The 252253-nt window shown below is 47.5% G+C and overlaps 4 protein-coding genes across 5 annotated transcripts; 1 reads left to right on the forward strand and 3 right to left on the reverse strand.

The window, feature by feature from the left end:
• Positions 1-25747: 25747 nt before the first annotated feature.
• Positions 25748-187908, forward strand: MYO1D (myosin ID). Of its 2 annotated transcripts, none has more exons than XM_050911627.1 (22): positions 25748-25842; positions 63003-63211; positions 64073-64166; positions 64914-65079; positions 66664-66717; positions 67646-67741; positions 68841-68957; positions 70220-70423; positions 71595-71740; positions 71823-71937; positions 72651-72821; positions 77682-77752; positions 79502-79576; positions 81157-81289; positions 90770-90936; positions 95451-95658; positions 111237-111460; positions 112612-112756; positions 113351-113455; positions 122757-122870; positions 128021-128179; positions 186662-187908. In XM_050911627.1, the coding sequence occupies exons 1-22, from the start codon at positions 25748-25750 to the stop codon at positions 186812-186814; spliced, it is 3021 nt and encodes a 1006-aa protein (XP_050767584.1). In that variant the 3' UTR covers positions 186815-187908. The 2 variants fall into 2 exon arrangements, with proteins under 2 accessions (XP_050767584.1, XP_050767583.1); XM_050911626.1 differs by having other exon boundaries at positions 128021-128175; positions 186658-187908.
• A 3357-nt stretch (positions 187909-191265) lies between these two features.
• CDK5R1 (cyclin dependent kinase 5 regulatory subunit 1) lies at positions 191266-192309 on the reverse strand. Its single transcript, XM_050911632.1, has one exon. It carries the CDS (start codon positions 192307-192309, stop codon positions 191410-191412), a length of 900 nt encoding a protein of 299 aa, XP_050767589.1. The 3' UTR covers positions 191266-191409.
• A 4629-nt stretch (positions 192310-196938) lies between these two features.
• PSMD11 (proteasome 26S subunit, non-ATPase 11) lies at positions 196939-217176 on the reverse strand. The gene is made up of 14 exons (XM_050911631.1): positions 217086-217176; positions 214809-214910; positions 209422-209546; positions 206380-206451; positions 205967-206024; positions 203887-204081; positions 203229-203373; positions 202906-202966; positions 201183-201245; positions 200447-200572; positions 199849-199884; positions 198524-198575; positions 197329-197471; positions 196939-197198 (listed from the first exon to the last, which is right to left on the reverse strand). The coding sequence occupies exons 1-13, from the start codon at positions 217174-217176 to the stop codon at positions 197329-197331; spliced, it is 1269 nt and encodes a 422-aa protein (XP_050767588.1). The 3' UTR covers positions 196939-197198.
• A 14721-nt stretch (positions 217177-231897) lies between these two features.
• Positions 231898-234132, reverse strand: FZD2 (frizzled class receptor 2). The gene has a single exon (XM_050911629.1). It carries the CDS (start codon positions 233721-233723, stop codon positions 232050-232052), a length of 1674 nt encoding a protein of 557 aa, XP_050767586.1. The 5' UTR covers positions 233724-234132; the 3' UTR covers positions 231898-232049.
• Positions 234133-252253: the final 18121 nt, after the last annotated feature.

Consider the following 252253-nt stretch of genomic DNA (forward strand, 5'->3'; position numbering starts at 1 on the left):
CCTCCGCTCTGCCCCTTTGTAGTTACAGGGGCACATACAGCCAAGCTCCGGTTTCTATTGCAGCAATAAAACCCACAGGGAGTTCTCAACGTGAGCACAAATGGAGCGAATGCAAATGCAACTGTGTTCCTATTTATGTAAATTGCATAGGGTGTATCAGTTACTCGATTTGGAGAGTTAACACAAATAGCTGCATTAATAATTGGTGCAAAATATGCATAGCCCTTCCTTTGGGTGACCCAATAATGTCAAGACCTACTTCTCGGAATGTGTGCTGTGATTATAGTTACAGCTCAGAGAGCACAGTTAGTTTCACAAAAGGCCTTTTGTTCCTGCCTGGCTTGATTACAGTGATCTACTCTGGGACCACTGATCAAAAAAAGCTTTTAACTTGGAGTTTTCGATCTGTTACTCCAAGTTTGGTGCTCGCTGCGTGTGTGAGCCAAGAGCAGCATGTTACAAATAGGGAGTTGTAAAGAACTTGAACCAGGCGGGACTTTGGCAGTGTGAGCTTCAGTCCAGATCTAGAGATGGGAACAGTTCGTACCACCTTGGCTGATCTTCAGCTTCATCCCACCAACCCAGCTTCAGCCCCTGTGGCACGTCACTGTTTTAACAAAGGAGGATTCTGACCACCGTACCTCCCCCTGCCACCCCTGACTTTATGCGGCTACAGTGTGTGCTCTCTCATCCTTATCCCTCTTCTAGAAACCTGGGTCCAGCCCTTGTGTGTGCTGCTGAGCTCACAGCACAGGAGCTGTGGGAGTCGCTGGTGCCTTATGTTACTGCTGGTCTTGGTTCAAGGTCTCCCCTTGAAAAGAGGGTCACCTACTTCAGTTTGTGTTGGGAGTTTGGTGTCTGGCCGTGGGCAGCTACACTGGATCACGTGTGTGGAGTAACTTGGGGGTTTGGGGGTGCTCAGCCAGCCGGATTGCCAGGAGAACGGCTTCCCCCGGGAGCTGCATGCCTGTCCGAGGGTGACCCTTATGGGGACTGCGGTGTACCTCGTGCATGGGAAGAGCTCCTCCACCAGGGAGTGTGGGTAACGGTGGCAAGCAGTGCTCTGTCCTCCAGCGGGGACCCAGGATTGATGTGTCAGCTGCAGAAACGCCCCTTTAGCGTGGAGACCCGAGCTTTTAAACCCGAGGTAACTGGACTCAGACCCCTGTTTGTTTCGTTGTGACATTCGGAGCCAACTAGAGCCAGAAGGTGTAAAACAGGGTTCTCAGCTGTTTCATTCTTCAAACTTAAACCTGAAGCAACTGGTTGAAAACTTCACCATTAAAAAGTTTCACTTCCCAAATAGTGCTGTTCTATAAATACCCTGTGCAGTGGGATATGACATTTACTCCCACACATGAGACACAGCATGCTTTGTAACTTGCATACTCCAGGCCTTAACCCTTGAGCTGTCTTTGAGTGAACACGAGGCAAGGAACACACCTCTTCTGTGGAACAGGCTCCCATTGCAGCCTGCGAGCTGGTGCAGGTTGCTGTAAACGGGAGTAGAATTGCACCCAGAATTATTGCATTTAGTATGAAAAAAACTCACTTCTTCAAGCTTGTTGGATATCATGTAGCTAAAGATGTTGCCTTAGGAATAGCAGTGCTTTATATGCACTCTTATCGACAGATCTCGGAGCACTTTCCTGCCCAAACCAAAAGAAGTACTTAAGGTAGTTTCCTTTAATTTCCGATTCTGCTACTGATTTATGATCCTCGATAAATTCCTTAGCTCCTTGGTTTCAGTCCCATGTAAAACAGATGATACTGCTTTTCTCTCATTCTTTACCTGTTGTTTATATATAGTAGAAGCTCAAACAGTAGGCTCTGTCTTTGTAGGGTGCACTGACTGCAGTGCTCAGGTGCTGATGTTTTATAAATATCCTCTCTCTCTATATCTCTCAATGGGAGTAGGTTTGTAATATCCCTTTCTTATTGAGAAAGAGATGAAGACCCTTAGATTGGTAGATTTAAAAATTAATGGGTCATCTTATCTCATCCTCTTGTGTAACGTAACTTCAAGCAAGTCATGTATCACAGCCAGACTTGAACTTGAACAAGGCTAGCAAAGCAGTCTAGCGCTGCAGCCGTACCTCTGTGGGAAATGGAGCCCAAGATCTTAAAAGCCCTTACTTGTATGATGTTGGCACGTGACTGTTTCTCTGGTGTTGAAAGACTATGTGAAAGAGGTCCACGGAAATTAATCCTAACATTGGAAATAGGCTGGTTTTGTTATCTCACTGGGGCGGGAGACATGAAAACAAACAAATTTAGGCCTTTGTAGAACGGGTCTGATTCTGATCTCAGTTACACAATGTTGATGTAATTCCTTTCAACTGAATGGCATATTCATGGCTTGTGCCAGTGAAAAATAAGAAACAGCCTCAATGGCTTTCAAAAGTTTTTCATCAGCTCTTTTGAATACCAAGCAGTTCCAATTAATCGGAGTTTGGCCCCTGCAGGGAATACGCTTCTGTACAGCTTCCTCTTGTCTTTGCCAAAATATGATCAAATTGCTTGTCTTTCTGAACAAGTTCTGCTTTTGGCTCTGGTCTATCGTCAGGAAACACATGTCAGCATTTTAACAGCTGTGTGTCCTGTTCCGAATGAGCTCTCGATCTGAGTTGGGTGCGTACGGAGCGGGGTAAGGGCTAGCTATCGTTTGCTCATTTATGGTTAGGAGTATTGAGGAAACATTGATTTTTTTTTTTTTTTTTTTTTTTTTTTTTTCTCCCTCTCTGCTGTGGAGGCCATCTGAGGATTTCAGCACTTCACCAACCAACTTTTGTGAAGCTGAATCTTTATCAGCTGCTTCTGCAGAGGCACCAGTGCTGGCATATAAAAAGAGGAAATGAGCACTGAAAAGATAAAGCCAAGATTATTAAAAGCAGCCTCTGATTTTGGGTCTTGGCTGCTCAGTTCAAGGAAATTTGAGCGTTCTTTTTCTTGTAGATTACAGGACTTCTCTTGTAGAGATGACTCCCTTTTGGGAGGGGACTTAAAGGGTTTCCAGACTCAGCTCACTAAATGTCACTTTTCTGAGAGTCACAGGTTGCATCAGGAACAGAGATGCCACTCACCGAAGCCTTACAGCATCTCAGGTATTTAAGGTTATATTAGAAAATAAGCACAAAATCTTTGTCAGAATATTACAATATCCATGTGAGATATCTTTTTAAGCCCCAGCTCTGAGAATTAAGCAGTAAATGAAAAATTCAAATATTGCTTTTATAAAAGAATTTCGTTTATATATAGTTTGGAGAGATCAAGCTCATGAATTCTAAGAAGTTAAGAGGTTGACAGGAGTACTTTGATTGAATACTCTTTGCTTTAACCGGTAACTCCTTAACCGAAAATGAGCAACAACTTCCTCCAAGGGAGCTGGCAGTAATTCAACTCATTGTAGCCATTTGTCAAAGATACATCCCAGCTACAACTTTTGTTCATTAGCGCTTAGATCTACATATCCAGTACTCTTTTGGGGAAAAAATTGTGCTGGATTTTCAGACTAGCTTCTAGAGGGACTTTGTCTTCACTGATAAGAAGTAACCGAGAAGTTAATGGAGATGCCTGTCCCTAGCAGCTAACACGGAGATCGGGACTGAAGTATTTTGGCAGAAGGAGGAGCCAAAGTTGATATTCACTCTGCAGGTTTTGCTTTGTGTGTAAAGAGGACTTTGTTCTTAGATAGCCGGTCTTGTCACATCTCCCTGTAATTTCACTATGTGACACAATGCAGATAAAACGTTAGTAATTATTATTAGATCCCTGGCAGTTAATTTTATACGCTCCCAAGCTAAGAAGTGGCAGGCAGAGTCCAAAAGCCACATTGACTTGCTGGGTTTCCGAGCTGTTGTGTGCAGGTCATTCCAAAATAATGCATGGCTTGTTGCAAGCATGACGCCTGGCAAAAACAATTTGGCTTTACATTTCAGCCAAGCGACCTGGTGGCTTACCTTTCACTGCAGCGTTGCAGCAGCACTTCACAGTGCTCCTCGCATTTGAAAGCGTTGGTTTTATTCCAGTACATCTGCTGGCTTGCTCTTTCCACAGCAGAATGCACGTAGACACAGGGCAATCTGGGTACTAGCGCATTTATTTACAAGAATTAATCTAGTTAGCAATTTTTAAAGTCCATAGGATGTGGACAAAAACTGATTGACTTACTCGGGCTTCCAAGTTTCCTCCTCCCCAAACTGCAAGTCTATAAACAACCATTTTTGTGTGCATTGCCCTCCCTCCTCAGTACATAGGGAGGGAAGGAAGGTGCACAGCATCGCATCTGTACTCCTACATCTCACACAAGATTTTGTCAGCATTCTGGGACTGATCTCTGCTGGGCAGTGAAGCCAAATGAGGCTGAACAAATTATGCCCTTTACCAAGGGTCAGGGTGTGTAGGGTTGGCGTGTTACCTGGAGTAGAGCCTCAGCTGAGGGGCAGAGGTGGGCAGCACGGTCGGATGAATCGGGTATCAGACCCAGGCTGTCTCTAGCAGGCAGGGCGGGTGTGTGCTGCGATGTGTGGTGTCTTCACGTGCTGTGACTAAGAGGACACTGTCCCTCTTATTGTACACAGCAGTTTCTTTCCCTGGCAGGCTGAACACAGCCATCACCCCCAGGTCTTGCCTTGGTGAAGAAGAAGGGCTCGCTCTGGGTCCAGGGGCTTGGAAGCACTTCTGCTCCCAACGCTACAGATGTAGGCTTTGGAACAAACTCTCAAGTGGACAAATAGTGTGAGCCTGAACCCAAACTTCTGCTTCAGGCATTTCAACTCTGCAATCGCTGTTGAATGCCATGATTTGGAATCTTGTTAGGAAACATCCTGAGGTCTGTGTCTGCAACGTGTTCAGGATTCCCCCTGCCTCTCCACAGTCTCTTACCAAGTCGGGAAGACCTGCTCCAGCTTCCTGCGAGACTGAAATGTTCAGAGCCATCACACTGACTAATGGTGGGTAGCGTGGACATGCTGCCTGCGACAGGAATGGATCCAGCGATGTGGTACAGGAGCAGAGAGGAAATCCTGAGCGCATCGGGACAGGGAGCCCTTGAGGAGGCTCAGCTGTCGGCAGCTGCTGTTGTGCAGCCTCCCTTCTGGAATGTCCCCTTTCATCCCAGCCTCTGTCCTCCACTTGAACCTTCAGAAATCCCGAGCAGTCGATAAGCTCTCTCCTCTTACAGGCATTCAGATGGTCTGAATTAAAAACCGGCAGCTGCTGCCTGCTGTGATGCACTTCCACCCCGTTTCTGCAAAGCGGCTGTCCCTCTGCCTTGCGAGACGGTCGGCGTAGCTCCATGTTCACACCTCCTCCTAGCCCCGCCAGGAGCTGCAGCAGTGACGGGGAGCTGCCACGCTGTGTATCCTCTTAGGAGATTTCTTTACTTGGCTGCTACATCCCGGTCCCCCACCCAGGTTCTTGTACCGCTCCCGGCTGTCATCCTGCCCAAACACCTCTGCTGCCCACCCTGGGAACTCCACTAGCTCCTCTCAGTGCTGCTCTAGCTCAAATTAACAAAATGACTACGTGCAAATCTAATGCGAGTTACTGATTTTCTCAGATTGGAAATATGATAAAATGTTGGAAATAGTCACATATTTTCTTCTGTTTCTCATACATGGAGGGAAGGGCTACTGAGAGACAGAAAAGCAAAGGCAGTCAACCACAGTACGGCTAGAGACATCTCATCTCCAGTGCTTTATTCAGTTTTTACTGTGGGTATCCTCTCCCTCTCCTGATGTCCCCAGCCTCCCACCCAGCTCCTCAGTCCAGTGCCACCTCCATTGGCATCCATGCTCTCCCCCACAACTCTGCTGATCTCCTACTTTCAAAGTCTTCCCTTCCTCCCTCCGTCCCTCCCTTCCTCCCTTTATTTCCCAGTGAAAACTCTGCCCATAGATAAGATAACCCTCACAAACCTCAGAGCTTTAACTCCCTCTTTGGGATTCCTTTCACTTTTAACTTCCCAGGAGAAGGATGGTCTTGATGGAGGGAGCCCAGCTTGGCATGGTCCTTGTCCCTACTGTCGTATGTGAAGAAAGATGGAGAGAAATACGTCCAGGATTCCTTCCGCATGGCTTATCCCCAGGGGTGAGCAGGCACAACTGCAGGGTGAACAACCGGGGCCCAGAGCTGGGCATGAAACAAGGTACAGGCACGTCCAAAGTCATCTCATCTACAAGACCGTACAAGAAGATGACATTCCTCCTCCTGAAACAAAATACCTAAAAAGGAGAAAGATTTCTTTCACCAGGCTTGACAGCTAGATGGGGAGGGTCACTAGCTAAATATTTACAGACAGATCAATCAGGGTTTATTGTAGGCAGGCAAACCGCAGCTAATATTAGGACCTGGCAAAACATGCAAAAAACAACACCCAGAGTATCTTTGCTTTCCTAACGCAGAAAGTGCCCTTTACAAAATAAACTGAGAGCGTACAGGCACCATTTATCTGTGCTGATAAGTTCAGGGCCTGTGGTTTTGCTGTCTGTGAGGGTCCTTTAGCTTCTGTGCTAGTAAATGGGACTTCAGTGTACCTGGCAGGAGGAAACAGGCAGTGCCTCTTGCCTCTGCTCTTTGCTCCAGCCTTGGAAATTCTGGTAGCAACAATTAGGCAGAATCCTCATTAGACAGACCACAGGATGGAGCAGGGCCACAACACAAAGTAGGTCTTTACACAGATCCCACACTTCCTTCCTTAAAGCAATAGTGTTCCAGCAAAAGCAGCTGGCTCAGTCTTCGCTTATGAAATTTATTACGATAAATCAAAAGTGTCAGGGACTGGAATTCCTAATGAAATTAAACCAGACTGTAAATGGAAATGGGCTAAAAATTCAATCAGACATTTATTAATCTTACAGAAAAATGCACGCAATGCTTTGAAGTTAATTATGTATTAATCTGTTGCAAAATAACAAAAGCCCTTAAAGCATGCTGTAGGACAGAGATTTTGTCTTCAGGTGTGATCCATCCACTAGATGAAAAGAGAACTCATACCAGCTAAATGGCAAAGGCAACATCAAGCCATCTCCCCCGTCCTTCCTCCTCCAGGGCTGCCAGCCCCACACCTGAGATCCCGCAGCCTTTCAGCTGTGCCTGGGGCAGCAGCAGAGCCCAGGGAGAGCTGTGACACCCCAACCCCTCGTGCTCCGGCGCTGAGGCCAGTCACTCAAAACTCCTGCAGCACAGCCTCGCTGCCTCTGCCCGGGGAGGGAGGTAGCACAGGGGATGGTCCAGCTCGCTCATCCCCTGCGGATCAGGCCATCCAGCACCGTTTCGCCTGGCACCGTGAGTCCCAGAGCAGCAGAGGTAGCTCTGCTCCGCTGGAGCCAGGCAGTTCGCCACCTCGCGTGCTCCCAGCTTCGGCAGGAGCCAGAGCTTCTCCCTCCACAAGTGACTATCTCCCATATATCCCATATATCTCCCATATATCCCATATATCTCCCTGGAAACGTTCAAGGTCAGGTTGGATGGGGCTCTGAGCAACCTGATCTAGTTGAAGATGTCCCTGCTCATTGCAGGGAGGTTGGACTAGATGACTGTGGAGGGTTGACCCTGGCCGGATGCCAGGTGCCCACCAAAGCCGCTCCATCGCTCCCCTCCTCAGCTGGGTAGGGGAGAGAAAATAAAACGACAGGCTCGTGGGTTGAGATAAGGACAGGGAGATCACTCAGCAATTACTGTCACGGGCAAAACAGACTCGACTTGGGAAATTAGTTTAATTTAGTCCCAATCAAATCAGAGTAGGATAATGAGAAAATAAAAAATCTTAAAACACCTTCCCCCCACCCCTCCCTTCTTCCCGGGCTCAACTTCACTCCTGATTTTCTCTACCTCCTCCCCCAGCGGCACAGGGGGACGGGGAATGGGGGTTGCGGTCAGTTCGTCACACGCTGTCTCTGCCGCTCCTTCCTCCTCAGGGGGAGGACTCCTCACACTCTTCCCCTGCTCCAGCGTGGGGTCCCTCCCACGGGAGACAGTCCTCCATGAACTTCTCCAACGTGAGTCCTTCCCACGGGCTACAGTTCTTCATGAACTGCTCCAGCATGGGTCCCTTCCATAGGGTGCAGTCCCTCAGGAACAGACTGCTCCAGCGTGGGTCCCCCGCGGGGTCACAAGCCCTGCCAGCAAACCTGCTCCAGCCTGGGCTCCTCTCTCCACGGGGCCACAGGTCCTGCCAGGAGCCTGCTCCAGCACGGGCTTCCCACGGGGTCACAGCCTCCCTCGGGCATCCCCCTGCTCCGGCGTGGGGTCCTCTCTCCACGGGCTGCAGGTGGATATCTGCTCCACCATGGACCTCCATGGGCTGCGGTGGGACAGCCTGCCTCACCATGGTCTTCACCACGGGCTGCAGGGGAATCTCTGCTCCGGCGCCTGGAGCACCTCCTCCCCCTCCTTCTTCACTGACCTTGGGGTCTGCAGAGCTGTTCCTCTCACATCTTCTCATCCTCTCTCCAGCTGCAATTGCTGCTGCGCAGTAACTTTTTCCCTTTCTTAAATCTGTTATCCCAGAGGCACTACCACTGTTGCTGATGGGCTTGGCCTTAGCCAGCGGCGGGTCCGTCTTGGAGGCGGCTGGCATTGGCTCTGTCGGACACGGGGGAAGCTTCTAGCAGCTTCTCACAGAAGCCACCCCTGTAGCCCCCCGCTACCAAAACCTTGCCATGCAAACCCAATGCAATGACCTTTAAAGGTCCCTTCCAACCCAAACTATTCTGTGATTCTATGATTCTATGATCTAGGCCGGGCACATTTCAGCACAATCAGTACCTGCGAGGTGGGTGCAATGTCTCAGCCTTTGCAAACCTTTTAAGTTCTTCCACTTGCTCTTTGGAACACTGCTCAACACGTGCCTAACCGTTCTTTCGTTGATGTTAATAGTGCAGCTTAGAATTGGTGGTGAGATCAAAATGTGCTTGCTGCAAGATTGCACCAGAGCGGTGGTTCCATGACCTGTCATTTTTTCCAGAGGAAGCTCGGGGCTGGTCATGCCTGCAGAGAACAGCCTAAAGGGTTAAAGCTACAGCATTCCAGCCCACACCAAACACCCGGCCTCTAGACTTTAACCAAAGTAGCAGTTGTTGGTTTCCCGCAGCGCACGCAGATGAAGTCGCACATTACTGTCTGTTGCTGGGTTTTGCAAAGCCGAGGTGCTCGTGTTCATGGGGCGTGCTATTCACTCGAGGAATCCAGTAGCAAGAGCAGCAAAACGGTAATGGGTTTGAAAAACACAAGAGGAAACCCCGTGGTGAATCTGCTGGATCTCCAGACAAACAAATTCACACTCATCAGAGGACACAGTACTAGCTCTAGGGCTAAATCAACCGATTCCCACACTGTTTCTGTTGTCCTAAACCCATGTCCTTCTGATGAGAGTAACCTCTCCTCCCCAGGGGGTTCTTTTGTCATAAAAATGGTTCCCCATAGGGCCGTCTGTCATCTTGAGGCTGTCTGAATTTGTTGGTCACTTAATAAATTGAGAAATGAGTCAGCTCAGACCATTACAAATCAGAAGCCTTCGAGTAGTCCTAGACATTTGTTATTGCCACACAGTTTTCTCTGGGAGTCCTTTTTCCAAGACCAGTATTTGAAAAGAGGGTGAAGCCCTCACAGCAAACATTGCTGGTCTGTGGCGCAGAGAAGTGAAGCAGTACTGCTAGATTAAATTCCCTCAAGTCTCAGTGAAAGCGCCCAGGATTTATCCATGCAATTCTCCAAGCAAAGTTTGGGAGCAGCATTTGTATTTGATTCATTCCTCTTATAAGCTGGACTTACAAAGATTCAAGCTGAGCTTTAGAGAACCTCTCTTTTCGGGGTTCACCATAACTTCAAATTTTCCATCCAGTCCTTTGCAGTGTTTGAGGTGACGTATCTACTGGGTGCAAAATCCTACTGTGCAGGGAAGGAGGGGAACAGAAACTCCTGCTGGGTCTGGCTGATAGAGCCCTTTCTGCCAGATGTATACTTTTCTGTTGATCAAATCAGAAGGAAGTTTTGGAGGAAAAGGAAATGGAGTCAACAAGAGCTTTCCGGCCAGCGGCATGCACGTGGCCCGAGCTCCCTCCTCGTCTCTAGCTGAGTTCCTGTCCCTACACTGGATATAGAAAGGCAGGTTGTTCTTGGAGGTGGTCTCAGGACCATGCAAGAGGCCAGGGTATGTTCAGTGATGAACTTCTGTTACTGTCAAATGCTTAAAACAGCTTGAGCCTGACCCTTGAAGATAATCAGAAGGGATCTATCCAGACCTGGTCACAGGGTTATTGGAACGAGGGTGCAGGTCTCCTGCTGCCACTGCGAAAAACAAATTGGGAAGGGTTCAAAAAGACTTACAGGAATGATTGGAGGTGGGACAAACCCACCTGACAGAGTAAAGCAGCGCTATATTGAGTTTGTTTAACTAAGAAAAGGCTAAGGAGTGACTTGATCACAGTATCCAATGAAGATTCTTATGTTAGAGGATATTTATTTTAACAAATAAAAGAATAACAAGTGCTAACAGCCAAGGGGAGAAAGGAGGCAAATTCAGGCTAGCATGAAGAGCGGGAAAGGCTCGTTGGATCCACTTTAACAGTTCTTCATCAGTGAAGTCCTGAAATCAAATCAAGTGTCCGTCTAAGCTGCAGGCTTGACCATCTCCCGCACTAGTTCCTGCATTAAAATAAATGGGTCTTGCCACAACATGGAATTGCAGCAAAAGAAAAACTAATCGTTATATCCTATCCCTGCCTTGTGTCATGTTACACTGTAAATGATTTGACTCAGAGACAAACTCTTTGTTTTGGCTCGTGTAACACCAGATGCAAAAAGAGCCCTATTCATCAACAGGATCCCGAGATGCTCTTGCAACAGACATCACGGGGAAAAGTTGTTGCACTGCCAAGTTTAGATGGGAGCCTAATTCTGTTCTCCATATACGCAGGCTTAGACATGTCTTAACCGATTAAAGAATTATTATAGATAAGAGCAACAACTCTAGTATTAGATAGAAAGCAGCTTCTACCTTGTGAAGATAAGAAATAGGTTCTTCTTTTTTAACGTAAATGCACAAATTTAAGAAGTCGCCTCTAAAAAAAAAGAAACCTATGTCTTTCTGAAGAAAAACAGGTCTAAGGAGAATATAACACATCTTTCATCCCCTCCTAACCACAGGACACTCATTCTTCTTCCTGCCACATGCATTCTCAGACTTCTGCATAAAGGAGCCTATGCTGCCAGCCGGGACAGGGCTGCATCACCTGGAGCCACACAAATTCTCCCCCATTTCTCGAGCAGAAAGCAGCGTTCCTCTGCCTGTTTCACCAAAGGGCTGCACAGGGAATTTTAAAAAATCCAAAGATCACTTTTGCCAGTGATGCCATTTTTAGGGCTGGTCTCTCTGCTCCCAGGCTTAGGGAACAGCGTCTCTGTTATCTGCTCTGTATTTGTCCAGTTAAGAGTGCAGAGTCCACCATGCACGTGCAAATGAGCAACAGCCAGCGGGATGTATTCTCTTGCCTGCTGCAAATGCAGCATCGCTCATCTGGATTCGTTCAGTCCATGGGCTGGGCTGGGAGCCTGACACTTGAATTGCATGGCCTGTGTCTGTCCCAGCTTGCATGCACATGGCACAAGGACTTGTTCCAAGGTTGCCTCGGGTTTTTCCCAGAGAACTGTAGAGGATTTACCTTTCAGGGAAAGGATAGGGAAGCTTTGGGCAGGATGGTGCCGGAAAGTCAGACGAGCTTCTGAGCTGTGCTCTCTCCAGCTCTCAACCATAGGTCTGCTGGAGCAGGCAGGGTTAATTCAGCTATCGCAGGGTTCATTTTGTGGCCTGGATATTGAGTTTCTGGACACTGCAGTGGCTCCAGGCTGGGGCAGAGAGGGGGTGAACGATGACAGATGGCTGGCCAGGCCATCCTTCCCCATGCTGCCACTTTACATCTCAAGCAGGTGAGGACAAACCCGTGCAACATCCCTGGGGAACTGCGGGCAGAGATGGATGGAAGGTTGCGCCCCAGTTCATGTTCTTGGCCGTTAAAAATAAAATGTTCCATCAATGAGGCAGATCGAAGATCCATCTGGCAAAGCACCTTGTCACCAACTGGCGTCAGAGCTGGGACTCTCCAGCAGTGCCTTCTGGAGTGGAGGGATGGGTTTGCTACAGCCGCTTGACGTGTAACCTCTGGTACCGCTGTGCCAGGGGGAAAACCCTAAGCAGCTAACAGAGTACGGGGGACGGAGCCCAAGGACAGGCCCTTTCCCAGCAAACCCTCCTGGTTTTCAGCGATCTGCAGCTTCGGGACTTTCTGAACTGGATGTTGTCTCTGGACTGGTGCTTCTGAGCTCCTGTGGGAGCTCCCACTTCTGGAGACCAGCACAGAGGAGGAGGCTGAAAGGTCTCTGTGACCCTCGCTGGGGCATTCTCCAGCGTCACTGCATGCACCAGCCACTCTCGGTGGCTTCCCCTCTGCAGGAATTCTTAATGCTGCAGAGAGGAATTATTAAATTATTACTAAATATATAAATAGATATTAATAATATATGGATTACTATTATTAAATATTAATAATGCTATATATATAATTATTAAATATAATTAATAAACAGCACTTGCATGTTTTTACAGGTGCAGCACGGTCACCCGGCTCTGCCGGGAGTGCCACGAGGGGAGGCCAGGCTCGTCCCGGTCACGCCGCCTGCCCCTTCCCAGCGTCGGTGTGTGCCTGAAAAACAAGCAAACCCAACCAGAGCTCAGGTCTCTTCCAAAAACAATTACATCATGTTGAAGCCATCAAGCATGTGATTTCCCAGCCCTGAAACTGAAAGGAGCCTCTCTCCAGGAGAGGGAGAGAAACTGCGCAAGAGCCAGCTGGGATTCAGGAGGAAAGGCTTTACCCGCTCTCCAAGGAAGTTGTGTTCAAGCAGGACCCCTGCCACAGGAGATGGGACTGCAGCTCTGGACCTCTGAGGCACCATGCAGGAGGACAGGCTGCAGCCTTCGGAGGAGGAAAACACTTACAGCTTTCGATCTGTCGTTAGATTTTGAGCACGTTTCCTGGGAAATTGGCTTATTTCTCTTGGAGCCATGAAAGTAGCGATGCCTGTTTCCAAAGAGGGAGTTTGAATCGGAGCAGGGTGGGTGCACCTGCCTGCTTTAGTGCGTTAAGGCAAGGGGGTGCAAGGACATCTCAGCTTGCTTAACCTCATACACCATATAGCATATAGCACCTGGCTCCTATGGCCATACGGGGCAAATAGTGCCACTGAGTCCCACAGCAGCAGGATGAGGCTTTCTTCTGCACCCAGGTTCTCGCCAGCACCTCCGTTCCTTGTCCCGTTTTCCTGCAGCCTCGTGATTAAGGGGAGGGAAGTGCAGGGGGTGGGAGAGCAGCTCTGCTCAGGCGTTGAGTGCCTGGCCTGACTCAGGTCCCACGTGGACATCTCACAAGGATCCCCTTTGATCCATGCGCAGCGAGGAGGCTGCAGAAACAAGGACAGAGGCCACAAACACTGCAGAATAACTAATCCGAGTGAGGAAACCTACTGGGAGCTGTTGTCTGAGACAAATCCCAGTCTCGGGAGACTCAGGTGTGCTTCCCCAGTTGGGACAGGCAAGTTTGCAACTCGCAGAGCCCGGCTGGGAGCAAGGTTTCCTGAAACCTTCAAGCTTCTCTTTCCTGAAAGCTCATTTCTGTGGATTAGCAGATGTCTTTGTTGAAACCCTGGGTACCTGCCAAGGATTACTGTAAACACTTGGCAAGGTGCAGCCTCTTGGCACCGGCGCTGGGTGTTGGAGGGGGGAGCTGCAGTTCACCTCGCCAAGTGGCAGTTTTGATGTTCACACTCACAAATAAGCTGTTAACTGGAAACACCCCGGGCAGCAAAACCTCGCATCCTTGAAACATCAGGTATATTTTCTTTCTCCCGTCTTTCTTACCAAGGAGGTGTAAAGGGGTTACTTGCCCATTTACTGGGAACGGAGACGGCTGTTCCCAGACCTGTGAAGTCCCACGCGGTCGGACACAGTCCCACACGATGGCCAGCGTAAAGACAGCATCTGCGTGGTGCTAGGTGTCAAAACCAAGAAAAGACCATGATAGAAATTGATATATGATCTAGGGGCTAATCCAGGCCCGAGTGGCCGTGGCCAAGTGTTACTGTCATGGTATTGGGAACAGCTCACGCTACGTAGCATCAGGAGAGTGCTACAAGAGAAAACTGAACAAATGCCTCTGCTGTCACTTGGTAAGGATCTTGCGTGCTTGCAACCACACTGGGACTAAGTGAGAGCGCAAGAGGACTCCTTCGCTTAGGGATGGAGTAAAGACCTGTGCGATGTTTTTGTCCACATGTCATCACTGGAGGACGCTGCGCTTTCAGGCGTAACGCCTGCAGGAGCAGCACGTTCAGCTGTGACTCCCGAACGCCAAAGGCCACGCTTAAGCCCAGTGTTTCAGCCCAGAAGAACTGACTCTGAAGAAGACGTCTGAGTGATGCAGGGCCCTGAATTAACTCATGTTTGAAGAAAAACATTTTATAGAACAGGTATGCAACCCTATTTCAGACTGTCAGTGACTGAGCCTGCCAATACCTTAATGAGTGGCTCCAACAATTAATTACCTCCCCTGTTAAAAATGTGTGCTGTGTTTCCAGTCTCAGTATGCCTCGGTTGGCCAACAGCGCTGGCGTGCATTTTTCTTTTCTCTGCCAGAAAGAAGAACCCTCCAGTGTCAAACTTCTGTTCCCCCATGGGAACTGCCAGAGATCAAGTCTTTCCTGAGCCATGGGTAGCACCACGGGTGTGGGATCCCAGTCCCGCTCCAGATTCCCCAACCTGCCAACGCGAGCTCCCAGGCTGCCTGTGGTTCCTCATCCCACCTTCTAGATCCCAATTTCCCCATCCTACATCACATTTACACATCCTATAAATAGTAACTGTGTGCAGCTCTGGGCCCCACCATTTAAGAAGGATGTGAAGGTCCTTGAACGTGTCCAGAGGAGGGCAACAAAGCTGGTGACAGGGCTGGAAGGCAGGTCCTGTGAGGAGCGGCTGAGGACTTCGGGCTCATCTCGTTTGGAGAAAAGGAGGCTGAGGGGCGACCTCCTTGCTCTCTGCAGCTTCCTGAGGAGGGGAGGTGGAGAGGGAGCTGCTGAGCTCTTCTCCCTGGGATCCAGTGATAGGACGCGTGGGAATGGTTCGAAGCTGCGCCCGGGGAGGTTTAGACTGGACATTAGGAAGCATTTCTTTACCGAGAGGGTGGTCAAACCCTGGAACAGGCTTCTTAGAGAGGTGGTCGATGCCCCAAGCCTGTCGGTGTTTAAGAGGCATTTGGACAATGCCCTCAATAGCATGCTTTAACTTGGTCAGGCAGTTGGACTAGATGATCGTTGTAGATCCCTTCCAACTGAAATAGTCTATTCTATTCTATATCGCCTTCATTTGTTCTTCTGAGCTACACAAACTTATATATGACCATCTTAACCACTTTTTCTTTGTTCGCATCCAGCTCCCTAAGTGACGGAGGTGGCGCCGGCCTCATTTACAGCCTCCAGCCTCCGGCCACCATGTAGCACAGATCCAAACACAGTCCCTGGCATCCCCATCCCCAGATGCCCTTATTCCCGGTCCTGTCCCAGGCTGCAGCCCCCTCGCTCGGGGCCGGGCTGGGCGTGCAGGGGCTAGAGGGGGATGCTGCTGGCAGGACACAGCCCGGGTTCCCGACTGAGTGGCTCCGCTAGCGCTTGTCCTCAGCCCGGTGGGACAGCGCGACCCCGGCCCCAGCTCGGTGCTGGTGTCAGGGTGGGGTGGCCAAGCCGAGGACCCAGGTGAGGCCAGGACATGTTCAGCAGCTCAGCTCCTGGGTGTCATCCCCTCGAAAGGTCTGAGTTCAGCTATCCATGATTTATATCCCTGCAGGCATCGTGGCATGGCAGAGAGAGCTGGTGCCGAGGAATAGGCTGCGTAAGCTTCTCCTGACTCTTTTAGTGAGGGTGAAGGCTACCAACCATGCAACGCACTCTCCTGGCCTCCCTCAATATGGGAGAGTGTAAGGAAGAGAGACCAGAGTGCCGGGGAACGGTGCAGGGGCCTGGGCCTTTTCTGGTTGTTGCTGCGTGGTGGTACCAGGAGAAAGGAGACGGGAGGAAGAAAGAAGTGTGGGGAGAAACTTACTGTGTGTTTTATCTTGGGAGCTAATGACTTCCTAAGCACTTTGGGTGGCCTTGCTCTGATCAGAGCATGGTTGTAGGACAAGAGCAGGTCCCTGAGTAGAAAGCAGTCAACAGGGATGGGGACGCTGGGAAGCAGACGCCTGTAGCAGGACCGAGGGCAGTGCAGCGTCAGCTGCCCATCTTGCCTGTCCGGCCAGCACAGCTCGACAGTTCCCAACCCTGTAACCCCAAACAGAAGTGGAAGCTGTGGTGGGGAGACTGTAGGAGTTGCTGGTTGAGGGATGGCAGGACTCATTCACTGAACGCTCAGGGTTCTGGCTTTTTTTGAAGTACAGCAACCCTGTACCCTCTTCTTGACTCCTACTACCTTAAACATTTTCCTCCTGCTCTTCCCTAGAGCTTCCTGCAGAGAAAATATCTTCATTAATGATCTGGATGATGGGGCACAGTGTTTAGCGACGACACAAAACTGGGCGAGTGGCTGATACAGCAGAGGGTCGTGCTGCCATCCAGAGGGAGCTGGAGAAATGGGCTGGCAGGAACTTCATGCTCTTTTGCTTTCTCTCTTTTGCTTTCCCTCTGGCCCTTGGGTTCTTCTAGATCAAACTCACCATCCTTGCATTCTTTCTGTACCACACTTTATGTCCTTGCTTTATCTTATGACAGCAAGCTCTGGCTGCCTCACTCGCACACGCAGAGACGTCAAGGAGGTGGGCAGGTGGGCCTGGGGAGGCTGAGCCCAGCTCCCTTTCAAAGGGGCTCGCTGTGACTTGGGCTAACAACATGCCCTCAATCATTTCACGTCTTTAAATCCCCAAAAGTCTTCTCTGTCCGAGCCCATCACAGATTTGCTGGTCACAAATTCTGGTAGCCAGAAGTAAAGTCAAATAAGTCCGGAGCTCCAGGGTCCAGGGAAAACTCTTTCATGCTGACTTAGTTGGAAACCACTGAGGTGCACATCCAGGACCTGTCTTTGGCTGTTGTATTTCTTTTGAATCTCTGGTAAGCTACACCCAGCTCTAGTCCTTGATTTCGGGGCGGTTTTTTTTTGGTTCTTCCACATAGCCGCTCATAGCTTTCCCGGGAACTGGAGCACAGAGGAACTGAAGGTCATTGCTAGCAGACTCTGCGGCACTTGGCCATGTTCGACTCACGTCTGGGACTGTTCTCCCACAGCCAGGAGAGCTCCAGGCTGGTGGCTGCTGTGCTTGCAGTGGTTGGGAGGAAGCTTGTTAATGGTTGCAACACATTTTTTAATGCCTGATTGGGAAAGTTCACGCCCTCAGGAGTCCTTTTGCTAGAATGGCACAATATTTGATGACGAATGGATGATTGTCATATTGAGTTATGTTGGTAGCATGCAGCTGAAATCACTCTGCCAGTTTTTTTTAAGATACAGAGATTTTAAAGATTTTGAGATAAAGGGAAATACCTATGCAGATTTTTGACATTCTTTTGGCATTGGGAGCCCAGGTATCTGTGAGGGATCTTCCCAAACATTTCGCTGCATCTTAGATATCTGGAAACCTGCCCCTTAAACCAGAATTCCCACCTGGAAACTGTGTCCCATTGCAGCTGGGTTAACTTCCAGGGAGAAAGCGATATAGGGAGATTGGAATTAGCCTTCAAAGCCTTTTTTGATAGGTAAGTTGGGAGCTGCTTTTTCTTACGCTCAGGATGAGCAGCCCCAAATCAGGGAGCCACTGTGTGGGAAGGTGTGGGCACCTTCTCCCTTTGCCAGGAGGAGGGCAGGGAAAGCTGCTGCTGCGGGTGGAGGTGCTCTGTGTTGTCGCTTGAGACGTCTGCGGGAAGCGGGAGAGCTGATGGGTAGAGAAGACCCAATATATCACCTATTTTCATGAAAGCAACCAAGTTCAGGATCTTTTAGGTCACATAAGTAGGGATGAGAAATTCTGATGGAGCTGGATATTTGTTTGGTGCCACCCTTTTGGTTTCTGAAGACTGGACAAAGGGGTTGGTCCTTCCAAAACTCCTGCTTCGCTGCCTTTGCTTGCCGTACTGCTGGCTTCTCTCCTAGCCCCGCGCTCTTGCAATGCTCACACGATGACAGGCGAGTTTGCGATCCCTCAGCAGATCCCACAGCAGGATTTCCTCACCTCCAAGGACTGGGGGCTTGCTGCTTCTTTACTACAACCGGTCCTGAAAAACCTTCCTTTTTTTGCTAGCAGCAAGGATTACCGGAAAACTAGAAAATATGATCTGTGAGGGAAGAATGAAAGAGTTGGGTTGTTTGGTCCAGAGAAGTGAAACCTGGGGGAAGATGAGACAGCTGTGGACTAGCTGACCTCCAGACTCTCTTTCTGCAGCTGCCTTTCCTGCACTGCTGTGATAACCATCCTCCAATTAAAAAAAAGCTGCCATGAAGAAGAAGGGAATAAACTCTTGTGTCTGCCTGGAGAGGATGAGAAATCATGGGATGAAGCTGCAGTAAGAGAGCTTTAGTTAGACATTTGGGGACTGACTAAATGTAAATACAGCAATGCGCCAGAACAGATTGCCTGATGTCAAGTCTCCATTAGTGGAAGTTTCAGGGGGGAAAAAAAGAAAAAACACAGATTAGACAAACATCCATCAGGAAAGGTTTAAGTTGCGCTTATCCTGCATTGGAACAGAGTGATTAGACAATCTGTCGAGGCACCCCTCCAGCTCTGTTTTCTCTGCTTCTCTACTTCTGTTTTCAACAGCCTCCCAGCTCCAGGCAGGCGTTTAACTGCAGTCAGCCTTGAACCAGATCATCCTCTCCAAAAGCGGATTTTTGGACGAGGTGTTCGCTCCCATCAACGTGACGATCCAGCTGCCTTGCTGCAGGGGAAGCAGTGCTATGCCATGCTGCCTCGGCCCGTGGTGGGGTGGGGGAAGGATGGAGAACCACCCTGGGAACATCTCGGAGGGCCCACGGAGCTGGCTGAGCTTCGTCAAAGATCTCCAGACTCCAAAAAGCTTCCTTTTTTTTTTTTTTTTTAAATTTTTTAAAGAGTTTTAATGAAAACCATTTGGATGTCATACAACGGGGCAACAGGGTAACTAACCCCCCCAACACTGTGCCATGAAGTCAGAGTACAGGAGCTTGGGATTTCAATGGTCAGCCTGGGTTTCCATCACTTTTGTGCTTGTAAGGGCTGGTTCAGGCTCAGCACCGCATCTCCAGGCGAGGAGCGATGACATTTTTATCCAGGCTGCTGCAAAATCGGCTGCAGTCATAACTGGTGAACGTCTCAAGAGGTTTCCCTTCTGTTCGGACGAGGCTGGTGGTTTTGGCTGGATTCCCACCTCTCGTTAGCTTGGGGAATCACAAGCATGTATGTAGATACGAAGTGGCTCATAGCGAAGCTTTTGCCATAGGGCAAGTTCCTTCCTCTCCAGGAAGGAGAAAACAAAAATGTTGGATGCTGCTGAGGGGCAAGGCAGTGCCGTGACCCATCATGCTGCCTCTGGGTCCTCCAGCTCCTCCACCCTCTCCTTCCAGAAAGAAAAACATCCTCAAGAGGATTCTCAGGAACAGGTTTGGTAAAGATTTCCCCTTATTAGAAGCAAAGGCGTTGTGGACTCTATCTGCTTTCTTTTACAGGATGTCTTGCTCTGTCACACTCTGTCCTGAAAGGGGATGTTAATAAAGTTCTCCTGGTATAAATCGCTACGTATTTGTGCAACAGTCACGTTAGAGACTTGGGAAGTCTCATTTCTGTCTTCATAATGTTTCCTGGAAAACTCCATAAAAGAAAACACAATATCCACTTTATGTAATTACAAAAAGCCTGGGAACTCAATATTTAGTTTTGTTTACAGTTTAACATCCTCCTCGTTGGCTAGAGACCATAACATTATTGTGTATGTGATAGACTGGAAATTTTGATGTGATGTGTAATTTTCTTTTCTACTTCCCTTTTTGAAAAAATAGAGAAGAGGGAACGGCCTACGTTACCCACTCACAAATGGTTAATGCTGGGGAGGCCCATGGTAGCCATTTACCAGCAGAGAAATTGTAGAAAGGAGGAAGGTGACCTGACTAATAAAATAGAAGAAGAAATATCAGAGGAAGCTAAGAAAGAAGAAATGGAGTATCAATATAATTTATCAAAAGCAAAACTCATGCTTTTAAAGGGAGACGAGGCAGACGATTAGTTAAGGCATCAGAGAACATCCTGCAGAGAAATCTCTGTATTTAAGTTATCTGTTTTGTCCTCAATCCCATCCTTCCATCTCAGGGAGAATCCAGGTCTCAGGGAATTCCGTGCCTAGTCTCCGGTGTGCTCCAGAGATGTGATTTTGATGTGTCCAGACCCACCCGGGTGGACTTTAAGGCTGATGTCCTGGCTGAACTCAAACATGCACTGGCACACAGCTGCCATCATGTGCCCTACAAGCGGACGTCCCTGCGCTGGGCAGAGCTGCACGGCCCAAGCTCACCCCCGCTGGTACTAGTACCCGAGCCAGCCGGGTTCGGGGTGGATTCAAGCAAGCAGGGGCGGGCAGGGATGCTGGAGCCCCCACGACCCCTCAGCTGGGCACCGCAGCGATGGGGTCATGGCTGCCCCGGCTCCCGTCTCTTTTGCACGGCAGAGTGGCATCAAGCCACATCCCTTTTGCTGTCCCCAGCAACCTGCCGGCCACGGCACCGCTCTTTGCCAGTACCTGGAGCAGGCACACGACCAACACACACCTCCCACACCGACTCGCTCCAGCTCCCGGAGCACAGAGTAACCACAGCCCCAATCCTGCCCCGCTTAGTTTCTGTGATTAGCTTAAACGCAATCAAATATCTAAAAGCAAACCATCAGATGGCTTTGACTCCCTGGCAGGTTTCCCGCCCAGGCACAGGGATGTTCTCCGAAGTCGATTTTCAGTTCATCGCCTTGCAGCACCCCGGCGAGCGGAAGCGTGTTCGTCCCTCCTTACACGTCGGACAAGAAGAAGCGACTTTTAATGGCTTTTCCTCGTCCTTTCACACTGTGCGACGCTGGAGTGCGAAGCAGCCCCACTGCTTGTTTTTCAAAAGCTGTTTGCTGCCTAATTTAGGATCATCTACTTCAAAGTCTCCAGCCGGAGCTGTAAAACCCACAGCTGTGTTTTGCAGATGAGAGACTTGGGTTGGTTTCAGATCTTGTTTTTGGAAAGGCTGCTGCGATCCTGAGCAAAGGCAACACAAATGGCACGAGTCCATCCTTTAGAGTAGCGAACCGTGAGAGCCGTGGCCCTCCTTCAGAACTCTTGAAGGACAGAAGTGTTTCTCTGTTAATTTTGGTTCTGCAGACTGAAAAAAGCACCTCTTTTATGTTTAACCCTTCCATTTCTTCAGTCTAGGCTTCTATCACCAACATAGTTTAAAAAAAAAAAGTAATAGAAGACACCATCAAAAAGAACATCCTGAAAAGGCCTTTCAGGCCCAGTTACTGGGGGGTTCATCCTCCTGCTTCTACCAAAGCTGCTTTTTGGGATGACAGAGGAGAGGATTTTTAAAGGGCGTCCACGTGGTGCGTGCAGCCTCAACAGGGCCCTTCCCCTCTAGGAATAAATCATTGCTTTCAGTTTTTGAATCAAGGCTTCACATCTGGATGTTTCTCCATTAATAGGTTGGAGGAGGAGGTTGAAATTGAGAACAGAGAGGGCAATCGCAGAAGAAATAACAAATATGGATTTTTATGTGTAGCTGCTGGGGTCTGGTACAGGGGGACCACACGCATGCTTGGGGGTGAACATGTGCCAGGGGCTGCCCACGCATGAGAAACTGCTGCTGCCGCGGGGTCAGTGGAGCACGTTTCCCTTTTGCCCCAAACCAGACTCTCTAGAAGATTTTTGGGAGGTCACTTGATTCACCCTGTGCTTCAGGTCCCTATTTCTAACACAAGAACTCTCAATTCCAAAAGCAGGGGCACTATAAGGACAAAATAAAGGGGAAAAAAAGGACAAAATAAAGGGGGAAAAAAAAAAAGGACTAAATAAAGAAGCATGGATCCTAGAGCGCTGAGGATCCACTCAGTCAATGCAAGGCTGAATAAGATCAAGTGCTAGATGCAGAGCCGCGCTGCAGGCACCATCCTGGTGCAGAGCTCCTCGTGCTGCTTCTGCTCTTCCCAGGATGAAGCTGCTTTGATACCAGCATCTTGTAGCTGTATCTGCATCATGGAACAACATAGCTGCATCGCTGTGAATGACTTTGCTGGAGATAGGTCCAAGTTTCTATAAATTGAGGCCAAACAGAAATGAGATGAGCAGGGCACCCAAGCACTAAACAGCAAAGGTGATGGAAACTAGAGGCCTGGGCGATGAATCAGTAGCTCTAGCTGCTCAAGACTCTAGTAATTTTATTATATCTGCTCCCAGTTCACACTGGAGCACAGCTCCACGCGGGAGAGTCTTTGCTTGAGAGGAGATTTGGAAGGACATTTGCTCCAAGGACAAAGCAATTTGAGCAGGGATTTGCACAGGGATTTGAGCACCGCTGTGGCAAACACTGGGCTTGATGCCAGAGATGCATCTGAAAAATTAAAAAAAAAAAATGCAAAGGGCGATTGAAGTGTTGCGATAATTTCCAGTCGGTGCATATCTTCACCTCTTGCATGAAGTCCCCACAGAGGTACAGCAGCTGAGCTGCTTTGGCCTCGGGTGTATTCACACCGAGTCACATTTTGGCTCTTTAGAGCCCCGGTGAGCTATAGGTTTTCAGGTAGGAGAAGCCAACATTGATAACATCTGCTCTCCTGACCTGCCTTGGCCAGGAATCTCCCCTGGTGATTTCTGCTAGCAGCTCCTCTGCTCCAGCTGCTTTCCTTTAGAGAGCTGGCGACGGCTCTAGGCTCAGTTTTACTTCTAGGCAGGAGCGATCATCCGCACAGTTACTGGAGGGGTTAAAAAAGTTAGACAGCAGTGCTGCAGAAGAGTGGCTCCATGTGTCACCATCACACTGACTATGGTCTGTGAGACACCAGAAACTCTTCAGCAGCAGCCAGGGCTCCAGATACATGAATAAAGCAGAAGAGAAGAAAGACAGCAAGCGGTTTGGGCTGTCTGCAGGGACAAGAAGCGGTAAGTGAATGTTCAGCTCGGTTTTTCCTTGCTGTAACACAAGAGAAGCACCCTGGCAGGGGATGATGAAGCTCTGAACCAGATGGTATCACAAGGGTGTGGAACCCTCCTCTTCCTCTTCCACCAGAAGAGGTGGCTTCTTCTGCCGCAGCGGGACAGCCGAGTGGCCTCCAGCACCACGTCCCCGAGCAGCCGGGGGCTGCCCAGCCAGGCGAGGGCAGCAGCCGCCGGGCAGGAGGCTCCAGTGGACCACGTCTGCATGGAGAGCAGCCATCAGAGCATCAGCACAGCCATCTGCGGGGTGGCACGGCTCAAGGAGCTGCCTGCAGGCACGGGTCAGGCAGAGCTCCCCCAGCCCCATCCACCACACCTTCAATTTAAGTCAAAAACTTCCAGATTCAGCTAACACACGAGCATTCAGGCTTGGATACGTGGATGACCAAGCTGAGCTTGGAAAGCAGGTGGTTGCACCCAAGCCCAGTCAGGACGTACCTGGATTAGGAGCTTGTGGATGGAGGTGGAATAAGCCACCTTCTTCTTCTGCCTGCGGGGCCGGAGGCAGAGGAGGCTCTGCCAGGCACGCCCGGCCACTGCCTTCATCCTCGGGAGGGCAGCGAGGCCAGGCTCCATCGCTGCTGCCCGCACACGTTGCTGGTTTAGCACACGCTTGCTGCGGCCCTGACACCTCTGCTAAGGCAGAGCAGAGCACGAGCCCCAGCAACAGGGCGCTGCCTTCACACCGGGCACCTCCACCTTACCCTAGATTTCCCAGGGCATCTGCAGGCATTTAATTAGCATCATGCAAATTAGGCACTTGCAATAACACAAAAAACATTCGGCATGTTGCATAAAACATAGAGCAGAAAACATCCCGCCCCCCGTGGAGCCAAACACACCAGAAGAGCAAAGCACAAACGGGGTATTTGGGGGTATTCCCCCCCCCCAGCTCACCTCCAGGAGCTCCCCCAGCCCCATCCTCCCCCAGGAGCAGGCAGGGAGCCAGGAACCGCTGCCTGTAACTGGGGGGGTTCATTGCTTTCAGCTGGGGGCTGCGGGGACAGGGATGGGGACAAGGACAGGGATAGGGACAAGGACAGGGATAGGGACAAGGACAGGGATAGCCACACCGCTTCGCACCCGCACCCCCCAGCTCCTACACCCAGACCAGCAATTTCTTGCCCAAAATGCTCTTTCGGGTGAGGCTGTGCCTGCTCCCAGGTTCCCCCTGCTCTTGTTGCCCTAATTAGTATCATTAATCTAATTAGCCCGAGGCGGCTGGTTCTGTGGTGGTACCGGACCTCGGGGCGCCCGGGTGTTCCTGTGGGATTTGTTGCGTGGTTTTATTCTGCATTTATTTGGGGGGTTTCTGGGGGTTTTGTAAGCGCCAGAGTGAGCAGGGTCTGGGAGGGCACCCAGGGGTGCTGGGGGGCAGTATCTGGTCCTGCATGGTGGGGCCCCGGGATGGGTGTCCCCTGGGTGCAGGATCTGGCCCTGCCCAGTGGCACCTTATGGCGGGGGGTCTCCGGGTGTAGGACCGTGTTCTGCGGCGCAAGGCGTCGGGGGGCCAATGGGTGCAGGATGTGGCCCCATCCTGAGGGGGATGAGTGTGTGGGGGTGGGTGGGGGTTCCCTGGGGTGCAGCACCCCACCCTGCAGAGTGTTTGTGTGTGGGTGCTTGGGTGCAGCATCTGGCCCTGCAGGATACAGGGTGGGGGTGGGTGTCCTTCCGTGCAGCCCTGCAGGACACTGTGGAGAGGGGTGGGGGTTCCTCGGGTGCAGGATCTGGGGTGGGGTGGGTGGGGAAGGCGTCCCCCTTGGTGCAGGATCCAGCCCTGCCCTGCAGCACCCTGGGATGGAGATTCCACGGGGTGCAGGACGTGGCCCTGCAGCACCCCGAGGTTGTGGCTCCCCTCCAGCGCAGGATCCACCCCTGAAGCACCCTGAGGTAGGGAGGTCTTCCCAGGTGCAGGACGTGACCCCGCAGCACCCTGTGCTGGGGGGGGGGGGACGGGACTCTTCTGGGTGCAGGATACAGCCCTGCAGCAGACAGGGCTGGGAAAAGGGGGCTCCCCCGGCTGCAGGACGTGTCCCGCGTGTCCCCCCGCAGCACCCCAGGTGCAGGATGCGGCCCTGCAGCCCCTTGTCCTTTGTGTGTGTGTGTGTGTTCCTCTGGGTGCAGGATGCAGCCCCCCGCCGTGCTGTGCTTCCCCTGGGTGCAGCCCCCCCCCATGTTGGGGTGGGGGGTCCCCCCAGGTGCGGTACGCGTCTCTCCCCAGCAGAGGGCGCTCTTGCTCCCCTTTCCCGCGCTGAGCGAGGGGCGGGGCCGGCGGAGGTGGCGGGAGGGGCAGGGGGGGGTGTGGTGTGGTGGGTAGGGGTGTGTGTGTGTCCTCTGCGCGGGCCGGCAGGGGGCGCCGCCCGGTGCCCGCCTCGCGCCCGCCGGCCCCGCCTCACCGCAGGTGAGGCGGGGCCCGGCGGGCGCGAGGCGGGCACCCCCCCCACCCCGCTGCCCCGGGGAGCGGCGGGGCAGCGCGAGTCCAACCGTCACCGTCGCCGTCATGGCGGAGCAGGAGAGCTTGGAGTTCGGCAAAGCGGACTTCGTGCTGATGGACGCCGTCACCATGCCCGAGTTCATGGCCAACCTCCGTCTGCGGTGAGCGCTGAGGGGGGGGGGGCGCGGCGGCGGCGGGAACGAGCCGGTGTGAGGAGCGGGAAAGGGCGGTGGAACTCCCGCTCCCCCCCCCGCCGCCTCAGGGGGTGTGAGGGGTTGTGAGGCCTCGTCCTCCCGCTTCTCCCCTCCGCCTCAGTTTGGGTACCGGGTGTGGGGAGAGGGGGGGTGCGCTGTGCCGGTTTAGTGAGCTGAACCGGCCCCGCGCTGAGGGAGGGGTCGCGGGCAGCGGCCCCCTCAGCCTGCCTTGCCTTGGCCCCTGCCTGCCTGCCCTGCCGTGAGGTGACCGAGCTCCATAGTGGAGCAAACCCAGCACAAAATAGGGGAATTTTCTATGAAATGGGGATACTTGGGAGAGCCAAGTGAGTATGAGGGTGCCGAGGGTGCCCAGGGTGCAGGGTGCGTCCGTGGGGGCTCTCTGTCACCCCTTTGGAAAACCTCCCTCTTTTCCTGCTCATCAGACCTCATCTGCTTCAGTCTCCACCTTTTACGCCTCCCCTCTAACAGGTATCTCGCCTACGCTGGCATGCGTGCAAAGTTGAGACAGAAAAAAACCAGCAATAAAACTCACCAAGTCCAAGGTTGCTCCAGCCCTGTAGGAGCATTACAGCTGTTCACCGGTGCAGCCTCACTACGTTAACGTTTTGTGATCTTTATGGTTTTATTTCCCTTCCAGACCCAATGGGCTTCGGGAAGATCTGCATTTTCATCCCTGTTTCCTCTGTGAAGTACAACTAAATCCTGAGCAGCACTGATAGAGAGGACAGCCAGTGGGGACCCTAAGTCTGTGGCTGTCTTTCACTTTCCGTTATAAAAGATTCATGTGAGCTCTTCCTGATAAACTCTTATGCCCCTGCTTGTGCAAGGATTTGATAATTACCAAAGGGAAGCCTTTGGGATAAAAATGTGACTTACTGGCTGTTGTCCCCCCCCCCCCCCGGTTTTGCTTGGGCTTTACTGACTGTTCCTCTCCTGCCACTTGCATTCTGGAGATGGTTGAAATCAATAACTTGTCAGGCACATGCGGTTGTTGGACGCACCTGAGAGCAGCCGTGGCAATAGCCAGGGGAAGAGAGGTGGGCTAAGCTTCCTCAGCTGGCATAAAACTACTGAGGAAGGAGAAAATTAAACTCTTTCAGGCAATTGTGATGTCTCCTCTGGATGAAATCTGTAGATTTTGAGGTCTGGCTGCATCAGCCACTGAGTGCTCTGGAATCTGTGCTACACAACTGGCTACCGGGGTGTACCCGTCTTCTGTGGTGCTGCAAGGTCAGGGCTCAGATCCTGGCAGTGTGAGATATAATAACAACCGGCGTATTTGATACTATTTTTTCTTTTAGATTTTGGATTTCTGTTTGGGTAGAGAGGGCATTTGTGTTTAAATACTAACAAAAACATAATGTGAACAGTTGAGCTTTGAAAATGAGGAAATGTCAGATTTAAATAAATTTTGCAGCGCCTCTAAAAGCTTAAATTTGTTTCTTATTTGTGCACGCCATGACACTCTAATTGTATTACAAAGGGCTTACAAACAAAGTCATTGTAATTAGCAGGAAACTTGCATGTAACAGTTTGTTCTTGGGGTTTTTATTCTTTGGTTAATGTGTACTAGAGATCTAAATGAGGTATTGGAAATGGATTGTTAGATAACTTAAAAATCAACGTAGCATGTTGGTTGCGTTTAGGAATCAGATTAATTAATTGAGAGGTGCCTTGCACTGGTAGACTTTGCTAATTTTGTATGAAATAGGATGAGTAGAACAAGCTAGCAATTCTGGATCCTTACAATTGATACGTAGTTTGATTGGGTTTTTTCTGTCCTGTTGCACGCTGATTGTCCCTAAGGATGTTGTCTGGAAATCCCTGCTGTGTCTCGTACACCATCAAGTGTCCCTTTAACTCCAACACCGTGGTCACTGGTACTCAAAACCAGGCTTTTCCTTGTGACACCAATTCAAACTCTGGTTTCTTTTGCACGAGAACACAGGCGTTACTTTGGCCATAATCTGCAGTTTGCAGGCAGAGTTCTGCCTGCACTTCAAGGTTGTCTGGTGTCTGCTGTGGGCAGAATAATCTTTTGTTAAAAAAAAAAATTAATACTGTTAATTTTTCTAACCTTGGTGCTATCGTCCCCTGACTTTAGGCTTGTCTGCACTGGGACATTTGGGAAAGCTAATCTGAATTTACCAGAAGTGTGGCTTTTCAGTAAAATTGCTAAACTCTGCTAAGCCCTGTTTGACACTGCCGGGAGAGCTGTGGCCCTGGCCTGCTGACCCAGCTGCGCTGCTGGTGTTATTACAGTTCTCAAGCAACATTTGCTTCCCTTGTTTTTACTGCTTTGGAGACGGTAATTAACTCTTGCTGCTGATACATTTTAAATGGTGTCAGACCTAAATTACGCCCGAGATTCTGACCTGTTCAAGGGTTGATTATGTCACGTTGTGCTTTGTCACGTTGCATAGATGGCACGAGTTGCCTTTGTGCTCGTCATGTGCTGAACAGAATGGCGAAATTGTTGCTTCTCCGTCATTAACTTCAAGTGCCGGGTTTGTTCGGTTTACACTTGGATGGGCTCCACCCTATTCCATAAATCCAGCTTTCTGCCAGAGCTATTTTTGCTAGGGGTCACTGGCTGACCCAAGACGGGTTGTGCTGGATTTAGTTCCCAAGTGAGCCCAGATGTGGGTGGAACTGAAATCATACCAGTTTCGGTGCATGCAAGGATATTTCCCCAAGGATGTCTCTAGTGGGAAAAAGAGAAATGGTGAAGTTGCACTTTTCATTACTTTAATATTTAGTGGTGTTGACATGGGCTGGATTAGTGTGGCTGATTTGTTTGTCGATGTGAGTACCTACCAGGTTAGGTGGATGGATGCAATGTGAATTTGCTACCTCATGTCCCAGTCCCTGTGCTTCATGCCCTGTTGTTTGTAGGTTTGTGTAGTGATTCAGCGAGGATATCATAGCGTTAGTATTTTTTCATGGCCATGTCTTACAACTCCTTTATAAACCGGCCATTTCATGTGGACACTCAAGCAGTCACTGCATATTACACATTAATTGTAAATAAAAGTCATCCGGTCCTTGAATTCCTTAGTTCTGAGTGGGCTTTGTACCAGTGTTTGGTTATGAATCTTAGTCATCAGAATAACTAAAAAAAAAAAAAAAAAAAAAAGCAGGCCTATTAGAACAATTAGTGTGGACTCAGTAGCTAGCTTTGTTTCTTTACAGAAAACCTCCAAAGCTTTAACAGATAATTGTTCCTTAAGTGGTTGTAAGTATGAATTATTATGAACAGCCATATTTGAGCAGTTTGCACTTCAGCAGATAGTCTGGCATTCCCTTTAATCAGTTCTCTGTTGACCTTTGTGGGCAGGTTGATGACTGCAGTAGTAGTTGGCATTTCAATTCCTATCAGAGGACGTAAGATTATTGAAAGACTCCTTAAAACAGGGAATCTTTTTAATGTCAAACAGCTCTCAGGTCCTTTCACTGGCATTCAAGGACTAGTATTTAGCTGTACTCTGAGTGTCACCTGCCTGTAACCTAAGGCAGAACGTCCTGCTCTGGACTTGTTAAAACGCTTTCATTTCAGTGGGTGGTTTTGACTTATCGTGGCTGTGACTATTCCACGGCAGGTGGAGCGAGACGGTGCTTGTGGAAAGGGAGCAGCGGTCTCGCAGGAGTTGCTAACGTTTTGCAGAAATTGTGGCGTAGATGAAACTTGCGGTGTGAACTTTTGAATAAGAGAAACACAAAACTGTACATCACCTCATTTTTCATCACGCCATAATGAAAATTTCAAGTGACAAAAGTTATCATTTTTAAGTTACTTCCTTGTAAGGAAGAGGGCAAGAAGGTTTTTTCACAAGTATGAAATATTCTGTTTTATATATGATTTCTTGTATTATCCTGCAAAGACCACTCATTGTACTATCCTGTACAACTAGCATTTATCTTGATAAATGAATCGAAACTCAGAGCTTTAAAAATGGTATCTATGTCATGCAGAGAGGTAGCTTGATTTCTTGAATTATCTGTTCTGCAGTCTTAGTGACGATAACTTCAGGAATAACTTCAGACTAGCTTCTCCTCACAAGGTCTCGAATGCTTTGCAGGAGAGTAAGATGTGATCCCCTCTGTGCCGGGGGATGAGATGATGCGGGGGCTCGACTGTGGATAAACCCAACGCCTCTGAATCGCAGCTGAGGGCTGTAAGTGGAAAGCCACGTTGAAATGCAGGAAGAGAGTAGACTATTATATATCGCAGCGGCAGGGTAGCGTTTGGGGTAGTCCCGTATGAGCTGTGTGCTCAAGGTCTTTCTGCTCTCACATCTGATTCGTGAGCAGGTGCTACTTGACTCATCTTTTCCTGATTTCTAGCGAGTTGCTCATTTTTTGTAAGCATTGTGCAAATCCTCTCCTGGGAACATAATGGATCTTTGTCGCAGTTATTAAAGAATTCAAGGATGCATGAAAGGAAGACGGTGAAGGCACCTGGTAAGGTGTAATGATCATAAAATGAATTTTGGATTGTTTTCCTCCTTTTTTTTTTTTTTTTTTTTTTTTTAACTAGTTCCAGCATGAAACCCGATGTGGAAGGCTGTACTTGCTGCTCAGATAGTTCCTGGTCATCCCAGCCTGCCTGAGCCTGAGGATGCGGTGCGAAGAACTACAGTTTAATAATAATCCTTGCAGTTGTCTCCCTGCACACATTGTGATTTCTGACCTCTTAAAGCAACAGTTAATAAAAACACAGTTCTGCATTTAGTTAAAGATACGCAAAAGTGTTTTTTCTACTGTTTCTCAACTATTTCTTACGGTGCAAACCCCAGCGTTTTCAAAGCTATCCTAAATTAAGGCAGCAGTTCTAAATTCATATTTATTGCGGACACTTTTGAAAGATAGATAATATTTGGTTTTGATTAATAATGTTGTTGGTATCAAGAATCTATAAAGCAAATCTGGTTCCCTTCTGAGAATTTTCTGTAAGTGTTTGCTGCTGAGGCAAGTGTTTGCTGTGCAGGCAAGGGTGAGGCGTAGGCTGTAGTCCTATAAAAAGGTTGTAGCAAACTGAAACAGGGAATTGGGCTTCAAATGCTGAAGAGAGATATCTTGAAGGGACTTTCTTGAGACAGTTGTGTGTAGGCTATACCTTTTGGACCTCTCTCAAAAAAAAAGACATCTTTTTCTTCTGGATGATGTAGTGGGTAGAGTCCGTAGTATCTGTCAGTCTTAAAAATGATCTGGTTTGTGTTTTGGATGACTGGTGTGAATAGCTGTTAGTCTCTTGGGTTTACAGCACGCTACTGTGAAGGCAGTTTTGGATACAAGAAGCTGAAGATGGTGCCGAAAATGTATAGACTTCATAACTGCCCGAGTAAGCTGAAAAGAAGCTGTAATGCAGTTGTTAGCAGCCCCTTTCAGTAGGTGATATAAAAGGGCATTTTTTTGTGTAAGTGCACAGATATTCGCTCATCCTGCAGTTCTGAAACGCAAAACTCTTGTTCTGCAATTTCATATCCTCCAGATCTGGAGACTGGGTTATTTTCCTTTTATCTGTCCTCAACAGGTCTGGCAAAACATGTACAAGTTCTGGGGTTGACCGAACACTTCAATTTGTTCCCGTCTTCAGAGGATCAGAGTCCCCATAAATACATTAGGAACAATTCTTTCTCAGCAGGGATGTGGATCATTGATAGCATTTGATTCTTCATCTGTATAGCACCCTTTTTGCTCTTCTGTTGACTTAATCTTACTTAAAGTGTTGGAGCAAAGGGGTGCTGTCTATATTGTATTGAAGTTTTTACACCGGCTTTCTTATCTTTCGAGCACCATCTTAAACATTCATATTTTTGGTTGAAGTTGTGGCAGGAGAGGTTTGGCTTCACACTAGGTAGTAAAGTGTCTTTAATCCTGGCAGAGGAAATATTATGTGAATGCTGGTTTCATTCGTGCTTTTGGTAATGAAATATTCATGCTTAATGAACATGCTTTTCGTGCCTTTAAGCCATTTTAAATAGATTTGAATATGTGAATTGTTCATGTGGTGTTGAATTAAAAAGCTGCTGGGAAGAGTCTGCTTTCTTCCTGGAGAGGGTTGCCTGGCACTGCGGATGCTGCAGGACACTCCTCACTGCTGCTCGGACGGTCAGCAGTTAAGTCTTGTCAGCTCTTCTTGGCTTCTTCAGAATTGCTCAGCTTGCAGAGAGCTGTCTTGTGTCAGAATTCGGAATGAATGGAATGAAAATTCCCCTTAGTCCATCAAAATTTGACTTACGAGCTTGGACAGGGTCCAGCTTGATCTTCGTAGGTGGAAAAGGCCATCGATCTCACTTAAAAAGCAAATCCTAACTAGACAAGCAGCAAAAGGGAGGATCAAGGCCAGCTTTCCGATTTCTGCAGGGACTTAACGTTCAGCTTACGGAAACTGATAGCTGCTACAGGTGGGCTCAGTGTTTCCTGACAACGTTCGTATGAACGAAGCATTGAATGAGATGATGTCCCGCATGGAATTTGTTTTGCCTCCATAGGTGCTGAATTTATATAGTTTCACTGAATCTTCTTTTGCACATCTGTCCTCCCCTGACTTATGAATACCTTCTTTTCTCAGAGTGAAATTTTACAGTAGTCTTTTTATAGCAGTGTGGGTGAGGTAGTGTTTAATAATTCTAACACATGGGTGTTGAATCATATACGAGGTCAGATTTATGAATGAGATTAGTCTTCCAGGGTACCTTACAGTTTTAAATTCTTACGCTGGTAATGCTGTGCACCAGACCTGCTGGTCCTGGCTTGCCTGTTGATGCCAAGCTGCATTTATGGTACTTGTCAGAGCACAGATAACAAAATTTAATTGCAGGTAGCTAGCTAGCAGCAAGCTGGGGAGGGACATTCATGTCACATAGCATCAGGTGTGAAGAAAAAGCCCTACAGAATAAGTTTTGTAACCAGAACTATTGTGAATTAGCTCAATAGGAGACGTTCCTTATTGCATCTTTTTTTAATAAATTGGGTTTTTTCTGCTGTTTACAAAGTATATCTAGAAAAAGCTGGTAATTTAGGAATTCCTCAGCAGCCTTTTTGCTTTCATCCTTGCCTCTTCTCTGCAATTATTTTGTGGATTCTGATGAAGTAATATGGGTCGCGAAGATCCTCAGAGTGGGCAGTGCATGTTTGTGATACTGTAAAGTAGAATCCTGTTCTTGTTTTTGACTACCACACGTTTGAGATGGCTTGTATAACCTGTGTCGTCTTAACTGAAGTAATTTATCATCACCTTCTGAATTTCACTAGCTGAAGGTTGACTTTAAGATCTGCCAAATTCTTACAGTAAATATTAGCTAATATTTCCAATGAGTCTCGTGGTCTCCTTTAGTCAAGAGTCCTTTGTATTGAATTCTGTTCAAAAATCTACCTCTTTAGGTGGTTTTTCTGATCTACTGCTCCACCGACCCCTTGCATTCCTTTTGGGCTGAGCAAGCTTTTACACTACCTGAACATTTCCTCTTTAGTCATACTTACTCGAATTCCTTTTAGAGATGCAGATCTCGCTAGATATTTGACTCTTACATCATCGCTCTCCCTTCTCAGTCCCTGGGTCATGATTGCATCTTTTTATGGAGTGAAGAAATTCTCAGAGGGGGGAGAAGAAAGCAGATGTCTGAACATAGGTTTGCCTGTAGGTGTTAAATAAGGAAGTTGTGTGTCCCTTTGTAGCAAAAGCTAATTTCCAGTTCTCAGAAGCAGAAATGCAATTTCTAGAAGATTTCTGTTCCTTTCAGGGCTTTTCGGTTAGATCCGATGAGACCTCAGCTCCCACTACTGCTGTCACGTACTGATGTTTTGGCCTCTGTTAAACAGACCCGGAGGGGGGAGGTAAGCTTGCATTGCGGCGCTTTCAAATGCTAAAACCCCAGTTTGGATATGAGGCTGTTCTGTCTTGGGGAGTGAAAAAGGGGCATTAGAGAGGTTTAACCTGTTGAAAAGACTTTTTTCTTTTCTTCAAATCGAAACCATTAAACTGTTCCTCAGATAACCTCTATCTTTTGCTAGGAATGAGGTTTTTCTCGTTCCTGGGATTTGTAACAGCTAGTGGTGTTCTCAGCTGGGCTGCGTGGGGCCCGCCTGCTGCAAGCTGACACGGGGCAGCGGACCGGTTCTGTTTGTGAGCAGTGGTTTAGATAGACAGCAGATAACATACTGTCAGAGCCCAGCAATGAGAAGCTGAGGTAGGAGGAGCGGGGGTATCACCTTTTAAATAAAACAGTCGTTAATGATAAGCCAGAGGACCCACCCCCGTCATCATAGATGGTCTTGGAGTGCTCTACTTCTTCTCAGGCTCATCAGTAGAAGTGTGGCTAGTGCTGGGGCATAACAAGTCTGTTCTTGCTTTAACTCTTGATGGTGATGGTACTTTCCATTCTGCCCCCCCTAATTTCAGAGCATTTTTCTGTGCAGACTTTAAATTTTCTCCTTGAACAGTGTTGGAATATTTGTGTCTCACCACTATTGCATTCTGTCCTGTTTACCTGTCTGCTGAAGCATTTTGCAGCACACGTTTTCTGGTTGCTGTGATGTTGCTAGCCATCCCTTGATTTAGAAGTTGGCAGTGGTCTGCCCTGTTGCTGCCATTTGCCTGCTTTGACCTGCCAGCCTTGAGATACGTGAAACTTCAGAGAGCAGTTAGTGTGTGTCTGTTGGGCTGGCCTGATCCAGAGCATTCTTTCCAGAAAAATGTACCGTTGGGTGAAAATACGGCGTTAAACCAGTTACGTGGTCCCTAGACAGCCGCTTACCTGCCATGATGTCATTTCTCATCCTTGGATGTTTCTTGCTGTACTCCATGGTGTCAGCTGTTGACTCTCGTTGTCTCTCCAAAAAGTGTTGTCCCACCTGACCCTTCCTTTCTCCTCTTGCTGACTTGCTATATTTTTGTAATTGCAGTATCCTCTTGGTCATCCTTGGTGACTCCTCTCTCTCCTCTTGCTTTCGGTACCTTTTTTATACAGACGGGCACCTCTGCCCAACTTACCCCCTTGCTGAAGTGTCTGTTCACGTGCCTTCAGCTCTCCCCATGGTGGAGACGTCTTCTCTGATCTTGGTGTTGATCTTTTCAGCCTTGCCCAGTGAGTCAGCTGGAGTTCCCTTGGGCTGAAGCGAGTGAGCTCTTCTGGACAGCAATTCACTTGTTCTGCCTGCACCATCTGACTCGGTCCTTTCTAGGCCTTTGCATTCAAAGTCAAATCTTGTTATTTCCCCTACAGTATATCAGACCCAAGTCTGAGCTATGCGCAGAGCTGAATCTCTTGCCTAGAGTCACCTTCGCACTGATTTTTGTGCTCACTCCTTGTCTTACGCCTTGGCAAACCCCCATTTCCCACATACGCTTGTTCAAAGTTATCTACAGAGATTGTTTTTGCTTTCTGTTTTATCTGCTTCACCTATCTCTTTGCCTCTTTCCTGTTCGACCTCAGAAACACAGCTTATCTCCTTCCAATGTTTATCAGTTTCTCCCACAGCGCTGATCTGTTAACATGTCTGTCTGAGAACTTTCTGATGAGCATTTGTGTACTTTTCCCTCAGTTGCTCCTTTTAGCATGGAAGAAATGCCATATAAATTTCAACAAAGACACTGCCTCCTCCTTAAATGTCTAATTTATGAAGCCTACACAAACTTTGTCATGGTAGGAGGTTTGGTATGCTGTAACCGCTGATTATCGTGTTGATCTGTTCAAATAGTTTCCTGGTTCCATACTGGATCCGTGCCCGTTGGAGTTCATGTTCTCTTCGGCCTGGACAGAGCCTGGCCCAATGCTATCCTGTCTGAGGTTGTTCAGGTAGAGAATAATTTGCTTACAGTATCATGACCTGTTTCCATTTAAGGCTGATGTAACTTAATTTGGGAAGCCTGAAGGCTCGCTACATCTTCCTGGGAAATAAAAATTGGAGAAGATTTGTGGCAGGACTCTGTGCAATATGTGGTATACGATGTGCTGCAAGAGGTAAATGTTTAGTTTAGGGTAGCGTGTCTAACTCCATCTCCAAACGTAATGTTTTAAGTTTGTATTTTTGTGCTTGCCCCTGTACACATGCAATCTTGCATGCTTTATTTAGATCAAGCCAACTTAAGCAGTGTTTCACTGGAACTTCTGACGACCTTTGAATAAGTCTTCTTCTTAGGGGGCTCCTGATGAAAAGGTTTTCGGTCTTGTTCTGATGTAGAGCAGGTGTACATTGCTACCCCTCAAATGAATTATACTGTGGGGCACCAGCTGAAACTTTCTGAAAAGGTTCCCTTTTAATATCTGGCTTCCATTATGAGCATCAGACTGGTCAGTGCCTTCATCATTGTACTGGGTTTTATTTATGGTGCCCAGGACAAACTTGCAGTAGGGAAACTAAAGGGGGCTCGAGCAATTTTCTACGTCGTTCTGTCCAGGAAGCAAAACAGCCAAGGAGTAATGAGAACCCATATTTTAACAGCTTACTGGATGGCAGCAAAGGCTGTCTCACGATGAATAGTGAAGAAAAACAAACAAAAAATTCTCGTTTCCCACTGTATGAACAGCACGGCTTTCTTTTGGGAGAGCTCTTCTATGCTATATCGAGGTGTTAAAATCTGGCGTGTTGGCCTGCAAAAACTCCAATGGTTGTAAAAGCCTTTACATCACGGTTATCAAGAGCACAATGAATCTTTCATGTGGCTAGACATCTTTCAGATGTTTACAGTAAAACTTTTGCTTTTATTCATATTGCTAAGCTTCAACTAAATAGGTTATTTTGTTTACAAGAGTGAATGATAAAGTAAGTTTCACCTTCAAAGGAAAAATCCAGCTACCGTTGTTTGAAGGCTCTCTTCCCAGGCACTGTTTATAAAGCAATTGGATATTGAGTTTATAAACTTCCGAGGCTAGAAATAGTGCCTTCCACTTCTTCTTAATACCTGCTTATTTGGTGTTTTGTTCCTTCTTGGTCCTGGGTGTAAAGGCCAGGGGAGCGAATGAAAGAAGACTCGAAGAGCTGTAAGTACCATTTAGGCCTCCAGAAAAATCCCAGAATACTAGACCCTGAGCGCTGGGAGTCTTTAAGTCAACTTGCTTAGAAAAATTGTTGCCCGTGCATGCTGCGGAGAATATGCTCTCTTTTGTTTGCTTCTCAAAATATCAGAAAGACGCCGTGCTGCTTTTCCTTTTGCTTGCAGGGACATAAGTACCCCAGTATTCTTTTAAAGCTGGATGTAAACAGCTCCTTGGAACAGTAGCTATTAAACTTTGTTGAAAAGTGCTTAGCAATGACAAAAAAATGTTATTTCCGAAAGGATTTCTGTAGCACTGAGGGGTTTTTTTTCAAATGAAAGTCCAAATTTACCACAAAAATGTCCCTGTAACCTCTTATAATTCAAAACATATTACTTGCTTTTCAAAAAGCACAGGCAAATTACCAGGGAGACTTTCTAAAATAAGACCGAGGGTTAGATGTATAACTTTGTGGACAATGCTTCTTGATAATAAAGTGTTTCCTTTTTTGAGTTTCGACTGCGTCGCAGTAAGAAAGTAACTTTGCTTTATGTGGTTTATGTACTGACCTCTTTTAGGAGAAGAGAACGCTAACAACGTTTGTGTATTCCTGCAGGCATTGATATATAAAAAGGACTATATTCGTTTCCCTTTTTTGCCTATTAAATGTAGCATTTATGTCTCTAGCAAAACAAACAATAGAAATCTTGTCTTTGTTTGTTCTTAACTTGTTTTTTGGGCCGTACTGCATCCTGGCTTTCAAGGATGCAGACATTCCTAAGCTAGACATCTCCAGTCTCTGGCAGCTAATTCTCTGAATCTTTATTAGTTATACTGAGCTTAAACCCCTTTGAGGAAACGCCAAGAAAAAGTACGTATGTGTAAACCTTTTTAAACCTGGTATAAAACTATGCAAGCCGGACTTGATAGGAAACTGAAGGCAAGTTGAACAATTTTGAAATAATTGGGAATATTTTGCTTAATTTTTCCAATCAGTTGATAGAAAACATGTTTTCCATTAAGGGCTTACATTTTTGGAGACTTAAAGGGGGGCTGCTTATTGTCAAAATGAGTCTTGTTTTTAACCAAAACATTTTGGCTGCCTTCTTTCTTTTTAGGTACTGTCACTCCATTCCTGTGGGTAGTGGAGGGGTGGCGGGTGCCAGTCAGTCACCCCGAATCCCTGAAGCGATGGGTGTTGTGGGGTTTGGATGCTGAGTGCTCCTGCCCTGAGGAGCAGAGGAGTGCTAGACTTCCAGCCGGTAGGTAGAAGTATGAAAGCCAGGAAAGCGTGATGGTGGACACTCATCTTTTAAAAGATGCTATGTGTATAATCCCCCATCACGCAGGAAACAAGTAGCAATGTAAATCTCAACGTTTTCATCTACTTAAAGAATGCCTGATTATTTTTTTCCTGCTCTTCTGTTGGGTTTCTGGATCTTTGATGCTCTCATCGAGGAGCCAAGGTGGCACCTGCTGCTTGCTGTATGAAGGAACAATTGAAGCAGCTGGCTTAGGGCAGATAGATCTTCACTGTTTCCCTGACTTCTCTGAGGTGATGACGTTGTTTTGGGGCTTACGGGGTGACACACCACAGGCCATGATTAACTTTGGAGGCCAGTCCAGATTTGTTGCTACTGAATTTGGGGAGAAAACTCTTTAGTTGATCTTGGTATCCTCCTGGGAGTTTTTTTTCCATAGTTGATTTGTAACTGGCAATTCAGCTGCTTTGCTAAGAGGCTGTTTACTAAAATTAATGAGTAGACCCTGTACAGATAGACCCATCAAAGTGATTTCACTTGTTTTATTGTACAAACTAGTTTGGGAGCAGTAAAAATGTATTGTGTAGCAAACATTGTAGTTGAATCATGGAAGCTGTTGAATTGGCTCATAATCTTTTAGAATGTTAAACTCCATCTGATACAACATTTTAACCTTCTGCCTTTCCTGTATTGTCCTTGTATCTAGAAAAAATTAACATTAAGTTAAATACAGTAAACTTAGTGAATTTTGAAGACATCTTGTAGCGCCTTGACTAAATTAAGGGAAAAAATTTGCTAAGGTTACATTTCCTAATGTACACTATTAGACCAAAATAAATTGCAGGATGGAACAAATTAACAGGTTCTTACAGAAAGACTGGCTTGGTCAGTAGGTCTGGTTTATGTTGTACGAGGGATGTGGGAAGACTTTGGAGAGCTCAAACATTTAAGTAGTCAGGATCAGCACTGTGTTCTTTTTTTTTTTTTTTTTTTTTTTTTTAAATCAGGGCACTTCTGCTGCCTTTTTGAAGGCTCCTCCATACCTGTACATCGGTTATGTGTCAGAAATCTTGTTCTAATAGTAATTCCCACACCACTTTCACAGCCAAATTCTTGGCTGTCTTAGTGAGCATGGTAAGCCCCATAACCAATCTGGGAAAGCTTTGGGGGGGGGGGGGGGGAAGGCCAACCTTCTAACCTTTCATATGTAGATGTATTGGCTTGTCTTAGCCCAAAACAGTTTAAGATAAATGAGCAGCCTCTGTTTATCTTAATGAGGCATTTGATGTAGAAGCTGATAGTACTAATGGCCAGATCCCAAGTAATTTGCTGTGTAACAGTGTGTAGGAAAATTGCGCAATTGTGCCCACCCATCTGGTCATCACTGAGTGTCCACATGGATAGCGGGAGCCTTTGACACTCTCATTTTATCATTCTCCGAGTAATAGAGTGCAATGGATACTTTGCAAAGTAAAAATTCCTATCACGGAAGACAGCAATTTCTTTGTAGTTTTGACCTGGGTTTTGGTACTCTTTGTGCACTCCAGTGCTGTGTGTGCCACATAGTCCCCTTTTTTTCATGTCGGGAGGAAATAACATGAAAAACATCCTATCCCATATCACGTACAACCATCCATCTATCGGTAAGGGTGCTCACTGTGTGTAAGTGGCGAGTGAGCAGCACTGACAAGTTCAACCATTCACTGATTTTGTTTTCTGCTTTCTGACACTTAAGCCTTTGGGGTATGCTGTGGTTGCTTTCAAACTTTTCTTTACAGTGATGAAAGCTAAAAACCTCTCTTAATAAGGGTGAAGATGGTTGTATTCATTTTACTCTAGGAGGATGTATTTTAAGAAAAACAATAGTTATCATGAGACCCATGGGATAAATCACAAGTGCCAGTGGTGAATATTATTTCTCAGTCTGTAGTCTTGCCTTGTGTTTACCTCCCTGCTCAGTGCTGCTGTCACTGCCACCGACCCCTTGGGTTGTCTGGCATTAACTTGTATTAACTTGTCCTGCCCTAGAGTTTTCGCACCAAGGATTTTGCCTTTGAAATTACATCTTTCATTCAGAGTGGAAGAGTGGAGCAGTTTTCAGTCTCACAGAGATGTTGTGTGAACGCAGAGAAGGTATTGGCAACAGAAGGATTTTGTGGAATGTCAAAATTCACTTTCACAGGAACTTCAATGTGATGCAAGAGCTGAGGGCTTTCAGTGGGGATGTCCCCGCCCTTAGGCGCTTTTAGGTGCTGGTGCTAATGCCTGGGAACTGATTTGGCTGGAAAAAGGATCTGTTGCTTCTCTGCTCAGGATCCCCAGGAGCCTTCCAGGGTGGGAACTGGTGGCACAAGGTGATGCTGGGTGTCCTGGGACTCCTGCTCACTCGGGGTGACAGACCTCCTTCCTCCCTTACCCCTTCCTCAGCACTGGATTCCCACCATCTGCTCACTGACCTCCCCTGCTCCTGCCTGCCCCATCAGAGAGCTCGTAGAAGGTGTCAATGGAAACCCTCTTTTCTGAGCGTATTTGTGTTAATTTTTTCTTTCTAGCATAGTTACCTTATATGTCAGTCTTCAGAAACGTTCTTAAAGGCCTTGCTGTTTAGCCAGCACTTGACCGTCTGGAAGCCACAGAAGCATCGCTCCTGTTACCCTGGTGCAAAGTCTTTGCTGTTACATTCTGTAATTATGCACGCTATTAATCATTTTCTGGTGCTTCTGGATCCCACTGCAGTGTTTGTCACTCTTTTGCTTTTGGATTTCACATTTGCAGAGTGTAACTAGCCATTCTTCATGTGGCTTCAATTTTTCTTGCTAGATTTGCCTTGAATTACATCATAGAGAAGTTGAAATAGTAATAATAAATCACCTTCCTATTAAGTAGATAGCATCTACTTGTCTTGGTTTGACTTGCTTTCTTACCAAGTGTATTTTGGGATCTCATGAAAACTTATTTATTAGATCATACTCGTGAAGATAGTATAGGAGATTGTTCCTCTTATTCCAAATATAACCGTCCTGTGATCTTAATCAACATTTGCTTTAAAGTTGTCCCTGACAATTTTGGCCAACACCAGTGTTAATGTGGAGGTGGCTTTTTTTTTGTTATGGACTTAGTTCCTTCTTTTCTATCTGCAGATATGACTGTGCTAGGAGAGCAGTTTGGGATTTCCTCCAAAGATGACTCATATTTGCCAGATCCACCTATAGCAGAAGTAGGACATGCTGTTACCATGTGTATTATTTAGGCTACTTAATATTTAGTCCGGTAGTCACTGAACTTTAACTGGTAGCCTTTATCTGTGAGCTTGCTTTTTCTTCCTCCGTTTGTCCACCTAAAGACAAACAAAAACCCCAGGTGAAGTTGGAGTGTGTCTCCATTAATGTTCTTGCTGCTAACCTGCCCTCCTGTCTGCCTTGATTTTATAACTGGGAGTGGAAATTGCCCAAGGTCATCTTTCAGAAAGCAATAATGTGTTATTCCTGCCATTGACTCTACCTCTTGGCTGGTTTCTGTAGACCTCAGACTCCTGCTTGCAGCAGCCTGTGGGAATATTGGTGGTTAATTAGCGTGAGCCACAGCAGTCCCGGTTTTTAATTTCCTCGATAGTCCCTGGGGAATCTCCATTTCAATGATAGTTTCGCTGCTGCAAAACTACAGCTGCAGCAAGGACCTGCTTTTGTATTGGTGAACTGCTGTGCAGTTGCATTTCTCAGGGGCTGTGCAGATCTCGGAGCTGATGGGATGGGGCATGAGAGAACTGGGGGAAAACACTTTTAATCTGGAAACTGTGCTGTGCAGATTGCCCAGAAAGCAAGCAACTGGTCTGATCAGGTACAGAAAACAGTGCCCCAGCTACTAGCATTGTGATCTCTTCCGAGAGCATCATCTACTGAAACATCCAGAAGGAAGGTAAAAGTTCCTAATGCTTTATCCAAAGCAAGATCTTCCTGCCAGAAAATTTATCACCAATAGCAGCGTCTGCAGTTGAGTATTGTGTGGCAGTTCTCAGATACTGGTGTGATGAACTTGAACACACAACTGGAATAGAAGAAGTTAAAAAGATTTGTAGTTTCAGATTTTTTGTCTGCTTAAGACGCTCTTTCCCATTCTTTTCCATTCCCCAGCATTTTGTTGCTAACATCTTTGTCCTCTGGCCTGTCTTGTCCTTTATAAACAGTTTGTTTGGAGGCAGGAGCAGTCGTCTTTGCTGTATGCGTATCAGACAGGTGTTTAAAGAAGAATTGCCTTTGAAATTAATGAGAAGGTTAAATGGGAGGCAATTGTCTCCACTTACGGATTAAATGAGTGAAGCTAAACACGAGTGCCTAAATAAAAGTGTGAGCTATATATTTCCAGGACGAAATTAGCCTTGTTAGGATGCTTCTTTTGGGGTTCCATAATTTATAGAATTACTTCCTAATATTTACAGAGATTACTTCCTAAAAGGAGATTGTTATTAATGCTTTAGTGCTCCCTCGGGGCTTCAACAACAGGGTGACCTGTAGGAAGCCTAAATGGGTTCATTCTTCTCAATTTAAATTCCTTCTGTCAAAATGGGAATAACCCTTTGGATAGGGAAATGTTTTTAGCAGGTTCCTGTCTGCTCAGTGGTGGTCCAGCTTCACTGGATTCAGGTTGGTTGTGTCATGGGGAGGGCTGGTGCTTTTCAGCCCTGTGATTATTAGATATACTCCACCCTTGAAAGCTCCCACTCCTTTTGCTGCTCTTCCCTTCGTGGCTGGCACAGACTAAGGTTACGCCAGAGCGTCGGCACGGCCCGCGGTTGCATAACGTACTGCAGTGGGCTAACCAGCTTTAGCAAAACAGTCATCTTGGACAGATGTTGCAGTGAAGTAATGATTAATCGGGGAAAAATTTTAACAACCTTAAATGGCAGTAAATTTATTTTGGCAGGTGGAGACTAAGAAAGTCATTGCTGCCATGTAGCGGAGTGTTTGTTACTCTGAAGAGTCAGAATTACATTTTATCTGCCGTAACACTTTCTCATGCTGTCTCCTGTCTCAAACTTTTACCAGAGCAAGAGCTTCAGTACTGAAATCTCCTTTTACAGATACCTTTCTAACATGTTTGCCATCCATGTGAGAATGTGGAATGACATTTTTTTTCAGACCCTCACTAAACATCGGAAGTACCATTGCTTCTTGCTTCAGAGAATGCAATGCACATACGTATGGATAAGGAATGAAATATCCTTCTGAATTGACATGATGACAGCTATAGCTTTATTCTAAAGTTTGTCTTTTCAAGACATATGAACTGGCATTGCAAATAACACTGAATGTCTTCTGTGAGACTGTACGGGATAAAGTGATGTATCAGCCTGCCAGACTGAATTTTTCAAATATTCTTGTAATAATCTTTCTGAAGGTGAAAAAGTAACTGGGTTCATCTGAGGCATTTCTTTAATAGTGTCCTGGATTAAGATTGGGGCTTCTTAGATTTAGTGAGACAGTAACCCACATCCTTGAGAATCGAGTGATAAGGGAGAATTGATTACTGTGATAATTTTAGCAACATTTGAGATGTGAATTATTTTTAATTCAAAAGCTCCAAATTCTCAGCAGCTCTACTGTTATATTTTATTTTGAACAGCAATTTAGTTTTGACTTCAGGAGTAGGTTGCTGGCATTTCTCTTTTTTAATCTCTCCTTGTTGGCCAACAAGAGTTATTGTTGGTGCATCCATAAATTTCATGGAAGTTTGTTTATTTTATTGAGGCTCTGTTCAGGGCAGAAAACACTTACCTGAACCTAAATTTTATATGCCCTAGAAAACTTTCAGCCTCTCTCTCTCAGATTGTAGCGGTTAGGTAGGAGGACTCAAAATGATTGTTGAATGTTTATATAATGTTGTTATTGCCCGAGATGCAAGATGTATGCAACCTGCAGTCACAGTGACAGCACTATTTTTGGTTATGGCGTTGTCCCGTGTTCTTGATTCTTTCTTTAACCAGCAGAAGTGGTGACACGTATGCTGTTTTCTTACCAACACTGTACTGAAAGTAAATGTAGTCAGCAGACCAGGGACTACATAGAAGTGTACACTAATACACTTCAGTAGTCTACACTACTGAAGACCGTGTGTTAGAGTAAGTGTTTTCCTTGTAAAAAAAAAAAAAAAAAAAAAGCATATATTTTATATGGTCAGTCTTTCTGCAAACAGGTGAGTTGTTAGCCTGGTAGGATGTAATTCCATTTGCCTTAGTAGTTTGATTTCCTTTTGGCTTGTGTGTGCTTCAGCTCATCAGTAGTCTTGTGCTGAATTGATGTTGACTGTAAGGTACTTTTCAGTAATTCAAGGGAAGGATATCTGTGAAAAGATTGTGATTTGCTTTTTATCTATAGTAAATGCAGGCTATCAAGAGAACTTAAAAATATGAAAAGTATAGGCCCATCTGTACGTAATTTTCGAGGTCACATTTTATGGCCGCATATGATGGTTGTAGTTCCTAGTGCAAAGAACCAGCTGGCAGATGCTTTTACTTGTTTTTTTTAATAAGGTATGAAGGCATAACACACATCTGAAACAGCTGAGAGATTGGTATGGCTTAAAGAGTTTATTAAGTTTACTTAAAATCTTAAAGCAACTCTAATTTAAGGCATGTTGATTTCTTCAGAAAGCTTTTGTTAGTTTGGATAGAGGCCATATTATGTAAGATATAATTATTTGGCATCAAAGTAGTAACTTTAACAAGGAAACAGTTTAAAGCTTGATGTGGTCTCTGTTGTGGCAGTAACATTCAAAGTCTCAGTGCATGCAAGAATAAGACACAGGTGAGGTATGTTTATAAAGGCACAGTTTCCTTATTTACTATATCACAATAGCTGTGTCTCGTTTCCCTCTAGTTACCTTGCTGATCAGTGACTATCCTGAGTGCCAACAGTCAGGAAAATGAGAAAACAATCAGGAAAAACTTCTGTTTTCATGTTATCTGAAGTGCTTTGAGGCGGCAGCTTGCAACTCCTGTGTGTCGTTGTCTTGTGGAAAAACTCTAAGAGGTGCCACAGAGTCAGTGTGGACTCTGCTGAGCAGTGGTGCAGCCCAAGAGGAATATTTTGTGTGGCTTCACCCAGGACGAGATGGGGTCAAGCCTGCCATCAGAGATGTATTCAGAGGATCAAGAGGTCTAGTACTGCTGGCTCAGTAGCCACAGCTGAGATGTTTTTAAATCCTTTTTCCTGATATTGGAAAGAATTGTTAAGAACCTCCTTAAATTCCCTTTAACCAGCTAATTCATTTTCCTTGTTTTTTCTTTTTCTTTGCCCTAAATGGAGTCAAGGCAGTCTGGAATAATGTGTGTGGAATTGACAGGCCGTTTTTCGTTGCATACAGTTTTCCTTTGAGATGACCTTTAAGCCCTGCGTTAGTTGCGTTTCCATTTAGGGAATCCTTAAACTATTTGATATTATTGCAGGGGGGAGGCTTAGATAGAATCAGAATTTTGAATGTTTGTTTTCTGATAGTAAATTGCCTTCTTGTGTGTCCTCCAAAACTTCACACAGAAAATACTATAAACTGGACTGCTTTCAGAGGGGTGACAGCAGAGATGGCAGCAGAAGCGGCTCTTGGGGTGAGAAGGTCCATGGGGCAGAGCAGGGACGTACCGAGCACAACGGCAGGTGACTGCTAAGAGCTAGAGCCCTGCTCATGTCCTGCTTAGCTGCAGCAGGAGAGAAGAGAAAAGGTCTGGTGCTGAAAATGTTCCATGTTCCCTGAAGTACGCTGGAGACACAGGATTTCTCAAGATCCTGGACACATTTTAAGTTTTGGAGAAACTGTGCCTTAGTGCAGCACCAGGGAAGGTTCTGGAGAGCAGCTCCTCGTTGGATCATTCTTGACCTCTTCCTCACACATTCAAATTCTGGGAAAGCAGAGCTTGACGAGAACTAGATTGTATCAGGAGCAGCAAAGGCTTCTGCCTGTGCTCGTCAGTGCATCTTGGAGTTTCACATCAGTGTCTAATCCGGTTTTGGAAACTTACTTCCTTTTCCTCTTTTATGATTTGTACGAACCATTCAGATGATGTTTCACTACTGCATTGAACATAAACTTTGGTTTCCTCTGAGTTCTCCAGTGTTAGGTCCATATCGGTGAACAGGGATTGAAGGCGATCCTGGGGCTCAGTTGCTGCTCTCTTTGCAGCCGTGGGCATCTGCATAAGAGGCAGCTCATCTCACCCAACCCCTCCTGCTCCGTCTGTGCGCCTTCCCTCCCTGGCCCAGGAGAGCACTGCAGGAGCAGTCACGGAGAATGCCCTGGCATGAAGATCCCTCTGTCCTAAGAAGTAAGAACAGTCCTGCATTCTAGTTCAATACCTGTGTGAAAGTTTCACCGAGCTTCTCAGCCTGAAGACAAAGTAAGGAATGTTATCAGCGGTGGAGGAATTAACTTGCTAAAAGTGTTTTTCCTGTTTAAAGCTTTTATGGTACTCTGTCTGTGAGGTGGCATCAACTGTCGTCTTGGGAAAGGTCAGATTAGTATTATATGGTCAAAATACTTGTCATATATTTACTACAGGTTTATCAGGCATTAAAGGGATGAACCATGTCAATGAGTCCCTGACAGACCAGCCGCACAAGCCTTGGACAAACTGGCTGAGGGGCTGATTTTCAAAGTTATGCCCCTTTTACTGAAGGTACCAGCCTGGCACAGACTTAGTTTGCTGTGGAGGAAGGTACAGGTCTTCCTGTTGGAGTATTTTGTGGTCCACAGATCACTGGAACTAGTTTAGAGCTATTTTTATTGTATTCGTTTCCTTTGGATCTATACAGGATGCTTGTTCTTCTAACGTCCTACTTTTTATTATGATTTTAGATTGTGAGTGCCAGCTGTGAAGGAGGCAATGCCTGTAGTTGCAATTCTGTGTGGGAGTGCCTGGCAGCATGTGTCCTTCTATAATGTCAGACTTTTTTATTTGAAACAGACTTTTGTTTGGATGCCTCGCTGAATAATCTGTCAATAGCTGAAATAATACCTTGATCCCAGAGTAAGTGGTGCTGCCAGAAATCCCACTTGCTTGTCTGGCTAGTTCCATGGTCACAGCTAATAAACTGTCTTTGCTCATGCTGCGGCTCATTTTGCTCCTGAATTGCCCTTTCTGCTATAGATCTGCACATGCTGGCTGAATTAGGTTAGTTACCGATTAATGTAATGTATACAAACAACTGCTTGCTCTGCTGTTCTGAGCCCGAGTCTGTCTACATGTGGGGTTATCTCATTTCTCCAGTGCTCCTTGTGAACCTGTGAACTTTGGGGAGGATTTAATGATGGGAACACCAACGCAGACCACCTGCCTGACTTTTGGCTGACCATGGCTAAAAATCATAGCCTAGCTGGACTTCTCTTTTCGTTGCTTGCAGTTGTGAAGAGAGTTGTGTCTAACAATTTTCCCTCTTTTTTTTTTTTTTTTCCCCTTTTAATTAAGGTTGGGTACAATGTGAGGGAGAGAGAGGAAAATTAGGGGGCCATGAACCAATTCCAGGGTTCGTGAAGCAGCAATAAAAGTGCTATTATAAATGAGCAATGGCTTGTAAAGGGTTGCAATCTGCTAATGTAGGTTACTGGGTTGATACCATTGATTTAATAACCGTTCTTTAATCTGCTTAGATATTTTGACAGTCCTTTCAGTTTGAATATGAGGGATTGGTCCCTTGTGAATTTTTGATTATTTCTCTGGGTCATTTTAATAGTTGCAAAACCTGTCAAATAACACTCAGCTGCACAGCACACTGCAATTTCTGATCAAACTATGAAGATAACAGCCTCAATAATTGCAGTGGTGTTGAAGTAAGTGTCATCCAACAAGCTGTAATTTGAAAATGGGTACCACTGCTTGGCCAATGTGGTGGTATAGTTTAGAAGCTTCTAAAATACTACCTTCTGATACCTTTGTTTTGTTATATACTGCTTATATCTGGTTGGCATATGATGAAAAGAGCACACGTGCCCATCTTCTTAGCCTTTGCATTATAATTACACATTTACAAAGCAATCAATGCTGGGAAGAAACGGAGAAGTGCAGCAAGAGCCTGTGTTTAAATAACCAGTCGCACACTTCTGTGCCGTTTTTGAACATGCCATATGGTGCGTGATGTATTGTAGTTTGTGTATGAACAGTTGGTCAGTGTATTATGAAGCCTATGGTATCATATGATTGTGTTTAGTTTGCCCTACAGAGGCTGCTGTTAACAAGAAGAAAGGACTGTCTGTTTATGAACCTTTGAAGAAAGAAGTGTGTTAGCAGTCAGTGCAGTTTCACCTTGCTCCTCATGCTGAGGGAGCTTAGTTATGTATTCTCCTTTCAGATCTTTTTGGAAACAGAGTTAAAGCAGATGCTCAAGGAGGGACTTCAGGAGCAAAGCAAGCTGAACCAACCCAGCTAAAACAGGAATATGAATACTGCCCTCGTTTGGAAGGGGGTGATCCGTAAGTAAGGAGGCCAGCAATAAATGATCAAAAAGAATCCCAAATTTCTGAAAGTCTCCCTAGTTTGTGGAGGTAATGTTTTATGTTGTGAGTATACTGTTACAGTGTTTGAGACTGAAATGGTGCTTCACGTTGTGAGTAACACCTGGGTGTTAGCACCATCTTCTTTCCCTACTTAATGAGGGAGATGGGGGGCTTACAAACAAGATAGTCAAGCAGCAGTAAGTTAATGTTTAGTTTTAGTAATATCTGTTTTATTTCCTGTACATTTAATCCTCAGTTGCCCTGGAGTGGATGATCTGGTTGCAAATTAACGACACCATTGATAAAGGCGTATGTGCGCTGCATTCAGAAGCAGCTCGGTCCTGGCAGAGCAGCCTAGGCGTGGTGCTACTAGAATGCACCCGTGCTGCTTTCAGGCTGGGGAGTGATATCGCTGTTTTCTCACCCTGTGGAGCTCCAGCTAATGAAGCTGCAGAGCTGAGGTGGCTCTATGCAGAGCTGGCTTTTGCCTTTTGCCACCATATTCTCAGAGCGGGGACTCCACAGAAAAAGCTGCAGAGATCTCCTAGCAGGAGGTGAACTCCTCTCGTGCAATGTGGACACCGTATAGGAGCTAGGGATGTTAACATCTCTTTATATACTCAGTGGAAACCTGGCCAAGGCAGTTGATGAATCAGCCCCAAAATTTCACCTGCCTGAATGTAGGTATCTAGTGGAAGGCTTGTGGCAGTGTGCTGGTTAACCCAGATGCAGGGCTGGCAGGCTGGCAATGCAAGCGCTGGTCTCTACAGGGGTTTGGCAAGCTGGCTTTGTCCTGCAGGGCTACTCAAATTAAAAAAATGTAACCTGGCCTACATTAAGGTGCCCTGTGGGAGCAGCTATGGTGTGTGATGCAGAATGTGGTCTGTTGGAAAGCTCTGGGAGTGTATGTGCAAAGACCTGTTGAGAAAGATCCCTCTCCCAGGACTGCTGCAGATGCTAGGCAGCATGGCTGGCGAAACGTCTGCTTGACAAGGAGCTAGCAAGGACGCTGTGCTTGTCAGCTGCTTTGCATCCACTGGCCTGTGGAACAAGAATCTCCCTGCAGCGGATCACAAAGGTGATACAGATGTTGCTGAGGTAGCCTTTGTGTAAAAGCCAGATTCATAACATTAGCGATGGCACGAATCGGGGAGGTGGTGCTCCTCCTGAAGATGCCTGGATCACCTCGTGGATGAAATCCAATTATACAAAACGCTGAGCCGTTCATTTACAGATGAATAATGTGCTGTAAATTGCAAGGTCGTGGATCGGCGGCAGAGGATGATTAGAGGACAGTAGATGTGCTGCGTGATACCAGCCACCAGTTCAGTGTGCTTCTAGAAAACATTCATGAGGCTCAAGGATGCAGTGGGAGGAGATGCGGTCAGTAAAGACAAGGAAATGTTGGTACGACTTCATAAAATATTAGCAGGCTTTTGTTTTAATAACTAAGGTTTGACTTGTTTAAACTAAAAGTGGTAACAAACCCCCAAACCTGAGCTGATGGAATTACACTTTTCTGTTATCCCCTCTCCCTCCAGCCTTCCTTCTCTCCCTGCTTCTCCTCACTCCCCCTCCATCCCCACTGAAAAAAGGGGAAAGAGAAAGAATTTAAGGAATAACACTGGTAAAGCAGCACTGGGTGGTAGAGGGGAAATCGTGAGTTATTGTTGCTAGCTGGTTGCATAGGTTGGTTGGTTTGTTTGTTTGAACGTATTGATACTGTGTTTTAGGGCTTCCACTTAGTGTTTGCAGAGGCCACGCAGGAATCCTTGGTCCTGGCACACTGCTTTGGCTAGTGGGTATCTATTGTTCTCTTCTCCAGAATTGGATGTGCTGCAGCCCAGATGGGATATTTTCAGGGTGAACTGCGTCTTCAAGTAGTGTTAAACAGATTTGGATCCCTGGTCTGTCTTGCTTGAGGTTACATCAACAGATTTGGATTAAGGAAAGGATTTTTCTTGTATCAGGTTACTGGACAGTTTAGAAGGGTTTCTGCGTGGCCCTTTTCCTAGAACTGTTGGCATTTTCACTGCTGAACTGTAATTCTTTTAGGGCTGAGACAGAAATTTAAGTACACAAGCAAGTAGCTTGAAAAGACGAAGCCTGCTTGCATGAGAGAGAAGTAGAAGAAATAATTAGCTGGTTTTTATCTACTCTGACCTGGGACTTTGAGAGAAGTGAAGATATGGTGTTAATAACTGTCCGTGTTTCCTGGTGTTTGCTTATCAGCATTAATGACCTGTGCACCATAGCAGCAACTTATAGAAAAATCAGAAGCTTTGATATGTAGGACCATTTCCTTAACTGTTAATGCGGGTCTGTACTCCAGTTAAAAGGCCAAAGAATGGGTGCTCAAGATGAGTGTAGATAGGAAGTGTCAAATTCCTTTGTTCTCTTTCTCAAAGGACAAAGATGCGAACAGGAAATAACTAAGCTTTATTTCTTTTCCTGTAAGTCTCTCTTAAATATATTCAGGAGGAAGAGAGTAATTTCATAAATACATTCCACTCTCCTTTTGACAAAACCAGGATTTGTAGTAATTTTGTTGGCACCGCATGAAAGCGCTGTGAATGAAACACTTGAACCCTGTCCTTTTCTGCAAGTCCATCAAACCATTTCATTGTATCCCAAAGCTATAGATGGATTTTCTTACTGGATTGTATAAGTGATCATTTTATTCATCAGATTCAGTTCAAAGAGCAGGCCAGAAGAGCGTGTGCAATATTTGCTAGGAGGAGCCTTGTGTAAATATGAACCTTAAAAGTTAGTTTTACGTATATATATAAAAATAAATATATATTAAAAAAATAAAAAGGCCATGAAAATACTATACGCAGTGTGGATTTGAATGTGTACACACAGAGTAATGTAGTAGCGACTATTGCATTACAATATATTAAATATTTAAAATGCAAGTAATAAGGTTTATATATGTTGTGTGTTTAAATTCTTTCATTAATAGGTGTGGAAAACAATGTTGTGCTTGAGCCAGATCTGAAGAGAATTTCTTTAGATAACAAAAGGCCACTTTGGGGTGAGGATGTCAGCTTTGCTGCTGCTTCTCATCGGATAAGCCTGCATTTTACATGGGTTTTACAGAACTGAAGTCATGATACGTGTGTGCTGATATATAGTGGTTGACAGTTGTATTCCCCTATGGATTGCTAGTAGACACCTAAATGTATGGATTGCTGATGCCTTCCAAATAATAAAGCAACATATTTTGAGAAACTTGAAGCACTCCGTTGTTTTCAGAAGTCCTTGGAAAACTGGCAATAGGTCCATTTCCCTCATTTGTTATAGCATGCTGGAGGATGATCGCTAAGTGTGTTGGGGAGCTGATATGTGAACATTTCTAAGTTTATAATTATTAGTAATTCAGTAAGATTTATATTATTCCAACTGCGCAAGTATTGATGAGATATCCGATCATCTCTTCTGCAGGAGGGATGAATGTGAGAAGGATAACACAAATCTCTTAACTTAAAAAACATAGAAAAATAACATAGAAAATATTTTTTCCATCTAATAGCTGATTTCATATATATTTTTAAAAGGTTTAAAGAGATTGACAGTTTGTGACTGACAGACTTGTTGATTCAAAGTGTATTTCTTTGTGTTTCGTTGCAGTATGTTGCTGTTCTGCAAGGGCTTAGCAGCTGGTTGCTCACAGGAGGAAAAGAGAAACATAGCTGCATTTGGAGGAGGATGTGTCAGCTCTGAACTGTTAATTAAACTGATTTCTAAAAAAAAATTAAATAAGGCTGATAGCAAAATTAATTTGAAAACCTGTGTTGCTATTACTGGAAATAACAATTACTTTCAGCCATTCCTTGAAGCTGCAACATGTATGTCATAGCCATGGAGTAATGTTGTTTGGAAGGGACCTGTGGAGGCCATTGCATCTAACGCCCTGCTTTAAACTGGGCCAACTGCTTTGTTACTCGTGTTGAAAATGAATGTGATAATCCTGGAAATCGGCAGCGGTGCAGTTTCACTCTGTGCTGCTGGTTTTGAGTGTGTAATAGACCTGCCAAAGCTGAGAGTATGCACTTGACCACCACTCCAGGCTAAAACTGTGCTTGCAGTAAAAAATTAGTGCCTGAAAACTTTGTTATCAAACTTTTTGATAAACAGTGTAACATTGTTCTGACTTTTGGTGATTGTCACTAATGCTCATTACCTAACAAACGATACTTTACAGAAGTAGGAGCGTGCCTGCATTCTTAGGCTGATATGTCGTCTGAAAAGATACTGTTTTAAATAATTTCACAGAACTCTGAACTCCACTGGCCTAGAATTAAAAATGCGACAGCATGGTCAAAGTCATCTGGGCTTGTGGAAGATGAGTTGTAGATATTTTACAGGTTATCTGCATATTAATTGAGTGGTATTTGTGCTGTCTCACAATATTATTTGAATAGTCTTTCAGCTTCTGAGTGGGAGCTATCTTGACAGAAAAAATATGTAAAATCTAAAGGAAGTAAATGAACACAATCTTTCCGGTGATAATTTAAAATGATAAAACAAGCAGCATGTAAATCAAGTAATCTGTTTTAATAATCAAACCATTTAAGTCCTTTTCCATATTGCTAATGTTCCCCTCGCATTATCATTGTTTAACAACTCAGTACAGTTGGCATTTAGAAATTCACTCCTTTTGCAATGAATGATGAATGCATAAATAACAGCACTCCTACTGCTCAGATGTTTTTCCGTTCAAAGCATGTGAAGTGAAGTACTTAAGACTGTTATGCAAATTCGTTTGCTTATCTTGCCTGTCCTACCCTGCACTTCCACAAGGATGTTTGAAGAGTCCCCTGTATCGTTCCTTCTCCTCTTCCCTTTTTGCAGTTGTCCTTTCAGTGAGAGGGGAAAAAGATCCTGATCTGCCAGGTCAGTCACACTCATGACTTTGACTGAAAGCACTACACTTGGTTGTAGTAAAAAAACCCCCTTTATTTCTAAATCAAACTTCCTGAAAAATATTAGTTGCTCTTTAATTGGAAGAACAAACCTTGAGTATTTACTAGGCCTTTTCAGCACTGATACGCATACTTAATCTCGTTTCTATAGGACTTGAGGGTTTGGCTTCCAGGGCACCAGCTGCTCGATTCTTGCTAACAGGGCAGAGACTGAGAGACGGTGAAGAGGGGATTTCACTGCAGTTCTGGTTCAGATTGCCATTGGGTAACATGAAGCTTTTCCAATACAAAACAGAAAATACAAGAAAAAAAGTCCCACAACAAACCTGAGCCAAATCTATGACCAAAAAGTGGGAAGGTTTTCCTGACTAGACATGCTTTCAAGGAAGCAGGAGGAAAAGTCCTTTCTTTCAACCTGAATAGTTAGTGGACATATTGTGTTGAAACATACTTGCTTTGTGATTTGCAAACTTAGTTTTCCACTCCATTGCTTTTGGCTCTTTCTTCACCTTAGCTGGCTGAAGTTGTCGGTATCTGTCCCGCAGGGAATGGTGTCAGTGATAATCTGGACTTGGGGTGGCCGAGATCACGGCTGTCCATCGTTGTCCCTTCAGCAGACGTGGCAGAAGGGAATCTTTGGCAAAGGAGCTGGATGGGCAGCTGTAGGTGGAATATCTTCATCTGCTGCTTTGAGACTCAGCAGTTTGTCTGCCGAAGCCCTTAGTTGGTAATCTAATGTACTGCTAGGACAGTTTACGAGCCAAAACCACAAGAGCTGTGTTAAGTCACAATATGCTGTAAAACACATAAATGCCTAAAGAAGTCTGCCTGCTTTCATGGCCAGAAAACAAACAGTCCTGTTTAAGAACTACGTACTCAATATTTGTGTTTAGGTGAGATGGTGCAGATCACTGTAACAACTCTAAAAGAAACGCTAATTGTGCAGAAACATAAGTTATATTTGTGCATTATTTGCATATTTTGCATTATTTTTGCATGATTTGCGTGGCCTGTGTTAGTATAAGTAAGGCATCTAATTTTATTTTAGATCTAACGTTCCAAAGGACTAAGTAAGCCTTTTGGAGTGCTTGCAGATGGTGTACTGTATCTTAATACTGCAAGATGATTCTTGGGTTTTTTGAGTCCTGTATCAAAACAATGCTGTATTCAGGAGACTCCAGCAGCGTTCACAGATCAGCACTGGGCACGAGCTTAACAAACGCAGAATATTCCTTTACAGCAGAACAATGAAGCATCTGAACATCAGCATCTCATGGCCAGCTGACTGCAGAAGGAGTCTCCAAGCATCTACAAAGAAAACCTGTGAAATACTGTGATTGTACCTTGGCACCTAGGCTTGTGGAATAGAGGTGTAGTTAGACATCAGTACAAAGTTCTGTTAATGGTGCAGTGTATACAGCAAATTGGGAAGGTGGTATAGTATACCATATACGTGTAAGAAAGAGGTGGCTTAGAAAATAAGGTTGAAAGTCATCATCCGTACAGTTGCTGATGTGGCTTCAGGTTATGTTTGTTTATACAAGGATGCTGCTCTATCTTGGTCATGAGCAGCGACGTGAATGGTTTTTCATTCCTGAAGTTACTGGAGAAGTTAGGAGGAAGTAACAGGGTATCAGTCATGGTCTTTGTTTTCCTGCAAGTTTCTTGATCTTTCTGTTGGGCTGCAGGATTTTATAGTTCCTTCAGCATCCCTTGAAAGAAAGGTTGTTATTCAGAAGTATAAGTTAGTCCTTGCCGGGACACTATTCAGACAAACATTGCAGAATTCATGCACCACTGAACCAGGGGGATGGAATCAGACGGTATCTTCTGCATGATGCACATCTGTCCATCCACCAGTCATTAGTCTGGCTTTTGCCTTTTGTGCTGCAGTTTTGTCCACTGATATATTTGAAAGTAGCGTACCCTTTAACACAGTGATGTATAATCGGATGAGCAAAGCTGAATTCCCAAAATTGAAGGCTGAGACAATCATGGTGTGGCAGGTTACAGTTAATATGGACATGGGGTTTGGAAAGAGGGGGTGGTGAATGAAGGTAAAGCATCTTTTTTTTTTAAGTACCTGAATGCTGTCACATCAGAGTGGAAGGAACATAATGGATCATGAAGTCAGTTGCTGGTCAGTGCAGGAAGCCAGATCTTCTAAACACATCCATAAAATGAGTTCAGCAATATCCAGCAGGGCTCACTAGTCCTCGCAGCTTCTGTTGAAATGCTCTTCCAGGACTGCTCCCTTGACAGCGAGCTTTCGGTTTCAAGCCTGTGTTGGCCAGGGTAAGTCCATTCCCATTTTTCTTTTGTATGGGCCTGTGTAGTTTTTTGTTTTTTAGTTCTTCTGGCTACCTGGCAAGATGCTGTTCATCTACCGATGTATTTATAGAGTGATTACTTCCACCTTTTCCTCCTACTCAGTAGTTTTATGAGTCTTATGCATTTAAGTTAGTTCTCTTGCATGACAAGCTCTAGGCTCTTCTGCACACATGCTCTCGTTGACTTCACATGTGATATGAGCAGATAGAAGAACCTACCTGGCTTTTGAGCTTTCTTTTTCTTTTTACTATCCTTTTATAGATTATGTGCTTTTATTTGACAGATTAAAAAGTTAGAGATTATGGGTAGATGGCTGTCTCTGGTTTGTTGCTATCTCAAGCCTGTTCTACTCTTTCCTGGTTAGATATAGGATCATAGGATAATTCAGCCTCAGGAGGTCATTCAGGGCAACCTCCTGCTCAAAGCAGAGTAATATGATTACTGCATGAGGATTTTACAGTGTTCCAGCCAGACTTTTCACATGGAAAGTGAGAGTGTGTTTTACTGTTCTACACAGAGAAATCAAGAGCAAGCTTCTTTCCTCTACCTGTGCTCAATAGCAACTTCCTCATGTGTGGATTGGGATAAAACCACAAAGCATTATGTTGTCCCTGGAAGCTTTTCCAAGAACTTCCTTTTGTCTCATTATCTATTTCAAGTCTCCTTGTGCCTTCTGCTATGCTTCTAGAAATGTAAAAAGAGTATGCAGTGCTTCCCTGCTGCAGGAGAGACAGCTCAGTCTGTCTGACGCAAATAGAAATGAAAGTTCAGTGACTCCCTATGTTTAGTGGTTTGGCATTTTTTCAGTGCAAGGTTAGTACTTTAACTTCATGTTTGAGAGGGATTTTAATATTATTCCCATTTTTAGCTAGCTACATTTCACAGTTTTAGCCTTTATTCAGCGTTCATTAGCACTAGCTTAGCAACCATCTTCCCTTTTCCTTTCCCCCGACCTTACCTTGTGGGTTTGCAAAGCTGCGTAGATGACTCAAGGGTCAGCTGTGTTGAAGCTGAATCAGCCTTGTCAAATTACAGTCAGTTTGCTTAAATATTGGTTTGTTGAGGAAGATGTGGCACCAGTCACTCAGAGTTTACTGTTTTCTTTTGAAAAAAATTACATCATTACAAAGGACTCTTTTAACCTTATTTCCAAAGCTGACTGTGAAAATTGCAGATGAATGAAGTATTCCTCACCCTGCCCTTTCTGCTCCCTCTGTACAGGAAAGGAGTGGTGCAGAATGCGCACTGAACGGCATTTCCTATTTTGTTAAACTGGCAACATCTGAAAACTGAATCCATGCAGGACAACTGCAAGCAAAATTTTCACCTGCACATTAAATGAACTTAAATTCAAGTTTTTCTGGCCCTCAGGATGGATCAAAACGTTGTAGACGTGCATATTCAGAATCGTGACAGACTTGGATTGTTTTCCTAGCGCAGGGAGGTAATACTGGACAGTTTTTTGGTCTGTTTTTCCAAGTGCGGCAGGAATATTTTAGCTATAGTTCTGCCAATGCAAATCCTGTTTATCTGAGTTCTCTTGTCATGAGGATGATTTGCTATAATACAGTTTATGAGCAATTTACTGAAAGACTTGAAAGTCATTCTTTCCTGCTTGACAGCTGAGTTTATTTTGAGATTTACCTAAAATAAAGTCTTTAAGTAGCTCTGAATTCTCAGTAGAGAGATCTGGTATCACATACAAAAGGCACAATTGTCTGACACACACGGGTGAAGTGTGCTTAAGCAAAGTCATCTTACTTCCCAAAGCATGAGAAGAATAGTTGTTCCTTTGTGTCAGTGCAGCTGGCTATACATTCTTGCATTTAAAAACAGGTAAGTATGATTTCACTGCCAGAAGTCTACTTAAATTCCCTTCCTTAGCGAACACATCCTAAAGGCCCATCCTTGACTATCCATGTACATCTCGTCATGAACACAAGTTTCAATTAAATGCCTTCATGTGTGTTTGCAATGAGAATGGAGTCAAAGCCTGCAGTAATGGATTTTTAATGTATATATTTGGTGGTAAAAAATAACTAAGACCTATGACCCCCTTTGGGGGAATAACCCAAATCACGGGGTGTTTGCAGCAGGAAAAGGAGTTGTCCCTCTTCTGCATGCCAGAGGTGTGCAGCTGCTAGATCATTCTTCTTCCCATGCACAAAGGAGGAAGGAAGAAAAAGCAGTATGCTCATACTAAATATGTCAGTTTGTTTGTGCTTTGGAGTTAATGACTAAGTTGGAAATAGGTAATAGTTTGAAACCATCAGCTTTTATTCTTTTAACCTTCAGTGGTACTAGGTTAGCTGTTGACTATCTAGCGCAGGCTGATGCATCTGTAGCACTCCTGTATCTGTCCTGAATTATTTGCTTTTGCCTTTTTTTGTTAACGTTTCCTTTACTTTAAGCCACTGGCTGTACAGTTAAACTGGAAGTCTGTCTTCAGTTGATGGCTGTGTTGTGACGACTTGTCATGAAGTCGTTCTGTTTCTGGAGCATCTCTGTAGCATCAGGGAGCGGGAAGGGGTGAGACCAAGGAGCTTTACTGAGCACCTGCTAACGTGGGAAAGCTTTAGTGTGTCTGCGTGTATGTAAAGCAGAATATGATGTCAATCTGTGATCAATGGTGAGAAAGGAGTAGTTCCAGATGAAAGAAGGTCTTTTCCCAGGAGAAAATGATCCATAATACCAATGGCTACACTTCTTAAAGGAACAGAAAATGAGACGAGCGGTGACTTGACATGATTTTTCCAGCAGTTGCTCTGTTCCTCAGATATTAGGCAGATGGAGGAAAAGACTGGCAAAATGTCTTTCTGAGGAGCCGTTTCACACCTCAGCGAAGCCCAGCCTGTGATCTCACTGCAAACGGATCCCCTGGTAGCTGGCATAGGTTATCTCAGAAAGTATGCTGAATTCTAGAAATAGCAATAAGCCTGCAGAGTGCTGCCTGCTGTCTGTGATCCCGACAAGTTTCTGTTTATCTTTCGGTACAGAGGAGTTACCATGTAAATGATTAATTAGAAATTCCCTTTATAATTTGAATTGCAGCATTTGGAGTGGCGACTGCATGGTAGGGTGCCTTTGTGTAACGGTCTGCGTTCTGCAGATGTTGTTTTGGAGTATGGGTTCCAAGTCTTGCCAACTAACTCTTTTCTTTATTTGTACTGAGTGCATTTGAAGTTGCATCATTTCCTCGGTAAGAACAGTTTTATTTTTGACTGGAGTGTTTGTCAGGTGGGAGAAATCCTAAATGTGAGTGCTCTCTGGTGGCGAAGATTGCTGCTTCAGTTTTCTGATTTCTGCAGTGTGTTTTCCAATGGCAATTGGATGTGAACATAGGATGTCTGGACTTAGGGATATTTTTTTTTTTTCAACTCCCTTCCCTAAAAATAAAAACTATAAAACAAAGTAAGAGCCTTTTTCTTGCCTTGGCAGTCTTCTTTCCTAGACAATAATTTCTATCCCTTTAAATGATTTATAGTCTGTGACTTACTGGTTTATGCTTTCTCATTATCAATTGATGTTTTAACAAGGTAATAAAAACTAGTATAAAAACTTCTCATGAAAGAGCTGATGTTCCTCATCAAAATAGTCGCAGTATTTAATCATTGTGTGTTTTCTTTTTGGCTGCTGAGCTAGGGGAAGATTCAGAACATATTGTTACAGAAATTATTCAAATGGAATCATTACAGGGAAATCTTTTCTCCTCAAAGTTGCAGCACAAGATGATGTGATTTTCATGATACATACAAAACAAGGTTTGACCGTGGGGGTGTCGACCCCCAGGAGTAGGGACAGGGGTTCCTTTTATCAAGTGTGCTGTAGATTGCTTTTAACAACAAAAATACAGTTCTACGTGTTATACACTTGGTACTAAAATGATTACGCCGTCCTTTATGTTGATGAGCTTTCCCTTGATGGAGTGCAATGCCTCAATTGATGAGCCTTTCTGAAAAGCGCTGGATAGCTTTGTCGTCTGGTTTTGTGACCTTGCCTTGCAGAAGAATAGCAAATTTAACACAGCTTGTACCTCCCAGTTTGGACTGCCGTCGTTGGTTGTTTTCTTAAGTTTTCATGAGTTCTTCTTGGGCAAGGAAAACCACGAATCTCACACCGAAGCAATGCAGCTAGGAAAACAGCCACTGCTGTTCTTGGCCTGCTGCTGTGCTGAGCTGCGCTGTCTGATGAAAAGAGGCTTTATCAGCAAGGAGGGGCAAGGAGCAACAGCTCCTTTTAGGAACATCTAAGCACAGCTCTGGAATTTTAACTCCGGTGCTAAGAAGTAAAAAAAAAAAAAAAATGAACAGAGAGGTAAACGGGGATGTCAGTTGTTCATAAACTCCATCTCCTTAAAGCCAGGCTTGAGAGATGCCCATTTGTCAAGCCCGGAGATGGATCCTTCTCCCTCATCTCCATCTGCCTTTTGCCACAGAGATTGAAGACACAATTTGTCAGAGTCTAGTAAAACCTTTTAAAACTTGACTTCGAGGCCAAATGTGAGATCTGTCGTCTAAGCCCGGAGCTGTCGGGGAAGCAAGCAGGTGGTATGTCAAACTGCTGTATGTGTCAGCGTCACAGCGGTACCACCTCCAAAGCCGAGCTGTGCCCTGGTCGAGGGGGCTCCCCCGGCAGAGGCCAGTCTGTACGTTCTGCTTACGAGGCAGCTGGGGACACTGAACTGTCAAGGGAGGAAACTTAAACTGTGCTCTGCTACTGAAAGTTTACATAATTCATTACTTAAGGAAGAGGTCAAAGTATTGGGTACTGTGATGGTGACGGCATGACACTTCAGTAGGGATGTCCTTTTTCCCCCCCCCCCCCTTCTCGGCAGCTAAAACAAACCAGCTTAACCTCTCTGTGCTGACCATGAACCCTCCGGCCGTGCATCTGGCAGTACAGTGGGGCTTAAAACCTCATCCAGAAACTGCTGTATCTTTATTTTTATCATTAATAGTGCCTTCAGCGGTGGTTATGTTCCTGCTGTGCAGTGACTTTTGGAGAGCAGTCTATATGTTCTCCATTGGGCAACTTGTCTTTTTTGGATGGCCCAGCTCCAAAAAGATGGCAAGGATTCTGCTGATTTTGATGTCCTTGTAATAGCTTCCATTACATATGTATGTCCAAGTGTGATTTGATCTCCTTAACAGAAGCAGTGTTATGTGTGTTTGGTTTTTTTTAACCTCTCCTATGTATATGTAGAGTCCCTTGTGCTCCTGAGAGGGCAGAAGACGAGCAGCCTGGTGCTATACGATCTCTTTGCACTCACGTGTGTCTTGCATGTTTAGTATCTTACAACTACCACAATCGCCAGCTGCTTTGTGCTTCAGAGAATTAAAATTAGGAATAGCAAATGACAAGGACTGAGTGCAGGAGGCTTCCTGTGTACCTTTGTCTTCTGGTTTCCCAGTGAATAAACTGCTTTTTTTTAAGAATTAGGCTATGATTCTGTATTTCATACCAAGCTTGTGTGACCGTTGTTTAGTGGTGTTGCCTGTGTGTTATCCCACATTTTTGTTGAGATAGTTAGCTGCTGAGCTGTAGTTGGTATTGCTAGTTATAGTGGCCTTACATTTTCTAAAACATTTTTGGTAGCTTTCAAACAGCATATATCTCTAAAATATAAAATATCTTTGCATTTTAAGCTCACTATTGTTTTGGGAAATGCATATCAGGACTACTTTCAGTTAAAACTGAATGCGGGAACAAAAAGACGTTTTGCAATTCTTGCGTCTTTTTAGTGAAGTATTTCTGGAAGAAGCTGCAATTAGAGGCAAAATCACTTTTAGAAAGTGGAACGCTGGTTGCTAGATTATATTTCTTGAGTTTTATTACACCTGCTAAAAACTAACACTGCCAAGATGCTGCAGAAAATTCTAAAATGAACAATAGAAAATGTCAAGCCTGTCACCACATGGGGGTGGTAATAAATTCAATAGAGTAATGCTAGAATTTGTGCCGGAGTCCGTCAAGGATTAGGAAGGCCCTGGCACTCTATAGAGGTGGTGTGGTGCCATCTAACGTTGTAAGGTTTAAATACAGGGTGCAGACAGGTATTGAACGGTAGAAATGCCATAGTTTGCATGTTGATCTCTAAATCTGCTGTCGTCCTTTCTCCTCCTGAGAAGCAAATGCTGTATGAATTCTTCAGCTGTTAATCTGAAATTCCTTCTGTGCTTTTCTGCTAGATAACTTGCGATAAAATGTGGATTTCTTTGGAAACATCTTTTAACTTAAACACTTTTTTTTTTTTTTAAACAAAGGTCAAGTTATTTTCTGTCTTGTTTGCAGAAAGAATACTAAGGACTAGGTAGGGTTTACGAAAGGTGTAGTTTAGGGTTGTTTTCACATGTTCTTAAAAAGCTTTCACTTCTGGTTTAGCAGCAGTGATGATATCAAAGTGCCTTCTAGCAAAAAGGATGGAGTGGAAGATAATTGCTGAAGCTGAAAGGCTGTAATTTGCTTCTTGGCTTGTATCTTTGTTTCCTTTCTTGCAAATGTGAGTGGCTTCAAAACTTCTGCTTCTCTGGCCTGAGCTGGGTTATGGACAACTGTAGAATGTGAAAAAAGAATTTGCCTTTAAATCCCCTTTGTGAAGCAGATTATATAAGCTCATCACAAACTCATGTTTACTTATTGTCAATTGTAGAAACAGAAACAGTAAATTATATTAACTTAAATCTTCTAAAAAATTTCTTAGAAACATTTGTTTCTGGCAGCATGTTAATGGCAACAGAAATACCTGAATATGCAGAAAGCAGGCTTGATTGCTTCAGCAAAGCAGAAGTTTGCTATACTCAGAAATATAGTCAGTGTTTGTACCTCAGTAATCTGATCAGTCATGCATCTGTAAGTGAAATAGCAGTAGAAATTTCCTGTGTAGGTGGTAAGATTCAAAGCTAGCCCTAGTTCTTAGTCCTTGTAACATCAGGTCTCTACGTAATATGCTACCATGCCATCTGGGCCACACTGGTCAGATAATGTCCGTAGTCAATGTTTTATTATAATGTTTCAGTACGATGATGGATTGAAGAGTTCACCTGATGAGATGGGCAACTTGCTTGGAAGACATATTCTGAATCTCTGTGTTTGACTAATTCCCTTTCTCCCTGTTGTCTCATCCTGGGTAGGTTTGAAAAAGGACGGATTTATACATTTATTGGGGAGGTGGTCGTTTCCATGAATCCTTACAAAAACTTGAACATCTATGGGCGTGACATGATTGAGCAGTACAAAGGAAGGGAATTGTACGAGAGGCCTCCTCACCTCTTTGCAATTGCTGATGCCGCTTACAAAGCGATGAAGAGGCGATCAAAAGACACCTGTATTGTAATATCAGGTAAGCTGAAAGAGCCTTTCATTATGATGAACGCTTGATCTTTGTGAAACTCTAGGCAGAAGAAGAATAATGATTTGGCTAATGACAGCATTTTATAAAAGAAAACTTCATTAATCTTAAAACTGTTTATTTGCATTTGAATCCGTGTGTGGAGACCTTGACAATTATTTCATATCTAATTCAAGAGCTGGTGTCAGTCATTAGCTTAATCTGTGTATGCAAAGTGATAACTTGAACATGAGTCCTCTGCTTGCTCTGCCTGTGTGAATGGAGATCAGTGAGAACAGGGTTCCTGTCTCTCTCTAGAGAACTGCTGATTTTTGTCCCTTAGATGACTGGCCGATGTTTTGTTCTCTGTTTTGATGGCAGGACTGATTGCTTGTCGTGGCTCTAACAGTGGGAGCAGGGCTTGTACCATGAATGGTCGCTATCTGGATCCTGGCACTTCGTTTGCTTGATGTTCCCGTGCTTTAGCAGCTCTGAAAAGCGAGAGACCCGAGATGGTGTGCTGAACAGTAGCCTCTTGTATTGCAGTTCCCGGCACTGCTGCTAGCCAAGCCTCTGCATGCCAGTCTTTCTCCTCTAACAATATTCCTTTTGATCCTCTGTGTGCCAGGCCTTTTACCGACCTGTGAAATCTTACATCATAACTGCTTCTAAGTCAGCATAGCAGCAACAACCAGGCAGGGTTATGGCTATATTTAGAAAATGTTCAAAGTGCATGCAAATAAGGTTGCTTTAAAAAAAAAAAACACTAACAAAACCCGCAGACACTGTTGGGGTAGAATTAAGATATACTGTTCAGTGATTTGCTGTGCTGTTTTTGATCTGTTGTGTCACCTTTTGTATTTATGCCCTCAGGTGAAAGCGGGGCTGGGAAAACTGAGGCCAGTAAATATATTATGCAGTACATAGCAGCCATTACCAACCCTGGTCAGAGGGCTGAGGTGGAAAGGTAAGGGCTTTGCAGAAAAATAGTGAAATTGTTTTGTTTACGGATCTGTTTCTATGGACTGTGTAGCACCATGTTATTAGATGGTCACTTGTACTAATTATATGCTGATTTTTACAGCATTTACCTAACTTCTTTGGATACTACTCTGGGAATTTTGCAATACTGATAGCTAAAGTCATGTAGAAAAGTTTATTTTGAAAGTTTGAATATAAAAACAGTATCTAGAAATCATGTTTCCTGTGGCAAATTGCCTGAAATATGTGTGTGTTAGAATAGCATGTTGAGTGCAAGGAGCTATTCCATGACCTTTCAGGCTGGCACGCTCCTGAATTGCAAAATGTGCTTGTCAGTCCTAGAGTAAAAGTTTTTGAGCAAAAAATGTGGCTTTCTGCTGAAACAGACTTAATACCTACCCCGACAAAAATTTTGAAAATGACTTGCAAAAGAGTTCATGAAATTGGTTTCAAAACTTACATATGTAAAGAAACTGAATTTTTGATGCTATTTTCAGTGGGAGAATCTGGTATTTGGTTTACATTTGCTCGGCTCTAAGGAACATTGCCAAAAGCTCCCAGCTGATTTCCCATGGGATTGCTAATGTCATAGACATCTGCTCAAATATGTCATCAAAGAGCATATCTGCTGTTATTAAATTCTTCTCGAGAAATGCCTGTGAAAAAAGTTCCATGGTTTGAGTATACAGGTCTGGACTTGCTCTGTTCTCTTTTCCATTTATCTGTACTACAGAGTGAAGAACATACTGCTGAAATCCAACTGTGTGTTAGAGGCCTTTGGCAATGCCAAAACAAACCGTAATGACAATTCCAGCAGGTTTGGAAAATATATGGATATCAACTTTGATTTTAAAGGAGACCCAATAGGTGGGCATATCAATAATTACTTACTAGAAAAGGTAAGCCACCCTCAATTTTAGAGTTAGAGGCTTTTGTGTAGTTACTTTTGTAATATGTGCTTTGCCATTAGAAAGCGTTCCTTTCAAACGTGGTATGTTAACAGGTGACATACGAGGGCATAGAATCTCATCAAATCTAGGGCTTAATTTTTCTTCAAGAGTTAGTATGAGTAACTGAAATGCTGCTGAAGCACTGGCAGTGCCCTGTTACTTTAACACCACTGTCAGAGCTCACCACATAAGGGGCTAGCGTTACGCAAAAGCTTATGTGCATATAGGTGTACGTACTTTGTATCCAGAATAAAAACTGAGATTAACGTCTGCAAAACTCCTTCTTTATAAGTTCCACATTGAGATCTCACTGGTGAATAAAAGAAGATATCTAGGTCCGTAAGTAGCAACGGTGTGCTTGAGAAGTGTTATTCTGGAATAATGCCACAACCTTGTGTGATCTTTTAGTAACTTGGTTTATATATATTCCAAGTGATCCTGAGCATAACTTTTTTTTTCCGTGTCATTAAGTGGTGGCTGAAAACACTGGAATATGTAAAACTCTGTAGAGAAACTGGGCATGATCTATTAACAGTTCTCATTATGTGAGACACACGTCTGGTTTTAATTTATATGTTTGACCACATCTGCTAACATGCTTTTTTGTTTGTGTTTTTTACTTTTCTCTTATTTCCCTGGAGTCTATTTTCAGAATAAACACTTTATTTTAAAAAACAAAACAACAAAACCAAACATTTAACATGTGATACTTTCATGCAAAAAAGAGAGGGGGGGCTGCAGCTGCAGTGACTTAAATCCTGATCATTTATTTCATATTCTTGACTTCTACCAAGTTAAATTTGTTTCCATTTTGAAGGCAGTTGAGGTTCTGGTACGAACACAAACAGTTAACAGGCAGTGACTTTCCAGTGCAGCAGGAACACGTGCCTTGTCACTCTCCAAAGTTCAAACTGGTAGCATAAAATAAGGATATGTTGCTTGTTGACTGAATTTCTGCTGCATTTAACCTTTTTTTTTTTTTTTTTTTTTTTTTTTTGGTGCTGTCTTACACTGATTTGGAATGAGTGCTCTGAAGATGGAGCATCGCTTGCTCCCTAAAACAAAGCCCTTGTGTTAGAGCAGAGCGCTCACTTGTGCAGTGGCTGGGTGCTGTTGGTCAGCCTGTCCTGGGGTTGTAGAAGTGGTTACTATAAGGCCCTAACTATGTCCCATGGAGCATTTGTTTGTAGTCACAGAGTCCTGGTTTTCGTTTCCAGTGATTAAATAACTCTTAAACTAAAATGACGTTTTATTTGACTGTTCCATGAAAGCAATTCTGCAGTTGCCACATGGGATTCCTGGTTGGAAGTCGGACATTGCAGCTGTTATGCAAGCTGGTCTTTTTGATTATAGATTTCGAACTCCATGGTCATGCCTAGCTAATAGCGTTCATAACAGACTTATTGTAAGATAAGATTAGTCTGGAGGTGTCCTAGCAGTGGTGAACCGATGCATCGGTGTCTAAGGGGAGGTGCTGGGGAAGCAGGCCATCCACATCCAGAAATACCTATCTTTGTATTTTGTTCCCCACAGTCTCGTGTGATTGTGCAACAGCCGGGAGAACGAAGCTTTCATTCTTTTTACCAGGTTCGTATTCGTTTGCTGAAACAAATGACTTTTCTCAAGTTTCCCAGACATGATAGGCAAAGCTTACACCCTCTTGTGTGTTTTGCAAAGGGTTCCCTTGTTGATGCATCTTGGGTGATCTTAGGTTCTTTAGCTCTTTGAAGAGGCCTGGTCTGGGGAAGGAGCATGGGAAGATTTATTTTTTTCTACCCTCCAGTCCCATATTAACACATTTGTAAACTTAAAAGGAGGCTAACTAAACAAATATGGTAGAATATTGGACTTTGACTCACTGTTTTATTTGTAATAAGTCTAATCTCTCTATTTTCTCTTGAGGCCTTTAGTCCATGTGGAAGTAATTTTATGACACCAAGTTGACTTTCTTTTTTTGGAGGGGGTTCTTTTTAATGTCTTCCATATTGTATGGCGGTTCCCTTGTGTGTCCTTTGGGGGAAATGGTTGGCCTATTAGTATAACCTTTATTCTCAGTTTTGCAGTGAGGGAAACGTAGGTTTGTTTATTTTTTCCCCACTTACTCAGTACTCCATGATGGCATGTTAGCACCTTTCTCATGAATGTGTCATTTCCGTCGTGGAAAGTCTCGGTATATAGCAGAGAAGGTAAATGTGCCTGCCAAGACACATCTGTGGCATGTCACAGATGTAAACATGTCTAGTCTGTGAAGAGGTTCAGGCTTGTTTTCTAAACAATTGTGTCACTCAAAAGGACAGTCATTTGGGCGACCTCTTTCTGGTGGTCAGAGCCCGACAACGATGCAGACTGTGTATTTTGCACATGTGCTTGTGACTCCAGATACTGTAGCTGATTCTTCTGTAGCAGTAAGTTAATGTTTTTATGATTTTGCTTGTCAAGCAGATGAATAAGAAACAGAAAAAGGAAGGATTTTATTTTTTTTCATTCACCGTTTCTTAAAATACTCTTTGTACAGCTTCTCCAGGGGGGTTCTGACCAGATGTTACGTTCTCTACATCTTCAGAAGGATGCATCTGCGTACAACTATATCTGTCCTGGAGCACAGATAAAGGTGAGGGTGTTGTCAGTGAGTTAGAGGTAACTTGTCTTAAAATTGTAAATGCTTCTTGAAATACTTAAAGTACTGCTGAGCTAGCAGAAGCTGAGACCAACATTTATGGGATGAATATGGGAAGGTGACACCGATGTGCTATTTTTAATGGAGTTTCTGGCCCTAGAAGACAAAGCATACATGTACTTGTGCATACTACATTTGTGTCTGCTTATAAAAAGCAATAAAATGTAGTAGGAGAGACATCACCTTTGTTAATAAATGCAGGCATAGATATTTGACCCGTTACCAGTGACAGACTTTTCATGCTTCATAATGGGTGACTTAAGCTGCTTTCTGGACCAAAAAGCCATAAGGACTCATTTTTTTACAGTAGGACCTTTTAAGTTACTGAAGCATTCATTCTTCATATCTGACTTACCCTCAAGGGAGCCTTGAGCAGGAAAGAAGGGAACAAACCCATAAAGCTTTTTAGGACAACAAGATCCAGAACACTTTAAATACGTCTGGAGTTGTCCCTAGTGTTGTCCCTCTGAAGCAGGGTCCAGACAAAAGGCTCCCTGATTTCCTAATTGTTTTCTTGAGATGCTCTTTGGCAAACCAACCCACAGACCTTCTTAGATGCCTTATCAGTTTCTCTGGAAATCTGCAGTGAAAACAAACCCAGATGATTGGGAGGGGAGGGAGGCAGAGGCTCATCTTGAGAAAGATGGTGACCAGAAATTTACTGCTGGTGCTCTGCAGCTTCTCCTCAGAGGGTCTGTGACTGCACTACTTGTAACTGTTGTTCTGATTTTTTTATGAATCACTTGTACTCTTTTTCACAATAAATTCCACTGGGAAAGTACTGAACTGTTTAATCGTGCTGTGATGGACTTCTCTGTCTCATTGCTGCTAGTATACATGTGTGTCCAATGCGGGGTTCAGCATACAAGCATACGGTATGGCATTAGAATAAGTTGAGAAATCTCATGACAGTGTCTTGCATCTGAAAAATAACAAAGTACATATCTATTTCCCATGGGCTTGCAAAATCTTTGGTTTCTCACAGTGGACTTCCATTAAGCCCCTCATGTCCCAAACATCTCTTTCCCCTCAGTGTTCCATCAGTGATGGTGCAGAGTTCAAAGCAGTAGCTGATGCCATGAAAGTGATAGGCTTCAAGCAAGAGGAGATTCAGACTGTCTACAAAATTGTGGCAGCTATTCTTCACTTGGTAAGCTCTCTGCCCGCAGGTATGAGTAGGCTGTTCTTCAGGAGGGGTCCGGCAGTATACGTGTGCTTCCAGCAGGTCTAATTTTCTTGCTGCAGAAGCAGTTGGAAGATCTGTTGGCTGGAAAAGTGTATACAGTTTACAGCTTCCAGTGGTGAGTGAAATTCCTTGATGGAATAGGACATTGCGGTAATGATGGGAGATCACATTTATTCCTGCATATTCCAGATCCCCAAACAGACATACCACTAAGTACTGGGAGCTGTTAAATGTTCTGAAAAGGAATTGTTTGGGTTTGGCAGTGAGGGGGTAGGGAGCTCTCGCCTTGCTATCCTTCTGTTCCCTTTTGCCCTCGCACTCGCCATCACCACTGTGGTTTTGCTGGAGGGATGGTACGTCACTTCATGGTGGAGGCCTGAGCGCAGCCGGATGCAGGAGACCTTAATTCTCCATATTCTGATGCTAAAGAAATCCTTCCTTCACCCGTATTCTCCTGGGACCCACAGAGCCTCCTCCCCTGTGCAGTGTCCCTGTAGCTCAACTCTTATGTTGGCTTGAGGAGAGAGGCACTGCAGGTGGGCAGGAGGAGGGTGGCAAAGAAAACTGCAGCTTTTTCCCAATTCTTTCTCCTCCTTGGGATAGTTGTGCCCCAGAGCTGGGGAAGGAATGGAGGCAGAGCAGAGTCAGGCCAGGCAGGCAGGATGGGAGACCACCCACTCCTGCAGACAATGCAGCGGTATTGCTACTTAATCCTGGCTCTGCAGGTATTCAGTAACAAATCTGTTGTGGTAGTGTGCTGTCCGTCCAGTCCTATTAGCCGTGCTGACTTGTCAGCTTCCCCAGAATATTCACATTACCTTTGTGGGCAATAGCATTACAATAAGAGCTGCAGCCTCGTGTTTCTGTGGCGAGCTGCAGTGAAGATGAAATTCTATATCCAGTGTTTGTATACTTAATGTACTTTCCCATCACTAGACTGAATCCTGAGACAGTGTTTGATTAAACCCCTGGAAGTGTTTGATGTAATTTTTTTTCCAAAAGCTGAGCTGAACACTGAGCAGGAATGCTTTTCTTTGAGTCAGGCTTTGCTGCTTCCACTGATGTTGGAGCTTTGTGGGTACGTGGATATGCAAGGCCCACCCTTCTAATGTGTTAGGAGATTTACCGACTTGAATAGCAGATGGAATGTGGATGAACTTGGGGTGTACTGATTCATATCAATAAAAGACGGATTGAGAAATCTAGTTTCTTGCTACTTATTGCAGGGGAACTTGAAGTTTTCTGTGGATGGTGATACGCCTGTAATAGAAAATGGCAAGGTTGTGTCGATCATCGCAGACTTGCTGTCAACGAAATCTGACATGGTGGAGAAGGCTCTTTTGTTTCGAACTGTAGCTACAGGTCGGGATGTCATTGACAAACAACATACTGAACAAGAAGCCACTTACGGCAGAGATGCCTTTGCAAAAGTGAGTTTAAATTTCCTTTCTCTGCATCCAATTTTGTATGTGACAGTAACTCAGACGCATTTCTTTTGCTTTTGCCTTTTGTTTGAGTTGTACTTGGTGCAGCAAAGAATGGTGATGCCTGAGGAAGGCATTCAATATTGAATTGCCTTCATAATTGCCCATTTTTCAATGCTCAGGTCCCAGTAGGATACCTGGGTGGATCAATAAGTACAGTGCTTGCTGAGACGCGGGAAGTCTGTACTTCATGCGGATTTATTTCTGAATGTATGTGCTCCTGTGTTCTATAGGGGGATTGCAGAGCAGCACCATCCCTACCCTTCCCTGGCTGTGACACAGCGTGCACCACAACCAGCAGTGCCTGCGGCACGTGAAAGAGGGGAGGGAGCTGCAAGCCTCGCTTGCTGGCATCTGCAAAAGGAATACATTGTACAGGGCTGAATATTTTGTGAAATATGATTCTTGACTTCATTTAGCAGTTAAATTCAAAAAGTAGAGAGCGGAACTGGAACATCTAGAACTCAGGTTGGAAACCCAAAGTGCTATCTTTTTTTTTTTTTTTTTTGAAAAGGTGGATACTGATGACAGAAAGAGTGACAATTGTCTTTCCTTTGCTAAGAAATCAAATGATAAGGGAAGAACAGGTGAAGTTATGAAGAGCCTTGATTATTAACTTGACTTTTTTTCCTAAGATTATATGTTTGCACAGCTTCGCAGTACGTTTTGAACATGTAGATTTCAAAGATACCTATGCCTACAGAACATTTTCTTTTTGAAAGGTGAACAGGAATATTTTGCTGCCATTGTGTTCGGTTGTTAGGTTTCTATAACTGACCTCTCACTTGCTCTTCAGTATTGTTAAATAATTCTCAGGAATGGAAGTTATTAGGCAGCTGAAAAGCAGACTGGAATCAGATTAGGGGAACTGCTGTACCTAGTGACCTCACTAGGATTTAGACTTCGTGTAAATGAGTTCTGGAAGAAAGAAAAAAAATATTTTCATAGAATATTTTCTTCATGTCAGTAGCTGTTCACTTTTAGGAGAATGTTATCTGTAGCTTTTGTGTAGTTAGGGCAGCATCTTGAGTTAAGCTTTGGAGCACCACGTGTTGCATTTACCAGAAAGAACTGAGAGAGATGCAGGCAAAATTCCTCCGTATTTGTTTCCTGGCAGGCTATATATGAGCGCCTCTTTTGTTGGATTGTGACACACATCAATGATGTGATTGAAGTGAAGAACTATGACACTACAATACATGGGAAAAACACAGTCATTGGCGTCCTGGATATCTATGGCTTCGAAATATTTGACAATAACAGGTGAGCCACGTTGTTAAAGCATAGTGTTGTGCCTTCTCCTTTCCCAGAAAACTCATCACCTTTTTTTCTTATGTTTTTGCAGTTTTGAGCAATTTTGCATTAATTATTGCAATGAAAAGCTACAGCAGCTCTTTATTCAGCTGGTTCTAAAGCAGGAGCAGGAAGAGTACCAGCGAGAGGGAATTCCCTGGAAACATGTGAGTGATTTGGCAGGGGAGGGAGAGGTCGGTTTGAGGTCAGTGTACCAGCATAAGTCCCAGATCTAAAGTTGCTCCACATGTACGCGCCTGTCGAAGTCGATAGGACATCTGTGTCCATGCCAGCTGTACTGACAGACTTGCTGTCTGGAAATCAGGCTGTGGAAGAAGCTAACCAATTGTCTCACAACATTTCTTTATTTGCCATGGTGCGGGAAAATAAGTGACTCCAGGTCTGAGTTAAAGCATATTGTGGCATCTCTGTGATGCCACACACATCACCGTGTGTTTCTGTTCTGACTGCTTATGTATTTTGTCTAGTTGTAGATATTAAAGTGTAAAAATCTTGAGTTCCTCTGTTCAAATTCGTTTCATAATGCCCAGGACAAGATGCGCAGTTTTCACTGTGGTGACTGTGCACAGTTGAATTTTAAAAGACGTTTTAAAGTGCATTCTGTAGCAGTTGATTTTTAGCAGAGGTCTTGAGATTTGTGAGGTGTTTGAAAAATCACCTCTGCTGTTTAGTGGTAGAAGAGTAGCCTGCTTAATTTTGAATTAGTGATCTGCATATTGAAAACTGATTGCTTCTCCTGTGACTGGTGGGCCTCATTCTCTCTGGCAAACACAGGGTACTGGTCATCAGCGGCCAACACTGGCATGCTCCTTTTTCACTAGCCAAAGTCACAAATAGACTCATTCTTTGTTTTTTACAGATTGATTACTTCAACAATCAGGTCATCGTCGACCTGGTAGAGCAGCAGCACAAAGGGATCATTGCCATTCTGGACGATGCCTGCATGAATGTTGGAAAAGTTACAGATGAGATGTTCCTCGAGGCTCTTAATAACAAGCTAGGGAAGCATGCTCATTTCTCCAGCAGAAAGGTAACGTGCTCCTCTGTACCCTCAAAACTTGCTTCCTTTCCTGTGTGATACCTTTTCTATTTTTTTAGGCCTAATGGAATAAGGAGAAAGACTTGAAGGGTGGCTGGGGTTGGAATCGTTACCATCGAGTATGAAATGAAATGCCTGAGAGCAGCAGCAGCAGCTCCTAACTGGAGAACCAGGCCGTCTGGTCTGGGTTTAGGTCGCGCCTCGGGCGGCCCCGTACCCGGCAGAGGGAGCTAAAGTATGTCCAATGTGAGATCCGTTTTATTCCCGGCATAAAGAAGCGTGAGCTCGTGCCTTGACATATCATGATGTCATCTGTAACCAATCGATGCGCAGTTTCGACCCACGTGACGTTCTTCCCAGGCTGCTCTAATACATAGTGACAGTGAAATTATTCACACTTCTGCTTTATCACAGCACTGTGATTTTTTTTTTCTTTTTTTTTTTCCCCATTGTCATTGGCTACAAAACATGTCCATCTCAGATTGTACCTATGATCATCTAGGCCCCTCGACTTGCTTTGGTTTTGGTACAATGTACGAATTAAAAGGCTTTATTTATTCCTCACTTGGCAGCATATTGAAAACATGGTCACCAGCCTGATTAATTTGAGAATCTTTCACACTGAGTAATCAAATAAGGGCCTTTAATTTATTGGTGTCTCTACTGAGAAATGTTGTTTGAAATACATTGTTCAGCATGCTGGTTTCCCCCCTTCTCCCTCCCACCCCAGTACAATATTTTATGTAGGTCAGAAATACAAAATTAGCATGGTTGTATAAGATATGTGCTAAAGGCTGCCTCCAGGGAGGCTGAATATAAACAATAGATCTGGATGTGGCTTGTCTGGGTAAAGGCTAGAATGAAAATAAAAAAACCACTTTTTCCTCCCAGATGTGGCTTTCCTTAAGTGCCCTTAAGCTGCAGCACACCTGACATCTCCTCTGCTACATGGATCCTAGCTGAGGGAGGGGGAACAGGGAATCTTGCTTTCCACGTTAACCTAGATTTTACCTGCTTAAGCAGCAGATGCATAGCATGTTCTGAGTAAATTTGCCTGAAAACAAGTATTTTCATGAAACTAGTCTGGGTTTCTACATTTTAATGCAAATTGCTTCCTTTAGTAGTACTAATGATTGTGAATAGTGAAGCCTGCGGGGATGGAGTCTTAAATCCTCTGCAGTGGGGCAGTGTGGGAAGCGGTCCACTTTCTGGAGCTGTCTAGTCAATAGACGTAAGCTGGTAGAGAAAGGAGTTCAGGTTCTGTTCTGTCCTTGGTCCTGTGTCTGCTAAGGTGGCATGGTTCCATCACGGAGAGAGCAGGTAGTACTTTGATTCAGTGAGGAAGAGGACTGAATTTCATAAAGTATATGGGAGGCTATAAAATGAAAATTAAAAAAAAAAAAATCTGTTTGAGTCCTTACCTTCAGGAGTCCCTTCACAGCATAAGAAACATTAAAAGAAAATATTGCCAGTTGCAGCATTCCTCAGTAGGGGGTGACATTGTCAGAAAACTGTTTGCACAGACTAAGAGGGAAACAAGGAATACTGATATAAATAATGTTTATGGAGGGTATGATGTATCTTCCTGGCTTGCTGATTTCTAGTTTAAATCAATATAGTCTTAAAAAAATTGACCCATAAAACTCTCGACATCATAATTATTTTTTCCCCGTCTCGCGTCTTTGCAGATGTCCTTTACCACTATCTAAGATATCTTCCTCAGTCCCATCTAGAACTGCTGTAGGAAACCTTGAGCTTTCTAAGCCAGCCTCTTCTAGCTTGAATTAAAACAAAGGACTTGATTTCATTTCATAACTTGCTTTTGTAGTCTGCAGTAGTTCTGTCCAAATACTATAAAGTTCAGCATAGATTAAAGCTGTTCCTAAAGAGTTAAAGTATGTGTGCTGATGTGTTATGGGAACAGCTCCCATCTTTCAGCCTGAGTTAATGCTTCACTGCTCCCCTGTAGAGCATGTTGGACACCGGCTCCATGTGAATAAGCTCTAAGGGGTTGCTGTGCCCTAAATAGTAGTGTCCTAGTTTGTGTACTGCATGTCTGATCTGCTGCTGTCTGCTTGGTTGTCCTGGTGAAGGCCAAACAAACCAGGAAAAATACTGGCAAACGCTTCCGCTACAAGTATTTGTGGCAAAACTTTATGTTCCTAGAGCATGGGTCGTCCTTCTCTGAATTGTCTAATGCTAGTCTAGATCTGTGCAAATGCTGACTATTCTGATAGTACTTCTGAACATCACAGGTTCATTTTCTCAGCCTCTTTAAGTTCTGATTTTTTTCAGGTGGTGTTATACTTTTAAAGGATCAAGTGCAGTGACAGTCTGTGAATTCCTAAATCTTCCAATAGTGGAAAGTTCTCGTTAGTGTCAGTCTCAACAAACTGATTGTGAAGAGAAGAGTATGAGAAGGTCCATTCTAGTCCACCTGACGTAGTACCTTCCAAGACACTAGGCAATAGTGAAGGTGTAAGTGACAGAAGAATATGGGACAAATGCGTAATGATAATTTGATATGCTCCTAGTCTCCAGTGATCTGCAGTCCACGAACCTCCTGAATCAGGGCTGGTGTCCTTAATAGTTTTTTTTCATGGTTTGTTTGGGGGTTTTTTTTGTTAATTGACAAAGAATTCCACAGCTTAGATACTCACGTGAAGAGCTCCTTCCTTCCCATTTTCCTCCCTTCTCCCTTTTCCCTTTTAGCTTACATCTGTTGCCTCCTAGTTCTTGAACAGCAAAACACAGTTCACTGTGTCTTCCAATACATCATCTCTATGTCGTTTGCCATCGTCTCCTGGCATTTCTTTCTTAACCTGAAGAGGCTTAGTTCATTTGGCCCTTCCTCCTGTAGCAGTCAGTCAGTACTGTTGGTCATTTTTGCCCTTCATCCAGCCTCTTCCAGTTCTCCTGTGTCATTTTTGAGAGGGAGGGTAGTTAAGATACTTGTTGGCTTGGGAATGGACAGTTTGGGGCCCATCATTTGCTATGAACTTTGATTTTTCTCTGTGTGTATTACTGTGTTTACATTGAATTTAATTTGCTGCTCTTTGCCATTCCTTTAGGCTCTCGTGTCTTCCTGCAGTTCTTCACAGCCAGCAATTGCCTTTACTTCCCTGAATAATTAAGTGCCATCAACAAGCCTGATCACCTTCCTATTACCCTCAGATTATAGCTCGTTTAAGATGATGTTAACAGTGTAGACCTCAGCGCAAGGCCCCGCAGAACTCCTGTTTCCCATCTTTCCAACAGTTATCTGTGTGAGGACCCTTCCTCTTATCTTTCATAGCAGCTTAGATTCTTTGAGTTGTTAGCGAGGAACCTTGTGAAAAGGCTCATAGAAATCCAAGCAGACTATCAACTGTATCAATACACTTGCGGTTCTTTTTTAATAATTTCAACTGATTTGCCCAGTAGACAAAAAGTTCACAGAGGGAAACATTCCTTAAAAAACCTAGCATCACGTTAAACCACCTTCCAGTCTCTCCAGGACTGGATGAGTTTTAAGCGAGAAGCTTGTGCAGCCAACCGTGTCCCATCTGGTAGCAACAGTTGCTTCATTTCATTATGGTTTTGCTTGTTGTATACCTCTTCTATTGACATGGTGGTTTGAGATGTACGTTTTGGGTGGCTGAAAAAAGACATTACATCCTCCATAGCTCCTCACTGGTGAACACAGCTGTAAAAAGAAAAATTACTTTGTTTTCCTGGTATGGCCTCGTTTCTTCATTTTCTCTGTGTTCCTTCTACTCCTTGGTCATCTATCAGCTCTGCAGACCCTGGCGTGCTTCCTGCTCCTGCTGTGCTGGACTTCTTGTACCTTTGTAACCTTCTGTGTACCTTGTTACTCAAACTTTTTGGTTTCCTCCTTGTGATATTTTTTTTTAATATTTTATTTTATTTTTTTTACATCTGTTCTGTCAGTTTGAGCCAATCTATTTTCTACTCTTGGACACAGGTGAAGTTTTTTGGAGGATATCTTCCTGCTTCTAATAATCTCTCCTGCCCTGCAGTTTAACCATGCTAATTTCCTCTTTAATTTTCCCAAGACTTTTGGTGGATAGTAGATATTTGCTCATAGCCCTCGGTGTTTTTTAAATGGTGCCCATGCTTCCTGCAAAGTCTTAGTTCACGTACCTGCCCCTTTTGGCTTAAACAAAAAACTTCATTTTTATCTTGTTCGCCTTTTTTAATTAAGCTGAGCCTGATGGATTTTTTTGGCGTCTGCTGCTCCTGAAGGGATGAGTGTGTTATGGCCACTGCTACTGAATGGCTGCCACGTGGGCGGTTGACATCTTCATTGTAGTGAAGGAATGTAATGGGAAGTCTGAGCTGAGAGCGGAGGGTTGGAGCTGTGACCACCCTGGGTGGATCTGCAGGGGTGGTCACTGTTTGAGGGGTCTTAGGTGATCTAGAGTGATTTGGGACAGAACAAGCATTGCTATTGTAACTGTCATATTTTGATTGCTTCATTTCTTTGCTGAGGAGTGATACTGCAATGGAAAAAAAATACAAAGGAAGACTTAAAGTCATAAATTAACTCCTAGGTGCAGTGTTTCTCTACATGCACAAATGTTCTTTTTGCATAATGGTGACTCTGAGATAGTATCGATTTTTTTAATAAAACTATAGGCTCTTGCAACTTGATTTTGTACAAATATATGTTCTTATAATGCCTCTGTGAAAAAATATTATAAAGCAGTGTTATAACTGGATATCACATCTACACATGCATATATAAAGTGGAATAACTATAGTTTCCATTTCTATTTCCAATGCATGTTGCTCTTCCATGAAACTTGAAAATCCACGGGTGGTGTTTTAATGTATGTGAATTTATTTTAGCTTTGTGCAACGGACAAAACGCTGGAGTTTGACAGAGACTTTCGAATCAAGCACTACGCTGGAGATGTGATGTAAGTTCCTTTCAGAAATAAAGTTGCACCGTCTATTTTTGTCTTTTAGCCAGCTTTGAAGTGGTACAATATTCTAATTTAATGCTGCTGCTAGTATGAACCAGAATAGCTGTCATACAGAATTACAGAGTGCAGCAGTTGCTTATCAATTAATTCTTGTGCTGGTTACTTGCTATACAGAATATGATTTTGTACTTGGAATTGAAACAAAAGGAGACTATGGGGGGGGTGAGGGGAGAGCAGTGCTTCAGGAAAAAAAAAGAGGGGAAAAAAAAAGCAAGCACTGTTTATGCAAGAAAGCTATACTGAGCTAATAAAATCTGGTTTAGACATCTGTTTAGTATGATTATATAACTCTCTGGCTTTAAATTCTCAAATCAGTTTGAGCAGACTCAAAATACAGGATAGTGTTAAACTGCAGTAAGTATCAGTGCAAGGAGCCTTCCCCGTTCAGGTTGGAAAGTTGTCTGTACCTGAAGCCTACAAAAATGTCTACAGTATGTGATAGTAATACGAAGGAAGATTAAGTAGGAGTGAAAGATGCCCGTATGTTAGAAACTGTTCGCTGGAATATCACTGGAATGATTTAATGGTTTAGGATTTGTGTAACTCGCCATGCCAGCAGAATCTAAAGGGAGTTAATGAGGAAATAATTTAGGATTTCTTTTAACTTGGGATTAAATTTACCTTTAATTTATAAGGGTAACCAGTGGGATCATACTGGAGCCCATTCAGCGCAGCTGGATTTTCTTCTGGAGTCTTTGCTGAGCGATTGCTGATAGACATCCCTGATTTCAAAGCATTTTGCCAAGGAGGAGAAAATACAAGGTGCCATATTAGTGGTTGAACCTTCTGCACTGCCAGTGGCTGAAAAATTTTATAAAAGAAAACTGAAATGTGGAAACATTTGCAGATAATATTTGAGCCTGAGCTGTGTTATGTGGAGCAGTAAGATTTGGGGGTGTCTCTCTGCAGGGATTTGAATGTTGTTGGGCTCTGGATCCCAGTGCCTGCCGTTCAGGTGCAGGCTGCCCTGGGGGGGATCTGAAGCTCAGGAAGCAACTGAGTGGGAGTCACTGAATGGGGAGATTTTGGACCTTTTCTTTGAGGACAGAGTGCTGTCTGTCTTGAGTCTTGGAGAAGAGATGAAACTCTGAAACAATAATCTTTCAGGGTGGTATTTCTGTGGGAATAGAAGAAAGAAAGAGTCCAAAATGTGTGTGTGTGTGTGTGTTGATTTCTAAGAGAGTTCCCTAGTCACTGGTTATAGACTGCCCTTGATTTCAGGCACTCTCCCACTAGAGAATATTCCTTGACACCAAGAGAGGGACAGACTAGACATATTGGAAAAGAAAACTTCATTTCTGTAGAATTTGATGCAAACACATGCTCTGAATGTGGAGGCAGAAGTCATGAGTGTAACTCTTGATTTTGGGCCATCTGCAACTTGCTCAAGGCCTGCTAGGTGTCTCAGCCATCATGCTCTTCACCTGCGTGGTTCAAATAGCTTTCTAAAACTAGATGTATGTTGTTCCTGCGCTGGAGGTGGAAAGCTGGGCAGAAGGATCTAAGTCTCACACAGTGCTCAAGCAGCAAATTAGCGATAGATTGGGAAACAGAGCTGGATTCCTGATTAGCATCTGCTGTGTCTGTAGGAGTGCAAAGATGCTGATTCCACACTGATACCAGCAGCTCAGAGAAGGACTTTGCTTCTTTGCAATTAACTCTATTTTCCTTTTTTTTTTTTAGTTACTCAGTCACTGGATTTATTGACAAAAACAAGGACACTTTATTTCAAGACTTCAAGCGCCTCATGTACAACAGGTAGGAATAAAAATTTTAATGAGGTGAATTTAAATCTGATTTGTCCGAATCCTTTTTTATAGAGTGGATGCTAGAAGAGACTAACGTTTTCACTGATGCTATCTTTCCTGTGTGTATAGTGCACATGAATAAACACATTGCTTTGGGATTTGATCTTTGATCTACTGCGACCCAAAGGCTGTTAGTTTGATTTTTCAGGATAAAGTCCTTATTCTGTATACATTATTTTTGTTCTGATATAACCTTTAATTTAACTAAATTTAAAGTGTTTGTTTGAAACCAACTCATTGTGCAATCAAGATAGCTGTGCAGAGATATTATCTGTGCTGTTTGATTTGTCATTAACCAGGTTTTTGATTAATTTGCATCAGTTGCAAATGTACCATTACTTATCTGTCTTTAATCAATGCTAAAGATACTGAGTAGCATTTGGTCAACAATAGGTATCATTGGCCCCAGCTAGAAGTCCCTGTTTTGAAAGAAAGTGTAAGGGTGAGGGGAAAAATGGGCAAATATTTGAATCCTTTTTGTATGTGCAGTGACATGAAAAATTTAAACCATCTAGTCACGTGTTGTAAATACTAATTAGGCAAGTAAAAGTTGCCTTTGACAAGAAAATGTGAAATCCTATCAAGATGTGTGTGTATATATAAGTGCCCCAGAAAGCTGTTTTCCTTGGCGGCTGGCATTAAACATGTTCTAATTCTTTTGTAACTGTGGCCTATCTGAACCTTTCAGAGACTTTGCTCAGAGGCAGAAGTCAGCATAAAATAGCCTGCAGCTGCATGGACAACTCTGTTTACCTGGTTTAAAAGCTAGTACAACTATTAACTTAGTTTACAGTCCTGTTATGTGTACTTGGTGTACTCCTTTGAATGGTCTTGCTGTTCGTGTTTTCAAGACTTCACATTAACCAAAAACCTGCAAAATATTTGCTGTATGGAGGTTTTATTAAATTTAGCCTCTGTTTTCCATTAAGTCTCTGGTAAAGACTGTTCACAAAAAACCACTTAATGGCATATTAAAGCATGTGATAGATTGGCTATTAGCTTGCTGTAACTGCTTTCAGCTTTTGTCTGTTCCCGAGCTCTTGCCATCCATCATGGCCATTTTACCTCACCTTCAACCCGTCAAGAAAATATAGGCTAAAATGGATAAATTATTTTATATATCAAGAATGGTGCAGAAATACAGCTTGAAGTCAGCTAGCAAGTTTCAAGGGAGGATGTTATGGGCTATGATCTTACTCTTTTTCTCTTTTGATTAAATTCTTTATGTTTGTGTCAGTAAGGCAGACTCTGCTTTTGATAGATCACTTCTGCAGGATTTTTACTATCCCATTACTGCACATCTTTATCTGAAGAGGAGAATGCGTTTGTCATTTTTCCAGAATACTCGGTTGTAAGCTTGAACCATATATTGTTCAAAAGCAAGAGATATTTTGCCCAGGAATGTCATATTGGTTTGGCTGATACATTTTGAGCTGAAAACACCAGTAGATCTGGATAAAAGCAAGCTGTTGAATTTTGAATTTAGTGGAAGTGCTGTTAGACTGTGCAATTAAAGAGACTGTCTTTTAGCTCTAACCCTGTGTTGAAGATGATGTGGCCTGAAGGTAAACTGAGCATCACTGAGGTAACCAAGAGACCTCTGACAGCTGCTACTCTTTTTAAGAACTCCATGATTGCACTAGTGGACAACCTGGCATCAAAGGTAAATATTTCTGTTTCAAAATCGACTCCAGCTTCTGATTAGTAGGGTGTAGCTTCTCCATGGGGAGACTGCCACCTTCCTATCACTGCAATCAGTCGGAAAGCCGAGCTGATCAATGGCAGATGAGCTTTGGTTGGGACAATGGGCAGCTGTGAAGATCTCATAGGAGAGTTAGCTGCCATCCCCGCATAAGAACGTGGATTTTTGTTTCCTCTGTGACCAGTGTATCTTTCACTTGTAGGAAAGCCAGTCTATCTTAGGTAATAATTATTATATCAAATAAATAATCATCTTTAACAAAGCCCTTTTGGCAGAGGGCCCAGAGGATGTAGTTTCACGGTGGAGAGGTTCTCTCTTTCTGGCTTTCAATGCCAAGTGACTTCCGTGAAAATACAGGCAGACCTGTGGGATTTCCTTCTTTCCTCCTCTTTGCTGTGTTAGAGGGTGAGAAGTGAAACCTTTTATTTTACTAAATAATTAAGTTTTATAGTAGAAGGTATTGCTTTGGCAAGCACCACTTTGTGTGAAGAAAGGTAGGTGAGGGAATGAACTGGGAAAGGGGCTGTTTGAACACGGTGCAGCCGAGTGGCAGGATGAGGCGAGCAGTGTGATCCCTCATGTGAGCAGAGATCACTGAGAAATATTTGGATGTTACTGATGCTGGGTGACCTTGCTGGACTCCTGGCATTTTGGTAGTGATGTGGAAGGGGTATGCGGCCCACAAGGGATGAACAGTGAGCCCAGAGTAATGGTATATGTTAACATTTAGAATAATTAAGCAATAAAGGGCAATGTGTTCTGACTGTCTTTCACTTTGTGGTAGCAAAGGAAATGTTAGTGGCCAAAGATCTGAAGGGAGAACCTGCACGCAGATGTGGTAAGGCTAGGAAAAGCTTTGTAGAGAGATGATCCTTTTTCTAATAAGCAGACCCTGTGAAGAGCAGAGCACTATTTGAATTTTTGCTTGGAGTGGCAGCCACATGAGTAACAAAGTCTTCATAGGTGCTGTATTGGTCAGAGCACGGTCATACAGTACTGGCTGTGCACAGGAAGAGAAAGCTATCCTTACTGGGACTATTACAAGAAATAATATATTGCTTCATGTTTTCCAGAATTAGGAGATGAAAACACGCTTGCTTTATATTTTTGAATTCTAGTTCTGGAGGGGATTTAATCTTCAGCAGTAAATCTGCAGGAGGGTGTGCAAGCCCGACCAAAGCCGTCTCTAGGTGCTAGCTGAGCTTCCTGACTGACAAATGCAGCCCCATAGCTCTCCCCAGTACTGTTTGACTAAGGGCTGCTAAGAGGATGCCCTTGTTAGCCCAGCCGAAGGCCAGGTCTTGCTTTAGGCAGGCACCATTAGTAGAAATTAGGCTCCTGTGCAGCCAGACAGGAGCTTTCCTGGATGGCAAATCATGAGGTGTTGGGGCTGGAGAAGGTGGCTGTAACCCTGATGGAAGGGAAATGGGGACAGACTTTAGTCTGACTTTCCAAGGAGTCAAGATTTACGTGGTCTGTCAGTCCTCCAAATAACTTGCTGGCTAGTCCTAACCTAAATTTGGTATAGAGATGTCAAGAAGCCAGAGAGGTTTCTCTTTGTTGTGAAAATGAGTAGTTGGGGAAGGAAAAAGATTCTGATTGATGCCGCTTGTTGTTAATGCAGTTCTCTGTCGTACAGAGCAGTCATGTTACCTCTTGCTTAGCCAAACGGGTAGGGAACCTGCCATGCCGCAGTGAGCTGTTTCAAGCAATACAGACAGAAACTGCTGGGGGTGTTGTAGTGGAGGGCTGTGACCAAGGAGGGATAGCAGGGAGCTGTTGGTGGGGAGGTTCAGCAAGTGTTCGTGGAAAAACTTCATTTGCTTGTTTATTGGAAAAATTATTCTAGGCCACCTGGTATTTGTAAAAATAGAATAGTCAAGAGAATGCCATGCACTGTGGTGGTTTGAACAGTTCCTGCAACTCACAGCTGGAGATGAAGAGTTTAAATCGCACATTATCCATCTTGAGCCAGTAGGTACCAGTATTCATCATTGAAGGCTGGCTGGCTTATGTGAAATGAATTAGTTTCAGTCCATTTATCATCGGTATCTCTGTCACAAATGCCAGCCCTTTCCAAGGATAGGCCATAACCAGGAACTCTTTCCAAGTCAAATTTAAGCTCATGAATTCACTAGGAGATTCCTGTGCGTGTCTCGGTATAGTCCTTTCCCATTCTTTACCTCCCCTAAACTTTCGTTGAGAAACTTGTATTGAAGATGTTGGGTTTTTCCTGATTTTCTGTTGAATAGCAATGGAGAAAATTGTCTTAGAGCATTGTATTTCCCAGAGAGTTATGGATCCCATTAAAGGGAAGGCTCTCATTAAACGGACGTGTTTGTCAGGACTTAACAAAGGCTCTTGCCAAGCAGGAAGGAGCCAAGGGATGTCTTGGTTGTGCAGTGGTTTATGGCCAGCTTTTAGCGTGATGGAGGGCTGGAACGAAGAGGGTGATATTTGCACTTTGGAGTCTGCTGTTCAAAAGTTTACATGGCTAATGCTCCTTGCAGAACAGTGTTTGTAGGTACTTAAGTTTGCAAACTAAGTTACGTAGTTGAGCTTTTGCTATTTTTAGTGGAGATCCTGGCTGTTCTACATCTTTAAAACCCCCAAAAATTTGGTGAGACACATCCTGAAGTCAAGCTTATGTTACTTTAAAGGGTCTAAATTTTGGTGTGCCCTAGAAAAGAGAGGTTGCTTAGATAAGGGTCCTGAACACAATCATTGTGTACTTCAAATGGTAAAACAGAGTGCAGAGAGATGGTGCTTCTGTTTGGCCATTCTGCCCTGAGGATCTCTTTGAGGTGACTTTTTGGACAGTTAATAACATGTGCATGGTATTAGCAAGCTAATAAGTGGGCATTCAAGCCATGCTTTGCTAGATACTGGTTATGCACAAATAAATGGGATACTCTGCCTCTGAGTCATTGCCGGTTTGGATACTTGTCTCAGCTCTCTTACTTCTGCTGGGGGCTGGAGAGCGGGTGAACAGTTGCTGTTCCTGGGCTGGTAAAACCACTGTCTCTTTTGGGGACACCACTCATTGCAGTTACGGGTACTCTAATTCTTCCCTTGGGTCGTGTTACTCATTTTTCCCGTGCTTAACTTGGGACTGGAGTTGCACTTCTGGGGATCAACAATGACAACGTCTACGTGTCTGACTGCGGTTTGGACCCTGCAGGACTTTTTTTGGGAAGCCTGTGGTAACAGCTGATGAAAACAGCTCTCTGAAAACAGCGTTGCACAAGCGCTGTTAGCTGCTGTGGTCTACGGATGTCAGAGGAATAAGGTTCCATAGGGAGAGGTAATATCAGTTCATGTTTTTCTCAGCTGTTTCTCAAAAAACCAAGATGAAGATAGGCTTGAATTTTGTTGCAGTTTGAGCTGATGATTTTTTATCATTACCGGAGTGTGCCCAGTATGTAAGTGCAGTCAGCGCCGCTTTTCTCATCCTGGCCTCCCATTCCACCTGGGCTGTTGTCGCTTGCTTAATGTTTCTCTGGAAACTGTTTTAGACCATATTTATGTGCTCTGTTTCTACAGTCCTCAAACAGAATGGCAGTCCAAGAGCTCTTCTTCATTGATACTCATTTGGCCTTCCTAGAAAGCTGCAGGTTTTTTGTCAGTATCAACTGTATCTTTAAACCTGTTGTTTGGGGGAATAGTCTCCAAAAATGCTAATTTGGTGGGCAGGAATAATAATAATAACAGAAACAAAGCTCAAAGTCTGGGAATAAAGTACCTGCAGCATTAGTTGGTTATTTAACTTTTCCAGTATTTAAAATAAACACCTTTAAAATTCTGTTTTGTTGGTATTCTGGTTTACATCCGGAATTCGGTGATGAAGCAGAGTTCTGTGGTCCCTGAGAGGAAGGGGCAGGTGGTGTGGTTATTAGCGTGTCAGATGCTTCCATTAGGGTGAGTAGCATAAAAGTGTTGTTAACACTGCAGGAGCTGTTCACAGGTACGGTTTTAACTTCAGCTTGTGTTTACACATGTCCATACAAGTATGAAGACTCAGGAAATATGTTTTTGGAGGATGCTAAGTTGAAGTGGCGCTTATCAGTACTGGTATCTCAATACTACTGTAATCCTCCAGACTTACACTGAGAGTCTTTTGGGCAGAAACCTCTGGTAGGTAGAAAAAAGTGTTTCTTTTCACAAACCAAACCAACCAAAACGAAAACTAGCTTTACAGAGTTGCCATGTAACATTTGTCAAGCACATGTTTTACTGCCCATGCTGTCCTTTTGAGGATTTGGTCTTTCTGTGATGGATTACTTTCGGTGGCTTTTCTTTTAAATGCTGACACGGGAAGTCCTTTGGCTGACATGGCTGTAAATGATGAGCTTCTCTAGGAACTCGCTCTGGACATGCATATCTCTCTCTTTCCCCCCCTTTCCCCCCCCTTTTCTTTTCTTTCCCCCCCTCCTTCTCTGTAACTCCTTTTGTCCAACTCTTCTTTCTTCCATATCTCTCCTCTCCTATCCAGGTTGACAGGCTTCATCCCTGGTAAGTTATAATGGCATCACTGTGACTGATTGGACATATCCAGCACAAATTTGTCAGTCCTGTGGCCTATCCCTTCTCTCATCTAACGAGCTATAAACCATGGAAAAGAAATCTCTCAAGGAGGAGTTTTAGGGTGCAATGACTTTAAACTGGTTTGTTTTCTTTTTAACACTTAAAAATCTAAAAATCGCTCAGCTTGATTTAAAAAAAAAAAATCAGTTGCAAGTAGGCATCTAAACAGCTTTCAGAACTGGGGCCTTTGTGTCTCTGTATTTCAATTCTTCCATTTATAAAATGCGGCTCCCAGGCTTGACAGCCTCATGGTGCAATAATGGGAGCTGCATAATTATCCCCCTGAAGAGCTGAGGCTGGTGGGATTGTAAGCATGGAATAATCTACTTTAGAATTTACCCTAGTAGCTGTCGTTGCTGAGAGGCTTTAATTACACTGTAATTGCACTGATAGATGATCTCCTGTCTGTGCAGGAACTTCCTATTTCTGTTTTCCAAAAGGAAAGCAGTGTCTTGACTTCTGCCTTTTATATCAAATGCAGATAGAGTCACTCCTCTTTGTGCTGGGCTTGAAGTCACAGATTTTTTGCATTGAGGTTTGTTACATTTTTGAATGGCAAAGACATGAATGACAACCCAAGCAGCCAGCTTTGCGGTGGTGAAGGGAGTGTATGTATTAGCAATAATGAATCGCTGTGGACTGGACACTATAATCTCAGTAATGAACAAGTGACACCATTTCCCTTGAGGCAGAGGGGCAGGATGCACTTTCTTGACTTCATGCTCCTAATAACTTTTTTAACTTGATTCCTGTGTTCTCAAGATGTTGCAGTTCTGTGGATCAAACATAGAATATTTGTGATACCAATTTCATCAAAGGATTTATATTCATCTTGACATCAGATGCAGCACAACGGTACTGAGGGCAGAGCTGGCATGGTCGGGCATCATTCTGATGTTAGGGACCCTGTTGCTAACACTGAGATAGGTCTGTCCTTAAGGGTGACTAACATGTGGATGGAGAAGTGGCCCAAGCTGAATATTAGCAAGGGGGGACAGGGAGAATTGCAGACCATTCACCTTCACAACTGCAGACTCTTTCATAGCTTCTAAGTTCAGGTGTAGCTCAGGGAGTTTCCTGTAACGCCTGCATTTTCCCTAAATGGCTTACTTCCAGTCATATAGGAGACTTGTTCTAGGAGATGAATGACCTGGCCTTCGTTTCTTGCCGTACAACTGCGAGATTACAATACAGAGCTTATAAATTGCGGGCATCAGGTCCAGCAAACTCCTACTCCTCATCAGTTATAGCTGCCATGACCACGTCAAACCTACTTCAACACTGATTTGAAGTTCAGAAGGGGCTGCTTCTACCTTCATAGTTTGACACACAATGTCTGAGAGAGCGTGAAGAGCGCCGATGACAGCTGCGTTCCCATGGCACAGCCAAGCTCTACAACTGAAGGAAAAATCATCACCCCTGCAGATTGCAAGTTCTGAGAGCTGGTAGGAGACTGTCGAGTGAATAAAGACCCTTGTAAACCTTCCTACCTTCAGTGCAGAGAGAATTTTCAGGAGAAAGCCAAAGAAGTTAATATGTAAATCTCTTAAAACTCTTTAAGTTGTACCAGCACATTATATTTCACCGTCCTCTCCTTAAGGAAAGGAGAACAAATAGAATAGGTATGGGTTATGTTGAATTACTGTGGTAGAAGAAAGTGCTCAGTGTGGTGGTGACCTCAGTAGAAGACCTCATGCAGAACAGAGCTGTTGCTTGGCTTCCTGGTGCCCTGGGAAGTTGTGTCCTTAGTGTTCCTTCCTTTTTTGAGCCCACTGCGCTCTGACGATACGAAAAGAAGAGCAGGGTGAAGAAAGCACTGCCCTACCGGGGCTCAGCCGGTTCTTTGGAAGCAGGGCAGTTTTCTCCACTGCATGCAGCTTTGCCTCAGTCTCCCTGGTAAGGAAAGGAGCCAAACAAGACTGAAAGAGCTATCCCTGCCACACTTCGTGGGGAGAGATGAAGTCACTAGGGGAGAAGGGAGATGATGTAAGAATGTATACTGCCCACACATCCTTCTGTGTACCCACGCGCTCCCCATACCTACTTACGCACTCCTGGGTTGCTGCATGGAGGGTAGGCAGCACAGGGATGCTGCCAGCTCTTGTATGGGTGGTTGCCTTAGATGTTGCTCGCCCTCTTCAGTGCCGTATATTCCTACCCCAAGGACGGCCCTCCAGGAGAAAAGCACAGCTTGATGCTACTGATTGCATGCTTAAGAAAGCAGGGAAACATTCCAGTCCAACAGCTTCCCCAGAAGATCCAGTGGCTTGTATCAGTTTCTAGGATACGAGGCTCTGCTTTTTCAAGGCCTCCATATCTTAGCCTATTCATTACTCATATTCAGCCTATTCATATTCATTAGTGAGTGGAAGCTCTGTGTGCCTGTCGTTAGTGCTGCGTACCTCCAGGTTATGTCAGGACTAGCCAGGATAGTCAAGGATGATCCTGTTTCTTCGATATTACTGAAGGGAAAATAGCAATTTTGGGCCTTTCATATTATCCTGAAATTAGGTGAGTGACATAAAATCATAGAAAATAGGGCTAAATCATAGACAAATCATAGACAAAAGGGCTAAAGAGGACCTTGGGAATTCATCTCCTGTTTGAGGGCACCTCTGCCTCTACCTTTCCTGGGCAGGTGCTTGTTCAGGTTGTTCCGCTCCAGCAATGGAGGTTCCCCTCCTTTCCGCAGGCATTCTGCGCCCATTCTTTGTTCTCCTGATGCCTAATTTGAATTTTTATACTGTAGTTAAAGCCGGTGCTTCTTTGTCCTAAAACTGAATATGTATTTTTCTTCATATCTACCCTTTAAGTGTATAAAATCTAACATCGGGATGGTTATGTGGCTCCTCGTCCTTCAAGACTAAAACCATATTTCCTCTGAGTCACATTTTCTGGGTTTTTGATCTTTCTTGTTCTTCCCTGAACTGACTCGCCGCCGTTTGCATCCCACTTGAACTGCAGTGCCCCAAACTGCATGTAATGTTCAGATAAGTAGAAATCTGTTGGGTTTTTTTGTCTTACAGTTTTCCTGTTCCTGTGCCCCTTCCTTAGAAAAACATGAACTTGACTCATGTTCAGCTAGAACTCCTAGATCTTTTTTTAGCACTAGTGTCAAATCAGCTTTTCATTCTTTTATTATACACCTGTTTCTGCCTAAATGTGGAACTTTGTATTTGTCCTCACTAAATTACCTTTTTTTTTCCAGACCACTCCTTGCATTTGTTAACGTTGTGGGTTCTTGCACTCTGAAACTGTATATTGCCTACAGATTTAGTACCCACGTTGTAGTCCTTCATTCAAATCACTGTTGAAACCATCCGGTATTACTGGAACAGAACAGACTCCTTTGGAGAACCCTTGGGGTTTCCCTTTTGAGAAGGAGCCTCTCGGGGTTACTCAGGGCAGTTTTACAGGTGGTTTCACAGCCACCTGTTTCATCTAGTCCAGGAGAAAATTGCTGAAATTTCATTCTTAATTATCAGTTGTGATTATGAAAGGTGACATCTTCTAATGTTAAGATTTCAGACAGGCTGCTGATCTCCCTTTATGATAATGTTAGCATTGCTGTAAACTGATTTTTTTAAATGCTCCAGTTTAAGTGCATCTTTGACATGTCCTCTGAAGCAAGTCTCTGGACATGCTGTGACTTTCTGAGCTGACTGAGATCCTCATTTGAATTCTCTCCTTGGCTAGTGATGAGACTTGGTGGGCAGTAGGCTCTGCCAGGCTGCAGAATATGCCGCTCCTTTTGCAAGGGCTACTTAAAAAATAATATATATTAATGTTACAAGAATACAATTTTACCTTGAAAAACTAAGGTGGGTTTTTATGATGCTTATTAATTGCTTTTCCCCCCACTAACACAGTTAGAAGTGGGATAGCAAGGGCTAGCAATGAAGAGAAAGAAATGAATGGACTTCAAAACCCATTGTGATGAAAGCATATACATTTAAAAGACTTATAGCCACCCTTTACAGGCTGGGGCTAGTTACAGACCATGTTGGCCTAAATGAAAGTTGCCTTTAATCTCATAAAAATAAAAGTAAACATCAAAAACAGTCTAGCAGGACTGTATATGGGGTTTATCTCATGGGTGCAGGCTGGCTGGCGGTGAAAGGTGTGTGACCCTGTGGGACTCTCACCTGAATGTCCAGGGTCAGCCCAGCCAGCTCGGGGCAGGACCACCCGGGCTGTGCTGGGTGGAGTAAAGCCACCGGTCCCCGTTCAATGTTCTCTGCCGCCTACAAGTCCAAGGTGGTGCAGAAAGAGGAACTCGCGTGCTGGTGGCTTGTGTTTGTCCTGTGGAAGGTGTGGTGCTTGTGGTGTTGAACTGGGATGGAAGGTAGCTGGGTTTTGCCCTGCACAGGGTAGTGTTCAGTGATTTCCATCATTCGAGCGTGTTGCTACAGGCTTTAGAGGACTTGATTCAGCATAGTTTAAATATTATGGAGTAATCCATGCTGCTTTTAGATGTTGATACTGGAAAAGCCGTATCCGACAATCAGGGCAATGAATTACATTGTTCTATCTTTTATGAAGACTGTTTTTGTTATTGTCAAAGTCTGTAGGGAAGGGGGATCTGGAACTGGTTCTGATATACAGCAAAGGACAGTCGAACTCAAATGAGTAACACATTGATCCTGTAACAGATGTCGTTGCAGTGCGCTAAGGGGAGGAACATGTTATGTGCAACTCCTGTTGTTTCTGTTCTAACCTTATAATTCCCGTTAAGCAACCAGACCTCATTCAGATGACTGGGGTGGGCTGACATCTCAGTCTTTTCATGAGGAAACAGTTGTGTCTGCATAGACTTTTTTCTTTCTGAGTGAAACTCAGTTTGATTTGTCCCCTTAGGAACCCTACTATGTCCGTTGCATTAAGCCCAACGATAAGAAGTCACCACAGCTTTTTGACGAGGAGCGTTGCAGGCATCAGGTTGAATACCTTGGCCTTTTGGAGAACGTGAGAGTCCGCCGAGCAGGCTTTGCCTACCGCCAAACATACGAGAAGTTTCTTCACAGGTAAGAAGGGTGCTGGCAAGTGACCCAGTTCAGCTCTTTGCAGGACAACTCGGACGCTGTAATGAGGTGTGGGATTTGGCTGTCTCTTCTTGAGTGAAGAGTAATTCTGAAGTCCTCTGGGCTTGTGATCCTCACTCTTGAGCATATGGGTGGTGGTGTGTTTGGTTTAATATCTGCTGTTGGGTATGATAAAACATGAGTCTAACAGGGACTCTGGTTGCTCTCATTTTGTGGCAGCAGATGTGTTTAGAGGTGCATATGTGGCACTCAGGCTCAACTTCTTTTCTGCTAAAATTCATTTGCTGTATTACTCTCTGCAGCAGGAACACGTAATGAGGTTCTTCCCCAGAGCATAACCCTAAAACCAGAGCTAATTAACTTCTGTTTTCTCTCTGAACATTGTCTAATTGTTGCAGCGAGAGAGACAGACAGACATTGTGTGTCTTGGGAAGTGCTTGATGGCACACAGTGATATTATGCGTGTGCAGGAGGAAACCTCTGGACTTTAAAACTGGGAGTCTGAAAAAGGCATAGTAACGTGACCCCATTAAAATGTGGTTTTGATACTTCTTGCCCTCTTAATTCCTACCAGATTTGTGACAAATGAAACATTTTAGATTGAAATTTGTCTTACTGCTTCAGTAAATTAGCATGGGTACTAAGAATTCAACCTCTTGCTGATGAAATAGTGAATTGATTTTGACTTCTGTTATTGAATCAGGTGAGAAAAAGGCCATGAGGGTAGAAAAAAATTAAACTATTCAAGCAGGTGGGATGTCATGCGTTAGAAACAAAGTGCTGTTGAAAGATCTTTTGCTGTTCACAGTGGAGATTTGCCTGGATATTTCATGATACCTGAAGTGGAACGAAAGGGTCTGGCGTACTAAATGCAGCCTACAGTGCTGTGTATCAGTTTTCTTAAACATTATGCAGTGGTTAGAGCGTGCTTTCGCCCTCGCATGTGGAATTCATTACAATTTACTCTTAAGATTTGTGTAATTACTGTTAATATAAACAGCTGCTTTCTTTTTAATGAATGTTTGATGAGCTCCTGTAAGCTTAAGACCAGAAGTGGTGTTTACAGCCAGTAAACCAAATTAGCACATGGCAACTGGTACAGCTTTCGGGCTATTGTAACATTTGTTCTGCCGGACCCTGGAGTAGGATTAAACATCTACAGTGTAAGGTATCAGACACTGTATTTGCGTATTGCGGTATTGCTCCGAGTCCAGTCTACACTGACTTTTCTAAAAAAAAAAAAAAAAACAAAACAAAACAAAAAAAAACAAAACAAAACTAAACTTCTGGCCTGGATACTGTTTTTATTTTTTCCAAAATTCTTTGTTCCTTGTCTTTGGGTGAGACATACCCTCTTACAGGGGCTGAGAGATAGGATTTGTGGTACAAGCCGCACATTTTTTGAGTGGTTTTTGAACAGGGATCACAAAGGATTTCTGTTCCTTTATATTTAACAGGCTTATTGGGAGAGTGGGAACGTGGAGGAGACTCTAGGTCCTTCAGCTCTGGACTCTTGCACTGCATGTGGGCCACGTTTTAAGATAGATCTAGAGTAACTCAGCGAGAGGCGATTTTGGGACGTAACTTTGTCATCTGTTTGCCTACATTTGCGAAAGATACTATAAAAGTTCAGTCCCACAAACAGATGTTTAACTCCCTTACAGGCCCCTGAAGCTTTCAGGTTTTCTGAGCACAAAACAGATACCTGTGTTTTATTTTGCTGATTCCTCTTAGGGAAGTCAGGATGTATATATCAGGATATAGATAGATAAGAGATACATATATATATATATATATATATTAAAAAAAAATGTGAGTGCATGTATGCCTTTTTTAATATATATGTATGTACGTGTGTATATAAAAACATATAAAAAATAACTATCCTTTCTGTAGAAAGAGTTAGTTGCTATTTAGCCCTAAAGTACTGTAAGGTAGTTGATATCTCATATCTCCCAGTAGGAAATGAAGCGAAGCACAGTTAAGACCATTAATAAATGTCCTTTTCAAGCTTTCCTTGAAATGAAGAAAACTTTTATTTGAGCTCTGTGCAAACCAGTCTGCCCTTACCAATTTGTAGAAAGTAACAGCTAAATATTTTTTTGTTGGACTAAGAGATGTTGTGCGTTCACTTGGTAACTACATCTTCCAGTTGTGTGAAATGTCAGGACCATGCATCTTAAATAGATGTGATGCATTCTTTTGTTTTAATATATAACTTACTATCCAAAAAAAGCTGATTGGATTTCAGAAAGGGGTATGTGTGCGGGGCAGGGGGAAGAACGGCGCCTGCGAGGCATCTGCAGGCATGGCCACGTGTGAGCGTAATCCAACACTTTCACCATGAAGGCATCCACATGCCTATTTCCAGGCAATGTTAAACATAGCATGTAAACGACACTGAGATAGCTGTGAACCGCACAGTGGTAAGAGAAGAGTATGACCCAGCTTCATGTGCAGACCCGATATTCTTCATTAAAGCTTCATAATTTAGTGGCTCGCAAAAATCTTGGTTCTTAGGAGAGCTATGCTGGGAATTGTAAACTCTAGTAGCAACCTTGTGCATGCTGGGTGTTTCTATAGCTAAGTATGGAGAAGAAGGAGGAGAAACAAAGGTGGTGCTGAAATGGATGTTTAATGTATAAGTGACCTTGAAAACTGTCAAGGTCTCTAGGCAGGAGAGGGGAAGGGTTGTGGTGTCAGTGGGCAGATTTATTTTGGGTTCTGCCTCACTATAATTAGCAGCGAGGTTGGGATTTTGACTCGCTGTGGCATCCAGGTCATGCTCTCTGCTGCAGAGAAGGAGTTAATGGCATTGCACCGCACGTGCCATGGGAGGAACAAAAGGACTGCCACAATATTCCACCGCCGGTCCCACCAGCTGTGGGCTAGGAGGGAGGTGGTCTGTTTGCCTCGGGATGTCTTTAAATACCATAGCCTTGGTTTTGTTGTAAAGCACGAAGAGAATTTAACATTTCTTTTGGGCAGGTTTTCAGTTCTCTGACATCTTATCCCTTTTTTTTCTGGCCCCATCGGCGGAGCAGGCCTGTTTAATAACGTATGGGTTCGCACTGCCACTCTGCTTGTCCTTTTTTTTTTTTTTTTTTCCTCCTGATGTAAACGTCTCAAGGTGGAAGATTTTCCCAGTGAAGTAATTATTGCAGGAACATTTTCCTGATGAGACTAGGAAAGGGAAACCAGTGTAAAATATTTATGTCCTGTGTGTATGTGTATTTGAGAGAAGGAATGCTTTTGCCAGCCAAGTATAAATGCAAAATCTTCTGTTGTGAGTCTGAGGAGGGTTTTTTAATATGCCTGTTTTATTTATTGGTAAGATCCCTAGTCTGCGTGCTGTAACCCTCACGCTGATGGTGTTCCCTGCTTAGGCACCATGCGCACCTCCATTTTTTTCTCCTCTTCAACAGCTTATTCAGAAAGGCTAATTTGATGAATGAAAGTGACAGTGTGATGTATTTCCATTCAGGCTTATTTTAATCTGTTTAGTAACTCCTGCAGTGCACCCACTCCCTGGTAAAAAGGTTTATTGCTGTGTCCATTTAGTAGTAGCTGAAGATTCTGAATGTCTAAAACATTGAGATTGATGTTTGACTTGGATTGTGGGCTTTTAAATAGAGAAGTGGTTAAGATTGCTGCATGCTTGTTTTATTTAGAACATGAATGCGGGTACTATTACAGTGAAAATGTCTATTACATTTTTGATTATGTCCATAAATCTTATGCAGAAAATTCATTGGTGCTTTTTGCAAACATCTATTCACCTAATCAGCACTTTGCAAGGCTGGTAAATCTTACAGAGAGCTGAGTCTGATCCAGTTACTTTCATGTTTGATTTGTAGTTGTCTTAGTTCCAGTCTGCATTCTCTCTCTTAGTGTGAAAAGGAGTTTCGAGAGTAAGGATGGGAGGGAATGCTTGAACAGCAATTACAGGCAGTAGTGGTGTTTGCACAAACTGTGGCAGCCAACTGTCCGCTACTTTGGTAAATAATAGAATTTGTTAGAAATGGCTACCAAAATGAACAAGAAAAATTATTTGCAGAATTTTTAAATCTAGGTTTTCTGATAAAAAAATTGATTACAGTTGGCTTCTTACACAGAATGTGAGCAAACCAAAGCTTTGCTTCCTCGCAAAAAAAAAAAAAAAAGAAAATTGAATGCTGAGAGTGAATAATGGAACTGCCAAATCTGCAGGAACACAATGGTGAGGTTCATCGTGTTGCATCAGTTTGGTGTTGATGAAGTGAGCTCCTCACAATTTTTTTTTTCCCCCAGCGTCTCACAAAATCATGCCTCTCATATTCATTTTCCTTGGATTTTGAGGATCACGATTCCTACAGAGGATGTCTTGAGGCTCTTCTATCTATAATCAGTTTTATTAGAATTTAGATCATAATTATTTCTAAAACGTGTTGAAGGTTAGCCTTCTTGAGAACCTAGATGACAAGTTTACGTTTGTAAATTGTACCTTGTAATTCCAGGTACAAGATGATCTCGGAATTCACTTGGCCAAACCATGACCTCCCTTCAGACAAAGATGCTGTGAAGAAGCTCATAGAGTGTCATGGATTTCAGCACGATGTTGCTTATGGCAAGACCAAGATTTTCGTCCGCACGCCTCGAACTCTGTTCACCTTGGAGGAACTGCACGCCAAGATGCTTGTGAGGATTGTCCTCTTCCTACAGAAGGTAAAGCTTAGTTTACTGCATTAAAAACTCAGTTCAAGTTCCTTAAAACACCTTTGCTCCCTTTCAGGCTCACTTGCAAAAGTGGCAAGTCTGCACAAATTCTAGAATACTGCAGTTTGGTTACTGCTTAATTTTTTTAAAGCTCTTTCAGTAGTGCTCTCTGTAGCTGCACTGAAGCCTTGTGGTGTGATGCACTGTGAGCTGTAGGACCTATAAAGATTGTTGGTTACTGTTTAAAAAACTTGCTCTTTACTCAGTGAAAGTAGGCTACCTAGAAACTTAGAACTTTTATGGATGAATGTATAAGAGTGATGCACAACGGATGTTGAGACAGGCTTACATGCGTAAAAGTTTGTTAGTAGATCCGTAGCTGATGGCATACATCAACTCTAATGGTAAAACTCTTGGGGGTGCAGGGAAAGGAGTGAGAGGGGAAGACAGAGTGAGAAGAGTGACAGGGAAAACTTTCCCCAGAGGCCAGCTAGGAAGAGAAGGGACAGGATTCCCAAATGAGCATCCTCCCGGAGCGTTCTTTCTGGTGCCGCATGTGGTCTCCCTCATCATACTATTCCATTAATAATTATTGAGTTTTTATCAGGACGTGTGCGAAATCCCTGTTGTTTTTTCTTGCGATACTGTTAGTGCTGACTGGAGCATGCAGTGACTGGGGGCAGATGCTCGTGCATATTGGTTTATTAAGCTTTGAGCATCCATATTATTGAGTCCCCTAATGTAAACCAAAAAATACAGCCGAGGGATACAGAAAGGAGGAGTGATTTGCACACTGGTGGCAATCACTTACCATAAGAACCTGCCATACCATGCAATATTGGGGTTTGCAGGTGCAAGCGTAGGTTTACAGCACAGGAACAAAGGAGAACACTGCTGCAGAGGCTCTGGAGAACACTGCCCCAGCAGCTTGGGTGAAAGGGTAACAGAGGGAAGGGCAGTCTACAGAACAGAAAATAGAAGGCCCTTAGCATTACAAAGGGTAAGACACCTAAGGCACTGTGCAACAGGACCTGTGCACTTGTCTTTCCTCTCTGAACATGGGATTTGAGCTCGCGATCTTTCTGGTTTTACCCTTAGGATAAATAATTTTACATTCTGTGACTTCAGGGCAAACACATTCTCAGACTTTGCTTACGAAGGTACTCTTCTAAGCCATGGGAGTTTGTTGTGACTTGGCTAGCTCCTAAATCATTTAGGTGCTTTTTGGGGCCACAACAACACAACAGAAGCTGGTTTTGTAACCTCAAAAGCGACATACACCGGAGGGGATAAAATACAAGAGCTGGTTTTAGTACTTGCTGAAACCTCTGTTCTGTGTGAGTGTGATCTGTCTAGCAAAGAGCAACAACTTCTGACTTTCACAGCTGCAGAAATGGTAGAACTGACTTTGTTCTAACTAACAAGGATTGTTGAGTAGGTCAAGATTTTTAGAAATGTATTTCTTAAAATGCATTTTTTCTTTGTCATTCTTGGAACTCAGGAAAGAACAGAACTTCTGAAACCCTTTTTGCCCGTCAGAAGTAGAAACTGCTGATAGATGGGTATAAATACTTCACAGAGAAAAAGTTTGCTCTAAAGCTATGCAGTTAACATAAGTTTGCACAAACTTTCTAAACCCGATGGACTGAATCACTTTTGGTGAAGAGTAAGACCCTGAAGGAAAAGTTATCCACTGCAAGCTTTAATAGTTTTGCAAAACACTCACTTTTCTTGTGTTTACAGTGCATTTGATCTGATTCCCTTTCTGGAAAGCAAAACAATTTGACCGGTAGGGAGGGAGAAAGTGTCAAGTCCAGGGCTGCATCTCTGTTGGTATTTGTTGTGCCAGATTGCGTGGTTTACCTTTAGTAAGGAGTTTTGTAAGTTTTGTATATATGTACATGATTAGTTTTTCTGGAAATGCAAAGCTCAGGCTGCTTAAAGGATGCAGGACCTGCCTGTTTCTGAGCTTTGGGGTTCAGTGTTTTCTTTCCTTTTTTTAGCACTGTTCTGCTTTCCCTGCTGATGAGCTTCACAGCAGCTTTCTTGGACTACTTGTCATCTTCTTCCAGGTCTCTTCCCTGGAAATGGCAGCATACTTTTCCAAAAGCTTATTCTGTCTTACTCTTTTGGAGTGAAATGGGGCTGATCTGTGGGGCCCCTCTCATACACCTCTGTTAGGTTTTTCTGGATTATTAGTTGCCCTTCCACTGTGCTCCCTCTGGTTTCTCGGGAGGAGTGCCCCTGTCTGCAGCCACTTTTCTGAGCATGTTGGTCTTATTTGGTGCATTCAGCGAGTTCACTGGGTCATGCCATTAATCTGGAGTCTCTCTTTCTTCCCATAGTGGTATGAGGCAAGCTAATGAGTTCCTTGTTGAATAAAGCTGCAAGGGGGGCACCTTGCTCCCAGGTGACCCCAGTTTTCCTATTAAATGTCTGAGGAATGGAGAGGTGACCTTTTTTGAAATTGAAAGGTGCAGTTACTGAAGAATAATTTAAAAGACCCAGGCTGTCTGTGCTGTGGAAACAGATGATGTCTCACTGCAAGGTGAACACTGAAGCTCCTCCTTCAGATAAAATCCACCGAACAGTGTGAGGCACAACTTTGACAGCAACATGTCAGTTTTTGTGAGTTTGCTGGCCTTTTCTTTAGATGGAAAGTTCAGAATTATATAGTCTGGGCTGTGATGTGGACTGGGCTCAACAACCTTGGAGAAAAGCAGGGCTAAGGATTTTTTGCCTCTAGAAGGTAAGTATCTGGTTAGAAATAATGGGTCAACTCTCTGGCTCTGTGAGGGGTTTTGCTATAGTGCTTTTGTGTGGCATCGGGCATGCTGGATTATATATAGAATAACTACAGTGCTTTTGGGGTTTCTCTTGTTGTGACAATCAGCAAAAGTGACAAAAGTTAAATTGCTGGTGCACGTTGTCCTATGGCTTCACAAACCTCCCTCTCCTATTTTCTCCTCTCCCTGGAGTGGAGAGGGACTAATATAAGTCTACATGGAGGCGTCTCTCTTCTGCACAAAGTATTGAAATAGGACAGATGGAGTCATCTTTTTGTTATTTCTCTCTGAGAAATCTCTAGTGAGATTCTAATTTAGCTAATAAAAGATTTGTGGGGAAAAGACAAGCTCCTTCTCAAGTGCTCAAGGTACTGTAGACTTTGAAGAAAACGGGATGGCCAGAGCTCCTTTTCTGCAGCTCAGCCCCGCTGTGGTTCACCTGTATCTCTGTTTATACTCACTGAGTGTCCTTCAACCAGATTCTAAAATGCTTGCAAAGCGAGGGAGAGGAGCTCTTTATAGAGTCCTGGAACTTGCAACTAAAGACAAGAAACACTAATGAGTCAGTAAATGCTTACTAAACAGCTCGTCAACAAAAGAGCAGGTATTGGGTTGTCCTCTGCAGGTATGTAATTAGTTACCTTGTACAGTGTTAAATCTATCTGGAAAATGCTTGAATTTTTCTTCCATTTTCTGTATTTCTCTTGTTTTACTGTTAGATCTCATTCTCAGCTCTGTATCAGATCACTCCTGTGTTCATGCACCAGCCGTGTTCTGCTGCCAGTAGATGGGGCAGTTGGAGACTGGCAGTGCTGAAAACGGAACAATCAACACAATAAAAAATAGAATCAGAATAAGGATCTGAAGAGGCCCTTCTCTGTGCTCTGAAAACATAAAGGCAGTTTTGCCTGTATCTTAATTTCTGTTCTCAACTTGCTTTCAATTGTTCATTAAAAACTCGCACGAAAATTTAATTCTTCCTCCTTTTTCCTTACTTTAGTTTTGCCTATAAGCATCAAAAGCTGACTAAGGCAAACTGATTACATCTAAAAGGAAAGAGAGAGATTAACTTGATTTTTTTAAAATAATTGAGCCTTCTGTTGCATTGGAGTTCCTCAAATTTGAATTTAGGAAAAGGAAAAGACAACTGGAGATAAAATGTTGTTGTGACAATAGGCACTTGCGTGATAAAAACTGAGGGAAAATGTAAGGCGTAGCCTTAAAAGCAGCCGATCACAGGCTGGGGTCCAATAACATTTTTCTTTGCACAGGAATGATTTTAAAGGAAAGAAGAATCTGCATTTAGCAGTTCTGTTTCTTGGTAGTTTTAAATGTATGTCTTCATTTCTAATGATATATATTGTGTGGTTTATTGCTCTCATACAAATCACAAGACCTTCAAAAAGAGATTCGGTAATTATCTTAAGAGCTTCATCATGTGAATAACCCTTAACCCTTAAAATAATGCTGGTTCCTTTGTTTAATGACAATAAGAATTTGCTGCTTATGAGTTTGGTTAAATTGAATTAAAACTGACTGCCCATTTAACTAGATAATTTTACTTTCTTTTGTTCCACGTCTCCGGGATGTCTTCTCCTTTAGATTTATCTCCAACACTTCTTTGTCTTCTGCGATAAAATGTTAGTGAGATTCCAGGCTGTAATTTTACTTCAGACCAAACCAAGTCAGTAAGCAGATGTGATGTGATTTTACTGTGGCAACTTGCTGGCTCCAGGAGAATTTAGCAAGTGAGAGCTGTGTCCGGTATTAGAAAACCCATATGGCAGTGGAGAGACATCACTGTCGGAGTCAACTCGAATGGTCATTTTAGAAGCACCAGCAGAGAACATCGCTTCTTTTTATGTGGTGCATTTGAATTTATTTACTATACCTGTGGCCTTGCCATCTATATGATTGTCTTCATGAATGCAAGTGGAGCGGCTCTAATGTTAATAACAAAAATAAAAAATAAAATTAAAAAAAGCTGCCATAAAACTCCGTTGCTTTTTCTGCCCTTGGAAACGTTCCCACATACTCATTAGCTTTGCAGAGTAGTGCTTTGTTCAAGAAAAAAAGCCCAGCCAGCCGGCACGTGCGGTATGCAAAGATGATGTATCTTGTCAATATAATTCAGTGCACTATTTCAGTGTAATTTTATCAGCCCAGTACAGCTGCATATGGTAATCACTTCACTAAATCTTTACTGCCTAATGCAGAGGAAGCAAGAATTGTCCTTGCATTGCAGCCCAGCACCTCCTCGGACAAAAATCCTTGTGCAGAGAAGCCCCCTAAGCCCAGGAGGTGGGTGCAGCTGGGAGGAGGCAGCGCTGGCCCCGGTGCCTGCCCTGGGTGTCCTAACGCGTCCTCGTGGCTCGGCCGAGCGGCCCCTCCGTGCCCGTCCTCCGGCAGCGTGCCGTTTGCCGCGGGCGCTGGGCTTTGCAGAGGCTGCTCTCGGGAGAGCTGTCGCTCGCAGCCCCGCAGCTGCAATCACCATGGCAACGTTCCCTGAACCCCGGCGGGGAAGAGCAGAAAAAGAGAACCATGGCTGACTTGTCATAATTTAATGTTTCACCTTCCCTTTATTCTCCATCCCCATGAGTCCTTGAAGCACGGTGCGCTGGGAAGCATTAACCACAAAGGGAAGCTTTCACTCTGACAAAGAAGGCGTTTTCATGTCAGATTATGGCCGGGCAGCAGTAATCTGATGAGGGCTTCGGTTCAGTGACCCAAATAAAAGATGATGCAACGCGTTTGCCATCCGGACTCAAGGCATTTACCATCTTGAGGGAATGTGTTCGTGAAGTTTTGAATATAAGTGGAAATAGGTATATAATTACATGTGGATTTGTACCATGAGCTGAGGCTTTGATCTTGAGAGGCTTTGGCAGGGAGAAGCTGTGAAAGGAGATGCTGTAGCTCCTTCCAAAGGAGCAGCATGTGGGTGCTGTGAAGGACCAAGGGAAATGCAGAATTGGATGTATCTGCTGTGTTGACAATGCCACTTGCCGGTATGGCCAAGCCGATTTCTTAGCGGACTGATCCGACTGCTTCTCCCACGCTGCTTGCCTCCCTTGGGCTAGTAACATCACTTGTCTGCTTCCAGTGAATGCATTGAGGCATCTCAAACTCAAAAAACCAAACCCTAAACCCACCCCCCAAAAACCCCCCAAACCCAAACAAACCAACCCACCTGTTACCAAAACAAAAAAGAAGAAAAGAAGCTATTTTCTGCAAGTTTAGCTCCACAGCCAGCTCACCTTCCTTCAGATGAACAGCTGTGCTGGTAAACGGAGAGTCCGGGACAATGCCCATGGGGGAAAGCAAAAAGGGGAGAAGTGGATGCCACCCTTTCAGCAGCAGGCGCAATGGGGCACCTGGATACTTGCTTATTATCTTTTTCCTCTCCTAGGAAATGCTGTCAAAACATGCCTTAATCTAAATAAATACAAATATCCATCTATTCTTGAGCAAGGGAGGAGGAAAGAGGATACCGTGTATATGCATCACTAAAAATATGGCCCAGGAACATATGGATGATGGAGCAACTGCCTATTCCAGGGCTCTTGTGTCGCAGCTTTGAGACCTTGAGCTTCATGGCTGTTAAGAGTCACCTTAAAACTTGGTTTGTTAACTCCCATGCATGTGGGGAAAAACAATAACCAAAAAAACCCAACCCAAACTCTTCCCCAAGCTGTTACCAGCATCACAGAGAATATGTTTGTGCTTTGGTGAGTGCATGAAGGACTTCAATAAGCCCAGTCAGAAGCAAAGCGCCCAGCAGCCGCAGCAGAGCACGTAACGGCCCGATTCTGTGAACGCGTCATCTTGGTCTTCTGCTTTTTGCAGCCCTGCTTGTAAGTTCTCATAAATGACCGCTGCAAAGCCAGCTGCAGAGCCTGCAGTTCGGTGGTAGTGCTGCCCACCGCTCGCTCCGTCCTGCTTGTTCGGGTTTTGCTTTACTTGATTGCAGTTTGCAGAACGTGTCGGAAGGACTTTAAAAGGAATCTGAATTGATTTCCTTAATGGATCAGAGGAATTGAGGAATGCTGTGTCCCGGTGTCCCTCTGGAAATACCAATCTTAAACATGGCTTTTTTTTTCCCTCTTGAATGGGCTTCTTTCAGCAAACATCTCTGCAGTCCTGTGTTTGTTAAGCAAACTTTTTGTAGTTCTGATCTTGTAAATTGAATATTTCAGGTTCTAACGCTGTCCTTTCATGGTTTTGGGGTCGGCTTTTTTTCATGCTCAAGACCAGATTTTGCAACCTGCATTGCTACTGATGCTTCCTTGTGGTTTTCATGGAAGGGAATTATTTTTTGTTGTGCCTGAGCTTTTCAGTTTTGAAAAGATACTGATCTGCTGCACCTCAAGATGTCTTTAATCCTTGTTCGAACTGTAAAAATACTGCCAGTGTGGTGTAAATTAAAGTACAAGCAAGCACAAATAGCATTCAGCAACCTTAACGTGGAAACGATCTTAATTTAACATGATAGTAAAAATACCAGGATCATGTGAACTGTGCCTATAATACGGTAGAGATGCGCAGACGATTTCTGTGTGTATCTTCTTTCCCAACAGTGTAAATCACAGCCCCTTTGAGAGGGGGTTTGCCACTCTTTCATGGGGATGGGTAGCGAGCTACTCACACTGGTTATGGGGCTTTTGGGCAAAAATAAGCGTACAGTGATTGATCTGTGTTTGCTGAAATATTTCTGGACTTTTTTTTCCCCACCGTGATTAAAACTGTCCTCCCTAGCAGAAAGGCATGTTTTAGTGGTGTTTGTAGCATTTAGACGAAGGTAATTAACGCTTTCTAGGTCTTTGCATGGCTCTATTTTCCCTGTATCTGCTTTGTTCTAGAAAGGCTTGTTAACAGAACAGTGCTGTCACAACTTCAGAAGCATAGATGGAGTTTAATCCTCAGCCGCTTCACTAAATAGATGGAGGTTTTAAACCGTAGCAGCTGCTCTGCCCTGTCAGACTGAAGGTCCGTTGGGGCCACGGTCGTGTCTCCAAGAGCGACTGCAAGCCAATGCCTCGGGAGGACAGCAGCGGGGCAAGTGTGCATCATACCTCTACTGAATACTTTCCCACTCCCTTCAGACATTTGGACTGGGGATGATGTAAGCTGGGCATGGGGTTTTTTATTCAATAACACCTGCTGGATTTCTCTTCCCTGAACTCGTCCTCAAACATGTGCCACCAGCTTTTAGGTTTTGCAGCCTTCTTTGGCAAGCTCAGCTAAGCACTGCATGGAGAGATCTTGCTTTGTTTGGGTCCTGGCATCTGCCAGCTTCACTCAATAGCCGCTCATTCCTGTACCCACAAGGCAGGACTTCACTCAGGACTCCATAGATGTCTGTCATATCCCCTCTCAGTCCTCTCTTCCCACAGAGAAGTGTCCTAGCGTATTTCACTTCTCCATGTTTGGAGGTTGCTCTGGTTGTCCTTGCAGTCATTACCAGCAATAAACATCGAAGATCATGAAATGACTTGTATTTTGGTATCTTCAGCATGAAAAACTCTACCTTGCATTTTCATGGGATGAGAGAAGGTTCCTGCCGCCTTCTAACGGCAGCAACCTTGTTCTGGTGATTGCAAACTTCTCTGCTTCCCTAATACAGGAGCTTTGGCAGTTCTCTTCATCTGCTCATATAAAGTTGTCTCCTTTCTCCCAACATCTTCCTTCCCTGGTCGTTGCCAGAGGCAGGAAATTCGGTAGAGTGCAACCAGGGTGGAGTAATGGGGTGTCAGGACAGTGGGGCACTGCCAACAGGGCACTGCTAAGGGCACCAAATGGACCTCGCAACTCCTTAGGAGTAGGATGGCAAAGAGCTTTCTTGAGGCTTTCAGACTGAACTGCAGCAGCAGCAGCAGCTCAGGCTCGGCCTCGAAGGAAGATGGGTGCAGCAGCATGACATTGGCTGCAGCCGTTGCTGAGCAGCAGAACGAGCTGCAGGAGAAACCCAGACCAGCTCTGTTAGGGCTCTGCGTCCGGTATGTCATGCGTACATGCGTGAGTCTCACGTGTGCGACTTGCTTATAACCACTTTCCTTTGATAAATTTTATGTTTATTCTTGGACACGGTCTTGCTTGTACAATCTAATTAATCTCCGAGTGGGACCCTCCTCTCTTTCCTAGCTCGTGCAATATTGTTTCTATTAAGCAGAGTGATAGAATGAACATTGTTCAGCTGACTCATGTGAAAAGAGAAAATAGTGTTTAGTAAATTAAGCAGCTCTTCCCACTCACTGTTTATATGCTCTGTAATGTGATCTATTAGAATGGGGAGGCTTTGATTTAAAACCATTTGCCTCGAACAGTCTATGGGATGTGAATTTACTTGAATTGGGAAAATGCAGATCACAAATTGTGGTGTGTGCAAGTACCCGGTGGGTGTTGCGTGTGAATATTAGCCACTCCATCGTGTCTGTGCTCTGCAAGGAGATGACCCCTTTCAAAAGCAATCAGGAATAGTATAATTAAAGCTTGCTTCAGATTTGAGCATTTATTCAAACTGCAATGCCTCGGAGGACCCTGTGGCAGAACTGCATGCAGCTTCTGTGCTGCACTATTGACTTCAATATTTAATAACCTTTCCTGTTTGAGATCCTTCAAAGCTGTGCAGAAAGGTTCAAGCCTGTGTGAATTTCTAGCTAGGTTTTGTTTTATTCTTTTCCGTTTGGATGCCTGGAGGGTAGCTTGTGCTAGGGCAGCATGAAATATTGATCACGAAACAGTTCAGGCTAGTGCGAAGGAGGCCTAGTGGGAGGAGGTCTGCTGTGTTACAGCAAGCATGAAATAGTTTTCCAAGGTTTGGTTAGTTGCAGAACTGCTCAAAAATAAAACACCGGTGTTTAATTTAGATGAGCTTGGTTTCTTTGCTGAATTCTGGGCATTTGTTTACTTGCTCACGTGCTTAGATTGCGTGCTGTGTGGGTTTTCTTCTACATTCACAGAGATTGCAGCATCTAGGTCAAATCTAGATTATCCCTTTTTCCATGGAAGAGCTACAGGCGAGGCGATCTCGCCATTCTGGGCCCACCCTGTCTGGTCTGCTGGTTTTCCCTGTGCTCAGCAGGGCCCATTTGATTGTTTTCCTTTCTTTCTTCCTTTTTTTTTTCTTTTTAATGGGAAATTCTGAGCTTGGAAGCAGAGTGCTGTCTGCAGACAAGTCTATAATACATAGATTGATATACAGGATTTTCTGCTAAGGTGATGGACTTGATCTGTGTTAGGTTTCTTTAATCTTAGAAACTTTGCTAGAAGCTCACTGAGGTTTTTAAGCTGATTCTAAAGGCATGTCCAGATCACCTTTTCCATTCATTTGAATTTTAAGTTATTAAATTTTAATGAAAAAGCATGTGAATTAAACATACTTCAGAAAGTATTTCAGTGCTTCCCATAAGATAAGATATGACTCTTAGTTTGGATGAATGCTCTATTTCTTTTAGCACAAGTCCCAGTTTCAGAAGCTGCCAAAGCAGCTGCCACACTGGGAAGAGAGGGACCACTGATGGGATCACCAAACACCCAGAGCTGTGCAGGAGGATCTCTCTTGGTCTGGAGCTTTTCATGGTCCCAGTGGTCACTTCCACCTCGCTGGCCATAACTGAAGGAGTAAAAGAGACTGTTGTAAAGGAAACAGCAAGGAACTCTTTTCACTGGAAGCAGCCATAGAAATATATACTCTTTCTAACGTTCAGGAGTTTTGACTGAATTTCTTGTGTTGTTCAGACTTTGTTTTCCAACGTTTTCCTTTCTCTCTATCCATCTTCCTAGGCCTTTAGTCACAATTTCACTTGCCCTCTTAATTTTTCTTCACCTGACCTTTAGGAAGACAAAGCATAGAGGAGAAGGCAGCGGTATTGAAAGAGATGAGGAAAGACCATGGGTGGGGACTGGATGGGGGGAATGTTGTTTATTTGTTTTGTTGTTTGTTTGTTTTAAAGCCTAAAAACTCCTTTGCTTTCCGCTTTCAACATCACCATAGTTATACATCTCTGCTCTTGAGTCCTTAATTTGCTCACGGTCCCCTTCCCTGGGTACACACATTGTGGAGCCAACGCATGCTGCTGGCTATTTCCCTTCCTATACCCTGCCCTGCCTTGTCTCCTTGGGCAGCTCTTCTTGTAGAGGACAATCTATTCCAGAGCGTGTCCTGCACGATGTGTCTTGCTCTTGCTTGGTCGCTAGGCACTGCATTAATTGATGACAAAATCGATTGCTTTAGAGTCTGCTCTTCAGTGTGTCACTTTGAAAATTGTCATGAAACAAGCTTTTCTGGGAGCCTGGCTTCCTATGGGTTTGTCCTACGCTGCTGACACCCCGCAACGACAACAATCAGTTTCTTCTTGTGACCGCTTCACTGCCAGTACTCTCCAGTCTTCTTCACCATATCCTCCACTCCTTCCCTTGCATCCTGCACACACCTCCACCTTCTCATCCCCCTGGAATACCACAAGATCCTTCTGGTATCCTCTACCTGTTTGGCTTGGCACGCAGTCTCGTGTGGCTGTGCCTGTCTAGGAGCTTCGTGTGTGCTGGTTGGGATTTGGAGATCAAAGAAGGCAGATGGCTCTTGAGCTCATTCTGAAGCGTTTCCAGCAATGTCACTCTAATTTGAGGCTTGCTCTACCCTGCTGTTGATTTTTGCTGAAAGCTATATGGACTTGCCTCTCTGAGTCTTCTGTTCCTCTGTCAGATTTGGTTGAAGCTGGCTAGAGATTCAGAAGATACCAGGGCAGTCTCAGGAGGTCAGACGGGGACAGGGTTATCTTTAGTCTCATTTATACGGGAAGCCAGGTTAACCAGAAGTGAAAGGCACGGAAAGGTGGCAAAGGAAGTATCGTTTTATTCTTGCCTGTGGGAGGAATGATACAGGGCACTGCGATTCTCAGGCTTGTTTACCCTGTCCGTGCAAGATTTGCTAAATGCAAGTGCTGAAACTACCAGGTTGCTGGTGTGTAGCTTTGATTTAAGTTGAAGCTGAAAGCTGCTCACTGGTTGTCAGGTTTCAGAAAGGTGATGCATGTGAGCTGTTGAATCGTTTCTGAACTATATATGAAAATGACTTGGACATTATCTTGGGTACAGAGGGCCAAAAGAAAGAAGTAGAATCCTGGATGCACAGATCTTCTTTCTGTTGGGTTTTTGGCATGCAGGTCTCCCGTATTTGGCCACGGCTCTACCATTGTCCTCCAGCATGTAACAGAAAAGTAGCTTTTGCAACGTGAGAATCTGTTAAATGCCATGATAAACTTAGCTCTGGAAATTTGATTTTTTTGTTTCATTTTACACTGCTTAATGTTCTTGAGTTGTGAACTGGAGGTGGGGGGAAGAATTGAAAAGGTACGCTGAGAGAGGTAGTGCTCTCCCAACATTCAAGCCTGAGAAAGGTGCATGTTGATAGGAAACACTCCAGCATCCTCGTTCATCTTGTGTATGGTTCTGACCCCTTCCTCACAACTACACAAGGCAGAGTACGCAAAGTGGCTGCTGAACAAGGAGTTTGTTGCTTTGACAGCCTCCTCTTGTTTGTAGATTTGAACGGTCTCTGTTTCTGGAAGAGTCTGCTAGACCATCAGGCAGTCAGCTTGCCTTGGCAGTTCAACATGACTGATGGACTGCTTTAAGCAGAAATAAGCCCTGTGGTTGAAAAGAAAAACACCAAGCCAGAAAAACAATTAATTTTAAAAATATTTGTACCCCATTCCCTGGGAGAAGTTTGTTCTTACGTTTGGCTTTCTCCTTACTTTTGGGAGGCGCTGCCATTGTGGCTATTGGAAAGGTCCTTGCTAGGAGTGAGGTTATCCAGTTATGACAACTTGATTTGAGGACATGCTTTTCATTAATAGTTTACTGCTTGTGTGTAGCCAAGGGGCATGCCTCGGCTGGATAATTGGATTTGGAAGGCTAGTGTTTGTAGCAATTGTGACACTTCTTGCTGTGAAGCCAATTTCTGCAGCGATGCAGCTGATACAATGTCGGGGCAATCTGTTACAGCGCCTTTGTTCCACGGGTGCCTGACTGGTGTAAAAAATAACCACAGCAAGAGACTTTCTTCAAGAGCATGCCTACTTCAAGCACAAGGAAGCAAAATCAAGACCTTGTTCTGTATCTAAAAACAATTCAAAATGTTTTTGGGAAAAGCTGACAGAAGTGAAGCTCTACAAAATCTTTAGCAGCTTACACAAATTTACCGTGCATGTTCTTTTCTTGAGATTCTTTATAACATTCAGAAGGCTGTTTAGCTGTGACCTGGAACCCTTTGTTCCTCATTTCTGTTCGTATTAAATTAAAAAATGAGAAATTGGCAGTAGTTTTTTACCCAGTTTATCTTATTTACTGTCCATACGTTCCTTGCAGGTACATTTTGTGACACTTCAGTCTATGTTTAAATGTCTGAAGCAATCCAAGTCGTCTTCACTTTTCTTTGAAAAAGGGCACAAATTACTTCAGTGCTCTTTATTTACTTCAGTGCTCAATTATTTTGTCCTAATTGATGATTCTGTCAAATTCATACACTTTCTGAATCTGATACGCCCTCAGACATGGAAATGCTAGGTTTAAATCAGCCTTACACACTTCGGGTGAAATCCAGGCCCTGTGCAAGTTGGTTTTAGCTTGTGGCTTCAGGAAGCCCTGAGCTTCTCAGGAGCTCTGATGCCCTTTATATAGCAATGTTCTTGGATGTCTTTGTGATATGCAGGTTATAAAGAACGAAAGCTACAATTATAACTGAGTGCGCTAAAAGGGAATACTAAGAACAGCATATGTGATGCAGAGGATGCTGCTTTCCCTCAATCTGTCTAATGATTTCAAAGAATAAATAGGGAAAGTGTTATATATTATTTTATATGCATGCAGTGTTGAGATTTTCAGTACCAGTCCACTGTTCACTGTTTAACTCGCGCTTTCTCTTCCTGCCGGTTTTGTTTGTCAGGTCAGTACAGCAGTGTGCTGATTTTCTGCCGTGGTTGCAGGGACTGCTTTTTGTGCTTCCTGCTCTTACCTTTCCCTTCGCTGTCCTGTGTCGTACCTCGCTTCCCCAGCTCTTCCTTGCGTTCTCTGAAATAGTGTCTATTCCCACACCCTCCTGATGAGAATGGCTCCTGGCAGGGGCTGGGGTCTGTTAAAGAAGCACGTTGCCTTTGGTCACCTTGCATGTTGAGTTGTTTCCCTGGTTGCTTGCTGTGCTTCATTTTCCTACGCTTTGCTGTCCAGGATCATTTCCCTCCTCCTCTTCCTACCAACAATATACAACGTACAGTAAAGGAGTGAGCTGGGCTCCATCTGCTTCTCAACCGTATGGGACTTAGCAGCTGCAGTTTGGTCTTCACCATACTAAATGTTCCACAGAATGGGGTAGCGTGTAGGGTGATTTCATACGATTTCAAGGACTGATTTCTATCTTGGAATAAAGTGTTGGAGACTGTAGGCTTACAGTCAGTTTGACAAGCTAAAATACAAGTTGAGGGATGGATTGGCTCAGCCTTACTGTCAGATGTTTGGGCAGCATGGTGTAGGGTCTTGACTCTGTTCTGGCGTGCTAGAACACAAATGCGCTTTATGGAGCATCAAACGCACCAGTGAAGTGGTGGGTGCTCAAGCAACTCCCCAGGCTCTGCCAGAGCTATGTGGATCATGTCTGTTGTGAACGGGAGATATCCCATGCAAGGACAGTGAGGCCAAAGGAGAATGAGGAGGGGTTACTCTGACAGGGGTTGAAAGAAGAGAGTCTTCTGCTTTTGAGGGGTTTGGGACCCAAAATCTCTATTTCCTCTTCGAATTTTGAGTATATAGATAAGAGCAGCCCCTCACATCTGCTATACTGCTTGCTACATATAGTTTTTTCAGCCACGTATCAGGATTATCAGTAAAGCTGTCAAGAGAACCTTTGACATCAGCTTCATAAAGCGAATAACATGTTGGAAATTGCCTCAGGTAATTAATTAATTCTTCTGTAAATAGAAGGCTTGATATGCATCGATGGTGCTATGGGATGTTTCTCAAGAGGGAAATAAACTCTCCAGCAGGGCCCGTAGCGAGCAGTGAAGCACTCTTCGTATGCAGGAGGCTCATTATCCTTCCAGTTTAATTCTACAAGGAAACAAAAATACAGTCTTCATCTTGGCGGATTATATTAGAGGGAAAGTACAGCGGTTGACGAATCCCTCAGGGACGTGCATGTCAGTTTGAGAGCGCTCAGGTGAATACGCATTTCTCTGGTTACGGGATAGAAACAGCACAACCTGCCCAGCCTGGCTGAGCACTGCCGTGCTTCGTTGTGCATGGTGTCTTCAAGTTAGGAGTTGGTAGCAATGTACAGTCGCGTCAGCACTGCAAGAACTCTTCCTGCACCAAGTCCCAGAGTGCCTCTTTGCTTGGGGTGTCAGAAGGAGAAGTCCAGAACATGGTGTGTTTTCTGCCTGTGGTGCTCTCCAGGCAGAAATCAGACTCGCAGTGAAGCTGACAGAGCTGGCCTCCCGTCGGGCAAGTTGGGAGAATATCATTTGTTTTGCATATTTGCTTGCTTTTCAACGCACGGCCAGAATAGCTATTCCCTAAACTATTTTCAAAACAATCTTTTTTTAATCAGAGTTAAAATTGTTTCTCGATACACTGGTAAACACGGTGTTTTTTCAGTGATGTTTTAATTGGATTTGATTGGTACAGAGAAGTCACTTCCTTTAAAATAAAACTAATATATTTATGGATTTCAGCAGTATGGAAGGAGTACAGAAAGAAAAAAAATATCCCGCTTTTTATTGCTAAAACTATTTCTCCACTGACTCTTAGGTTTGGAGGGGCACTTTGGCTCGCCTTCGCTATAAGAGGACAAAGGCCGCCCTCACGATACTCAAGTATTACCGCCGCTACAAAGTGAAGGCCTACATCCATGAGGTTGCCCGACGCTTTCACAATGTGAGGCTAATGAAGGATTATGGCAAGCACGTGCAATGGCCCACTCCACCGAAAGTGCTGCGCCGATTTGAAGAGGCACTCCAGAGCATTTACCATAGGTACAAAGAAAACCTCTTGCCTTTTCAGTCTAACCTAGAGGAGTGAACAGCTACTGCTTGTTCCATAAAAGTTGAAAAAATGACTGAAGAACATTAACTGGACATCGTAGATGAAGATGTCAGTGGCTGTTGGTACCCTTGACCAGGCAAATAATTATTCTCTTTCAAAGATTTAGTCAGGATGGACGTTGTATTTCCTTCCTTGGCCCCTTTCTGGCCTTTCTGGTTGGTTTCAAAAGAAAAGAGCAGCTGCTGTTCGATGAGGGGGAAGAGGAAAGGAATCTTTTCGACTTCCTCAAGACTTCTTATAGTAAGCCACTATTTTTCTGCACTAGAATAAGCAGTGTTCCACTCTTCACCCGTATTCTATGTGCAGAAGAGGTATTTTATACCTTTATTACCACCTCCTAATATCTAAAAGCTGGTGACTTTTTTCTCTGGTAAGTTGTAGGCAAAGTAGTTACAATTCCAATTTGAAAAATGATGACTTCTGAAAGTTGCTGAACAAGAGAAATGTTGGCTGGATGGGGCCTCTAGAGATCTCCAGTCCAGCCATCTGCTTGAAGGGGGATTATCACCAGCACTAGATCAAGTCAGCCTTGTGTTTTTCCCCAGCTGTCTCTTGAAAGCCATCCACAGCCTGTCTGGGTAGAGAGTCCTGCTTTCAGAATAAGCTCAATTATCGTAACTACAAAATTTTAGTTGCTAAAGGACTTTTCGTAGCATTAATCCTGGAGACCTGGTGTTGCTGCTGAAGGCTGGAGTGTGGTATGGAGTAATGGATGGGCTACCCTGCCCTGTTTCATGTTACAGTTGGTTAGGTTTCAATTGTAGGGCCAAATTCAGCTATTAAAGGAGAATGATGTTGTAAATGAGCCAAAAAATGGGCTTGCAAAAACTTTATTGCAAACAGATGTGCCAGGAGTTGACTTCTGGATGGGAAGTATACCAGCCAAATCTGTTAGGAGTCAGAGATGATATGTGACTTTAAAACGATAACTGACGTTTCCAGTTTTATGAATGCAAGGGAAGGACTTCTTTTTCCCCTGACGTTTATAGTCTAGGGGTGTCCTTGTTGTGCTGATCTGGCAGAAGTAGTCCTCATAGTGCGTGGTACGGACTTTGGAACTGATTCAGGCGTTTTGTGGCAGGTGGAGAGCAGGTGAACTCATCCGGAGCGTCCCACCAGAAGTCCTACCTCAACTGAGGGCCAAGGTTGCTGCCATGGAAGTGCTGAAGGGTCACAGAGCTGATATTGGCCTACAAAGAGCATGGGAGGGGAACTACATCGCACTGGTGAGTACAAGTGAAGCGATGAATGCAATGGCTGGGGCTTACGCTGCTAAAAGGGTGGACATTTGAAAAAGTGACTTGGTTTCTTGGGAGGGAGAAGTACTTTGTAATTTCCTCTGTAAATGGGTTGATATAGTTTCAGAGTCTTTGACTTCTACTGCACTAGGAGTGATTTTTCTGAATACTAAGCCTAGCTTGAGCATCACAAGCAGCATTAAAAGATAATGAGTAATGCCATCAGCTGGCTCTTCAAATGGCCAAAGCTAGGAAAGAAGTCGATGTAAAACTAAAATTCTAGATACAATAGGCTGTTAAGAAATAGCATAAAATGAAAAGGAACAAAGAAATTCTCTCTAGGCAACTTGCATTGCTTCCTTTTACTCCGTCCTTCCTTTAAGCATTTTGTTTTGTTAAGGGGTTTTTTTTCAGAAAGCACATAAAACTCCAGATGCTCTGCCGCTCTTTGACGAGGCAGAGGCTGGAGGAAGCCTTTGGACGAGGTGGTGCAGCTGCAGTCCTCTCTGGCCCGCCGTGACGTAATGCAATTAGTTTCCTCAGTAAGCGAGAAGAGTTATGTGCCTGTCTGTGCTCTTTCAGAAACCAGATAACCCTCAGACCACGGGCTCTTTCATCCCTGTTGCCAATGAGCTGAAACGGAAAGACAAGTACATGAACGTTCTCTTCTCCTGTCACGTCCGCAAGGTAACCGGCATGTGCGTGGTCTGCAGGCGCATGGGCTGGGTGGGGAAACTTCTTGCGGTCAAGGTGAAATCTTGGGAAGCCAAGGGCGAGGAGGTAATCCTGGAGATGCTTTGACAGGCGGCAGTTCAAAGCAGTCCCGTTTCAAGGAACAGTAGCAGTGATTTTTTTGATGGACACGTACCTCTGAGCCTGTTGTACCAAAGGGTGCTTGGTTTGAGTGGCTTCTGTGGCCTCTTCATGTCGGAGGCATGAATAAATTCACTTGATTCTGTGTAACTGGTTTGGTTCTGACTTTTCTCATAGCAGAAATGGTTTTTTTGTTAAATTGGTTGGAAGGTTTAAAAAACTAATTAGAAAAATGTGCTTGCATAATTTTTTATGAGTAGTTCATAATGATCTAAATGATGCTCGTTTTAAATGTCTGTCAGGAAAGGATATTTTGAATTTTACAAAGCCAACAGACAAAAACAATTTCAATGGCAGGCCGGGGCTGCTGAAGTTCAAGTGTTTTTAAGAAGCTGTATATTCTTTTTATTTCTAAAAATGTACAATTGCAGTTGGTCCCCACTTGCCAGAAGTGGAACATGTGCGTGATTATTGTTTATGATTCTGCAAATATTATATTTAACAGTAACAACAAAATTCATTTGGCAGCATAAAATTTCGCTTTATAACAAAACAACTTTGCTAGTGGTAGTGAGTTATATTATTTATTCAACAGTGATTTGTGTATATAAAAATAGAAATCTCTTATTGCTTTCTAAACAAAAATACTTCAGTGGAGTATTCTGTTGCTTTTGACGTGTTCTCTTTAAGAGCATGGTTTGCTAGTTGAATGAGCGGTTTGAGTGAATATTGGTTTATATTGTTAGGATTAAAGGAGGATCGGGTGAGTCTGAATCCAAACCTCCTCTTTACAATCTTGCAGCAGTTTGGCTGGAACCTCCGTTAGGGACAAGGAGATACAGGAGAATTTCCCCCTGGCTTTTTTCACTTTAGGCTGAAAACAAAATAATTCCTCTTCTAATTCATTTAATGAACTAGTTCCAAATTGTTGCTATTTCTAGCTAAACTGGAATAATGGTAAAAATACAATATTCAGTTCTTAAAGATATGATTATAGGAATTGTTGTTTTGAATGGGAATGGAATGACGGTGAGGGGAATTACTCAGAGTGTGTGTGTATAATATATGTATACCCGGTGTGGGAGTTTAATTTTGCTCGCTATTATGCAACTTTTAAGCTTTTAAGTCCTTATGTTTCTCTTGCTTGCTCCTGAGTCAGCTCTGAAGGACAATCTCCTGTGCAAGCATAGGGGAGAGCAGATCTCTGAAGCACAGATCCATACTTTATCCTGTTCAGTAATTGCAAGCACAGAGCTCTTGCCTTTAGGCAACTGTCTGAGCAGTTCTTTTTTGTTTATGGTGTAAGAAGAAATCCTGGAGCATACGAACAGGCCTTGTTTCTATACATCCTGTTACTGTGTTTACTTGCTGGAAAAATCCATTTTCTGCTGGGGTTTGTTGCATTGGTGTCGCAGCAGTTCAATAATAAAAGCAGTTTGGAGATGGAATAGGTGTTACCTATCATAGAGTGGATTTCCTCCTGAGCCTGAAAGGTTACTTTCAGTGCTTTCAGAGGTGAAGAAAGCTTTAGCTTACCATGGGTGCTTAAAAAAAGTAGCTCAGCTGAAATCAGAAAATACTGCAGAGACTGCGAGGTTATGTAGACTTGCAATCTTACGGTTTTTAAATTATCTTGTAGCTTTTTTGATCTTTTTAAAGGTTAAATTGTTGGTCGCTTTCTTCTGTCAGAGAGGTCAGGCTTAATCCTCTGCTTGCCTGCTTAGTTAGGGGTACCTTTGCACGGCTTTTGAAATCATCAGTAAAGGAAGCACACGCACGAGCATGGCAGCAGAATACATACACGCGGACAGCGGGGCTAAGGTAAGACAAGCTGACCTGCAGCCCCCAGCAGAGACATGCGCACAAAGCCGTGGGCGATGGGTCAGCTGGCACGGGGGAACTGCTGCTCATCCACAACCCGGCTGTGCCCGAGTCTTGGAGGTCGTTAATACTTTTTCTGGTCTTCATTCTTAAGGATCTGTGTTAGAAAAAAATATAGCTGAATTTAGTGAAAATGCGGCATCTCCTTTAGGAAAATGATGGTGTTAAAGAAGGAAATAAGAGCATCTATCCTCCAACAAATGGCTAAAATCATTTCAGCATTGTTGTTGAGGACAAGACTGCAACTTTGTAGGATCTTTAATGATGTGTGTAAGCCTGGGGATTTCAGTACATCTCCGTGTTTAAACTCAAAAGCAAATGACCCCTTTCAAATCCATACTTGGATGTAATCTTTTTGAGTGAAGCATTTGTCTTCCCTCTTGTATGGACAAGAAATGTCCAGGCAAGCCTGAAGTGAACAAAGGAGAGAAGACAAACAATCCTGAACTTTGAAAGCTAACAAGACAAAGATTTGAGATTTCAAGGTTTAGCATTTCACTTTCCAGCCAATGCACTTCTTTAGGTAATCTATTAAGCCTTAAATTTGAACATCGGATTTGCAGACTGTGCAACAGTGAAAACTGTTGTAGAGCCTGTAAGCGACTCTGTGCTTTGACTACAAGAACACGGTCTTTACCCTGAAAACAGCATTAGCCTTCTTTTACTCTTCACATAAAACAATTTATATCCTAAGCCGTCTTTTTAAAACGAAGATGTTTCTCTTGTCAAAAATACAAGCTGTAGCATTCTGCCTCTTACCCAAAAAGTAACAGCAGTCAGAGGATCAGCTTTCAGTGCTATGAAGCAGGAGGAATGTCTTCTGATTGCTACATTCTTCCCTTTGCTTTTAAAAAAAAAAAAAAAAATATTTTTTTTTCCTTTTAGCCTTATCCTTCTTTAACTTCCCAGTGTCGTACCAAATGTTATTTGCACAAGTGTGGCACTTGGTGATAGCATGTGCAGGCTGTCTTGGTGGTCAGAGCATTTGAAAGGGAGTGACTTTCCCTGCAGGGAACTTGCTCAGATTTCTTATGCTAAACCTGGTTTGTTGTGGATTTGCAAATTGGCTGTTTGTTTCTCAGCTGGAATTTGATTCACGCGAAGCTTTAGCAGGGGACTGAAGAGTGAGTTATAGAAATGAAAATGTAATTAATTATCAGGTGATTTCATTGCTTCCCTTAAATAATACTCTTTAACAAAGCATCAGTCCACAGAAGAAGGTTGCTCAAGTTCATTCGTGGTGTATTTTCATGATTCAGCTTATTTGAGGATTCTTGTGCAAAAAACGTGCTGTTACTGCTGGTGCCTTAGGCAGGCAGGAAGGCATTACTGGTAAGGAGGGAGCACTTTGGTGAGCTGAGGTGAATGTTTTCTTTCTGGAGCAGCATCAGACTTCCTTTGCAGCTTTCAGTAAGGTACCGAACCATCACGCCACGTGTGAAGTAGTTCTTGACTGTCAACAGCAATGTTAGGTGTCTGCTCTTTAAAATTTTCAGATAATTGCAGTCTAATACACTTCTTTCCTTGGAAAGAAAAGAAATGAAAAGGATAAGTACAGGGCAACTTGAATAGACACAAGTTAAGCCTGGAGTTCATGTATTTAAAAACGTTTATGTATAGAACATGTCTTATGACCTGTAAGATATTTGCTAACCATTAAATTCTTTGAGACAGATTTTTTTTTTAGCTGATGATTGACATTTTTCTAGTGAAGTAATACCAACTCTCACCAGCCGGGGAACTGCTCTTGAAGTATTGATAACTCCTGGTAAAGTTTTCTTTAGCTTGAGTGCGTGGGGTCTTAATTTCAACAGCTTGAGATGAATAATAACGGGTGAATCTGTTTGGACCGAAGCTTTTATAGCTTTTTTTATAGGAGGTCTGTGAAGAGACTTTGAAGTCTCGCTGATGGGAGGTGCATGTACTTGCTTTCTCGCAGTAGGTATAGGTAGAAGCAGGTCGTTTCAGCCTATGGAAAAATACATCTTTTCTGAGCATTGTGGTGCTCTTCATTTTTCAAAGGAAATTTTCAAGTTTTTTGCCTTGGGAAACCAAATGCATATTTCATGCATACCACCAGATTTTATTGTATCACCTAGGAAACAACAGCTTCTCTCTCTCTCTCTCTCTCTCTCTCTCTCTCTCTCTCTCTCTCTTTTTTTTTTTTTTAGAATAAGGCTTTTCTTCCCACATTCTCCCTTGTCATTTGTGGCACCAAGCTCCCTTGAGAGAACCATCTCTTCCAAAGCCCGGTGCCCTGCGGTGTCTGGAGGACACCTGCCCCTGGCAGAGACCTAAAAAGCTCATTTGGAGGTTTTTCTGCTATAGGCTAGAACTTCATTTTCCCCCATAAGCTAGTCAAGAAGCTAAATTAAGACTGATTCACATTTGGATCAACAAAGATATAAATAAAAAATGCCCAGAAGGTGCAGAGAACACAATGCTAGGAAGGGCTGTTCTCCAGGAGGGTATAAGCTGTATCTGAGAACATAAGGCCTGTCTCTACTCCTACAAAATCAAAAGAATAGTGGCGTTTGCAATGGTGCTGGCATTTGTCTGAATCTCTTCTGTGCATGCTTCCCAATGTGACAGTTTACTTCTAAAAACACAGCATGTATTATTTACATAAATATGCCATAAGTGCATGAGACACCTGAAGCAAAGCGATTGCTTGGAAAAAGCTGAAAAGGACATGAGCAGTGAGAATTTGCTTCTCAGATGAGATAAGCTGCTGGACTTTCCCTTCCGTACATCTCTTCAGCTGTTCAGCTCAATTTATTGTTCGGTGTGAACACTAAAAACAGTGGGGAACCACAAGAAAGAAGTGAAATTTAAAACATGCTTGTAGAACTACTACAATGTTATATTGCCTCGTGAAAGCTGGGCATGCTTCCCGTCCCTGCGTTCTGGGCAGCAGCCGCAGGACCTTCTGCGGTGGGGTGGCTCTGGCTGCACAGCTCGGTGAGGTCTGCTCCCTTTGTCACCGTGGGCTCCGTGCTGGAGGCGGGCACGGACAACAGGGAGGATGTTATGATGGGAGATGGGAGCAACAAGCAGGATCATGGCAGTGAACAGGTGTCGTTGTCAGACTCTTAAAAAAAAAAAAAATTAAAATCAATCAAAAAGACATGTTTGGGAACCATGGCCACACAGCATCAGATCTGAGGTCTGTGTGGGGCAGATCGCAGCCTAACAGACTGGAGAAGCCTTTGCTTAAACTCTCAAGACATGGAGCATGGTGTGCCGTAAGCTGCACGGCCAAATTACGATTTGAGGAGCCTGTGCTGCTCTGCTCAAACAACTCAACGAGTAGCACCAGACACTCCTAACCTACTTTCTCTGGGCCATTCAGTGTTTCATAGCCTTTGGGGTTTTTTTTCTCCCATTCATCTGCTTCCTAAAATAGTCCCAGTTATTCAGCGTCTCTTCCTGTGAGATTTTCCAGGCCCTCAATCATGTTCTTTACCTTCTCTGAACCATTAGAGTCTCCTTCACGTTCACCGTCCCGGTGCTTCACACACTATTCCAAGTGAGACCATGGCACCCAGGACATTATTCCCCACGCTAGTCTTTACCGCATGCTAATGCCTTGCTTGTTTTCAGCTGCCTTGCATGTTTGTGCCAAGATCTATCCAGAGCTGTCTAAAATCATCTTCAGTTACTTTTTCTGAGTTGGTGCTGTTAATTTAAAGCTGTCATATAGCACTCCAATTTGCATTTTTTGCCTTTATCTGCTCTGAACTTTGTCACTCTGCTGCCTATTGACTGAGAATATTTAAGTTCTGCAGTTGTCTCCCAAGTTCACCTAGGACAATCCTATTTATGTTCATCCGCCTCATCACGTCTCACCCTTGCCTACCCTTCTCAGTTGATTAATAAATATCTCTGTGACTGTGATACACCGATGACTCCAGTTTTGCCTTAGTGAAAAAGAATTTCTACTTTGTGTCCTACTTTCTCACTTACTTTTGACAAAACTTTGCATCTTGCCTTGTGACTATTTAGTACCGGGCCTCTTGGGGCATCTGAAAGTCTAGGTGGCATCAGACATTTTCCTTTGGTGTAGTATTTCCTGGACAAATTAATTGTAATGTTAGTGAGATGCGTGTTTCCTCTGTGAAAACCCCACTTGCTGGAGCCTAACGTTACCAGCAGCCTAGAAGAATATTTGTGATGAGTTGCGGTGGGATGGGGGGAATTGAAATGATCTGTGTTTAGAAAGGAGATATGAACAAAGGCATGATCCCAGGGTATAAAACACTTCTCTGGAGAGATTATAATTTTGTTTCCTGCCGTAACATGATCCTCCCACTTCTGTTTTTGTAAACAATCACACTAATTGCATAAGGTGTGAAATAGTGGTTTATTAGCTTCAGTCTTCCTGGATCTTCCCCAGATCAGATGTGGTTGTGAGGGTACAACATTTAGTATCTTGTATCCTTTGAATGAGTACATTTTTAATAAACAGTTGCATATTTTCACAGGAATTTTCCAGAGGTGCTTATGTGGCATTTGACAGCAGTTTTGGTGATTTGTCAGGCACTGGCGGGATGCTGTTGCTGGAGACATAATTGGTGGCCAAAAGTAGACATGAATTCAGAACATCAGAATACCTAGAGTTAAGAGAAATTATATCATTATATGACCACTATACATGGCTTGCTGTTGGGCCATGTCATTAATTGCATCATTAGCTGGTGCTTAAATAATCTGTTCTTCCATTGCTCTTACTACATAGAAACTGGATGTACGAACTGCAACAAAATACTGGGATGTGGGGCTGTGCCCTTGGCGGTTTTCAATGGTACTTGCTGGGGGGTTCACATATTGCTGTCTTCCAACAGTTAATTTTTACCTTATCAGAACTGTTACACATAATTGGTATTTAAAAAAAAAAAAAAAAAAAGTTTTAGGGTTGATCCACACAAAAACCATAAGTACACTACAAGACGGAGCTTATTTTCCCCATACACTGAGTGCCTGGTTATGCAAGCAGTATCCCAGGTGGGCAGTATTTTGAGTTCAAATTAAAGTGAACCAACTTCTTGAGTACGCCTAAGATTATTCCGTGAGGGTTGGGACATATATATACAGATAATCTCTGCTGCTGTTGACTGCCAGTGAGATTACAGGTGATAATATAGTGGTTTGCCTCAGCAGGCAACTAATGGTTCTTCACTGAATTATTGTGTGTGCCTATAATTGGTCTTAAATTTACAACTGTAGAGCCCAGTGGCAACATTAAGATATTAAGATATTAATGTTTCCCAACGGTGACACTAAGCTGTGTTTGCTGAACTGCTAGAAACTGTCAGAATATTTCAGATACCGTGAAGTCTGTTTTCCTGGTACCATATGGGCTGATGAAATCACAGAATGATTTAGGTGGGAAGGGACCTCTGGAGGTCTGTGGTCCAACCTCCTGCTCTGAGCAGGGCTAACTTCAGAGTTAGCTCTCAGTCAGCTGAGTTTTGAAAGTCCCTGAAGATGAAGGTTACACAGCCTCTCTGAGCCCTGTCCCAGGGCTGCCACCCTCCTGGGGAGATTTTTTCCCCTTACGTCTGGTTGGACTTTCTGCTGCTGCATCTTCTGCCCGTTGCCTCTTGTCCTTTTGCTGTACTTCTCTGAGAAGCTTAGCTCTATCTCCTCTGTACCCTACCCTGTACCAGTCAGTGGTATGGTCATTTGAAGATTAAAACACCTTTGCCTCTTTTTGGAAGCCAGTATTAAAGTTGTTTGAAGTGCACTATGATTTTCTTAGTAGTAAGTACCTCATAGGAGACCAGAGTCGAGATTCAAAATAACCTGAGAATGGTACAAGCATTTAACAAAAAACAAATCAACTAAAAATCTTGCTCAGTGGTCAGTTAACCTTAGAGGTGCACAGATGCCTCTGGGTGCTTTCTTGTTTGGTCTAGAAGTTTGCCGGATGCTGTAGCTCTGTTCCCAGAATAGCCCTAGACAGCATAGCTGGGCAGCGAGCTCCTGTTTAAAGAATTTCTTTTGAGGAGCTTAAGCCCACTGGTGATCCTTAGACATCCTTGCCTTGAATACCATGTCCTTAACAGAACACAAAGTCAGGTTAAAATATGGGCTGAGCGATGCCCACCTCTATAGAAAAATCTGCTGTACTCGCAGTGCGGGTCTGGGACAGCTGAACTGATCTCATAGCTTGCTGCTGCTGAACAGAGCCGCCCTGTTTTCTTCCCCTGTTTATCACTACCCAGAGCCTCACCCTCTTTCCCTTGCAGTGGCTCTAGTGCTCGTTGGGCCCTTCCCTCGCTAAGTTCACAAAAAGGGCGGATTTTTGTCAGGTTAGTGAATTGATAGGGCTGATGAGCACCAGAGCTAGCCCAGGGTATGGGGTTAGGACCTCTTGGAAGAGGCAACAGGACGTTGTTCTCAACGGCAGTGGGCCTTTAGACGAGACTGGTTGTGCTCTCGCTCTGCCTCTCTTGCTTAGGAAGGGAGAGGGTTGTGTTCAATATCCCGTGCAGCCTGAGGGCACTCCAGCTTGGGTCTTCTGCTTGCCAAGAAATAACTTCGCCTTCCTCCCGCCAGCTGGCTGCCTAGGTCCCTGTGTGCAGGCTTGGCTCTCCCGGGCTCCTCCCGGTCCATTCAGTCTCTTTCTTCTTCCTTCTTGCAGAATGGCACAACTTCAGCAAAAGCGGTGGAGCATGCCCATACTCAGCGAACGCATCGGCTAACGGGCAGGGGAAGGGTGGTTGTCCACGTTTTCCACTTCTTGGGCAAGTTGCTTACCTACGTCCAAGGCACAGATGTTTTGAAAGAGGGAAAGGGGACCTGCTCAAAGTTAGGGTTGTCCAAAGCATCTGCTTTCAAATGCCTCAGGTCTGGACTGTCACAGACTCTGGTGGCACCCTGTTTAGCTCTGCGGGGCAGGTATTCTGCATCGTGCTTTTGGGGTGACAAAGGCACATATATAATGTAGGAACAACAGCCATCTGCCTGGGCTTGGTGTCTGCCAGTGGACAGGGATGCAGGTTGAATGTTGCCACAGGAAAGCATCTGTCCTTTATTTGATTGAGGCCGTGGACTTTGCCAGGATGCCACAACCCTGCTGGGTAACTCTGGGAGTGTTGCTTCTCCGAGACTCTGTGTTTCTCTATTTGTAAAATGGGATTACGGGGTCCATCTTCTCTTTCCACTGTTTCAAGATCTGCGGAGAAAACCTGTTTAAGAGCTGTGTGAGTTTTGCATATTTACTGCTGCAAAGTTTTATTCTGCGTGTTCTTGCAGTGATTAGTGGGACTGAAAATTTGCTTCTTTGCAGGTCAATCGCTTTAATAAGGTGGAGGACAGAGCAATCTTCATTACTGATCGACACCTTTATAAGATGGACCCTATGAAGCAGTACAAAGTGATGAAGACCATCCCCCTCTATAATGTAAGTACAAGGACTGGGGAATCTCATCTCAGGCTCTCTTAGTCATGGGCAGTGCGTCTACGGTTTAGCTCCATTTTCATATCCATAAAACGGAAAAAGACCTTGGTTTACAATTTTTGATATATTTAATGTCTTTAAAACAGTTATAGTGCAATTATCTACAACACTGATGCATCATGTTAGCTTTTCATTTCAGTGCATAAAATAAAAGCTAAAACCCAAACTGCTTATCACACTCTCTTCTGCTCGTTCTTCTATTTTGTTTTTTATTTGCTGTGCGCTGCAAGATCCTGGCCCCATAAGGGGGTTAGCATTTCACAGCAGCTTATGACACAATTTGTGTGTCTCTGGGGGTTTGTTTGATCCTTCGTGTCATGTTTGAAATTTTTTTTTAATACTTGTTCATTTTTAATGTAAATCTTATCAAAGCTAAATTCGGAATTATAGTGAGGTATCTGGCCTTCGGGGTAGCAGAGTTTAGCTGCCAGTGACAAAGCAGCAGATTATCACTGGTAGGAAGGGGGATGGGGGAAAATCTCATCTTAGCTCTTCAGCATCCTGGAGTGTGGATTCAACTGCTTGCTTGTTTTCCTCAGCCTGAGGTAACCCTACTACAGTTATCGTAAACCTACAGAACCTGGCTGGGTTGCCTGGAAATGTCGTACACAAATTTGTTGGGATGTTTGCATTTGGAGAAATAATAAATCTGGCGTCCCTGTATTGCTAAAAGAGCAGAGGTGGGATTAGGGTAACGGTAAAATCTAATCTGCAAATGTGGAGTGAATGATTAGCTCAGACTGCATCCGTAATGTCGGTTTTATAGGTCCTCTTCTAACCTCCTTGCTGGTCATCCACCTAAGCTGTGCACCGACCGCCCAGCGCAGCGTGTGCGTGGAGTAACGTTCTCGTACCCTGACAAGAGTATTTGCTGTAGCAAAGCAGTGTCTCCGTGGCAGTGTCTCTTGTTTTGAAAAGGCACTGCTGCCAGGGAGTTAGCAGCTGCAGGTCTTTTTCTTCAGCTGATGTTCTCTTCTACTGACATTCTCTCTTAATTGTGCAAAATGTAATTGTCAGCAGATTACGCTGCTAAATGGCTGACTCTTGCTTGTGCAGACCAACTTGTTCAAATGCCTCGAGACTCTAAGCAGAGGGTTTTTCCTAGACGGGTGGTTTTTTGTGAAGTGTCCAGGTGAACTCAGGTGGACAAGGTGGAATTTTGTCCATCACAATTTCTCACTATTAGTTTTCTGTACTCTTACCTTATACAAAATGGCTAGGCCACTGCAATTCACTTACTACATCAGTAATTATAGGTAAATCTGTATTTATCACAGCTTTAGAAAAATGTGTGCTTTACCTGTGCATCTGATGCGTTTAAAGGTGGAGCTTGTACGTTTACATAACAGCATGAGACCGTGTCGCTGTTGGTAGCCTGAACGTTTTCCTCTGAAATCTTTAATGCCTTAAAAATTAAAGGAGGTGAGCAAGTCGGATACAATTTATAGGTTGCCTATAGAATATCTGTTACTTAGAAATGTAAGTAGTTATTGTTTTTTCACAAAACATGGATGTCTAAAAGAGTATCCATTCATACAGAGTGCTGTAGCACAGGCTGTATGTTGGCTGTCTGCTTTGCATTTCCTCTGGCAGCAAAACAGTTAACAGTCTGTGCGTATAGGTCTGTTGCTCTTAGAATACTTAAATTTCCATAGATATAAATCAGCTTTATTTGTAGATCTGCAATTATTCCCTTTAGCAACCTACCACAAGGCTTCTTGACTGAACAGTTTCCTTCACCTGAGCAACTGTGAAGGGGTCCTGGAGTGCTTTGCACAGGAGGGATGGGTCCAAAAGACACTTCACCGACTCATACAGGTGTCAGAATAATATTCCAGAGTGGAAATTTGATGAAAGCTATCTTTGGTAAATGCTGTAGTGATAAACTTCTGCTCTGTTGGCCACAGCCTCTCCTTTTACCTGCTTCTGCACTGTGGTCCTGGGGAACAGTAGAAAATCTGCACGTACACGCTGGGATTGCATCGTGGTGCTAGGGCGTGCTCACTGATCCTGTTGATTTACTGCTGACCCCTCTCTGCGCTGCAGGAAGAGGGGAGAGGAGGAGAGAGTTTGGAAATTTATTTGGTCCATATATAGCACACGAAATATTTGTGTTTCTTTTGCCAGGATTTCGTAAATTGAACTCCTGCTAATGGTTAATGCTCTAATGCAGTTGGTTTTTCCTTTTGTAGTTATGTTTTATATTTCTTACTAATGATCTGAATATGCGTTGTCTTTCACCTCTTGAGCTGCCTTGCATCCTTCTTGTTCTTCTGCATGCCTGATCCCTTCTTGTGTGGAAACCCTTTCATAGCGTACAGGGAGGTGGTGTAAGTAGCCAATTAGTGATAGAGAGATTCCTTCCCTTTCTGGGAAGGAACAATTGTTTGAACTGATACGAAGATTTTTGAGAAGCAAATGGATAATAATTACACCAGTCTTGATGTATATCGGTGTATCAAATATGTCCTACTAGAAGGGTGCGTGTTCACTGGGGAAGATGGATAGCCCTGCCGATATGTAAAGGTGAACCCAGCTGAAATTTGTCTGCCTGTTAGCTGTGCTGCTCGCTGTCAGCATTTCGAAAGCGCCCTATCAACACGGCAACATCCTTAGGGATGGTGTTTCCATGGAAATCTCATTGAAGACAGTCAGCTGATGTCTGTTACGACTGTAAACTTGTTTTCGGCTGAAGAAATCACACTACAGTTCCCCATCTGCTTTAACTATGTTTACATGTAAATGCTTTAAGTATAGCCCGTAATGCGCGCCTGCTCGGGTCCCAGGCTCTGCATTCTGTTATTTTGTGTCCTGTGTGAGGAATCTGTAATTTTGTGCAAATGATGACAAAGCAATAACTTTCCTTTCAACCCTGACCATTTTGCTGGATTGAGATGCTACTGTGGGGGATTTTCTGTGTGCAATTGTTCTGGCAGTTGCATCAGAAGTACCAATATACAATTATCTTTTTGTTCTTACCTGGAGAGAACATAAACAGATAATGACAGAAAGGAATTAAAAGGCGACTGAGTAGCAGAAAGGATCTTGCAACTACCTTTCCCAGTACAGTGGTGAATACAATAAAGGAGGTACTCTGGATGCTGAGAATTTTTTCCTGATCTTCAAGCAGAGCTAATATTAGCATTTGTAAATACGGAGATAAGCACCTTCTCTGAAATTACTTCTTTTGTGTTATATTTATTTGTTCAGATAGTCTTATGGGGACAGGTGAAATAGGAAAATTTTGAAGGGCTCTTGGACTTCTGACACGGTTCTGTTGAATAATTAATGTTTAAATAGGCTTTTCAAATCCAGAGATTTCAACTTGTTCATCTTTCACACTCAGTGCACATTTAAAACCTTGATGGCAGTAGTCCCTGTGGTGCTATTGTGCTCACAGGACGTTATTTAAGCATGCAAATTAATTTTAAGGGACACTATAAACGCAGGCAGCTGTTAATGTCTGTGCATGAAGTGTAGCTTGTTTTTAAAGTATTTCATAACCTCAAAATAGCATGAACGGTAGAGAATAAACTCTACCTGTGTTGGGTATATTACGCAACTGGTAGCAGGAGGTCTCTGCTCAGTGTTTAAAACATCAGCAGTTACTGTAGTTCAGACAGACTGTTGTACTGTGATAAGAAGCCAACAAAATATGGGTGATTCTAAACTTGTGTAGCGTTTTATCCAGAAAATAGGGCATACACCGCACTGCTGCATGTCGGTTGTGGCGTGCTTTTCTGGGACAATGCTGCTGTCTGCTATGTGTTAGACATCCAGAGCTGGAACAGGTTTCTTGGAAATAATACGTTGTGACTGCTAAACCAAACATACAGATCCAGACTGTTTCTGAATATGATTCATGCTTCTGAAAGGAGTGAGTAGTCTCCAGCTCAATTTGTGCTAATATCCTTTCCAAGACAGGCAGTGGGGTTGCATAGAAGGCTTTTTTCTTTAAGAAGGGAATAATGAGACTCTCATTTCCACAAAATGGTGTATCAGTGCCTCTCACTTTTCGGAGAATGTGGCTTCTCTCTGCAAATCTCTGGATGGCTCAAAGGAGTCGTGTAGTCCTTTAGTGGACAGGGAAGGTCTGCTGTATTCTCTCTCTGTACTCATCATTCTTTTGCCTCTCTCTCTTATTTTTTTTTATTTTATTTTTTTAGCACCAGTTTGTTAAATGTACTTGCCTGTTGATGTTTCTTTTGCCATCCTTATATTTTGTTTTCCCAGCACAGATTCATTTTTTGCTTTTTCTAATATTCATCTGAATAGCCTGTGCACCCCGCTTGCCACTCCTAAAAATTTCCTGCTTTTGCTTTGTGAGGTGATGAGGACAAAGCTTTTAATGTGCCAAGTAGCAGTTACTTAACAGACAAAAAAAAAACCAAACCCCAAGACCCAAACCAAAATCCCACACCTTTTTATTTTGTCAGAACAGCAAGACCTTAATCCCTGCCTAAATACTGGAATCATCACGGCTTTGCAGGGTTTGCAACTTATATTCTTCATCAAGATGTTTAGGCTTTCAGTAAACTTCATTCTTACGTTATCTGCGTATCGTTGCATTCCCAGCGCCGCGTATGTGAATTTGAAGATGGTTGTTGGCCAGACTCATGATTATTCTTGGCTTCCTTTGAAAAGAAAAAAAAAGCAGGCTTGTGGCTCTGCCACTGAGCGAAGCGGTGTCATCCAGTGTCAGATTTTTGGGAAAGAAAGCTTCGGCTGTTAGAAATCCACCTGGTGCGCTCTTTGGTGGGTGGCCCGTGGTATTGGATGGGCAGAAGGGCACTACAGTAACACGGGACAGTGCTGCTTCTGGCGAGAGTGCTCAGAGTGAACCCAGTCTAGATGGTAAAAGTTCCTCACACCTTTGAGACTGTTGACTTCCAAAAAACCGCTGTTGTTTTACCTTGACTTTTTCAGCTTGTGGAAGGAGTACTGAGGACCTGCACACCGCCACTGCCCTGAGCTCTCTGGTAGAGGTAGAAGTTGAGAGTGAGTGTGGCATCCTGGAGAGGAAAGAACTAGCCTGGAGAGTAGCAAAGATACATATCAACGTATATAACTTTGTTCTTGCTTTCTCTTCACAGTTGATAGGATTGAGTGTCTCCAATGGAAAGGACCAGCTCGTGGTCTTCCACACAAAAGACAACAAGGATCTCATTGTCTGTCTCTTCAGTAAAGAGCCCTCTAACGACAGCAGGATTGGAGAGCTGGTGGGAGTCCTGGCAAGCCACTTCAAGAGGTCAGTGTTGGGGATGGATTTTGTTGAAAACTCAGTCTAGTGTGCCAAATCAGAAACTTCCTCTGAAGTCATTTTGATGCTGGTCTTGAGCTTTATCTGTGTTACTTCACTGGATGACTAGGATATGTTGTGGTTTAACCCCAGCCGTGCAACTAAGTCCCCCACAGCCGCTCGCTCACTCCCCCTCCTGGTGGGATGGGGGAGAGAATCAGAAGTGTAAAAGTGAGAAAACTCGCGATTTGAAGTAAAGACAGTTTAATAGGTAAAGCAAAAGCCGCGCGCACAAGCAGAGCAAAACAAGGAATTCATTCACCGCTTCCCATGGGCAGGCAGGTGTTCAGCCATCCCCAGGACAGCCGGGCTCCATCACGCGTAACGGTGACTTGGGAAGACAAACGCCGTCACTCCCAACGTCCCCCCCTTCCTTCTTCTTCCCCCAGCTTTCTATGCCGAGCATGCTGTCCCATGGTCTGGAATATCCCTTTGGGCAGCTGGGGTCAGCGGTCCCGGCTGTGTCCCCTCCCAGCTCCTTGTGCCCCCCCAGCCTGCTCGCTGGTGGGGTGGGGTGAGAAGAGAAAAGGCCTTGACTCTGTGTAAGCACTATAACGAAAACATCCCTGTATTATCAACACTGTTTCCAGCACAAATCCAAAACATAGCCCCGTACCAGCTACTATGAAGAAAATTAACTCTATCCCAGCCAAAACCAGCACAGGATACCAGAGCAACATTTTTTCCTTGCATTTTGGGGACATACTTTTTAGCTACCACACTTTGCTTGCCCCTTCTACCTTCCCTGTATGTGTTTGTTAGAGCGTAGGTGTTGGGGGACAAATATCACTGAAGGTGCATTTTGAGAGTGTCACGGTGTCTCCTTAATGCTTCTTGCAGTCAAACTCTTAACATGTAAAATTAAGATACAGCTATTCTTTTCTCAAATTGCTCCCCCTGCCCGCAGTATCAGTAGATGATTTATTGCTTGAGCTGTAAAATGTCATCTCTGTTTCCTGAAAATTGTCTCTCTTGTAAATCAATGTGCAAAAGCTGTTTTATTGGTGAACTGAACACTTAAGTGGTTATCTTGCATTGAGCTTCTTGTAACTACAGCTGAACTAGGAATAATCACCTTTATACCACAGAGCAAGTTTGGGACTGTCCAGACAAGCATCACAGCAGTGCCTGCATTGCAGGCAATCACATAAAAGTAACTCTGTAGAGAAACTGTGTGGAGTGAACAGACCTTCAGAGTTGTTACCTTACTCCTCCAGAACGGATTCTCATGAGGACTGATGTTGATCAGCATCACATGCAACGTTGGCTTTTGCCATTCGCAATATCATGCTTCATTTATGACCCATGAAAAGGAGTCTTTATAGGTAAATATTCATACAGAGCTACAAGTAGCAGGACAATGGGAGTGAATTTAGGTTATGCTAGGTCATTTTTTTTTTTAATTAATTCAAGAAGAGCATGCCGGTTTAGCCACTTCTCACCACTACAGTGTAAAGTTCACTGCTGTCTGTACTGCTGGAGGTGGGTGCTAAGTTCGTTTGAAATGAATTCTGAGCATTGGCATAACTTGTTTTGAGAAATTCAGTGCTGAAAAGCAACTGAAAACATTCACTGGTTTTGCATTTACCTAAATATAGTTTAATTTCAAAGGTAGCCACTCTTGAAGGCTGCGGAGATTATGGGTATTGTACAGCAACACGCTTCATTTCGGGAATCCTGTGAAGTAGCTGGAGTTCTTTCATGTCTGGCGTGTTTTGAACACAGGTGACATCTTCTTCAGATAGCTGCTGCTCCTCAGGGCCTTAACAAGGCTCTGATGTTGGGAAGAGCTGTGAAACCGTTGATTACACTCCAGATCCTGTATGTTCAGTGCTCAGACTGCTCTGGTTTGCTGTTCCTTTTGCTCAGACGTTACTACAAAGTACCCAGCCTTTTTGTCACGTATCCAGTATAGCTCAGTGTGAGGCACTTGTTCTTCATTTTAAGAAAGTATGTTGTGTGGCCATCCATCTAAAATATTGTGCTTTTCGTATAAGGGCATAAACTATTGATTTTCAATTTCTTATACTGATTTTAACAATGACATTTTTATCTTAAAAAAGATTAGTTTTTATCTAATCACTGTCTGTAGAAGAATGGCAGTTAAATACACTTATATGCTGTTTAATCGTCACTTAAAATTAGCATTTTTTTAGTGCTTCAAATGACAAATCTCAGCACAGCTGGTTAAATGGGAGAGCTGGTCTAAAAGCCTGTTTTTCTCCAACATCTAATAAAAGTTACTGGTTTAATGGTAATGTACAGGAACAGCTCACATTTAATTTTCCAAATATCCAAGTGTCATGGTTTCCCTCTTCAAAGCAATATCTGTAAATCAAAATAAAAGGAAGTATTCTTGTTTTCAGCCACTTTCCATTTTCTAAGAGTAAAAAAATCCTGTCAGTGAATGGGATTAGCTGACCCCTTGCTTGAGAGGCACTTTGGGAATTCCTATTTAAATGGGATTAGCTGAAAGTCACCGTGTGCCTCATGGCAAGTGTCAGGTTTCTCTGTCCTGCCTGTCAGAAGGTGGTTGCTGTGAAAAGAAAGTGGATCCAGCAGTAAAATCGTGAGCCTGAAAGTTCAATCGCCGGGTGACCCTGTAATGGGACTTCAGAGCTGTGCTCCACCTGGGACGTGGGGAGCAGCTTCCTTGGGTTACGGAGGGGTCTCGCTTAAGGTGCTCTCTGAACATACAAAGCAATTCCCAGCCAGCTCAATACCAGTCCTGAAACCTCTGTGACGGGGTTTTAGCAAGGGTAAGGTTGCACAGCTACCCTTGGTTATGTGTAGCGTAGTAGGTAATGATACTTCAATACTTGTGTGATAAAATCATGTAAAATTCTATGCCGTTCTGTATTAGTGTGTAGGAAAGCTGAGGAGGAGGCTGGTGGTGACATCTATGCTGAGGATGCCTAAGCCTTCTAAATCAGATGCTTTGTTTCAGTTTTTATTGTTTTTTCCAAACTCTTTGAACTGGGAACTTCGATGCTGACACATCTTGCATTGGGAATTTTGGAAATTTTCAGCAAGAAATAGTTTAGACATTTTAGAAAAAGTTTAGAGGTAATGTCTTTAGATGTTGTATTCTGGCAGCTGCTTTTGGAGAAGTTACACTGTTCCTGTTCTTAGGTATAAAGGCTTCAAATTTGGGAACATACTGCCTGAGTTCACATCTTTTCCCTTTGCTCATGAAAATCTACCTGAAACTAGATCTTTTTAAAATTATTCCTAGTAGGAGTTTTCTTACTTTCAGGTTGTGGTCACAAATTAGCATTTATATAGCATAAAACTAACATGATGCTTCTACGAGTGATAAAATTTTGGAGTAGTGACTCTGCTGGTTAAGATAGTGAAGTCGAGTTAACAGGTGTTTGAGTCATACTGCTAATATATCAGCTAGATTATTTTTTTTTTTTAACAATGCAATTATTTAGGTAACTGAATTCCCAACAAAAATTATGGGAAAGCCGGCTGAGATGCTGATGTAATGGCCACGGTAAGTTCACGTCTGCCTGCAGAGCAAGTGTGTAGACGTGTCCGTGAACTTGAGTTCACCTGGGTGTTTCCCTTGCTGTTCTCTGGCTGTGGCTGTCTCCGAGCCCTTGTGCCTGCCAGGGGAGAAGAGCTGTGAGTAAGCAGAGCGCACGAAATAGCTGGAAAAATCCTCTAGCAGCTCGGTGCGTTGGGTAGTCCCTTGTAGGAGCAATTTGGATCATGGGGCTCTCTTACGCTGCTTGGCAGGAGGAAAAGATGCTCTGAAGTGACGAGGGTAGCACGTTGCTCTCGTCATTGGTTTGCCAAAGCGCTTGCTTACAGTGCAAGGGACGCAGCTCTGGGAAGCTGTGGATGTGGCCACAGCGTCCCTTCAAGTGTTGGAGCCCATACTCAGGAGAAAGGGACCTGAGGAGCTCTTGGAGGAGGGAGGGTGGACATGAAAGGGGAGGATCATCAGCCAGGAAAGGACTTACCCTTTCTGTCTTTTACACCCCCATTGCTTCATGGTCCTTAAGCCTCTAGAAGATGTCTCAACTGATCAGTCCAACGTACAGAGGACTCTTTCTGGATGTGCTTCAGAGCTGTACTTCAGAGCAGACCTGATCGTAGCCAGTTTCCAAAGTGCTAATTGCTTTTACTCTCATCCTCTTGTGGCTCTCGCACTGCGTGTGTCACCTCCTGTGTCCGGTCCTCCCTGCAGCGTGGAAGTGTCGTGATCTAAACACCATGGATTGTAAAGGCAGCTCAGATGTCATCACCGAAGGTGACCGAGACCCGTCCTTTGTTCCTAAGCACCGTGCTCCATTCTGCAGCACACTCTAACTTAAAGAATTTCTTTTTTTTGTCTGTGTTAAAACACACATGGTATTTTCTGTCTGACTTACCCAGGCAGTTCAGATCAATGTGTATCAGTGGCCTGCTCTCTTCGGTGCTTTCTATTCTCCTAATCCCTGTATTGTCTGCAACTGCAGTCGCTGGTTTTCTTCCAGAATTGCTGAAGGGAAGGGGGAGTTAAAAGAACAGTAAAAAGCAATCCCTGCAGAACTCCAGCAGAAAATCACTTGCCTAAGGATAATTTTGTATTTTCCATTGCACTTTGAGACCTGTCAGCCAATTTTAATCATTAGTGTGCACTGAATTAATTTTCTTTAGTTCTGGGTTCTTAAACTGGCATGCCTTAGAGCCGGTTGCATTGGCACTGCTACGCTATTGACCAAGCAGTAATTCATAAAAATGGATCTCAAACTAATACGATGGGCTGTGGGCTCCATTAAAGCCTGTTACCCTGTTCTTATTCCACGCAGGGCTCTCTCTGGCTTGGCATGAAGGTGTCTTTAGGATGACTACGTTCCTCGGCTTTCCCTTTTACGTGCCTTAAGCATTGTAATTTTGCTCCATCTGTGCATTTCATTACATTAGCCGAGATGGTAGCAATTTATTTGATAGCGGAAGTGGAGAGGTTTGGTTATTAGACTTAGTGTCATGTGCACGTGTATTGTCTGTGTGTAATACAGGAATGTGAGTGTGTATGTATAGTTTATACATACATATGTAAAAAATTGGGGAAAATATATGTATATACATGTATTTATATATGCATATATGTAAAAATTGGAGAAAATATATGTATATATTTATATGCGCATATATGTAAAATGTGGGAAGTATATGTATATACGTGTATATATACGTATACATAAAAAAATTGGGGGGACAATCTGTGCCATCAGCCTTTCAAAACAAACTGAAATAGAAACACGTTTGGTGTAAGGTGCAGTTTGCCCAGGCTTCCATATGAAGCCAGGTTTGCGTGGGGGAGCGCATCCTTACAAAATGCACCGTTCTTTGCCTGCCGTCAGCAGTGCGGTGGCACAGAGGGGATATATCTGGGATTAAAGCTTTATTATGCTAAATACTATAAACAAACAGATCCGGGTCCAAAGAGTTCATGGTCTAAGCAGACCGGGGAGCCTGGAAGGGGGAGAAGCAGCGCTGCATTGCACTGGGGGAGCAGCGGCTGCTCACCCCTTGCTATGGACGTAGGAGAGACCAAAGCTGAGCTTGGGGCTGAGGCGTGCCCAGCCTAGGGGAGACCGCTTTAGGGCATTCAGAAAAGCCTTTCTTTGGAAAAAAAAAGTGCACTTCTGACTGCTTTCCTAGTATTCAAAGCTTTAGCCATAAATACTAGTTTCACTAGAATTGCTTAAAGCTTTGGATGAGTGCAGTATGCCCCTAATCCCCCTGAATGACATAAATCGAGTGTCAGAATAAAACCTAACCAGAATTGTAGGCAATTTGGGGAGATTAAATATATTTGATACAAATAGAAGAACTCACAAATGTGTTTTCTGGTTTTTTGCTCTTTGCAACAGTTCATGTTGTGGCAAACAAACCTTCCTGCAAACACGTTTAGGTGAAAGATTTTAAAATTTGCCATTATCTAAAGAGTGGTGGTTAAGGTTAAGCTCCAAGAGTGCTGCCTCCTGGCTGATTTTTGTTAATAGTATGAATGCTGAGATGTTTGTCAGATAGATGGAAAGAAACACTCTGTAAATACTCATTTTCAATCCATTGTGCAAGGGTGAGGACAAGCATTTTACGCATTTTTGATGCTGTCCGTAAAAAAAGACAGAGGCGATTCAACATGATTTTATTTTTCTTGTTTAGGGGGAAATCCTCAGCTCAATTATGAGCACGGTCTGGAACACAAATCATTAAGTAGGAGAGCCCAGTTTGGTTAAAATCGATTCAATATTTTTTATTTGAATTTTTTCCACTGATATGAAGAAACGGATCTTCCAGCTCAGGCCCAGCTATCATGCAAGAGGTTAAAAACACTTCAATTGGTCATAGAGACGCTCTTTCATATCAAAACTGTGCTGATTTTAATCAGTTTAAAATTCTTTCTTTCTTTTAAAGCTGTTTACCTTTCTCTTGCAGCAACCTTGATTAACTGCTGAGACTAATAGATTTACATGCGAGTTAAAACAGAAACGTCTTCTCTGTAGTCAGTGACAATCTGGAGGAGACAATGGGGATTCATATCCTTGGTTTTTTGGGACAAAGAAAGAAAGAGGAGCCCAAACTGGTATTTGAAAACGCAAGCGTGGTGGTGTGCTGCTCACAAAGCGACCTTCCTCCAAGGAAATAACCATCTCGTAAGGCAGAAAGCCTCCACACAAAGGAAGGGTGTTACAACCACTGGTATCAAATTAATCTGTCACTTAAGCTTTGTGAACGCTATGAAAATTATCCATTAAGTGACAACGGGTGTCAGCAGCGCCGGCAGCCGGGCCGGTGATGAGTACTCTTTAACTGGAAGTTTCCATCGATGCTGGTGATTTCTTGTAGGCTAGAAGAGATCAAAAGGAGTTGAGCGCCGCTTCGGAAAAGCGGGCTGGAAACAAACTGCTTCTAAATTGCTATTTAATACGATTTGTCCTTTGTCACCACTGCCAACTAACCCGTGTTTAGTTCTGATTCAGCCGTGCCAGTGGCTGACACCATTGTTAGCGGCGGCTGGAGCCTGACAAAGGACCAGACTTTATTCATATCAGACTCTTCCCTAACATTTCTTTCAGTGCTTGAGCTTTGTTTTTATACAGGATTTCTATTCATAATGAATTTTTAGTAAAATTCTGCTGTGTTTTGGGGGGAGCCTTAACCCACAGTTAGCCGTCAGCTTTTAAGTACCGGGTACTCAACCCTGCAGAAGGGTAGTGGCAAAAGGAAAAATAGTTTCCTTATAAAAAAATAAATCAAAAATATATATGTATATATATAAACTGGAAAAATTGGCTTAATTCTCTTACCTTGCTTTGTGACTTAAAAAAATTTTCTAAGACTTAGCTAAGATTTACCTTTGGCGAATTTATGATCTTGATAATCATCTCTGGTAATTCCTGTGTAGGTTTGTCAACCCCACAGTTGTAACTTGCGTTAAGAAATGACAGTTTTCCTTTGAAAAATATGTTGCATACATTAAAGATTTGTTGCTTTCCGTGACTGCAGGGCATGAAGAGGCGGAATTATAGCACCCCAATGAAGCGCACTCTCTTTTTTAATTCTTTTGTATTTTGGAAAAGGTTTCTTCAGCTGTTGATGCTACCGAGCTTTTCTAAACATTTGTCCTGCTGGAAGGGAACTCGTTAAGGAACTCAGAAGAGGATCGTTTCCTTTCCTAAAACTCATCTTCCCGATGCTGCTGCTGCAGCAGAGTTCGTTCACTGTCTCTGAAATGGGTCCTGAACTCCCTGGCCAGGGAAGCCTTCCCCATCTCACATTCCAGTGAAAAAGTAGCTTTTTGTTACGCTTCTCAATATGTTTCTGGCATGGAGAAAACCCCTTTGTCTCCCGCAGTCCTGGATTTGTTATATTGAGAGTAAAATGAGCTCGAGAGAGGGGCTTGGGCTTTCAAGAGGCTGAGTTTAATTTTTGCAGCAAAATTCTGAATCCTTTATTTGAATACTTGCCCGCTGCATCTAAAAGTCAATTCTTTTGTCTGATAATCTGCATAGTAGCAATTTATTATATTTTATGGCCTTCCTTTGAGTACGAAGAGGTTTATTGGTCAATTTTTCCTTCCCTAGCCTGCCCGTGTCCTACTCCCATTGCCAGCACGAATTCTGTCTAAAATCCACTGGAAAGAGGACTCTGCTGTGGCTGAGACACGTTCAAGTTACTTGCAAATGTTCAGGGTCCTCCTGGGATGGAGATCTTGGTAGAAATGAGAAGTTATTGGAGCTTGATGTGCTTTGAAGGAGATTGACTTTTCTAATGGTTTAGTTATTTGGCATTTTCTGAAATTGTTTTGTATTCGGGAAGTCTTATTCAGGGCTCTTAAAAAATCATTGATTACTTTGACAATTTAGAACCAGGTTTCCGTAATAACTATAATTCCTGCGAAAACAGCTCTCCAGCCCACAACACCAGTGTGATGTATTACGAACAAATGATGTTTTGTCTTATTAGCCTTTTGCAGAGTGTTGTTTGAGTTGCCCAGTCCGTTCCCTATCTCCAGCTAGTGGATCTACTGGGCTAAAACAGGTGAATCCTTTCTGTTCTTCAACGGTCTATAGCAGCAGTTTGAAACTGGAAGGATTATTTGTGGTCTGGGGGAAAAAATAGCATTTAGACTGTCAGAAGCAGTGATATGTGTTTTGCAGTGTCCTAGAATAGAAAATTGAAATCCATCCTCCCCCTCCTCCTCCTCCTCCTCCTCCTCTCTGGGTGTTATAGAAGCCATCATACTTCTAAGTATGAACATTTTAATATTTTAGAGCACTTAACATTTTCTGTGCCCTTTTATGAGGCTCTGTCCGGCTCCCTCCTGTCCTCGAGAAATTTATGATCAGAATCTAAAAACAATTAAAGAAATCACACCTGAGTAGTCATTGTGGTGCAGCGATACGAAGTTTCTGCATTCTGCAGCTACCGCGCCAGCCTTCCCGATCGAGCTTCCCTTTTGATACTGCGTACTGTGGATTTGCTCCAGAGAAGGTATTATTGTGGGAATAGGTGAATGGGAGTGTTTCACCTTACAGAAATGTCTCTTATGGGCTCTCTGCTACATTCAGTGTATTCATCATCACACCTTTCTAACCATATTATTATTTTCAGTCTTGAACTACAGCTCTTGGCATTCATTCAAGACTGTGAAAGTTTGACACGAACCATCACCTTGCCCGCTGTTAAAAACTGACGTAAGCAGAAAGCGCCTTCTAAAGAGCCTTCGGTGGTACAAACCCTAGTACAAAAATCCCAAGCCGCATCTTGAAACGGAGCGCGGCGCTGCAGGAGCAGTCTGACGTGGCAGAGTTACGCTGCCAGCTGTACGTATGTGGTTGCACAAGTAAAGGTTGTAAATACTGATGATCTTGCTGTTGGTTTAATTCTCAACCAAAGCATTGGCTGCCTGCTGTTCCAAGAGCCTTTCCTCTCCAGTAAACAGATGGCCCCACGTTGGCTGGCCTTACCAGGGCTTAGTTTCACCAGCAAGTCAGTATTATCAAGCTGTCAAAGGACCCATCTGCCCCGAGCAGCTGTCCTGGCATCCGCCGGTCTGTGTGCTGGGAACCTCCCTGCTTCGCAAATCTCAGGCATATAAAACTTCTATATTTTTGTTTTATTTGGGGAGGGGGTTGTAATTCATGCCATCTGCCTCATGTGCTTCAGCGAGGGGATGTTACGTTGGAAAACAAGCTACTAGAGAGGAGTAATCTTACACGCTCCCCTTGTAGCCTGTGGTCTGCCATAACTATACCAGCATGTTTTACTTAACTTTTTTTTAAAAAATGCAGGTTTGGACTCAAAAGGAATGCAGCTGTATTTTTGGTGTCAAAACACAACTTCAGACTTGTGCAAATTCTGGTGTGCTTGGTGCCTGCTCTCCCACTGACTGTCAGATCTTGGCCAAAACGTGTGACCCGTTTCCTTCCCTGTGATGTGGGATGCTGCTGCCGACGGTGCTGGTCGAGGTTGTCAGCACCCAGGAGCTATTGGTTACAAACCTTCAGAGATTAAAAATGGCTCATAGGCGATGCTTAAATATTAGCGTAAGTCGATGCATTCCCCATTGGTTTATAGTGAGTCACTCACGGGGTGGTTTTCCTACCTTGAGTCTCATTATTTCTGATTAAAGGTGCTTAGTGGCTGCCTGTTCATCAGCTCTGTGGAGCAGATCCAGATCCAAGCTTCTGCACAGCTTTGCCTTTTAACTACACTCGTTTAATTTTGCAGAGAGCTGCTAAATATCAAACAAGATGTGTTTGTAAAGATAAGGGCAACAGTTATTTTTAAGGCTTTAATATTTTTAAAGAAATAAAATTCTAATAAAATAAATAGGCTCACTAGATTTCTCTTATGTTTGAAACAATGGGGGGAAAATAAGCATTCTCTTGAAGTCTTTGGGTATTTGATAAGCCTCATCAGAAATATTTCTGCTGCTTTTGACATTCTTACGTAAAACAAAGTATCGTAAAAGTACACATTAACAAAACTTTCCTTCTGGTGTTCTACTTTATAGCATCTTCAGCAGAGCCAAAAATTTGTCTTTTAAGCTTGCTTTCCTTCCATTTATCTCTTGCCCAGTTCATTTCATCTTCTGAACTCAATATTTGAATTGTTCTCAAAAAGGCACTTGATGTTTCTGTGACTGCTCTCTCAAGAGTAATTAGCGACTTCGGCGCATAACTAAAATTGTGTGCTTAGAGGGTAGGTTTTGTTTTGTTTTTTCTGGAAAGCGTGGAGCATCTCTCTGATAAAATCTGGATGTGATAAAGACCCCTAGCTTGGTGCTTGACATTTTTGGAAATGTCTAAGGAACTTACTTTTTAAATAGAGACTAAGTATTTGGTTAAAATATTGGGTCCCAACAATTCCTCCTGAAGCCAAGGTCAAATAAATTAGTATCTAAATGTGGCTGTACTAACCTGACTTCGCAAAAAAACCCAAAACCAAAACAAAAACAAAAAACCAAACTCTTTTATTTCTTGACAGACTTTATAGCTTTTATTTTGTCTTTTTACGGTGGATCCAGAACTTAATGTCTGAGCTGAAGTTTTAAAGCTCGTGCTAAAAAGCAGGCTGGAAAAAGAAAAGCCAGTCTGCAGAATCAAGTTAATGGTATAAAGCTGAAGTGTATCTACTTACTATATTGAGCCTGGTGTATTGCTCTCCTTATAACTTCTCCTTTGCCAGCTTGTAATTCTGCTGCTGTGTTTCTTACCTGAATATCTGAGTGAAATAAGTGCTCGCATGTTTTGTCCATGGCTCTCCTCTTTCCCCTTTAGCGTGCCAAATTCCTAAATAAAGCTGTGTTGGTTTTTTTATGTAATACGAAAAAGATTTGCATAAGTGTAGTTACGATAATTTTTGTGGTTAGTTTTAATGTGTTGGCTTCATTTCAGTCCTTCAGATCCCTAAATCAGTTTTGATTTGCTATTGCTTAAACATTGCTTTTTTTCCCCTTTTTCAAAACAGACGCATTGAGAATGATCCGAGGCAAATTTCCCTGTAAATCTGCTTTGTTCATAAAGTCGGGCTGAAACCCTTTGCTCCTGCCTGTAGCTCGGTAGTTACATGTAATAATTTATTATCCAAATAGGATGTTTTAATGCTAAATTAAGTGAGGGGGAAAAAAAAGAGGAGAGTGCTGGTGTGGATTCCCCAATTCCCATTTCTTACCCAGCACTTGTGCTGGAGCCTCCAACATACGTAACCCTGCTGAGGTGTCCAGCCTCGTGCATGGAAAGATGGATGGCCGGTCCTGTGCCGCTCCTCTATGACCTGTCCCCTCTCACGCTTATCCGCAGCGTGGCTCCAAGGGCTCTTGTGTCCTGCGACCCGCTCTGCCAGAGGTAACTCATGTCGGGGATGGTTTGTGACCTGCTGTCGGTGTGGGTTGAAACTGCCGTGCTAGGACAGGCGATTTCCAGGTATCTCCAGCATCAACTGTGTCCGGGGACAAGTGGCATCCATCAGGAGATCAGATCATGCCCCAGATGGCTTCTCCCTCAGTCATACAGAGTTTCGGTAATACAGCGCTGCTAAGGGCAGGCTCTGAGCACAGCCCCTTCCAATTTTATCTCTTAGAAAATAGAATTTCTTCCTTTTTGAGATGCTGGTTTTGGCACCCTGCAGAGTGGTGTGAGATTTAGGACTGCTTCAAGGGTTTCTCCTTCAGCAGCAGACGTTACCACGGCTTTCTACTGCCCTCCATCAACTTCCAGTAGAGTCATGCGTGTGCTGTGTATAAATGCGTACGGTTCGATTTGCCTCTTCAGAGTATGCGGCATCCCAAGGAGTTTGTGTGTCCAGGATAAATCTCCGTTCAGTGGAGCCAGCTGGAGTTCAGACTTCTCTCCCCACCAGATGTGATGGCTGGATCATGCCTTTGTGTATCACAGGCTCCGAAGGATAACACTGACGGGAACTGTGTTGTTCCCGATTTCTGTGCCGTGCTGCGCTATCAGCTGTGCTATTGCTTCGAGATGCTTTAAAAAAAAAATTCCATGTTAGAAAATGTCACCTTAAAGAATCTGGCCTCAAAAAGTGCTGCTGGTACCAGGCTAATGGGGCAGGTCATATTTAGAGCTCTAAAGCCTGGAAATGATCGAAGTGACATGCTGGTTTGCCTTAAAACCCATGTTTTTTGAGGCAGAACATCAAGTGCTCGGTGATGTGTGTGTGGGGAGAGACGGCAGACGACTCACAGCACAACTGCTGCTTTTCTTTGGAGGGACTAAATGAGCTCAAACCTGAATGGTGGTATTTGAACTGTTGCAAGGAGGATCTGCCATAACAATCCTTTTATTTAATGCTTCAGTCAGTGGCTCCAGCACTTATCTTGCCACCCAGCTTGAGCCTAATCATGCTGTAGCCGGGTCTCCAGCAGCTCTGACGCAGCTCCGCGGTGTCCTTAGGGCACGCTAGAGCAACCTGTCTTTTCTTGGGAGTTCACGTGGGAGTGCCTGCAATTATAGATGCCTTCAGCATCTCTGCGGTGTTCAGGCAACAGCTATTACTGAGAGAAAAACAATGAACCATTTTCTTCAAGCGACGCTCGCTGGTTTGATAAATAGTTGGCAAAAGGCGCTTCATGTGATGGGTTGCCATGTAGGCAAGGGGAGAAGTTGAACAGATGATGAGGGGGTAGCTTATGGTCTTTCATTACAGCTTGTTTCCTTCAAGGATTTCATTTAGCTGCAGCGCTGAGAGGTAAATGCAATCCAGATAATACAAAACTGGATTAGGAAAAACCCAAATAGCACCTGCTGCTTGCACCTTCAGATCACATCCGACATTGCGCTCTGCCTCGAAGGTATATGAACTTGTCTGTTTTCATTGGCCTTTTTTTTTTTTTTCCCCACTAATGGGGAAAGTTGCAGTAGAAGGAGCTCCAAGTACACGCCGGCCATGGTGAACAGCCAGGTGTTGCTCCAGGAACAGAAAACTCCTGAAATGCTGAAACTTTCTAGGAGCATCATTTTCTGAAATGTCCATCTCTGCTTATATCCCTGAGGACCTCGAGAAAACCAGCACTCGGCCTGCTCTCAGACTACTCAGCAACCAAGGTTTAGAAACAACGTGCTAGTTTGTTTTTTAAAAGCCAGAATTTAATAGGATATAAACTTGGGTTTGAAATAGCATTGCAATAGCATTACAGTAGCATTATTCCTGTGCATCTGACAACAAACCCAAGCTAGTCCCTTCTTCCTGCTCATGCAACCACAATCCAGTTTTTGTTGAATATTTGGGAATATCTTTTTCCCCTTTATTTTCCCCTTTCTCCCCTCTTGAAGCTTTCTCTCCAGACGAACCATGTCGGTGCCATTCAACCTGCACAGGCTGGCAGAGCGCGGTATTCGTATGCCGGAGGGGAAGGAGCCACGCAAACGTGGGACCTGAGCAGCTTGCGTTGGTGGTCTTGCTTTGAAGCCAGTGGGATCCTGTGCCAAACACGGCAGCATCTTGGATCCAGTGTGTGCTGCACTTGGACCTCAGTGCGAGAGCACCGCAGACCGCTCTGCGGTGAAGAGTCAGAAACTGGCAGGTGATGTGGCTTTGCTGGTTGGGTGGTTGTCCTTCTTCTGGGGTTCGAGTGGCCGCTGCAGTTTGGGCCTCTATCCACACGGTGAAGCTCTTCTTCTGGCCTCGGCGTGTCCCTCCGTTCGCCCTTGGCTTCTCAGCACGGTGGCAGAGTGGCATCCGAGAGGAGGCAGCTACTGCCATGGGCATCCTCCCTCTCCTTTTCCCATCTCTCCTCTGTCCTGTCTTTATGCAAACACACAGTGCTCCCCAGAGCTCGTGGAACACAGGGGCAGTTCAGTTTTCTTCCCAATTCTCTCATTTTTTTCTTTTCTTTCCCCCCCCCTACCCACCCACACTACAGAAGCAGCTCCCTGGGCAGGGAGGGGACTGGGGCAGGGAGGGGTACTTTGAGGTTGATTTCCTCAGCACAAGAAACCTGCGAGGTGGGAAAAGAAATCAGAAAGGAAAGAGGATAACGCTCTGATTCCATTAAACCCCCCTGGCATGAAATCACAACCTGCATTTCCCCATATTCCTTAGCAGCAGCTACCTCTAAATACCCAGCTCCATACTCGGAGAGCAGGTCGCAGCTCTGCCTGGCGAGTGGTGGCGGTGATGTGCGTGCAGCTCTGTGAGCGAGCTCGTCTCAGAAGGCTTGCCCATGGCAGAGGTACAAGGTGCACGAAAGGTAACACACATTTACCTCTGGATGTGCTGCCCACCTTGCTGCTGTTGCATGAATTCTTCTCTTCTCCGGCATTTTCTCGCAAATAAGGACTCCGGTGGCTGACAGCAAACAAAACCAACAACAAAAAAAAAAAGATCCATCATGATCATATTTACTGGTGACCTACTTAAAATCCTCTTTCCTCATCCTCATTTAGTGTGTGTGCTAAAATGCTGGCTGGCTTGCAGTCTCCAAGGAATTGCTAGCAGAATGATAATGAATGCAAAATACGGCCCCTCATTTGTTTAACGGTAGTTTCTGAAAAGACATGTTTTATTTTTTTATTGCATCATTTAGACTTCCCCCCCACTTGTGATGCATTATTCCCATTTTTGGTCTCCCTGCTCAGAAGCCTTTGTGTTCTGATTGCAGGCAGTGCTGTTGTTTGAAGAGATGCCATTAAATCACAGGATGCCTTAATCTTTTGATTTTTTTTTTTTTTTTTTTTTTTTTTTTTTGAGGAAAATTAGGCTTCTAGCTCTATCCTGGAGAGTCTGAGCAGTGTTGTCAAAGGCCTGTGTTGAGCATCATTTTTTTTCGGGTGAAAATGATCCAACAGAGGTGATTATTTAACAAATGCTTTATACCTACTCTGGTATATTTTTGTAGGGTTATTGTAAATGGGTTTGCAGTCCAGGGTAGAAAGTCATCGGCATTGTACATATTGTATGTGTCAAGTTTTCTTCTTCCTAGTTTTTCTCTTTACAAATTCAGTTAGAGGAAGGCTTGGATGTTCCTACTTGCTCACCCATGCACCGGACCAGTGTTGTTAGAAAGAACGTAGTTATACTGGCACACGCACGTGTCTATGTGGATACTGTGATTAACCTGCCTATTTTGGATGCTCGTGATTGAGTGTGTACGTGGTATGGATAAATTGACCCTACCTTTACAAAGAATATCAGCAGGATGGTGTAGACATCCACTGAAACCCGTGTATAAGGCATCACACCTGAAGTGTTCATTTCTAGCGACTCAAGAATCCTTCTGGTTTTATAACTTCAGTCGCATAAAGCACGCCATGTTTTCATACCAGTCTAAATTCCCTTATCTGTAATTGAAACAGAATTTCGAAGCAGATGTGTAAAAGCACAACATGAAAGAAATTACCACTGGGTGGCTCCTGCCTTTCTTGGCGCCTAACAGCTTCGCCTTATTGGAGCTAAACCCTATTGCCTTTCGGCGTATATAACAAATTCAACTTCTTGCAGTCCAGCTAATTCTTGTTTTCTCACCAGACACTTTTGCGTTAGGGGTTATTTTCATGTGCTGTCTGGCGTATTTGAGATGCTAAAGGAGCATTTACTGTCTTCTCCCAGACAGTTCTGGGTTTCTGCTGTGTGCTGCGTTTGTAGGGTAGGACGTTGCTTCTGTGTTGTCCCTACAGGAGGTGACAGTAATAATGGAGATGGGGGGGAGAAGAGGTAATTAGCTCCACTATACTGGTAAAACCACTCAGTATCTATGGAAATTAATTCAGTTTCTGGCTCCAGGGCACTAGCTTAAAATTAGACTGTAAGTAATGTTTTGTTCTCTTTTAAGTAGTGAGGAGGAGCTGGTCAGGACGGAGCATAAACATGAAAACAGTTTCATGCTGTTGGAGTTGCAGACTGCTGATTCAGGAGGAGGAACTTCATCTCCTGGTGCGACTCCTTAATCAGCCGCTGCCCATGGCTGTTGTGCCCTGTCCTTTGGGTGGAATAACTTATGTGTGATGGCTGCTCTTTATAAAGTGAGTTAGAAGCCTTTGGAGTGGGTGTCACTGCCTCGTTAGGGAAAATCGGGGTGCATGTGCCTGTTGTCAGGCACGAAGAGCATGGCATGATAGTCCTCATCCCTATTCCCTGTGGCGCTCACAAACCGCCAGGAAATAAATAGGGATTGACTGGAAGAGCTGCCAGAAACGTTCTTGCCACAAAACGTGGCTCGCTGGAAGGAGGAAAAAATCAAGATTGCAAGGAGGAATATTGCCTGCCTGGGTCTGCGTCCACAGGAGTTAATCTGGGCAGATTAAACAGAGTATTTAAAAGCATATAGAGCAAGCAGCTGGCAAAGCAGGCGGAAGGAAACTGCTTCAATGTTGTTGACCAGAGAGTCTTTGTTACAACCAGTGGGGTTTTAATGTATACCATCTTCATACATACCAACTGACCTTATGGCTGCATAGACTCTAATGGCTGATTTCACCTTAAAATGCACATAAAGCATGTTCCTCGTTAAGAACCATTGATCAGCAGTAGTGTCTTATCTCCTTATCTTCTTTAATTTCATTTAATCTTCCAGAGCCCATGGTATAAATTAATATCCCTAGTCCACAGGGTGCCTTGCATAAAGCATTTTTACATATAAATGGCACAATATATCCTGTAACAGAGATGTGATTCATAGGCTATTACATGTTAAATCTTAGGTGGAAGCCAGCTAACTAATTTATACAAAGTAATTAGATTCTGAATTAAACGCGCAAAAGATTTTTTTTTTTTTTCCCCCCCTTCTTGCTTTTCTTTATGCGAACTCAGAAGATGAGCTGATACTGGAGAAGGGGAAAGTGTTCTTCCTTCTCCATCACCCCGTCCTGGTATCTGCTAGGCAGTCCCGTGGGGCAGGCTAAGGGAAGATTTATAGAGACGGCTCCATCCTTACGCTGTGCCCTGCTGGGACTGCTCACCGAACGAGCTCCCTTCCAGAAATTACTGGTTTGCAGTTGGGCCTTGGGAGCACTGTTCCTTCGTGCAGAAACATGTTATATTTGTGTTTGCATAGATCGCTTTGACAGTATAAGATGTGTTATTGGTGTACAGGTAGAGAGCAGCCAACAGCAATAAAATAAAGCCCCCGTCCATACTCTTCTACCCCCTCAGTCCATCCCAGCCCCGATCCTCTGGAGCACAAGTTCATTCCTTTGCTCATCTGGGTGAGGAGGTGCCGATCGGAGGAGAGTTACAACAGCAGAGCTGTGGATCCCACGGGACCTGAGCTGAACACCACCTCAGCACCTTGGGGACGGATACCCCCACCGAGCTGTCGGTGACTGTGCTCCCTTGCCACTGAGCTGCAGCAGCTCGTGCCTAGATGGGTTTCAGCTGTCACCTCCGCCCTGCACACGTGCTGGAAGCTGAGCCCAGGCTGAAGATGGTTTCAAACCAGGCTACGTCCCCCAGTTTGCAGATCAGAGTCCGCCTGCCCCTTAGGGGTTGCAGAGAGGCTGCTGGCTGGAAAGGCTGAGCTGCTCCCCGCGCTGGTCCTTTCACCACCAGTAAGCATGGGCTAGCGAGGGGACAGCAATGTTTTACACTGGGATCTTTAGCATTCAGGGTCGGTAATGCAGATACCTAACCCCCAGTGCTATCTCGTCCTAACTGCAATTTCAAAAACTCCGGACCAGTCTCCCCAGCCAGCCTGGCTATTTTTAGCTTGGTTTCCCAGGGAAACGTGGTTTTATGTGGCTGCCGTATCCTCAGATTTGACAGTGAGGGAGAGAGGTAGCAAAGATCATTCTCTCGAAGTTTTATGAAAATCGCTCATTTTGATTAAAGAGACGAGCTCTAAAATCTCTGTGCAGCCAAAGGCAGCCGTCCTCCGTCCCGGTGGGGAGTTGCTGCCTTGCTGCTTCGTCAACCCACCAAGAAAAAGAAGTATGACAGCATGGAAATGCAAAGCCTGGTGTGAGGGAAGGGTGCTGAGGGACAAGGCAGTGGAGTAGGGAGTGCGAGGCATGTTTTGTTTGGGTTTTTTATTTATTTTTTAGGAAAGCAGGCTGTAGTCATTTCTCTACTCATAGAGCATCTTGCTTGATGGTTTTAATGGAAGCATAAAAGATGCTTTTGGGGTCCCCTCCAGCCATGTGCAGGACATGGCAGCATCTGCTGAATGGATCCTTTTTTTTTTTAGTGTAGAAAAGAGGAAAGGAAAGATATTTTGGGGCCTGAACCCAGGGATCCTGGGCTGCTGCATACTTTTCAGCTACATGTGAGATGACACGCAGGGACTGGGGGGGCTTGGTGGTCGCATCCAAATCCAAGCAGCAACAATTCCTCCCAGGACCCTTGGAAGAGGGTAAAATGGGTAAAACACTTAATCATAAATTTGTCACCTCAGCAGCCAGCACATGTCCCGTTGTGCCTTGCTGAGCGTGTCAGTTGGAGGGTGATGCGAGAGGGGATCTTCTGTTTTCCAGAGTTAGCCAGCATAAGGTGCATCCCCACGTGCTGTCGTGTCTCGACTCAAGCGTGAAGTGGGGGTTTGCAGTAGACTGAACTAGTAGATGGGAGTGGAATTAGTTTGCCTAAGCAGAGGTGTTCAGTGCCATTTTTAAATCCCTTGTGGTATGTCAGGAATCTGCATAGGGCTGGTAGGTGGGTCACAGGACCTACAGGAGACTCGTGCCTTTCTGCAGTGGCAGCTGGAGGCAAGGGGATGTACCCCAGGCTCTCTAAAAAGGCACTAGAAGCCTGTGTTTAGGACTTTTGTTCCACCGTCCATCTTCAAATCTAAGCAGAAGATGTCTCCACCAGTTTTAACTGATACTGCTTTGGGGCAAGTGGGATAGGGATGCCATTTCCCAAAGCGTTCATCAGCTGCTTATGTTTGCTTAAGTTGTACACTTGCAGTTTGGAGGCATATGTGTTTGCCCAGCTGCTGGTCTGGGTTGAGTTTGGCTCAGACTGGAATTAATTTGCTTTATAATAAGGAATTACATGAAGACTTTTGAATGTTAATAGTCCTCTTGTGCCTCTCCTACAGTTCCGCTGGTACTGTATCTTGCAAATTGGCCAGGAGAAACCATGAATGACAAGACAAAGGAACAGGACGCATGAGGATGAGCTCAGAACAGGGCAGAAAAAAACAACTTGCAGGGAGTATGCTTTAAAGAAAGCTTAAGCTAGTTCAGTCCTGATACGTCAGTGTGACTAAAGTGGGACTTAAGTGCCCAGTTTAACTCCACACTGTACTCATGTACGCATTTGCAAACGGTAGATGTTGGGGATATGTCACGTCATGCTTGACAGTGAATAACAAGGATCTCCCACTGGTGTGAAGATACCTACTGCAGCTGGAGGTTGAGTAGCTGAGTAATTGCACGATGAATGATTAGCGCTGGCGACTCCACTCTGTGCTGGGGGCTTCAACTTGATTTTTCTTGTGTGCACATTAAGCTGTAAAGGAGTGCTGCTGGTGGCGGCAGCTTGGCAGGAAAATCTGCCTCTCCGGACTGCCAGCAGCGCCTGTGTGCTGGGGCCTGCAGGACTCGCAGGGGAAGCGAGGCAGGGCGAGGTGGAGATTGAAGGGCACGAGGCGTCGGGAGCCTCAGTGTGTGCGTACGGGGAGTTGCAGGACTCGTTTAAATGCTAGTTTAGGGAGCCATGGGACACGCAAGAGGAAAAGGGAGAGGTGTGTGTTTCCTGTGGCTGTGCCCAGTCTGAGATGGAGCCAGGAGCTGCTGCCATCGCTGCCTATGAGCGGTGTTGGTGGGGTGCAAGATGTGAGAAGCCTTGATGCAGATAATGAGGTGAACAAGGCAGGGTCATCACTGTTATTCCTGTCTAGGCTGTTGCCACGTATTTACCTTAAATAAAATGGAAGCGCTTTTGTATTTATGAAATCTGAGATACCTGGTATGATTAATGACTTTGAGGTTACACCCAAAGCTCTCTTACCACCTCTTCTAGCTGTGACTGCCAGGCCTGAGCTGCTTTTCATCCTTCCACCTGGGCCATGAGCATGTTGCAACCACCAAGCAAATCTCCTTCTCTTAATGACCTTGCTGCTCTTCGCTCAACCCTCTGCAGATGTGCAATACTGTACCATGCTGATGTGTGCTAGACGGAGGACAGGGGATGGAGCCAATAAGTGGTTGGAGACGCGTGGCTTTAAAGATGTTAAAATGCCGGGTATTCTTGTAAGCCTCCAATATTTCATCTTCAGAGCCAGGTAGCTGTAAACGTGGGTGCGTGTGCTCCCAGCAGTTAATGGGTGCACCTGTAAGTTAGGGAGTTTTGCTGGTGAGCTCACGTTTGAACCATTTATTAGAGGCTTGATTAGAGGCGTGGTTTTTTGATTAGAGGTGTGTTTTGTTCATATTTATGTTGAGAAAATTAGCAAAATTAATGAATGTTATCTGAACACAGAGGAGGTTAGTGCTGATAGCTCGGTGTTTATAAACTCCCCGGGGACTCTGGATTCGTCATGTAGGCTAGGCTGTTCATGCAAGTCGCGTGTCAGTTATGATCGCACATCTTCTATAGCTAATAGCAATGTATTCGCTTTGTTGAATGCTGGTAGTTATAGCTAAATATAGAGAGTGAAATGGCAGGATGGCCAACACTGACCTAGTTTTTGGGTTTGGTGTGGTTGGTTTTTTTTAAAGACTTAGTAAAAGAGATAAAAGCTGTCTGCCTGTCAACTTAGCTTCTAAGGGATGCTCTATTTGCAGGAGATTGTTCCCTGATAAGCCAGCTTCCTTTGGGTTTGGTTAAAGAATTCAACCAAATTTAGCTCAATGCAAACTTGACTGCAGATTGGAAGGAAATTTGTAAGAAGCTCAGTGATCCTCTGTCCATGCGGAGTTCACCCAGTGTTTTAGTTCCTATATCTGTAAATCATCTTAAAGCCTTTGTCCTAAGGTTGAACCTAAAGTATTGTGTATGTTGCACAGTTGGTGCCAGGGTCTCACCGCTTGCATTTAGCCTAGCCCAGGTGCAAGACTTTCTGCTGTAAAACCCAAGATCATTTACTGCGCTTGCACAGTTTGTGCACTTTAATCTGTCATAGCCCGTGTTTTGCTTTGTTGTTGCTGCTGGGGAGGTTTACTGGGCTGCTCTGGGACAGCCCCCCAAATGGGGATGCAGAGAACCCCAGTAGACACCCGAGTGAGCCAAGTCGTGGAGCACCTGAGCTGGGGTACTCGGCCATCAGGGTCTGCTCGTGCAGGGAGCATTGGATGCTTGGAAATCAATTAACTTCTAACTTTAAAGCTTATTAACCCAGAAGAAAAACATCTTCAGTCTTGGGTCAGAGATGGTTTATGAATAATAAGGAGAGAAGGGATTAAGATGTAAGCCTGAAAAAGGCACGTTACAGGTTAACGTTGCGTTCGTTTTTTACTTACGGAGGCTGCGCTTTTTAACAGAGGCGTCCGTCGCTCCCAGTAGGCACTCCAGCAGCACTGGAACAGATAAAACCAGGTTGCCTAAGGATTGCGTCCTTTTCTTCTAAATACCACCACTGTTGGCATAACAGCTGATTCTTCCTCTCTCTGCTCATCCTCCCACGGCAACCTCCCAGGCAAGAGACGGCGCATTACGTGGCCGGTGCAGAGAAATACATGTGCTTGCTTGACAGCAGCCAGCAAAAAGGACATGGAAGGGCTGAGTTTGACTTACCTTTCCGTCACTGAGGTATTTATTTGGATATCTCTGGCTGTTAATTTTTCGCTTAGTTTATTTATTAGTCTTCTCTCTCTCTGTCAGATTTGGGGGCGGAGTGGGGACGGACAGATGGACAGGCAGCGCAATTGTACCAGCAAAGGTAACCAGGCTGAAATGTGCCTTCTTTTTCAAAAGACAAAATTGTATTTCCTCTTTCACTCCCAAATATCAACCATCAGCCGAGGGAAATTTGGGAAGGAAAAGGTTAAGTATACAACAGCTTTGTGGTTTTTTTACCAAGACCTTATTTTTAACCATAAACTTTCAGGGGGAAAGTTCTTAACTTTCCTCTGCACGTATAAGAGGTCAGCTCCCCTCCCAAGCAGTCCTCGGTGCGAATCTCTGCTGCAAAGTCCTGCTTCCAGTTTGAGCTTTCGCCAGCCTCGTTGTGCCTGCCCGCGTGTGCTCTGCGATCCGGTGTACCCCTCGCCCTTTTGGGGCAACCTCGTGGTGAATTGCCGCGGGTCAAACTGAATTCCTGCCTATTTGTTAGGCCTTGGGTTGCTGCAGAATTTTCTCTGTCCTTTGAATATATCGTCACTCACAGCGTGCTTATCTCCATTTCTCAGAGCAGTGGACTTGGGGATGTGGGCATCCAGGCTGGGATTTCAAATGACTTAGCAGGTATAAATGTCAGGGGAGATGGAGGGTTGAAGCTTGGAGGAGTGGAGAGGACGTGCTGTGAAGGGGACAGCATCCACCTCTCCGAATGCTTTGTGCCCTTTATCTATGAGGACAACTGTCTTGAACATCACATTTCACTCCCCCATGCCAAAAAGCTGTGCCAGTACAGCTGTGTCTATATAAAAAGTATTTTTTTCAGCACCGCGTCAGTCCCTTTGTGTGTCTTCCCACCTCTTGCTGGCAGCTATTCCTGGGAAGGTTTGTATTTAGTCTAAGCCTTACTGAACTGAATGCCTCCACAGGGTTTGCACTGGGTTAGCTAAATAGGTTTAATTAAAGTGGAGTTCCTGTGTGTCTAGACAGGTTGTGAATGCAGGTGGGTTTCATTGTGTAGCCAGTTAGTGAAGGATCTTCAGCTGTAGCTTTGCTCGGAATGACACACTTGCCCCGTCTCATTTGAGGTGTGCCGTGCTTTACCCAGACGCTGTTGAAAGAGGGCTAATGGGCTTTGTTTCGTCGTTTCATCTGAAGCTCTGTCATCCTCCTTGTTTCGTTTCCAACAGACTCCGAACTGCTTTTTCAAGGTACTTGCCCAGCTGGAATATCCCTAAATATGCATAAAGTCCCAAGTCACGTCTTCACAGATTCCCACAAGCGAAGCACACCAGAATGTTTAAGCAGGGGCTGTATAAATTTTTAAACAAAGGTAACAAGCCAAGGAAGAAGCGGTAGGTGATGAAATGAAGGTGAGGAAAGAAGCAAATTAGATCCCTGATGTGTAGCTGCCCTTTCTCCAGCTTCTGAGGCATCCTCGCTGCTAATGAGTTTGATGGCTTTGGCTGTGTCAGCTGAAACACCTTTTGCTGGCCGGTGGCGGCGGGTGTTGTCACTGTTGATGGTAGCGATGACTAGGAAGAGATTGAGTTGTTGTCAGACCACAGGTATGTACATGTGATTATGCATAGCAGTGTCTGCTGATTTGTCCGAGTCATGAATTTCAAAAAGGGAAATAAATGAAGAGTTTTTTTCTGCAGAGGAGTTGAAAGGCAAAAGGCTTTATCCAGCCACATTCTCCCTTCGTGCCCCCATCTCGCCGGCACCCCGAGACAGTGGCCATTTATCATCGAGTGAGCCGCAACCAGCTTTCATCCTGTGACCCAGTAGAATGTCATACCAAGTGATGTTTGCCTGTCTTGGACCTGAAGACCAATGTCGGATTCCATCTCTTTTCCTAAGGTGCAGGACAGTTTTATCATCAGCTTGGGTTCCTGTTCATCTGTGTTACCCAATTTGTACCAGATCTACATGAGGACAACATTATAGGGAGGAATTTTATTCACAATTATGGTGCGTCGTGCCTGGCTGTGGCTTGCCGTGCTTGCTCGTGAGATATGGAGCAGTAGGGCCGTTTCTTAAATTATTCAGAAAATACTTTTAAACGGTATGTTGTTGGTCTTACCCTACATTGTAGGTAATGATACGGAATATCAATAAATCTGTTAATTAAATTCACGAGCTCTTTTCTAAGGAAAGAGGAGGAGGTGCAAAGGGAAGTGCCTGGAACACAGGGTTCACGCAAGGTTCCCGGTGTCGACAGCCTCTCTGGCAGACCGACGTGGGGTCAGCGCTCCTGAAGTTTTGCTTCGCTCGCCTGCATGTAGGCGGGGAAATTCTGACATCATTGGCTCGTCTCTCTCCAACTCACCCACGACTCTTATCCCTTTTGGCATCCCTGGGAGGTTGGTTGCCAATGATGCGTTATTGCATCTCCTGCTTGAGTTCAAAAGAATTGGGTTAATGAGCATAAAGCAGCGAGCAGAAAGTCAGCCGTCAAATTATATTGGCGCTTGTTTGCTACCTACTAAATTTCCCACTTCATCCGTCTTTGATCCTTGTGATGCAGGCAATTAAATACAGCAGCAATAAACATAGAAAAAACTACGGCGACCTTACAAGCTAAATTTAGTCCTTCTCTTTCATATAAAGTGGTCTTCAGATGAGGCTAGAAACTGTATGAGAATGAGGAGGCTGGGGAGGGAGGAGACCAAAAATTAGTAGAAAACCTTTTGTCTGGGAAACAAAATGGATATGGAGAGAGGCTGTAATATCCTAAAATCCTCAGGTACTTCAGCAGGCTTGGAAAAGAGTCAGCAGCACAGGCTGTCAGAGGAGCAGCGGCTCGGGAAAGCTGCTCGGAAGGACAGCTAAATCAGAAGTAATTGTAATTGACGGCTTCGGCTTTCACGCTACTGAGCGAGAGATCCTGAACTGGGGCTCACACAAGATGCTGCTTTTGTCTGGAAGAGCAGGATCAGGGAAGCGGCATCGGAGCCCCGCTGGTGGACAAATAAGGCTAGAAAAAGGAGCTTCTCTCGACTGCTGCTATTGCATCGTGCGGATGATGGCATAGGCCTTTGGAACAGAAAAGGGATGTTCTCTCCATCTGTTGCTGGAATAACATGTGCGATAGTACAGACCTGACCCAAGAATCAATCATTTGCTTTCAAGGTGTTTAAATATTCATTTGAAGAGCATCCTCTACCAGGAACTGGGAGAGAGGCACAAATATATCGGGGAGTTTCAGGACAGCAGCAGCATCCTCCAGCAAACTGCCCTGCGGCATTTCTGCACAGGCTGTAAGCAATACATTGCTGCAAGGTTGGCCCCGGGAGTGTTTAGCGAAGGAGTGCCAAAAATGCTGTATGCAGAAAAAGCCGGGGAGCTGAGGCTGCTTGTCAGTGTGAGACACTCTGCCCTTGCTGACAGGCTGCCTTTCAGCTCCCGCGTTTGGCTTGGAAAGGGCTTTCACCAGCCTGCGGAAAGTAGCACGTTAAAGCTGTGCCACGTCAAATTTCAAAATTCGCTTCTAAAGAGAAACGTCTGATGAACTTCTGGTGGGGTGTTTTCATTTCAAGCTGCTGACAGCGTCCACATCCTGTATTTGGTTTTGCTGCGTGTTGTCAGTTGAGCTCAAGAGATCAGGAATTAGAGGTCAAGGTCTGACTGAAAGTAAGAATTATGATTGAGGGCATCTTAATTGTAACTCCTGACTTAATTATTCTGTTTTAGCACCATTAAAAATATTCAGGGAGCTTGTGGAGTCGAGCACATCTTGTAACTGCATGTGTTGGGAAAATATATTTTTGCAAAGAAAGGCTGTTCTGTTCTCCCATGACTCAGGCATGGTGATTTAGAGCACAAATAGAAATGATACAGCAGAGAGAGGATGTTTTCTTGGTAAGGAAGGTGACGGTGGGGGCGTGCTGCAGTTTTCGTATCCTTGCATGTTAAAGTATAAAATTTTTAGCTTATGCAAATGTTTCACTTCCTCCTCATATGGCAGCGGTAACTTAACTGATCCCAACACCGGAGATGATACTACCATAAACTCTTCTGATCTAGTCAACAAGATGCTAACATTTACTTCAACACTATTAATAATTTTAACTGGCAAGGATCTTTATCTGTAAAATGGCATAGTATTAGCCGTATCTTGTATTTGTAATGGACTGGTTATCAGAACTTACATACAGATTTGCTCTTAATATTTTGGATTGAATTATCTTTCGCATCCTTGACTCAGCTCAGCATGGAGACAGAAGCTGAGCTGTGCAGACACTGGGTAAGGAGCCACTGCCATCCTGCCTGCAGTCTGCCTGTCCTGCCTGCAGTCTGCCTGTCCTGCCTGCAGTCTGCCTGACCTGCCTGCAGTCTGCCTGACTCGTCTCCTCTTTAGCATAAGCATTACAGCAGTTGTCCTTTCTACCTGTCTGCAGGGATGTGTTGGTATGTCCAGTGCATTCCACTGCAGTCCTTGGTGTGCTCAGTTCAGTTTAGATGCGTGTGAATTAAGATACCCTTAAGTGTAAATACAAATTCAAGCTGCGGTGGTTTTTCTTTAAAAAAAAAACACCTCAATATTGTAGAATATTGTAATCAGCTTTATTAACTCTGCAAACACAGGACTTCACTCCCTGCCAGTTAAACCTTGGCAAGGAATGTTTTTCTCCAAATAGCCTGCTGGGTCGGACGGCTGCTGCCTGCCTTGGGAGCGATCCCCGTCGCCTTGGCCCACCCCAGGAGGGGAGCAGCCCCCCGGCATCACCCACATGGCGCCGTGGGGAGAGGAGACGAGGCCGAGGAAAAGCGATCCTTCGCAAGGATCTCCTTGCGACGCATCTTTTGTTTCAGCCTTTCTAGGAAACAGCTGGAGCAGAGCCAGCGAGGAAGGGACGGGAAGGGGGACAGGGGGAGGGAAAGCCTGGGCCGGGAATACAGATGTGCCCGGGGGCTCCCCTGGCAAAGAGGAGGGGAAAATGGCGATCCTTTGTATGCCGACCGCCGGACGGCACGCGGCGGCACGGGCTGCCCGTGCTTGATTGGGGGCGACAGTAATTTCGGGGCCAGCGAGGTCCCCTGAGCGGGGGACGGTTACCATGGCTACAGCAGCAGCATCTCAGCCACGCGCTGTCACGCTGCGTTGGTGATTTAAGGAGTTCATTACCAAATCCTCAAAAATAATAACAATAACAGTAACAGTATGAAAATGGCTTGGCGGCGGTTGGGCTCACGAAGCCCCTGGTCGGCAGCGGAGGGGCTGTGGGGTCGGTGCTGCCCCTTTCTCCGCGTGGAAGCCGCACTCGGGTTTCCCGGAGCGGGGATGGGGAGGAGGAGGAGGAGGGCGGTGGAGGTAACCCGCCTGTGTCCTCGTGGGCTGGAAGGGAGGGCATTTTCTCTTATTTTTAGCACTGTGTGCTTCAGTACGGCGTGCTGGATAGAAACCCTTAACATGAAAATTACTCAGTGCTCTGAAAACTCCCCCTCATCGTACGCAGCTGCAGTGAGTTGATGGAGGCTCTTCAGACCGTACAGAAATGAGGAAATAGCACCAAAAAGCACCACAAACTTGGTTGTTTCTTTTGCAGTGTGTGATGTAACAACAAAAGTCGTCTTGCTTCTGAAACTACAGCCAAGCTTTAGCCATGGGTGTAAGGCTGTGCAGCACCATATGATATGATAATGTGTAGAGTAATTTTCCATACTGAGCCTTACCATGGGGTTAAAGTGTCCTTTCCAATTATTGTAATATTTCTCTCCCTTCCCCTCCTGTAATACTTTCTCTCCCTTACTAGCCAGAGCTAGAGCAGGGGAGATAAATCTATTTCTGCATATATAAAGGTTAAATTTTTATAGACAACTAAATGTTTTAACACATGGAGACAATAACACTATCTTGTTAAAAATAAGCAAACTCCTCCGCCTTAGTTATGTGGCAATTACAGAAAAAATACATCTACTGGAGCACTCAGCTGCAATTTAAAAGTAAAATTAAAATTTAATTCTGTTTGTCTGGTTTGACAAGATTTATTGAAATCTTTCATTATGCGGCAGGTTCAAGAAAGCCTCTCTCCAAAGTACACATACAATTTAGAAAATGAAAGCCTGAAACAGTTTATTATTAGAAGGTGGGTTGGATTTTGTAAGGCTCCTACAAGGACATATATCATCTTGTACATTTTAGATATTTTTGCTGAAGCTATTAAACTCCTGGCATACAAACCTATTATTAAAACAGTGATTTAGGCTAAGACAGCATAAATACTTTGAAGTCTATTTAATGGACTTATTTCACTTCAGAATTTAATCTCGGGCCTAAGACTGAAAAGAATGTAATTCACAAATTTTTCGTTCTGCATGTTTGCGTGTGCCAGCTTCTTGAATGTCAGGGAGCTTTAGGAACGGGTCCCGGCGGGGTGGTCTCGGGCCAGCCCTGCCCGCAGTCCGGCAGAGTTGCAGCATCTCGTAGCAGTGGGACCAGCAGGTTGCAGTGTAAGAGTATTTCTCTGTTTTCGCTTGTATTACACAAGCTTCAAGGTGGAAATGTTTTACTTCCTGCGTTGCTTCCGTTGCGTCTCATTCTGTGTAATATTCTTGTTGCGGAAATGCGGAGTATTCTCTGGCTTCCCTCATATTACATCTTCATTGAAGGTCTCACTCAAGAAATAAATGCGAGCTCTATGTCCACATTTGTGTTCAGCTAATATGTCTACCGAGGGGAAATTGCTGCTCAGATAGAAATTGAAATCTATTTTTATACAGTCCATATTATGTTTTTATTGTCCTGTCATCTTTTTTCCCTCCAGTTCATGTTACCATGTCTGTCTGCATTATTTTCACGGCTGATGACAGATACGCCTATGCTTTTCAGGCCTGGCGAAATATTGTGTTTTTCCTAGGTGATTTTCTCTGTCCCTGCAATTAACTTGGCGTGTTTGATTTGACCTGCGAATAAAACTACGTGCTGAGATGAAAGCAGGTGGCGTGTTTGTTGGAAGAGAAGTGATGCACTTCAAATGCATCATAATTTCTCTCTGAAACACTTGCAGATGCAAGTCTGAGCACGTCACGTGCTGGTATGGTAAGACACAGTACAGGTAGTGCTGGTCGGACTGGGCTGCCTAAATAAATAGTTACGGTAGCCTTTCGGATAGGCCAGTGCCAGGGAACATCTCTTGGTGGAAGGTACTTCCCCAGCAAAGTTGCCTGTGCTGCCTGAGGTTTTGCCAAATTCTATATTTTTTTTCTCCTCTTTCAGACAGTGCTCAAGTTATCCCCCATCACTGCGATCTCTTTGCATTATTATTGTGCCCGGCCTTGGATTTTGTTTTCAGAAAGGATTTTGGTAGGACTGTACCTGTGTGCTCCAGCTGGTTTGGAGCATCCTTCCTGGCGTGGCTCTGGGGTTTGTCTGCCTCCCATCAGCACACGTTACAGCAGTACTGCCCAGGACTTTCCTGAGACCACGTTCGGCGTGGGAGAGGCGTAGAGGCTTACCCTGTGCATGAAGAACACCAGGAGTCATCCCGTCGTGTTTCAGAGCAAAATGACCCCTTTGAGTAAACCCCCAAAATGGAGGTTTTGAGAGATCAGCGGCCAAAATGTGTTTGGTTGCCTGCCCGGGTCTGTTTTAAGTAGAGTAGAGCTTAAGAACACGCAGTAGATTATTTTACCTTGGGTATTTAGGCATTTGCATAGCAATATCTTGCATGAATATGTAAAAACGATTGAATGTCCATTTGTTGATGCAAACTGAAGGTCAGCTGGTCAAAACAGGATCCTGAACTTCCCAAAGGAAGTCTGTTCACACTCCCTACTTCCCCAAAATACTGCGTGTAGGAGTTGGGGAAGTACAGTGCTCAGAGCTAGTATCAGTCAGACAGGTAAGAAAAGACTGAAATTTATTTCCTATCGTTGTTTTTAAATTTCTGCTGGAAAGAAAAATAGACTGTTTCATGTGTACACAAAAGTACGTGCAGGATACCCCCGTTGAGTTTGATTTGGCAGTGTTAGCTTTGCCACGTGGCATGGATCAAGGTCTGATGTTTTCTTTTCCTCTTCCCTTGTGAAACGTAAACCCACGTGAATGATCACTGATATCCGCAGGGTAATCCCACAGGGAGCAGCAGCCGACGTGGTCAACACTGATAGAACAACCTTGGCTCTTGGAATCTGAGCTGGTTGTTTGAACTGAAGCGTAATATGGTATATAGGTTCTCTGCACTTAATATGATAAATATTAATTGTCAGCATCAAACAAAAAGATGGGATAACGTAGAGTCCCCCTTTATAATTCCCCAGCATTAGGAAAGACATGTTGAGGAAATGGTTTCTTCTCTCCAGTGTCTTCATAAATTCCAATTTCTTAGGTAACTAAGTGGTATCTTTGGGGTAATGTAAATTAAAATACAGCAAGGCTTCCAGGTAGAGCCGTGAGCTTGGCGAGCTGTTCCTGACAGTGCACTCAGTGCAGCTTTTGTGGTACAAAAACTTCCCAGCAAGTTAGGAGTGAAAAGAAAAAAAACCAGCTGGCTGTGAATGGCATGAGGTTTGGGGGCTTTTTGTTCCTGTCGCTGCTACTCTTTTCAAACAAATGTTAATACTCTGATATTAGACTTGTGGTGTTTCCACTGTGAGTTATTCCTTCAGCATCCCGACCCCGAAAATAGGTATGTGTTGGGGCCACTTGAGAAACGTCTGGGGTTGGAGAAGTGTTTGCTGTAAGCTTGGCTGTGAAGCTGCGTGTTGGAAAAACCTCTCCAGACTCCTTTGTCTCCAGAGTTACAACCGTGGATGCCTGGGCTACTTCAGGGCTGAGCTTTCACAATTTTAATTTTCAGCTAAATCCTTTTCTTTGGAGTTATCGACTTCCTTTTTATCAGATTTCTTCTACATAAAAATCAGAAGAAAATATGGAGGCAGCCCCATCGCCAGCAAAGGTGTGAATCAGCAGCAGGAGAAAGCAGCTGAATCCCTCTCTCCATCGCAGGGTCCCAGGCGCAGAGAAGTTGTGGCTGCCCTGTCCCTGGGAGTGTTTCACAGCTGACTTTGAAGTGATATCTGCAGGGGAAATCTGCTCCCCGACAGCGTTGAAAAGACATGTGCCGAGATGGTGAAGACTGCTGGAGGTCCTTCCCCTGGGTTATGGTATCTTGGCGCGTGTTGCTTGCTGCAGCCATCGGGTTCAAGCGTGCTACTCGTGTCTCGCAGCTCGGGGTGGCATTCAGATTTGGTATATTGAGGAACAGCGAGGTGATTCAGAGAGTGCAGGCACCGAGGTCATGGATTGGGAAACAAAAACTTCCCGTCGTTCAAGCATAGCACTTTCAGCTTAGTTGGCCTCAGTGAATGTCCTCTGCTGAAGCTTTTGCTCCTTCAAAAGCTAAAGCACAGATAATGCCTTTAGAAACCAGGGTAACGGTTCCTGACTCATACTAAGGCTGATTTCTTTGGAAACTCTAAACCTGCTTGAGTCGGGGCTTGTGAAGTCGAGAGGGAATCTCTCGGGGCTCTCTGGAGGCAATGCTGAAGTGCTCTCCAGGATCGCAGAAGGATATTAAGTAGAACTTGCACCCCATCTCCTTGAAACATTGTGCTATGCACAAGGATAAAACCAGAGTGATGCTGCCAACAAAACTGGAGGAAGTTAAACGCAGTATCCAGTCTGGTACTGTTAGAGAGAGAGAATTCTGTGAAGATGCATGGTTTGGGAAGTCCCTGATAATCTTCTTCAAAGAGAAATGGTGGCAGGTCATTTAGATCTGTGATCTCTCAAACCAGCAATCCACCTTCATAACATTGTTGCTCCTGCAACTTAAGGATGAAAAAAAAGGTCTCCTGAGAATATGACCAAGGAAACTCTGTATATTTATAAGAGGGAGGATTTCTAAAGCAGAGTATTTACTCACAGTAATGAGACCTTACTTAGACTGGTGGTACTCGCTTCTGCTGTCCAATGCAGAAAATGACATACTGGAAATGTTTTCACAAAATAGCTGCAAGAATGATTTAAAATGCAGAAAAACAAACTACAGTTAGCACTTGATAAGGTCAATCTATCAGTTTGTAGAAGATTAGTTTCAGAGTTGGGTTGATTGTTATCTATGAATACTTGACAAAAACATTGCTCCCTGTGTATGTAATATTTGGCGCAATTTCTTTAGGGTCCGTGGTAGAAACTTTGACACGAAGTCTTGAAATCAGAGGAGCAGCCTTGGTCGTGTCTGAAATGAGACATTCTTGTTTCATTTCTCAGTCTTCCAGCCTCAAACCCATCCGGTATGACAGTCTGACCCCAGTGCTGTGCTGCTGATGTTCAGGCGGAGAAGGGACAGGGAATGCCAGACAGTCCTGAAGTGGTGATAATCTCCCTGCTGAACCTTGGGGCAAAACTTCAGAAGGATCTTTTCAGGTCGTTCAGATAAGATCTACCTACTAGTGTGTTGCGAGATGGTGACAAAGGAAAGGTCTTTGAGGTTTTCGGGAGGTGGCCTGACTCTGGAACAGAAGACCAAGGGGCAGGAGAGGCTGGGCACTAGGAAGCCTCCTAGGTCCCAGGAGACCACCGCTGTCAGGCCTCCAGCAGTATGCATCTTTGTCATGTTTGTGGCTCCCTTGCTCTCTGTCCTGATAATCCGCTGGGATAACTTTGGCAATTGGTGCTCTCATTTCAGCTGAAAAGCCGCCTTCGTTCAACAGCAATTAACTGCTGCAGTTTCCAAAGCTACTGAGCGTTTCCAAGGGGCTCAGGAGAAGCCATCTTCTTCCACTTGCTCCACCAGCAGTTCTCTGCAAAGACCTTGGCATGGAGGTATAAAACCAGAAAAAAAACCTCCCGTTGTGGTGGGTCGGGGTGTGCTCGCCGCCTGCCTAGCTGGCAAGTGCCGCACAGAAGCAGAAATGTTTTTCAAGAGATCAGTCAGAAACATGGAATTTCCTCCGGAAATATCACATGTCCAACACCCTTGATGGAGATCTAGGAAAGGTTTGTTCATCTGCATTTGGACTGGAGTCCAAATTTGGCCCTATCAATTCTCTGATGATCTGCAACCTTGATGGGAAGGAATATTGTGGGGACAAAAATGGCAGGCCTAGGCAGGGTGAGCAAAGCAATACTGGTATTACGTACGTGAGTGTTGTAGTCACCAACCATGAGGTTTTTATGCCAGCCGCTGCTGCGCACAAAGAGGAGTCCTGGCCCAGACAATGACAATAAAGTGGCTGGTGCACATTGCAAGGGAACAGCAAATCTCTTACGAAAAGAGAATTTACCAGTATCCGGGTACCAAAAATCTCCCGTTCTCCTTAAACTGTAATATCCTTATTTTCAAATATATGTCTTATTAATCTGCTCTTTAGCAAATCTGTAGCTTTCAAAAGGCCTGCGCAGTGTTGGCGCTCCATCTCAAATGCCATTTGTCACATGGTCAGGGCCGGCAGGAAAACCGGGCACACAACCAGCGTGCAAAGGCGGCAACGACTTGGCTGCGATGCTGGGGTGCAAGTTCATGCACTTGGCAGTGCCGGGTGGGACGGGGTCAGGAGGTGGCCTTGGCCTGCAAGAAAGAGAAGAGCACTATTTGTCGGGGATAAAACCCAGCGATGCTGCGTTACAAAAAAGCCCTCTGGTTTGCCTTTAAAAATGGAGCCGGTGGAGAAGAGCTGTCGCTGCAGGAGGAGAGGCAGGAGCGTAGGGCGGAAGCAGGAGATTGATGGAGCTTCAGGTCGTCTTTGGAGGACAGGGCGAAAATTGTCCTTTGTTTTTTCTATGGCGCCGTGTGAGTGGTTTCAAATGAGCTGAGGGTGAGCAGAGGGCGAGTTACTCCATGCTGGTGTCCATCGGTTGACCAACACTCGTCAGAATGGCAGGGGTGGAGAACATGGGCTGGTAGCCCCATGGTGTGCCTGGCCCCTGCCCCATCGCTCCTCTCCCCGCACCCTGTCCGCCCTCGCCCTCCTCCCCACCTTCCCACCGTGCTCCTAGCTTTTTGCTATCCACTGCTCCTTCCTCATGCTTTCCAAGAACCATGTTTGCTCTTCTTTTTAAAAAAAAAACATCTTTACATGAGTGTGGTGCTGCACTCACCTTGAACGGGCATAAAACCAGATTCTCCTGAGCAGCATCAGAGCCGTGCAGAGGCACTTGCTTGGCTTTGTGCCTGGTTTCATTTTTACTTGATAAAGAAGCTACTTGAGCTAAATCAAGCTGCTGTTAAACTCCATAGCCGACTCTGCTTTATCCCTTTTCAGAATAGACTTTGGTTACGAGCATGGCTTGGCGCTTGGGTTAAACAACTCCGGCAGCCGTCGAAGGCAACGGCGCCGACCACGAGCTTGCCTGCTCTCACCTTCCCGCGGTGGCTGTCTGGCCAGGGCTTTTGTCACCCGAGGAAGGTTAATTTGGCTTCTGGGTGTTGCCCCTTCGCCAGCTCCCATCGGTTTGCACACCTTTGATCAGAGGGCGCAGCTGAACGGAGCAGCAGTGCAAGCCGACAGCCTCCTTGCTTCGCTCACTCAGCAGAGCCGCCGCCGTGCCGACAGCCCTCCCGCAGCTCCCCCGGGTGCCTGGCAGCACGGATGAGTTTTCCAGCCATTCAGGAGGAAAGAAGTGGAGCAGTTAAATTTTACTGACGCCCAGGAAGCCACAGGATGCATCCTTGGGAGCGCCGGGAGGCAGAGGGTTGCGGCATCCCTCCTGGTATCTCAGGCAGGGCTTTGTGGTGAGTGCCCGTGGCTGGGTAAAGCTATCCTAAATCCAAGTGCAAAGCAGCCCCTTAATTCTGTGGGGTTTCTTGCAAAGCAGATGGATAGGAATTGCGCAAAGAAAAAAGCTGACACGGAGCAAGCGCTGCGCCCTCTCTTTCTGTAGCCAGAGGCGGCGCTGACCATCAATCACCATTGCTACAGCAACTTACTACTTGACATTTTATTAACAAGAAGCCCATTGAGGACTTGAAAATGCTTATTCACGAAATCTGATTACACTTAAGATTATATAAGGAGGCACACGCTGTATTGCCTTACATTATCAAAACCCAATGACTCATTAAATTTAACCAGAGCAAATGCTGAACCGGCACGTGCTTTGTTAAAGCCGTCTTAATTTCCACCGTGCTGTTTCCCTGCTGTGGCTTATGCCCCCAGTTTTCAAATCTAGGCCTCCAAGTGTTAATTTAATTTCTCCTGTCTAGTGGCACAAGGGCAGATGGGCTGGAATAGTCTATTTTGGGGTTTTAAAAACCATCTTTGACCTAAAAAAAATTGAAGTTTGTTGGAAGATGGTTTTTCTGGACTCCTGATTTACCAAAGGTATTTTGGCCCAGGTAATTAGCACTAACCTTTAGAGCATATGCTGCTTACTTTGAGCATTTTCTATTTTTCCAAAGTAAAAACAGAAAGGTTAAAAGAATTAGAGAAGGTAGGATTTCAGCTGTATTTATTCCAGTCTGAGTTCAGTTTGTAAATATAACTCGAAAACTGCCAACACTTGTTAATTGTTCTTGTTAATACTTTGTGAGCTGCCAGTGATTTTACTAAATCAAGTTGTTGATTTAGTAATCAAACTAATCACAGTACTTAAAAATTCTTTTAATTTGAAGTCACTTTAGATGCTGCGGAGTTAAGGAATCGTGCTGTAAGCTTATTGTCAAAGGGGCTTTCTACATACTTATAATTTTAAAAACCAGCACTTTGATTTTGTTTTAGTAAAACAGTAGAAAAACGGCAGTAAATCTCTGTAGCAAATTGGATACATTATTCTGGATTTTGAGAACAATTGAAATGGAAAGTATTGACTAGGCATAGGTTTAATTTAGGTTATAATGATCGTTTTTGTGTAAGTAGTCTTTAAATCCTTCCTACAAAGCAATCAACACTCCAGAGGTAAAATTCCACCCCTAGGAATTGAGGAGGAGGCAGCTTTAAATAGCGCAGCACCCTCTTCTCCCTTTTGTCTGTGTCCTTGTGCAACCAGGCACCAGACAGCTCATCCTCTTTGTTTTTCATCTCCTTTGGATCCTGCAGATGAGAAGAGATAAAGGCATGAAGTAAAGGAAGGAGTCTCCGCTGTAGCAATCAGCCCCGAGGCTAGAGTTTCACAGGCAGGAGATGCCAGCAATCCCGTCTTCCTCCAGTCCTCCTGGAGCTGAAGGCTCTGCCCTCAGGTTTGAAACCAGTTGGGGTGTCCCTCTTTGCCAAGAGCCATGGCCGTACCCTACCCCTGCCTCCTTCGGTGCTCTTCTTGGTTCAGGAGATGCTCAGGGCGTCAGGAATGAGCACTGGCACATCCCTGTCTCTGGAGAGCACCGTGGTGGCTGCCTCATCGCAGCAGTAAATCTTCACAGCAGTAAATCTATCGACCATTTCCATTCCCCAGTCTACTGCTTTTTATTTTGTCGCAGGGCTGGGGATACAGGAGGTGCTCCCCTTCGCAGCTGCCTGTGCCTCCATCCCAGGTGGTGTGGGGTATTCCTTCTACAGCTTTTCTGTCCCATCCTGGCTCCAACATTTGTGGAGCTTGTAGGCTGTCGATGTCTAGCAGTCCGGTGTCTGGAAGCCTCTAGGAAAATCTTGAATTCATCTGGATTGGGATCAACATCTCCTTGTCCTTAGAGGTTGTGAAGTGGCAGTAGTAGACAACAACAAGTGTCGTGGTTTAACCCCAGCCAGCAACTCAGCACCACGCAGCCGCTTCCCCCTTCCCCCTCCCAGTGGGGTGAGGAGGAGGAAAGCAAAGGGAAAAAAAAGTAAAACTCGTGGGTTGAGATAAGAACAGTTTAATAACTAAAGTAAAATATAATACTAACAATAGTAATAATGAAATATAATAATAATCGTAATGAAAAGGAATGCAACAAAAAAAAGGGGGGAGGGGGCGGAAAAAACTAGTGATGCACAATGCAATTGCTCACCACCCGCTGACCGATGCCCAGTTAGTTCCCGAACTGCGATCCGCGCCTCCTGGCCAACTCCCCCCAGTTTATATCCTGGTCATGACGTTCCATGGTATGGAATATCCCTTTGGCTAGTTCAGGTCAGCTGCCCTGGCTGTGCTCCCTCCCAGCTCCTTGCACGCCTGCTTGCTGGCAGAGCATGGGAAACTGAAAAATCCTTAACTTAGAATAAGCGCCACTTAGCAACAACTAAGACATCAGAGTGTTATCAACAGTATTCTCACACTAAATCCAAAACACAGCACTGTCCCAGCTACTAAAAAGAAAGTTAACTCTGTCCCAGCTGAAACCAGGACAAACAAGTTGTCCTTTTCTGATGCCTTCAGCCAGGGCTGACCGTGGCGGTGCAGGGGTGGCTGGCCCTGAGCAGCCTCCCCGAGCCATCAGCTATAACAGGATTTGCTTGGTGCCTAGTCCCGAAATTGGATCTAATTTTCAAGTTGGTCCCACTTGGGACAGGGGCTTGGAGCAGGTAACCTCAGCGATCCCCTCCAGCCTGAATTATTCTGTAAGTTTGTTTTTCGGGGACCGGTGCTGGAAGAGCAGACAGCGCGAGACTGAGCTGGGGTCTGCTGGGAGCAGACCTAGCTGGAGCGCCTCTCGCTTGCTGGGTCAGCCAGAAGCTGGGAGCACGGGGAGGGGGGTAATGTGCACATTCAACCTCGGGTGACTGGCTCAGTCCTGTCGATAATAGCTCTCCTGGACGGCTGAACAGTATTGATGGGCTGCAGGAACTGCTCATCCTCCAGAGCTGGAAGAATAACCTGTAGCCAGTGAATGAAAAATGCATGAAAAAAGCTGAGGAGACATCTCGAGCTTTCTTGCTGCCCTGAGAGAGCAGGGTAGCACAGACTAGCAGGATTGTGCTGTCGAGGGTTTCAGGTTTGTCACAAGTCCTGGATTGCCGTAGGGTTTTTCCTTCCTGCTCTGACCTTTGCATATAGAAGCTGAAGTGGAATTTTTGGAAAATCCCTTTCGAAGCTGTCATTCTACTCATGGCCAAACTGCAGCCCATCACTTGCCTTTTGGCTTTTCCTTGTCAAATAAACCTGGAAGGAAAAAAACAGATTGCGATATAGTCAGAAGCGGTAGCAGGTGTTAATATCGCACATCTATAGTGCTCCTCCTGTAAAGAAACATACCCAAATAATGTAAGTCTTTGAAGATGAGATCCAACTGGCTTCAGAGCCTGTGGCCGCGTGAGTCTATAGTGAGCCTGGGTTTGGGTTGCGGTTTCCTCTGCGAAAGAGGATGCAGAGCAGCAGGGTGCTGGCGGAGAGGTGACACGAGCTGCTCTGCAGTTTGTCCAGCTTCCCCCCAGGTAAACGTCGGCAGCACAGGAGGCTCCAGTTCTCCTCTCAAACTCAACTGGGAATGCTGGAAAGGTTGGGGATTTTGCGACAGACCAAGAGAGAGCGTATGAAGATGGTTCTCTCTGTAACAGGAGGAGCACATGGATGCTTTCAGCAGTGGAAATAGCGACTAATAGGCCAACACAAACTAATTGCATCCTTACTATACTTCTGAGATTCTGTTAAATGACACTGGGAACTAAAGTGAAACTCGTGGTCCATATAAAACCGAGTGCTGTGCGACAGCTTCGGGTGCTCTCCTGTCCCGGGCTGCAAATTAGAGGCAGCAGTTAGCGCCGTTCCACAGTAATATCCTATCTGCTTCAGGATTTTTTCCATTCCATAAAGCAACTGGCTTTTCTTTTAAATTTATAGTCTGTGCAAAGAGGGTTTTCTTGTTTGTTTGTGGCTTTGAACAAATTACATTTTCTAGTCCTGCCTTCTGTTGGTGAATATTTTTATGGAGGGCTGGGAGGAAGCCATGTGCCTGGCTGTCAAACTTGTCTTTGGGGAGTAGAAAGGGTGTAAGTTAACCGATAAGTTAACTTCTCTTTCCTCTGATCATTTCTTTGAATGTCTTACATCTTTTATCACGCAGGCAAGCGGCTAGCGTGCTTATATCTAAGGAGATTGCAGAAGGGGGCTTTGGCAGAGACGGGAACAGGAGTCCTGCCTCTCGTACTGCCCAGCCCAATTTCATCCAGAATGCCTTTGAAATTTAATACACCTCTTAAATGTGCTTCGTTACGCTGTTGTTAACAGCTGTTCTAACTAGCATTGGACTTCTGGGCTCCTACTCCAGCGTACTCTGGAGGATAGTTTGTAAGTCATTGGGCGTGCTGTTGCTGGTTAACTTTCCATGTGAGGCTGTTAATCATCTCCTGTTACCACTTGCTCCTTTATCTCAAGTGGACGTTGTCTCTGGAGCAGTTCTAGAGTGTTTAGGGCTCGGTTACACAGTTTGTCTGTGTAAGGGAAAATGTAATAATTAGCCAGTGGTTACCCAAGGAGCAGAGCAAAATCCGCAGGGTAAGCCTTTTCTTCCTCTCGCTTCGCACCTCTGTTTTCAAACGCTTAATCCTAATAATTGTAAGTGTTTGGATGTATGACTTGTCCGCTTGGCATGAGAATACTGAAGTACTTGTTACAGCTGGATTGATTTGGTGTCACGGGGCATTGTGCTTATCGGGAGAGTTAATATAGCCCCTGCTTGGGTTTAATAGAAGTACCTTCAAAAAAGTGAGGGCGCTGGATTGCACTGTATTTACATCAGTCTGGGAAGCTTTTGCCTCTGTGTGAGGTGAAGACCACCTTTATAAAGTTAAAAGCAGAACTTGGTTTTAATTTAAATAACATATTAAAAAAATGTAGCTTTGAAAGTTATGGCGATACTTGCAGGCTGGTAAGTGCTAGCTGCAGCCTTACTCGACGGGAACCAAATCACTCCCGGGTAATGCTCTCTGGGGTCCTGAGGCTTTGGTCCTGCTCCTGTATCACCACGTCTTCTCCAAGGACTGAACCTCACCTCTCATCCTTGCAACAGCGCACGTGGGTCACAGTTTCAGAGAGCTCAGAGATGATGGAGGATATGAAAAATCATTGCAAAGGTTTTCTTTTTGAGTATAGAACTGCAGATTAATAAGCCTTAATTATGCTGACTTATTGCTGGCAGCAGCTCAGTTCCTTGTGGGAGGGACAGAAAGAGCAAAAGAGTAAGAAGCAGCTCCAATTAGTGACCTAAGTGTTTACACTAGCTAAGGAGCACTTAATTACCTGTCAGCAGCTTGCTTTCTCCTGGTCACAAGTGTTTACACATGGAGCCAGTAATTCCAGCTGTTTCCCTCTTGTGCTGCAGGGATTCAGAGATAATTATGTGCAGCAATTTAAAGGTAGCTAGCTCTTCCCTGCATCTAAGTGTCATGTGAAGATGCATACACCCAGAAGAGAGTCAAGTGAGTATCATCACCTTTGGGAAATGCTGGTCTAAAAAGAGTCTTTCTCTCCTCTCAGCATCAGGGCCGGGGCACGCTAATAGTACGCCACAAGCTTGACCTCACTGCATATAAGCAGGGCTGCCGAGGCAGCGCCTCACGAAAGCGCAGAAGTAGATTTATAAGCTGCCAGGTCATTTTCAGGTAGGTTTTTTGCAGACGGGCTTGCTAAGTAGCTGGCGCTGGCTGTCATGCAATGCTGCACTGAACTTGGCAGCAGTAGGTTTGCTGTGACCTCTGTTTCTCAGTGATCTGAATAAGCCCGTTGGCTCTCTGTGTCCGTGGCAGGATTTTAGCCCCAGAGAAACTTGCATGACTTAAGGAGGGCTTTCATTGATCTCAAGGTCAGGCAGACTCTAATCACCTAACCGAATCGCTTGCACTGCACAAGCCGTGGAAGTTCACACAGCGATACAGAAGATTGCTTAATACCGAACTCTTGGCGTAATACGGACGTCGTTCAGTGCATCACCTTGCTAAGAGCAGGATCTGTGCCAAGACAGATGAGATCAGGGAGAGTATTAGCACTTTTCTCCCGAGGGGTCGCACCTCCGCTCACTCCTTTTGGTCCTCTGGCTTTTCATGTTGGGTTTTTAGTTTTGTGTACAACACGTTTCCAAGCTCTGTGGTCCAGTGAGCACGTGCTTGTGTATTAAGAGATCATGTCATTCTGCCGTATCATTCTGCTGTCCTCTCCTTATTTCTAGCTGTTGTATTAACGGATGCCCTGGATGTTGTCAACTGTTTTCCTATTAGTATATTCTGTGTATAGAGCTGTTGGAGGTAGAAAAGAGAAGCTCTGGGACTGCGAAGGGGAAGAAGACCACTTCACTCCACTGCAGTCAGGAAGAGAGAATCATGAGACTGAGAACAGATCTGTTTGCAAAAAGATTGGGTTTATCTTATTTACCGAAAACCCTCATCGGCTACCTCCGACACTCGCAAACAAAAATTTGTGTTGCAAAAAACCAAGGTTCTCAGATGCAGTTTTTAAATTAGATTGAAGAATATTCCTTGTTTGTGATGTTAGCAGAAAGTATTTGAAAGTGTTAAGATGAGTGTAAGATAGTCCTCTTGCAAGTTACGTCTTGAGATGAAGGATTGATTTGCCATTTTGGTAGTGCCACCGTTGAGCTCTACAGCTAGCTTACGTGCGGGCATACCCTTCAAGACTAGAGGAATGATTCTTTTCCCAGAGATTATTTCACAGTGGTGGCATCTTATCTCGTCACTGCAGTGACTCTTCAGAAAACATATAGGAAGCCTCTTGAAATTATGTGATAGCCTTGGAACAAAGAGTTAATCTATTACTAGTGAAAGCATTTGCTTTGCAACTCATTTTTCCCCATTCGCAGCTCAATTTTTCAATTTATCACAGAAGGCAATGTGAAAGATTTAACTCTGGTAAGCCCAGAGGAGGGTGGAAGCTGATTAGAAACTGGGGTGGGGGAAGATATTTTGCTCAGCTGGAATGACTGCAGCAAAATAAATTAATACTGAATGCTTGAGCCGTAGATATTTGATTTGTTAATGGCTTTAGCTTTGCAGGCATTTGGTTGATGTAGCAAATTTCTCAGTGCCATGTGTAAATCTGCTGATTGCTCCTAGCACAGACTCTGAAATATGGAAGCATAAAATAATGATAATTCTGCCTACTAAAAGATGGATATGATAACGGTAAGCCTACCGCCATTTGGTACCTCCAAATAGCATTCGACATGGCTCGGGGATTGTAGTTATTCATCCTTGCCACAGCCCTCTGAAGTCCTTAGTATCCCTGTTAGACTGGAAACCTAAGGATATATCATGCCATGTGTTATTCTTAGAATAGCTCTGTTTTGTCAAACCTGCCTGTATTTGGAGAAACTTTTACAGGAGCATAGAACCCTGTAGGTCACCGGGTCCATTTTCCTGCAACCATGGCGGTGCATCGCAGAATCCCTGTGGGGTGTTTGCGAAGGCGAGGGATGAATCCGAAGGCACGGAGGGTCCCGAGTTGTTTGGTATAATGGCGACGTTGTTGGAGTCGCTGCAGCGGTGCTGCCTGTGACTGCCAGCAATTACAGCCTTTGGCACTGGTTCCAATCTACATGGAGCAGCAGGTCGGGGGTGGGAAGGAAAGAGGCTCATCAACAGAAATAGCATTTAAGTAAAAACTGTACCCTCCGCTGCAAGGAAAGATAGGAAGAAGGATCGATTCTTTCACAGCTGAGAATGCAAACTGTGCCAGACAGTAATTAAAAGCATTTTACTGTGCCTAGTAACGTGTCTGCGCTCTAAAGCTTGCATCCTAAGCCTGCTCGGGAACAGACCCGTTTTTATTCCAGGGAGACGGAGGGCACTGACAGCCTCGCTGGCGGGTCACGAGCAGTCACTCAGCCCTCCGCCCTCCCTCCCCAGCGTTTCTCTCTGTTCAGTCTGAATCACCTCTTGCACCTTCCCGGGGCCTCGCCTTGCCCCAAGCTGGGCGATGTGCTCCTGAGATCATTTCAAAGCCCATCTGATAGGGCAGGGATATTGGTATAGACTACGATTTCCAACATGAGGTCACCCTGCCTACTGAGCAAGAAGTTGAATTTCAGACAGTAGGGGTTTGCCGTGTTTCCAGGTTGGGTAGCTGATGATAGACGTTTGAATGTATACGGCCACGTTGTGTTTACATAGGTGTTGTCCTCCAGTGGAGTCACGTAATACCCTGAAATGAAAATTATATGTTGTTGCAATGAAAGTGCAAATGCTGAATATAGTGGGAATCAGCCTGGCAACGTGCATTTCCCCTCCAAACTTTTCATTTCTATAAGCAAAAATCTTTTTGTTTATGCACCTGTTTTTCATGCTGGCTTTGCCACAAGGAAGAGTATTTTTCGCATGATCCAACACAGTTATTTCAGCTATTGCTGCAAATCCAAACTTCTTGTTGAATAAGTTAGGCAAAGGAAAAGCAGAAATAGGTCAGGTAGTTAAATAAGACGTAGTTGTCTGTCTTCACAGCAAGTTGCCTTTTTTCCTGCCTATGTGAATTGTGCTAATGTATCAGTGAATAAAGACGAGAGAACAAAGGGAAGCAGAAGTGCCAGCATTTTTATTCTGGGATTGCAGCTTCAGAGCCCTTCACTTTGCAGAAGTGATACCGAGACCACTCTGGAACATCTCAGCAAATGCTCCTGAAATAATAAAAACCAAATTGGCTGCCCAACCTCTCTGAATACACAAGATCCACTTAAAATCCTGCCCATCGTTTTGCTATCACATAAAAAATTGATTTCCCGGTATAGCCTAAGTCCCGGTTCTAAGAAGCGTCCTTGATGCCTTGCGGGGCATCGTGAATCCATAATATTAAGGAAACATAGTGGAAGTTTGGTGCTCTTAGGAATCATCTGGCTTGAAATATAGAGAAATAGGCTGCCTTTAATCATTAGTCATAGGGTGATATTTTTCAGCTCGGTTCTTTGTTCCGGGGAGTGCCTGTGGCTGATACCAAGCTCCTGGCAGGTCGGCTGTCAGATTGTTTTAGGCTAATCTGACTGCTCTTGGTCCTTGGAGAGGACATTAGGAGTCCAGAATTAAATTCCTCTTTTTAAATACCTGCGTGGTACCGTGCGCTACTGGAAGGACTTTGTTTCGTGACTTTGAAGCGTCGTAATGGAGGGAAAATCTTTCTTACAAAATCTGCCTCATCATTTGTTCTCCCCAGGCTTCATGTCTTCAAACCTGATTCACTCCGATGCTTTCGACTGGAACAGTAATGACTTTCATCATGCCTGAAATTTGATTAGACCCGAAATGTTTCATTGGGATGCTGTAATGCTGATACAGAGATGATGTCAGTACTGGTTCTAGCTGGGCTTTCCTGCCTGGACAATTTTACGTGACAGAATTTTTGAGGCAGTAGAAGCAACTTTGCCCTACGTTATAGGAATGGAGGCTGCTCACAACCCTGCGCAGTCCAACCGTCCTCTTTCTTCCTTCCTGACGTTTCTGAAATCCCCCACTTCCTCCTTAATTTGTCCACCTCATGATTGCCTCCTGCTCTTGTCTTCTCTTTTCTGTAATCCAAATTCTCCTTAATGACCAACCGTCCCCGTCTTTTGGCCGTCCTGTGTGGGGAAACACAGATGAAATTTTCTCAAGACTTTAAAAAAAAAAAAACCAGCGTTGCTGGGGAAGTTTGGTGTAGACGAGGTGCGTCAGCCCCTGACATCCTGACAACGGTTGTAAACCTGTTCAGACATCATCGCTAAAATACCCTCTGCCTCTGGGACTCCGCTGATAGCCCATGGGGATGTTGGCAGCCAAAAAGACAAAGGTACCGAGTCCATCCATGATCTGGGTTCTTGTTCCTGAGACTCTAGCCTCTTCCCAGTGTTTTTTTCAGCAGCACCAACCTTGGTACGATCTGCTCCTAAGCTTCCCTCTGACCTTCTGAGCATCCCTCCTATTTAAAGTCCCTTTTTAAGCCCTGCATACTTGTTTTATCTCTTCGGGCTCCTCTGAAAGGCTCTTGCCCCAGGAAATAAGAGGGAAGTAGCAGTTGCTTAAAAAACTAAAACCTGAATGCGATGATGGAGCAATCGAGAGGTCTGTGCCCTGAGTCACTCTGACTTGTTGCTTACCCTTCCCCTTCCCGTCCGTCATCCTCTGCCTGATGATTCTTCCCTGCCTTGTTCCGCAGGGTCCGGTACGTGTTTTAAACTGCCTTTGGTTTGGGAGGCACCTGGCAGGGCGATGTGTTCGAAGGAAACACCGTGCTGCCCGCAGTGTCCCTGCTGCCACGTCCTTCCCCATCAAATGGCTCCCAAGGGGGGGGACAGCGTAAACCCAAGGGGTGGAAAAATCGCTATGTTCGAGGGATTCTTCTTTTGGCTGTGGAGAGAGGCGTTTTTAACAGGAGGGAGACCTCAGCGAGGCTCCTCAACATCAGGTTAAAAGCCTGTCATTAATTGAAGGATGATTCAGCTTCCTCAGCTAAAATGTCACCGTGTGGATGCTGGGAGAGGAGGAGCCGTCTTCCTCGCCGGCATAACGCCGTGATAACCTGAGCACACCCCACCCCTCTGCGCTCGCCTTTGATAAAAATTCATGGTTTGGCTTTCAGGAACAGGCTGGTGGTTGTGGGCTGGATAGCCCCGATACTGCCTGCCTAAGTCATGGGGGAAAATGCTCATGTGTGTCACCCGTTGTCCATGAAAGTGTGACCTTTTATCAGGCACTATGTGATAAAAATCTTGCTTCACACGGGGAGGGTGAACAGGAACATTGCTTCTCTCTGGGAGAAAAGCTGCAGGAGAATACAGCACAATAACACCTCTTTTTTTTTTTTTTTTTTATGGCATTTTTTCTATCCCCTGAAGCTTTAGCTAATTTCTCTCTTTTCTATTAGAAAAGGAGAAAAATCTAGGTTTTCGGATCAGATCTGGAAATAGAGAGGCAGGATTAAGCACAGCTGTTCCAGGTCAGAGGAGCCGAGGAGGGGAGACATCTCGTGTGCTGACAGAGCAAGGTTATACCGACGGCCAGAGGTACGTGCCTCCTTGTCGGCAATCTGCCTTCGCGGCCAGATTAGTTCAGCATTGCTACCGGACCGAGTGGTCCAGAGGACCGGGAAGCCGCTGGCAATTTAACATGATGTCACCTCGTCCTGCACTAAGTAGGTCACGGTGACGCCCTGCCTGAAAGCCCTCTGCGCCAGTGCTTCTGCTATTGCAGCGGCGGTGAGCAGGACCATCCCCAGTAAACTTTAAAAAAAAAAAAAAACCTCAGAAAGGGGAATTGATGCAGAATTAGCTTATAAAGGGGTTATCCGGGGTGCGCCGAGCAGCAATCATAGCAGACAGTAAATGAACCCATCTCTTGTTGCTCTGCATCAGCCCCTGGTTGGCTGGCAGAAATGAAGCATCAGATGGGATGATGAATATCCAGGTTGCTATAGTGACTGAGAGCCGTGGTGCTAAAAGCAGTTGTTCTCCATCACCCCCTCCCTGCACGCACACACGAGCTGTCACACGCCGTTCAAAGGGAGCTGGGTGAATTATGCTCGTGCTGAAGCCGCGGTGCGGTGCCGAGCGAGTGCACCTGGCAGTGGATGTTCCCCGGGATGTCAGAGCCCTCCCATTAAATTCCCGGCTCCGGCTTTAATGAGCTCAGCGGCGATGTGTGCAGAATATAATGGAGCTGAGCTGTATTGCCTGCGCAGCAGCTCGGCGTTTCACGGGCTGCAGGGCGGGAGCGCAGCCAGGGCGGCTGGGGACAATGACAGCCAGGTCCTCGGCGCGGCTGCCCCGCGGAGGCGTTATTGAACCGAAGCTTTCGGAGCCGTGGGTGGGATGCGACGATGCAGCCCGGCTTCCTGGCCCCTCTGCGTGGGGAGAGCCCTCACGCCGTTGTCCTCGTGGCCGCCAGCCCCCAGATGTGCTTGTTTCCCGCGGCTCCGGTGGCATTGCAGGCGTCGGTGCCGGCAGAAGCCGAGCTTGTAGGTTCACCTTAGCACATTGCTCTCCCGCTTATCTGTGCTGGCTTCCTGGCAGTTTCACTTGCACAGGTCGATCCCAAAGAATGATTAAAAAAAAAAAAACAAAAGGGGGAGAGAACTTAAAAGCGTGCACACTTTTGATTTTTTTAATAATGATTTTAGGGGTTCGCTATGAAGCTCAGTGGCAGCTTCCCACGTTTTGTGACTTCGAAGCTCTGCCAGACTCTAAAAATATCTGTTTAATTCACAGCCCTGCATGTACCAGTGGGAAAAGCAGAGTTGCTCGTCCATCAGGATGACTATAGGTTATGTCTGTATCAAAGGGAAACGATAGGGCAACAGCAGCACTTCGCTGTGGCATCGTTTTCCAATGTAATGCACCCGGCAGCTGTTTCGGCCACTGTTTGATACGAGAAAATTGTTGCCCCCTTGTAAATTTGAGTGGTAAACAGTTGAATAATACCATACTTGTTGTCCTCACCATCAGCTCCCTGTACCTCGCATTCTTGCAGGAGTTGAATAAATAGATCCCAGATGACTGAAACGTGCTGGATTCCCTTTGAAGTATTTTTTTTCCAAATTTCTTCCTTCCTTAAACTTCAGAAATTCAGCCAGCAGAATTTTATCCGCATCTGCTAACCAGGCCACGAGCATCCTTTCAGGAGGGACATTGCAAATGTGGGCTGCGTATGCCCCCGCAAATACGGGTCCGGTGAATTCAGCCCACTGGCTGGGTGATGGCGAGGAGCAGCGACGAAAAGAAAATGTAAGGGAAGACTTTTGCTGCTTCTCAGCCTGCTCGGGAATCGAGGTCTGTGATGTCCTGAACCGGAGGCAAGTCTGCGCTCATCTTCCTAAGTGGTCTTATTTTATTTATGTGCTGGTGCATTTATAATGCAGGATTCTTGGCATAACCCCGTGAACAAGCCAATGTTCTGCTTTTACTCTGTCTCCAGCCAACGACTTTGAATCATATTTCTGGCATAACGGTTTTTATAAAATATGTAACGCTCCAGCGTCTTGCGGCCACGTTTGCTCCTACTAAACCAGAAAGCCGGATGAGAGCTGACTCTCAAAAGCTTTGCCAGGACTCAGAATAGCTGAGAAAATATGACTAATTGGAGGCTTCAGAAGGAGCTGTAGTTTATATGTTGGTGCTGCACCCCGGGAAAGCTGTTGATGTTGAGAACTGGGTCGGTTTGAGTAGATGAAGGCAAGCGGCACGCGTCGCCGGACAATAACTTGTGTAACCATCATCCTCAGAAACTAAATTCTTCTGTTTATCCAAAAATAAGTAGGATGTAAACTGAGCCACAAAGCACACTGGAACCACGCGCGTAGGCAGGGCGGACCACGGCGGCGAGGATGTTACGCAGCTGTAGAAATCGTTTCTTACCTAACAAGATCACTCCTTTAATAATTCTGCGCCAGAACTGGTTCCCGCTCCTTGCAGAGGCGGGTGCTGCTGGGTTAGCCCCGGATGACGCTTCTTCTGGTGGTGTTGCTGAAACCTCACGGGTGTTTGAGAGGATGGAAACGATGCAGGTGCCTTCCCTCCTGCCACCGCACTGCCACGTCAGCGGGTACCACAAACCCCTCGTGTCTCATGCCCAGCTCTCCCCATCCTTTTACTTTCCTCCGCAACACGGTTGCAAATCACCCGTCTGTAAATCTTCAGCGTGCTGAAGACTTGATGCAAAACTTACCATTTTAGCTGTAGAGAGTGTGCAAAATACGTTGAATTCTGGAGTGAATTTAATTCCTATGGTATCAAACTGCACACAGGGACCAGGGGAGAAAAAATGAGCAGTATGTGGATTTTAGAGTAGGCAGCTCCCTGCAGTCCCAAGCACTCAAGCTGGGCGTGCGGCATGTTGGGGTGCCTCCTGTTAGGGTGTTAGATCAATAACCCATCTATTTAGGCGCAGCCCTGGTAGGCGGGTGCTGTCGTGGCACTCCCATGGTGGCTGGGAGCTGCCTTCTCCTCCCCCACTCAGCGGTTTGGAAATTTTTCATTTTGCCGGCTGGAGGAAATAAAATATTTAATGCACTGTGTGTGTGCTGCTTTTTTTTTTTTTTTTTTTGAAAGCTGCTTTGTTGATGAGATTTCCCAGGAAATACCCTATTTAAGTGAACTTGTATTTTTCATCCAGAAAACCATTGACCAGCTTTAGCGAGTGCTTCGTAAGGGATAAATTACATCAGGCATTGAATGCTGATGACACGAGGGGAGAAGAAAAGACCGAGACTTCTCCGTTTGAAGTGCGTAGATGAAGTCTCGGCTTCAATAGGAGCAGAACTCGGGGAGCATCAGCAACGGCTGCAGGAGCCCGATGCCTCCTGCCTGCTGCGGGCAGGGGGACGGTGCTGCCCAAGCCTTGCTGTTCGCAGCCAGCGTGCCTGTGCTGGGGTGGGCAGGGAGGGGATTAATTAATAGCCCAAGTGTGGTAACAAGATCGGGGTATGGTTTATAGCTGAGCTTAGGTGCCTGAAGTGCATCTCTCCCACCCCAAAGTCCAACACCTTCAGCTTGGAGACAGTGGTCGTGTTAGGGCCGGGGTCTGGGAGTCGAGCGGGCGAGCGTTCGCCCCGGTTCAGCTGGAGGGTGAAGCTTCGATTGGTTTTTGATCCCTTTTTGTTGAATTTCACGTGATATGGGATAATTATGTTCAGTTTTTAATTCGATCAGATTTCCCAGGGAGGGAGGAAAGGGGATGTTAGGGTACACCAAGCACTGTGCTTACAAAGTGATGTCTCAAAACCATTTTGGGGGGCTTTCCCACCATAAAATAAGAGCTTTGGGGTGCAGTCCCCATGGGTAGCGAGGCTGTTTGGCTGGGACCTGACTCCTATTAACCTGCTTTTTAGCTGCTTCGGTATTTTATTGAAATCTGGCTGTTACCCCGAGTTCCTGATGAAGGCGAACAGCCCTGGAGAGGGGAGGGGAGGAGCAGCCCCTGCCCCATCACCCTGGGGATCCTCCTGTGCCCAGAAGCATGTGAACCAAAGGGGTTTGCTGGAAGAGACAGAAATCTTTTACAGCTCGCTGACTTTCTGGAAAGCGCTCTCTGGCTAGCGAGGACGGATGCACAAATGCCCCAGTTACTAAATAAATGAAGAACGAACCGCAGCTCACCGGTGCTGCTCTGGGACCGCCTGACCTTGGGTTCAAGTAGGAATAAAATGCATTTTAAGAATGAGCGAGCCAAACATTTAATGGACTAGGTGTACACCTCAGCTCGAGGGGAAGGAATATACCTGGATCTACCGCAGACACATCATGAAAAAAGCACATCAGTGTTGTGGCAGCTGCTGTCTTCTTAGGAGAGTGGCTTTTATGGTTCAGACATGAATAAAAGAAACCGTCTCGGTGCACCGGCCGGATGCCAGCAGACCACAGTATTAATAGCTGACTTTGCTTTTGCCTTGCTATGTGCCATTGGACATATGTAACGCTTTTCACTGGGAATATACAGATATTAACAAGTCTTGTTTCTCATTAAAAGGGCAAAAATAGAGTTGCTGACGCAACTCGCTAGCGTGATGTTGTAATATGTGGTGCTGTACGGTTCCCAAAACCGAAGGCGAGCGGCTCTGTGGTTTGCGCTGGTAAATAGATGTCAGCGTGAGCTGCAGAGAAAAATGACACGTGGGCAAGTCTGAGCCAGAAAAGATTGAAAGCCTCATTTTAAGTGGAGTGGTTGAGTTTTCAGTGGAATGACGTGGGATTGCAGTTTGTAGCCTGGTCCTTCTCTTGCAGATTAAAAAATTGCTTTTGAAAAGCCACTTCTTCCAGCTTCTGAAGCTATTTGCCTGAACGTGGGCCACAAGGTACAAAACTGTATTAGAAATAAGCCGTAAACATTTGCTAGTTTTGAAGGCCGAAAAAGAATTCACGGTATCAAGTGTCACTTGACTGCAGATAATTTTGAAAAATCATACGGTGAGAAAGGACCTGCCAGAGCCATGTTTAACTCAGCTGACCTTTCGTGGCATTAAATGCCTGGAGGACTTGTTCTGACCTTCGACTATGGAAATTTGCCTTTTGATCCTGACTTGAGATCTCTTTTATTCGTGTCTGACTTCTTTGTAGTCTCTCTTTTCCTTAGCTTTGATCCATCTTAATGTCTAATCTCCACCAAGACCACCTGATACCGAAGAGCTGTACAACACCAACAACCCTACGTCTCTAAAAAGCCAGTAACGGTTTGAGAAAACATCCTGTTTGTCTCATGCTTTCACTGTGCGAGACCTCAGAGAGGGTTTCACAAGGCAGATTTTGAAAACCCGTTGTGGTTTAGGATGTTGTCGTGTCCCTTCGGTGCACATGTGAGTAATGCAGCACATGCTGAATGAGCGGCACACTACCTACCGCGCCTGTTCATCCCCTGCTGATCCAGCTGCTCTTGAGTTACGAGCAGAGAGGAATGATCCGCACCCAAAAATGGGTCCCGGTTAATCTCCTCACCCTGGGCTTCTTGGTGTTGGTAACCAAACCCATGGGATGAAGCGTGCTGCCAGCTGCAGCTTCAGGGCTGCACTAAAAAGGGACCGCTGGATGGAGGAGGATTTCCTTTGGTGGTGCTAATACGGTCCAGCAGCTGGTGCGAGGAGGCAAAGAGGACGTTAAATTATTTGCTCGGGTACACAGGATAGTAAATCATTGCTTTTAACCTCCTGTAGCTACGTGAGCCAGGGTGTTTTAATAAGAGCTGGATGGGAAAAGGTGTTTTCTCCCTCTGATGGCAGAGCAAAGACGGATGAAGTGTGTCAAGGAGTCACAGGGGTGATGATGCTGTCAAAATCATTTGAGTCTTACTTAGGGAAATTTATGCTCCAAGTGTGTAAATCTCTTCTGGAAGTGGGACCCGGTGCTTTGAAGCTGCGCACACTTCAAATGTTACTGCCCCCCCCGAGAGGCAGCGGGAGAACAGAGAAGATGAAGCGTGCCGGAGCGCCAGCAGCCCGCAGGCTCTGAACACTTGCAGCAGGGCATCTCTCTCCCTGGAATGACATATCCACCCAGGATTATTTACGTGTGATGCCCTTCATGCCGTGGCTCCCCGGGGACGGTGCTTGCCCCAGCTCCCCAAAGCAGGGGATGCTTCTGTTCGCAGCCGGCCGCCGACGGCGTGGACCGTGCCGGTCCTGCAGACAGAGCAGCTCTCCCCACGTGGTGCTTCGCTCCTCGTGCAAAGCGGAGAGGTTACAGCCGGGGTGATACAAAACACACATGAGGTTACGGTGCAGATTTTGTCCTTGTACATGTTGAGAAACTCGATGGTCCTATCTTTGTCTCCATTTAAGCTGTCATGGGGTTAATTTTCACAGTAAGAACTATAGGTTTTCCTTTGAGCCCAAATATCCCCAGTATCATTGTCCTGCAAGTTGCAGAAAACCACGAGTGGTCAGATGAGATACATCTCCCCCCATCCCTCCCCTGCCAAATATGCAGCCTGCACAGCCAGTGTGCTTTAAACCCTCATGCAGAAGACACTTATCTTTTCCAAAAATGACACTTGTTGTAACTCAGATATGTAAATGTTTATTACTTATGTTATAGCCAATGTCATTTTAGACCCTGCTCATTTTTTCTCACCTCTATGCCACCCAGTAGCAGTGAGCGCCACAGCCTGGAGTGATCCACAGCAGTGAGATATTGCACATTGCCTGGAAAGCTGTTTTAACCCACCTTGAAATTCTCAATGTTACTGTTTATCTCTTTGGCTGTTGTTAGGAAGCAGAGCCTTGAAAGCTGCCCTTTTTTTAGACCTCTCTAGTTTCCCCCTCCGCTTCTTATGTATTTTCTTCATGCAGAAGTTTTTATATTTTTTTTCAATGCTGAACCCCCTCAAAGGCTGCAGCCGGTATCCAGATGAGACTGCAGCGCTGACTTACATAAGGTGTTACAATTTTTCAGTATTCTCCATCCTGCTCCTAATGCTTCCCAACATCTTGTTTGCAGCTGCACGCTCTCTTGAAGCCTTAACCAAGTAGTCCACAGTGATGCCTGCCTTTCCAGAAAGAGGCTTTGATCTAAACTCTAGAAAGATTTGATCGTTTAAAAAAATCCTCTCTGGAATACATCCCACTCGGTTTATTACTGCTGAGCCCTCATTTCACACTGCATTGCATGCTTAGCCTCATTTAAATCCCTCTGGTTTGTTGTCATGAAGATCAGGCACTTACTGTACTCGGCTTTGCCATCTTCTACCCAAATTTTGCTTCCTAAAAAGAACTTATTTCCCACTCCGTGACTGCGTTAGCTGCGTCCATAGGCAGGCAGCACCTCATTTAAAGACCCTGGAAAATCTGCGTAAACTCCCGTTCCTTCTCAGCCCCGTGAGCGATGGGGCTGCATCTCCGGAGCACCCCAGACCGTGGTCGGGTACGGCTGTCCCTGGGCACGGCGTGTTCCTGGCTCTCTGCAGCCCTCTGCGCTTCCTGATGGAGCTCAAATGAAGAATATCTCATCGACGAGTGCTTTGCTGTATTTTCATGCCTATTACAGCTCCTTGCAAGGCATTCCGGGTCACCTGTGTTTGCTCTTAAGCATCTCGTATGTTTAACATTTATTTAACAATACATTTATTTAACTTTTTAGTCTTACACCACTGTCTTCGCAGAAACTCCTTCTGATCTTTCTCCACTCTTTCCCTTCACCGTTTTGCTTCCCACCACTTATTGGCGACATAGATGCTTTTGTATTATCAACAGCGCTGACAGATGTCTGTGGCCATTTATGCGCTACTTGGCTTGTGTTTTCCCTGAGGTCCTAGATTAAATGCTCAGTCAAAACTCTAATATTTCATGGGCCAGTAGTCTGCTTCCACTTGGAGTCATCTCTCCTCTGCTGGTTTCCCTTTTGCCAGTGTTTACCCGGGTGTCGGATCAGCTCGCGCTGTATTTCTAACGATGCTCTCACTCCAGGATGCGGTTCTCTCATACGCACAGACACTGTGCACGCGATGCTCGCGGTGCTTCGCACACGCACGCTCAGCACCCGGAGCCGTCGCCTCGACTGTTTGCCATTAACTCCTCTAATGAGCACGAGTCAATAGATGAGGGAAGTGAGCTGATAAAGGCAGTTTGCATGCTAGGATGGTTTGGAGCAGATGAAGGAAGAGAAGTCACCCAGTCCTGCAGAGGTCACTGAGCCATGACATCCAAAGAGCAAAGAGAAGTCCCTGCCCGCACAACCAGCTGAGATCAGTGCCTGTGCCTTGTACCACCAGGATGTCGAGAGAGGCTGTTTCCACCCAAAAATACTGTTTGCAGTTATATAAAAAGACCTGTGTTTTCAGAAAACACCAACACCTTGGTGCTTATTATGTACAGAAACTATCATGTGGTTCCCTGGCAGGACTGGAGCCGCACTGGGGTCGATCCTGACTTTCCCACGAAAGCTCTCTTTTTTTTCCTTTACGTTTTGCAGGCAGTTTCACGCCTGGATGCTGGGGGCTGGCGTTTCTTCCCTGGCAGAGTCTCAGCCAGTGCTTGCGTCTCACTGTCTCCTCTAATGGAATCATTGTTAAAAATAAGAAATTTTATTTCCCGGAAGATGCCCGGCAGCAGTGTCCGTCATTTTGTCCTAATTGACTTGACTTCCATCGGTGTGCAGGTTGCATCGGGGCTTGGTGAAGAGCCGAAGCTGCCATCAGACAGGGTTGGTCTCCGGCAGAGCTGTGCTTGGTACCTACATGAGCTCTGATGTCTTGTAGATGGTCTCCTAAACGTGTGTCTGTACAAGAGAGACGGCAGAAGTCCCTCACAAGCCTGTTGAGGGTTTACTAAAATAGAGGCTGATGTCTGAAACAAATTCTCCTGCACAGCCTGTAGTAAGGGTCAATCTAGTGACAGCTCCGAAGGCTCCCGGCCATCCCGCTGTCGGATCTGCAGGGGAGGGCTCTCCCGCCGGCAGACACGGCACCTCCGCAGGGTGCTGGGATGCAGTTAGTACAAGGGGGATGAAAGCAAAAGGACGAGGGCAGGGGTCTTCTCCAGGCAGCAAAAACTTTCCAACAACTGTCTTTTGAGGACATAACGTGCAGGCAGTCATTGCCTGTTGAACGGAGGGGCGAGCTTGGACGTTGCTCTTGATAAGAAACCGGGTCTGAACCAACGCGGGATCCTTGAATCAAGTAGATCTACAGGATGAAAGAAGAGACTGGCATTTGGACTGCCACAGCGGGTTGCTCATCTGCGGTTAAAAGACAGATCTTGAAAGTTGGAGAATTTGGGTTTAGCTCTTGGGCTGAAGTGACCTTGGGCATGTCACTTAGCTCTCTGCGCTGTGGCTGTGTCTTCAGCCACAGAACAGTCATAAATACATGCGGTTCTGCCCTTAAGTCTTTCAATGACAAGATCTTCCACCTCTAATATGAAACCCAGTTGGACCTTCAAATTGTCGGAAGGCCAGAAGATTATTCGTAAATAATTAGTAAATTTATAAATGATCCTTAAACAGTAGCAACCATTGAAATACTTAAGGAATTAAAGCATGGATGGTGAACAGATGTGTGTTTCCAAGCTTGAAATTTAGTGGTGCAAACTTTCTTCCACCTTAATTTCACCTTAACAACCTTTTCCTGGCTGAATCGTTTTACTGAGATGGAGAGGTGGAAGAGCAAAGTACCGTGGTGGGACAGGATTATGCAGTGAAAACTCAGGTTTTAGCCCAAGTTTGAGTGGAAGTGGGACTTGTCTCTGCCTTTGCTGCCATCGGTGTCTTGTTTGGGGTCTTGCAGAGCACCAGTGATCCCCAAAGGGTATTTTCAGTGTGTGTTGCCCTTGTCTATGAAAGACTTTGTTGGACTTCCAGGATTACGCTGGACCATCTCCATCTCAGACTCTTCCTTTGGGATGTAAATTCTGCAGGAACTTGGGGAAGCATCTCCCCAGCGGTGCTACTCGGTAAAACCTCGTTGTAGCAGTGAGATTCGGAAGGTCTTTTAGTCCGGTTTCTTGGCTGATGCAGGCAGCTGTTTTCTCCCTTTCGGTCAATAAATAAACCATCGTACTTCCAGGGCAGCCAGCAGCTCTCATCTCCCCTTTTTGCCACTGCACCAACAGATGTGATGCTGGTGTGACTGGTGGACTGGAAACCAAACTGACTTTTCCTCCAACCTCTTCCTTGTTGGCCAGTGACCAAGTAGAGGAACAGCATCCAAGAGACTCAAGGTCCCAGCACATCGAGCTGCTTGTGGAGCTGGCAGCAGGGTTCAGCGTTGCGTTGCCTAGCGGGGAAGACCAAGGATGAGGTTTGCAATCCCTCTGTGGACTTGCAAAGGGGATTGTTCTTTGGATGCCATTCAGGAGCTGTCCTGCTCCCCCAGCAAAAGGTTTTGAGGCTGAAACCTCTTCTCACATGAAGAAAAGCAAGCGTGAATGAGTACTGTCATGGTGGGATCTGGAAAACACGGTGGGGGAAGTGAAGCCCTTATTTAATGGAAATGTTACACGGAGCGAAGATCAGAGCATCTTCTCCAGAGCCCACTATCCCAGGACAACGTCAGCTTCATGTAAACGTGTTTAGTTGCTTCTCCTCATTCCAGCAGGAGCTGGCACCTAGAGAGATTTAGCTTCTTGCTTAAGGTCCCACAGCCACAGGGCTCAAAATCCATCAAGAACCTTCTGATTTCCAGGCACGGGTCCTGCTTGTGGTCAAAATTCAGGTTAATGACATTCTTCTCCCCTAGTTGGGCTCCTTATCGCTGTGCAAAAGGGTCAACAGAGTTTGACTATTAACAGCGACAGACCCTCTATTTTCTTACCTATAATTTGATGAGGGCTGTGGAAGAGGAGAAGGAAAGTCGTTAGCACTTACCCTTGTTACAGACACTTGATGCTAAACCTGCTCTCCAAGCACGTGATGGCAGGAATCTCCGAGAGGCTTCTTTGCTTATGCGGCTCGTTCTGCTAAGACACGGTAAAAATAGCAAACTAAGCAGGGATTTTAGCCTCAACTCACTGAGGCAAGAGTAAATAAGTATTAAATACCTGGGACAACGTGAGGGCTTTGTGTGCTGCTGCGCTGCCGGTACCCCTCCAACCAACCAACCATTCACTCTTATGGAATCGGTGAACATCTTAATTACTTGGAAGCTGCGTAAAAATGCGGCTTATGGGAAGTGACACGTCTTGAACAGTCTGTATTAATGAAGTAAAAACTAAGCCTGTGCTGCCTGAAGGACTTACGCTGCGTCACTGAAAATACTGTAACAGCTCAAGCAAGGCAAGGCCTCGGGTCTGGAAGCTAAAGGCAGCAGAACAGAAACCCAGCACATCCTCCTCGGATCGATTAGAGCATCGAGAGAGGCAGTGGAGTTGATGCCACTGAGTCTTTAAACCACTCAATATTATACTAAGAAATGCTGGAAAGTCAGGAATTTGAAGTGCGGGTGAGGTCGCAGGAGAGCTTTCCCAAAGGCCGAGTCCCTGGATATCTCTTCCCGCTTCCCCAGGCTGGCGGTGACTCGGGAGGACGGATCTGCTGCAGGCGTTTCTCCTGCTCATTCGCTCTCCTGCCTCCTGACGCCTGCTCTTTGCTGGTGCGAAGGGCTCATGGCTGGAGCTCGTGCATCACCTTGGCCGCACCTCATCTCCATCCCCAGCCCAAGGGAGCAGCCGGGCATTTCTCTGCTTACGGTACAAGGAAAGCTGTTTGTGATATAGAATAGTGACTTTAATGGCCTTTAGCAAAGGGGGACGTCCTTGTCGGCCGTCCCCGAGCCTGTCTCGGCCGGAGCAGAGATGGACAGCCATCTGGCCATGCTGTCCTGATGTCCCCCGCTGGCAGTGACCCGAACAGCCAAGGAAAAACCAGTTTGGGTGGCAGAAACTCCTGATTTCACTCGTGAGAATCATTTTTAGCGCCAAAGTTGGGTTAAAGGGTTAAAAAGCTGGGGAACGGTTTGCAGTGACACAGTTTTGTCCCAGCGCCTGTGCCCAGCCAGCCGCTGCCTCCGTTCAGGGCGCTCCGACCCCGGGAGGCTGCATGGTTGGTTGGTCAGTCGGTCGGTCTGTCTGTCTGCCTGCCTGGAGAGGGAATTAAAAAAAACCAACCCTACCTGTGATTCTTTTAGCTATTTCGTGCTGTACTTTTAATCTCTGAGCTCAGAACAAGGGATGTCATCATCATTATTGTAATTATAGAGGTAGGAGTGATTGCTCACGAGGTCATTCGGCGAGCGGGTGGCCGAGCTGGCAGCAGACCCCAGGCCTTTTGCAACCTGGCCTTTGCTTTGCCCGTGAAGCGATATTCCCCCATCGGCACTCATCCCGACGCTGAAGTCCCTGGGTGCACATCTCCCTGCGTGGCAGACTTCCACGTGCGGGCGCGGGGCTCGACTGAGCCCGAAAGCTGGGCTTAGAGCTGAGGCTTGGCTTAACACGGTGTGCTCGGCTTGCTGCAGGATGCATCCTGACCCGAAAACACCTCTCCCTGCCTTGCACCAAGGTCTGAGCAACGGTAACCACATCCCATCCCTCCTGCCTGACTCTTCTTTTCCCTTTTGCCTTTGCAGCGAGAAACGCGCTCTGCAAGTCAGCGTCACCAACCCGGTCCAGTGCAGCCTGCACGGGCGGAAATGCACCGTCTCCGTGGAAACCAAGATTAACCAATCCCGACCGGATTTCACCAAGCATCGTTCCGGTTTCGTCCTCTGCGTGCCAGGGAATTAGCATCCCCCTCCGCTTGGCGCAGCGAGCCCAGAGAGAGTGAGCGAGCGGAGGAGAGACGGACTGGGGCTTTGATTGCCCTCCCCGTGCCTTGGACTTTTCAAGGGGATTAGTTTAGAGATGCTCAGCTGTGACTTGGTCATGCGCCTAAAAAGATCTCTAAAGCTAAAGGTTTAGCAAACCCAAATTCAGGAGAGGGTTTTACTACCACATGCAATGAAGGCTTAAAATAGCCAGTGACCTGTATCCATCTTACCAAACAGGCCAGAATATCAGGAGAGTGCTTCTGAATTAGTCCAAAAAAAGCATTTATAGGTACTTACACCCTTTCCTCCCTTTCCCACATATTGATTTCTTAAACCCTCTCCACTGTTCCCTTCTGTGTTTCTTTTTTGTGTGTCGTTTTTTGCAATATTATGCAGCCTCCACCGGAGGAACCAAAGATACCCTGCTCAGGCAGTCTGGTTCTGTAAGACCAAATCCCGATGGAACCGGAGCCAGGTTTGGAAAGGAGGGCTGGCTTCCCGCACCAGGGAGACACTCCGCGCTCTTCCAGCCCTGCCAGCACGCACAGAGTTGGGATGGTACACGGAGATGCACCTCTAGACTTGCTGCTTTCCTGCCTGGAGTTCATTAACCCATCAAGGCACCTTGGTTGGAGACAGGTCCACCACCAGAAAGGAGAGTGGGCTTCACAGTGCAGAGGTTTTATTTTTTTAATCCTGTATCACTTTTGCCTTAATTACCCTCTCCAGTGACCTAAAAGCCAGTGGGTTCCCATTTGGACCAAGTGGCCTTGCTGAATTTTTAAATGATCCACGTGGCTTCGTGTTAGTCCCAGCGTTGAGGTTCAGGGAGGGCTAAAGGACCCGCTGCGGGGGGGTTCCTCTAGAAACACACGGAGCTTGGGGGCTGAGGCCGCGGCTCCCTCGCTTTGCACTATTTAACACTTAACTCCGGGCACGTCCGTCCGCGCCAGCCGAGGGGCGGCAGCACAAACCCGACTGCAAGCATCCGGGCTGATCCCTTCAAAGAGTTTTCCTGGGTCTTCCCGGCTGCAGGCGTTGGATGCTGGAGCGTTGTGCATCGCCTTGGCTTGTCGGGGGGGGGGGGGGGGGGGAACATCACGTTTCCCCGCTGCGCGGTGCCCGCCTCTGCCCGGCTCGGCTAACCTTGAGCTTGGTGTTCGCGGGAGGGCCGTATATACTAACGAGCTTTTTGTTTCCACTGCATAGCGGGCTGCTGCGGTGGTTTTTGAGCGGAGGAGGCCGTGTGACGTTGCGGGGCTGTTGGGATTGTATGTACTGAGTCCTGGCACTGCCGGTCAGGTCAGGATTTCCAGCCCGTTGGACACGGGGGGGGGTCTGCGTGGTGACCCCACTTTGGGGACCGCCTGTCTCCAGCCCAGCCAGCAAACGGAGCGCATGTTTAACTGAGCATTTTAGGAATCGGAAAGCCTGGAAGAGGCTCTTCACCTAACGACCTGTTAATGAAAGGCTTCCCAAAGCCGTGCCATGGACACGGGGCGTAGGGACAGGTCGCTGCAGCGTTTGTACCCGACCGCAGCCACCGAGACCCCAGGTTAAGGGGTACCTCGAGTGCAGAGAAGCTCTAGCTCTGTATTTAAGTGGGACAAGCTTAATCCCTCCTGTGCTCTTTGCCGGGGAGGCCCCACGCCGGAGCCCTCCCGTTCACATGGTCCCTGGCCTCGGACCAGCTCCCGCCAGCATCCCAGCCCCGCATCCCAGCCACCGGTGCTTGCTCCCGGTAAGCGGCTCTGGGATGCCCAGCGGGCTCCTGCGCCGGAGGGCTCTGCGCATCAGGTCTGCCCCGAGTTCTCGGGAAGAAGCTCTTCCAGATGCTGGCAAACACAAGTCACCCACCACCGCTGGGGCCGTCCGGAGCCTGGAGGCGACGTCCCACCCACGCAACAGCTCCTAACCTTGCCAAGCACACGCACACGAGCAGCTCAGGACCACCGAGGACCCTCCACCTCCTCATTTAATCCCAGCGTCAGCTCCTGAGCGGGAGCGATGCCAACGCTGAAGCCGTGGGACACCCCAGCTCCTGGTTGCATCCTCCCGGGGAAGCACCGGAAGGAAAACCCTCGTCATTGCTGTGCCTTTCTATTTGCACTTCTCGCTTTTTATATCTACTAGTCCAAACGTCCCCCCTAGTAACACTAACCCGTAGGCAAGGTAGTGGCAGGAGTTTTAATCAGCACTTTTATACACTATCCCTCCAACGAAATGGTTGTATCGAATCATGATGGACGGCAATAAATCACAGGTTGAGGAAATTTCTAATACTATGAGATGGCAATATTGTATGTGATGAAATGTGTCTTTATAAAATATATTATCTGTTCCTGCTCTGGTTTTATATATATATATATAAAAATATATAAAATATATATATTCCTGTTTTTTCCCATAAATTAACTATTTCTAAATTGAATTTTGATTTTCAGCCTGGGGCGATAATGCAATGAACCTTTTTTTTAAATCGCTGATATTTTAATGTGTAAAAGAGCAGAAAAAGACCCCTACTATAATGGACCTGGGGTTTTGTTTACATAATTCACTGTAATAAATAAAAAAACCCAATTACTTGCATCCCGCTATGGCGGTGCCAGTTTCTGACCGGCGCGGTGGCTCGGGGAAGATGATCCACGGATGGAAAGTGGAGTTTTGGCGTCCCGATAGCTCGATTTTTCACCTCTCGCGTGCCGGATGCTCCTCCTCGCCCCGCCGCTCTCCCAGCGCCTCCGCCAGCCCCCAGCGAAGGGGTGACCCCGGCGCCGGTAACGCGATTAAACCCGCGGCTGCGTTAAACCCCTCTTTCGTCAAAGCAAATCCAATTTCCCAGCGCCGCGAAGGGGGCGTCGGAGGCGTGGGATTGCAGAAAAGACTCCGCCACGAACCGCTGCCGTGTAATGGATGGTCAGTGCATTTTTATTTAATCAGCACAGTACAAAAATAAATAAAAATAAGGGGAGGGGATTAAATTACAGGCACACTGAGCCCCATGACACAGTCGGTCAGGTTATAAACCACACATACTTACAAACACACTATACACATACATACAAAATGAGACAAATATAAATTAATAGGTAACAATACCCACCAATTTGGTCAACAAAGATCTACAGAAGAGATTGCACTAAAAAAACATACGTACACATGTATCATTAGCAGGGTCCAATGTACAGCGATGAAGAGCTTCAAGTGAAAAATAAAAAATAAATGGCACGTTATTTCTCCCTCTCGTCTGCAAGTTTAACGCCCGATGGACCAGAACTAAACCAGAACTGTGCACATGGAGAAAACAAAAAAAATAAAACCCAAAAAAACTTATCAGTCCCCAGGCCTGATAAGGGAATACCAGCTCAAGACTGCAGTATCGGGGTGGTGTCGGGTCTTTGTGCATGGGTGTAATTTTTACAGCCATCTCTCGTTAAGGTTTTTCTTTTGATTATTATTTTTTTATGTGTTTTTTTCCTTTTTTTTTTTTTTTGAAGACACAAAATGCTCCTGTTTGCATGCGCAATACCACTGTAAAAGCAACAATGAAAGAATAAAGAAGGGTTTTTCTTTTTTTCCCCCCCGTAGGTTAGTAGTTTGTTTGTTTGTTTGTTTTGTTCTAAAAGTATTCATATAGCAGCATGTAGATTCTTTCCTTGCTTGCACACTCAAGTAGATCCTTTACACAATACTCATGATCAGTGCACGATGGGAACAAGACATTTCACATTGATGTCATGATACAGTAGCGGTTATTTCCCTTAACCCAGACCCGCTCGGGAAATTCGAGTCTCTTCAAAGAAAATAAATAAAGGGGAGGGAGGAGGCGGGGGGCGAGGGGCCGGGGGGCGAGGGGCCGGGGGGCCCCGGGCCGTGCCCGCGTCTCTGTCCCGTTACCGGCTGCTCCGGCGCCGGTAAGTCACGATCGGCCCCGCTCAGCCGCCTCCGGTGAAGCCTTTAGAGCAATTTTTTTTTTTCCTCTTTTTTTTTTTTGTTGTTTTTCCTCCTTTTTTTTCCCCCTACCTGGTCTTTGTCTCGGTGCTGCGGTGACCGGCTCCGCACCCGGGGCTGCAGCCGCAGGAGCCGGGGCCGCCCCCGCCGCCAGCCCGCGGAGCCCCGCTCCGCTCCCCCAGCCGCGGGGATCGGGGGGTGGGGGGCTCGGTTGGGGGGGGGGGGGGGGGGTGTCCGTCCGTCCGTCGTCCCCCCCCCCCTTCCACGATTTGCTGAAACCAATCCGGTGGCGGAGCCGCAGCATCCCCGGGCCCGCAGGATGGGGAGGGGGCGACGGCTGGAAAGCAGCGGCCCGGGGAGGGGGGAACCGGGGGTCTGCGCTCCGCTCCGGCGGCGGACGACCCCCCCCCCGTTGTGCCCCACCCCCCCCACCCCCCCTCCCCACCCCACGCCAGGGCCGGGCCCGGGGGAGCGGCAGCAGCTCCCGCTTTTCCCCGCCTGGAAAAGCCCCCCCCGGGAAGCGGCTGCGAGCCGGGCCGGGGCGAGCGAAGCGTGTCCGGGCGGGGCCGGGGCCGGGAGCATCCCCGGTGCCCGGCGGGGGCCAGGCGGGCGGGCGGGCGCTCACCGGTCGAGGCCGATGAGCAGCCGACCCTTCTCCTCGGCGCCGCTTTCCTTCTTGAGGTCGGCGAAGACCTGGGTGAAGTAGTGCGGGTCGGCGTTGACCTGCAGCATCTTGGGGCTCATGAGGTCGATGATGGAGAGGCAGCGGTCCCAGAAGGCCTCCTTACAGCTCTCCACCAGGAAGGGCTTGAGCGGGTAGGAGATCTCGTTGCCCATGTAGGAGTAGGAGAGGTACAGGCAGGTGAGCAGCACTGCCTGCAGTTCGTGGTCGCTGGCCACCTCGGCCGAGATGACGTCCCGGCAGAGCATGTAGAGGAAGACCACGTTGGCCGGCGTGATGAAGCCCTGGTCCTGCCAGCCCTGCAGCAGCAGCGAGCGGTCCACGGAGCGCAGCCAGAGCACGGGGTCGGTGGGCGAGAGGTGCTTCAGCCGGTAGCACCGGCGGCAGAGGAACTCGCCCAGGCAGCGCAGCAGCTCGCTGGTGGACGCCTGCACCACGACCCGGCGCGGGGTGGCGGCGGCGGCGGCGGGCGCGGCCGGCGGCGCCTTCTGCGCCGAGGCGAGGGCGGCGGCGGCGGCGGCGGCGGCGGGGGGCGGCGGGGGGGCGAAGGTGGCGAGGTTGGCGCAGGAGAGCGACTTCTTCAGGTTCTCGTTGTTGAGGTGGGTCACGTTGCTCTGGTAGCCGCCGTTGGGCTGCACCTTCTTGGAGCTCTTCTTCTTGGCGGAGACGGCGGCGATGCGCTTCCAGGGCAGCACCGAGATCAGCGAGTGCCGCTTCAGGCCCTTCTCCTTCGCGTTCTTGCTGTTCTGCACCGCCGTGTAGTGCCCCACCGTGGCCGCCCCCTCCTCGAACAGCGGGGCCTTCCGGTAGCTCGGCGACAGCGACAGCACCGTGCCCATGGCGCCGGCCGACCGGCGGGCCGCGCCGCCCGCCCCGGCCCCGGCCCCGGCCCCGGCCCCGGCCCCCGGCGCGGCCCCGCGCTCGCTGCCCGCTCCGCCGCCGCCGCCGCTCAGCGCCGCGCCTCGCCCCGCCCCGCCGCCGCGCGCGCTCCCGGCGGCGCAGTGCGCGTGCCCGCCGCCCCGCCCCGCGCCGCCACGTGCGCCCGCCGCGCCGGCGGGAAAGGGGCGGGGCGGGACCGCCCCCTCCCCTCCACCGCCCAGGCCACGCCCCCCGCGCGGCCCTGAACGGCTGCAGCCCCGCGCCCCCCCCGCCGCCCAGGCCCCGCCTCTCCGCGCTCCCCGAGCGGCGGCGGCCCCGCCCCTACCCGCCCCGGGCCCGCCCCCTCACCCGGCCGCCCCGCCCCCGCCGCGCCGGCCCCGCCCCGCGTGCGGCCCCGGCGGCAGGCGCTGCCCCGCGGTCCGGGTCCCGGGGCCGGGGGCGCCGGCCGGGAGGAGCCGCCCGGGGTGAGCGCAGCGAGGCCTCGGCCAGGGGCCGGGCGGCCCGACGGGGAGAAGAATTAAAAAGCCAAAGAAAAATAGATTAAGCAAAATAATTGAAACTTAAAAGCCCGCTCCGCCCGGCACCGGCGGACCCGACACCCCGGCCAGCCCCCGGCTTCCCTTCGCCGCCCCGCGCTGCCGCTCGGCGGGTGTCTCATCCGGTCCCGGGCCGAGGGTCCAGCGCTCGCACCGAAGGCACCGGGGTACAGAAGTGCCCGGCACGGAGCTGTAAAGGCGAGGACGGGTTTTAAGGAAAACGCCGCCAGGCCCTGCGCGCCCACGGGAGGCCGAGGGGCAGCACCCGCAGCACCCGTGCCCGGCGGGTGCCGCGGCCCCAGCGGGACCACGCTCCCACGGCACCTCCCGGCTCGGCCCCCCATGCCTGAATTAGGGGCACCCCTTTCCCGCAGGGCCGGGGAACGGGAGCGGCTCCGGCTCCGGCACCGGCTGGAGAAGCACCGGCTCACCCGCGGCCGCCCGAGCCCCACCGGGCTTTGCACAACCTGTAGCGACACTCAAAGGCTGCTCCGCCGCCGCACAGGCCGTACCGCAGCCGGGCAGGCGCGGCGGTGGCAGGGGCTGCTGGGCTCCGGCTCCGGCCGCGGTGGCCAGAGCGGTCCCCGGGTGTCACCTCCTCCCCGAGGCGACGCTGCTGGCAGTAAACCAGGGAAGGGTCTCATCCTGACACCGCACGAATCGGGGTTCGGCCAACGACTCAAACTGAGCTCATTTCTGCTCCCAAAAGCCACCGCTGCCACGGACGTACGGCTGCCCGTCCCCTTCCCACGACATGGAACTCTTCAAAACCCCCCAAAATCTCCCCTTTCGTCCAGACACAACTGCACCCTCCCAGCATCTGGGCACCCAGAACTGCCCAGGCAGCGGGGACACACGGGGAAGGGCTGTCCCCAAAGCCAGCGTCCCAAGGCAGTGCCACGCAGGAGCTTTGGCAGGAGCTTTTAAACCCGCCGCCGCACGCTTGGGGTTTAGAGCACGTGGAAGGTAAAGAAGATCTCGCTCTGGGTCAAAGCCCTGCCGAAGCTGCTGCTTCTGGGCCGTGGCCAGCTGCTCACGGCCGTGCAGGCTCGGGCTGCAGACACGCAGCAAAAGCCAGGGGAAGATTTTTCTGACACGTCTTTTTTCCCCCCTCCCAAGCTAGGGCAGCGGTTTTCTCAGCACCTTGAGCTCAACGACCACAGCTCGTGCCGCGAAGCCGATGCTCAGCAGCGGGCTGCAGCAGTTTGAAACGTGGAGCAGGGCTCGAAAACCTGCCGGTCCCCACGTGCCCCGATCCCGGTTCAAGAGCAGCTCTCAGAGGCAGCTCAGGTACTGATGGTGCCCACGGTACCGACGCTGTGAGGGCAGACCTGTCCCAAAGCACCCAAAAACCCGCACGTCCTTCCAAGTGCATCCAACCCAGGGTGGGAGCTGGTTTTTTAAGGGCTGGTCAAAAGGTCTCCTCTTCGTATCTCCTCTTTACAGACAGCTTTAGAGGCTTTTCTGCGTAATGATCCGAAAGGGACCGTACGAGTCCAGCCCAAGCGGCACTGCTGTTACTGAGAAATCCCTCTGTCCATTAAAAATATTACACGGACCCAAGCGAAAGCTTTCGTCTTGTGTGAAAGCCTACTTTTTAAGTCAAGCTTTTTGAAGTTTAAGCCAAAAGGGTTTAACAACGAGCCCTGCCATTTGAGCTTTTTTGGCCCTAATTTTAAAACACTTGGAGGTGGAAGGCAGGCGCTCAGACGCCTCGGAAAATCCCGGCTTTCCGCAGGCGGTTTGAATGACTAACGTGTAATTAAACCTCCCTGACCCCGCGCAAAGCAGCCGAGCCACCTCTGAGCCGGCGTCAGTGCGGGCCTGCTGCATCGCCCGCGCTCCCGGTCAGGTCTCCTCAGCCTCCAGCACAGGGGTTTGTCTGCTCCCCGCGTCGTCACCTGCTGGGTCAGGACCAATTCTGTCCCCTTTGAGGGACGACAGCCGGAGCTGGACGCCGTTCTCACCGAGGACACGCAGGACTTCACGGCCATCTCCGCTTTTCCCCACCTCAGCACCTCGCGTGCGACCGTCACCGCTGCACGCAGGGGCTTCAGCTCCGCTTCCGCGAATGGATTTCCCTCTCATTCACCTTCGATTCGCAACCTAAATCAGCAAAGCACGTCCACAGCTAAGCATCCCCGGGGAAAATGCCATTTAAGTGGCATTACGGCGAACTGGCCGGAGCTGCTTTTGGGAAATATCTTAGGAGCTATTTATAGTGCAAAAAACCTATTAAGAAAACTAGAAATGCACTTCCCCTGCAATCCAAGCCATGCGTAAGAGCTGGAGTTAAGTCCTTCACATTTTTCTGCCTAGGAGGCCAGGTTTCTTTCCAGAAGACCTGCACCACCTCGACCAGGCGGTGTCCAAGACGCATGAGTTTCAGACATGAAAATTCAAGATGTTGCATCAGTTCAATCACATCCTAAAAACCCCTCTCTAGCCTTAAGAGGAATCCATGCACGGTGTTGTATACGTGAGACTCTCCAATGCAGCATCGGAGTATTTTCAAGAAAGGCTAGAGGTGCAAGGGGTCAGATGCAATTCATTCTTCACCATAATAATAATAATAATAATGGTAATATCGTAACTTCATTTGGTAGAACTCAGACCTGCTGTGCCCGGAACAGGTCACAAGCCATAAATCTTTAGTGATGCTGCTTAAAACATGATCCCTCACACTCTGTGCCCCAGAAATATCGTCACCAACGACACCTTTGTGAGCCCCGGCCAGGCACGCAGCTTACGTTGCAACCCACCCTTCCCCGAGCGACGGGAGAAACCGCCGCCAGCGTGCCCGTTACCTGCCTCGGCAGCTGAAGACAGGAGACAGATTTTTGAAAAAAAAATTATTTTATTGGAACTCATCTGAACATCAGATATACCTGGTGTTGGTTAGCAAGAACCGTTTGTACATTTGATATTGATGGTGCCAAAAACCCAAACAGTGACTGACTGGATGAGATGGAAATTTAAAAAAAAAAAAAAAAAACAACAACAAAAAAAAAAGTTGGAGAGGTTAAAATGTGAACAGAAAGCAGAAAAATCAGCCAGTCTAAGATTCAGTGTGAAGGCAACATATTTCCTGATAAAACAGAATCCTTTTACAAAATATAAATTTTGTAAGAAAAACGTGGAGAGGGAGAGAGAGAAAGAGAGACAGAGGGGAAAGGAAAAATAAAGATTAGCAGGACAGAGATGCAGAAGCTTACACTGCCCAAATGGCATTAAAACCTAGCTAGTAACCTCACCATAAAATGAAACATGCTGGAATACACCGTGCTCCACCCCCCACATATATGACTTTGGAACAGTAACGAGGAAGCTCCCCAGCGAGCGCCGCACCAGGTTATTCCAGAAGGGCCAAGCTGTCTCACATCGGATGTTGAAGAAAAAAAAAACCAAACAAAACGAAACACTAACACAGCAGAGGTAAATAACGACAGTCTGCTCGGCGCCCGGGCAGCGGCTCGCCTCCCCGCCGGAGGAGGTTTGGCTCCCGCAGGGCGGCGAGGACTCGGGGAACACCTGCTCACCTGCTCTTCCTACCAATGCAGGTGGGAGGGGAGGGAGAAAACATTTAAAATCTAGTCTATTTTAAAACAATAGCATGCAATGCAGGCCTCCGGGGGAAACCTGCGCTGTTCCCTTTATTAGAAACTGGCCTAATGGTCTAGACAGTGGCTGCAGCCGTCTTGAGGTTTTTGGCTGCGCGGGGTGGGTCTGGGCTAGCGCAGCACAATGACAATTCTGAAGCAGGTTCCTCGGGTGCGAAAGCCTTCAGGAAAATCATTGTGGAGCTGCTTTCGAGGGGATCTGAGGCCTTTAAGATTTAAAAATAAACCAGCAGTCTGTACATTTTGGGGTTTTTTTTTTTTTGGTTCAGTACAAATGGAATAAACTTGGCTGCTTATACACCGTCAGTAAGTCTCAGATTTCAGAGCAGAGGGAGAGATGAAACAAACGTGTTTTGGGCACCTACTGGTAACAAAACTTTGTCCCTGCTTAACTCTCTGCCATCCCTCAGGAAGTGGAAAGCACATGTTTAGGTAGTGTAAGCCTTTTTCCTTTTATTTAGAATACCCTCTTTGTTTAAACAATATTCCCCCCCAGATACAAAGTTCGGCCAGTAAAGATTACATGGAAACTGGAACACGCATCGTATGGAATACAAGATGCACTGGATGAGGAAGTTTAAAAACTTTCCGAGCGAAAAGTAGAACAAAGAAAAAAAAGTCTCCTAACATTTTCCCAAAGGTTTCACTCTCCTGTCACACACACTCTCCAAATGACAGCTAGCAAATTCAACTCTGCAAAAAGAAAACAGAGCCACGTCAATCGAGGCGAGAAAACAAGCCTCGAGGACACAAACCGCACCTTGGCCCGGGAGGAGCGATAGGTCCGGAGCAGCTGCGACCTCCGGCTCCGGCCTCCACTCACCTATGTTAGCTTCTTGGCTTTGTTGTAGAGCGAATCCACTACTTTACTCATATTCTGAATAGTCTCGAGGGCAGCTTCATAAGTTTTGTCTACGGGGGGTTCGTCGAAGATGATCAGGACTCCCTCGCCTTGGTCAAGGATGCCTGCGGACACAAAGCTGCGGTTACCAGTGTAACGCTCGACAGATCACATCTTCCAGACAGCAGGAATTTAGGGATCTACCCAGCAAACGGCCGGTCAGCTGTGTTGGGTTTGGAAGGGGCTCGCGTTGTGCTGGAGTGGCTGACTGGTTTTTGTCTGGACTGCATTAGCAGTAGCTTACCCAGAAAAAAAAAAAAACCAAACAACCCCGTCCTGGAGAGAGGCCTGAGAAGACATCCAGGAGACGCTGATGCCTGCGCATTCCCTAACAGCTACCTTCCTCCTCGAGGCCCCTGCGCCCAGCAGGATGGCTCAGCACAACACTGGAGCAAGTGGGGGGAAAAAAAAAAAAAGCCATTTTATAATTAAACCATTTCCAGGTGCCAGATGGGCACTGCAGCCAGGTTCTGTAATTTTTGAGCTATTCTCTAAGCAATACGCTGCTTTTAGCCATTCATCTTGCTCAGCTAGATCAAGAGGGCTTTCTAAATCGACACCAGGGACAATGTAAACAAGACCAGCGCTGTTTCCTGGAGGGCTTATTAGAGAAGCAGCCTCCTGCGGTCCCAGCCAAACCCAAACCAATCAGCCGTGCTGCGTGGGTGCCCCCCACCAACGCACAAAACGCTCTTGACATAAATTATCCGGGAAAGGTGACCACATACTCCGGTAAGCTCCAAGGCGGAAGAGCACGTCTTTGCTAGATAGCCCGCCAGCGGGGCTGACAACTGGCCTTGGATGCAGTCGCAGCAGGTAAGGACTTCACGGCGGTTTCTGATTTGTGAGAAATTAAGCCTCGAGCTTAGTGAAGGCAGATGGAGCAATAGGAAGAGCCTTCATGACAACAGAGTAACAAATAAACCCACCGCTCACTACTCTTCCCCCAGTGCCTGTTAACCTGTGCGTCTGCCGCCTGGAGCGGAGCGGAGCAGTCTAAGGAGCACCCCTGGGGTTCAGAGGTGCAGGGATAAAGAGGAGTCTGTCCACAGCTTGCTTACACACGACCTGGCCTTGGGCTGCAAGGCAGTCAAGACTGAAGGATGCAGAGACTCACCATGAAATTTCTTGTCCAAGATCATCTGTGACAGTTTCCTTTCTACCTCAGCCTGAAATTGAAGCAGAAAAATTAAAAGTCTCACGGAACTATATAAAGAAATGTGAATTTTTCTACTCCACGCTCAACAGCCCTGGCGGGATATAAGCACTGCTTAAAAGCAGCGATTTTATCACTGAACATGATGTCAGGACAGATCTCTCCTTGCACGCTGCTTTGATACTACCATATGCTTTAGATGACATAGGAAATTAAGCAGTAGCTTTTAACGACGAGAGCACCAGGATGTCTTGCCCTCTTGTTCCACAAAAGACGGTGGATCCGTCCTTTCACACAGGCGTTACTCACAGGGGACCTGGAGCACTCCAGCTTGGTTCAGGAAGCATTTAGTCAAGGGTTGGCCAAGCTTCATTTAAGCCACCCAGTACGGAGCTGACCTCCTGCCCGGCGCCAGGCCGGGCCCCCCAGGAGTCAGCTCCTCCTCTGCTCTTTGGACAGAGGGGACACAGCTGCAGTGAGGGGACACAGCTGCAGTGAGGGGACACAGCTGCAGTGAGGGGACACAGCTGCAGTGAGGGGACACAGCTGCAGTGAGGGGACACAGCTGCAGTGAGGGGACACCTGCAGCCCAGCTTCTACTCAAACTATTCAGTATGTGTTAAACACCAAGGGCTAGTCTAGGAAAAGGCTGCACAGATAGAAAGGGAGGACAGATGATGTAACGACCATAAAAGCCGAGCTCAGTACACTTCCAAACCTTTGGCCTTAATGCCAATACAGGACAAAAGCATTTCGGGATGCAACCGGCTGGGACTACAGTGGATTTTCCTAAAACTTAATCTGGTTGGGATTATCTGTAAAGCAGTTATTGCGATAGTCAGTGTGACATACGCATCCCTAATGAAACTTCAAAGTGATTAGCTGGATCCTGTATCTTAAGGGTCTAAGAAAGATTCCTCTGGGCATGCTCACGAGGATTAAACGCAGGTCAACAGGGAAGCCTGAGCTGGTCACAACATGAGCTGTTACTACAGCAGAGGAAAATCCATCTCCAATAAAAAAGCAAGTGCTAACGCAGGGAGTAAAACCCATGTGAAAGGCGGCGAGGTTACAGCCACGTCTGGTGCAGAGGAAGGCAGTCCGATGCCTCCTGGAAACTGTCCGTGTTACGGGGAAGCTCCCAAGAGTGACATTTGCCTGTAAATGCTGTGGAGCTGATCTGTCAGACTTAATAGCCTACATTTATTTCCCAGCGGCAAATGCCATTTGACCTCAATTCCTTTGCCCTCTTAAGACGTGCCACCGATTTCTAGTGATGTTCTTACCTTTGAGAGCTTGATGAGGCTGGATATGTGTTCAATCTATAAGAGAGACCAATAGAGTTAAGGAAATCTTTAGCTGCACTTTTGACACACAACACTGAGGTACGGGGCTCTTCCACGGAACAGCTCAAGGGCCTGTAAACGTTCTGGCCTAAAAATCTCCAACGGCTTTCTCTGCTTTGCAGCTTCATGTCCTTCAGATTTCATATCCAATTTTAACTGAAGATGGACAAGACACCTAAAGCCATTTCACTCTGAAACATGAAATAACATTTCTTCTCCAAGATTACTGCACCTTTACCCACACCCTGCCAGAGCCCTTAAAAGCCAAACACTGTTACCTTCAGCATTAAAAGTACGTCCACCTTTCAGTGTGCGTAAGTGAAATAGGTGGAAAGGGCAATGACTCTGGAACATGGTTTTCCAAAGTTCCCCTCAGCCCCCTCCTTATCATTTTTCAGCTGAACATGATGAACCCTGAGCTCTGGAAGTGCTGAGCAGCTCTGAGTAAGAAGTATTCTGTACAGGAGCAAGTCCCTCACCCACCAACAGCAGGGGACAGAGGCACCAGCATGTCTGTGGGCTTGCTGGAAACACTTACCTGTACTCTGGAGAAGGGTTCGATGACTCTGATCAGATTCTGTTCCAATAAGTTATCATAGAGCTTAGCCAAGTGAGTGTTTATGATGGGGTCGTCCCTGAGCTCCACCTTATAGTCTGTCAGAGCCTGCGGAAGACATGGTGGGAAGAAATAATTCAGGTAGCAACAGGTCTCCTGTCCTCAAGGCCCTCTGAGTATGAAATAGTCTTCCCTCCCTGCCCAGCAAAGTATCACTGCTTAATCCAATCCCGTAACTTAGCTAAAAGGCCAGGAGGTCACGACAACCTCGCAGCCTTTCAAGCACCGTGCAGCAAGGATCTTTCATCTTCACGCTGCTGGAGCTTAGCAAGCCAGAATCTCTGGTTTACACTCGGGAGACGGCATGACAGGATCATTCCCTGACATGGGAATCCTCTCCGTTATCTCTGCGGTGTTATCGCTGAAGGCAGGAAAAATTTTAGGAAGGCACACATCCCAGTGAACAGCACCAAAAGTACAGGAAACTGCTTCTGAGTTCACTTGCCAAAAAGAAGGAAAAAAACTTGTTTCAAGCAAGCCATTATGCGCCATGCTGCAAAAAACCAAACCGGCCGATTATTTGGGGTATTTGCTTGCTGCACTGTTGCTTTCTGTGAATGTTTTTATGGTTCCCTGCTGTGGGATGTAGCAGCTCCTACAACTTTCCAAAACAAAACGTTTCGTCCAGCCAGGCCCCATTTTCTGTCTCCTGACTCACCTTTTCAAAATCTGCCAGCGATCGGTTCTTACTGGCCTGTGCCACACACTTTAGTGCTTCTGTCTGCAGAGAAAGAAAATGAGAGTAGGTTATTTTTCTGGATTCTCCTCTCAGTGCTATTATGCCAACTGTGCAGTCTACTGAAAACGTGTTTAAGCAGCAAAATGGGAATGTTCCTTTCGCTACAAAGCCATGTCAGTGTTACTTCCAGAGAGGCAGAATAAGAACAGCTGCTAATAAGGAGAACACGCAGAACAGCTGCAGGACACAGCATGGAATCAGCTTCACAGAAACAAAGAACTCAAGTTTTGCAAGGTTTGACAATACCAGCTGCAGTTCCTATCAGGTTGCAGGTTGGGAGCAAGTTTCATACAATTTTTAAGGAAAGTGCACGTTTTGGCACTTGCTTAACGAACGTGGCCATTTTCAGCCCTTAAGCTGTGCTTCTACCCTTCAGCACGCCACATTTCCTCTGCTGAGCAACAGAAGCGTGGCAGAAGTCCTACCGATACCCTATCATGGACAGCATCAGAAAATGTTTCTTGTCTACCCCACAGCTGCTGAAACAAAGCAAAAGACTCAGCCACAACCAAACTACCGTATTTATACCGAGCAGAACAGTAACACCACTAGAAGAAGTTTCCAAGTGATGAGAGGCACAAGCGCACAAGACAAGCAGGACAGCCCGGTGGCTATGGTGCCCAAGGCCCAGGCTTCTGCTGCCATCTCTCCCACCGAGCTGTCCCCAAGGCTGCCCTCCCTCCTCTCTGCTCCCTAAGCTCAGTTTCCACAGCTGCTGCAGAGCTTGTGACCACTGCTGTCTCAGGAGGACAGTGCAGGGAACAGCGGAGATTTCCTCCACAGTGCCCTGCACCTCATGCTCTGAAAAGGAGCCTCCAACCCAGCCGCCACGCGAGGGAAGGGGATGGAGCAGGACCCGGGCTGCCCTTCGCGATCCAGCAGGGATAACGCACGGATATCCCCACTTCAGACTCTTTTCTACACACGTATGTTCACTGACCTCCTCTACTAAATAGCTTCCGCAATCCTCTGCGAGGTAGGTGAGTATTAGCTCCTGCGTCAAAGTAAATAACTGGCTGACCAAAGCCACCGAGGACATCAGTGTGTAAGCCCGGCTCAGACCCTGGCACGCTTGGCTTTTGGCCCTGTACTTTATATAAGCATCCCTGGATTTAATACGAGGGTGGCATTCACAGACTGGCAAGTTAACGTGTTCGAATAAACAGTTGATTTAACAACTCCCCAACTGCTTGGCTTCCACCTTACAGTCATCTAGGTCTCAAGCTGCTCAGCTACACTGCTTTGAAGGGATTTTCAGGACTTGCTACAACACAAGTAAAAACAATGAATAACTTGGATTTAAATACGTCAGATCCACAGCTGCAGAGCAGTTGGCGAGGGTTGAGACGCGAGTACCTTACGGCGTTAGGCATTTAGCAGTTCATGAAGAAAGCAGGCAGGAGAAAAACAGAGAAAATGAAGCGAGCAGGCCAGATTCTCAAGGTGGTGAAAATCACTGGGTTCCCTTTGAAGGCAATTGACTTATGGTAATGACTTATGGTAATTTCATCAGTTCTGGATCGTGTTCAGGACACTCAGAAGTGAAGGGTATTTTGGTATGAAAAGACCAAAGTATGTGACAAAAAGAATAACACAATATTCTCAGAGATAATAGGAAGATAAAAGGATTAAGTTTCTATACCTGTCTTCCTGCATACCGCAGAGCAAGCTTTCCACTCACTAATGCCTGCACATCTTCTGGGCTAGAGAGGGGAAGGAAGGGAAGAGAGCATTTATTCAACAACATGGTCAGCTTAAATCTAAGTGTGTCTCAAAAATTTCCAATTGATAGCAAATTTCTACAATTCAAGTAACATTGTATCAGAAGCATTGATTAGGTCATAAATAAAGACAAACAACAAGCTTGTCTGCTTGAGTTCTTTCGTTAGTTTAGAGTCTTATAAACAGAAAGCCTTTCTCATTTAAATGTAGGAAGTGTTCTTTGCAGAACCATTTGCCACGTACATGTTCAGCATGATTTTGCACAGCAACATGTATTTCAGTGCAGTGATGGCTTTTGGGTTGTCAATTGAATCATATCCCTCAAACGCCTCATAAAAATACGAATAGGCTGTTTTCCAGTCCTTCTCTTCTGCTGCATGGATAATACCTGTTGAGAGGAACAAACAGGCAGACATCAGTTAATTCTGAATGTGACTGGAAGAGGACAGAACAATTTGGTTGCCCAGTGCTTTATCTGGTACTTCAATAAAGGGAATCCTTTCCTTTTGTGCCTCCCTTCACCTTATCTCTATCAGAAGAACATCCATGCCCTCTCAAGAGGGCATGTTAAGAAAGACAAGCTCAGGGCACTTCAGCTAAGGGACTGCAAATTAGGTCAGGAACAACGTTACAGTTATACTAACGTGGTGTAATGCTGCAGTGCCTAGGGAGGTTACAGACCCTCCACCACTGGAGGTTTTCAAAAACAGGCTGAAAAAACATGTGTCAGGAACAATGTAATTACAGCTGATCCTGCCTTGAGGCGGCTGGGCAGACTTGTGGGTATCTTGAGGTCCCACCTAGCATCATTTTCTATGATTCACGCAGGAAAGAACAAATATCAGTCAACCGATGCCTCACGACGCGTCCTAGACTTTCCCCTTCTCCTGAAGGGCTTTACCTGACTGCATGTCTAACGCTGCTTGCAGCTTAGGTGGACAGTAGATTGCGTTGGCTGTAGTCCGCGCAGAGGTTAAGGCTGCTCTTGCTTTTGGCAGATTGCTCAGGGCATGGTAAGTCTTACTTTCTAACAGCTGCACTTCCACCAGCAATGCCTTGTCATCCATCTTTTTCAATTCCCGAAGAAGCTGGGAGCCTAGCAGCGGGGAAGAACAAGAACCTTTGTAACCTCCTCTGCATCTATCAACAAGTCTTTCCAGATGACACCCTTCTTCCCCCACAGCAGTATGGGCTTTGAGGAAGAGAGGCTAGGCTTACGCAACCTGTTCTTCCAAGAAGAAACAAAGGAGAGGAAACAATAGTTGGTCAGTGTCAGTCCATAGTTGGAGAAGAATGAACCAGTTTTGTGTTAGAGGTGGAAGAGGGCAGTAAGAACACTTGGCTAAGTGGACAGCATGTCTCTGCCACCTCATCATGGGCAGCCAACACTCAACAGAAAGTCAAGGATGGGTTGTGCAGTTCAGATTGTCACGCTGGTACCCCTTCCCCAGATGACAGCATGATTTACCACTCACATTCAGAGCTCCGAGCAAACCTGAAGTACTGCCTCTTCCTGCATCATTCCCCTAGGGTGAGACCTGAGGATTTTCAAGCAACTCCTAAGAATATGGGATGAGGAAGGAACGTTTTAAGCATGAGACACCTACAGATCAAATTTAGGAGGCAGGAATGGACAGCCTAAGAAACGCCCAGATAAACTGTCACATTAAAGCCTTGTGAGGACAGAAAGAGCCAGCCTTAGAGGAAACTTCCCCTTCTTTCCCCCCGCTACGAACAGAAGAGATAACTTAGGGCAAGCAGAGATGAGAACCTCATCCTCACTTGCTGCGCTCAGAAGCTGAAAACCACAGCTGAAACTGCATACCTAGGTGGAAGAGAATGGAGTCTCCCTAGAAACATCCCATAGGGACTCTCTGCTTGCACCTACTCCCCGCGGCCACGCACATAGCCACGTCTTGGCCAGCCGCATAGAAAAGCTAGCGCACAACGTTGACATCTCGACAGAGCTTTCAGAGAGGCTGTCCTATAGGTACAGGCCTTCACAACTCCCTAAGCCGTACCACCATCATTAATTAACTTAATTAAGCACAGCTTTGGAGTGTGGACTCTGATCAGTTTAAACCTGACTTCATTACATATCCGTACGCAAACGAATTCTAACTTGATATTGAATTCCATGTATCAGAGCACTTAACATAACTTGATATTCTGATCTGATACAAGTCACCCAGGTGACTCTGGACATGACACGTGCTCTTGCCACCACACTGTTTAAGAAGTGACGGGTCCCTGGTGAGGCGTCACCACTGCCCAGGTGAGCACTTCTGTCCGTGTCGGTGCAGTCATCCCTCAGCCCTGCTCATACCCATGCGCTGAGCTGGCGGAGGAGTCTGTACAAATACCCTTTAGCCAGCTTAAACCTCATCTTACATTACTGCAGTCATTTGCAAAATGAGCATTTGAAAAGCACCAAAGGGAGCTGGGCGTATAAGATGACCTGTTTTACTCTGCTTTGCAGCAGAGTAGGAGAGTTCACATGGTTAATTACCATATCTCAGGTGGTGCAGAAGCAAATTCTTGAAGCCTTTACACTACTTCACAAGAGCTTGTCTAATTACATCCTCAGAGGTTTGCCATTTCCTGGCATTACTACCGCTTTTATTGAGGCAGTATTTGAGCAAACTGAAAAAAGCTGGTTTCTCCCTTCAGCCTCTCTGACCACAGCAGTATACTACATATGTTCTAGCAGGAACCAGACCTGATGGCCTTCAACTGGATACAGCTCCTCTTTGCGTCCAAAATTATTTGAAATGAGCAAATGGTGAGAACAAAGAGACCTCTAAAACCTTTTATCACCGAGCTATAGCAAAAGATGGCAGAACTGATACAGCACTGAGAAATTAATGCCCAAGTCCTACAAAACTTATCAAGGAACCTGACGTAGTTGATCATTTCCCTTGTCAGCCTCAAGGCTAATTTCAAAGCCAAGAACTACTACCTCCACCTAGTGGGAGACTTACCCAGTTGCAGCGCTTCTTGGTACCTCTTGGTATCGAAGTACAAAGAGACCAGCCTCGCCTGGAGAACAGAAAAGGAACTGCTGTGAGGAAAGCCAGAGAAAGGTAGTACAGATTTATTTTGTAACATGAAACTTTATATTCTTATCTGCACAGACCTCACTAAATTGTGTTCATTACATGATATGGTCCAGTTCTGCAAGATCTACCATTTGGAAGACTGGCTAGTCTAAACACAACAGGAAAAGTCCTGCCTCTTCAAGAAGAGTCACTAACTTTAGTGTAATTGTTATCGCCCATCCGTTACATGTACAAAGATCTGGACAACACACTACAAGTTCTCTACTTTTATAGGTATTCAATCTGACAAAAGGAAGACGCTATTACACAGGTTTGGGATCCGCAATGTAACATACCTCCAGAGCCTGGCGTAGGAAAGTCCTCTTCTCTGATTTGGCCCATTCAATACACTCTAAACACAGGTCAACCTTAAAGGGAGCAGAAAGAAATTTGTAAAGCCTTCTGCTGCCCCTCTTTAAAACAGCAGTATGGTTCAATCATTTCCTACAAAGCAACAAAAATACAACAAAGCCTGAATCTCCACAATGCAGTTTAAGGAAATAAGTCATTCCTGTCTGAACAGCAGCATTGCTAAACATCAAATTGGCTTTACTTTAAAATGAGCCTGGAGGTTAGCCTTCATCATTAGTGCCTACCCCAAACGCCTCTGAACGACAACTTTAATATTACCAGGGTAAAGCATAGTTCACCACTGATGAGAACTGCAGCTCAACAGTGGAAGGTTAACCGACTTCTCTTCAACAAGGACTCACTGGTAACCACACATGATACACTTTAGCCTCAGGCTGCATCATGCTGACACCAGAGTTTAAACTCACAGAAATGTTGCACAAAATGATATAGAACAGTTTGTGCTACATATTTTCTATTTGCTAGATTAACTTCCTGCGCTTTGTAACAATGTTCACAGTATTATACTACTTGTAATACCTATTGCAAGAGATGTAATACCTATTGCAAGAGAAAGTAAAGTTCAGAAGGCCAACTAAGGTTTAGTTTAAGCTTTAGCCATCACAGAAAAAAAACCAACAGACCACCTTCTTCAATTGCTTTTCTAATGCATTTGGCTTCCAATAACTTTTTCTGACCACCAGGGACAATCCTCCCACACTGGAATATGAAAATAAAGATTTGGCTTCCAAAGTTTCACCAGTAAAAATTACCGCTGAAAACCTACTAGCATTTCTTAAACAGCTGTGTTTTTGTTTGAAATAAAAACATCTGGATACATGAGAACTGATTCTGCCTTAGGGCAACGGATGGACTAAAAGACTTTGAGGTCCCTTCCAGCGTGTTTTGCACCATTTCATTTAGCCATCGAGAGAACTGTATTTTCAATTGCTCTAGGAAGAAAGGAAAATAAAGTGCACCTGTTTTAGGGCCTAAATATGTCAGACCACGTGTGTCCTTTAGCGGTATAAAGCACCATAGGTGCTGGGTTCCGCTGTTCACAACCGAGTCAGGTGCCAGGAGCCAGTCAGCAAGTGACACTGGATGTTTTATCTATTGCTTCAAAGCAGAGTGAAGGAACCCAGTGGCTTCTCATATTTCTAAGACTGCTGAGATTCCCTTGATGAATAAAGCAGTCGTGTTCCACCTCAATTAGAAGAGAGTGTCGATTTAGTACTGGCCAATAATATACAATAAGTCATCCTGAGGTGCTAGGCTCAGGAATGCCTTTTCCCAAAGTCTCTGGATTGCAGCTCTTTCTGGAGCAGCTCTGCAGCTGTACCACGCTGCAGGACTTGTCAGCTCCTCATCACTGCTTATTAAATGGGGACATTTTATGAAAAGCCATTATGAAGTTTCAGTTTATTGCGCACTGATAGCTGGAGCATTAGGATCTGGAGAAATCTCTAATTTCATTGCTTTACTGGACTCCTGGGAGTCTTTTTAATATACATTACACCAAGGAAGCAAATGTCCCTCTCAACACTTCTGAGGCACTGAAAGTATTCAGGATTACTGCATCAAGAACCTCACAGGTCAGGTGTCATAATTCCTTAAGGTTTTGGGTTTGGCTTCTGAATATGCTTGAAAGTGAATATTTTGACTAACTGGGCCATATTTCCATCGCTGCTACTCCAAGTTCTTCCCCTGCCATAAAATGCCACCTTTTGGGACTGCACCCAAATATTGTCATTTACATCGAGTTACCTTTAGTAAAAGTCTGAAGCCACTCGTTTTCTCCCGATGCCTTTATGGGTTCCCTTCTCACCTGCACATCCCACCCCGCTTCCCTTAACCTCTTCTGTTAAAGAAGAGGAGCAAAAGATTCTGTCACCATTTACAGTAACGTGACATACAAGCCACAAGCACTGAACAGCAAATGAAGAACACTTGTTAGGTTACCTAACTAAAGGACGATACTTCTGTGCTAATTGGGCTAACGAGAATGCCACCTGCCTCTCAACACGGCAGAACCTCTTCTGGACCGTAATTTGTCAGTCGCTGTGTGTACAGGGTTACGTGGGCTTTCTCCTTAACCGGCTGCTCAGACCCTCCCTGCCTCCCCTTTCCATCTCACTGCTTTGGTGTGCCAGTACAACCTCTACTACTGCAGGTCAGTGCCACTTGTAAGTGGCTCCTCGTCATTTACAAGTTGCTCCTGTCCTTCTCCCATTCCCAAATAACCAACAAGTCACATGGGGGGAAAAAAAAAAGAAAGAAAGAAAAAAAAGAAGAAAAACAACTGTATTCTAGGGAGCTAACGAGAATGGAGCAAATCCTAACTGCAAGCTACCTTAGACCAAACGGCTTTTCCAGTGGAGAAGGTAATCCACTGGGAGTAGTTTACACTTGGTAGCTGCAAAACTTTTTCCACTCCCACTTCAGGAGTAACTTTCACGCCTCAGAAGCCCTCTGTAGAGTAAGACACCCACCACACTGTGTCCCCATGCAATGCACCTTCATGTCTCCAGGTGAAAGATGCTAAGTAATACTCACCGTCTAATCCCACCTACTCCTGAACAGACCTGGAACACTCACGCCTCTAGCTCTGTGCCATCACCCACTGCCCCCACCTTTCCACTAGACCGAGCTCCCTGGAACACCTGTAGCACCTCTCACCTCTCACATCCCCAACACTAATTGCACTACAAAATACTACTAATGCTCTGCATCTAACAGCAAGCAACACAAATCTAAGAAAAATGCCCGGGGTGAGAGTTACTCTTAACCTGCAGCAGGATGAGGCTTGCAGAAAAACACGGTTACGAGTGAATTAAATTATCTAATATTTTATTAATAGTATATATCCAAATGCATTAAATGAATGTTTCCTGACACGAATAATTCTTCAGTGTGAAGCAAACGAGGTCAGATAATGGTGTTATAGGCTTTTGAGGAACGGACTATTGCTGAAATTTAAATCTCACCTCCTGTCCTGTTGCTGCCTCCATATCAAGGAACAGATCGAGCAGAGATCGGACTAAGCGGGCTGCCTTTGCTTTGCTGATGGAGTTCAAGAAGGGGCGAACGTACTTCAGAAGTCCTCCCAGCTCTGTATACAGAAAAAACAAATCATGAAATACAACCACACAGCCAAGAGTTACACCGCAGTTCGAGTACCTGACACGTCTATACACACCAGCATTTATTACACCAAGCATTTTATAAGCAGTCTCTCAACATAATTTACAGGAAAAGAGCGATAAACGTCACCTGAAGGAACGCCTTGCAGTAAACACGGGGACTGGCAAAGGTGACCGCTGGGCTCCAGTCTTACCCGCACAGCATACGTTTCCCGTTACTTCAGTTCGCCCAATTATAACGCTATTTGTAACTACACTTGCCTCAGGCACATTTTAAAAACGTAAGCATCTGCTAAATGCTTTGAGATTTTTCTATAAAATGGGCAATGGCGTTTACAGTTTAAGTATGTTTTTATTAACTCCGTTTGATGTTTTAATCTGCCATACCTAGTCAGCCCTAGAAAGTCAGATACACCCTGCGCTCCACTGCTGAAAAAAAATGACATTTCTTAACACTTCAACTACCCACAATACCTAATTAGATCTTGCCTTACTTAACTAGATTTCTGTTTCTACTAGTCTCCTTACTAGTTTACGGTTATAAAGCTAGTCTCAAGCTCACAAAGGAAAGTCTTTCTTTATGAAGAAATCCATTAAAAATGTCATTCCTACAGAGCGAAGGAATGCGGCAGTCAATGTCACAGCAGTTTCAGGACTCGGCGTTCGCGGAAGCAGAAGGGAGTTACGTGTTGGAATTGCACAGCACAAGTTAAAAGTTGTCTCCCGCAATAAATGACACACGGCCGTCGGGCCGGGTTGCAGTGATGTCTGTTTACAGTTGGGGGAAGATGACACTTCCAGCAGACTAGCACCGTGCCAGTGCAGGGTTCCGTGCTGACTCAGAAAGTACTGGGGTCGTACGCTGAAATCACAGTTTATTTGCCCCAGAATTTTAAGTCTCACCCAAACACCAGCTAGATCTCGCACTACCATGTTTACAAGATTTGATAGTAAAAAAAAAAAAACCAAAACAAAACTTGTAATGAGTATTTCAGAAATGTTCAATATATTCTATACTAAACCGGTACTGGAATCAAAACTAAGGGACTAATCTAATTTTATTTCAATTAGTATACGGAGGAGCATCAGCAGAATTTCAGTTTGGAAGGATTCCAACAAAAACAGTTGAAAACAAGGTTTCTTTCATATTTCATTTAGCAGTAATGCAAAAGAATTGTTATAAGAACATCTTACCTAAAAATTATTCCTTATATTTTTTACTTTTTCAACCTATTTATTTTAAAAGTTTAATCAGGCCTGATACGACTCATTTCTTACACTGTTAAGAAGTGGAACTCATAATGTGTTCCAATCCAGTTGCTCATGGTGACGTACTGACATTTTTATACATCTGAAAGCGCAGCTTTAGCACAAATGAAACTTATCTCAAGTGCACCCTGAATCCTTAGAGAAGCCTTATTTTCCAAACAGCAGTGCAACAAATCGTGACGACTTCTACAATGAACCACTCAGACTTTGTACAGGGAACAAAACAAGACGCTATGACTACCATGCCTAAGATTTCATAGAAGCTTTACTTTCTGTCTGAGAATAAATGGCCAGGTTTTTCTAGAATTGAGGTACAGCTACTTTAATATCTAAGATTGAGCCCTACTGACTGACAGTTTCAATCAGCGCTCAGCTTTTACTCCACAAGGAACCGTTACCTACTGTCCCATGGCAGAGGATGACTTCACCCACACCGCCTTCGTTCCGAGGACCATTCAGTCTGCAGGACCAATCCCAGATGCAAATCCCAGTCATTTTCATCAAAGTCAAACACTTTGGTTTCACAGACAGTAAACAAACTACCACGACAGCAGCAGACAGCTGCTTCCAACACATCAGTTTTGTGCAGAGCTACTCTCAGGCATCCCTCCTCTCCATGTGAGCTGAGAAATGTGGGCCCCAGATCACCTTGTTGGGCTCGGAAGAGAAGGAGCACTAAAGCTGGAGTTGCCCAGAAGCTGGTTCTTGTGCTCTTCCCTGATGCAACTAACACGAGCACTTGAAAACACCACACTTAACACAGGGAACAAGTCTGCTTCTCATCAGGTCACAGCACCGCATCCTTAGCTTTGAGCTCTGTAACTAAGAATCTGCCAGTTTTTCAGTCTGTCTTATCAAGGCAGTGAGAGTCTCTCCGAGATGCAACAACTCTCAACTACTACAAGGGACCACTCTTCCTACTGTGCATCGCTGCATTACACCAGCTTCTCAGGACCAACTGAATCACGTTTTTAGTGCACAACATACTGTCCGCACAGGAAAGGAACTTTAGAAGAAAAGAGGAAAAATCACACAAAACATACTGCAGTACTTATCTTTCCACTGACGTGCTCCACTGCTGCCCAAGAATTCACTGGAAAGCAGGTTCGAAGTCAACAGCTAGAATGCATCTGTACATTTTGCAAACTACACATTTAGACATGCAAGCTCAAAGTTCCCATAGAAATTTCTCTTTCCTACCAATGTAACTGTCAACTATTTTTAGGATTTTATTTTTTTTTTAAAGTAAATGCAATGCTTGGTAAAGGGGTGTGATTGACAGCTCTGGAGAAGTGATGAGCAGCAGCTCTGGAAAATGAAGTCTGCTGCTCATCCTCAGAGAAAGTGCTTCCACAAGCTAACATGCCATGTACCTGAATTCCTGATCCAAGTTAACCCAATCCTATGGTTTTAAGCAATGCTATAAAAATCTAGAACTGTCCTAAAAAAAGTCATTAATCTACCAGTTCAATTCTTAATCTCTATCAAGCAGATAAAGAGGGTCATTTGTATTATTGTTATTTTTTTTAAACAAAGGCCGTAGTTCAATAGAGGTTAGCCCTCTAAAAACCACAGGTTCATTTTACACTCTCAGCCAGTCAGCAGCACAGCAGCTGTAACTTTCTAACCCCACCAAAGTGCAGCTGATTTTTCCCTAGGCTGCAGCTCACAGACCCTTTCATCTCTGGGAAGTTAGCGCTTGAAAGTAGCCAACGAGCCACTGCAACACCTCGAATCTGTCAAAGACATTCCACTAGCTGAAACTAAAACATGTGCAGCAAAAGCTACAGTGATGAGATCTACTTCATTCGGGCCAGAAACTGCACGGTCTCAGTAATTCCTTGTTAGGTTAAGCAGCGCTGGATTCATCCCCCTTGGATACGAAGATCTGTGCTAGCATCTTTGTGAATGGTTGTGCCCGGTGAAGATGCTGCTGACCCTGACTGCTTGTCACTCCTACTAGTCTACTTCACCCTAGAAAGCAGACAGAAAGGGAAGGTGACAGTGTCTTTCCCACAGGACTAGCACATCTCTAAGCTGTGGTATCCCCTCTCCTCATCCCCTAGCTTCACCACACGTCTCCAGAAAGCACAACCCAGTGATCTCACTCCAATCTACACGTACACAACTGGCTTCTTAATGTTGCCAAATTCATTTTCTTCTATTCAGAATATAGTTGCTCTGCAGTTTAGCATTCCCTTTAATACATTTCAAATACATTTCACATTTGCTCCTTCATGAATCTGGTTTTGATGAGTTAACATTGTCATTTTCAATTACTTAGCCTTCCCCTTAAAAAGCCCTCTTCGCTAGCCACTCTCTGAGAGTACACTGCAGTTCTTTATACTCCTGTAAGACCTCAGCTTAAACTTAAAACTACTCCAAGTTCTGCAGCGGTAAGGAGGCCATCACGCACCTAACAACTCTTCTCTCAGGCTTCTGCACACCAGCAGCACATCCACACATTTACTTGAAGGGACTCTTCTGATGATTTCCCCCTCTTTAGCCCAACACACACATCATCTTCCTTGGTGCAGGAGCAAAGCCATGTTTAGTTCTCTCTACAGAAGCAAACATCAGAGTGCAAAGGGCACCCGTACAGCACAGACACCTATACTTGAGTTAATTGACTTGAAGTCCTTGAATATTCAATTAGAGAAACGGGCACTTGGACAGCAGGCTTCGTTTGTCCTGCTCTACATTCTTACTGTAGGAAGAGATGAATCGTGGGCTGGAAGGGCTTATTTTTGTCCATTGACTATAAAAGCAGTCCACACTAGGAAATCAGACACGGACATCTACAGTTAGGTGAGATGAACAGCACCTTTGTCTCCAGCGCTGCTCTAAGCGCAAGTAATCTACTTTGTCACAAGCTCTGTTCAATTGCCAATCACAGGGGGATCAGTGTCCAGAACGCTCAAACACATGTAGACCTGGGTAGATCAGTTGAATGGCCAAGTCAAAATAGATGTTTACAAAGACTGGACAATAGGACACCAAGTGTGCATTTCAGAATAAATATAAAACCATGATCTCGATCAGCCGCTATCTGAGATCTCACACTGCTTTCCATGAACTACTCTAACATTAGGTCTGGCATCCCAGTCGAATTTCAGTTTGATTAAGCCTTCTGCTGGCCTGTTTTCCCCAACCAGTTTCAGACTGTTAAAAGCACACACGCTTCACTTCACATTCTGAATTATTGTTGTGCACAGTTAGAAAACATCAGGGCTATACCATGGCCAACTGTCTGCCATGGACGGAACGCTCTTTGTACGGACGTGGTGTATCAGCTCCTAAAATGCTTGAGGTGAAAGGTGCTCCAGAAAAGGCAAGAGCATTCTTCAGCAAAAGAAACAAAACTAAACTGCTGAGAACAAAATAACAAACACACTGCCTTGAGCTTTCCAGGAAACAGAAGACATGAACAGATTCAACTCAAAAATCATGGAATAGAGAACTTCATTTCTGTCCTTTCACACATTCACAATAGCAGGACTGTCAAGTCTTGCTCTTGTGAGGAGCTGGGCAAGGATTTTCTGATGTAATGTTTCAGCAGATAAATCAATCAATTGAGAAAGAAGCTGCTGGTGAGAAAGGACTTCTTGGGACAAACTTTCCAATTTGAAACAAGGCTCTGAGATTATTAAAAACAAATCAAGAGAAACTTCTCATCTCAAACATAACAACAAAACTTTAGTCACTTGTACTAAAATGGCCACACGTCAAAGGGTCATAAACTAAACTGTCCAATGCATCAGCAATCTTTTGGAATACTGGGCCAAGTAACATGAGATCAATATTTTATGTTGTTTATCTAGTTTCTTAGTTTCTGTCCTATCTCTGAGAGAACATTTCCTGCCAAAAAATGCTTTTACTTTTATCCCATAAATAAGGAGACTAAATTCATTTGAACGTATGTATCTCTTACCCGTTACCTCAGTTACTTATTTCAGGCTCACCTTCCGCCTGCCCAGTTTTGGCCAAAAGCGACCCCAGTTCCAGGATGCTCTGCTCTTTGACTTGCACCGCTTCTTCATCATTTTCCTGGACATCGCGTTTCACTACAAAAGAGCAGAAAAGTTACCTTTAACGTTGTTTCAGTTAGAAGATAATCATTACTAGTCAGCTCCTGGAAAAGCACCAAAAAAAGTAACTGTTATAACAGGCAATAGTGAATTCAGCCTGGCCTGCAAGATCTGGAAAGCAGATTATGTGGAAAGTTTAAATGCATAGCGTATAGACAGCACTTCGTCTATACTTCACGGAGGCTTTAATCCAGCTGATAGATACAACTGCATGCTACAACTCGACTATAATTTAAGTTTTGAAGTAGTCTCATTAAGCTTGTCCAGCTGTTCAAGTTTCATTTAAAAAACCCCACCACCCAACAGACCCTCTCCCACTGAAGCCACAAAACCAAATAAAAGAAATTTAATGGGATTCCCGGGGTTGGGTATGCTGGTATTGGGATTTCTGACGTTGCCACTTTGCATATTAAGTTGCAATCCTGTGGTTAAAACGTAGCACAAGAACAACATCAGCTCGGGAGCTGGGTACGGCTGCCCTCCTCCCTCAGGAGCGGATCAGGTGTTACAACTGCTGCGGGAGTCGGTGCTCCTTCCCACCCTGAACTCTGACAATCTAATCATCGCTCTGTGTACCAACGTGAGTAACTCTGGCTCTGAAGTACATAGAAAGGCCAAATGACATACAGCAGCACCAAACCTGTGTTTACACAACATCAATTTCATATAAGTTACCCACAAAACAATACACTTTCTTCCCTGACACCCGCTACCCTGTAAATACTCATCTCCAGCATCCCCTGCGCAGGTGAGTTCGTCCCAACTTCTACACAAAGCAAGCCAAAATCTGCTGCCCTGCTCTACAGAGGGAACTGAAATCCTTGACACTGCCCCTGCGCGCAGACTGCGGCTTTCAGTCCCCGTAATTTAACACGTGTGGTGCCAAAAGCAAAGTAACTTTGCTCTCAAGCAGAAAAGTATTGCGGCAACGCTCTCTGGACTGCTCCAGCTTACACCAACCGGCAACACGAGCTCTTACTCCTGACTGAGCCTCACCGGACGGGAAGTTGTAGGTGTGCTGACAGGCTTGAGAACACCAACTACTAATTAACCAGAGAAACACCAAGACGGATGAGCAACTTTTAAAGACCAGACAGCAATTCCAATTTCAAGGTCTAATACAGACACTAGGAAACATTTATTTGCCTGACACAGCGGGGTAACAGCAGGTCACAGCATCTTTTCAGAAATCATCAGATGTTACGAGAACCAAGAATTACTTTTTTATACACCTGTTTCTACAGCACCCCCTCTCCCTATCCTGTACACCTCAACCCCCAAATAAAGAGGGATGTCCACATTATGCCTACTTTATGCCACTTTACAGCACCACTTATTTATTATGCCACTTTATAGCACCAACATCTCCTTGGCACTGCTAAATGTCCGGGACAACCCGACACGGTAACCGCTGCAAACAGCATCTGTCTTGAAACAAGCAGAAGTTAAAACTCCAGACACAGCACACACAAAAACTCCCCAAAACTTTCTGTGCAGCGCCGAGAAGGTAATTTACACAGCAGGTGTATTTTAGTGTTACAAGAGGAAATATCACTTCCAGCAGAGTTTTCTCATCCTTCAGCACGCTGAGTACCCGCTGCAGGCCGCCGCTACCAGCGCAACACCCAGCCGCTGTAACACAACAACCGAAAAAGCCCAGAAGCGAACAGCCGGTACAGGCAGGCTCCTGCCTGCCTGCCTGCCCCGCTGCCCGCCACAGCCCCTGTCCACGCCGCTCCACGGGCTTCAAGGCAGGCAAGTTCACACGCCGCTGCCTCTGCCTGCGCCCGCGGGCGCACCGCGTTGAACGGGGAGGAGAAGCCGGCCCCAGCCGCGGGGCTCCGCCGACAAGCTCCCCGAGCGGGGCTCCGCCGCGGCCGCCCTCTTCACCCCGGCAGCTCCCTGCCGCTCGGGCCCGCCGGGCCCTCACCGGCGGCGGGCAGCGGCCCGGCCCCGGCCCGCCGGCCCGCGGTGCGGGTGGAGGACCCGTATCGGTGGAGCGGGCCGGGCCGGGGCCGGTGGAGCGGGCCCAGGCCTCGCTCCCGTCCGGCTCGCACGGTGAGTCAGCAGCCGGCGGCGGTGGCGGGCGGGAGGCGGCGGCGGACGGCCGGGGGCGGTCGGCGGGGCGGGGGGCGGTCGGCGGCGCCTCACCTATGGAGTGGAGGATGCCGATGGAGGCCTCGCGGTCGGTGGAGAGCAGGGACTGCGCGCGCTGGAACTCCAGCACCGCCGCCGCCGCCATCTTACCGCTCCCTCACTCCCTCCTCACCGCCAGCCCGGAAGCGGCCGGCGGAGGCCTCGCCCCTTCCGGGCCCGCGGCATGACGGGAGTCGTAGTCCCGGCGCGGAGGGCGCGGGGCGGGGCTGGGGAGGGAGGGCGCGGTCTGCTGAAGGGGGCGTTGCCCGGGAAAGGGGGCGGGGGGGCTGGGCAAGGAGGGCGTGGTCTGCTGAAGGGGGCGTTGCCCGGGGAAAGGGGGCGTGGTCCGGGGAAGGGGCGGTGGGGGAGCCCGTGGCGAGCGTGGGGCACACGGCGGGTCCCGTCACGGGGGGGGGGGGGGGGGGGGGCCCGGGGCGTGGGGCCCCGTGCGGAACTTGTGCGGGGTCCTGGGCACCGGGGGCCGGCATGGGGCACCCCGGGGGACCCGCTGTGGCTGTAGGGGGCTGGCGTGGGGTGGTGTCCCACCCAAGACACCCCCCACACCCGTGGATCCAAGACACCCCCCACACCCGTGGATCCAAATTCCCCCAGCCAGCGCTGGAGGGGGGCTGCAGCATGTCCCCCGGCGTGACCCCATCGACAGCCACATCCTCCCAGCAGGTCCCAGGGGATCCCCCTCCTCACGGCCCCCCCCCCCCCCCAGCACCCCAGCTGGCCTCGGGAACGGAGGAAGACCTCGGCAGGGACAGGTCACCGCCAGCGGGCACGGCCCGAGGAGGATGCCGTCCCCGTCCCCGTCCCACTGCCGGATCCAGGCCTCGCGGGCAGCACACGGCAGGAGAGGCCCTCGACGGCGTGTTCTCCCCCCTGTTCACACCTCCCCTTCCCGCCCTTTCCCCTCCCCGGCAGCGCTGCCAGCAGCCGGGGCGCAGCCGGGCTGGGCTGCGGGGACGCCCGGGCTCACACCCTCGATTCGGCAGAAAGCAGCCCCCCCACATCACCGCCGAGCTCCCCAAAACCCACCCATGGCCGACCCCGTCCCTGCTTCTGTCCCCACCTCGGTCCCAAACAAGCTGGGACGAACATCCCCGCGGACCAGCCGCCTTTCCGCCACTGGAAAAGCAAATTTAATGCCTTGAAGGTTCAATTTTATATCAAACGGGGAATAAAACCAACCCCCCCCCAGGCTGGCGGGGAGGCTCCAGCCCCCGGCATGCCATCGCTCCCAGGAAATCCCAGCACGGCAGAGCCACCCAGGAGGTGACAGCCCTGGGGACAGGCTGCGGTTTGGCATGGGGAGGTGGCACCGAAAGCAGTGACTTATCCCCCCCCCTTATGAGCCAAGCTTTGCACCAGCTTCATGCCCGCCGGACGGCAGTCAGGGGGGCCGGGGACGTTACGAGGCACTGGGGACATTACGAGGCGTCGGGGACTGCGGCCAAGACACCTCGGTGGGTTGAAAAGGATAAACCCTGCGCTCGCTGGGGAGCAGGGGTGCTGGTGATTTTTTTTTCCATGAAAAAATGAACTGGGAAAGGCTGGGGGAGGTGTTGGGAGGGAAGAAATTGATGGAGATGGGTCTGGGTTTTCGGTAGGGGATACGGCCAGCACCGGCTTCGCTTCCAGGCTGTGCCGGGGGACGGCGTGGGGGGTCACCCGGCCCCGCGTTCCCCCCTTAAGGGGTCGGTGGGTGTCTGCGCGGCCGTTCAACCCTCAGCTCCATCTCCCGGCGGTGGGGAAAGCCCAGCGAGCAGACAGCGGGGACCGCAACCGTGGGGGGGCTGGTGCTGAGACCTGACCCGCTGCACAGCTCATCACACCGATGGCGGCCGGATTCCGCGGCACCAGGACAGATCCAGCCCTGCGTCCCCACAACCGCCGCTTAAAAAAACCACCTCAAAAATGGAGGGATGACGTATTTTGGGGATAAAAGCCCTGGCGGCTTCAAGGGGGAAATGGAGCGGGGGTGTTCGGCGGATGAAAGGCCGGGGGCTGTGGTGGAGCTGCCGGTTCGGGGTGCCATGGGCGAAGCATCGGGGTCCGTGGCCGGGGAGCCCCGCGTGTGCATCCCAGCCGGGTGGCGAGCCCACCCACCCTGCCTCTTAAACCAGACACCGGATTTAATTAATCTGCTCCCCCCAAAAAAGAGCATGAAATGGGTTTTGAACCATGGTCTGCAAACCCCCCCCGCCACGTTCGCCCCTGAACGCCGGCAGGCGCGGGCAGGGGTGGCGGCAGGCAGCAGAGGGTGGTGCAGGCAAAGGCATGGTGCCACCGCGCTGCCTGCGATCTGTCCCACCGTCCGTCCGACCGTCCATCCATCCATCCATCCATCCATCCATCCATCCATCCCTCCATCCATCCCTTCCCTTGCCTGGCCTCCCATGGGACAAGGACAGGGTGCATCTGCCCGCACCCCTGGAGGAGACAGGCGAAGGCAAGCGGGGTGCTTTGCTCTGCTGGAGGTGATTTCTTTCCCTGCCTCGATAATAATAATAATGATAATAATAATGATAATAATAAAAATAATAATAATAATAATAAATAAAAAGTGGTGGTTTGGGCCAAGGGAATATTTTGTTCAACCTGAATCAGCTATTTGGGGGGTAAAAGTGGTGGAAATAGAGGGGGATTCAGGTAGCGCCGGTGAGCTGGCGGCCCTGGCAGTGCAGGGGTTAAACCCCACTCAGGGTGACGCTGGGTTTTGGGGTGCTCTCTGATGGGTGGTCCCGGGGATGGGGGGACATGGTGCCATCGTGGGGGGCACTCCCAATTCTCCTTTTTGAGGGTGCCGTGTACCCCCCTGCCGCCCCAGCCCCGGCTTTCCTCTTGCTTGGGCTCGGGCTGGGTAATCGGAGCCGGATCTGGGGGGCCAGGCTGGGCAGGGAGGAGGGATGACCCCGAGGGTCCCCTCCGCGGTGGCTCCTCTGGTCCCTGGACAGGGCAGGGGCAGCCCTGATGGCCTTTGAACCGCCCGCCGCCCCAAGCGTGGCTTCGCTTACTGAGAGCATTCTGCCTGCACATCAGTAGGGACCAGAGTGAATGTAAGGGCCAGCGCTCCCAGGTGGGGATGACCCTGGGGCTGGCCTGGGGACCCCGCTAGCACCAGCAGGGATGGCACATGTCCTCACCAGCAGGGACGGCACATGTCCCCACCCCAGCACGGTGGCTGCCCAGCAGGGAGCAGGGGAGAGTGTCCCAGAGACAGCGCCGGGTCTCGGCTACCAACGTCCGTCCTTCCTCTGGGCAGCCTGACTGACGTCCGTCTGCCAGCCCTCCTCCCTCCATCCCGCTTTCCTCCCTCCCTCCCTCCTTCCTTCCCTCCTCCATCCCTCCTTCCTCCATCCCTCCGTCTCTTCCTCCCTCCCTCTCCCCTGCCCCGGGCCTCACCCCCGGCGTGGAGGGAGGGAGCCCCACAGCACCCATGGGGCACCCACAGCCTGAGTGTGCACGTGTATGTGCATGAGCGCGTGCATGCACATGTGCGCATCTGTGTGTGTGTGCGTGTGCGTGCATGTGCGCGTGCATTTGCGTGTGTGCATGCGTGTGTGTGCAGCATGTGTGCAGCATTTGAATGCAGCGTGGGCGTGCATGCCTGTGGGAGTGGGTGTGCAGAGGAGCACGCGTGCACAGTGCAGGGGTGCAAGGTAGCTGTGCAGTGTGGGGGTGCAGTGCGGGGGGGTGCAGTGTGGGTGCACGTTATAGGTGTGCAGCGTGGCTGTGCAGTGTGAGGGTGCAGTGTGGCTGTGCAGTGCAGGGGTGCAGTGCAGGGGTGCAGTGTGAGGGTGCAGTGTGAGGGTGCAGTGTGAGGGTGCAGCAGCCTCGTGCAGCGCGGTGGCACACCACAGCCGCACCGTGCAGGGGTGCCAAGCAGGCAGTGGGTGTCCGTGGGGGTGCAGAGCCACCCGCCAGCACCCGGCGGCCTCACACGCACCCAGAGAGCACCCAAAAAGCTGCTCAGGTGGAGCAGGAGCCCCCAGCACCCACCGCAGCACAGGGAGGGGGGTCCCACCCTGGCACCCCATGGGTGCAGGCCCGGGGCGAGCGTGTCCCTGACCCCACAGGGCCGTGGGCCGGTGCAGGACCCTGCGGCCGAGCTGCCTGCGGGCCTGGCTGCGAGCAGCGGGGCAGGGAACGGCACGGCACGGCCCACAGCTGGATTCGGCCTCGGTGGGAGCCCCCGGCGGGGAGGTGGGGTGTGCCCAGGGGTGCTGGTGTGGGTGCACATGTGTGCATGCCGTGTGCATGGCACATCCATGGTGTGTGCATGGTCTGTGCACGGTCTGTGCACGGCGCATGGCACGTGCATGGTGTGTTCATGGTCTGTGCATGGCACGTGCATGGCATTTGCATAGCATGTGTATGGCGTGTGGATGGCGTGTGCATGGTGTGTGCGTGCACATGGGAGGGTTGCATGTAGGCCTGGGGTGTGAGTGTGTGTACGGGGGGTGTGCATGTGCACGGGGACGTGCATACGTGGGGGGTGTGCAGGCACATGTGTGGGGTTTGCATGCGTGTCTGGGGAATGTGCACATATGCAGTGTGTGTGCATGCATGCAACATGGCATGTTGAGTGCATATGTGTGCATCCATGTGTGTGCATGGTGTGTGCACACACACAGGTGGGGCTGGGGGCATGCATGTATGGGGTGTGTGCACACAGGCAACATGGTGTGTGTGTGCACGTGTGCATGGTGCATGCAACACACACACACCACGTTGCATGTGTATGGGTGTGTGCATGGGCGTGTGCAGGCATAAGTGTGTGATTTGCATGTGTGTTTGCACATGTGCCCATGTGCAGTGTGCATGCATGCATGCATGCGTAAGCCTGGGCGTGGTGTGCATGCATGGATTCGTGCATGTGCATGCATACACGTGTGGCATGTGCATGCACACACGTGTGGCATGTGCATGCACATGTGTGTGCTTTGCGTGTGGGTGGAGGCGGGGAGGCATGCCTGTGTGCTCTGGGTGCGCACAGCTCTGCGCGCTGTGTGTGTGCACGCAGATGGGGCTCCGATATGTCTGGGGAAGTGCAAACGTGCGGGGTGCGTGTGTGTACCCAAAGCTGGCACGTGTGCACACGTGTGTGTTTTTAAGCATGGGGGGGTTGGTGTGTGTGAGCGTGAGCTTGGGTGCATTCCTGGTGTCTGGGGGGGTGTGCGTGCATGTGTGTGCATGTGCGTGTGCGCTGCGTGCACATCCGTGTGCATGTGTTGTGTGTACCTGTACCGTGTGTGCACGGGGTGTGCCGTGTGGTGTGCACGATGCGTGTGTGCACACCCGTGCGCGGTGCCTGGGCACGCTCGTGTGCGTACACGACACACGTGTGCACCCGTGGGTGCCCGGGGACCCTCAGACGGGCCGGGGGGACGCCCGAGCGGTGACACGGCGATACCCCGGGGGCCGTGCAGCGACAGCGACACTCACCCCGGGGTGACCTGCCGTTCCCTCCCCGACCAGCGAAGCACCTTGAGCTCCTTGGTGGCACCCATGGGCGCGTCCCCACCACCCCCCTCAGCCCCCCCAGGTCCCCCCAGCCCCAAGGGTGCTCCGGCAGGAGACACCCCGCAGCCCGGCCGTGGGGACGTAGCAGAGCCACCACGTCTGGAGCAGGGACACGCTGCTTTCCTTAGCGGGTCCGTGCTGTGGTGGAGCTTGGCTTGGTCCTGGCACGGTGGCTCCCCGGTGTTTTCAGCCTCGTGTCCTCCTGCTGCGGCTGGCTGGCTCCAGGAGAGGGCCTGGGGGGGCTTGGACCCCATCATGAGGGTCCTGGGGAGCTGCTGGTGTGGGGGAACCTCTTCATCTTGGGGGGCTCCATCAGCAGGGAAACCTCCATCATCAGGGGAACCTCCTTTTGGGGGGGAATCTCCATCGTGGGGAAAAACTGAGTCGTGGGGGGGAACTTCACGGTGGGGAACCTCCATCATCAGGGGAACCTCCATCGTGAAGGAAGCTCCATCATGGGGGAAACCTTAATTTTGGGGGAAAAACTCAGTCGTGGGGGGGAACTTCATGGTGGGGAACCTCCATCATCAGGGGAACCTCCATCACAGGAGAACCTCCATCGTGAAGGAACCTCCATCATGGGGGAAACCTTAATTTTGGGGGAACCTCCATTGTGGGGGAAACCTTCATTGTGGGGGAAACCTCCATGATGGGGGAACCTCCTTTGTGGGGAAACATCCATCAAGGAAACCTCCGTTGTAGGGGGAACCCTCGTCATGGGGGAACATCCATCATGGGGGAACCTTCATTTTGGGGGATACCTTCATTTTGAGAGAACCTCCGTCATAGGGGGAACCCTTTATTGTGGGGGAACCCTCATCATGGGGGGCACCTCCACCACGGGGGGCACCTCCATCATGGGGGATACCTTCATTTTGGGGGTACCGCCATCACGGGGAAACCCTCTGTCAGGGGGGAAACCTCTATTGTGGGGGCAACCTCTGTCATGGGGGGAACCTCCGCCGTGGGGGAAACCTCCGGTGTCTGCGGGTGTGTGCTCACCTGTGCATACGTGCACATACATGCACGCGTGTGAGCACCGTGCTGGTGCGTGCTTGTCCGCGCTTGTGCACGCACGTGCCTGTGCGTGTGCCCGCTCCTGTGTGCACAGACGCGTTCAGGCGGGGGGGGGCGCACGCCAACACGCAGGCGCGTGCACGCGGCACGGTGCCCACGCGTGTGTGCGTGTGCACGCCCCTGTGTGCACACACGTGTGTGTACATCCGCTCCGTTCACGCCCCCCCTCCCGCCAGGCCCCTGCTCGCTGGGTGTCCCCTGTCCCCACGGGCAGGGCACACCGTGCCACCGCTGCCCTGGCCCGCGGCTCGGGGCCCCCCCGGCCCTCCCCCTGCTCGGCGGCGGCCCCGAATTTGCTATAAATGGTTCGGCAGCGCCGTGCGGCACGGCCGGCAGCAGCTGGGCTGCGTCAGAGCCGGGGGCCGCGGGGGTGCTGCTGCCCGGGGGGGGGGTGTGCTGAGGACGGGCCAGCTCGTTACACTGCCCAGGGACTGGCAGGCGGTGACGCTGACCGACACACGCGTGTGCACACGTGTGTGGGTCCCTGCGGGAGGAGCTGGGGGGGCACGGTGAGCCACAGGCACCCCGAGGACACGTGTGGCCACTTGCACGCACATGGCCACGCACATGCATGGCCATCCCATGTGCAGGCCGTGTTCTGTGTGCTCAGCCCCCCCACGCCCCCAGGGTCTTCCCTGCTGCACACGCCCATTTGCACACTCACTCACAAGCACATGTCTGTGGTGTGTGCATCCCCTCCTTGCACATGTGTGCATGCACCCACACGTTTCTCAAGTGCATACGCTCCCCTCACACGCCTACACCCCCCCCACGCACACAGCCCCCTTGCACGCCTGCCCCACTGCACACTCACATGTGCTCCCTTGTGTGTGCACACATGCACTGACGTGTTCCCTTTCACACACACTTGCTCTTTGTTGCATGCAGCTCCCCTTACACTGACAGTCCCCTTTGCACACACCCCCTTTCATTCACACCTCCTTGCACACTCAAGTGCCTCCCCCTTGCATGCACACTTCTGTTGCACGCACCCCCTTGCACGCACACTCCCCTTGCACGCACACACTCTCCTTTGCACACCCCATGCACATACTCCTCTTGCACCCCCTCCTTGCACAGACACTCTCCCCCTTGCACCCCCCCAAGCATGTACCTCCTTTGCACACCCCAAGCACCCTCACTCCCCTTTGCACACCTCCCGTGGGCACACACTCACTCACACAGAGGTGCTCCCTTGTGCACGCACCCTCCTTGCACACCTCCCCTTTGCACACACTCTCCCCCTTCCACACACCCCACGCGCACACCTCCCGCCCTGCACACCGTGTGCATCCCCTGTGCACACCCCCTTGCGCCCACACTCTCCCTTCAACACCCCCATTCCACACTCCCCTTGCACACCCCTCCTTTGCGCACACACACTCTCCTCCTTCCGCAGCCCCTTGGGCGCACACACTCCCTCCTTGCACTCCCCCTTGCACACACACTCCCCCCCTTGCACACCCCCTTGCACACCCCCTCACTCCCCCTTTCACACCCCCTTGTGCAAACACCCCCCTCCTTGCTCCCCCTCTTGCACACACCCCCGCAGACCCCCTTGTGCACACCTCCTTTGCACACACACACTCTCCTCCTTCCACATCCCCTTGGGCACACACACTCCCTCCTTGCACTCCCCCTTGCACACACACTCCCCCCCTTGCACACCCCCTTGTGCACACACCCCCTCCCCCTTTCACACCCCCTTGTGCAAACACCCCCCCTCCTTGCACCCCCTCTTGCACACACTCCGCCCCTTGCACACCCCCCCGCACACCCCCTTGTGCACACCTCCCCCTCCTTGCACTCCCCCTTTCACACCCCCTTGTGCAAACACCCCCCCCTGCACCCCCTCTTGCACACACTCCCTCCCTTGCACACCCCCTGCACACACCTCCCCCTCCTCGCACTCCCCCTTGCACGCATACCCCCCTTATACCCCCCTTGCACACACCCTCACTCCCCCTTTCACACCCCCTTGTGTAAACACACCCCCTCCTTGCACCCCCTCTTGCACACACTCCCCCCCTTGCACACACTCCCCCCCTTGCACACCCCCCTGCACACACCTCCCCCTCCTTGCACTCCCCCTTGCACGCATACCCCCCTCCTTGCACTCCCCCTTGCACACACCCTCACTCCCCCTTTCACACCCCCTTGTGCAAACACCCCCCTCTCCTTGCACCCCCTCCCCCCCTTGCACACCCCCCTGCGCACACCTCCCCCTCCTCGCACCCCCCCTTGCACGCATACCCCCCTTACACCCTCCCTTTGCACCCACGCCCACTCCCCCTTTCACACCCCCTTTGCGCGAACACCCCCCTCCTCGCACCCCCCCTTGCACACACACGCACCCCCCTTTGCACACACACGCACTCCCCTTGCACACACACAGTCCCCCCCCTTGCGCACCCCCTTTTGTGCATACCCCCCCTCCTTGCATTCCCCCTTTGTGCACCCCCCCCTTACCCCCCCCCGCCCCCTCCCTTGCACGCCCGCCCGCGCCCCCCTTGCACGCCCGCCGCGCCGCGGGCCGGGCCGGGCCGGGGGGGGCCGGGGGGAGCCGGGGGGGGCCGGGGGGAGCCGGGGGGAGCCGGGGGGAGCCGGGGGGGCCGGGGGGAGCCGGGGGGGACCTGGGGGAGCCGCCGCCGGCGCAGCCCGCCCCTAATCGGCTCCAGCTGCAAAAACATTCCCCGCATTCAGAGGCGACGCCGCCTCCGGAGCCGCCCCCCGCCCGGGCCGGGCCGGATTCCTCCCCCCGGGTCCCCCCCCGGCCCCCCCGGGCCGCCCCCCCCCCTCCCCGGCCCGGGCCAGCTGCGCCGGAACCGCGTGGCCGTGGGGCAGCCCCACGGTGGGGCCCCCGCGGGGACAGGGCAGGGAGGGAGCGTAGGGGAGGGTGGGGAACCGTGTCCACCCATCCCGTGTCCATCCGTTCCACGGTCTCTGGATGGGGTGCTGGGATAGCGGTGGGGTCCCGTGCCCACCCATGTCGTGTTCTCCAGGAGGTACAGCAGGATGGAGGGGGGTCTCATGCCCACCCATCCCACTTCCATCCATCTCCCCCATCATCCAGGAGGGATGCTGAGATGCTGGGACATTCTCCAGGAGGTACAGCAGGATGGAGGGGGGTCTCATGCCCACCCATCCCACTTCCATCCATCTCTCCCATCATCCAGGAGGGATGCTGAGATGCTGGGATGTTCTCCAGGAGGTACAGCAGGATGGAGGGTGGTCTCATGCCCACCCATCCCACTTCCATCCTTCTCCCATTCTCCAGGAGGAATACTGGGATGGAGATGGAGTACCGTGCCCACCCACCCCACGTCCATCCATCCCATGTTCTCTGGATGGGGTGTTAGATGGAGGTGGGGAACCGTGTCCACCTCTCCCATGTTCTCCAGGAGGTACAGCAGGATGGAGGGGGGTCTCATGCCCACCCATCCCACTTCCATCCATCCCCCATCATCCAGGAGGGATGCTGAGATGCTGGGACGTTCTCCAGGAGGTACAGCAGGATGGAGAGGGGTCCCATGCTCACCCATCCCCTGTCCATCCATCCCATGTCCTCTGTGTGGGGTGCTGGGATGGAGGTGGGGTACCATGCTCACCCATCCCACTTCCATCCTTCCCCAGTTCTTCAGGAGGGGTTCCACCTCTGCGTGTCCCATGTTTTCAAGGAAGGACGCTGGGAATGACACAGGTCATCACATCTACTCATCCCAAGTTCTCCAGGAGAACGCTGGGATGGAGAGGCGGCCCCACGTCCTCCACTCCCACACCCTTCAGGGGTGACCCCTGCACAGAGACGGGGTCCCACATGGCTCAGGCGGGGCGGTGGGATGGAGACAGGATCCTCCATCTGCCTTGGGAAACCCAACCCTCGTTAGGGACATCCCTAATTGCCGGCGGGGCGCATCCTGCTTTCTGGCAGCTTCGTCTCCTTTAAGAGCGGCGCAACGAGGAGCCGAATTTAGCCGGCGCGGCCGCCTGTCCTCGCTGGCGTCCGGCCAGGGCTCTGCCAGCCTCGGCGAGATCCCGCTCCAGCGCCCGTGGCCGGGGGGGGACACAACAGGGCTGGGGGGGCCGAGAACAGCCAGGGGGGGCCCACTCTGCCCACAGCACCCATGGGTGCGGGTCCCTGTGGCTTCGGGTCCCTGCTGGCTTCGTCCTCGTGGAGGTTAAGGCACATGGAGCGGCGAGCGGGCAGCTGCCTGCGAGCTGGGGACAGCCAGCGATGTCCCCACCAAGGCCCTGGGACCTGTCAGGCCGTTAAGGGCTAACAGAAATGATCAGTGAGGACGCATGACATGTCACCATGAGCTGTCCCTTGTCACCTTCCTGCTCCCCATCACCTCCCCGGCCCTCTGCCACCCCGCTGCGTCATCGCTGGGGATGCAGGACGAGGGGGATGGTGACGGGGGGGCGGGCAGGGGGAGATGGACCCCACTGCCCTGCGGGAATTGTCACCCGGGGTGAGCCGGTGGAACAGGTCCCCACGGGGCAAAGGGGGGGAGCCCCCGGGGGACAGAGGATGGGACAGACCGGGGGACAGGGGAGCCTGAGGGCCACGGGGACAGGACTGCCCATGGGACAGGGTCCCATCCCCTGTCCCATCCCGGGGGACAGGGGACCAGAGAGCCCATGGATACGGGCACAGGAGACCTTGTGGTCAGGGGACAGGGAGCCCATGGTCCAGGGGACGGGACAGGACAGCCAGCGGCCAGGGGACAGGAGTGACCATGACCTGGGGGACAGGAGCACTGGGACAGCCAGTGCTGGGGACATCCCGCGACCCATCCTTCTCCCAGTGAGACCAGTTCCTTCCTCCAGCACCCCCTTCCCTGCACTGGTTTCACCCCTGGGGCTGTCTCCTTGCTGGGACAGAGCCCAGCACCATCACCCCACGGCTGACCTGCCCATGGCCGCTCTTCCTGGGGACTCCCCTGTCCCCATCCCCGCTGGCACAAGCCCTGTGAGCCTCCCTGGACACTGGTGTGATGAGTTGTGGGTGCTCTGGGGCCCGGCAGGGCGGGCGTTTGCCGGGGCGGGAGGGGCCGGTGTGCACTTTAATTGACTTCTGCCGCGTTGGGCAGCTGTGAAAACAGAGTGGGGCTCATTAGGGGACATCAAAGGACCCCCAGCACGGCTGGGCGGGGGGACACGGCGGGACCCGCCACTGGCGTTTGCTCCCTCTTTGCTTGGCTTAAAAGAGGGAGAGGAGGATGGGAGTCACCAGCCTGGGGGGGCTGGGGCTCAGCTGTGTGCAGCGAGGAGATCCCTGTCCCCTGTCCCCTGTCCCCGGGGGTTGGCTGGACCTGGGGGGACACGTTCCCTGGGTTAGCCAGACCCGGGGTGACCTGTCCCCAGGGTTACCTGGACATGGGGTGACCCATCCCTGGGGTTAGTTGGACTTGGGGTGATCTGTCTGCAGGGTGCCTTGTCCCTGGGGTGACCTGTCCCCAGGGTGACCCGTCCCCAGGGTGACCTGGACCTGTCACCAAGGTTAGCTGGACCCGGGGTAACCCACCCCCGGGGAGGTCCACCCTCAGGGTGACCTGTCCCTGGGGTTAGCCTGACCCAGGGTGACCCATCCCTGGGGTGACAGACCAGGGGACAGAGGGGACACACACTGACCGATGCTTGCAGACACCCTCCAGCTCCTTCCCCACTCAGGCTGCAAACGGCCCCGACAGCCAAAAACCCCCCCAAAACCTCCAACCCCCCCCCAAAAGACTTCTGGAAGGCCCTGGGCTGAGCCACACGGCCGCTGCCGGAGCAGGATCTGGCGCAACTCCTCCCATTCCAGCTCCAAACCTCCCCGGACATCGCAGGAGCCCGTGGGGCCGGGGAGGGGGGACACGGACATAGGCCCCCACGTGAGTCCTAGCAGCACCCATGGGGTGCTCAGCACCCACAAAGCCCAGCCGCCGGGCGCAGCCTCTGTAATCCCAGCTCTGTTTTCCAAAGCCGGGACACCGAAGGCTTTAAAAAAAAAAATCCTTGCCCAGCTCCTGCATTCCTGGGTGGAGAGTTTACATTCCCCCCGTCCCCCGGCGATCCGCGCTTCGCCTCCGGAAAACAAAGCGGCCCTGGGTGGGATCTGCCTTTTGGGGAGCGGGACCCTCCGACCGGCTAATGAGAACCAGCCGATGGGTAGCACCCCCAGGCCAAAGCACCCAGTGCCAGGGCTGGATACGGCCCTGGGATCCTCTATGGCAAGGGTGAACCCACCCATGCGACGGCACCTTTGGGTGCACCGGCTCGAGGGGTGCAGGGGCACGGTCCCCCCCGTCCCCTCGGCCGAGGCTCGTCCTGCCAATGTCACACCACCAGCGCGGTTTTCCAGCCCGGGAGGGAGGCAAAGACATCGGCAGTGATAAAATCAATCCCATTTTAATTCCCATTTCGAGAGGCACCGAAGGCGGGGGGGGGTGGGGGGGGGGGGGTGGGGGTGCCGGGGGGTCCCAGCCAGCCCAGCCCGTCCCTCAAACTGCTTCTCCAAACCACGGAGGGCGGAGGGGGGGGAGAAAAACCCTGGATACTTTTCCCCCCTCTTCTCTCCCCCCTTCCAAGTCATCGCTGGAAAATTAAACCGGATCCAAAGAGTTTTTCCTTTCCAAAATGTGCTGGAGAGGCGCTGCCTTAACCCTTTCGGCTCCCACTTTTCCCTTCGCCGGAGAGTTGGGATTTTTTAAGGGGGTTTTGGAATCGTTCTGGGGCTGTGCTGGGGAAAGGGGAACGGCTCAATCCCCCCCGCAAACCCTCTTTGCGCTCGGAGGATCCAAAAATCCCCGGCAATGATGAGGACGAGAAGCTTCGGGGCTTCCCGGGGCCGGTTTTGGGGCACCCGTGGGGTCAGCGCTTCCCCAGCCAGGTCTCCCTCTCCATTTTGGGAAGAGTATTTTTTAAATTTCAATTAAATCCAGCTGATTAAATCCATCCTTCCCCTCCCCGAGCTCCGTGCCAGCCCCCCTCCGGCTGAAACTCCCCCATAACCCAACTCCAGCATCGCCCAAATCCCGACAAACCGAACCGGAGCCGGGACCCGCTTCTCTCCGGAGACTCGGGATCGGGGGGCCCACGCACAGCCAAAAAACCCTAATCCCATAGAAAATGTGAGCTATTTCCTCTGGGAGGGCACAGGAGAGGCACCCCCCTTCCACTGCAAACCGAAAAATCCTTATTTTTGGGGTTAAATAGGTATTTTTTTCCCCTGCAAAGCGCTTTGTTCCAGCTGAAGGGAGATGCTGGCTCATCCCCACGGTGCGATGGAAGTGGGGGGCCTGGCAGCACCCATGGAGACCCCCCCCCATTTAATTATTGATTTTTTTTGGGGGGGGGGGAAAGCCCTCAGGAATAAATTAGCGTTTTGTTTTACTTGTTTGTATTTGCAAAGGACTGTTTAAAAAGTAATTTGGGAGGAAAAGTCTGTGGCCAAACAGGGGGGGAGGTACAGGCAGGGCGGTGCGGGCAGGGGTACAGGCAGAGACCCCAGCCCCGGGGGGACGGGGGGGGGACGACAGCCCCGTCACAGCATCTTTTGGGAGTGAGCAAAGGCGGGGGGGGCGTGGTAATAAAAAATCCACTTTCTTGGGGAGCTTCCAAAAGGAGAGTAAGAAAAATGGGATTTTTATTGCTCTTTTTTTTTCTTGTTTTTCCCCTTTTTCCAGGGGCCGGCGGAGCAGCCCAGGCCCGGGGAGAGCCGGCCCGGAGCCGGCCGGTCCCGGAGCCCGGTCCCGGCCCCTCGGCCATCGCCAACAGCCCCGGCGGCTCCGCGGGGAGGGGGGAACCCAAGCCGGGGAGCGGAGAGAGGGGGAGAGGGAGGGCGAGAATCCTCTCCCAGTCTCGGTAGTTTTTCTTTTCCTCCTTTTTTTTTCCTCTTTTTTCTCCCCCCCCCCTTCTCTTTTTCCCCTCCTGTTTTTCTCCCTCCTTTTTCTTCCTTTTTTCCTCCTTTCCTTTCCTCCCTTTTTCCCTCCTCTCCTTTTTCTCCTTTTTTCTTCCCTTTTCTCCCCTTTTCTCCTTTTTCCTCCCCTTTTCTCCTTTTTCCTCCCCTTTTCTCCTTTTTCCTCCCCTTTTCTCCTTTTTTTCTCCCTTTCCTCCTTTTTTTTCTCCCTTTCCTCCTTTTTTTTCTCCCTTTCCTCCTTTTCCCCCCCTCCCTTTTCTCCTTTTTTTCCTCTTTTTCATGTTTTAAATAGAAATATATAATTAAATTTACAAATGCTATTTACAGGTTTAATTACAAAAAAAAAAAATCAAAGAGAAAGAGAGACACCCCTTAGACGTTAATAAATCTAAAAATAAAAAATATATAATAAAACCCCCCCAAAAAATTCAAGCCGAAGGGCGGCGGCGGCCGGGCTCGGGGGGGGGTCACACCGTCGTCTCACCCTGCTTGCTGTTGGTGAGCCGCGTGTAGAACTTCCTCCACGAGTGCAGGGTTTTACCCGACCATATCCAAAAGCCGGAGGTGATGCCCACAATGAGAGTCATGAGATACTTGATCATGTAGACGGTGAAATCGGGGGTCATGCGGGGGGTAAAGTGGAGCGGGCAGGGGATGGCCAAGCTCTTGCAGTTCTGGCTGATCCAGCTGCGCTCCCAGTGCTCACGGAAAGCCTGCTCGTAGAAATAGCAAGCGATGACGATGGTGGCAGGGACGGTGTAGAGGACGCTGAAGACCCCGATGCGAACCATCAGCCGCTCCAGCTTCTCCGTTTTGGTCCCGCCATGTTTCATGATGGTGCGGATGCGGAAGAGGGAGACGAAGCCGGCCAGAAGGAAGGAGGTACCGATGAAGAGGTAGACAAAGAGCGGGGCCAACACGAAGCCCCGGAGAGGGTCGATGTTGTTGAGGCCCACGAAGCAGACGCCGCTCAGCAGGTCCCCGTCGATCTGCCCCATGGCCAGGATGGTGATGGTCTTGACGGCCGGCACGGCCCAGGCAGCCAGGTGGAAGTACTGGGAGTTGGCCTCGATGGCCTCGTGGCCCCACTTCATGCCGGCAGCCAGGAACCAGGTGAGGGAGAGGATGACCCACCAGATCGAGCTGGCCATGCTGAAGAAGTAGAGCATCATGAAGAGGATGGTGCAACCTTCCTTCTTGGTGCCCTGTACCACCGTGCGGTAGCCATCCTCCTGGAAACGCTCGTTGCAGACCACCCTCTCCTCTAGCACGAAGCCGGCGATGTAGGCCACTGACACCATGGTGTAGCACCCTGAGAGGAAGATGATGGGTCGCTCAGGGTAGCGGAAACGCTGCATGTCCACCAGGTAGGTGGTGACAGTGAAGAAGGTGGAGGCGCAACACAAGACGGACCAGATGAGGATCCAGATACGGGCGAAACGGATCTCATCTTCGTTGAAGAACATGTGGCCGTCGGGCCGGGTGGGCTCACAGGGCGCCGCGCAGTCCTTCTCGCCCAAGAACTTGTAGTTGAGGTAGCTGGGCACCTTCAGCGCCCGCGGGCAGTGGAAGGGGTGGTCGAGGGTGGCGTAACGAGGGGCGCCTGGGGTGCCCTGGCCGGCCAGCGGCGTGGCACTGGTGAGCAACGCCGGCGAACCGCCGTCCTCCGAATGGTTCTGCCCCACGCAGATCTGCTCGGCGCCATGCCGGGGGAAATTCTCGCAACGTAATCGCTCCGGCCATTGGAAACCGAATTTATTCATGAGGGCTTCGCAGCCCTGGCGCGCCCGCTCGCAGATGGAGCGGCACGGCGGGATGGCCTGCTCCAGCACCGTGCAGACCGGCGCGTACATGGAGCAGAGGAAAAACTTGAGCTCCAACGAGCACTGGACCTTCACCAAGGGGTAGAACTGGTGGACCTCCAACCCCGCGTCCTCCTGGTTGGTGTGACCCAGCAGGTTGGGCATGATGGTCTGGTTGTAGGCGATGTCGGTGCAGAGCGGGATGGAGATGGGTTGGCAGAAGCCGTGGTCGGGGATGGAGATGCCCTTCTCGCCGTGCAGCTGGCTCCGGCACGGTGCCGGCACGCTCAGCCCCACCAGCAGCCAGGCCAGGGTGGGCAGCACGCTGGGGGGGCCCATGGTGACCCGAGCTGCTGCGCCCCGATTTACCGTGCCTGGTGCCCAGCCAGCCGGCCAGTCCTCCTGTCCGGATCTGCTGCGCCCGGTGCTGCCCGGATGGCTCCCGGTGACCAGATTTGCTGTGCCCGGTGCTGGCTGGACGACTCCCGGTGACTGGATACACTCAAGTCCCGCCTGGACGGCTCCCGGTGCCTGGAGCGTGCGTGTCCGGTGCCCGGCTGGACGGCTCCCGGTGTCCCAGTCTACCGTGCACAGTGGGACGGCTCCCGGTGCTCGGACGTGGCGCTCCCGGTGCCCGGACCAGACGCTCCCGGTGCTCCGCAGTGCCGCTCCCGCTGCCCGGACTTGGCGCTCCCGGTGCTCCCGCTGCCCCGACCCGGTGCTCCGCGGCGCAGCTCCCGGTGCCGGCTCCCGGAGCCCCGGGCGGGCGGTGGCGCTGGCGGGGTGCCGGGTTGGGGGAATGCCGGGGGGGGAGGGGGGTGCCGGGGGGGTACCGGGGGGGGGTGCCGGGGGAGCGGAGCGGCCGCACCGGACGCTCCCGCCGCCTTTGTGCGGGGCAGCGCCGCGTCCCCGCCGGGCGGAGCGGTCCCCCCCGCGCCCCGCCCCTGCCGGGCCCCGCCCCCCCGCCCCGCCAATCACATTCAAACGGCGCGGCCGCCCCGCCCCCCCCGCCCTGGGCCCCGCCCCCGGCCCCCCCGCCCCCCGGGGGTCACCGGGCCGGGGACCGGGGGCAGCCGGGCCCCCCCGCCGCAAACTTTTTCCGCGCCGTGAAAACTCCCCCCGCGGCGTGGGGTCGGGACGGGGCCACGGTGAAAAGTCCCTCCCCGTGTCCCCGGCGCCCCCCGCGTCCCCTGCCCGCCCTGGGGTCCCCTGCCCCCCCCCCCCCCCCCCCGTGTCCCCTGCACCCCGCTGGTGTCCTCCGGCCCCTCCCGGGCCCCCCCACCCGTGGAGCTGCTCCTCCCACATCCCCCCAGCCTCGGATCCACATGTCCCCCCCCCGACACGCTGCAGCGTGTCCTCTGCTGTCCCCAGGTCCTGCTTTAGGGTGCGCCAGGGCAGGATTAGCCCCCATGGCCCCCTGGCACCCACGCGGGTCCCGGCCACCCCCCCCAGGAACAGGGATGCCTCGGCCCCGACACCCCTCGGTCACCCAGGCGGTGCCACTGCCCCGTGGGGTACCCATGGCCACCCTGGGGTGCTGCTCAGCCAGCACCCCGCGGCCTCACAAAGCCACTGCACACCCAGGGGTGTCCCTGACATCCCCAAATCAGCTGGGAGTGGTGGGGGACATCCCACGCCCTGCCCCCCCCTCCGGCCCCACGCCTCCCACCCCAACCGCGGCCATGGAGAAGGGCACCTCCGTCCCCAAAACCAAGGCAGCGGGAGGGAGCTGGGGGGCCGGGACACACCGGGGTGGGGGAGTGGGACACACTGGGGGGGATCTGGGATGTGCTGGGGGGGCACCGGGACACACCGAGGGGCGACTGGGACACACCGGAGACCCTCGTCAAGGAAAGAAACTGTGGGCAATCACCCCGAATTTTGGCAGCGGGACGGGGGGGGGCTGCCCTTCCCCAAGCAGCATCCTAAGGACGGGGCAGACGGGGGGACCTGGCGGGCAGCCCAGCACCCCCGTCCCGCTCCTTTCTGGGGGGGCGAGGGGCTTTCTGCTGGCTGCCTCCTTCCCCTCCGCCGTCCTCCCTCCCTTTCTCTCCCTTTCCTGTAACTTAAGCTTTTGTTGTGAGCAGGAGAAACCCGGGCTGCCGTGAAAAGAGGGCCCCACCGCCTTTCAGAGCGTAATTGAAACCATTGCGCGGCTCCTGGCCGAGGGGGAAGGGCGGGGGGGGGCTCCAGAAATCAAAGCTGGGGGTGAGGGGGGGGGGGGACACACGATGCGCACCCGCTCCTGGCCCCCCCCCCCAGCCCCCATCAGCTTTCCCGGTCCGGACGTGCCGGTTGTCACCACGGCGGTCGGCGGGATGCTGGGGGCTCCCCGCTCTTGTGAAGGGGTCGGGGATGGAAGGGAGGGGCCCCGGTGGCCCCAGACGAGGCCGGGACGGTGGTCCTGCCGAGTGAACCGGGACGGGATGGGTGCCAGCAGCTGGGCGCCCACCCGTACCCCAGCTGGGGCACCCAGGGGTGCTGCCTTTGGGGACCGCGCCGAGCCCACAGCCGCCATGCGCTGGGGAGGGCGGCTCGGCACGGCCGGCGCTTGGCGGCCGCCCAGTGAGTCCCCGGCCGGGGAGGCTGCTGGCGAAGGGCCTGGCAGGGCGCCGGGCTGCGGGGGCCGGAGCCGAGGCCGGATCCTGGCAAGCGGCTGCCTCCCGGCCCGTTCCCGGCTCCCCGTTTGCAGGCGTGACGTGCGGTGGCTCCTCCGGCCGTGGGTCCCCTCGGCCCCGTGGGTGCAGGGTCTGGCTTGTGTGACTCGCCCGGTGTCCCCAGCCTCGGTGGCCTTCACCCCAGCCCCACCAGCGGGGGACGGGGATGGGGACGGAGGGGGTGCGGGGGTGTCTGTGCAGCCACGTGGATCTTGGCTTCCTAAAAGCTTCGGATTTTGGCTTCTTTCCAGGGGTGGGGGGGAATGTCACTTCCAGAGGGGGTGGCAGGGGCTGGGGCTGTCCCCACGCTCCCCGTCCTCCTGGGTGCTGTGGGGTGCTGGTGGCTCAGCACAGGGGGTCCCCAGGGACCGTGGTCCCACCCGGAGCGGGTGCTGAGCCCTCCTGGGGAGGGGGAAACCCGGAGCAACCTGTCAGCCAGCCCCGGGAGGGACCCCTGGGTGGGCTGGGGGTGTCAGGGGACACCCCAGGGAGGCAGCCAGTGGAGTCCCGCCTGCTCAGGGGTGTCCCCTCACAGGGACATGCAGGGTGGCTGGGGAATCCCTTTGGTCCCATTCGTCCCTGTCACCAGGCTCCCAGCCGGGTCCCCAGGCGCTGCCAGGGGCTTGCTGGGTGGGAGAGGGTCCTGCCCCCTCCCCAAAAACTTCCCTGCAGGGTCTGGGGTTGGCGCCCTGGGCAGAGGGGACCCTGCGAGGACAGGGACCCATCCTGGCACCCAGCGGGAGAGGGTGGGTGCTGCCAGCAGGCCAGGCTGGGCATTACGGGGAGAATGGGGCCAAGGCCAGCTCCCCCCAGGGCTCCCCCTCGCAGCCCCCCAGGAGCTGCTCAGGGTGGGGGGACCCAGGAGTCCCAATCTCCCCACTGCTCCGCTCTCACTTAATTCCAGTACAGCACTGGGGGATGCTGGTGGGCACCCGGTGCCGCCAGTCCCCTGCCCCCAGCACCCCGGGGTCCCCAGGTTGCTGCCTGCCAGGGGATGGCCCATGGGTGCCACCACCTCCGGAGAGGCTGGTGGCTCCGGTGTCCCTGTTGGAGCTGGGCATGTTCCCCATGCAGCCCCTCTCCCCGGGACTCCTCCAGTGTGGCAGGGTGCCAGGGTGCTTGTGGGGTGCACCCAGGAGGGCCAGGGATGGGGGACACAGCTGGAATCCCCCCAGGTCCTGGTCTTGGACCCCCTGCAGCACCCTGAGTGGTGCCCAGCACCCCCAGCCCAGCCACAGGCAGAAAGGGCAACTTGGGCCCCTCTCTGAGCCTCCTCCCCGGGGACAGGAGCCCCGGAGCACACCCGTGGGTGACGCTGGGGCTGGCACAGCAGCTGGCACCGGCCCCACACACTGCCCCGCTCTTGGGCTGGTGGCCAGCACCGCTCGGGAGGGCAGTATTTTGGCGGGGGGGGGGGGACACGGGCTCCGGCAGCACCAGCTCCCACCACCCCCATCCCTTGGGGACGGGCATGGAGAAGGGCGAAGCAGAAATGGGGGGATGGAGTGGCTGCGCCAGGCGATGCCAGGCAGGACAGGGACCCCCGGGGTCCCCCAGGAGCTCAGAGGAAGGGCCCCCCTGGCCCCTGCCCTCGGCTTTGTTTCACACTTAAGAGCCTCTAATTAAAACCAGCCACGAAAGCCCTGGCTGGCGGCAGGCTCAAGGTGCCAGCGGAGGATCGGGGTCCGTCACCAAGGGAACAGAGAGGGATGCGGGGCCCCCGGCACAGGCACCACAGGGCCCCCCCGCACCTCCTATCCGTGAGCGGGCACACGTGTGCACACACACGCGCGCACACACGCGTGCACATGCGCACACAGCACCCACAGGAGGGGCGAGCATGGGGACGTGGGAGCGGGGCTGGGGGCTCAGGGGGTGCTGGGGGGTGCCAGCATTGGGGAGTGCTTGTGTGAAAGGTCTGCTGCCACGTGTGCGTATGCGCGTGTGTTTGCACACCTGTGCCCAGTTTTGTTGCACGCACGCTATCCTGTGGGTTAGGGAGGGCAGGAGCCAGTGCCTGCTGTTCTCAGGCCTGGTTTGTACTGGTTTAAACTGGTCTAAGGGTCTGCAATGGCTCCATGGGGTGGGAGGGGTCCATGAGCAGCACTGGCCAGGTGGGCTGGGGGGCGAGCCAAGTGCTGGGGTACCCGTGGGGTGGGCCACGGGGCGAGCCGAGCCCTGGGGTACCCGTGGGGTGGGCCGTGGGGTGCCTGAGCAGCAGGGGCAGCCCTCGCTGCCCACGTGGCTGCAGCAGGCACCCACGAGGCGCCAGCAGGGACCGGGCACAGGGTGTTAGCCAAACCCCGGCAGCTGGAGGGTCCCCGGGACGGGACCAGAGGGCTGATGGGTGACCCCGAGAGCGGCTGTGAGGAGCCCGGGGGGACAAGCCCCCACTGGGATGAGTGTCCGACTGCCTGGACACCCCCAGGCGTGGTGAAACCCCGATGTCCGGTGTCTCCCCAACCTCCACCCAGTGCCGGCGGGGGACAAAACCCACCCCGAGCCGGGCTGGCAGGACGGTGGCCCGTGCTGGCCAGGGCGGCGCGCGGGGGGAAGCCGGCTTAAGCACACCTTGACCTTCCTGGCGGGGGAGGGATCCCTTCAGCTTGTCCGACACATCTCCTGCCAGCGCCCGGTATTGAAAGCGCGGCGAGCTCGCGCGCGGAGGAGCCGGCATGAAAAGGCAGCTTAGGCATCTCCTGCTGAGAGAGATGGATTAGGGGCTTCGGGGAGGGCCGGGGGGACGGCGAGAGGCACAGCCGCCGCGGCATGCCGAGGCCAGGCTCCGTGCCGGCGGCCGTTGGGCAAGAGTGGGCAGGGCCGGGCACAGTGCCGCCGGCCACCGTCTCACTGCGTCCCGGTGGGAGAAGGGGGCAGTGGGCCAGGCCCGGCCAGGCGGGATGCTGGGTGCTCCCCGAAACGGAGCATGGGAAGCGAGAGGGACCATCCCGGCTCGGAGGGAGACGGGCGGGCAGGGGGCTAGGGCATCCAGTGCTGGCAGCCGCGCTCCTCCTCACAGCCCCGGCCCCCCCCGCGGGTCCCCAAGGCATCCGCCACCCGGTCCCTCAGCTGTTGCTGTCAGGACACGGTATTTTTAGAGCCACCCGGGGACTGGCAGGTCAAGCGGTGACAATTTTTGCCCATGGAAGCGGGTGGTGCGAGGCGGGGGTGGCGGGAGGCTTTGTGACCCCACCAGCCCCTGGGAGTTTCCCCTTTTGCTCTGATGTGGGGTCAGAAATGTCCCACTTGTCTCCAGGGAGGGAAGCCCCCGCGCTGGCAATGGGTCCCCATAGGGTGGGGGGGGTGTCCAGCCATCTCAGCTCTGTCCCAGGGCCCCGTGCTGGGTCGGGGTCTGTGTTCTCGAGGCGGTGACAGTGATGCCCTGCGTGGGCGGCCCGGACCCCTGGGTCCCCCCCCAGGACCAGCCCTGGTGTATGGGGTGGGGGTCAATGGCCCCGGTGGCCCCTGTGGTGGGGGTGCCCCACTGCATGGCTGGCAGGAGGGGATGGGGTGCCCCCGTGGCCGTCCCTCCCCGTCCTGGGAACAGCTGTGCCCCGGCTGGTGGTGGGGGGACCCTGCCAGCACCGGGCATGTGACAGGAGGTGACAGAGCTGGCTGCTATTTATACCCGGCCCTTGTCAGGGCTGGGTGTGGGGACGCAGGCGAGCCCATGCCACGGGCCCAGGGTGGCCCTCAGGGTCCCCTGGGTACCCGCCTGTCCCCCAGCACCACCCAAATCCCCCCTGTAGGGTGGGGGGGGCTGCAGCAGGGCCATGAGGCCCATTCCTGCCCCCATGGTGTCTCACAGCCACTCCAACTGTCCCCAGCCCGCTGGGGACACTGAGCCATCCCCGTGGGACACTGAGCCACCCCTGCACCCAAAGGGGGCACAGAGCTGTGCCTGATGGGGACACTGAGCTGTCCCCATACCCCATGGGGGCACAGAACTTTGCCCAAGGGGGACACTGAGCTGTCCCTGTGCCCAGCAGGCAGAGCAGGGCCAGGTTGTCCCCCAGCAGGCATGGGCTGCCCTCGCTGCGGGGAGAAGCCAAGGGGGGGCCGTTCCTTCTGGGCCCCCACCGGCTCCCTCCTCCGCTGCAAGTGGCGGGGGCCGGGGGACCGCAGCCCCCGCACAAAGCTGCTTTACATGAGAAGAGGGGCCCAGGCGGCTGCAGCGCTGGCCTCCGCCTCCCGGCCCCTGGCCCGCAGAAAGGGGCCTCCTTCCCTCCTGGTTCCCGGCCTCCCCCTGCTCGCACATGCACTCACACCCGTAGGTGCACGCCGCACACGTACACACTCAGGGTTGGGGGTCCCCTGGTCTGGGGACACTGTTCCCCTCGAGCACCTCGGGCAGAGAAGCCTGAGCCCTCCCAGGGCTGCCCCCCCAAAGCGTGCTCAGTGCCTGCTCCGCTCACCCCTGTAGCACCGAGGGAAACTGAAGCAGGGGGTGAGGGGCCTTGGGCAGCACCGAGGAGGGCACCCAGCCCCAGGATGGGGGGGGGGGGGCCACCCCTCCTCCCCAGCTCAGCACCCCTGGGGTGCCAGATCCCCCTCACTCCAAAGCCCAAGCAGGCAGGACTGGGTGTCCCCCACCCATTGGTGATGACGAATACCGGCTTCATGCAGCGGCTTCGTGGGAGTGGGGCACGTCAAGAAGCAGTGTAAGGCATCAGGACACCTGGGTCCTGCTGGGGGAGCTGCCACCCTCCCCGAGGGGTGCCAGGCACCCACGCTCCCTGCCCCAGGGCTCGTCCTGCTGCGCTCGAAATGGCTCCATCTCCCTGCGGGAACACATCCGGCTCAGACACTCCATGGTGGGTGGGGGTCCCACGGTGTGGGCAGGGGTCCCAGTGCCTGCCTGGGTGGAGCAGGAGCTCCCTCTCATGGGCACAGCCCCGGCGCTGAGCAGGGCCCCAGGTGCCCGCCCAGTACCCACGGGTGGGCTGGCTGCAGGACACACGTGTCCCTTCGACCGAGCCACCCACGGGGCTGCTTCACGCAGCGTGGCTGGGCTCCCCGGGCAGGGATCCCAGCTCCACCCTGCCTGCCTGGACCCATCTGGGCGCTTCGGGAGGACAAGGCGGGGGGGACAGTCCCCTCTGAAAACGCAGCAATAATTCCTGGAAGGAGAAAGGCTGCTCCCTTCCGTGCCTCAGTTTCTCCACCCTCCATGGGGCTAAGCTGCAGGGCAGTCCTTAGGGCACAAGGAGCTGCGGGGACGTCAGCAGGGAGGGAGACCACGACCCATGGAGGAGAGGCAGCGGCCTGGCAGCTCCAAACTGGCAGCCACCCCTCACCCAGGCGGATGGGACCACAGACCTGATGCAGGATAAGATGGGTGACCCCCGGCGCTGAGGTGTTTGGGGGGAGCAAAGTAAAGCACAGACAGGCATGGCATCAACAGGACTTTCTTAGGGCAACAAGGAGCAAATTCGAGCATGTTCCTGCCCGGCAAAAGCTCTCACAGCCACCCTGCAATGCAGAGGTCCCAGCTCTCAACCACGAGGTCCTCCTCAGCACACAGGGCTGACTGGTCCCTGCAGAGAACCAAGATTAGGGGGATTTCCCGGGGGGATTTCCGCAGGGCTGCTGAGGTGGGGCAGCAGGATGAGAGCAGCATCCCTCCTCGCAAGTTAGAGGCAGATGCATGACGGAGCTCCATGGAGGAGTTCTGGCAGTGCAGCCCAGCCTGGCACACTGCAGTAATACATCAAGTCACCTCTCTATGAGCTACACGGCCTAGCACAAAGCACAACCACCGCTTCAGCCTCCCCTGCATCTGACCCACAGCCCCGCTGCGCAGGGCTTGCCGTCACAGGCATTCACCTCATCGACAGGTCTGGTGGCGCACACGGAGGCACGGTCTGGTGAACACGCTTCAGACAGGCCCGTTTCCGAACTCCTCTCTCCTCACTCTGCCTCGATGAGGCGGCAGAGGGCAGCACGCAAGCAGGATCTGGGCAGCAAGGCTTCTGGTGAGAGAAAGAAAAGGAATGAATGGAGAGACAGATGGAATCCGGTTTTCCTGCTGTCAGGGACAGCGGAGAGACGGCGACACACGCTGCCATGCTCAGAGACAGCTGGTAACAGCTGTGGTGGTGGATGGAAATGCAGGGCCTCATCTGCCGCAGCCCCTGTGCTCAAAGGCCTGCGGGCTGCTGCGAGACGGAGACCCCAGGCATCGCCTGGTGCGTGCAGGCCCAGGGCGCTGCTCCTCTGTCACCACATACGGGGATCTGGCTATGCTTGCGCAAGCCAGGCACACGCCTCCCCGCTCAGGGGTGAAGAAAGGCCCCTGCGGCCTGGCTGAAGGCCTGGGGTGGGAGCAGAGCTACAGGCATGGCTCCGCCTGGCCCTGGGCACTGTGCTTCACCTCAGGGTTGGCTCCGAGCACTGTGATCCAGCTCAGGCATTGCGCCGGGCACCATGGCCTACCTCAGGACTGGCCCCGGGCACCATCACCCGCCTCAGGGCTGGCCGCAGGCCCCCAGACTAGCTGGGCCAGGGGCCCTTCCCCACCGCCCGAGGGCTGCCCGCTTGCCCCGACGCCCCTTCCTCAGCGCCCCTCAGCCCCCCCTCCCGCCCGGGCGTCTCTGAGGAGAATCTGCGCACGCGCTCCCTCAGCAGCCAGCGTGACCCGCAGCGCACGCCAGGGGGCGGTGGCGAGCCCGTGCTCCTATTGGTTCGTACCGCCATCACTCAAGAGGCTGAGGCAGCTCCATTGGTTCGAGCCGGGAGGGCGGGAAGACTGAAGCGGGGCTCGCGCCCTCCCCTGTCCCTCGGGTCGAGTCCCTGCTGCCTGACGACTCTGCGCATGCGCGTAACGGGACGCGGGGGGGCGCTCCACGCCACAGCAGCTCGCTTCCTCGTTGGTTGCCAGGGTGCGCGCGCAGGCGGGGAGTGGCGCATGCGTGGTGCGCCCTCCGTTCCAAACCGCGTCGGGGCTCGGGGGCACGCGACCCGCCGCGGCGGAGGCTTAACGCTGCGGCCGGCGGTGCCTGCCGCCCTCCGCTCCCCCGGCAGCTGCCTGCCAGCGGGCCGGCTCTTGCACTGCCGCCTCGCCCGGCCCCTAGCAGCGAGCCGCCCCCTTCCCGCCCGGGCTGCAGCCCGCCGCTCCCCCCGGTGGCGCCGCCGTGAGGACGGCCCTGGGCCGCGCACGTGACCTGCCCTGCCGCGCATGCGCGGAACCGCCCGGCGCGGCGGGGGCGGGGCGGGCGCGCTGCCGCGGCGCGGGCGGCGCTGAGGGGAGGCGGCCGGAGGCGCGGGGCCGGGCCGGGCTGTGCGAGGCGGCGGCGGCGCAAAATGGCGGACAGGTTCTCCCGCTTCAACGAGGACAGGGACTTCCAGGTAACGGCCGCGCCGCGGGGGCGGGCGGGCCCCCGCTCTACCCTGGGCGGCCACGGCCCCCTCAGGCCGGGGCGGGCCGTCCGTCCACCCCCCCCCCCGCCGGGGCTTTGTGCGCGGGCCCGGCGCTCCGCGGCGGCGGGTAACGACACAAAGGCGCGAGCGCGGGGGGCCGGGGCGGGCTGTCAAGGTGACCCGCGGGAGGGGGCCGGCCCGGGGAGGGGGGCAGCGGCCGGCGGTGTCGTAACGGCGGCGGCGGGGGGGAGCGTCCCCGCGGAGGGGGCCGGCGGGGGCTCCCCCCGCTGAGGTAGCCCTCACCCGCAGGAGCGTGGGTTTTAGTGCTTTTTTTCCCGTCGTTTTTGCGGTCTGTTAGGCCGGAGGCCGGGCGGGAGCGGCAGCCCGGCGGGGTGCGGGTCGGGCCGCCGCCTCGCCGCCGGGACTCACCTGCCCGCCGCTGCTCCCCGGCTGGGGGCTGCCCCCGCTCGAGCCCCGCACCCCGGCGAAGGCATCCCCGTCTCTCCGGCTGCCCCCAGCGTGTGCCAGCGACCCCCGTCTTTGTGGAAAACGCATTTTCCTTCTCGTACCCCCCCCCTCAAGAAAGCATTAGTGTTTCGACGTAATTAACGCCACTGTTGCTGTTTTAAAGGGGATTTAAATAAACAATGGTGAAATTAACGTTGACTCATTAAGCCTAAACAATGACATTTTGTTTTCTGACTTCAGCCCGAGAGAGTGTCGAGGTTAGTAAGAAAAACAAAAGGGGTGAGAATAAATGCAGCTCGAGATGAGCTATTGATGAGCTTCTGTGTGTCGTCCTTGTTTCAGGAGCCCGAAGTTGGAATAGTGCTTTTCACCCAAACTCGTGCTTTTCATCTAAAGATCTAGGAGGTTATTTTATAGTTGCAGAGCTTGCGTAATTCTACTTAATGTAGCATTAAGGTGCAATCGTGAGAAGAGTCAGGACATCCAGTAGTAATTAATTTATGTTGTTCCTTCTGGATGTTTTAGGGGATTTACGCTTCGTAAATCGTTATTAAACTGTGTTAGAAACGCACGAGAAAATACGTATCAGCGTGGTTGACTGCACCGTTTGCATTACCTTATCTGTGGACTGTAGGTATGGCTTCCTAACGCAGCCCTAAACACAGGGGCTGGTTTGCATTGTTCATTTCCTTAAATGAAGAAATGAGTCGTAATTAATACTGAAATGGTCTGATTGGGTTTTGAAGTTCCTGTTTCAGGAAGTGGAGTGAGCCAGATCTTGGGTTTGAAAATACATTTCTCGTAATAGTTTGATTTGGGAGGGGAGAGATGGGGAACCTAAACAAGTCGAGTACTGCAGGGTATAGCCAAGAAATGGGTAAGCTCTGTAGTTGTGTATTGCACAACTTGTTCGCATGTGCCTTTTGCTCCGTGTCCTTGTTCTTGTCCCTTTGTGGGGCAACCCCTTTGCAAAAAAATAATTGTAGCAGCAAAACCTGTTACTGTGTCATTGCTCTGGTCATGCAGGGAGAATGTGTAGTGATGTCAGAGAGGAAACAGGGCTCCATTACCCGATGCCGAAATCTTAAAAGCTGCCAAGCATGCTCGGAAACAATAACCCAGTCACAACCCTGTTTTCCCTTGACTTTAAGAAAGGACACTATTTTTAATTGGGACTTTATCCATGCCAAATATCAGGCTTTCATTGTCTTTCCCATAGACTACAGTAAAAAAAATGAAAAGGTAGTGTTTGTTTTTATAGTAGGGTAACTTCTCTGTTCTTTTCTCCCTGAAAATTTGCCAGTGAGAAGACATTTTATTTTGTGTGCTAAAGCTTCCTTCGAGGGAAAAGTGGAATTGGTCCTCTGGGAAGAACAGTTTGGAGTTGGTTAAGGCTTGCAGAGGGCTGAACGTGAAAATGATGAGCTATGAAAGAGCTGATTAGAGGGCGACCGGGCCCAAGCATCTTGGCCAAGGTCGCACTGAATTGGTGGGAGCTCAAGCACCTGTGCACGTACCCCTGACAGTTGGTCAGTCTAACAATTTTTCGGAAGTATATAGGTGGAAGAAGGCTTTTTTGAACCTTATTTTCCTTCTTCTTCATCAAAATCACTTTCAGAGAAGATTTTTTATTTTTTTCTCTAGATTTAGATGGAGGTCACTTGAGATATAATACCAGTGTGTGCGATGAAGGAAATGGCTCGCTCTGCTGAGTGTTTGCAGGTCCACTGTGAAAGCTGCACTGTGACTGTTGCTAAGCATAGGTAAAAATACACCTGCCTTGAACGTGCAGCTTTTGATCGTCTCTATAAAATACTGGTCTCAAAACTACAGCAAAAATAAGACACTCAGTTAGTGTGAAGTCACAAATTTGTATGTAGGCTCCCTTTGTAGGAGTGTTTCTGTTGGTGTTGAGAATGCCTTTTTCACACAATTTCTAGCAGTTTTAATTCTAAGCTTCAGCAGGTGAAGTTTCTGTCCTTTGAGTATGACTGCAAACGTGACCTCTTGTTACTGCTAGTCTATTGAGACCCAAGTAGGCATGACAAAAGGGAGATGGTGCTCTAGAATTACACGGCTTGAAGTAGGGATGGATGCGGCATGGTGAGGGGGAGGGAGGCTGTAGAGATCCCTCGGATTTTGTTCTTGGGTGATCTACTTGTGATCTTCATTAAGTAAAAGGATGTGTTACTGACTCAAGAGAGGAAGAGAAACAAAAGGTCAGGAGTGAAGTGTATGGGTCAAAGGAACCTTTTAGCTGTTTGGAAGAGAGGCAAATGCCTTGGGATTAGTGATGTGGCTAATGGAAGAGAGTCACTGGGTAAAAAAAAAAAAGGCATTTTAGAGTTCTCTTTAATGTTATCAGCCTTCTTTCTGGGAAGAAACTGGAAAGATTCTGGGTTTGGGAGGATTAGTTTGGCAAGAGTGCAAGTCAAGCATTGATGTGGGCAGGGGAGAGATGAGGTTAGCAGAGGTGATATTCATGTTTCTGAGCTTCTGATATGCTGGAGAGAAGTGGATTAAAGGTGAGAGAGCTGCTGAGAGCTATTCTTTCCTCCCCTGTGCCTGACTAAAGGACGCCCAGTGCAATCAGGGAAGGCAGGAATGGAAACGTACAGCACTGGAGGGAAATGGGTTCAGGAAGGAAAGGACTTAAACCAGCCCAGAAAAAGAAGGTATGAATGGTCTGAAGTGCATAAAAAGGTGATGAGGGAAGAAGGATTGTTGAGCAGAGGGATCAACTGAGGATTGGAGAAATAAGAGGGAGTGGGGTACCTTCCCATAACTGCAGCAAAAGCGATGTGATGGGTATAAAGAAAGTTGCAGAGGGAATGGAGACACTCTCATGGGGTTACAAGTAACCCTGTGGAAAAGAGTAGCTAGTATACGGATAAGAAAGTCAGATATCCTTAAGGATAAAGATCGTGCTGTGGAGGGGGAGGAGAAAGATTATGTACTTGGAAATTATGCCGAGTCCTCTCTATGGTAGGGTGGAAGGAACCTCAAAGCTAAGGATGGTTTGAAAGTTGAAGTTGCCAAAGGAGCAGGAAATGGCATCGGAGGATATCGCCGCAATGAGGTGATTAAGCAGCTTCTGGTTGGTGGTTTTTTTATAGGGTTGTCTTTCTTTTGCTGTGCTGTGTAGCTTTAGAAGCGGCACAAAGGGCATAGACCGTCTTCTCTTTTTGCTGTATGCTCCTAAACCTTAGGAAAACTCAAGGGAAAGCCTCTGGTTTTGACTGTATCTTGCAGGTGCTGAACTTGAGGGCAACTCCAGTGAAAGGCATTTAGCTTTGCTCTGTCCAGTAATATTTGATCTTTCCTTGACCAGGGCAGCACAGCAGTTTGTTTGGGAGGCTTTAGGCAGTGAAATGAATTACCAAAGGAGGAAGGATGTTACTGACCTTCCTTCTCTTTCCTCTTTCTAGGCTCTGAAATGGCAAGTTAAGTCTGCTGAATGGCTTACCCAAATAAATCCCAACCTTTTTCCCTTTTCCATTGCTGGAGGGGTTATTTTTGAGTGGGCTGTGGACAAGCTTAGTCCTTTGGTTAAAAGATCATACTACTTATCTGTTGCAGGGATGTCTTTCACTTGTCTGCTTCTGCCATCTCCTTGATTGACTGGCTTCCCCATGGCAGAGACGAATTTGTGAACCATTGTAACTTCAAGTAATTATGAATGATAGCTGTCGACTACGCTAACAGAGTATTTTAAAAGCATTACTGAAAGCTATGTGAATATATGAGACTGCTGCAATAAGTAAATATATTTTTTAGTGTTATTTTTGTAATTGCAATAATTTTATTCTTTAGTTTAACTATACTGAACTCAAAGAAGGAATGCTGTGGATGTCTCCGTATCGCTGAAATCCAGTGGAGCTCCCAGTTACTCGCAGATGTTGAGAAAATGTTCTCGTGCTATATCTTTCTCCTTTTCATTGTTGAAGCAGAAATATTACGAGCCATATGTGTATATGTGTACAATAATTTCCTCTTCCTACGTACATTGCACTTACTTGCATCATTAGCCAGACAGAACACAAACTGTTCTGTCTCTTGTTTTTTTAGTTTGTTATACAGTTATACAGTCTATATAATAGAATAACACTTCCACCAAGCAGAAATGCCTGATTTTCTAAACTGGGTTGAAATGTGGCCAGTCTGAACCTCAGTTCTGGTATTCTTGCTTATGCCAAGAAGATAGGCGGGTTTTTTTCCCCCCTCACAAAGGATTCCAAGAGCTAACCGAGCACATCGCTGTTACTGGCTGGTCTGTGCTGCTAGTCCTGCCGCTTCCAGCAAGTTGAGCTGAACGCTGATGGCGTGGGGATTTTATGCTTTTTAATTGGCAGAATGTCAGGGATAAGTTTTGTTCCCAAGCAGCTTAGGCAGTCCAGCTTACCGGACATCTGGGCCGACAGCGTGGAGTTTTAAAATCTGTCCTTCTAATGAGTGCATGCTGTCAGTGGCTTCAACTTCAATTCATTTCTTAGGTGCTGCCCAAGGCAAACGTGTTTGATTTTTATATCCTTCAGCAGGCCGTGACTGCTTGTGGGTTATGTGGCAAAGTAAGTTGATGGCTTTTCTCTGTGCTGCAAGGAAATAAACAGGGTCGTTTTCTTGTGCCTACTTTTACTAATTGGGAGAAGAAAAACTTAATGTGGGGGGATGAGGATTGGAATCTCTGCAAAATATGTTATCCTGAGCTTCCAACCGATACAACATCCTGGTGCATGAATTTGCCTTTGGCAAATGTAGCTAAGAGCAGTCCAGGAGGTAGTCTTTTCCATGGCATGTTTTCTAATTTAAGAATTAATCTTAGATTTTCTAAAATCTGTTAGTATTGTTTAGAGATCCTCATTTATCATTAGATTAGGGTTATATTTCTGGTATGGGCACAGCACAGGAAGAATACTGCTCTTACCTCCTTGGCAAGATGTGCTGACCTCTCAGTTGAGCAAAGCAGGAACATCAGAACTGTGACTGATTTTTTGCCTGCCTATGTGAGCAAGGAAGGGAAGAGAAGACAAGGGGAAAATGCGTTATAAAGTAGATCGAGTAGTATTGGTTCCATTTTTAGAAGATCACAGGAGAATCTGAACTTCAGTGTGAATTTTTGGAGCTCATGTGGTAAGTTAATTTTATATAGACCTTCTTTCCTGTCTTGGTTGTGCCTTTCCCTACTCTGTGTTTTGTGACTTCTGTTCTCTTGAGCAGTGATGTTCTCTATTGCCGTGGTTAACTGGATAGGAAAGGAAACACTTTATTCTACAGTCCCACAAACCACGTCTGGGCTATCTTAGCTTCTTCTGAGTCACCCCCTCCGAAACAAAACCAAACCCTCCTAACTAGTCTCCTAACACCCACTGCGTGGGGATGTAGAGCTTTAGGAGTTCATCTGATGAAAAAGCACTGTTGCAGTTCTTGGCCAACGTTTTCTCAGTTGACATATACTTTTCTCCTACCATACAGTTTTAAACCTGTAGTAATTCTTGGTACTTTCCACCTTCAAGCAGCTCTATAAGCAATTAATTCATTTGAGATTTTAGCCATTCACAGTTTTAAAGCCAGAAGTTGATATTAGGATGTCTGCTTCATATCCAGGTATCACTGAGCCTTCAGCTTCCATCATTTGACCCAGTTTTGAGTCCAGGAATTAGTGTTTAGCTATAGTATCTCTTTCTCTTGAGGACAACTGGTGATGGTGAACATTTTCCTTTGTAGATTGTTCTGGTAGTTTGGCCACTGAAAGGTGTATTTTCCTTTATTTTTCTTCTAGATTTTTCTGTTTTCAGTTTTTAGCTGTTGTTTCTTGTGTCCTTCTCTGCTACGCCAAAGCACACATTAGTACGCTGTCTCCTCTTATTTGAGGACATATATAGCATTTCTGTCTTAGTCCTAGCCTCTTTTGAGAGCCTTAATGGTCTGATCTCTGAACTCTCTTATTGTAGGGCGTTTTGCCTTTCGCTTTGCGTTGTTGCAGCTTTCTGCATCTTAAAATTTTCCACGTTTGTGACTAGAAGACTTGCATAGAGGAATCTATTCTAGACTCCATCTGTGTAATATACAGAGAGAAACATCTTTTTTACTACTTTATTCTTATTTGCTGTTCCTTTGTTACACACCCTTGGATTGTATTTTTATCCTTTTTGCTGCTGTGTTGCGTGAAGAGGTTTTAACTTGGATTTCTCCTGCCTGCTCAGGCACAGTCCTGTGCTGCAGGTGTGTTTGTACAGGGCTCTGTGAAAACAGACTTTGTATTAGTGAGTTCAAGCCACCCTTATACGGGTCAGATTGCTCTGTACAAACACGTTGTCCACATTGTCACTTACCGTTTGTTGGGCTTCATGACTTGCAAACTGAGTCGACAGTTGCTCTGTTTCCCCTCTGGTCGTTGATAAAAATGTTGAATGGTACCGAACCTTGTGGAATGAGTTATGAGTTTGAATCCAGTTAACGTGCTCCTGAGTGAGGTTTTCTGTGACGTTTTGGTTTAGAAACAATCCTTTATCAAGTCAAACACCATATTAAGGAAAAAAAAGACTGTACTATGAAAGCTTGGAAGTTTGTGGTGGTAAATGAATTATACCCTAGATATTAAATGACTAGCACCCTATCCCGTCAGGGTGTTTTCTTTGTCTCTCTCTTGTTTGAAAGTCCTTGTTAATCATGAAGATGCAGGTGCTGGAAGCTGCAGCATCTTCTGCATCGAGGTATGTTAAGAAATGGCTAAGAGAAAATCGGGTGAGACCAATGCTAATACTCTTCAGTACAGTTGCTGGAAGCGTTGAAGAACTGAACAGCATCCCTCGTGTGCTGGAACAGATTTATAGCTGGCGTTGGTAGCGGCAGAAGGAATCTGAAAGACATTAAATTGTTCTTGTTTGGTGCCAAAGTATGCAAAGCATAGCGAAGCAGGGACCTGCCTCTGGCTTCCACTCCTTTTTGTACAAGCTGTTTATGTCTGAACTGTAGAACATGTTTTTAATTGGACAGCTCTAACTAGGTATTTATATGCACATTTTCCTGGTTTAAAGCTCTTGACCTATGAGTAGTCTTGAATGTGTTCTGGCGGGTGTTTTTTCAGTGTTTTTGGACTTAACAGGTAGAATTTTGCCATCAGAATTAACTTGTAGTTTGGTAAACAAAAGGTACCATCAACTTCTCAACATGTAATTACAAGGTGCTTCTTTCAAAAGTTGCCAATTTACATTCATATCCAAATCTTAAGTGATTACTTTTGTTGTGTTGACTTGAGAGGATTTTTATTTTAAGTACTCTCAAAATAATTGATGTGTGTATTTGCCTAAACTGAGGTTTTGCTGCAGCTTTCACAAGATGTTGACTGTAAATATTAAGCTATTTTGGAGAGTGTGAAGATGTGCAGTGTCCGTACTTACGCACTTGTATTGCTTATTTACAGGGAAGGGACTGGGAAGTGATTTATAACATGCGGAAGGCCATGAGAACGCTAGCTGTTGTTTGTGAATGCTTTACGTCTGTGTTGCTAGGAAAGGATAACTGTATTTTTTACGTCTTTACAGTCACTACAGGGAACAACAGGAAAAAGGATGATTTTGTTCTGGGAGGCATTAACAAAGGCTTTCCAGGTACCAGTACAAAGATGCTTTTGTATTGCTTTTTATAGTTTTGAGAAACCACATGGCCTTTAAAATTATCCAAGAAAGCGTCCAGTGTGAGCAGGGTTGGATGGAGTCATCTTCTAGGTGCATATTGGTCTTAAAAATGTATTTTCTTCTGGGTACATAATGAATATTCAAGAAACACTCCTAAGCTACTCTTTCCTGGAGTTGTTTTTGAATTCTCTGGATGGATTTCTAAACATCAACATGGTTGTCTGCATCAATTACGTTTTGGAGATCTTCCATCATATAGAGTCAGCAGGTCTGCTTAGCTTAAAAGGGCAGCATAAATTACTGTCTGAGATTTGTAGTCAGTGTACATAGGGCAGTGTGGATCTTGCGGAGAAATTGTAAACCCGTTACGTTTCGATTGTGTGTAATAAACAGTTGATTAGTTATGGTGAGCTGGATTTGGGTTTAACACCTTCCCTCTCCCATCTGTGGTGGCTGAAATTTACTGGTGAGGTTAGCAGATGATGTAGTTGATAGAGCCCCACAAATAAACAAAATAAGAGGTAGTACTAGCAGACCTTGTCACTTACACCTTGCATATTTGATCCTCGTCTGGAGTTGGTTTTTCTTTTCCTGCCTCTGTCCTGTGTGTAACTGTAGCCACGCTCGGTGGTGTGTATCACCTTCAGGCGGGGTGAGGAGAGGTGGGTCAGTCGAGCCCGGGGCTGTGCAAAACTGGCAGGTCTGGTAACAGCTGACCAAGCCGGGAAGATTTTTCAAAAGAGAACTA

The sequence above is a fragment of the Gymnogyps californianus genome, chromosome 28, assembly GCF_018139145.2.
Source record: "Gymnogyps californianus isolate 813 chromosome 28, ASM1813914v2, whole genome shotgun sequence".
NCBI classification, from domain to species: domain Eukaryota; kingdom Metazoa; phylum Chordata; class Aves; order Accipitriformes; family Cathartidae; genus Gymnogyps; species Gymnogyps californianus.

Bases quoted from the DNA above. Each gene is read 5' to 3' on its own strand.
- FZD2 (XM_050911629.1), bottom strand. From the start codon at position 233,723: ATGGGCCCCCCCAGCGTGCTGCCCACCCTGGCCTGGCTGCTGGTGGGG.
- CDK5R1 (XM_050911632.1), bottom strand. From the start codon at position 192,309: ATGGGCACGGTGCTGTCGCTGTCGCCGAGCTACCGGAAGGCCCCGCTG.
- MYO1D (XM_050911627.1), top strand. From the start codon at position 25,748: ATGGCGGAGCAGGAGAGCTTGGAGTTCGGCAAAGCGGACTTCGTGCTG. The intron at 122,871-128,020 runs GTAAGTACAAGG...TTCTCTTCACAG, and splicing joins AGACCATCCCCCTCTATAAT to TTGATAGGATTGAGTGTCTC. The intron at 128,180-186,661 runs GTGTTGGGGATG...CTTTGCAGCGAG, and splicing joins CAAGCCACTTCAAGAGGTCA to AAACGCGCTCTGCAAGTCAG.
- PSMD11 (XM_050911631.1), bottom strand. From the start codon at position 217,176: ATGGCGGCGGCGGCGGTGCTGGAGTTCCAGCGCGCGCAGTCCCTGCTC. The intron at 209,547-214,808 runs GTGAGCCTGAAA...TTCTGTATACAG, and splicing joins CAAAACTGGGCAGGCGGAAG to AGCTGGGAGGACTTCTGAAG. The intron at 204,082-205,966 runs GTAAGTCTCCCA...CCCCGCTGCTAG, and splicing joins CCAAGAAGCGCTGCAACTGG to GCTCCCAGCTTCTTCGGGAA.